Here is a 235,725-nt window from a genome sequence, read left to right on the forward strand (position 1 = left end):
CAGCAATGCTTCACAGTCTGGAATCGAAAGTTTGTCAAGTTTACCGACATGCTGTGATTTAAAGACAATTGTAATGCCTCACCCCAGTACCGTCTGTGAATATAATTTAATCAGACTAGATGTCCCATACACTGTCTTCAGACTGTCCTCTTCTGTATACTGGAAGCATACTTGATATATATGCATTTTTAATAAAAGTGTTGTGGACAAAGGTGGCGTGCCTAGGTGGGAAGCTACGGCAGATGTGTAAATACAAAGCTCCGTCTCAGACCTCGACACGCGGTTTATTTATATGAAGATGACAGTACATGTGATCAGCGGATGACGCTCTAATACCTACTAAGGGTCAAAAGTCATCTCCGACAGGCCGGTCTCCAATGCTCCTTACTCTTTCTAGCTCGCTTGAAAATCATTGCCAATGACAAGAGTCACTTCTTTACCAACCCCACAGAAGCCTGGGAGTGGCTGGACAGATGAGGCAGTAGCTCGGTCCCACATAACCCGGAGGTCGTCTCGAAGTGTGCCCACTCATGACAACACCAGTTGAACCGGCCGCGGCGGGGGTTGATTCTCCAGGGAGCAGCGAACGCATCCCCAGACCTGAAGCGAATCATTAAGGAATGGAGTACGGTTCTGGATGCAGCAGCCACCCTGGGTGCGACAACCACCTCCACAGATGGCTACATCGGACCCTACCTCTTCTCATCTGATGAGGACTCGATGGACTTGACCACTACACCGCAGGACTCACAAAAGCTCCCCACAGTCTTGTCACAAACAGATGATGACTTAATTTAATGGCAATCACCCGCTGCATGCAATTTATACCATTTCTGTAGGCTGAAGAGAACATGTTGATCTGATGGAGGGGTGAGAAGAATTACGTTTTAATATCCAGTGCCATGTAATGACTAGAATGTCAAATTTGTTATATCCCCTGGCCCTTGGCGGATTGCTGAACGGCCCTCTATGGCTGCCACGCCTGTGAACATCCCTGCTCTTTTAACACAACTGGCGCTACCGCCCTATCTAAACAAGTCCATGTCACAACATTTGATGTCTGTGAGCTAACCCACCTCTCCTTCAATGCTACTCAATCCCCCACATTGGTGGACAGCACAACATATTCCGAGTTTGAGCACCCTACTGGTTGTGATGTGCTCCCCACATTGTTTACACCCTATGAACTGCTTCACTATGTCAGCCCATCATTTCCCCTCCTTGTGGTGGCTCCAGACTGATTCCTACTCACCCGGCAGGCCATTAAATGTGTGACAGACAACAAGACTCCTAGCCTAGACTGGTTATTGCTTGAGTACTACTACCTTTTCATCCAAGTTGTTGCCCTGCCTCACAGCAGTGTATGAGGAGGCCCTTCAGTTAGAGACACTGCCTGGATCATTTCGGGAATCCCGCCTGGTCTTGATTCCCAAGCCTCATTGGGATCCAACTCTACTGAGCTACTAAAACCCAACAGCCATACTAGGTGTGGATTACAAAATACTAGTCAAGATCTGTTAGAAATGGGGTTTTTGGTTGGCAGATAGGTTGCCCTCTGTCCAAGCAAGAACCCTCACTCTAGTCAGGGTAAGTCACACACAATCCAAAATCAGCCTGTGCTCACCCTCCGGTAGCTTGGCACGAGCAGTCAGGCTTAACTTAGAAGGCAATGTGTAAAGCATTTGTGCAATAAATCATACAACACCATAGTATAACACCACAAAAATACACCACACAGTGTTTAGAAAAATATAGAATATTTATCTGGATAATTGTAGGTCAAAACGATCAAAGTTGCAATACGAATTTGTAAAGATATCACTGAAAAGTGATATTAAGAATCTTTAAGTCTTTAAAAAGCAATAAAGTGTCTTTCAAGCACAGAGTACCTGGTTTCTGGTGGGAAATCTCCTCAGAGGGCCACAGGAGAAGAGATGCGTTGAAAAAGGGGTGTGTGCGTCGTTTTCCGCTCAGCACACACAGACTGGCGTCGTTCTTTTCCACGCGGGGAAGTCGGGCGTCGTTTTCCGGCGCGCAGACAGTCTCTTTGTGTGGATCGCGAGGATTACCAGATGTCCCGGGTCTGTGCGTGGATTCTCCTGCTTATTTTCCGGCTGCGCGTCGTTCTGCGGGGCTGCGCGTCGAAGTTTCGATCTCACGGTAGGCGTCGCGTCGATTTCTCCTTGGAAGTCGGGCGGCGTTGTCCTTGCGAGGCCGTGCGTCGAAATTTTGGTCTCACGGCAGGCGTCGCGTCGATTTCTCCTTGGAAGTCGGGCGGCGTTGTCCTTGCGAGGCCGTGCGTCAAAGTTTCGCACTCACGGTAGGCGTCGCGTCGATTTCTCCTTGGAAGTCGGGCGGCTTTGTCCTTGCGAGGTTGTGCGTCGAAGTCTCGATCGTCCCGAGGGCGTCGCGTTGATCAGCGTCGGTGTGCGGCGTTTTTCTCGCCGCGAAACAAGCTGTGCGTCGAAATTTTTGGCGCACGGAGCGTCCACGTGAAAGGAAGAAGTCTTTTTGGTCCTGAGACTTCAAGGAACAGGAGGCAAGCTCTATCCAAGCCCTTGGAGAGCACTTTCACAGCCAGACAAGAGTTCAGCAAGGCAGCAGGGCAACAGCAAGACAGCAGTCCTTTGGAGAAAGCAGACAGGTGAGTCCTTTGAGCAGCCAGGCAGTTCTTCTTGGCAGGATGTAGTTTCTGGTTCAGGTTTCTTCTCCAGCAAGTGTCTGATGAGGTAGGGCAGAGGCCCTGTTTTATACTAAGTTGTGCCTTTGAAGTGGGGGTGATTTCAAAGAGTCTCTAAGAAATGCACCAAGTTCCCTTTCAGCTCAATCCTGTCTGCCAGAGTCCCAGTAGGGGGTGTGGCAGTCCTTTGTGTGAGGGCAGGCCCTCCACCCTCCCAGCCCAGGAAGACCCATTCAAAATGCAGATGTATGCAAGTGAGGCTGAGTACCCTGTGTTTGGGGTGTGTCTGAGTGAATGCACAAGGAGCTGTCAACTAAACCTAGCCAGACGTGGATTGAAGGGCACAACAAGTTTTTAGTGCAAAGAAATGCTCACTTTCTAAAAGTGGCATTTCTAGAATAGTAATATTAAATCCGACTTCACCAGTCAGCAGGATTTTAGATTACCATTCTGGCCATACTAAATATGACCTTCCTGCTCCTTTCAGATCAGCAGCTGCCACTTCAACAGTGTATGAGGGCAGCCCCAATGTTAGCCTATGAAGGGAGCAGGCCTCACAGTAGTGTAAAAACGAATTTAGGAGTTTTACACTACCAGGACATATAACTACACAGGTACATGTCCTGCCTTTTACCTACACAGCACCCTGCTCTAGGGGTTACCTAGGGCACACATTAGGGATGACTTATATGTAGAAAAAGGGGAGTTCTAGGCTTGGCAAGTACTTTTAAATGCCAAGTCGAAGTGGCAGTGAAACTGCACACACAGGCCTTGCAATGGCAGGCCTGAGACAAGGTTAAGGGGCTACTGAGGTGGGTGGCACAACCAGTGCTGCAGGCCCACTAGTAGCATTTAATCTACATGCCCTAGGCACATGTAGTGCACTCTAATAGGGACTTACAGGTAAATTAAATAGTCAATCATGGATAAACCAATCAATAGTACAATTTACACAGAGAGCATATGCACTTTAGCACTGGTTAGCAGTGGTAAAGTGCTCAGAGGTCAAAAGCCAACAACAACAGGTCAGAAAAAATAGGAGGAAGGAGGCAAAAAGTTTGGGGATGTCCCTGTCAAAAAGCCAGGTCCAACATGACCCCCCACCAGCCTAAAGCCAGGGGAGAACAATCACTATCCTGATGTACTTCCCTGTTTGAGGCGACAGAACAAGGACCCAGGCCCACAACAGCAGGGGCATGCTCCAGTTCTTCGCCTTCCTGACTCCAATTGGATCCCTCTGTCCATACTCTCAGGGCCCACTAAGCCCATCCATGGGGAACCTTTCTCCTTTCCTGCGGATCCCATCTGTGCAGCACCTAACCTTACATTGCTCACAGATGTATCCCAGGAGCAGGATAGTACCACCAGGACCAACGCAGTGGTGTTGCCCATTCTATCCCCGGGGTGTGACACTTGTCCCCTCCCCAGGGATAACTCTGTCCACCCGGACAGCAAGCCACAGTGATTACTGACAGCTGCAAGGGATGAGAGCCAGGCCCCAGGCCTCTCAAAGCTCTCCAACCACTGTGGCTGTGGAGAGTGGGGGGCGGTAGCCCCAGGTGCTGGGCACCCTTTAACCACTCTCCCTTCCACCAGGTCAGGGATGACAGCCTGAACCTGGTCCTCCCCTCTGGGGCTTTGTACCCTCCCTCCTGGAGCGGTACCCCCAGAGTCCAACATGGCCAGGGGGCTTACAGAAGTCGCCCTGTACCATTCCTCCACCAGTGCAGGGCTATTAACCTGCCACTGGCCCTCCAACCTGGGGTCTGTACCTTCAGGTTGGACTAGGGCCCGGGGTGAGGCTTCCCTCCCCCTGCCCTCCCTTCTGGGGTCCAGCACCCTCCAGCTAGGAGTGGCCTCCTCAGAAGACAACATGGTAGGGGCACTGTTATCAGTAGCCCCTCCCTCTAGGTCCGGGGGGACACCCTGAACCTGGTCTTCCAGCCCAGGGTCTGTACCCTCAGACTGGATCACCGCCTGGCAAACCAGGACTTCCTGGGAGGCACACCTACCCCCCACCAGGTCAGAGTTTACCCTCTGCACCTGCCCATTCAACTCAGAGTCACCACCCTGAAGTTGAACAATTGCCTGGCACGCCAGGACTTCCTGGAGGGCACACTGACCCTCCACCGGGTCAGAGTTTAACCTCTGCACCTGACCATTCAACTCAGAGTCATCACCCTGAAGTTGAACAATTGCCTGGCGCACCAGGACTTTCTGGGAGGCACACCTACCTCCCACCAGGTCAGAGTTTAACCTCTGAGCCTGGTTCCCCAACCCAGGGTCACCACCCTGAGGTTGGGCAATTGCCTGGCACGCCAGGACTTTCTGGGGGGCACACCTACCCCCCACCAGGTCAGAGTTTAACCTCTGAACCTGGTCATCCAACCCAGAATCAACACCCTGAGGTTGGACAATTGCCTGGCACGCCAGGACTTTCTGGGGGGCACACCTACCCCCCACCAGGTCAGAGTTTAACCTCTGAACCCGGTTATCCAACCCAGAGTCAGCACTCTGAGGTTGAACAATTGCCTGGCACGCCAGGACTTTCTGGAGGGCACACTGACCCTCCACCAGGTCAGAGTTTAACCTCTGAACTGGCCCATTCAACTCAGAGTTACCACCCTGAAGTTGAACAATCGCCTGGCACGCCAGGACTTCCTGGAGGGCACACTGACCCTCCACCAGGTCAGAGTTTAACCTCTGAACCTGGTCCTCCAACCTAGGGTCACCATCCTGAGGTTGGACAATTGCCTGGTACAGCAGGACTTCTTGGGAGGCACACCTACCTCCCACCCGGTCAGAGTTTAACCTCTGAACCTGGGTATCCAACCCAGAGTCACCACCCTGAGGTTGAACAATTGCCTGGCACGCCAGGACTTTCTGGGGGGCACACCTACCCCCCACCAGGTCAGAGTTTAACCTCTGAACCTGGATATCCAACCCAGAGTCACCACCCTGAGGTTGAACCATTGCCTGGCAGGCCAGGACTTTCAGGGAGGCACACCTACCTCCCACCAGGTCAGAGTTTAACCTCTGAGCCCGGTTCTCCAACCCAGGGTCACCACCCTGAGGTTGAACCATTGCCTGGTATACCAGGACTTTCTGGGGGGCAAACCTACCCCCCACCAGGTCAGAGTTTGACCTCTGAACCGGGTTAGCCAACCCAGAGTCACCACCCTGAGGTTGGGCAATTGCCTGGCATCCCAGGACTTTCTGGGAGGCACACCTACCTCCCACCAGGTCAGAGTTTAACCTCTGAACCTGGCCATCCAACCCAGAGTCGACACCCTGAGGTTGGACAACTGCCTGGCACGCCAGGACTTTCTGGGGGGCACACCTACCCCCCACCAGGTCAGAGTTTGACCTCTTCACCTGGTAAGCCAACCCAGAGTCACCACCCTGAGGTTGAGCCATTGCCTGGCATTCCAGGACTTTCTGGGGGGCACATCTACCCCCCACCAGGTCAAAGTTTAACCTCTGAACCCGGTTATCCAACCCAGAGTCACCACCCTGAGGTTGAATCTTTGCCTGGCATGCCAGGACTTCCTGGGGGGCACTCTCACCCCCCACAAGGGACACGCCGTCCCCAAGGGCCACACAAGAGTCTGGTTGGCGCAGGTCTCCCGACCTCTGCCCATCCGGCAGAGTCTGGGTTTCCCCCAAACCAGAAACGGTCTCACCTGGGTCATTCCTGGGGGGCTCTGCTCTCAGAGCTGACCCCTGACTTTCAAGATCCTCCACTGGGGTCTGCCACCCCCTCTCAACCCTATGTCTGGACTTCTGCACCCCCTCACTAGGAGTGGTACTGCCAGACACCAGAACTGTTGGGATGCTGTCTACAGTCATCCCCCCAAGTTCTTCTGACACTGCGGGGCTTCCCTCAAAAGGTGGCCCTACGGTACAGGTTAGGCTCTGAGACCTACCCGGGACACTACAATCCTCTCCCACCTCACTTGGTCGGGAACCACCTAGACCACTCCCTTCAGGAGCACCCCCAAATGCCTCTTCAGACTCTCTGGTACTCACCCAAAAGTCTGCCTCCACTGTAAGTTCCCTTGGGTCAGAGAACTCACACTCCACCTGGTGTTGGCGTAGCTCTGGAAAATAAGGACTAGACATATGCTCTCCAGCAATTACATCACTCTGCCCTTCACATGTATTAACCACAGTACCCTTCACCCAACCACCCAGTAACTCAGCCTTGGAAAAGCACTCTATGTCACCCTCTTGAGACTGGTGAGACAGTATCTGCCTGTCCCTGACACTCAACCCATACTCTTCTGGGATGTCTCTACACTCTATATCCAGGACGTCCACCAGGGGGGAACCCTTTTCTCTGTCACTCTCTGCTAGAGTCAGTAAAGTGTCCCTCCCCCCAGTAGGAATATGACTCCCTGTGCCAGTTCCCCAATCCTTCTCAGGGACCCTGTGCATAACGGGAACTACCTCATACCCTTGAACTACCTGGGGTGTGTCAACTCCCTTCTTCAAGTTGGGCACCACATCTCTGGGCTTGTGCCCTTCTTCAGCAGTACTAGATGCAAGATTTTTGCTGCCACCATCTGAACTGGACTCAGCCCTTCCGGCCTCCAGTTTCAGCTCTTTACCGCTCAGCTCTTGAGCTGCAATCTTTTCTTCCTCCAGGGCTAAAAGTCTTTTTGCCTCAACCTCTGCAAGATACTCCTCTAATTGTTGCTCCTGTCGCCTTTGACTTCGGAGCCATTCATCTATTTCTGGGTCACTGTCCAACTCTGAGTAGCCCTCCTCCTCATCTGAGTAGTCTTCCTCCTCATCTGAGGGGTACTTAGTCATTTGGTTTCTTGCTGCCTCTCTCTCTGCCCATCTTTCCTCCCCCCAGACTATGTAGTGATGGAGCATCTCCGCTTTAGTAGATCTCCTTGCTACAGGAAGGCCCCATTGTCTGCAAAGCTTCCTTAGGTCAGCCTTAGTGAGGTGGTCAGTACGAACAAAGCATGAGTTGGTAAGCAATCCCATTCTGATAAGATCTTATCAGCAAAAACCAAAATCCAAAGTCCAAAATATCACTAGTATATCCAGGAGGACATCAGAGAACAAAAAGCCAAAAAAGATGAAAAATCAAGTTGACCTTCAACTGTGGGTAGGTAGTGAAATACTTAGCTACTGTATGTCACTGCACAAACACAAGTCCTATCCTCACCGCTGATCACCAATGTTAGAAATGGGGTTTTTGGTTGGCAGATAGGTTGCCCTCTGTCCAAGCAAGAACCCTCACTCTAGTCAGGGTAAGTCACACACAATCCAAAATCAGCCTGTGCTCACCCTCCGGTAGCTTGGCACGAGCAGTCAGGCTTAACTTAGAAGGCAATGTGTAAAGCATTTGTGCAATAAATCATACAACACCATAGTATAACACCACAAAAATACACCACACAGTGTTTAGAAAAATATAGAATATTTATCTGGATAATTGTAGGTCAAAACGATCAAAGTTGCAATACGAATTTGTAAAGATATCACTGAAAAGTGATATTAAGAATCTTTAAGTCTTTAAAAAGCAATAAAGTGTCTTTCAAGCACAGAGTACCTGGTTTCTGGTGGGAAATCTCCTCAGAGGGCCACAGGAGAAGAGATGCGTGGAAAAAGGGGTGTGTGCGTCGTTTTCCGCTCAGCACACACAGACTGGCGTCGTTCTTTTCCACGCGGGGAAGTCGGGCGTCGTTTTCCGGCGCGCAGACAGTCTCTTTTTGTGGATCGCGAGGATTACCAGATTTCCCGGGTCTGTGCGTGGATTCTCCTGCTTATTTTCCGGCTGCGCGTCATTCTGCAGGGCTGCGCGTCGAAGTTTCGATCTCACGGTAGGCGTCGCGTCGATTTCTCCTTGGAAGTCGGGCGGCGTTGTCCTTGCGAGGCCGTGCGTTGAAATTTTGGTCTCACGGCAGGCGTCGCGTCGATTTCTCCTTGGAAGTCGGGCGGCGTTGTCCTTGCGAGGCCGTGCGTCAAAGTTTCGCACTCACGGTAGGCGTCGCGTCGATTTCTCCTTGGAAGTCGGGCGGCTTTGTCCTTGCGAGGTTGTGCGTCGAAGTCTCGATCGTCCCGAGGGCGTCGCGTTGATCAGCGTCGGTGTGCGGCGTTTTTCTCGCCGCGAAACAAGCTGTGCGTCGAAATTTTTGGCGCACGGAGCGTCCACGTGAAAGGAAGAAGTCTTTTTGGTCCTGAGACTTCAAGGAACAGGAGGCAAGCTCTATCCAAGCCCTTGGAGAGCACTTTCACAGCCAGACAAGAGTTCAGCAAGGCAGCAGGGCAACAGCAAGACAGCAGTCCTTTGGAGAAAGCAGACAGGTGAGTCCTTTGAGCAGCCAGGCAGTTCTTCTTGGCAGGATGTAGTTTCTGGTTCAGGTTTCTTCTCCAGCAAGTGTCTGATGAGGTAGGGCAGAGGCCCTGTTTTATACTAAGTTGTGCCTTTGAAGTGGGGGTGATTTCAAAGAGTCTCTAAGAAATGCACCAAGTTCCCTTTCAGCTCAATCCTGTCTGCCAGAGTCCCAGTAGGGGGTGTGGCAGTCCTTTGTGTGAGGGCAGGCCCTCCACCCTCCCAGCCCAGGAAGACCCATTCAAAATGCAGATGTATGCAAGTGAGGCTGAGTACCCTGTGTTTGGGGTGTGTCTGAGTGAATGCACAAGGAGCTGTCAACTAAACCTAGCCAGACGTGGATTGAAGGGCACAACAAGTTTTTAGTGCAAAGAAATGCTCACTTTCTAAAAGTGGCATTTCTAGAATAGTAATATTAAATCCGACTTCACCAGTCAGCAGGATTTTAGATTACCATTCTGGCAATACTAAATATGACCTTCCTGCTCCTTTCAGATCAGCAGCTGCCACTTCAACAGTGTATGAGGGCAGCCCCAATGTTAGCCTATGAAGGGAGCAGGCCTCACAGTAGTGTAAAAACGAATTTAGGAGTTTTACACTACCAGGACATATAACTACACAGGTACATGTCCTGCCTTTTACCTACACAGCACCCTGCTCTAGGGGTTACCTAGGGCACACATTAGGGATGACTTATATGTAGAAAAAGGGGAGTTCTAGGCTTGGCAAGTACTTTTAAATGCCAAGTCGAAGTGGCAGTGAAACTGCACACACAGGCCTTGCAATGGCAGGCCTGAGACAAGGTTAAGGGGCTACTGAGGTGGGTGGCACAACCAGTGCTGCAGGCCCACTAGTAGCATTTAATCTACATGCCCTAGGCACATGTAGTGCACTCTAATAGGGACTTACAGGTAAATTAAATAGTCAATCATGGATAAACCAATCAATAGTACAATTTACACAGAGAGCATATGCACTTTAGCACTGGTTAGCAGTGGTAAAGTGCTCAGAGGTCAAAAGCCAACAACAACAGGTCAGAAAAAATAGGAGGAAGGAGGCAAAAAGTTTGGGGATGTCCCTGTCAAAAAGCCAGGTCCAACAAGATCCTAGAGAGTCGTTACACCCAGGTCGTTCCTACACTTGTCCACAGTGATCAGAATGGCTTTGTTCCCGGGTGGAGCACTTCACAAAATATCTGTCGCTTGCTCCATGTCCAGGACCAGATGCGTAGCACATTTCCCCACGTTGCGACGCTTGTCCAGGATGTGGAGAAGGCCTTCAAAACGCTTTCTCGGGTCTACCTATTTCAGGTGTTAGCCTGCATGGGAGTTGGGAAGCATCTCCTGGCATACACCCACCTTTTATATAGTAATACCTCTTCCCAGTTACGCCTGGGTCCCTTTATTTCAGACTTGTTCCCAGTTCACATGACAGGGCTGCCCACTGTCTCCCTGTTGTTTGCCCCTGCATGGAGCCAGTCGGGATTCGCCTCCAGAGGGAGGGACAAAACTGAGGAATCCCATTATCAGACAGAGTGCATATGATCTCCCTCTATGTTGACATGTTAGCATGTCTTAAAGACATACAGGAGACTCTTACCCCACTGCAGAACACCCTAACAGAATCTGCAGCGGTTTCTGACATTCGGAATAATTGGGCTAAATCCACGGTCTATTCTTTAGACGCAGGGGCCCCACACCAAACCATCACGCTAGGTCACTCACACCTCCAGTGGACTCCAGAGGCGGTCTGTTACCTCAGAGTCCAGCTGTACTACTCTGCAATATATCTGCATGAAGGCAACCTCCGCAGGGCACAGGCTGGTATTAAGGCACAAATTATTTTTTTGCAGTCGATCCCTCTCACCCCGTAGGTAGAATAGCTCTCATCTAGATACTCATCTTGCCGAGACTCCTATACTACTTTGCAAATCTCTCACTAGTGTCCCCTGCACCTTCTTTAAGGAACTAGATGCGATCTAATGTTCCTTGATCTGGGGCACACAGTGTTGCTGAGTGGCTCTTACAAAACTGCAGCTCCCTCCCCGTGGACGGAGGAGGCCTTGGAGCCCCCTTCTTAAACCTATTTTTTAGCAGTCCAATTACAATGGTTATCCTGTTGGACGGCTGGGTCCTACATGGGAGAGGCTACAAATCTGAGAGGCCATCTGAGCATAGTTACATTGCAAGTTATGGAGACCTAGCGACACAGAACCAGCACCGCACCCGGTATTACAGGCCATCATAATACACAATGGACACTGGGTGGCACCTCATAACCTAGCTCTATCGCTCATTTCCTTTTTGAAGTCCCACTCACCTCGCTCCGGAGCTGCTGGGTGATGGAAATAGGCAAGGAGCTATGAGACAACGAGTGGGAAGCTGCTTTGTCATATCACAAAAGAGCTTCCAGTAAATTGCAGTTTAAGAATGTCCAATTTTATATACTCCATAGGGCATATATTACCCCATCCCGCCTGAATAGGTATTGTCCTACAACCCACATCACATGCCTGCGCTGTCCCCAGCATGGTGCAGATTTCTGCCGTATGTTGTGGGCCTACCAAGCACTGCAACACTATTGGACCAAAATCTATGAAAGTGACAGAACTCTCAGACTTGCAAGCATGAGAAGCTTGCGCCTTAGGCATCTTCAAGCGTAACAGTACCCACGGGGTACGCCTCCGGTTTGCAACATTGACACTCTTGTTAGCACTCCTCATAAACTCTATATACTGGCGAGCAAACACCCCGCCATCCATGGAGGCCTGGCAAGTGGCAGGGAATAAATCGGGGATGGCGGGGAAAGAGACACTATGCAGTGAAGAACTGTGCGGCGTCCGCCGTCTTCCCATCTCCAACCATTGGGCAGAAATCTTCACACACTTTCAGCAGCACACTCGAGATGACACTCTTCCACCCTAAACCTAAGGCACCTACCGCATACAGCACCAAGGCTCCCTCCACCATCAGATGGTACAGCTGCAGTATGACATAACGTAGAACAACCTCACAGGAACCTTTGCAGGCAACCCACCAACCCCCCAGGGTCCCCTGTCCTGGTAGTGCGACCCCTACCAGTTTGTGCCCCCTCTTCCACAATATCCATCCAACAGCAGTTTTGCCCTGGCACATCCACCACGAATATAACCCTCAGCCACCGTCCCAACCAGTACCCTCAGCCGCCGTCCCAACCAGTACCCAGTTTTACCCAGTTTAGTCCTTAGTCACATAGGCAACACACTGTCACACTGACAGCACCGTGAACATTATAACCCCAACAGGCTTGCAGAACCCCACCCTGGAGCAGAATCGCTGCGCACTAGCTATTAGCATAAGTGGCAACACTGCCAGATGCTTTTAATCGTTTTGCTATGTGAAGGATACTGTGCATGACATGCCAATGTTGTATGCTTGCTAAACTGTCCTCTGGTTTAATAAAATTAAAAAAGAAGTGTTCTGTACACTTCCATCTGGGCAGGACATGTATACTTTAATGATATTGTAATTACTGTCTTGCCCTTTACGTAGACACACCCACTTATGAGTTAAGTCTTGGACAGAGCGTGATGTCTATCCAGAGATTCAAGGGCGCTTAAGTGACCTTTCAATTTCTGTTATGAACTGATTATCATGTGCTTGGGTTGCTAAGGACCCCGAGCTTCCTTTCCTTTAGAGAGCTCAGAGCCCCAAATAATTATCCACTCTGGAAACAGCATGACAATGAACCAATTACTTTGTCAATCCCTGTGTAATAAGTTTCCGTTATTAAAAGTGCTATACATTTGTCTTACATCGTTCTTACCATAATTTTAGAAAAAATAAGTTATATTGCGAACTGACAAGGTTGTGCACTATACACAAACAGACAGACAGGTTGATAGATAGGCAGGTCAACCAACAGGCTGGAAGATAGACGGAAGGATAGACGAACAGATAGATAGATAGATAGATAGATAGATAGATAGATAGATAGATAGATAGATAGATAGATAGATAGATAGATAGATAGATAGATAGATAGATAGATAGCGAGCGAGCGAGCGAGCCCGGCAGGCATGCAAGGTGATAGGTATACAAATCAAGATTGATAAAAAAAAAAAATAAACAGGCACAATCAGAGATAAAGAAGGAAAAACCGTGAGGAGTAATGGGTCCGTATTTGCCTTGTATTTCCTTCTTTTGATAAGATTTACCAAGAGTGTATACATGTGTGAGGCTCTGTGTTTTAGTGCGCAAGCCGCTTTCAGTCATGGACGCATTCGAGCAGAAAACTAAGAAAAAAGCAGATTTCAATTCAGAATGTTTATTCTTTACAGCAAAGCAAGACGATCAGGGTTTGGCAGAGACATAGATGTATTTTTCTTGTGATGTCAGTCTTGTCTGAAGCAGAAAATCAAAGGATTATTGACTGAGATTAAGAAGTGTCAAATAATAAAGTCCTGGCTACGACACATCCTTGGATCTTTTCATCACTGCAAGGCAAAAATAAAACCGAAAGAAAAAAATGTAAGTAGGCACATGGTGCATTTCTATACAAGCTGTAAAATAAGGTATACACAATCAAATAACCGTACGCAACCAGTGAATGGGAATTACAGAGGTGTTGGGAAGTGGCATATACATTATAAAGGAAGACTGTGCCAAGCTAACAATTGCACGTGCAACACAAATGCTGGTAACGTTACATTACATAGTATCGGACAGCAGTAAAGGAAAGGCTACCTCTGCACTTGTGAGTGCCATAAACATATATGGATTGCCTTTTAATAGTAAACGTGGGAATTCAGTTGTGTTTCTGCCTGTGGCTATTTGCTTTTAATTTACAGTTTCTAGATAGGGCAGACGAGACACCTTTCCACATTTGACAGACATCAACCCTTAAATCAGAAGATAAATCTGTTGATGGTGGCGCACTCATGGTCTCTTGGCAATTACAATGTGTAAGTCTGTCCCATTCAGAGCTTTTAGCTACTCATTTTACGATCTAGTCAAGACTTCATGCTTGATGTGTCTGACCTGTGGAGCCTATCACATCCACAGCTCCATGCCGTGACCACAAAGGGTTTTTACCCTCCAAAAACAAAAAGAGTAAAGGTTGGATTTGGAGCTTGGTTGATGCAGTGCATAAGCAAAAAATAAGTGGATGCCCAGTTCACCACATTGAAACACTAAATCAGTAGCTTAGTATCTTTTAGAGAAAGTGAAAACTTCCAGCAGCCCAACTGATGGCCGAGATAGACACCAGATTGTCTGAGTGGGATAAACCTATAAATCATAGCCACCAAATGATCTTTATTGCTGGGGTCAATTTATGGACTTTTCCCATCTTCGTGTATTTTAATAGAAGTAACCAAGTAATGATTGGTGATGCCCTATGATCACTATCTCTTTCCCAAGATGGAACATCTTGTGCTTTGCTGATCAAAACTATCCAAGAATGCATTTTTTCCAAATGGTGGAAGGGCGTCTACAGCCTTCTCAGCTCTTTGGGCCCCAAACCCACCTGAGGCTAGTTCATTCTTAACAGATGCTTCCCTCTCCACTTAAAAGAAAATCATCCTCAAGGTTGTCACCCTGCTTACTCCTCCTCCAATGCCGAGGTAAAAGGAACCATTGGAGCTGGTGGGAGACTTACATCAACAGTCTTTTTCTACTCAGGCTCACTGTTGGAATGGGAGTAAAGAGCTAGGAGTAGAGCATGTGCCGCGGGAAGCTGGTTAGCAGCTTCTTACTGTCCAGAGGCTGAAATATACCAAATGTTCACTAAAAATGGGTAAACTATAAATGATATGCACTTTCATACAGTATAGATACAAAAACATTACCATTTGAGGGTCCAGGTTTTCAAAGGTTTTCCTTGGATGAAGCCTGTGATAAAATGTCATGATCCTGAAACTCTTGCTTTTCTAGTGCCTAATCCCACCTCACAGCAACTCCAATGCCCCTTGTGGAGAAGCACTGCAAGGCTACATTAAATGTAATCATTTATAAAAGGCCTTGCCAGGTCTAAAGGAGTCACTGACCTTCGATACACTTGTCCAGAAGAGACCATAACACTGCATCCAAGAAGATGCCTGAGAAACAGATTGACGAGGTTGATGATGATACTGTCACCAACTCTGAGAATTTCTCCTTCTCCTGTATCCAGTGATATTGATAATTGCCTTTACCTTGGTGCTTTTCCACAAGATACCCTTGATTGTTCACTGACACACTGGAAACCAACAACCTTGCCACCTCTAATATCCTTCAATCTGGATTTACTAGGAGAGCCTATGTTTCACCACTCTGAGAAAAAAAAACACTAATTCACAAGATTGGTTCCCTTCTCCACACGAAGTCAATATTGTCCACCACTGGCTCAGCACCACTAGAGAAATCGGTTTGGTGCCGCCTCCACTCTGAATGTGCCTGACCATACACTACGGGAAATGTAAGCTCCACCCCTGACATTGACCCACATTTCCTAGAAATGCGCATCCGGATGCTGATTGCCTCTGACTTTGAATGCGCCTGATCATCCATAGCAGGAACTTAATGCTTCAACCCAGATATTGACCCACAAATACTAAAAATGCCAGTCAGGATGACAATTGCCTTTATAGGCGCTGCTATGATTGTACTCTGATTATGTCGGGCCCCCTCATTCACCGTTTCGATGTTCTCAAGTCAGCTGCCAAATTGTAATTGGCTGCCACCCAAGAAGGTTTGCTAAATTTGCCAAACTGGAAACTTTTTTTGACAAGTAGCATCATTTCATTTATGGGACACGGGATGCTTAAAAAAAGCCTCCCATTTGGAAATGCAAACACAGGCATGGTGGTCTGCTGTTCTTTGCAGGTCACCCCTTTGTATGTACCCAGTCACATGGGATCGTACATAGCAAACTACATAATGAATATTCAATAGGAAGTCATTCTGCAAACCTCTGCAAATGGAGATTTTGCAGTGCAACCTATTGCACATAGCTCACATTGCAAAGTGGGAGACAGATCACAAGACGTTGGTGCACATTTTTTCTACTTCATTTTGTCACCTTTCTATTAGTACATGTGGGGACGTATTACTGAAGTGTCTCAGGGGTGAAATGGACGTTTGTGCCTGCTTTGCACGCGCCTGGGACACTTTGGTATTAAAGAAAGGGCCGCAGATGCTTGTGCGTCCCCTTCTGTAGTACCTATAGTGCTGGAACTCATAAAGCACCGGCGCTATCATCAGAAGGCATTCCCTCATTTGCAAAGGGACATGGTCCTATGCAAATGAGGAAATCCCTTTGCCTCTGCACCTGAACCATATTATAGATGCGGGCGCCGAGGCAAAGAAGCTGTCAGGAGAAGCTCTGACAGTGCGTCACCTAAAAGGTGCCGCACTGTCCGTGTGCCCATTGATGGAAGCCCTCTGATGGAAGCCCTCTGGAGGAGAAAGGAGGTTGCATGGACCCCCAGACATCCCCTTGCTGTTGAGTGCAGTCACACACTGCCCCCGCCTGCAATGGGATCGATAATCCTCCCTAAAAGTGCAGAAGGGTTCCAGCCTGCACTGTGATACAGGGAGCGGCTTCAAAGCAGCCACTCTGTTTTTAACATAAATGTGCTGTCCCCAAGGGCAGCGCGAGTTTGCAGCTGCCCTAGGGGCAGTACATTCATCCTAATTCAGTGCATGTTCCGTGTTTGCGCCAGGTGCACCGTTTAAAAGGTGCGCCTGGTGCAAACAAGGATAATGCGTTGTTTCTGTGATATGGCCCCTGGTTCTTTGACTTTCTCTGTTCTTGTCACCTGTTCTGTGGATATCAGCCTAATAAAAAGCATATGTAATTACCAGTACATGCATGAAATGTAGAGTAGACTGTAATAACCAGGAGAATAAGGAGATGGGGAAATACATATTTTGTGACTCTTAGGGGATGAGAACAGTAAATACCACTGTTTCAAAAAGAGGTCAAATATCACCTAGGAAAATGGTAGTCAGAAGATTATAATCTTCTGACAGGTAAAAGTGTTTTTCACATTAACTTTGTGACTTTTATTGGCTAAATATATAATAGTAAGTAAAGATCAACTTCTGCTCTTTCTTTGCAATGTGCTTTATTGCACGGTTCCAACACAGGTCATCAAGTTATATATCCTTTTTGCCTTGAGAGCATCTTGAATATAACCAATGATTGAATAAAGTAAGTGTCTGTAGGGAGCTGGTGTTATGGAAGTTGTGGATAAAAATATCGGGCTCTAGGTCAATTTTGGACTTAAATTGTATCATTCCAATATTTTGTACAATTTACCAAATTGGTGTTTTCCATCGTGTATGTCGATTGGTGAGGTTTTATGCATGAGGGGTAGAAGTATGCATCATTCAGATGTGCAAGAAGTGCACCTATGTTTTAATGTTCAAAGAGAAATCTAAACAACAAGTACGCTAAAAAAAATATTACTTTCATTGTACAAATCCTGCATACCGTATGATATGTTAAAACCAGGCTTCCTGTCTGTATCCCCAAATTGTAGTATTAAAAAGCCATACATTTTAAAACTTTGAAAGAAGAAAGTATGCACGGTTGTACATTGGAGTTTAAAGCGTTATTTTAAAACCGCTGACAAAAAATATATTCAATACTTGAGTAGATGTATAGTTAAAAAAAAATGGTTAATGCATGTTTGTAATTTGCTCTGTCACTTGCATGAAGGACGTCCATGCTTTCTAATCTGTTCAGACTCTTTCAATCTTCACAACCCCTCACCCCCCACACTCTCACTTTTGCTTCCACAGCTTGTCTATGCCACCATCCTAAGTTCTGACTTGCATATTTAGAGCCTTTAGTGAAAGAAACTGGGACAGTGAACTCTATTTTATGAAGCCCTGAGAGAGAGTGCACTATCTGACAGTTTCCATAACCGACGATTGCCTGATTTTAAAGATAAAATATAGCTTCGGCGTTGCACCTACTTCATTCAAATTATTGCACAAAGGAAAGACGAAAGGCATTTCTTCGGGCAAGTGCCACACCGAATGAAACATTAGACTTTCTTTCATTTTTATCGTTGTCATGTTATCTAGCTTAAATGGGCACCATACGTTGATATTTTAACTACGTCAATGCATCTAAACACTACCATCATAATGTCTTCGTTTTAACATACCACCACTTCAAACATGCCATTGGAATGCATAGTATAATGTGTATATGTAAGTGCATGGTCACCCAAGGAGCATCTTGGTGCTGAATAACAGATGTTCATCGTTACCAGACAGTACTCATTTTATCCACCTGGAAGGATGGAAGGCTGAGTAAACCCACTGGAATGTAAACATTGTGATCATGGAATCAAACACAGACTTCTGGAGTGGGTGCATCAGTCCATTGACCCAGCATCTGCCTGTTGCTTTATTTAAGTACTTACATCAAGCTTTACATGGAATAGTAGCAGTTTTGTGTCCCCAACATTTAGAGGAGAAGATGAATAAATAATAGTTGATGTGTGAGAACAACCGGATCCATACACACATTGAGAAAACAATAAACTCTACATATTTATAAGGGGTCTGAATTAATGGGGGATCTTTGTAGTCTGGAATATCGAGTAAGGAATAATATTATACCTTAATATCGGTGACAAAATATTGAAGACAAAAATATTAAACAGTAAGTGCATATAGGGAAGTATAAATGTACTATTGTTAACTCTACATCTACCTACCTTGAATATATACATTACAAAGTGGTGGTAGCCACTCTGTAGTTATAGCTAGGGTAAGCAGAGATAAGAATTCCTTGGCTTTTTCACCCTTAATAACTTTGCGCCCATTTGACGAATCTCCATGAAACTTTGCAGACCTATTCCTATTTCTATATTGGTGGAGTACGTTTAACAGAGATTCGTCAAGGGAGTGCAAAACAAAAAAGGGGTAATATATGTATATACCACAGAGTGGTGATTGCCACTCTATAGTTATAGTTAGGATTCCTAGAGATAGGATTTCCTCTGATATTTGCTTGTTAATAACTTTACCACTGTTTGACAAATGTCCACAAAACCTTTCAGACCTATTGCTTTTTCTACATTGGCTGATGATGCATAGCTCCATTGAGATGCGTCCAGGGAGTCCAAAGATGAAATGGGGAACCCAAAAAGCCTCTTTCCAGCAATGCATTTTCCATACACTTTGTACTTGGGCGAAGAATGAAAACAGGCAGTCAGATCTGAATGAAAGATGTATAGTTTATGGTGTGTAGCTGATCCTTTTTGGTAGTAGAGGTAAGTAGGGTAAGTATTTTTAATGTATTTTTAATGTTATAAGACTCTAAATGTTAGTGATATATAAATCTGTAGTATTTTGTGATAATTTTTGTTGTACTTTAGCATACTTTGCCTGTAGGCTAGGGCCTTAGATAAAGGTTAGCAGGTTTTATATTTTTCCCTACCTATTACCACTTTAATAAAGAGGTAATTGGTAGGGGACATTTTTTATAAGTTTCTATATATTTTAAAAGAAGGCCACATGTACCACAGTATTTTCTAGGTGGCACTACACTATGTTTCACATACATAGTGTACCACAAATTATTTTTAGCATTTAAAAAAAATAATAATAATGTAGTACTGTAGTACTAACTAGAAAGTACTGTGCTACTTAGAACATTTGTAAAAACTTGTAAAAAGAAAAATACACTTTACCACACTATATTTCACAAATATAGCGTACTGCAGTGTATTTTTTTATTTTTTACTTGTTTCTTTTCTTTTATTTTCCATCAACTACTGTGGTACTTTGTAGGTTCTAGTGCAGTACTGTGTAAACTGTTTTAAAAATATATAAAGACAAATATTAATACTTTTTCCTAGCTATTACCACTTTAATAAATGTATGGAACAACAATAAAACCTACTCCTTACCTATATCCAAGGCCCTAGCCAGAACACTGCCAAAGTGTGGTGAAAACTACACGGCTGTCTTGTGCTTTTGTAAACACAGCCTTTAGCCAATGGTAGCTGGCTGGTGATAGGCATTTATTATGGTATACTGCAAAGATACTGTGTGTTTTTTAACCTTAATAGTACTTAACCAAATTAGAGCTAATACCAAAAATTACCGTTTCCTCCACACAATGTATTTTTCCTGCCATTCTTCTACATCTGTTCAAACACTTTCACGCTACATCTCTTTAAACTACACCAGACGTCACTACTCTATGCAATTACACTCTATGCCACTACTTTCAACACCACTCTACTCTACACTATTTCGTCTATGCCACTACTCTCTGAATGTCATTTTACTCTAAGTCACTCCACCCCACTCCACTGTAAGCCACTCTACTCTATACTATTTCACTCTATGTCACTTAACTCTATGCCACTCTCTGCCACTTAATTCTATGCTATTCCACTCTACACAACTCAACCCTATGGTACCCCACTCTATGCCACTCCACTCTATGCCACTGCAGTCAATGACACTAAATTCTACATCACTCCACGCTACAACATTCTACTCTACAACACTTAACTCTATGCCACTCCACTGTACCCCACAAGCCTGTATGTTATTCCACTCTATACCACTACATTCTATTCCACTCCAACCTATGCCATTCCAGTGTAAGTTACTCCGATCTACGTCCCTCCACTCTGCACCACTCCACTGTATGCCACTCCACTGTTTGTCACACCACTGTATGCCACTCCATGCTATTTCACTCCAAACTACACAACTCCACTCTAGGCTATTCCACTCTGGTCCACTCTACTATACTCCACTCCACTTCATGCCACTCCACTGTACGGTACTCCACTTTATGCCACTACATTGTACACCACTCCCCTGTGCACTCCACTCTATGATACTCCATGCTTCACTATTCTACTCTCTGCCACCTGTCTCTATGCCACTCAATACCTCTCTAGTCTGCACTATTACACATTGATCCATTCCACTCTATGGAACTCCACTCTATGCAACTCCACTGTATGCCACTCGACTCTCCACCACTCCAGGCTATACTGTTCCACTCTACACCACTCCACTCCATGCCACTCCAATGTACACCACTCCTCACTACAGTATTCCACTCTATGCCACTCTACTGTACGCCACAACACTGTACCTTATTTCACTCTGTGCCACTCCACTCTATCCTGATCCTCGCCACGCCACTCCACAAAATGCCACTTGACTCTGCTATTCCACTGTATGCCACTGCACTCTCTGCTATTTCATTGTACAACACTCAACTCTACACCACTTTATGCCACTCCTCTCTGTGCCATTACACTTTACACCTCTTCACTCTATGCCAATTTACTCTACAATATTCAACTCTACACCACTCTACTCTATGCAACTATAATTACACCACTGCACTCTATGCAACTCCACTGTATGCCACTTCATTCTATATTATTCCACTGTGTGCCACTACACTCTACACTGTTGCACTCTATGCCACTCCACTGAACGCCACTGCGCTGTATGCCTCTCCTCTATTCCAATCCACTCTAAACCACTCAGCTGTATGCCACTGCACTCTACTCCACTCCATTCTACTCTATTCCACTCTACACCACTCTGATGTACGCTATTCCACTCTATGCTACTCAACTGCACACCACAACACAGTACACTATCCCACTCTACACCACTATACTCCACTCTACTTCACTCTACCCCACTCTACTCTATTCCACTGTGTGCCACTCCACTCTATGCCACTCTATGCCACTTCACTCTACGCTATTCCACTCTACATTATTCCACTCTATGCCAATTAACTCCACACCACTGCATCGTGTGCCATTCCATGCTACTCTATTCCACTTTATGCCACTCCATTCTAAGATACGCCAGTGTAGGTGGTTATAGTGGATGATATTCCACACTATGCCACTCCATTACACTCTACCTCTCTCCACTCTACTGTATTCCACTCTACACCACTCTACCTTATGCCACTCCACTCTACGCTATTCTACTGTACACCACTCCACTCAACACCTCTCTACTGGACACCATACGACTGTCCGCCACTGAACACTTTGCCAGTCCACTCTATGCTATTCCATTATATGACACTCAACTCTACACCAATATCAGCCACTCCAATCTATGCCATTCACTCCATGCCAGACCACTCTATGTGACTCCACTCTAGGCCATTCGACTTTACCCCAGTAGACTCTATGCTATTAGAATATATACAACTCCACTTTATGCCACTGCATGTACACCACTGCACTCTATGCATCTCCACTGTATGCTGCTTCACTCTACGCTATTCCACTGTATGCCACTCAACTTTATGCCACAGTACTCCACTACACGCTATGCTATTCCACATTACACCACACAACTGTGTGTCACTGTTCTGTATAGCAATCCATTGCATGCCTCTCCTTTATGCCATTCTAATCTACACCATTCAGTCACTCAACTCTACACCACTTCACTCTACACCACTGAATTCTATGCTATTTCACTCTATGCCACCCCAATCTATGCCACTCCACTCTATGCACATCCACTCTACCCCAGGCCACTTCACTCTCCGCTACTCTACTCTACACAAATCCACTGTATGCTGTCCCACTCTATGCCACCCCTGTCTACACTATTCCACTTCACACAACTCCACTCCATGCCACTCCACTTTATACTATTCTATTCTACAGCACGCAACTTTGCGCCATTCTACAGTACACCACTCAACTCTATGTCACTACACTCTACCCAGCTCCACTCTATGCCACTCCATTTAATGCTATTACACTCCCTTGATCTTGACTCTATGCCACTATATGTCACTCAACTGTACAGCACTCCATTCCTACACCATTCCACTGCATGTCACTCAACTTTACGCCATTCCACTGTACACCACTCCCCGCTACACCACTCAATTTTATGCCACTCCACTGTACACTACTCCCTTGTACACCACTGCATTGTATGCCACTCCACTCTATGCTATTTCACCCTATGCAACGTGACTCTCTACCACTCCATGCCACTCACTCTATGCTATTTTACTGTACATCACTCCACTTTAGACACATTACTGTACACTGCACCACTCTAATCAACTCCACTCTACGTTATTTCACTCTACACCACATCACTGTATGATATGCCACTAAATGCCACTCCACTCTACACTATTCCACTGTTCGCCACTTTACTCCCCACCACTGTACGCCACCCCACTCAATGCTATTCCACTCTATGTCACTCCACTGTATGCCACTCCAATCAACTCCACCATGAAACACTCCACTCTACGAAACTGTCCTTCAGTGTACTCTGTTATACTTCACTTAACAACAATCCACTTGACCACAGAACACACTCCAATTTGAAACACTTTTTTATTAGAACATAAAAAACATTGAAATTCAATGCAAATTCAAGGAAAAGCCAAAGGTTAAAACTTAGGGCCAGATTTAGGGTTTGGTGGATGGCTTTACTACATCACAAATTATTCTATTATAGCCTATGGAAATCGTAATAAGGCGGATGGGATATCCGTCACATTTGTGATGGAGTAACCTGTCTACCAAGCTCTAAATCAGGCCCTTTGGTATAGTTAGATAAACCTTATTTTTTTCTATACAAACCAAACTTAAACAACACAAACATTATGAATGCTAAAGTTAATGTTATACCGTAAATGTATAATTTACACACGACCTTCAAATTACTAAATTTACCTACCTCCAAACACAGTGTTGGCAACTCGCTAGCCACACTGCTTTAACTCTATATGCCTTTTTCAATGCACTTCTTATACCCTTTTATATTACATCACTTATACTAAGTTAAATTATAACTTCATAACAACACATGATATCTCAAATGAGAAGATTTGTGACAACACTGTGCATGGCAGAGTGGTAAGTTATAGTTAAAGTAGTGTGGCTAGTGAGTTCACAATAGTGTTCAGAGATGAGCAAGTTATAGTGATTTGAAGGCTTGGTTTAGCTTGTATAGAAAGAATAAATAAAGTTTCCCTAACTGTAACTAAGGGCCTGATGTAGAGTTTGGCGGATGGGGTTACTCCTTCACAAAAATGACGGATATCCTGTCCACCATATTACAATCCCTTTATATCCTATGAAAACTGAAATATGGCAGACATGATATCTGTCAAATTTGTGATGGAATAATCCCTCCATCAAAAAAACCAAAGGTTACAGGGACATTATAGTTAGGTTCTGAATTTACTCTCACAAAACCATAGTTATTCAGCAGTTATAGTTATGGTTAACTCAAGTAAATATAACTTGCACAAAAAAGGAAACAATAACTCACGTCCCAGCCATGCACAGTTTTCTCACCAATAATTTTATTGCAAACATTGAAGTGATAATAGCAATGATGCCATAGAAGGTGTCATCAATGATGTAATATATGGAGTAATTAGCTGTGTATAGCAAGAGCGCAAGTTATAGTTACCTGAGGGCGTGAGCTATAGTTACTTTAGTTAACCATAACTATAACTGCAGAATTTCTATGGTTTTGTGGGAGTAAATTCAGAACCTAACTATAACGGCTCTGTAACTTTTGTTTTTTTAGTGCATTTCTATATTTTTTTTAGCACGCACACATGTAAATATAACCAGTGCTGCCCAAGGTCTTTAGCCTTGTGCAGTGGGGGTTGGACTCTGGGCCTGGCCTATTGCCAGGTCAGGTGGCCAGCCCTCCTGTATACACCCAAACCCAAGCTGTGCATGGTCTTCTACCATGTGCAGCATGGGGTTGGATGCAGTGGGTGTTTTTTTTTCTTCAATTTTTCTCTGGATCTGCAAAGTTTCAGGGGTGTTCTGTCAAGCAGTGGTAGAGAAAAAGAGGGGGTCCCAAAACGCATTTTCCCCATGGAGTGTTCCCAAACTCTTTAGACATGACTGCAGCCCGACCCGCTGAACAGAATTACACCAAATTTGCAAGGAAGCTACATCTTGATGTGCACATCATGCTTGCTGTTGTTAACACTGATTTTACTAATGAATATTCATGTAATTTGAGTGTTGAATTTACGTAGAAAATGTACTAACTTAGAGAAAAATAATGCACGCATTTGAAAGTGTGACCACGTGAGTGGCCGTCAATGTTCACGAAGTGTACTTATTAATGGCTTAATAATATGAAATGTTGAGCTTATGTTTGACTAATGTAGTAATATGTTATATTAAGGGTTATGCATTATGTATTTGCTTTTGTTAATCATAGGCCTTAACTTTGCGAGGCCTTGGCCTAGCTGTACGGCCTCATGTAAAGCTGTATTTCTTAGGTGTTTAATAAAATGTCTGCATAGAGAATTAAATTGTGATTTTCCACTTTACTGTCCATGTGCTCATAGCTAAAAGTCTTTCTCGTGAGAAACTGCTTGCTAGAAGATGCTGTACTTGCCAATGCAACATTGCTTTATTTAATGTGTGTAAGACTGACTTTCTCAGGAGAATACAATGGGGACTGACGGGAGTATAAGCTGCAACAATATTGTTAACTGGCGAGCCTGATGATAAGAACGGTACGAAAGGAGCCAATCATTGACATGTGAACCACGTACTAGTAAAAATGTAGATTTGAAGTTTTCGTTTTTTGGGACAACGTGTGAACATGTGATCCCTTGACCAATAGGGACTTGGGAAACAGTTTTAGGAAATCTAACTTAGCCAAATTGCACAGAGAGGAGATACCCCCATTACTTTCTTGACTGTCTTGATAAGAGACATGCTTATCTTTATTGCTTAAAAGACTTTGCCGTTTCTGAACTTTGATCCTGAATCCTGATGTCTTGCTGACTGAACTGAAGTCCTGATGACGAAGACTGTCACATCTTGCTGATCCAAACTGAGGATAGGTACATTGACTATGATACTGTCTGCTATGTCTATTTGCTTTTGTTTCTAGGTACCAACCGCTATTTTGACAGAGCCATAGTTAGATGTTTTACCAAATTTGTGTTGACTAAATTGTTTTGCATGAAGCCCAAACATGCTAATTCTAATATGATGTTAGTTAGGCTTCCCACTGATGAAGTTTGCTACTTCAAATAACAACTGATGTCTTTTCTTTGCTGATTCTAAATGTGTGTAATATCGTTTGAACAGTTATTCTTGCTATTGATTTGCACTGTAACTTCGGAATGTGCAGTAGCTCAAGCCTTAATTAGATTGCGTTTCTTTCGTCGCTTCGGATAGCCAGTGTTGTTTCTGTATGTTTATCAATTGATTTTGAGATTAACCTACATTACCTTAGCATTGTTAATATATGGAAAGAAGTATTCTAACTTTTACCTGAAGGTGTGGTTATTCATGACCGCAAGCTCATGGTATGTGGTAATTACTGACTCTTATTAATTACTAATGTTATTAATTGTTATTGATTATTGGTTTGTATGAATGGGATATATGGTGGGAATAACTTAAGTGTAGTCAAAAGGTTCATTGACCTATTTGCGTCCCCTTATATATATTTGCCACCAGTTGTCTGCAGTTGCAGCTTGCGTCTTCAAAGCAATGCACATACTTCAACTGACGCTTTTCAACTGTAGCTTTTAGGCAGCAATAAAAAAGTAAAGTAAGTATTGTGATTATGTTTCTGCTACAAAAGGGTCAGACTTGTCTAGTGGCAGTTTTAGTGCCATAAAGAAGCGCAGAAGGTTTATATGCCTACTGCAAAGAGCAAATCAGTATTTTATGTAAATACCTGAGTACATTAGTAAAGTCAGCCATTACCTGCGCTATAATACAAATGTAATGTATGTGCGGGTGGAGGGCGGCTATGGAGAGATAAAGGGCACTTTTGCTGGGTGGTAATGAGGGAATCCGAGGAGGAGGGAATGGGAGCACCAATAATGATTTTTGGACTGGGCGCAGGAGGTGCTAAAGACTGTGACGAATGGTATGTGACAAGGTGTTTTTTGAGTGTCTTGAAAGAACGTGCTGATTGAGGGAAGAAGCGCAGGTAAGGTGGCCTCTACTGTTGCACGTATCTCACACACACCGTCGATTTTGTGACTGTCTACGTAGGCTAGTGTTTTAGAGCAACAGTTTAGCCAATAGCAGAGATGGCATCTTGATGGATGACTGCTGCCGTCACTCGGGTTATAGAGGACAGCTCTGACATAGGATCAGAGACTGAAACATCAGATACTGAGACAGCATATGAGGGGTAGGACAATGGCGCAGACTCTGGGAGTGATTTTTCGGTCGGAGGAGTCCCATTCGATAACTCCTCTTCCAGTACATTATGAGAGAGGTGATGAGGACAGTCCTGCTGTCCCTTCGCAAGCAGTCTGTGCAACTGGGTAATAGTGGGTTAACCCAACCCAGAGAGCAGGTGAATGCGGTGGCAAGCAGAGAGAGAGAGTGCTCTCTTGGGAGCTCCCCAATTTAGTTCAGCCCCAAATTCCACCACCCAAATCGTATTGTGGAGACATCAAAATTATCTATCGCAAAACAAACTGGTTTTGTAAGGCAGGCACCTGTGTTTTTGGTCCTGGGTTTGGCGGCCATATAGAGAAACACACTAAACCCAAACATTTCTGGAAACTAGACATTCGGGGGAGTCCACAGAGGTGTGACTTGTGTGGATTCCCCAAAGTTTTCTTACCCAGAATACCCTGCAAAGCTGAAATGTTGAATAAAAACTCTATTTTTATCGCATTTCTGTCACACAAACTACAGGAATATGCTGGGATCCACACAATTCCTACCACCCAGTGATTCCTCACCAGTCCTGATAAAAACACTACTCCACTTGAGTGCCTACACCTAGTGCCTGCGACAGGAATTGATCACCCCAGGATGAACAGCTGCCTCATGTAAGGACCAACATTGACTGTTGTGTGATCAATTCCTGTTGCAGGCACCAGGCCTACCCACACAAGTGAGGTACCATTTTTAAACGGAGACTTGGGGGAATGCTGGGTGGAAGGAAATGTGTGGCTCCTCTCAGATTCCAGAACTTTCTGTCACCGAAATGAGAGGAAAAAGTGTTTTTTTGGCCAAATGTTGATGTTTGCAAAGGATTCTGGGTAACAGAACCTTGTCAGAGCCCCACAAGTCACCCCATCTTGGATTCCCCTGGGTTTCTCGTTTTCAAAAATGCACCGGTTTGCTAGGTTTCCCCAGGTGCCGGCTGAGCTAGAGGCCAAAATCCACAGGTAGGCACTGTTTTCTATGAAAAAATGTGATGTGTCCACATTGTGTTTTGGGGCATTTCCTGTCGCGGGCGCTAGGCCTACCCACACAAGTGAGGTATCATTTTTATCGGGAGACTTGGGGGAATGCTGGGTGGAAGGAAATTTGTGGCTCCTCTCAGATTCCACAACTTTCTGTCACCGAAATGTGAGGAAAATGTGTTTTTTGATCCACATTTTGAGGTTTGCAAAGGATTCTGGGTAACAGAACCTAGTCAGAGCCCCACAAGTCACCCCATCTTGGATTCCCCTAGGTCTCTAGTTTTCAAAAATGCACAGGTTTGGTAGGTTTCCCTAGGTGCCGGCTGAGCTCGAGGCCAAAATCTACAGGTAGGCACTTTGCAAAAAACAGCTCTGTTTTCTGTCAAAAAAATAGGATGTGTCCACTTTGTGTTTTGGGGCATTTCCTGTCGCGGGCGCTAGGCCTACCCACACAAGTGAGGTATCATTTTTATCGTGAGACTTGGGGGAATGCTGGGTGAAAGGAAATTTGTGGCTCCTCTCAGATTCCACAACTTTCTGTCACCGAAATGTGAGGAAAACGTGTTTTTTTAGCCAAATTTTGAGGTTTGCAAAGGATTCTGGGTAACAGAACCTGGTCAGAGCCCCACAAGTCACCCCATCTTGGATTCCCCTAGGTCTCTAGTTTTCAAAAATGCACAGGTTTGGTAGGTTTCCCTAGGTGCCGCTGAGCTAGAGGCCAAAATCTACAGGTAGGCACTTTGCAAAAAACAGCTCTGTTTTCTGTCAAAAAATAGGATGTGTCCACTTTGTGTTTTGGGGCATTTCTTGTCGTGGGCGCTAGGCCTACCCACACAAGTGAGGTATCATTTTTATTGGGAGACTTGGGGGGATGCTGGGTGGAAGGAAATTTGTGGCTCCTCTCAGATTTCACAACTTTCTGTCACCGAAATGTGAGGAAAACGTGTTTTTTTATCCACATTTTGAGGTTTGCAAAGGATTCTGGGTAACAGAACCTGGCCAGAGCCCTACAAGTCACCCCAACTTGGATTCCCCTAGGTCTCTAGTTTTCAAAAATGCACAGGTTTGGTAGGTTTCCCTAGGTGCCGGCTGAGCTAGAGGCCAAAATCTACACGTAGGCACTTTGCAAAAAACAGCTCTGTTTTCTGTCAAAAAATGGGATGTGTCCACAATGTGTTTTAGGGCAATTCCTGTCGCGGGCCCTAGGCCTATTCACACAAGTGAGGTATCATTTGTATCGGGAGTCTTGGGGGAACGCTGGGTGGAAGGAAATCTGTGGCTCCTCTCAGATTCCAGAACTTTCTGTCACCGAAATGTGAGGAAATTTTGTTTTTTTAGCCACATTTTGAGGTTTGCAAAGGATTCTGGGTAACAGAACCTGGTCAGAGCCCCACGAGTCACCCCATCATGGATTCCCCTAGGTCTCTAGTTTTAAAAAATGCACAGGTTTGGTAGGTTTCCCTTGGTGCCGGCTCAGCTAGAGGCCAAAATCTACAGGTAGGCACTTTGCAAAAAACACCTCTGTTTTCTGTAAAAAAAAAGGGATGTGTCCACGTTGTGTTTTGGGGCATTTCCTGTTGCGGGCGCTAGGCCTACCCACACAAATGAGGTATCATTTTTATCGGGAGACTTGGGGGAACATAGAATAGCAAAACAAGTGTTATTGCCCCTTATCTTTCTCTACATTTTTTCCTTCCAAATATAAGAGAGTGTGTAAAAAAGACGTCTATTTGAGAAATGCCCTGCAATTCACATGCTAGTATGGGCACCCCGGAATTCAGAGATGTGCAAATAACCACTGCTCCTCAAAACCTTATCTTTCACTCTTCATATTTCAGCAAATGAATTGCTGTATACCCAGTATAGAATGAAAACCAACTGCAGGGTGCAGCTCATTTATTGGCTCTGGGTACCTAGGGTTCTTGATGAACCTACAAGCCCTATATATCCCTGCAACCAGAAGAGTCCAGCAGACATAACAGTATATTGCTTTAAAAAATCTGACATCGCAGGGAAAAGTTACAGAGTAAAACATAAAGAAAAATGGCTGTTGTTTTCAGCTCAATTTCAATATTTTTTTATTTCAGCTGTTATTTTCTGTAGGAAACCTTGTAAGATCTACACAAATGACCCCTTGCTGAATTCAGAATTTTGTCTACTTTTCAGAAATGTTTCGCTGTCCGGGATCCAGCATTGGTTTCACACCCATTCCTGTCACTAACTGGAAAGAGGCGGAAAGCACCAAAAATTGGGTATGTCCCAGTAAAATGCCAAATTTGTGTTGAAAAATGTGGTTTTCTGATTCAAGTCTTCCCATTCTTGAAAGGTGGGAAGATGGTGATTTTAGCACCAGAAACCCTTTGTTGATGACATTTTCAGGGAAAAAACCACATGCCTTCATCGGCAGCCCTTTTTTCCCATTTGTTTGGAAAAAACGAAATTTTCACTGTATTTTGGCTAATTTCTGGGTCTCCTCCAGGGGAAACCACAAACTCTGGGTACCATTGGAATCCCTAGGATGTTGGGAAAAAAGGACGCAAATTTGGCGTGGATAGCTTATGTGGACAAAAAGTTATGAAGGCCTAAGCGCGAACTACCCCAAATAGCCAAGCAGACTGAAACATGCACCAGCCTGCCAGTTAACTCCTTGCTAATCAGCAGCTTTACTGCAGTGTTCTGATGAGCATCAAGAGTGCTAACATTTTGAATTTTGCCAAATTCTTTGCATATCTGAATGCCACTGAAATGGAATTAGTGGAAAACTGAAAGCATTTACTACTGAGGGTACTGCAGTAAATGAGGAAATTAGGTAGCTTCATGACAAATAAGTCTCCCAAGATAGCCACCAGAAAAAAGAGCCCAAATGTAGCACAAATATCACCAAAATATAGTCCAAGTATAGCCCAATGACAGAAGTTTTATATAGTGCAAATTTGACCCAAAGGTACTAGAGTGCTTCACATGAGCATCAGTTACCTTACACAAGGACACATTCATTTTGGTTTTAGGTATGGGAAAATTAAGGGATTTGCCCAGAATCACAGGATGTTGAGCTGACGCAAAAAACCTGAACCTGACCTGCTTCACCAGTTGCAAAGTCTGCAGCTTTGGCTGTAACTCCACATCCTCTCCACTGAGTGTAACATATAATCAAGTGATCAACTAGATAAAAAACAAAGATAGCAAATCATTTTAAACTGCTTTGGTGCTATTTGACAACTCAGAAAATAAGTCCTCTTTTTAGGTATTTGGAGCATAAACCATAGTTTCTATGGGAAGAAGACCCTCTCATTTTGATTATTTCTAAAGCAAATGCTTTAGGTATTACAGTTTTGAATACATCAAGATGACATAAGGTGTGTCACACTTTTGTAATAAATACAGAATGTTAGCAATATAGTTGTTTATTAGAATATTGTGGGTAGTCAGATGTCAGGGGCATGGAGGGGCAGTGGCAGCACAAAGGAACATTGAGAACAGTGAAAAGATGGGCAGGGGCAACAAACCAGCTATGCAGGACAGACAAGAGAGGTTGTGGCAATAAAACAGACCATTGAGTGTAGAAGGAAGAGGCAGTAGCAGTACAACCATATATGCCAGCAGATCCAATTCAGGAAGGAGACTCCCAATGTTTTTAAGCCCGAAAGGACTTTCCTATCTTGCAAGGTAAGTCAACGGGGAAAATCAATTCCCCAGGTTTTTTTCCCCAAAATCTACCTCTTACCAAGTTCAAAATGTTCCATGTTGGATCATGGCGGGCCGGTTGAATAGGGTAGGGGCATGGACTCTGAGAACGGAGGGCAGGAGGGAGATGGGCAGATGCACCAAACTGATCTTACAGGGCAGATATTAGGGGTTGCAGCAGTAGAACACACCACACAGGGCAAGCGGGACGGCAGGCAGCACAGCAGAGCATGGAAAGCAATAGGGAGGGAACAGGGCATGCTCATGGACGACAGAGAGCAGAGGGGAAAAAAGGCAAGAGCAGCAAGCTGACCATACCGGACAGACAGGAGTGATAGCTGCAGCATAACGAACCATGAAGGGCAGGAAGGAGGGGGCAGGTACATGACAATGAGCCACACAAGGCAGGAGGGAGGGTATAGGTGTCTGCATGTGGTAAATGGAGGGCAAGGAGGCAGGGCAGGAGCAGCAAGCTGACCATGGAGAGCAGATGGGATGGGCAGTGGAAGCACAACACACCATGGAGAGCAACAGTGAGCCTATAATGGCATACAGCCAGACAAAGGAGGGAAGGTGGAAGGGGGTCAGGAGCAGCAAGATGACCACATTGAGCAGGTGGGAGGGTCTGTGGCAGCTCAGAAGACCATGCATGGCAAGCAAGAGGGCTAGTGGCAGCCCAATGGCCATTGTGGGCAATATGGAGGGGGCAGGGGCATGCACAAAAGACTTATTTTACACCCATAGTTGAGGCACATACTCATATTATACAACTCATTGTGAATTTAAAATCAACATCAAGTTCATACAAGATGGTAAGAAAATTCTCAAATCTTATAGTCAATAGTTTAAGTCGTTAACTCTATTGTTATTCATTATGCCTAAGAGAGGTCTTAAAGATGAATGTGTAACTACTCATCGGCATTGAGACCAAATTAATCTTGGACCTTAACTTCACTGTAAACTCAGACTCTAGTTGACAGAGTTTCACAGTTCTGTCTCCGCCCCTTTCATTTACTGGAACATGGGCTACTCCAAAGTAGCGTAATGTTCTCCAACCGTTGTTGTAGTGTTCTGAATAGTGCTTTGCCATTGCATAACTTTGGTCCTTGTTACAGACAGCTCTGATATGTTCCAAATATACATTTTATTAATTTGCATACTGTGCTACCTACATATTTCAACCTACATTACCATTTTAATACATTGACTACATGGGTCATCTCATATGTGATTTTTTGGAAGATTTTATAAGTTCGTCCTAGGGTGGCTTCTACTTTCTCAGTATTTTCTCCTATGTGCATGCTTTGCATTTAAAACATTTCACAAAGCTCTCACCCTTACTGTCCAACCAAGTTTTCTTCCTTTCACCAATTAAATGACTTTTCACCAGTTTATCTTTAATACAAGGGGACTCTCCTGTAAGTTATGCTAGGTTTCGTACCTATCAACGGACTCACGCCAACCCCCTAGCCATTGCCCACGCTGTGCATGGCCCTTTGGCCGTGCGTGGCGGAAGTTGGCCTGTGAGTCAGTGAGTGGATGCGCAATGGTCTGAGTGGGTGTGTGAGTAGGTGAAAGAGATTGAAAAAGAGAAACTGAGAGAGGGAGGGAGAAAGATTCTTTCAGGCTTTGGTGAATGGTATACTTAGAATAAGATATTTCTGGACAAATTGAAAAGAAAAATGTATTTGTCAATGAAGTTGAAAAAAATTAAAGTAGAAAAATGTCCACAGACACACCTGGACTAGAACTCTCAACTTTCAGTGTGAGTCTCTATGACCTAAACCATTGTGCTGCATGTGACCCCTTGCTCTGCTGTAAAGTCAATGTTTTCATCTGTTTCTCTGCACGCATATTTGTGTGCAGGTAAACAGATGAAAACTCTACTTTCTGACAACGGAAGCTGTTTGACAGCTCCCGCTGTCAGAAACCGGACTTTGTTTGCTATTGATTGGTGGGGGCTGTCTGCTCCCACCATGAAAAAGCAAACAGCTGTGTCCCAGGGTTGAGAACCCCATAACAATGCAGGAGCCAGCCCTGGGGGGATGGTGGTCACCAGGGCCATCATTGGCTCCTCGAGGGTGGCAGTGCGGCTCCCCCTTCAATGATTCAAATAGCCCCAGGAAGGTGGTGGTTCCCGGGGCTGCGGAGGGGATGCACAGCCCCTTCATTTCTTTTGATTAAACCCCCGTGGCGGTCCCCAGTGCTGCAGGGGGACGCGCAGCCCCCCTGCATTGATTCTGAATTAAGCCCTGGGGAGATGGTGGTCCCTTGGGCTGGGAGGAGGCTGGACGCCCCCCTGCATTAAATTTGAATTAAGCCCTGGGGAGGTGGTGGTCCCGGGAGCTGCAGGGGGCTGGTGCAGCCTCTACATTGAATTTGAATTTAGCCCCAGGGAGATGGTAGTCCATTGGGCTGAGGGAAAGGACTGGGTGGCCCCTGTTACAATTCTTTAAAGCTGCAGGGAGGTGGAGGTTCCTGGGGCTGTGGAGAGGCTAGATGGCTCCCCCACATTTTGTTTGTCAAAAACCCCAGGATGTGGCAGTCCCTACTGCTGCAGAGGGGGCCAGAACAGACCCCACATTAAAATTACAAAGCCCCCGGGACTTGGCCCATCCAGGTAGCCTCAGAATATTCTGGTATGGGAGCCTGTGCTTGTTTTTTTTAAAACAATTTTACCTTGATCCCCTATGGTCCCTGCTGGCTCCCACCTCCAGCAGAAGCTGGCATGGTTCCTCATGCAGGGAGAAGCAAAAATGCTGCTCTTTGCGTGTGAAGGAGCAATTCTTTCATCTCTTTTCTCTCTGCTCTCAGTGGGTGGGAGCAGCTTTCCTTCTTCAACCCACTTTGAGTAAAAAAAATATTTTTAGCCTGGGGGGGGGGGAGGGGGGTGGCGGTCTCTCTTGCACACCAAAATCAGTGCTAAGGAGTCAGGATATCCCTACTCCAGCCCCTTTTGCTTTTTATTACATTTTTTTACAGGACTCGGCTGAAGCTGAGTCCCAATATGTGTTGACAGACAACCAGATCTCAGCACAAGATCGGGAGGGTTCTCGGAGCCTTCACGTCCCTATATTTACAAAATATACAAAATTGCTTTACCATAGAAATTCACTGGAAAAACAAAGGTTACAGGGACATTATAGTTAGGTTCTACAAAACCATAGAAATTCAGCAGTTATAGTTAGAGTTCTCTTAAGTAACTATAGCTTGCACCCAAAGGTAACTATAACTCACGCCTTCACCATGAACAGCTAATTACTCCACATATTATATAATTGTTGAGATCTTGTATGGCATCTTTGATATTATCACTGCAACATTTGCAATAAAATTATTGATAAGAAAACTGTGCATGGCAAGGGCGCAAGTCATAGTTATATGACGTCCCTGTAAAATTAGTTTTTTTAGGGATTTTAGTGAATATATATATAGATATATCTATCTATCTATCCGTATATATATATATATATATATATATATATATATATATATATATATATATATATATATATATATATATATAGATATGATTGTTGAATCCAAAGAAAAATAAGCGTTACACTCCAGGCTATATTTTATTTCAAAAGGGCTTGTGCCCTCACCATCAATGCATTTCAACCATTAGGGTCTTGATCATGGATAAAGCTGTTCCTCATCATTTTCCATTATATAATACATCTACTCCTAAGGCATGCTGGTCTTGGAAGTCCATGTTTGTTAAGAAAATATTTTCAACATATAGCTTGAGAGGTCCACAATCATATAATAATAGACATTCCAGCATAGTGCCATATGTTAACCCCTTATCTACCAAAGTCACTACTTGTAATTTTCTCCATTATTCAACAACCATTATAAACATTTTTAAGAGACATTGTCCCTTTTTAAATGAACAAAATTGCCTCGTACTGCATCAGCTAATATATACCTTTTGTCACATCATTTTATAAAACAAGCCCTTCTTTTCCATACAAGCTCACATTCTTGGATGTAATCATTTTGTTACTTCCCAAAATTGTGTGCTTTAATCAAAATCAATTAATATTCTTGTCTTCATTATGCTAACAATTCTAGCTTAGTTCTACACTTAATAAATCATTGGTCCTTTGTCATATTTCCAATATCCTATTCTTATTGATATTGTTTGGGGGACTTATTTTACACCCATAGTTGAGGGACATACAACTCATTGTGAATTTAAGATCAAAATAAAATTCATACAAGACAGTAAGAAAATTCTCAAATCTTCTAGTCAATAGTTTAAGTCGTTAACTGTATTGTCATTCATTATGCCCAAGAGATGTCTTAAAGATGAACGTGTAATTCCTTATCGCCGTTGAGATCAAAAGGAATCTCGGATCTTAACTTCACTATAAACTTAGACTCTAGTTGAAGCAGTTTCAAAGTTCTGTCTCCGCCCCTTTCGTTTACTGGTACATGGGCTACCCCAAAGTAGCGCAATGTTCTCCAAACACTGTTGTGGTGTCGTGAGTAGGATTTTGCCCCTGCATAACTTTGGTCCTTGTTACAGACAGTTCACATTTTTACTAGACCTGCATGCTTTACAGTTCCTATATATTGCAAAACCTGCAGATCGTATCCTATTAATTGCACTATGGGCTTTTGAAATCATATTTCTGCATAGCATGTCCTTGAATGTTCTTTTTCTTCTAAAGATAACCAATAGGTTGTACTAATACATATTTGGAAATAATGTCATCTGTATGAAGAAAATGCCAGTGTTTATGCAGTATATGGCTGATCTTGTTGGCATGTTTACTGTATGTGGGCACAGATCTAGTCTGTTCTTCCTAATCCGCTCCTCTTCTCACTAACACCAGTAAACTCTCCCTCTTTATTTTCTCAATGTGAAATCTTTTAAGATATTTTACATCAGACAAGAGTTTGAAATCAGGAAGGGGCTGTCCTGAAATTCAGATTTTTGTGTGTATTCCCTTAAGTGTCAATGCAATCTGTACTACATTGATAGTACAATTCATAAAACAAAAAAGGTGTGTTGGAGCACATGAGAGTGATTGCTTGTTGTGATAAGCAATATCCAGTTGCAAGATACTTTAAGGAATTCCACTCAAGTGACAGTGGCTTTCTCTGATTTGTTTGTGTTTGATCAGGTTCCCCTAAATATTCATGTTGGCGACAGAGTGTTGTCATTACGGAGACTTGAGTCCAGCTACATTAATAGGTTTAACATTTTTCATCCTGCAGGACTGAATATGGATGAAGAATTGGTTTTATATTTAGGCCAATACTAGATATACATTAATGATATGACCAGGATTGCTGTAAACATGATTTCTCTACATGCACCCCTCTGTGTTATCTGTTTTTATCTATTTTTTTCACACAGGTGGCAGTGGGGTTCACTGTGGAGACATGTTCCGACTTCTTGAACTAAGAATGATTTTTTGTATCTAGCATTTTCTATACAGTTTTGTTTACTATCAGAGAGCTATTGTGTATCAATATTTTTGCTGGCATTTTTCTAAATTAGCCCACTGGGGACAGAGACTTTTTGCTGACACGTTGGGTCAATGTCTTACCAGGTATACATTACGTTGAACATATTAATATAAATGAGATCAATGTTTCACTATGGTATTGTGGATGAACCCATCATGAGCAGTACGCCTGACATAGGTGCTGCCATCATTTATTTATATTTAGTATTATGGATTATGTCCATTACAAACATGCACTATATTCACAGACACACTTAGCTCTGATAGTAAATGTAGTTATGAGTTACATTGGCAGTTCAATAGAGGGCCTGATTTAGACTTAGTGGGTGGGTTATTGTATCACAACTGTGACAGATGTCCAGTCCACCGAAATCGAAATCCCACTATATCTGAAGGGATTCAGATTTTGGCAGGTTAGACATCTGTCACTGTTGTGAGGAAGTAACCCTTCCGCCAAGTTCTAAATCAGGTCCATAATCCTTTTAACCCACTTGGGCTTTTAATTAATTTTGAACTACTTTTTCCAAGCAGGGGCGTACTTACATATGAACATTTAGGCATGTTGTGTTACATATGTTTATGTATTCTGTTGCTGAAATATTTACTCATAATCACTAATGTAAGAAGTTTTTTACTCCAAAGAAAACAGTTCTGAGATATAATTTTACATTTTCACATGCTTTCTCCAGAGCAATGATGTTTTCTTATTGAATATTGTAATTATGTGATTTTGGGTATATAATTGTGTTTTGGATTCTGAGACCGGTTTATTTTATGTCAAAAATATACTTTGTGTGTGATTGATGGTAATCATTTTAGCTGAACTTTCCAAGATGGCGCTTAAGGTATAAAATTACTTTTGTGTGCAGTCCTTTCTTTATGCTGTTACATGCATTTTGGGATGTAATGCCCGTCTATACTGACTAGCCTTTGCTCGTGATCAAGAAAACCTTTGTTGTCAAAACACGTAGAGTTTGTATCTGTGAAATAACAACTTGTTTGAAATAGCACAACTGGAGTGCATGTGTTTCTCCCTTTGATGCTGCGAGTTTGTTTGTAATATGTAGAGTTAGGTATAGAAAATATATACATTCTTGCCTATTTTTTGTTATCGATATTGTGGCTACAATATTAATGTAAAACTATAGCCTAACTCAATTTCCTACTCGATATTCAGGACCCACACCGTGATGGGGGCAGTAAAGGCTAGGTTGCATTAAGCAGTGGATGTCAGTAATGTCTTGATGTATTCAGTTACAGTTTTCTAGATACCCGAATTAAATATTAGGTACAACCACTGGCAACAGGAGAAAATCAAGACCTGGTGAAGAGACTAATTCTGGCATTGTCAAACTGGCGTGATGGCAACATTTCTTTTCATAGTTTTATTGCAAGCTTATATCACAAAAAAACAATGAAAAATGAAACATATATATATATATATAGATTTTTTTTTTTTAAATAAATAACCACTACATTGCGTGGTAGGCGTAATTAGAACACACACAGACAATTATTTAAATTAAGAAAACATGCTATTGACTTTGTAATAATGTAACTGAAAAGCACAGGTCAAACACCCAAGATCATTATTCTTTTTTTTTAAAAACATGGCAAAGTAGGGTGTTGAAGGGGGCTGCCCTAAAACCCTTCAACGTATATACTGATGGTTCTTGTTGATGACATGAGGCTAGAGATATGAGAGCTAAAGCTCATTGACGCCAGACATACAAATCAGGGCTTGACAGAAAGAGCTTTGTAGCTATACCTATAAATAGATACAAACAAAATTAGATGTTTTTAATATTTTAATTCCATTACCTCAAATCGGTTCCCCACCAGTTTAAGCGTGAAGGTGAGCTGCAGCTTGGACTCCTATAAGCCCCTCACATTTCTCTATCAGTTTGGGACCCTGAAGTGGTAAAGAACATATTTTAAAAAACAATTCAGTAAAATGATTTCCGTAAATTCATTAACCGATTTCTGAAGGTGAATTAAAGATGTGAAGGCATATGATTAAACTATAAAATATGAAGTTCTTTTATGCATGCAAAGTTGGGCTAAGTACCTTCCAATCAGTTGTATCATTATTACTTATTTACCCATTAATGGCACCTCCAAAGCGCGTCACTAAACATTAATTGGACGGCACAATTATAACTTCTATAGTTATAATAAAACAGAAGAGTATGAAGAAGTGTGCTCAGAACGTGGAGTGTGACCAGGGATTTAGCACTTCGAACACGTAAATGGAGAATATCTATCAGACAAATATGGTTTCTGCGCGGTTTCCAACATTTCCTTATGCAGGGTTACCACTAGTAAGATTTGTTGTAATGGGAACATTTGTGCAGTGCTGTAGTGAATCACGGCCATGTTTGTAAAGCAATATACCAGCGCATTGGTCGGCCTATGTAGGCAATAAAGCCTTAAGGTTCCTGGAGCAGAGTTGGTAGGAAACCATAGACACCAACAAGTTCTTGTTGCTCACATTTGTATACTGGTGCCAAAGAGTTCCTCACTATAAAGACGTCATGTGATGTTCAGTACCTCAATAATAAAACATTCTGCATGGTTAGCGGCTTTGCAGCAATGCTCCTTCATAGCTTCATACTCTGTAATGACTTTTTTCAGTTGTTCTTCTGTGATGTGGGGCTTATGCTTCACCAAGTGAATAAGGAACCTGTTGGGAGAATCAAATAATAGGTCTGAAGAAGGCAAATATTATGTAATCCAAGCAAATGTAAAAATTGTTTGCAACAACGTTAGCTTTCTAAAAGTGTTTTACTGCTGTACACGCTAGATTTGAGAGCTTTATCACATTCATAGATTTACATTTCTGCCTTCACTAATGTAAAGTGGTTATATTGCTTCAAAGTTTGCCTGCCTGCTGCGAAATGAATATTTACTTCTTTTTTCATTTTTATGTTGCGCAGACATTGCTAAATAGAGTAAGTGTGCTTTTTCATTTATGAATAATAATTTCGTACAGAAGATGATCTATATCGATGTGGACCACATACAAGGGATGGGAACTGAGCAAAACGGAAGAGTCGAGGTGGAAGGTAAGCTAAATAAGAGCAAACACGCATACATGTGAAACAATCTCACCAGACAGAAAATCATGAAAGGAAAACTAGGGAGCCCCGTTTAAGGGAGATTAACAACACGATAAATCCTAATGATCTTGTATTTAAACCATGTCAATAGCCCCTGACTCTTGGGGCTCCCCATTTTGCGCATTAAAGGTGAAACTACCCGAGTAAAACTGGGAGCTATGTTGAATCCTTCCTTTTTACATGCTATAAATTGGCTTTAGGACAAACTTGGTCAGTTTTTTTCTGAAAGCTAGAGTCCCAGGGGAATTCGGGGTAATGTGTTGCATGGAAACCACAATATGTTCCTTCACAGAATGCTGTGCCAATGTCAAAGTGTGGGTCAGTAATCACAGTTTTCCAAAATGAATATATCTGAAATCTTAGGGGCTTCCAAACAATGGCAAATAACTTATTCTCTGTTCCCACGTTTCTCCTATGATAATCAGCACCTCACATGTATGGATGAGCCTAATGCACATGACAGGATTGGATCAAAACTGTAAACCCTGTGCTGACACCATCGATGCTACATTAGCTTCATGTGGTCCCAGATTGACATATCACTCTTTGCGCTAGACTCACCCACACTAATAGAGTACTGGTTTCATCCAAAGTGTGAAAATAAAGTGGGTAGGGCGTTTGCTATTGGCTGCAACCGCAGGTTTTTTTTGTTACATACACACGGGCAGATTAGATTTCTTAGCCACTGTTAGAAATGTTTTTTTTGGTTGGCAGTCAGGTTACCCCCTGTCCAAGCAAAAGCCCTCACTCTAGTCAGGGTAAGTCACACACAATCCAAGATTATCCTGTGCCCACCCTCTGGTAGCTTGGCACGAGTAGTCAGGCTTAACTTAGAAGGCAATGTGTAAAGTATTTGTGCAATAAATCATACAATACCACCATATAGCACCACAAAAATACACCACACAGTGTTTAGAAAAATATATAATATTTATCAGGATAATTGTAGGTCAAAACGAATAAAGTTGCAATGTGAATTTGTAGAGATATCACTGAAAAGTGATATACAGGCCCTCATTCTGACCTTGGCGGGCGGCGGAGGCCGCCCGCCAAAGTCCCGCCGTCAGGTTACCGTTCCGCGGTCGAAAGACCGCAGCGGTAATTCTGACTTTCCCGCTGGGCTGGCGGGCGGTCGCCTTCAGGCCGCCCGCCAGCCCAGCGGGAAAGAGGCTTCCACGATGAAGCCGGCTCGGAATCGAGCCGGCGGAGTGGAAGCTGTGCGACGGGTGCAGTTGCACCCGTCGCGTATTTCACTGTCTGCGCAGCAGACAGTGAAATACATTTAGGGGCCCTCTTACGGGGGCCCCTGCAATGCCCATGCCAGTGGCATGGGCACTGCAGGGGCCCCCAGGGGCCCCGCGACCCCCCCTACCGCCATCCGGATCCCGGCGGTCGGACCGCCGGGATCTGGATGGCGGTAGGGGGGGTCGGAATCCCCTCGGCGGCGCAGCAAGCTGCGCCGCCTTGGAGGATTCAATGGGGCCAGACAAGAGTTCAGCAAGGCAGCAGGGCAACAGCAAGGCAGCAGTCCTTTGTAGAAAGCAGTCAGGTGAGTCCTTTAGGCAGCCAGGCAGTTCTTCTTGGCAGGATGCAGGTTCTGGTTCAGGTTTCTTCTCCAGCAAGTGTCTGATGAGGTAGGGCAGAGGCCCTGTTTTATACCCAAATGTGCCTTTGAAGTGGGGGAGACTTCAAAGAGTGGCTAAGAAGTGCACCAGGTCCCCTTTCAGTTCAATCCTGTCTGCCAGGTTCCCAGTAGGGGGTGTGGCAGTCCTTTGTGTGAGAGCAGGCCCTCCACCCTCCCAGCCCAGGAAGACCCATTCAAAATGCAGATGTATGCAAGTAAGGCTGAGTACCCTGTGTTTGGGGTGTGTCTGAGTGAATGCACAAGGAGCTGTTAGCTAAGCCCAGCCAGACGTGGATTGTAAGGCACAGAAAGATTTAAGTGCAAAGAAATGCTCACTTTCTAAAAGTGGCATTTCTAGAATAGTAATATTAAATCCAACTTCCCCAGTCAGCTGGTATTACCATTCTGGCCATAATAAATATGACCTTCCTACTCCTTTCAGATCAGCAGCTACCACTCCAATACTGTATGAGGGCAGCCCCAATGTTAGCCTATGAAGGGAGCAGGCCTCACAGTAGTGAAAAAACGAATTTAGGAGTTTTACACTACCAGGACATGTAAACTACACAGGTAGATGTCCTGCCTTTCACCCACACAACACCCTGCTCTAGGGGTTACCTAGGGCACACATTAGAGGTGACATATGTGGATAAAGGGGAGGTTTAGGCTTGGCAAGTACTTTTAAATGCCAAGTCGAGGTGACATTGAAACTGCACACACAGGCCTTGCAATGGCAGGCCTGAGACAAGGAAAAGGGGCTACTTAAGTGGGTGGCACAACCAGTGCTGCAGGCCGACTAGTAGCATTTAATCTACAGGCCCTATGCACATAGATTGCACATTACTAGGGACTTATAAGTAAATTAAATAGTCCAATCAGGTATGATTCAAGGTTACCATGTTTTCAGGGAGAGAGCATATGCACTTTAGCACTGGTTAGCAGTGGTAAAGTGCGCAGAGTCTAAAAGCCAGAACAAACTGTGTCCAAAAAGTGGAGGGAGGCAGGCAAAAAGTTAGGGGTGACCACCCTAAGGCTGTCAGGTCTAACAGCCACACTTTGACACTTGCAGTGCATTCTTGATAAGAAAAAGTGGTGGTACTCAGACAATCTGCACTATCCTAAACTCCTTTGGGTTTCTGTATCTCAGAAATGTCTGGGGTTGCAGCTTTCCCTGAGTGGCAGTTAATACTTGGTCTAATACCGCAGCCATCCCATATGGAAAAGGTGAGGACGTTTTTTTTCTATATCTATAGTTATGATTTTTGCAAGGACATTCCAGATAAGAAAACGTACTAAGATCCAGGTAAACCACGCCTCTACTGATTTCTCTGGGTGTCTAGTTTTAAGAAATGCCTATGATGGTACAAGTCTAACGGTGCCAGCCTACACTTAGCCTGAACAGTATAACCATGCCCTTTGGAACGTAGAGTTAATTGGCTGTTTTTTGGCATAGGTATGAAATTTGCAGGGCATCATGGATAAGAAAAATAGTGGGATTCATTGGAGCCACATCACCTTGGACTCCACCAGATGTTTCGTTTTCAGAAGTGTTCAGATTTGGGTGACTTTCCTGAGTGCTAGCCAAATCCGGAACCAAACCCTGCATCTTCCGTCATCAGAAGAATGATTATAAATCAAAGGAAACATCTTCATGTTTCCATATTGCATTTTGTGGTCTTTCCTGTTATGGGCAATTGTTTTGAACACACTTTTTGTCAGAAGCCTGAACTTTCCTTCTAAGATATTTGAGGATATCTATGGGAAAAAGCAAAAAGTAGGATTCTTGCAAAATACATTACCCTGGACTCCCCTACGTTTTTAGTTTTCAAATATATCTGGGATTGGTTTCCTGGGGTGTCAGCAGTGTACAGAACCAAATAACACATCTACCACAATCCAAAGAATCAAAGGTAATCCAAGATCAAAAACAGTGGCTACTTTCATCTCCTGATATTTGAAATTCAAAGGAAAGATATTGATATCTAAACACAAGTGGTGTACCGTTTTTGTTGAGAGAAGTACGAGAATGCTGCCTGGTAAATATTTTTCGATCCTTATGGGTTCTGGAACATTCTATCACAGAAATGTGAGGAAACATCATGATTTTAGCCAAAATTGGATGCTTGCACAGTATTCTGGGTAAAAAAGAATATTGGGATTTAGGTAAGCCACTCCACCAATGAACCAAGTTTTCTTTCAAACTTGGTAGGTTACATTAGATGCAGGTCATCCTAGCCTTAAATTCCACAGCTATGCCAATCCCGAATGTCTTTTTAATTCAAATAAAAAGCTGAATATATTCAATTTCCATTCTGGGGCCTTTTCTGTTACTAGATAGGCTCACCCACACAAATAAGGTACAGTTTGTATCAGGAGAAGTAGGGGTTAACTCAGTAGTAGGACATATGACAATCCCTGCAGATTCTGGATTTTTTACACACAGAAATGCGAGGAACATCTGTGATTTTACTCCCACTTGGATATTTTCAGTGCATTCTGGATAAGCAAAATAATGCTATCCAAGTCACTCCACCCTGCCACTGAGGGGATATCTGGGGGGTGCACTTTTATGGCCAGCACCAGTCAGTGGGTGGAGGACAATCCCTTGTTAACTCCCTAAACCAGTTCTGGTCATTTTCTACCCTTCCAATGCAGAAAAGTTTAACTTGGTGGCAATGTGTAAAGTGATCATGCAATACTCAAATAGTAATAAAGTGAAACCACCACATAAGAAAAACCCCAAACGACACAAATTCAATAAATAGAATCAGAGATATAAATGTTTAAAATTTGAATTAAAAATATTTGCAAAAAGCACAAAGTGCCAATCATCGAGTCAATGCCAAAAGTTAAGGATGACCGCGATAGAGTGCGGGTTGGATACAAGGACCCAATGGGATTGGTGCCAGCCTGACTAGTGAGACAAAAGGTAAGCAGGCCTAGATGTGGCCTTTATCTGCCAATGACAAGGTAAGCGTCCTTTGAAACTCAGAAAGGAGCTGGGCACAGCCCCACATCACCCTGTCAAGGAAAGAGTCCCCATTCCCACACCCAGCACTTTTTGCCCACTGTCTGGGAGCAACACACAACTCACCACAGGAGAGCCATCAAGGGTCAGGTGACAGCTGGATGCTGGAAGGAAAGCCTTCTGTTGGATTTTAAATGACTATTTAAGTGAGTCCTGGAACCACTTTTCTAGCTATTCCTAAAATAATTTAGCACTTATTAATAGTTATAGTGTAAACAATTGTTAACCTGTGAGAGTCACCCCTGCTACAACGTTGAAGTTTTTTCACTACCAGGATATGTAAATCCTTCAAAATACTTGGGCAAAGTTTAAATACCATGCACCCCACCATATGGCCATTTAGAGCCTGTTTTAGGGATGACATAAGTACTCAAAAGGAGGTTTAAGGTGTAGCAAAAGGTCTGTTGTGTTAGGTCGAAATGGCAGTTTAAAATTGTGCGACCAGGTGGCATGGGCAGACCTGTAGAAATATTTTATGTGTTACTTTAGTGCAGGGGTCTTCAAACCGGGGGACGGGCCCCCTAAGGGGGACCTAGAGTGATCCTGGGGGGGGGCACCAGGCTCTGGCCAAAAGAAGCATTACTCAGATAACAGTTTTTTGTTTTAAGCAGAAACATGTTAATGCATTTTTAAAAAGGCAACAGCACTTAACTGCAATGTTTAAATACGTCAAGACATATTTAAACATTGCTGTCTTTATAAAATAATTGAGAATAATTGTGAGGGGGCCCAATGATCTTTATTTTTCAGCTGGGGGGGCACGGCATTAAAAGTTTGGAGACCACTGCTTTAGTGGGTGGCACAATGAGTGTTGTAACCCACTAGTACCATTTTATAAACAGGCCCAGGGAACTTGTGGTACCATTTACTAAGGACTTACAAGTAAAGTGCAGGTACAATTAGAATTATACTAATTCCAACATGTTTTGAGAGGAGAGGGAAAGCATTTTACCAAGGTTAGCAGGAGTAAAGTAGGCAGAGTCCTGTGGCTGCAAAAACTTGTTCAGCAAAATAAGGCAAGAATCTGGAGTGATACCATGAAAAAGATGGTCATTTCCAACATTATCCTTGACAGGTTCACAATGAAATCACGCAACCCTCAAATTGTACTATTTTGTAAACATTGTTTAGAAGTTCATTTAATATTCCGTAAGACATTTAGGATATCTTCCTTTGGCATCCCGTGGGATATGCTGTCATGCTGGTGCGTAATGCATTGCAGTTTCCCACATTTGCTCACTTCACTTGCAGTGCCCTGAGGAAGGCAACCACGTTACACAAGAAGAGAGACAACACTCACGTTTGCTGTTTGTGGGCTACATCCTCTGAAGAGCTGCACAAGGCATCAGTGAAGTGGAAGGAGTCGACTGAAAGTTTTGGAGGCACGTACTTTTCATCTGGTCCCAGCGCAAAAAAGCATGGCCTCTGGTTGCCATAGGAGTCACTGCAGCAGTGAACAACCTTCTCATTCGAAAAATTGGCCGGCAGCTTTTCACACATCTCTCCAATAACCAAAGCCAGCTGCACAAAACAAAAACGAGGAGAAGGTGGAACAAGGGTGTTTGTTCGATGTATTTTAGCAGTGAATGCAAGAAATCTTAGTGAATTAGTTGACATTAATGAACCAGGTGAATGCTAGTGAAATAGATGCTAATATCTAAATGTTTTTTACCACAGTTGTAAATGATGGCATTCTAATTATCCTAACTATTAAAGGAACTCTACCTTATTGTTGTGTTTTGTGAAAAACTGAACCAGTGCAGTAAAATATCAGTATGCGGTAAAGACAATTAGATGGTCCCTCTCTACTGCCCTCGCACCACCTGTCCACAGTAACTTCCCCTCTCACCATTTCCTCCCCCATATGTGTTTCCAACAAGACAGTTGCTACGTTCAAGAGAGTTTCAAAGTATGGGAGTGTAAGAGTGTGAATTTTCTAATACGTTTTATGAATAATTTTAGTATATTAACTGTATAGTGAATTAACATACAAAACGGGTGACTTTTGAAATTGGTCACCATAATCCATTTCTGTTCCTAACTGAGTAAAATTCTAACTAAACGTTGTGGTTATTTTCTATAGTTCAATGCTTACATAAAAGTTAGCTAGATGATTTAATAGACGTGTACACAAGTGGGTTGCTGGTTATGTCTTACAAGGCCATGTTTAACCAAGTTCTTGCATAAGTTGAATGTTCTATTGTATGAAATTGTCACTAATATGTGGTTTCCTCCTCAAAGATGGAAGTAAGAGACACTCTGTAAGAAGTTTCTTCCTGAAAAGAGAAGTTTAGACGGAACAATGGAGCTACAGACGAGACGGAAGAGTAAAAGTTACCGTTATGAATATGTCCTGGTTAACGTGATATCACCGTATTTTAGGTTATCAATTAGAGTTACTATTGGTTGAATCGTAACAACCCCATGCACTGACCAATCATACGTTTTTTGAAGATTAGTATAACAACCTGAGTAGGATTTTCTTTAGTGTGATTTTTAGATGAGAGAGACTCGAGATTTGATGACAGCAGACTCAAGATTTTAGAGATCCTGATGGTTCGAGATATGCAAGCAGTTTGGGTTTAATTGTCATTAGGCCCAATCCTCCGAAGACTTACCTGATGGTGTTCCCCTTGCTGAAGTAGACTACACGTTGTTGTTCCCTGGGTAATGCATAGTATTGTCATGTTATATGTGTCTCTTTTGCTTTGCAGGTACCAGCTGCAATTTATAATTTGACTGTTGCATATTATTAATGTTTTCTTACAATTATCTAAAATAGCATGTTTTTTCCTAAATTTGTGTTTCTAAATTCTTTTTACATGAAGTCCAACATGTTGATGCTAATTCGTGTCTAATGAAGGTATTAACTTCAAATGCTCAAGATTTACATTGACACTTTTTGACTGTTTTTACTAATGCATACTGTTAGAAATGGGGTTTTTGGTTGGCAGACAGGTTACCCCCTGTCCAAGCAAAAACCCTCACTCTAGTCAGGGTAAGTCACACACAATCCAAGATTATCCTGTGCCCACCCTCTGGTAGCTTGGCACGAGCAGTCAGGCTTAACTTAGAAGGCAATGTGTAAAGTATTTGTGCAATAAATCATACTATACCGCTATTTAGCACCACAAAAATACACCACACAGTGTTTAGAAAAATATCTAATATTTATCAGGATAATTGTAGGTCAAAACGAATAAAGTTGCAATGTGAATTTGTAGAGATATCACTGAAAAGTGATATAAAATGTCTTAAGTCATTAAAAAGCAAACAAAGTCTCTTTCAAGCACAAAGTACCTGGTTTGGAGTGGAAAATCTTCTCAGAGGGCCACAGAAGAAGAGATACGTGGAAAAATAGGGATTTATAAGTAAATTAAATAGTCCAATCAGGTATGATCCAAGGTTACCATGTTTAAAGGGAGAGAGCATGTGCACTTTAGCACTGGTTAGCAGTGATAAAGTGTGCAGAGTCTAAAAACCAGCAAAGACAGTGTCCAAAAAGTGGAGGGAGGCAGGCAAAAAGTTAGGGGTGACCACCCTAAGGCTGTCAGGTCTAACACATACTTTGCCATTGTTACCGATTCTGGTGTTATTAATCAATGTTATTATTTTGGAGATTATTTGCTTGATTGTTCTGATTAAACTCAGATACATTAGACGTTCTAATTAACCATTACTAATTCTATATGCTTATCACTTGTGTTTGAGAGTTATTTTCGTGAAATTAGCATTGTTAATCTAGAGAAATTAATTTTATAATCCTTCTTAACAAACTGGTGTGGTTATTGTTTAAGGTTCAAGATCTTTGATTATATTGATTATTGCTGATGATTACATTCCTCATTGATGACATCCCCTCATTCCTATGTCACTTTGATCCATTGACCTCTTGCACAGAATCCACTATTCAATTTAAGTAATAGCTAGGGTTTTGAAGCGCAGCAGCAGGAGTTGCCAATAACCTCCCAGTTGGGGGAACAAACAGATGATCAATTCAGCAAGCTAGCTAACGAACCAAGCTTTGTGGTACATATAACTTTCAATGAGTTTCCACTGTAAGACAACAGTAAACGTATCTTTTGAACTTTTCTGTTGACAATAAATGTAAGAAGTTTTAAGATGTTAAGTATGCTATGTTCATTATTCAACCCATGTAAATACAATTATACAGCAATAAGTAACCTGTGGAAACAAAATACAAAGTAACTGATGGTCATTAGAGGGAACAATTAGTTCTGCGATGCAATTAGCATTTTAGAAGACTACCCTCCAATTAAACTGTTTTTATTTTGTGCTTAAAGAAAGATCAAGGCTTTAATATGTCTTCTGTGCAGCTTACGGACAAACGCCTGTCACAGCCAAACATCTGTATGAGTTAAAAAATGCATTGAGTCCACAGTGGAATGGGGTGAAATAGAGCAAGGTTCTCGTGATGCTGAGGAATATTTCTGTTGGGTTGTTGCACTTTGCAGAAAGACTGTTACGAAAGGGCCAGGGGGCTGCTCACTGCCATGCCTTGCAGCCCACACAACAGGAGGCCGCACTATGCTATTTCCTGCGCCCGGGGATGAACTTAGGGAACCTCAAGGTCCGACTAGTGAGGGATTGTTGTTTAAGGGCTGAGGCGCTGCTCACTACCACGCCCAGCAGCCCACATGGCAGGAGGCTGCTCTACACTATCTCCTGTCCCCAGAGGCACACTTAAGGAATCTCGCAGTTCTGGAGTGCTGGGTGCACGTGGGACGCTCTCCCGGGAATGTGCCTGAGCCAAAAGACCGCGCCAAGAGCTGGCCCATCTGCGTCTGTCCACGAACGGGCGAGGTTTGGCTGGGCCTGCTCTCCTGGTCCTCAGGCCCGGGTCCTGTTGCCCTGTTAGTCTCATTGTCTTTGAATGGACCAGCAAATATAAAGAACCAAGAAGTATGAATTAAGTGAAGCTGTGACCACTTATTCATCCTAGTAAATCCTCTTCCTGTTCGGGGCTGTGTAAATCTTGCCAAGGCACTTTTTTATTGAGAAGGTGATTTCTTACCTTTATTTGTGGGGCCCTTAGGTTGTAATAAGTTGTGACTATGGGCAAGTGGAAGACTGGAAGCTACAAGTCAGCCCCTGAGGCAATCTGTACTACTATTGACTGCTTCTCAGCTTGGGCGGCAGAAGGTATTTTCAAGGAGCTAGACTTGGCAGAAAGGCACCTATCCCTGGAGGTAGCCGGGCTTAGTGAAGCAGTTCTGCTGTCCACTGGTTCTGTGCACCAAACTATTGACACTGGCAATGTCTTTGACAAGCAGGTAGGTAGGTATTGTCTTGTTACAGAGGAGGCAATAGGTCACTTGGAATGCCCCCAAACTTTAGATACTGCAGCTGTTGCCTCCACATCTGTTGTTCATTTGTTTGTGGCTAAATGGAAGAGAAGGTGCAGAAAGGGTGCAACTGAAAATCTAGCTCCACTTGCTCCAGGAACAGTCTTGTACTGGGAAGAGTGTTAATACTAATGCTTTACCCTCCCCAGTTGAGTCTGATACAATCGATTTACCACCAGCTTGTTGCCCATATATAACGGTTATGGTCAATGTTCCACCTTTAAAACCAGGCCAGCCTGAGTCCTCTGAGACATTGAAGAATAAAGTAGCACATTGGTTGGCCTCAAAAAGTGTATTCTCACCTGACAGAGCACATCAAATTGTATTTGCCAGGACAGTGGGGTGGGTTGGACCACTAAGAAAAAATTATGGTGGTGACTGCAATATTGATAATTTTAGAAGACCTAGATTTGTTGGGGAAATACTAGCTAGGCCAGTTCCATGTCCTCCAAATGGCAAGTCTATGACGTTTCTTCCTTTGGGTTTCTTTTATTGTCACCTGCAATTTTTGGCCCATTCACACAATGATATAATGTGGGAGGAGCGTGAGCAGAGACCGCTAGAGTACAATAATTCCACTCGCCCATCTGTGCCTGCAAGTAACAGGTATTAGGTTCTGAGTTTGTTGTCAGACAATGACTGACACAGCCAATGTGGGCAGAAGGACAAAGGGGCTGACGCGATTAATGTAAAGGGGTCTAAAATGGCCATTCCTGAAAATGGACTTGCTGTGGGCTCCGTAGTTTCCACTGGGTCAGTAACGGATATTAACATGGTTGATATTCAAAAGGTAAGAGTTGTGACCAGGGCCACCTACGGGGGCTGAACTCTGGGTATATATGAAGAGCACACCCCTACAAATGGAGAAAAATATATATTTTTTTTAAAGGCTGCTTTGCTTACCTACCTCAGCCACTTATTGGATAATACATCCCGAGGGAGGATTACAGTTTTTGGAAGATGTGCTGCTGTCAATACCCTTGCAACTATGGTATAGCATTTGGGCAAATGAAGAAACTAATTTGACCAAGCAAATCATTCTAGATTGGTTAAAGCTGGATAATGCTTTACAGAATCCTTGGTTAGCCTATTTTGATTCTTCCTTTAATACCTTGTTTAATAGGTCTATAAGGATGGATCCTTTACAAGTGCTTTCTCTTTTTAAAAACAGCACAGAATGGACTGTAGGAGAGACGTTGAAATGACGAAATTGACAGTTGGTGTTTACATGTCTTTTGCCCCAGAGGAAGGTTGTAAAACATATTTTTCCTGCTTTACTAATATGCAGCACTTAAACCCCTCCTCATTGCCCAGAATTTAAGAACGCATCAGGCTGCTATGAAGTTTTTAGTTGATTCAACTGATCCCTTTTTGTGTTATAATGTGCCACCTTATATTTTAAAAACTATTTATGTGAGAAAAAGTCTTATGTATTAGTCATGTACAGATTTTGATATGCAAATAAGGATGTGATGATTTTTTTTAGGTTCACTTTAAACTTATTTATTATATGAATGTCGATATTTCTGTGTATGGGAATGTTTTAGGATTGTTTTTAACACCTTCTGTGCCAGGGACGTAATGGTTACGTCCACCGGCACAGTGCTCCTGTGCCGAGGACGTAACCATTACATCCTCGGCCTGGAGCTCAGAGGGAGCACAGGTTTCCCTCCCACCTCCCCAAGGCAGAGATGGAAGGGGAAGCCCTTCCCCTTCCACCACTGCCCCCCAACCCCTCCCAGTGACGTCTTATGACGTCAGCGTGTGATCGCGCGCTGACCTCATCAGAGGCCACTTCCCCATCGCACTGGAAGCTCACCTTCCAGCAAGATCGGAAGAGAAATGCTCAGCATTCTCTCAGAGCATTTCAGAAGCCGATCGTGAAGCGATCCGGCTTCTGAAATGCCCACTAGACACCAGGGATTTATTTATATTTAGAAATTGGCATAAGGGGAGCGACCCCTTGGGCAAGGGTCGCTCCCCAGTGGGGCCATTTTTTTCAAGGCCTTTACGGCCTATTGTTATTAGGCCGATCTGCGCCCAGGGGGGTAGAAACCTCTAGGCGCCAGGGATCATTTTTTTTTTTGTAAAGATTTTCTTTTTTTTCTTTTTTAGAGGTGGGGAGCGACCCCTTAGGCAAGGGTCGCTCCTCTAGGGAGCAAATTATTTTTAGGCCATTTCTCCCCCCCCCCCCCTTGGGAGCAGATCGGCCTATTTTTATGAGGCCAATCTGCCCCCAAGGGGGGCAGACACTACTAGGCACCAGGGAGTTTTTTTTTTAAGGTGAATTCACGCAAGGGGAGCGACCCCTTAGGCAATGGCCGCTCCCTAGGGGGTCAAATTTATTTTAGGCCATTTCTGCCCCCCCCGGGGGCTGACCGCCTATTGTTATTAGGCCGATCTGCCCCCAGGGGTGGCAGAAACCTCCAGGCACCAGGGCTCATTTATTGGGTTTTTTTTTTTTTTTTTTTTTTTTTGTAGAGGTGGGCAGCGACCCCTTAGGCAAAGGTCACTTCCCTAGGGGGCAAATTGTAGACCATTTCTGCCCCTTTGTTAGGCCAATCTGGGCAAACGGGATTTTTATTGCGCCATTTCACGCAAGGGGAGCAATATGGATGACCCATATTCCCCCAAGGGGGCAGAAATACTACCAGAGGCCAGGGAAGTTTTTTTTCTCCAAAATAAGAGGGTGGGGGTATGGCCATACCCCCACCCCAAATAAATGGGACCAAAGTTGTTCTGCCCACCAGTGGGCAGATGGGGCAATTACCCCTGCTCCACACCCCAGGGGTCAGAACGTCTACTAGATGCCAGGGAATTAAAACAAAATAATAATAAATAATGGGGTTGTGGCTACCAACCAGTATGGGGCTTGGTTATGCCCCACCCCAACTGAAGGGGGTAAGAGTCTTTCAGCTCTCCCACGCTCTCCCCCGCACACTAAAACATCTGATCTCACAGCAAGCAAGAGGACATTTGATTATTTTGGGTTTTGGTTTTACATTTGGGCCATGAGAGCTTGAATAACTCTCATAATCGTCCCACTTGGAATGGTGAGGGCTGCAATTTATAGACTTTGGGACGCTGTCATGTAGAAAAATCCACAAGACCTAGACACATCTGAAAACTAAATATCTGGGAGATTCCAGGGTGGTGTGTTTCACATGCACCCCACACCATTTTCTTACCCACAGTGCCCTGCAAACCTCCAACTTTGCTGGAAATCACAAATTTTTCCCACATTTTTGTGATGGAACCTTCCGGAATCTGCAGGAATCCACAAAATTCCTACCACCCAGCATTGTCTCATCTACTCCGATGAAAATTCTGCTGCACTTGTCAGCCTAAAATCTTTTTTTTCAAACTGCCCTTTTGGACCCCATTTGGTTCCCCCTCAATTTCAACATGTTTTTGGCTCTTCCCTGTCACAAGCACTTGGCCCACCTACACAAATGAGGTATAATTTTTACCGAGAGACTGAGGGGAACATTGGGTAGTATGAAATTTGTCCCGGTGCAGTGATCCCTCACAGAAATGTGGGAAAAACTTTTTTTTTGCTAAATTTGATGTTTGCTGCGGATTCTGGGTAAGAAAGCATTGGGGGATCCACGCAAGTCATACCTCCCTAGACTCACTCGGGTGTCTAGTTTTCAGAAATGTCTGGGTTTGGTAGGTTTCCCTAGATGGCTGCTGAGCCCAGGACCAAAACGCAGGTGCCCCCGCGAAAACAGATAGTTTTGTATTTGATAATTTTGATGTGTCCAGATAGTGTTTTGGGGCATTTCCTTTCGCGGGCAGTAGGCCTACCACAAAAGTGAGGTACCATTTTTATCGATAGACTTAGGGGAACACTGGATGGAACGGAATTTGTGGCTCCTCTTAGATTCCAGAACTTTCTGTCACCGAAATGAGACGAAAATGTGTTTTTTTGGCCACATTTTGAGGTTTGCAAAGGATTCTGGGTAACAGAACCTGGTCAGAGCCACACAAGTCAACCCATCTTGGATTCCCCTAGGTGTCTAATTTTTAAAACTGCACAGGTTTGCTAGGTTTCCCTAGGTGCCGGCTGAGCTAGAGGCCAGAATCCACTGCTAGGCACTTTGCAAAAAACAGCTCTGTTTTCTTGGTGAAAATGTGATGAGTCCATGTTGTGTTTTGGGGCTTTTCCTTTTTGCGGGCGCTAGGTCTACCCCCACAAGTGGGGTACCATTTTTATCGGGAGACTTGGGGGAATGCTGGGTGGAATGAAATTTGTGGCTCCTCTCAGATTCCAGAACTTTCTGTCACCGAAATGAGAGGAAAAAGTGTTTTTTAGGCTAAATATTGAGGTTTGCAAATGATTCTGGGTAACAGAACCTGGTCAGAGCACCACAAGTCACCCCATCTTGGATTCCCCTAGGTGTCTAGTTTTCAAAATGCGCTGGTTTGCTAGGTTTCCGCAGGTGCCGGCTGAGCTAGAGACCAAAATCCACAAGTAGGCAGTTTGTAAAAAACACCTCTGTTTTCTGTGGAAAAATGTGATGGGTCCACGTTGTGTTTTGGGGAATTTCCTGTCGTGGGTGCTAGGCCTATTCATGCAAGTGAGGTACCATTTTGATCAGGAGACGTGGGGGAACACAGAATAGCAAAACAAGAGCTATTGCCCCTTGTCTTTCTCTACATTTTGTCCTTCCAAATGTAACACAGTGTGTAAAAAATAAGTCTATTTGAGAAATGCCCTGTAATTCACATGCTAATATGGGCACCCTGGAATTCAGAGATGTGCAAATAACCACTGCTTCTCAACACCTTATCTTGTGGCCATTTTGGAAATAGAAAGGTTTTCTTGATACCTATTTTTCACTTTTTATATTTCAGCAAATGAATTGCTGTATACCCAGTATAGAATAAAAACCCATCGCAAGGTGCAGCTCATTTATTGTCTCTGGGTACCTAGGGTTCTTGCTGAACCTACAAGCCCTATATATCCCCGCAACCAGAAGAGTCCAGCTGACGTAACGGTATATTGCTTTCAAAAATCTGACATCGCAGGAAAAAGTTACAAAGTAAAAAGTGGAGAAAAATTGCTGTTTTTTTCACCTCAATTTCAATATTTTTTTATTTCAGCTGTTATTTTCTGTAGGAAACACTTGTAGGATCTACACAAATGACCCCTTGTTAAATTCAGAATTTTGTCTACTTTTTGGAAATGTTTAGCTTTCTGGGATCCAGAATTGCTTTACTACCCATTTTGGTCACTAATTGGAAGGAGGCTGAAAGCACAAAAAATAGTAAAAATGGTGTATGTCCCAGTAAAATGTCAAAATTGTTTTGAAAAATTGGGTTTTCTAATTCAAGTCTGCCTGTTCCTGAAAGCTGGGAAGATGGTGATCTTGCCACCACAAACCATTTGTTGATGCCATTTTCAGGGAAAAAACCACGAGCCGCCTTCTGCAGCCCTTTTTTCCAATTTGTTTGAAAAAAACAAAATGTTCACTGTATTTTGGCTAATTTCTTGTCTCCTTCAGGGGAACTCACAAAGTCTGGGTACCTCTAGAATCCCTAGGATTTTGGAAAAAAGGACGCAAATTTGGCGTGGGTAGCTTATGTAAACAAAAAGTTATGAGGGCCTAAGCGCGAACTGCCCCAAATAGCCCAAAAAAGGCTCAGCACAGGAGGGGAAAAGGACTGGTTGCGAAGAGGTTAACTGGATGTTTTCTGGAAGCCAATTTTGTCATGCCGAGCAATCTGGCATCCCAACTGCAATTTGGCTAGTGACACTTCAAGGCGCTGCTTAGAACTGCTTTGTCATATCCGTTGCCATACCTTTTCTTCCTTTATTCTTACCACCCAGTGTATAAATATCTGCAGTGTCATGAAGAGGAAAAAGCAAATATTCTTAGATCTGTTTCAGAGTTTAGTTGCATAGAGTCACCAATAAAACTCCGTTGCAACCACTGCCGTCATTGCATAGGTGAGTTTAACCATTTGCAAATGAACTATGTATAAAAGACTTTCTGTTGGACTTGGCCTTTTTGACAGGGTCATCCCCAAACTTTTTGCTTCCTTACTCCTATTTTTTCTGACCTGCTGTTGTTGGCTTTTGAACTCTGGGCACTTTACCACTGCTAACCAGTACTAAAGTGCATATGCTCTCTGTGTAAATTGTACTGTTGATTGGTTTATCCATGATTGGCTATTTGATTTACTTGTAAGACCCAAGTAGAGTGCACTATATGTGCCTAGGGCCTGTAGATTAAATGCTACTAGTGGGCCTGCAGCACTGGTTGTGCCACCCACTTTAGTAGCCCCTTAACCTTGTCTCAGGCCTGCCATTGCAAGGCCTGTGTGTGCAGTTTCACTGCCACTTCGACTTGGCATTTACAAGTACTTGCCAAGCCTAAACCTCCCCCTTTCTCCACATATAAGTCACCTCTAATGTGTGCCCTAAGTAACCCCTAGAGCAGGGTGTTGTGTGGGTGAAAGGCAAGACATGTACCTGTGTAGTTTACATGTCCTGGTAGTGTAAAACTCCTAAATTTGTTTTACACTACTGTGAGGCCTGCTCCCTTCATAGACTAACATTGGGGCTGCCCTCATACATTATTGAAGTGGTAGCTGCTGATCTGAAAGGAGTAGGAAGGTCATATTTAGTATGGCCAGAATGGTAATACAAAATCCTGCTGACTGGTGAAGTTGGATTTAATATTACTATTCTAGAAATGCCACTTTTAGAAAGTGAGCATTTCTTTGCACTTAAATCTTTTTGTGCCTTACAATCCACACCTGGCTGGGTTTAGTTGACAGCTCCTTGTGCATTCACTCAGACACACCCCAAACACAGGGTACGCAGCCTCACTTGCGTACATCTGCATTTTGAATGGGTCTTCCTGGGCTGGGAAGGTGGAGGGCCTGCTCTGACAGAAAGGACTGCCACACCGCCTACTGGGACCCTGGCAGACAGGATTGAACTGAAAGGGGACCTGGTGCACTTCTTAGCCACTCTTTGAAGTCACCCCCACTTCAAAGGCACAATTTAGTATAAAACAGGGCCTCTGCCCTACCACCTCAGACACTTCCTGGAGAAGAAACTTGAACCAGAACCTGCATCCTGCCAAGAAGAACTGCCTGGCTGCTCAAAGGACTCACCTGACTGCTTTCTACAAAGGACTGCTGCCTTGCTGTTGGCCTGCTGCCTTGCTGAACTCTTGTCTGGCTGCAAAAGTGCTCTCCAAGGGCTTGGATAGAGTTTGCCTCCTGTTCCCTGAAGTCTCAGGACCAAAAAGACTTCTCTTTTTCAACTGGACTCCTTGTGCGCCGAAAAATTCGATGCACAGCTTGCTCCGCGGTGAAAAATTCACTGCACGCCGATCCGGAAAAGACGCCGCTCGATGCGACGTCTGCGGTGCGACCGGAACTTTCGACGCACGGCCCGCATGGACAACCCCGCTTGACTTCCAGAGAGGAAATTGACGCGACGCCTGCCGTGAGGAAGAAAATTCCACGCACAACCCACCGGAACGACGCGCAGCCAGAGAACAAGCCTAGGATTCCACGCACAGACCGTGGGACATCTGGTAATCCCGCGAACCACAGAAGGAGACAGTCCGCGTGCCGGACAACAACGCACGTCTTCCCCGAGTGAAAAATACTGATGCAAGTCTGTGTGTAGAGGGGCGAAACCGACGCACACACCATTTTTCTTCCCGTAGAACGACGCACGTCTCCCCGCGTGGAAAATAAAGACGCCAAAAGGCCGCCTGCCCGCCCGCCCAGCGGGAAAGCCCCAGCAACGATGAAGACGGCTCCGAATGGAGCCGGCGGAGTTGCTGGTGTGCGACGGGTGCAGTGGCACCCGTCGCGATTTTCAGTGTCTGCTAGGCAGACACTGAAAATCATTATGGGGCCCTGTTAGGGGGCCCCCCCGGGGCCCCACGACACCCGTTCCCGCCATCAGGACCAGGATGGCGGGAAGGGGGTCGGAATCCCCATGGCGGTGCTGCGAGCAGCGCCGCCATGGAGGATTCTTTGGGGCTTTACCGCAGCTTTACCGCCGCAGTCAGAATTGCCCATGAAGCAACGCCAGCCTGTTGGCGGTGCTTCCGCGGCACTCTGCCCTGGCGGTTTTCAACCGCCAGGGTCAGAATGACCGCCTAAATCTGATGTTTTTAACCAGAAACCCCATTTCTTACTATGAGCTATTCTCCAAATTTCGTTCCAAAATAAACTACATACTTAAACCATAACATTGAAAAAAGAATAACGCGTGTACTATGGTGTTAGTTGACTATCAACATCTACTGGCATCATTGTAGTGCACTGAGCGACACCTCAACTTTTCCTTGGGAGTGTTGATTTAATTATTTCCTCGATTCCATGTGGAAAGAACACACCCACTTGTACCTATTAAAATGTCTATCCCTAGTCTGCACTTCATAACCCCCAGGAGTGCTAACGGTGAAATCTACACACCATTGTCCTGTCCTGGCTTCTGTCAGCTCAGTACCCTGGCCCTCAGACCGTCAAAGTATTAAGAACCCCCTCGTAGTAAATATACAGGTTTTACACGCGGCTGCCTATCACGTGGCTAATGGATAATTTATGAAAAATGTAAAGCACGAGACACCCCACAGTCTCTACCTTTCACTTAACTTGCAACACGCACTAATAGCCTGGCGGCTTTCTTAGGATATGTTGTCTCACTCCTAAACTGGATCTAGGAAATGCAACAAGTGATAAATATTAATGTTAATAGCATTTTGGCCTGAACTATTTAAATCTGTAATCATGTTTGCGCAGCTCGTTTAGTTTAGTGACGATTAAGACATGGTGCACTATGACCCAAATCCAGTTTCAACGCACATATGAGACTTGTACTTCGTCTGAAACTTTTTCATATTTATTTTTACACCTCTGACTGGAGAACCAAGTTTAACCTCACTTCCGTAGACTGCTACCATGAAAGACATTTATTGCTCATACCTCAAAAACGAACAAACACAATGGCCAAAAAAGGCAGGAGAGTTGTCCTGTGTGAGCTGTCTCAACAATTATTAGAATGTAAACTCTAAAAAAAAACTAGTCCTCTGAAAGACAGGAGAACACGAGACCTAACACCAGTTGGGTTAACCTTGGAATTGGGGAACCAGGTTCGGGTCCCTGCATCGGTTCAACATCCAGACATTCTGTGCAATTCACTTGATCTCCCCATGCGTAAAAAATATTTACAGTAATCCGATGCTCATAAAAGGTATTTGAATACCCTTGGGCTACATTTGTGCTATGTAGAAATGCACAAAATAAAAAAATAGGGGTCCCTGACACACCGATAGTGTCCACTGTCCAGTAAAAATCTATTTGAATTAGACTAGGCTGGACGGGTTGGTGAGGGGGCAGGTTGGGTGGTGTGGAGAAGGGCTCTGTGTCTGTCCTTTGTGATATGAACATATAAAGAACAATGAAAGAGTTGTGGTGTGAATAGACACAGAAACGACAACACTGTAAATGTTAGAGTGGGAACTGTAAGAACACTTTACAGGTTGGTTGAGGGCCACTCAACAATGATGTGTTGATGCCCATTTTGAAAATGCTTGCTTTGTCCACTGGTCCTCCATTCAGAACCAGCTTGGAATGCTAAAAGTACCATTACTCTGCATGAAACTGAAGATGTGGGAGATTTAGTTGCTCCTCCTTACATGAATCAATGTGCCCATTACATTATTTAGATCTGTGAGAGTGGTCGAGCTGTTTTTTTGTTGGTGCTACTTTTGGGAAGACTGTTTGCTAGTTTCAAGAAACATTGAACTGAGAGGATGTAGAGCTTTAGCAGCGATTTCTGACCACCGAAAATCTGCACAATAGGTACTGAGCATTTTTAACTGGATCTGAAACAGTTTTTTTAAGCCTGGCCTAATTCAATTTTGATCCTCTGGACCCTGAACTCCACTTGAATCAACAGGGTCCATCTGATGGCTCAGCAAACTGGATTGTGATTCAAACTGATCCCTTGCAAGTTAGAAAATGCAATGCTTTAGTTACTGCCCAAATATAATACACCCATTGACTACTGTGTTTCTGGAGTTCCTTCAGTATCACTTCTATGTACTAAAAAAAATCGTTAGATTTTTATAGACGTTTCGCATTTTTTACCTCACCATGTTTGATTTCATGGTTATCTTTTCATTTAATCACCATGTGAAGTTTTAAGTACTTCTTATCACTAAAATCGGCAACAGGCAGTTCTTTACTGGATGGAAATTGAGTGTTCCCACAGAAGATTTTGGGGAGACCATCTTAAAGTTTATGAGTATGTACTTTTCAATAGATTTCCCACCTCAAAAAGACCCAAAAGTGGGCTGCAGTAAGGTTTCAAATGTAATTTGCAAAATCCCGAAACACCCTTTTATTTAGTGTGGGTGCATGGGTAGAGGTTTCTTCGGAGAGAAAAAATAAATAAATGTGCTGTACCTCATGAATACCTGCTCATTTGTACCACTGTAGAGTTTGCTGTGTGAGCATGAATCCACAATTAAAGTTTGGCCTGTATGCTGAGGAATGTCAGCCAATTCCATAAAATTCATAAATCAATTCAAAGCGTTGGAGAAAAGCTACCAGAGTTTTTAATTTTAACAGCAAAATCGTAAATGTGACCTTTTATTTTTATGAAGCATTTCTCTATGTTACAACATTCCACTAAAGTGTGTGAGAAATTGGGCTGTTGGATGAGGAGGGTGTGAGCCCTTCTCAAGCAACAGCCACCATAATCGTCAGGGTGAGCCACCAAAGTCATTCAAATAACCTGTACTTAGCTCTCTGAGAGCTTGGCACAAAAGCAGAAACGCTTAACTTAGGGGCAATGTGTAAAGTGTATATGCAGCATGCAAACAGTAATAAAGAGACATCACAACACAAGCAAAATCCCACACCATCACAACACAAGGAAAATCCCAACCTAATTCATAAAAAAAAACACATTTTAGTACAATTTGTGAGACCCAAATGTCAAAAATACGAATATTAGTAGAACCTGATGTAAAGAAATGGCTCCCTGTTGCAGTTACCCCCCACTTTTTGCCTGATACTGATGCTGACTTGACTGAGAAGTGTGCTGGGACCCTGCTAACCAGGCCCCAGCACCAGTGTTCTTTCACCTAAAATGTACCATTGTTTCCACAATTGGCACAACCCTGGCACCTAGGTAAGTCCCTTGTAACTGGTACCCCTGGTACCAAGGGCCCTGATGCCAGGGAAGGTCTCTAAGGGCTGCAGCATGTGTTATGCCACCCTAGGGACCCCTCACTCAGCACAGACACACTGCTTGCCAGCTTGTGTGTGCTGATGGGGAGAAAATGACTAAGTCGACATGGCACTCCCCTCAGGGTGCCATGCCAACCTCCCACTGCCTGTGGCATAGGTAAGTCACCCCTCTAGTAGGCCTTACAGCCCTAAGGCAGGGTGCACTATACCACAGGTGAGGGCATATGTGCATGAGCACTATGCCCCTACAGTGTCTAAGTAAAACCTTAGACATTGTAAGTGCAGGGTAGCCATAAGAGTATATGGGCTGGGAGTCTGTCAAAAACGAACTCCACAGCTCCATAATGGCTACACTGAATACTGGGAAGTTTAGTATCAAACTTCTCAGAATAATAAACCCACACTGATGCCAGTGTTGGATTTATTAAAAAATGCACACAGAGGGCATCTTAGAGATACCCCCTGTATTTTACCCAATTGTTCAGTGCAGGACCGACTGGTCTGTGCCAGCCTGCTGCTGAGAGACGAGTGTCTGACCTCATGCGGTGAGAGCCTTTGTGCTCTCTGAGGACAGAAACAAAGCCTGCTCTGGGTGGAGGTGCTTCACACCTCCCCCCTGCAGGAACTGTAACACCTAGCAGTGAGCTTCAAAGGCTCAAGCTTCGTGTTACAATGCCCCAGGGCACTCCAGCTAGTGGAGATGCCCGCCTCCTGGACCCAGCCCCCACTTTTGGCGGCAAGTCCAGGAGAGATAATGAGAAAAACAAGGAGGAGTCACTGGCCAGTCAGGACAGCCCCTAAGGTGTCCTGAGCTGAGGTGACTCTGACTTTTAGAAATCCTCCATCTTGTAGAAGGAGGATTCCCCCAATAGGATTAGGGATGTGACCCCCTCCCCTTGGGAGGAGGCACAAAGAGGGTGTACCCACCCTCAGGGCTAGTAGCCATTGGCTACTAACCCCCCAGACCTAAACACGCCCTTAAATTTAGTATTTAAGGGCTTCCCTGAACCTAAAGAGTTAGATTCCTGCAACAACAAGAAGAAGGACTGCCTAGCTGAAAACCCCTGCAGAGGAAGACCAGAAGACAACAACTGCCTTGGCTCCAGAAACTCACCGGCCTGTCTCCTGCCTTCCAAAGAACTCTGCTCCAGCGACGCCTTCCAAAGGGACCAGCGACCTCTGAATCCTCTGAGGACTGCCCTGCTTCGACGACAAGAAACTCCCGAGGACAGCGGACCTGCTCCAAAAAGACTGCAACTTTGTTTCCAGAAGCAGCCTTAAAGAACCCTGCAACTCCCCGCAAGAAGCGTGAGACTTGCAACACTGCACCCGGCGACCCCGACTCGGCTGGTGGAGAACCAACACCTCAGGGAGGACCCCCGGACTACTCTACGACTGTGATTACCAAAACCTGTCCCCCCTGAGCCCCCACAGCGCCGCCTGCAGAGGGAATCCCGAGGCTTCCCCTGACCGCGACTCTCTGAAACCTAAGTCGCGACGCCTGGAAAAGACCCTGCACCCGCAGCCCCCAGGACCTGAAGGACCGGACTTTCACTGCAGAAGTGACCCCCAGGAGTCCCTCTCCCTTGCCCAAGTGGAGGTTTCCCCGAGGAAGCCCCCCCTTGCCTGCCTGCAGCGCTGAAGAGATCCCTTGATCTCTCATTGACTTCCATTGCGAACCCGACGCTTGTTCTAACACTGCACCCGGCCGCCCCCGCGCCGCTGAGGGTGAAATTTCTGTGTGGGCTTGTGTCCCCCCCCGGTGCCCTACAAAACGCCCCTGGTCTGCCCTCCGAAGACGCGGGTACTTACCTGCTGGCAGACTGGAACCGGGGCACCCCCTTCTCTCCATTGAAGCCTATGCGTTTTGGGCACCACTTTGAACTCTGCACCTGACCGGCCCTGAGCTGCTGGTGTGGTAACTTTGGGGTTGCTCTGAACGCCCAATGGTGGGCTACCTTGGACCAAGAACTGAACCCTGTAAGTGTCGTACTTACCTGGTAAAACTAACAAAAACTTACCTCCCCCAGGAACTGTGAAAATTGCACTGTGTCCACTTTTAAAATAGCTATTTGTGAATAACTTGAAAAGTATACATGCAATTGAAATGATTCAGAGTTCCTAATGTACTTACCTGCAATACCTTTCAAACAAGATATTGCATGTTAAATTTGAACCTGTGGTTCTTAAAATAAACTAAGAAAAGATATTTTTCTATACAAAACCTATTGGCTGGATTTGTCTCTGAGTGTGTGTACCTCATTTATTGTCTATGTGTATGTACAACAAATGCTTAACACTACTCCTTGGATAAGCCTACTGCTCGACCACACTACCACAAAATAGAGCATTAGTATTATCTATTTTTACCACTATTTTACCTCTAAGGGGAACCCTTGGACTCTGTGCATGCTATTCCTTACTTTGAAATAGCACATACAGAGCCAACTTCCTACACCTGAGATATGCAATTTTGAAGGCTTAGGTAAAAATAGAACTTAAAAGGGCAAAACACTAATTGTGGCACAAGGAGGCGCTAGGCCCTCTTAAATCTGGGCCATAGTCTCTTTTCATAAGCAGATGAAAACTTGGTTGTTCACAGCATCTTTATATTATATTTGCACTGTGATAGTTTTTGGGCTTTGGTAAAGCATAGTCAGCTGATAGCGCTAGGACCCCCTAGGGTATTCACGTGCTTTATAAACTCAAACTCCTGGGCAGCTAGGACCATGTAGTCATGCAGACCCACTGAGGTAACCCAACTTCTCCATATGTGACTGAGCTCCACTACCTTTCAGGCAGTGTATTGTAGGTCATTGCCTAATAGACAATCCACAGCTACCTTAAGAGAGTCTGAGGCCCCCACTCACACTTAAAGGGAACCAGAGCCATGAAGTTTTCGACTTGGCTAGGGTTCTTTTTTGTCCACTCGAATTTGCAGCTAAAAACTGATAACAGGCTATAAGAGCAAGCCCAAGATATGTTTTAAGGGGCTACTTGAGTGAGTGGCACAATAAGTGCTGCAGGACCACTAGTAGCTTTACCTTTAATGGGGACATTGAGTAAATTAAATGCGCCAATCAGGTGTAAACCAGTTTTACCATGTTTTAGGCGGAGCGCACAAGCACTTTAGCACTGGTTAGCAGTGGTAAAGTGCACAGAGTCCTAAGGACAGCAAAACTAACTCAACAAAAGTAGGAGTGGTGAAGGCAAAAGGTTTGGAACGAAGGCTACTCTAAGGCCGACAGATCTAACAAAGTGTTGATGGAAACAGCACCATGAACCCTTAGACATGAAAGCAACAATCTAAACAATGCAATAATAATGGGACATAACTCAGAAGTCAAGAAGTGCACTTCATGAGACAAGGCTGATAAGTTCTACTTGAATAAATCTTGATAAAAAATGCAGAAGATGGAGTATTCAATGGAGTATTCAATGTATCTTTCATTTGATATCAAATATTTTAGGTTCCGTCCTCAATTAATTAAGGTGGCTACACTGTAACACACAAATGTGCATATTTTAGATCACAAGAAACCCTAGCACCCCTTTTAAAAGAACTGCATTCCTGCTGGTCCAAAAAGCCATTGAAGTTATCCTTGGGCATACCATCATAATACAAGAGAGTAATTTTGAGACCAGTTTACCATTGCTTGAAAGCTATGACAGAATTATGGAAAACAAGTCACTTGTTTCAATAATATTTCTACTTACTCCACCATCAACGCAGGGCATCTGTTTTTCTGCAGGTAATTTACAGCACTTTTCACCTGCAGTTGTAATTCCAGTTGTTATTTTAAGCAGCGACTCGTCTCTTACTTGGGGCATCTTTTTTGTATATTTGACCAACATCCTGAAATTACAAGAATTCATAAGATAACTTCTATATTAAAATGATGAACTTGACTGAGCCCATAGAGACTCAGTAATTACCCTACAGAAGGTCAACAGGGAAACATTAGCAGCAACAGATCTTCAAATGCCAAGGGGTGGAAATGCTCCGCATTTTGTCTGTGAAATATGATGCTTCTGCTGTTATTAGGAAATATGGTGACTTTCAAATCACACTCTACGTGGATGGGAGCACCGTGCCTCATGTCATAGACTTACCTTGCCTCCTCGCAGATGGAGAGTTTTCTTACCCACTGCCTTTTAGTTTTCATCAATAATTATTCATTATTTATTTATTTCATTTGAAGGGCACTTCTAACAAAGAGCCCCATTAAAAACTAAAATGATCGAGAGCATGAATACAATGGAATTTGTTAGCCCCGGTTCACAGTCTGATGGTCTACTCTAAAACAAAGAGCAAATTGATAACATTACCTCCTCATTTGTCACAAGTATTACTAAATGAGGTGCATTGATTGCTGAAGACAGGCAACCTGCTTGTCATATCCTATATGAGTATATCTTTGTTTTCCAGATAATACATTTGTGGTTCAGAGCTGTCATATGAATACGGCTACACGCACCTCCTGCTCCTCTTCTAGTGTATATGCAGTTGATATTAAAGCTGCAATATGGGGTAAGGGTGATGCGGCAATGACAGCAATAATTAAGAGCAGGATTCTGAGTGGTGAGTGACAAAGGTAAATAATTGAAACATCAGTGGGTACTGTAAAATCATTAGCAAAACTTTCAAGGTTATAATCAGGCGCCCCTTACTTTTTCACAAAAGACAATCCTGAAATTGGGAATTTGAGCACTCTCTTTCAGTTAAAGTCGGATATAGCATGTTTGTGACGAAACACATATTTGACAGGAACCCTTGAAATATGTTGTATATTTCTGAGGTCCCCTATACAATACCACTTTGTGTTGTGCAATAAAAGCGCCTAAACAAATAATATATGCCGTTTGTTACTGAAAAAATATTAATGATAAGTTATGGTTTCTACTGCTAATAAAAGGTTAACGTATGTTAAAATAAAACTCAAATATTTACTCAAGGAAAACACAGTTAAAGTGAAGTTACGCTTACTAAACAAATACCCTGAAATTGGACATTTACGATTAGCTGAGCTAACCAAAACTCATGCCCCTGCCATTCAAACGATAACTGGCAGTTTACATTCAGTGCTGATGATTTCACCCTTGATGTGACATTTGATATCACAGATGGCATTAATAAAATTGCTAGTAACATTACATATCACCATACCATTGACTTTATTCACGGAGTCATTATGGATACAGAATCATTTCATTAGGATAGTTCTGGTCATATCATGATGTTGTGTTCTTATGTTCTACTATTTATTTCTGGAAATATTTAGAGATCAAGAGCATTGCGTTTGGGGTGCCAATTGTAGGCTATATTGCGAGGCGTGAGTTATGGTTTACTTAGCTAACTGCATGATTTGTTCACGTTTGTTTAGTAGCCATGAATTCACCTTAACTATTTTAAGGCAATTCCTGTTTTTTAAACAAGAACCTTTGCCCAATTTCCTGTAGGCCTAACCGCACGTTGCACATCCTGATTCCAATGTGCCCAATCATCATTGCACTGGCTAAGGGATGTGCATGCATTTAGCCAATTGTGTTAGACTCTGGGTCCGGGCAGTACAATCACTGGCGTAACAATAGCCCCCAAAGCCCCCACGGTGTGGGTGTCCCCAGGTTCCAGGGGGCCCTTTCAGCACAGTGCACTGTGCATGGGCGGCAGGCCCCTGGCCTGAGAGATCCTGACTGGGTGGGGATGCGGCCCCCTCCATGTACTTTGTAGGGTGGCCACCTCAAGATTTGTTACGCCACTGAGTACACTAGCTCTTTTGACAATGAGCTGTCCTTTGGCTGTGCACAGCATGCTATGGGCAGACAACACTGACTGTGGCTAGGCCATCTCCCAGTATCTTTGCATTCAAACCAGCTGCACACAGCCGTAAGCCATGGAAGTAGGACCTGGTCTGAAGAAAGGACCCTGTCTCACTGAACCAACTGTGTGCAGCCTTGCGCCATAAATTGCTGGTTCTGAGTTCACAGGCATGACCACTCCATGCCTTCCACAGTATCACGGTTCATCCTCTCTGCCTTGCTTAACTGCACTATGACTTTTGTGTTGTTGAAACGTTTTCAGGATTTGCAAAACAAAGTGTAATTACATTTTCAAAAATGTTGTAGATCTACACACAAATTTATTGATCCACTGACTTCAAGCTGGAACCATGAATCTCTGGAGAAAAATGTCAGGTTACATTCTGAGGAGAGTGTCTGATCCTAGGGGACCAGTTCCCACCCACATTCTCCCTGATGTCAGCGGATGCCCCCCAAGTCTCTTATAACCTCTCCTCAAAAAAAAATGTTCAGGGCACAGTTTTTGGTGCCTGACCTTATGGAAGGGCTGGAGCAGTAAAAAATATATTTGTAGCCAACCAGGTTGCTCAAGTCCCCAAAAATCCTACATTAGATGAAGGGAAAAACATTGAAATCTTCCAATGTTTTTTTTTCTTTTTAAAATATATTATCCTCAGAGGATTCAATGATTTGGATCTGTGAAAGATCTGAAAATTAACAGTCAAAATATTCAATAGTTACTTGTTAGTTCTCCAAAGCCCGTCCAGTATCTTTGTGTAATGCAGATTTCACAAAAGTTACCTTTTAGCTTTACAGCAAAGGAAACAAAGGCATTCCTCTCACTAACATCATGTTTTCATGTCAAGTGCAATGTAAATTGGGGGGCTACTTATCCACACGGCCTGATGATGGTTCTTGAGGCTCCTGCTGGCAGATGGACTTCCGACTGCATCCCTTGCCCCCTAGCACTGTGAGACACACTGCAATAAACTGACTAATGTTGTGTGACAGAAGAAGGGTTCCCTCCTGAATTCAGCTAGAAAGCTACCTCCCCTGGATCCCATTGCTGACCTGGTTCCTGACCTCTGAGGCACCCACTGATTGTGCCTGTTTCTCTCACATTTAATAATCCCTTCTACAGATGACTTGATAGATCAGATTCTGTGACGAAGGAACGGAAAAGCTGATGTGGAAGGCAGCCATGTTTCAGAGAGGTCTCTGTAGGCCCTATCATTGTTGAGAACAATGCCAGTCAGATACCTACCAACACAACATGCTCTGAACTCCTTCTTATCTGGGCCTTTGAAAAGATTCTTAACATGACACTAAGGGACCCACCCTGACCTCACTTTTCAGAGGATGAATCCCAACAATCTGTGCCCCCAATTTTGTTCATATGCTTTAATCTCATAGACTTCCTCCTTTGCCCTCGATTAGGCGAGGCGGGCTGGTGCTTCTCAGCAAGATGGGCCACTCCAAATCTGTTGTGAGACCAGGGGTCTCTTCTAGTTCCAACAGTTCTAACCCCTAGAACTGAAGTTCCAACCCTTCAGACATAATTATGCCCACAGCTGGACCAGACCCTTTAGGAATGACAGAGACATTAGACCCACCTCCTGTAATGCTAGAGAGAATCCTGGAGACTATTATGGATAACAAGACCACACTTGATGCAAAGGTAGATGGAGTAGCTTTAGACCTAGGCTTTCTCATGGAGGATCAGTACAAGTTATCCAAAAGAGTGTGAAACAGTGAAACAGCACTTCAAGAATTTCACCGTCAGATATTAGAGCTACAGAAACAGTTACTATAACTCACCCCTCAAGTGCGTTTTTTGAAAGGCCAGGCAGGAGACATTGAGAGGAGAGACAGACAAAACAATGTCCACATTATTGTCTCCCTGCGCGTTTGAAGGGAGACAACCCCACTCAGTCAATAGAGAACTGGCTGGCTAAGACTCTAGTCCCATGTGAGCTCCCGGACAGGATACAAAGGAGATGGCCCACTGCCAAACTGGTAAAGGCGAAGAGTTAAGGATGCGATAATTTATAAGACTCATCAAAAAGACATTTCAAAGTTGGCTTTGGAAAGAAATTGACATTTCCAGATTGCATGCTGGCAGTGCAACACCACAGTGCCAATTTGCAGAAGTTAAATAAAAAGCTCAGAGAGGTGGCCTTATGATACACACTTCTGTTTCCCACTAAGTTATGGGACTGGGCTGAACAATTTGAAGTGACAGACTTGACTAAGAGTTGTGACGCAAACGCAATACTCAAAGCACAGCTTAGCAAAAAAATAACAAGGGAATAAGTTCTATCACACTGAAGTTGATGTGATAGAGGGAAAAGTAGAAAGGCCAGTAAGAACTCCATTCCCAGGACACCTTTTGATGTTCTCTACCTTTCACAGCAACAGGCAGAATAGCATTGACTGAAATGGTACTGTTGCCACATCTGCAGTTTTAATATACACTTTTACCTTGCAATCTGCCTATGAAACATTTTAAAGAGATGTACACTCCTATGCTATTAATATACCACTATCCATGGTATTTACTGGGTTGATAATGAGGTAAAGCATAGTCGAAGCACGATGGGAGCAAGCCATACTTACCATAGTGGGTGGCTCTTCGAGAATTGAATACTGATCCCCTTTGAAGCATTACTACTGGGATCAGATTAGCATTTCTGACCCACACAGCGGTCTTGGCTCTGATGTACCATTTCTGGCACAACACTGAAGCAGAATATCACCTACATGGCTACATACTAACTCTTTTTAACATGGGGATTGGCTATAAGCTTAAAATATAGTTACTGTTACAAATGGGGTCTCTAATTGGATGGGTTATCCACCAAGTCCAAGTAGGGACCATCACTGTAGTCAGGGCAAATCAGATACACACTCAAATAAACACTAAAATATAACCCATGCTCACCCTCTAGTAGCTTGTCATAGAGCAGTCAGGCGTATCTAAAGAGGCAATGTGTAAAGTATTTGTGCAACAAACACAAAGTAACACAATGAAAACACCACCTGACTGATGAAGGGTAATACCCTGAAACTGGTCCCAGAATGCTTGTTTCCTGTCCAGGGAGGATCTTACCTGGAATTTCGGTCTGGACTGTTCCAATGGGGAGCAGGGTCAAAACTGATTTCGATACGGCTGGGTCCAAACTGGGGTGGTGTGGTGAGAAAAAGAATTGATGGATTAAACCCAGATCTGTCACTGGGGGTGAATTTTTGATTGGTTCTGCATTCCATCCATCATTTGCGGTTGTTTCTTTTGTTGTCATAAGTGCACCGGGTATGCTCAGACAGACTTGGGTCTCGGGCTCACTATGTCACTTGATTCAAGCTAGCTTGGCTGATGAAGGGTGATACCCTGAAATCGGTCCCAGGATGCTTGTTTTAGGTCCTGGAAGGACCTGGCCTGGCAGTTTGGGCTGGGCTGTTTCCATGGGGAGCAGGGTCAATGCTCAATTGTATAGAGTTGTGTCCAATCTGGGGTAGCATGGTGAGCAAAAGAATTGATGAATTAAATCCAGTTCTGTCACTGAGAGTGAATGTTTGATTGGTTCCACATTCTGTCCATCATTTGTGTTTGTTTGCTTTTGCTTTTGCCTAAGTCCGCCGGCTATGCCCAGACGTGGGTCCTGGGCTCACTAGGCCACTGGATTCAAGCTAGTCTGGCTAATGAAGGGTGATACCCTGAAACCCGCCCCAGGATGCTTGTTTCTGGTCCAGGGAGGAACTGGCTTAGCAGTTTGTGCTAGACTGTTCTCATGGGAAGCAGGGTCAAGACTGATTTGCATACAGCTGTTTCCAAACTGGGGTGGCGTGGTGACCAAACAAATTGATGGATTAAACCCAGATCTGTGACTGGGGGTGAGCGTTTGATTGGTTCTGCATTCCGTTAATCATTTGTGTTTGTTTCCTTTTAAAAAGTTGCCATTTCGTTTCACCTTAACCATTCTGTACCTCTGCCTGTCTCTGAAAACTCATCTGGGTAAATGACAGCTGGGCTTTGTGCATTCCCTCTAGACTTCTACATAAAGTGAGTTTAGGTGTGACATGATGGGCCTTAATGGGCCATTAATTGGCTTGATCGGTCGGAGCTTAGCACTGCCTCTCACTTGAATGGACTTGTCCTGTTCACCCACAATAAAGTTTAACAACCCTACATTGACACTCAAGTCAGCTTGGAGCCAGGACATGGGTGGCAGGGCATCTCTACATTTCAAAGGAAGGGCTGGAAGTTTCTCCTACCTTCAAGAACCAGGTCACCAGAGTATAAATACGAGACCCCCAATTCCACCAAATCAGATCTCTACTGGAACAAAGGACAGTTTGCCAGGAGGGAGTGCCACTCTGCAACTGCATTGCTGTATTGACCTACTGCTGCTGTGTGTTGTGCTGCAGAAGGCACTGCCACTTTGCTGTTTGGTTTGCAGTGTTGGCCTGCTGCTTCTGTCCTGCAGTGAGAGAGAGTCGACTTTCTCTCTACATCCTTGAACCTAGGGGTCTCCAAGGGCTTTCTGACTTGCCCCCTGTTGCTCCAACAAAGGTACTATTCGGCGGACCCTGCATGGGTTCTGTAGCTGGTCCAAAGATCACTACCATCTCGGTGGCGGTTGGACCGCCACAGCTGTGGCAGACTGACTGCCTCATTACAAGGTTGGTGGGCGGACCCGCCAACTGACCGCCGTCAATGCCAGGACACAAGATCCCGGCGGGCTGACGGCGATCTTGGCTGCAATCAGACAGGGCGGCACCAAAGTCAGCACTGCCCTCCTGATTACAACCTTGTTTCCCGCCAGCTTTTTCATAGTGGTTTCATCTCCATGAAAAGACTGGCGGAGAACAAGTGCAGGGGGCAACAGGAGGGCCCACGGCATGGGCAGTGCAGGGGTCCCCCTGCCCAGCACCTGTGAAATGCACACTGGCTGCAGTGCAGACAGTGTGCATTTAAAAAGTGCTGGTGCACCCTATGTGCGTCAACATTGCCGCTGGCTCAATTATGAGCCAGCGCAATGCTGCTGCACCTTTCCCACTGGGCTGACTGCCCGTCAGCCCAGTGGGAAAGTTATAATAAGGCCGGTGGGGAGCCTGCCAGCTCCATGGCGGTCTCCTCGCCACTGGTCTGGCGGTCAGGTTTGCCGACCACCAAACTCGTAATCAGGCCCTTAATCTTTAAAAATTCACATATCAACTTCTAAAGATTGGATTTTTCTTGTTTTGGTTATATTTTACTCAGGTAACTATTCTCTATTTTTCTAACCTGGTGTTGAGTCTTTTTGTAGTGTCTTTCACTGTGTTACTGTAAATTAGCTGTTGCACAAATACTTTCCACATTGCCTTCTAAGTTAAGCCTGCCTGTTCTGTGCCAATCTGCCAGAGAGTGAGGACAGGTTAATTTGGGTTGTGTATCTGCCTTACCATGACTAGGATTGTGATCCCTACTTTGAGGGGATGCACACCTCTGCCAACTAGAGACACAATTTCTAACAGTGGTACAATCAGTGCTGAAGGCCCACTAGCAGCATTCAATTTACACCCCCTGGTTATATGCTACACCACTTTACAAGGGTCTTACAAGTAAATTAAATATGGCAATTAGGTATATACGAATCAAAACATGTTTTAGAGAGAGAGCACGTATACTTTAGCCCAGGTCAGCAGTGACAAAGTGCTCAGACTCCTAAGGCCAACGGAAAAATACTTACAAAAAAGTGGAGGGTAAAAGGCAAAAGGTTTGGGGATGACCCTGCAGAAAGGGCAATTTCCAACAGTTACGCAGACCATTTCTAACTTTTTCCACTCCCCCATTAACCAAGTTGAACTTGGCAGGGCTTGACTTAGATCATCTTTTTAATGAGAAAGGGCCAAATTTAAGAGCCCCTAGCACAACCTTAGCACTGCTATGGTGTAATTTGTTTTAGTAAATTGGGTGTGCCATTTAAAAGCCTGCTCTGAGCAGACAATAAAAATGACCAAAAATAATGGAGCAGTGAAATCTTGTAAATTTCACTGCGCCATTTTTACGGACCTCCCTGCGTTGGAACGCCATCCTCGCATACATCATTCCTGGCGCTGGCAAAATTTTGGCACTAGAGTTTACAATGTGGCGCAATGCAAGCGTTGTGCCACTTTGTAGATACAGTGAGGCAGAAAGACCTTAATTTTGTATTAGTGTAAAAAAAAGATGCTAGGGCGCTGCAAGGTGGCGCTAGGTGCTTGTAAAGATGCTCCTCTGTCCTGTATGCTTTATATGAAATACCAACAAAAACAGATTTTAAAAATTGTAAAGTTTAAAATGTTTGCTGTAGTGGAGACAATTTGCCAGGGAGATTAACAGTAGCAATGGAACTTTTCTGATGTCTCTTTATTGCCCTTACCTCTTCGGACCGATCTGAACAAAATTTAACAAACTAGAGGGATTTATGCTATTTGATGGGAGATTTTGTGTAGGTCTGTCAAATATATATACGACTAATGAAAGAACACAATAATTCTTTATGAGATACAAATCAGCGAATTGAAGTATGGCAATATTTACAAAAACAAACTCACTTGTCCTTGAATAAACAGGGTCCCAGTTGTCCGAAGGTATCACAAGTCATTTTAAGTAATGATTTGCCTGAGTCAATTTCCTTTTTCAGTTCATGATCCTAAAAACAAATAAAAAACAGTTGCCATATGGACACAGATTGGCTCAAGAATAAAGAATAGAGACGTTAAGGTTTGTTTTCTTTAGCCTACTGGCATTTAATAAAAAGGGCAAACGGCCTTCTGCATCACAAACTTTTTAAGATAATGTATGTTCCTTCTTAAAGTCATAATTTGAAAATACACTAACATTAATTCATACTTCTTCACCACTATGACGTAGAAACGTTAGGATATGTCAGTGCCTCTGACAGCAGCGTAGAGCAATAAACAGGATCTAGGAAAAATTTGGCTCGAGCCTCAAAAAATATCATTTTTGTGCTGACCACCTCACAGATTTTCAAAAGGCCCTAGATGTTGGTTGCCCCCTAACTTTAGGAGCTGCAGCTTCCTATTTTGTTGTTCTCTCTTATTTCACACTATGGAAATGCCTTTGAGATAGGAGTTCGATTCTCATATTTATAAATCTGAACCTTCAGGTTTACATCCTAAAAATCATTTAACTGTGTTTTTTCCTTTTTTTAATTGCCGTATGGAAAATATTTTTCCCTGTCCAGAAATACCTGCCCTTTAGCCCCCAATAGTTTTAAGGGGTTTATTTCCAATCCCACCTTGGTAAGGGATTTACTCCTGCCTTTGACAGGAGTGAATCACCCACCATTTCTATGGTGGGAATGAGTTACTCAAACGTTTATGAATATCCACAAGCTTGAGAGCTTATGTGCGCTCTCAGACTTTCCAAGCTACCTCTTCCCTGGAATATGAGTAGGACAGCAGATGTAAGATATTACAGTATTGTGGGGTAACAATATACTAAGTAAATAGTTTCACAAACGCAATTTCACCTTTGTGAATTATTTTCATTCGTAAATCAAATTATTTGCGTGTCAGTTGACTTTAAATATGCAAAGGACCTCCTTGAGTGTTGCACAGAGCACTAAGCAGGACTAGAGAACATATTTCAACTATTCCATAACACAGAGTCTTATCTTATGATCCATGTCAGATGCTCGGAGCACATCCTATAACAATTTCAGAACAATTAAAAATATAGTGCAGAAATATATAACATAATCAGTGCCTCACGGTCCAATAACAATAAAAGCGTCCCCAGTGTAACAGCCATGTCAAGATGGTTTATATGTTCCGGTATATAAACAGTATCTCGGTGATACTGAACACTACTTTAAAAATGCAAGATTCAGGTTAAGACTTCAGGAGTACACAAATAGCAATCTAATAGAAGATTAGGATTAGTACATAAATCTTCTCAGTGGTGAAAATTTTGTAGAACAGCCCACCCTCATTTGCATGTAAATTACAAAAGAACACTTTACAGTTTTTTTTAAATGCATGTATGAAAACTCAGAAGGCCTTCCATCTCATTTCCTGTTTGCAGCCATTTCAAAGGATAAACAATCTAAGATTTCAATCAGTTTTAATTGACATTTCTCCTGAAGCAATAACGTTTTATGATTTTTTGTCTTGGTTATGAGCGTCCTTATTTCGGATATATGGAATAACACCTGGGGCTGCACATATCGAAATTATGACTTTTGCTGCAAACGCCACACCCTTGCAAGTGTCTGTAAGTAAATTATAGCACGTCATTCCTGCTGAAATTTACAATTGGATAAATGCAGGGGCAGTTGTATTTTGATGCATAGCGTCATGAGAAATTACGTTTTTGCCCCTTACCATGCGCCATGGTGCGCTGTATTTTAATTACGGCGTACACATGCTAGCGGTAGGGGGCGGTAGGGGGCACTAAGGGGCACAGGGAAAGTGGCACTGCACTCGGTGCCCTAAATCTGCCCCTTGGTTTTGCAACCGTAGTTTAAAGTGTAAGATACTAGTCCTGGTGATTATTTGTGTAGGTGTCACAAATTTAATCAGAATGATTATATTGCAATAAGTTAGTGAGGTCAGTCTGTTCAAAGTTTTCCCTCAGGGACCGCATGATTGAAAGCGTGAGAAGCCGCAGAGGAACGGCAGCAAAGGTAAATTATTCTGGATTATAACTTTATTTATTGCTATAGGACTCAAGACTGACGAGGGATCCTGTGATAATTGCATCTCGTAGCAAATCTGATGAGTTAGGGTGTCTTCCCTGGCATTAAATGCCATGTCTTGTGTGTAGCGCGGATAAAGTAAATTCCAATCGGATTTTGCAAGTTGGAATGGAAGAATGAGAGCCCAATAGGAGTTTCATTTACTTCATATAGAAGTTATTCATTTATGTGATTGTTTTATCATTAAAAACCAAGGAGACATGCAAGTGATCTGTGATTAATTTGCTGTTAAAAACCTCAACTGTTTGAGAATTGATTGGTCGCCATAGGTTCTGAAATATATTTTTTTAGCAAACAAGTAAGAAGATGTGCCTTTATTAGCCTATAATTTCAAGACACCTAAATAAAGAACTAAAATAACGATTTGAGTGAGACGACAAAAAACACGGTATTGGATGGTATATGAAGCAAAGGGCTAATACAATTGCGGAAAGACCACAGTAATTATATTTCAAGGACCCCCAGCATTCCCATGAAAAATCACAAGAATTAACAGCAATTTAAAGATTGCCATGAACCAGATAATTATCCTCAAATATTTAACACTTATGAAAGAGGGAGAGCGTAAGGGCCTTCAGCCATTCATTTCTCAATCGCCGCATGATGCACCAACATTGCCATGATTTGTTCTGCAGAAAATGGAAAACACAGGAACTCACCCCTTTGACCAAACAATCGTGAGATTTCTCCTCAGCGCAACATTTGGTCAGAAGGTCTTCGTAACCTTTGCTGATTCTCAAAAGCAGCTGTATCGAGAATTTGGGGTGTCTCTTTGCATAGTCACAGGTGAACCTGAAAAAAGAAAAAGAAAAATTAACCACTTGAGGAAATACTACTCTCCAACATTAGCTTGCTCATTCTATGGTGTGGTGTACATGTGTTCTCTTGTGAGTGAGTCTCAAAGATGCATTCGACATGGCCAGGCATTCCTGCTCCTGCCACTGAGGTACCTTTTCTGAATTAAGGCACAAGTAGGAGGTCTTTTGGTATTTATAAAAGTGACACATTCTTTGAAGAGGAATGAAATAGCAAAATGCATATTAGCATATGTGTATAAGTCAGTTTCATGTGAAATGTGGAAATTAAACAACTTCACTAAAATGCCATTGTCTGGTTAACCATTCTTTTGTGTATTCATCAATGCCCCTCACCCTATCACTGAGACATGTATCATTCATGTAACCATTCCTTATGCCCATGAGTTCTCAATTCCATGTCCTTACCCTTCTGAGTTTGAGTCTTACCATCAGTTTCAAGAAAAAGTCATAGTTCAGATATGTCTAAATATTTTCAAGCACTTTAAACAATTCTCACTTGTTTGTTTTATGGCAATCTCACACTGCTCCTCGATATATATATATATATATTCACTGAAAAAACCAAAGGTTACACAGACGTTATAGTTAGGTTGCAAATTTACTAATGCAAAACCATAGAAATTCAGCAGTGCGAGTGGGAGAAATGAGAAATTGATTAAAGAGAGACAGAAAGAGAGAAAGAAAGTGAGAGGGAGAGAGATAAATACTTTTTTAGGCTTTGATGTCTGATATACTTAGAATGAGATATTTGTGTACAATTTAAAATAAAAAATGTATCTGTCATTTAAAACAAAATAACAATTTGTAGAAAAAATTAAAGAGAGGGAAATGAGTCCAACTGGACTCAAACACTCAGTATGAAGGTCTGTGACCTTCACACTTAACTATTGCTTTTCTCTGCTCCCTCTTTTTTGAGCTTATTGTTAACCATTTATGGGCTATCTGGGACTGCGGGGGAGCCGTCAATAGCTCCCCTACGGTCCCCACATATTTTTCTATTTATATATTTATTATGTAAACAAAATGCTCCTTACAGGATATCTGGCACCCCAGTGCCATTGCTTCAGCAAGCAAGGAGCTGCTTTAACAGGGGACAGAGGTGAAAGGTCTGCTTTCAGACAGTGGGACCTGTCTGAAACCGGAGTGTTTGCTGTGGATTGACTGCAGCTTCAGAGTTGCAACCAAGCCATAGAAAACAGCTATGTCCTGGGGGTGGGCACCCTGAGACATAGCAGGAGACAGTCCTGGGTGTGGGGGTCCCTATGCCTATCAGTGGTCCTTGAGTGGGGACGCATGCCCCTCCTCCAACATTCACATTGCCCCACGGAGTTCGTGGTCCCCGGGGCTAAGGGGGTCCACAACAAAGTTAGAAATTGCCCTGGGCAGGTGGTGGTTCCTAGGGCCTGGGGGGCAGCCGCCAGCACCAAAATTTGAAATTGTCCCGGGGGTGGAGGTCGGAGGGGTGCTCACTCACACCACATTGATTATTAATTAAAGCCCCGGGGAGGTGGTGGTCCCCCAGGCTGTGGTGTAGGCAGACAGGCTTCCATCACACAAGGAAAGCAATTTGCCCTGGGGAGGTGGTGGTCCCTGGGGTGTGCCCTGCCCCCTGCATATATATTGTAAAAATCACCCCAGGAAGGTGGTGGTCGCCAAGGCTGTGGGGGGGCAGGAGGCTCCCGCACACTCAAAATAATGAATGCCTCCGTGACCTGGCCCTCCCAAGAGCCTATCAAAAACAGACACAGGAGCTTGTGCTTGTTTTTTTTAAGTTAAAAAAAATGCTCTTTTGCTGTAGAAGATCCCTCTACAACCCCCTCACTAGAGCTAAGGGTCAGGTTGTCCCTACCCTTGCTCATTTTCTCTTTTTCCACTTTCTTTTAGGGTCTCGGGTTAAACCAAGTCCCAAGATGGCTGACAACACTTCCTGGTTTGAAGTGTTGGCAGCCAACAAGAGCTGTTAATTTACCTGCACAAGTTTGACTTTGCTTGTGAATACTTTGTGGCTAAAGAAATTTGAATTTCCATAAATTTCTAAAAGAACACCTGAACAGATTTTCACCAAATAAGTGAAAGCGTAATCTGCGTACCAAAAACTAGCTTGTTGCCAAATTTGGTGTAAATCCGTCCAGTGGTTCGGGCTGTAGACGTGTCTAAAGGTCCTATGGGATTTAAATGTGAAACACAACTTTTTTGACCCCCCCCTTTTTCTTGGCCGCCGCTTGACAGATCACTACAAAACTGTCTGTGCACAACAATAATCACTGCAATATTTTTTTTAACAAAAAGTGTCAAGATTTGTCAAACAGTGCCAAAGATACAGGCAAGTCAAAATGATTTTTTGCGGAAACATGGTCCTAACAATAACTACTAGGTAATATAAATATATATATATATATATGCAAAAAAGAATATAGAACCCTGGGTAGTTCTGAGTTTAGGTGGAGAGCAACTCTAGTAAGGAGCACCCTGCAACACTCTAGATTTGCTCATCTCAAATGTCTGAAAGGGATTTGTTTTGAGATATATATATCTGTGTGTGATCTATGACATATGGACTATTAAATCTACTTTTCCATATATTAATTGACATGAAACTAAAATTGTACATGTTAGCCTAAAAAGTGAATGTGGTGTCAGTGCTATTGCAATGATGACATATGCTCTAATGTGGGTAAAGAAGATGGGACCCGGTGTACTGGTTAAGCAAAGAAATTACAGCTGTATTTTTGATCAAGTGAGTCTGAAATGCTGTGATTGACTTACAGGATGGTAACTTAGATTTGGAGCTTGAGTTCTCATCCTCCAATAACAGAGCTACACATCTGGTGGACATGTTCAGCAATGTAAACAATGTATATGTTTTTGTGTCTTTTTGCGTGCTCTCTCTTACTTTACACCTCAAGCATCTATTTAATTGTAGGTGAGTTGAAGTAGAATTACTGCTAAATAGCCTACATGTCTATTGTACTCCATTAATCATGTTAAGATATTTTCTAATCAATGACATACTTCAATATAAATAATACAGCTAGGGCACTGATTAGAAGCAAGTCCGAATTTTCTGACCCATGTGTAAACCTATGTTTACCAAGGGATAGGAATTCTGAGTTGATGGTTTATTCCTCATCTGGTAATTACTGGATGCATTAAATATCACACCTTCTATTGAATTTCGGTTGCCCAAAACCTGGTGCAATTTAACTGAGGAAACAGTATGATATTTGTCTTAGCATGTGTATATTGGTGCAGTAGGCAACAAACTCTGGCTGTTATGCCTCAAAAACATGTGATAAATAACACCCAATAAATAATTCACCCCACAGTAATGTTCTTTATCAGATACTCTAAGGGAGTCTCCTGTGTCATTGTTTTGTGGTTACTTTTAATGTCTGCACAGAGCAGGCGTCAAAAGGGGGCTCACCTGTGCTTTCAATGGGCCCCTATGTACTGTGCAGGATTAGCGCCAACATTTTAGCGCTAATCCCACACAGTACATCAATAGCATAAAGGGGCATATTTATACTCCGTTTGCGCCAGAATTGCGTCGTTTTTTTTAACGCAATTCCGACGCAAAACTAACTCCATATTTATACTTTGGCGTTAGACGCGTCTAGCGCCTAAGTCCATGGAATTTGCGTCATTTTTTAGCGTGGACACCTACTTTGCGTTAATGAGATGCAAGGTAGGCGTTCCCGTCTAAAAAATTTACTCCGAGGCATGTGCGTCGTATTTACACTCCCGGGCAAAATTCACGCCCGGGAGTGGACGGGTCAAAAAAAATGACGTACGCCCGTTTTGCGCCGTTTTTTAGCGCCTGCAAAAGGCAGGCGTTAAGGGACCTGTGGGCTCTGAAGGAGCCCAGAGGTGCCCTCCCATGCCCCCAGGGACACCCCCTGTCACCCTTGCCCACCCCAGGAGGACACCCAAGGCTGGAGGGACCCATCCCAGGGACATTAAGGTAAGTTCAGGTAAGTCATTTATTTTTTATTTTTTTTGTGGCATAGGGGGGCCTGATTTGTGCCCCCCTACATGCCACTATGCCCAATGACCATGCCCAGGGGACAGAAGTCCCCTGGGCATGGCCATTGGGCAAGGGAGCACGACTCCTGTCTTTGCTAAGACAGGAGTCATTTCCATGGGGGTTGGGAGTCGAAAAAAATGGCGCAAATCGGGTTGAGGCGAAAAATTTGCCTCAACCTGACTTGCCCCATTTTTTGACGCCCAAGCCCCATATCCCCCTACGCCGGTGCTGCCTGGTGTACGTTGTTTTTTTCCACGCACACCAGGCAGCGCCGGCGGCTAACGCCGGCTAACGTCATTGATTAAATACGGCGCCCGCATGGCGCTTCAGAATGGCGTTAGCCGGCGCTAATTTTTTTGACGTAAAACTGCGTTAACGCAGTTTTGCTTCAAAAAGTATAAATATGGCCCAAAATTCTTTGATGTTATTGCCCCTATCCTGCGCCATGGTGCATCATATATTAAATACAGCGAACACATGGTGACGGTAGGGGACACTAAGGGGTGCAAGAAAAGTGACGGTGCATTGGATGCAGCGCCACTTTTCTTAAATCAGGCCCTGAATTTGTTTAAAACAACTAAATGTCCGATTTTTAGTCTATGCTATCATCAGTCAATTGATGTGCCCCATTATAGGACTAAAGACTCACTGATAAAAAAATATGGTTGACACTTCATTTAAAGACAGATGTGTTTAAAAAGCATCTCTAGTGTTTATTCTTGATTTATAAGTACCCAAAAAGGAATTCTAAATGAAAAGGACAGGCCAAAACTTATTGTTTACATTTCATTTTTGAATGCTCAGCAAACATTATCAAAGCCAGGAACGGTCCTCAAAACTGGTATTTAAAGATTGTATTTAGAATGTCAAGTTATCATTGTCCCACGATTATGAAATCAGTATGTTGTAAACTAAGGCCCATACTTAAGAAAAGTTAGTGGCGCCTTTGCGCCATTATTTTTTAAGCAAAAGCAGCGCTAACCTAGCGTCATAATTATATTCTGTTGCTAGACCAGTCTTGAAATGAGATGAAAGATGGATGCCTAGGAAAAATGGCGCTAACACTGGCTTGTGTCAAAAATGTAACGCCTGGTCAGCCAAGGCATTAAAGTGACGTTAAGCACAGTTATATAAAGAAATGCACTGCAAACACCTTGGAGTCCACCTTAGTGTCACTATTTTGGGCTCCAAGAGACTCACCCCAGCATCCCCAACACCCACACCACAAAGGCACTGCAAGTGGAGGGAGCCCATCCTCCATAAGCATACATTCTTGACTGTAGTGTGCCACTGGGGGTCTCTTACACGAGGTGCTGTTGGGGTTGTCCTGGGGACACAGGTCCTCTGTGTTGGACACTGTGCTTGTTGCACTGTCTCCTGTCTATTTTTGGACAGGCATAATTTTTTGGCTGCTTGTGTGACCAGAAAATAATGCTAGGCTGACTAGCAGCAGAAATCTTGTCGCCTTATCAGTCTACCATAATTTTTGGCCCACTGGTGTAATTTTTTTGTAGCACCGTCCATCACCAGCTAGTGTCATTTTTTATGATGCTAGCCCTTTCTCAGCGCCATGGTGCACCATTTAATAAAAATGGCACAGACATGCCACTGGGAAACATCATTATGCGGCATTACCTATTTTGATGCACAACTGCGCTAGCACAGTTGTGCGTAATTTTTCATAAATATGGGTCTAAGATGGTTAAGGATAGCACAACTTTTGAAACACCCTCATTAAAATTGTTTGTTTGTGGATAAGCAGAGGTCCAGTATGCTCTAATGCTTTGGAAAAATCAAAACGCCAGACTTAGAAAGCGTTTTTAATTTAACGCAGATAATGTAATTTTTCACAAGAACATCTAGCACTGAGACAATATTTAACAGAGCGATCCGGAGGGCGCACCCAATGTATGTGCCTAAATTAAAAATGTTCTCTGCCCACATCAATCACACTTTACTTGCAAAACGTGAATTTGATTTTTAGAAATCGCAGACCCTGAGTCAGAGAATTAAGATGTCTGAAATGTTCCGGCCCTACGGGGTTAATGTGGAAGGTACTTCAATTAGGTCTATTTTCTGTATGTGATTTAGGAGGCGAGAAAACGACACTAATATGGAATTTGGCAGTGCATATATGCTGAACACAAATCCTGACTTTTTGGGTACTAAAGCATAATTGAGGTGCGTATTCCCACGTAAGAGGAAGGTAGATTTTTTTTTTTAATTCACAAATATACTTTGTATCCAGGAGAAAAATATATATACAATATGAGTACTGGCATATTTAGGATAATATTGACCCGGTGGATATTCTTCCTCAAGGACATTTCACAGTTGCAGCGTTAAACTTCAAAGGTGTGGGATGAGGAAAAACTATAGTTTACCCCGAAAAAAATTTGTGGGCGTCTGCAAATCTCATAAAATGTTGACAATTACATAAATGGTAGTCTTATATCGATGTCTTCATGAAACTGCAGCTTTTCAGAATAGGTCTGATGGTATCGACCAAATGCTATGAATAAGGTATTCTGAATTTGCACTGGTTTACATAGGCATTTTCTTGTTCTGTTTAATCTTGAAGAACAGAGAAAACTTAGAGGTACATTTCTAGCTTAAAATAGTCCTTAAATTGATACAAGCTCTCGTCTGTACTTTTGGTAAAATTTATATAACTTGTCCATTGTTATAGCAAAGAGATCTTTAGTTATTTATTTTCTAGAACTAAAGGTGCTGAGTGATTTCCAGCCCAAGGCTTTTTAGCTTTAATAATATTCGATTCAATTCACAAAAATTGCAGAACAAAATTTGTAAATCCCTCCTATATTTGGCACACATTATCCATGTTAGTTGAATTGTAAAAAAAACAAAATAGGACAGTGGCTGGAAAACTTCAATAGTGGCAGCTTTCCAAGAGTATGGACATGCAAATTTAAGTATGTGTAATTATGATCAGTGTAGGAAAGTACCCTCTTTTTGGCAAGTTACCCCCAATTTCTGCCTGATGTCAGTGTGTTTGACTGTGTCCCGGGGATCCTGCCAACCAGGACCCCTGTGCTTATGCTATCTCTCCTCTCAATTTTGTCACTGCACACTGGTAATCCAGTGTTTCATCCCTAATTGGCATACTGGTCACCCCTTATAAGTCCCTAGTATATGATACTTAGGTACCCAGGGCATTGGGGCTCCAGGGGATCCCTATGGGCTGCAGCGTTACTTTTGCCACACATAGGGAGCCCATTCAAAGGCTTCTACAGGGCTGCCATTGCAGCCTGTGTGAAATGGTGTATGCAACCTTTCACTGCCATTTACACTGCACCAGGTCACTTATAAGTCACCTTTATGTCAGGCCTTTCAACCCTGAAGGCTAGGTGCAGAGTACCTGTGTGTGAGGACACCCCTGCACTAGCAGAGGCACCCCTACGTCATCCAGGACCATTTTCCTGGACTTCGTAAGTGTGGAGATGCCATTTTAAGCGTGCACCGGACATGGGTCAATACCCATGTCCAGCTGCACAATCGTAACAGTGAATATGGAGATGTAAGGTGTCTAACATCTTGGAATTATACCTCAGTACTGGTTCTAGTATTGGTTGAATAATTCCATGCATTCTGGGGGCTCCACAGTGGACCCCCAGTACTGCCATACCAGCCTTCTGAGGTTTTCCAGGCAGCCCCAGCTGCTGCCACCTCACATACAAGTTTCTGTCCTCCAGTTGCTCAAGCAGCTTGAGCCCAGGAAGGCATAACAAAGCATTTCCTTTGGGAGAGGGGTGTTATACCTGCCCCCTTTAGAAATAGAGGTTACAAGCATGGTGGGGTAGCCTCCCAGAGCCTCTGGAAATGCTTTGAAGGGCACAGATGGTGCCCTCCTTGCATAATCCAGTCTACACTGATTCAGTGACCCACAGTTCCTTCTCTCGCACAAAACTGAACAAAGGAAAGGGGAGTAACCACTCCCCTGTCCATCAACACCCCAGGGGTTCCTCCAGAGTGTCCCTGGGTTTTGCCATCTTGGGTTCCAAGGTAGTGGGGCACTCTTGGAGCATCTGAGTGGCCACTGATAGCAGGTGATGTCAGAGCCTTCCCCTGATAGGCGCTTACCTGTGTAGCAGACTAATCCCCCTTTCAGTGCTATTTAGGGTCTCTTACCTGGGTGTTTCCTCAGATTCAGATTGCAAGACTCCAGCAGGAATCCTCTGCATCCTTTACTTCACCTTCTTCCTCCGAAACTGCATCAGGACCCTTCAGGAACTCTACAAACTGCAACAAAGAAGCCATGACGACTTCTGCATACTTGTATCTAGAGCTCCTGCCAGCAACTGCAACTGTTTCCAGGTCATGCATCCTCAGAGGACAGACAGTCTTCAGCCTGCACCAGAAGAACAAAGGAATCTCCCTTCGAAGTGAAGGAGTCACTTCCCTCCTTCAGCAGGCACCCCTCTGCAGCGACAACTGGTGGCATGGGTCCCCTCTCCTGCAGAAGTGCGTGGATCCAGCAACATGGGTGGTAGACTGAAGTGGTCCCAATGGTGCTATGGTCCAGATGTCCAACATCGTGGAGGTAAGAGCTTGCCTCCCACGCAAGACAGTACCCCTGTGCACCTCCTGTTTTGCAGTTGCCAAGGCTCGTGTGCAACCTTCCACAAAGTTCTTCATGCACAGCACAGCTGAGGCCCCCAGCACTCCTTCCTGCGACACACAGCTTCCTGAGTGGTTCTCAGGTGGCGTGGGATCGCTTTGTGTTTTGCTGCTTAGGCCTCCATTTGCACCTTGTTTGTCCCCGTGCTGTGGGACTCCCGTGCACGCTGCCTGGTCTTCGGAGGACTCTCTGAGTTGCTGAGAGACCCCTCTGTGTTCCCCTCCTGAGTAGAGGCCACCAGGTCCCTCCTGGTCCCAGGCAGCACCATTTTCCGCTAACCATGTGCTTTGCGTGTGCCAAGGCTGGTTAGCAGAATCCAGCAACGCAAACCAGATTGCAATCATCCATCCGGCATGGGACTTCATCTGCACCAACCAGGAATCCTCATCCATCTTCTTGGGTGCAGTACTGACTATTCTTCCTCACCAGTGGTTCTTCTTTTGCACCTTCATCCGGGTTAGCAAGGGCTCCTGTTCTCCCTGGACTCTTCAGTGCTTCTTGGACTTGGTCCCCTTCTTCCACAGGTCTTCAGGTCCAGGAATCCATCATTGGTGTCTTGCAGTCTCTTCTGGTTCTTGCATAATCTCCTATCACGTGTTCTTTTGTGTTCTAGGAAACTTACTGTGATTTACTCCTGCTTTCCTTGGTTCTGGGGTGGATTCTGTTACTTACCTTTGGTGTTTTCTTGCAGTCTCAGTGCCCCTCTACACACTACACTTGCCTAGGTGGGAAACCAACTTTTGCATTCCACTATTTTAGTATATGGTTTGTGTTCCCCCTGGGCCCATTGCTATCTATTGTGATTTTCACTATTTGCACTGTTTTTACAGCTATTACTGCATTCTAGTGTATATAACGTGTATATTACTTACCTTCTAAGGGAGTATAGCCTCTAAGGTATTTTTGGCATTTGTATCACCAAAATAAAGTACTTTTATTTTTGTAACACTGAGTATTTTCTTTCATGTATATAAGTATTGTGTGACTACAGTGGTATTGCATGAGCTTTGCATGTCTCCTAGGTAAGCTTTGGCGGCTCAGCGACAGCTACCCATAGACATTCTGGCTTCTAGACACTGACTCTATTTCACTAATAAGGGATACGACCGGGTATAAGATGTAAGTACGTTAGGTAACCACTACAAACCAGGCCAGCCTTCTACATTGGTGGCAGCGGTCGAATAAGTACTTGCAATTGCCTTATCACTCTGTCACCGGTGCTTTCCACAGGAAAGTATACTCTATACCTAAAGCTATACATACTTATACCTAATATAGGATCTAGTTTCTTACTTTTCTTTCTAAGCGACTTGGGGTTAGGTAGAGTATGTGCTTTCATTCTACTCTAACACTCAGTACTCCATGTCTACAGTTGGGCCTAGCTCTGAGGTCATGGGTACTCCCTATGAGGGCACGACCTTCAAAGAACTTAAGGGGCTTTGCTCAGAGAGGAGCTTAGATGTAGGGAAGAACCCTAGTAAGAATTTTCTTTTGAGTCTCCTTCTTCAGGATCACCATGAACAGTCTGGTAACCAGGAGAAGGAGGAGGGAGATTCTAACCCTTTAGAGTCAGGGGATCATCCTGAAGATTCAGGGGAGGGCTCGTCAAAAGATCTTCCCCCAGCAAACCATCTAGTGTAGCTGGCAGTGGGAGGGGTAGTCACTTTGGGAGGACTCCCTTCACACCTAGAGGTCAGGTTACTAGGGTTACTAGGGTTAGGGAAAGATCAACCTCTGCCCACTCTAATGTCACCTCAGTTTCTGAGGGGTCCCATAGTTCAACTCCAGGTGATGACTCCATAGATAGGGAGCCCAGGAAACTGAGACTGGAGGAGGCCAGGCTGAGGCTGCAGCTGCAACAGCTAGCCCTAGTTAGGGAGGCCTTGCCTGTGACGAGAGAGAGGCAGGGGTTGGGGTTAGTTCTCCATGGTGGCAGCAGCAGCAGTTTCAGGAATTATGGTGTTATGGAGAATACCTTTGATTCCAGAAAGTTGTTCCCCCTTACAAAGAGGGGGGTGACATCATCAAGTGGTTTGCTGCACTTGAAAGGGCAGGTGAAGTACAGAGGGTCCCTTAGGGGCAGTGGGCTGTTATTCTGTGGTTGTCCTTTTCCGGCAAGGGAAGGGATAGACATCTCCCTGTCAGAGAAGAAGATTCAGATAATTACAATATTTTGAAGACGGCACTCTGGGATGGATTTGGCTTAGCCACTGAACAATAGAGAATTGAGTTCAGAGAGACCAGAAAACAGTCTTCACAAGATTGGATAGAATTTGTGGACTGTTCTGTGAAGGCTTTAGAAGGTTGGTTACATGGCAGCAAAGTGTCTGACTTTATAATCTAATTCTGAGAGCATATTCTAAATAATTGTGTGTCTAATTTGTTGCACCAGTACTTGGTAGGCTCAGATCTGACCTATCCCCAAGAATTGGGAAAGCAGGCAGACAAATGGGTCAGAACAAGGGTGAGCAGAAAAGCTCATACAGGGGGTGACAAGGACAACAAGAAGGATGGTAAGTCACATGACAAAGGTGGGGACAAAGATAAAAAGCAAGAGTCTTCATCAGGCCCATAACAACCCTCTGGGGGTGTGTCTAAATACTCTTCAAACCAGCAGAATAAAAAGCCTTGGTGTTACCTGTGTAAGAACAAAGGCCATTGGGCAAGTGACCCCACTTGTCCCAAGAGGAATACCAAACCTCCTACTACCACAACACCCACTGCTTCCACTATTGTCCCTAATGATAGCAGTGGTGGTGGGAAAAATACTACAAACAACCAGTCCAAGGGTGTAGCAGGGCTCACTCTGGGTAATGTAGTGTGGGTTGGTTTAGTTAGGGAAACCACTGAGGCTGTTTTAGTCTCAGATGGTGGCATTGACATTACCCCCTTTGTTGCTTGTCCCTTTAACATGGATAAGTACAAACAACAGCCCCTAAAAAATGGTGTTCAGGTTGAGGCCTACAGGGACACAGGTGCCAGTGTCACTATGGTGATGGAAAAACTGGTAGCCCCTGAGCAGCACCTACTTGGCCATCAGTACCAAGTGACTGACGCCCACAATAACACTGTTGGCCACCCCATGGCTGTTGTGAATTTCAACTGAGGGGGTTTACTGGTCCAAAGAAAGTTGTGGTATCCACTGACCTACCTGTAGAATGTCTACTGGGCAATGATTTGGAGACTTCAGTTTGGGCTGAAGTGGAATTGGAGGCTCATGCAGCAGTACTCCCTGAGCCTACTGCCTGTGCAGAACCCACACCAGAGGAGCTCCAGGCTGACACAGCTGAGCTTTTGGGTGCGGGCGGCCTGTCAGGGAGGAGTTGAGCATGGCACAGCAGACCTGTTCCATCCTAGATGGTTTGAGACAGCAAGCTGTCAAACAGGGAGCAGGGGATGTCAGTGACTCTCACAGAGTGTACTGGGAAAATAATCTCCTTTATACTGAGGCAAAGGACCCAAAGCCTGCTGCTACCAGGAGACTGGTCATTCCCTTGCAGTATATGGAGTTTCTTCTGACATTAGCACAAGACATTCCCCTTGCTGGATATTTGGGGCAAAGCAAGACCTGGGACAGACTAGTCCCTCACTTTCAATGGCCTCATATGTCTGAAGACACAAAACAGTTCTGTCCCTCTTGTGTCACTTGCCAAGCCAGTGGTAAGACTGGTGGCACCCCAAAGGCCCCCTTGATCCCACTACCTGTGGTTGAGGTGCCCTTTGACAGGATAGGGGTTGACATAGTTGGCCCCCTTGACACTCCTACTGCTTCTGGCAATAGGTTTATCTTGTTGGTAGTGGACCATGCCACTAGATATCCAGACGCAATTCCTCTGAGGACCACTACAGCTCCTGCAGTGGCAAATGCCCTCCTGGGAATCTTTTTCAGGATTGGCTTCCCAAAAGTGGTGGTGTCAGACAGAGGTAGTAACTTCATGTCTGCATACCTTAAAGCAATGTGGAAAGAGTGTGGGGTAATCTACAAGTTCACCACACCTTACGATCCCCAGACAAATGGGTTGGTTGAGAGATTTAATATGATTATGGGACTATCTGAAAAGCTCAAAAGGAGATGGGATGTCCTATGGCCATGCCTCCTTTTTGCCTACAGGGAGGTATCCCAGAAGGGAGTAGGCTACAGCCTATTTGAACTCCTTTTTGGTCATATTGTTAGGGGTCTGTTAGCTCTTGTGAAAGAGGGGTGGGAGCAACCCTTGAAGCCCCCCAATCAGGGTATAGTGGATTATGTACTTGGCCTAAGATCTAGAATGGCCGCATACATGAAAAAGGCCACCAAACCCCTTCAGGCAAGCCAAGAGTTACAAAAACAATGGCATGACCAGAAGGCTGTCCTGACTGAGAACCACCCAGGACAAAAAGGTGTGGGTACTGGATCCTGTGGCACCCAGAGCACTCCATGACAAATGGAGTGGCCCACATCTGATAGTAGAGACAAAGGTTAAGGTCACTTATTTAGTGGACCTAGGCACTCCCAGAAGTCATCTAAGAGTACTTTGTGTGAACTGCCTGAAACCCTACTATGATAGGGCTGACTTAACCCTACTCATGGCCACTGTTGAGGGACAGGAAGAAGAGAGTGACCCTCTCCCTGATCTCTTCTCCAACACTACAGATGATGGCTCAGTGGAAGGAGCTGTTCTTGCAGATTGCCGTTCTGAAGAACAGAAGGAGAATTACAGGAACCTCCTAGGCCAATTTTCTGAACTTTTCTCTCTGACACCTGGTCAGACCACTACTGGAGACAGTTTACCTGTCAAAAGTAAGATTTATAGACAGCCTGGCCATGTCAGGGACTGCATTAAGTCTGAGGTTCAGAAGATGTTGGACTTAGGAGTGATTGAGCACTCAGATAGCGCCTCGGCCAAGCCAGTGGTGCTCGTACCCAAGCCTCATTCTCAGAATGGGAAAAAGGAGATGAGGTTTTGTATTGATTATAGAGGGCTCAATACAGTCACAAAGACTGATGCTCACACAGGGCAGATGAGCCTATAGATACACTGTCATCTGCCAAGTATCTCAGCACTTTTGACTTGACTGCAGGGTATTGGCAGATCAAGATATCAGAAGAGGCTAAACCAAAAACTGCTTTCTCTACCATTGGAGGGCATTATCAGTTTACTGATATGCCCTTTGGTTTGAAGAATGCATCTGCCACTTTCCAGAGGCTAGTGAACACAGTCCTCCAAGGTCTGGAAGCTTTCAGTGCAGCATATCTTGATGATATTGGTGTATTCAGCTCCACCTAGGATGACCACCTGGTCCACCTATGGAAAGTTTTAGAGGCCCTGCAAAAGGCAAGCCTCACTATCAAGGCTTTAAACTGCCAGATAGGGCAGGGGAAGGTAGTTTATCTGGGACACCTAGTTGGTGGGAACAGATTGAACCACTACAGGGGAAGATCTAGACTAATTTAGACTTGTCTCCCCCTACAACACAGACCCAGGTCAGAGTCTTTCTTGGCGTCACTGGGTACTATAGGAGGTTTATTAAGAATGATGGCTCCATTGTTGCCCCTTTTAATTACCTCACTTCTAAAAAGATGACTAAGAAGGTATTGTGGACAACGTTTGCGGAGCTTAAGCAGGCTATGTGTACTGCACCAGTCCTAAAAATCCCAAACTATTCAAAGAAGTTTACTGTCCAGACAGATGCTTCAGAGGTAGGGGTTGGGGCTGTGCTATCACAACTCAATTCAGAGGGCCAGGATCAACCTGTTGCTTTTATTAGTAGAAGGTTGACCCCTAGAGAAAAGCCTTGGTCAGTCATAGAGAGGGAGGCCTTTGCTGTGGTCTGGGCCCTGACGAAGCTGAGACCATACCTCTTTGGTACTCACTTCATAGTTCAGACAGGATACAAACCTCTCTTATGGTTAAAACAAATGGAAGGTGAAAACCCTAAATCATTGAGGTGGTACATTTCCCTACAGGGGATGGACTTTACAGTGGAACATATACCTGGGAGTAACCACTCCAATGCAGATGGGTTCTCCAGATATTCCACTCAGACAATGAAAACTCACCTGGGCAAGGTTAGTCATATTGTCCCTCATTTGGGGGGGGCGGGTTGTGTAGGAAAGTACCCTCTTTTTGGCATGTTATCCCCAATTTCTGCCTGATGTCAGTGTGTTTGAACCTTGTCACTGGGATCCTGCTAACCAGGACCCCAGTCCAGTGCTTATGCTCTCTCTCCTCTCAATTTTGTCACTGAATACTGGTAACCCAGTATTTCATCCCAAATTGGCATACTGGTTACCCCTTATAAGTCCCTAGTATACATTACTTAGGTACCCAGGGTATTGGGGTTCCACGGGATCTCTACGGGCTGCAGCATTACTTTTGCCACCCATGCCCATGCAAAGGCTTCTACAAGACTGCCATTGCAGCCTGTATGAAATGGTGCATACACCCTTTCACTGCCATTTTCACTGCACCAGGACACGTATAAGTCACCTATATGTCAGGGATTCGAACCCTGAAGGCTAGGTGCAGAGTACCTGTGTGTGAGTTCACAGCTTTCCTGTCCATAGAGCTTAACATAAGGCTAACCAACTAGCCCTATGGGTCCACACTTCTGTCCTGGGTACAGATCAACCCTTTGGAGTTCTCTCCACAGGTTCAACAGCAGGTGCACTTGTTCTTCTATCTTTCTTAGGTCCAGAGGTGTTCTGAAGAAGGTATCCAAGGGTGCCACATCTATTCCTCGCACTAGCTTGTGGGTGGGGGAGACTTCGTGACCAACAGTGAAAACGTTCCCAGGGGCAACCCTACTCACTTTGATGGGATTTCTGGGGAGGATTGACTGTAAATAATGCCAAAGTGCACTTCCCCTGCCAAAATTCAAAATGGCATAACCTTTCTTCCCCTGGGCAGAGGTCTGGGCACACCACTGAGTTATGTCTAGGGAAAGAGCCACTCTCCTGCAAAACAGTTCTGAAACAGATTGGGTTGATGCCATTCTGACTACAGTGACAATGACATGCCTAGGTGTGCGGCACATCAGCCTGTGGCAGAGGATGCCCTTTTGAAACTTATGCAGTTTCTGGGCACAACACAGGCCATCTTGTCTGGAGGAGATCACACCTTCTCCCACCTAAGGCCCTTTTCTTCCCTTTCCTAAGACCCACTTCCACCTCCTGGCAGGGGTAATCAGGCTACCAAATGACAGCTGGGGATTGACTCTGAAAAGCTACCAGTGGCTTATAGCAGAAAAATAATGACTTTCTAAAGTCACTATTTCTGAAATAGACAAAATTCAACTTTGGAATTAAATTGGACTTTTTAAAGTATGAATATGAGTGTATGAAGTATTGTTCTAGCTAGTGCTAACCTGAAGTTAGCTTTATTAAGTTTAATAAAGTAACCCAGTGCTTTCTATGGCACAGTCAGCTTTGCTCCAGTGAAAAACAGGTTTGGGGCCTTTTCTTGCTGTCAGGACACTTAAAACAAATTAAATATAGACATGAATCCTACTTTTTAAATACCATACACCCTGCCCTAAGGTCATTGGGGACAACTTTAGGGGTTGCTTATACATAATAAAAAGTAAGGTTTAGGCCTGTTAAAACATGTATTTTGCCAGATCACATTGACAACTGCCCAACTAGACTGCAGTGGCAGTCCTAGAGTCATGCATTCACTTGTCACTTTAGTGCTGGCACAATAATTGCTGCAGTCCACTAATGACATTTAGCTTACAGGCCCTGAGACGCAGAAGTACCATATACTAGGGACTTACGGGTATAAGAAATATGCCAATCAGGCCAATCAGGCAATCATTGATTAGTCAATTCTACATGTTTTAGGGGCCAGAGCAATATCTTGGACACTAGATAATAGCACTCCAGTGTCCAGAGTCCATACACCAGCAATAAAATCTTGCAGACAGGGGGGTGACGATGCAAAAGGGTATTTTCCTACTTTTTCCCACTCCTACCCTGTAGATATAATTACCCATATCTTTGACAGAAACTCAACACACAGGTTTTTTAGTGTTAGTGTCCACAAAGCTAGAGCTAATGCAAAATTTGGGAAAACAGAGATTTCATACCACTTCTGCTTTGGTAAAGCAGCATTTTCATACCATCATCATCAGGCTCTTTATGTTTACATAATTATACAAAACATTTGGCTCTACCAATTATTCATGGATATCACCTTTCCTTGTCTTGACAAATCATCTGCTACTGCCCCACTGCTATCAAAGCATCCACAAATCAAAAACTAGAAAAGGGATGTCTCACTTTGCCAAATGGACGTCCTTCTCATCTGCAAAATGTTTGCATACTTGGGGGTCTTCAATATATTCACGGACATGTGGAGATAGGTCAGCTGGTATTTCGTCATTTTCCATTTGGGCAACGCATGATGATCGTTCTATGGTGTCCTTGTCACAGCATTTTTTGAGTTCGCTGGATATCTCATCCTTCTTCTCACACATCTTGGTAGTAAGTTTCAACTGTGATAGAAGAGATCCAGGAAGATTAATATGCATTGCAGGCTATAATCAGAGGTTGACCAGCAATTGTCCATATTTGTTGCTTTATTAGTAGCACATAGGTAGCGAGAAGATTATATGCTAGAATATCATATACAGAAATATTGTCTAAAATGCATTTTGTGTCCCAGGCATTGATTAGAAAAAGGTCAACCAATTGGGTGTAGAATTCCTATTACCAACTTCAATGGGGCAATATTTTTTGTATTTAGGATGATATTATGGCACCACATAACAGAGACCTATTTATACACTTGGTAATATTTAGAAGATTCACCCAGAATAATTAATTATCTTTTACAGCTTTTATAGTGTATTTGTTCTCATCAAAGAGTATGACCGATGATCAAGAAGCAAGGCCAGGGTGTTGGTAAATTAACACATAGAAATCAGTAAACGTCCGAGATGTGAAGGACAATGAGAAGCATTATTGCTCACAGGAGAAAAAAATGGTTTAGAAAATATCCATGAGGGGTTCTATGGTCAGCGAGCAAGGCATAGTAAAGGAACTGATTTTTAATGAAACTAAAATGCAAAGGTGATGGAAATGTACAACAGAACTTCTAGAAGATTCCACCACAACCAAGGAACGTCTAAACGGGTTATGTGAAGATAGGATATTTTAGAAAAGAGTAGCTTCCAAGTAAAACCAATGGCGGTAATCTCCATGAAAAGGTAAGGCATCCAGGAAAGGAAAGTGTACCTGATGTAATTCTGAGTGTGGAGTTATGACTATTAAAAGACAAAGTAATTGGGATTAATTCAATTAACTGGATGTACTGGCAGAAATCTTGTTAAGAATGGAATCCAAGAGGAAAGGTATTTTTTATGAAGACAAGAAGTAGTACACAAGGACAGTGACAGAAAGACAAGATTGTGACTGAACAGTCCAAAGCTTGGATGAGTGGTTTAAAAGGGTTATCGCTTGCGTGCTTGCTTGAGCTGTGGTTGTTGTGCAAAGAGCATAAAAGCATAGAGTGCAAAATCAAAAAGAAAATCGTTGGCAATGTAATCTTGTTTTCTGAAAGAAAATGTAAAAGAGATTGAAAATGGGCACAAGAGCACACTTTGGATGTTAAACATCTAGAATCGGGACTTGGTAATTCCCCCCCAAAATGAAATTTGTTGTGAGTTTAGGTGCATATTACGCGTGAAATCGATTTTGTGAATTTGGGCTGCAATGGACAATTTCTAGTCCTCCCCATTTCCAGCAATCCCAGACAATTAGGTGCCCTCTAGATTAGATCAGGAGAGGGCAGGAGAGGGGTGTGTTTAGGACTTTTAGCCACACTAGTGGGTGGGCTTAGCCAGACCTAGCCTCCAAAATGCAGTTTCTGCTACTTTGGATTTTTAAGGAATGTTGCTCCTTGGGATTGATTTTTGCCACACTTTCCAGAAAGTGGTCATCCAAGAGGGTGGTGTCCTGCCTGTGATTGGACAGTTTTCCCCCTGCTTTTCCCCACAGGAGGAAGGATACATTTGGCAGATCTACACCCACACCTCAAATACCTGCTGGAAGAAGATACTGGAGAAGAAGGACTGCCCTGCTGGACCCCTGTCCTGCACCTGGAGTCCCGCAGTCACAAGGACTGCACCAGCTGCACTCTTTGGGCTTCAACAAGAAAAGAACGGTGCCTTGCTTCTGCAAACCCAGGAGTGGTCTCCCTGTGAGCTACAGGTACAATGAGCTGCCCAGAGTCCCCTGCATCAAGGCCTGCAAGAGGAGCTCAGCTGACCAGCATCCAGTGGCCATTGGAGGATTCTGACCATGTGCATTCTGGGAATTGTAGTCCCAACTCACAAGGAGAAACTCAGAGCTTATGGAACCTTGGATCAAGCTGTGGACACTTCAAGGACCCAAAAAGAACCTCTGGAAGAAGATCCAGGAGTTTAAAGATGTTTTGATCAACTGTTGTAAAAAGCTCCATAAGTTGAAGAGGTGCATTGTGGTGATTATAGTATAAGACCCCAAGAGCCAAACCAGAGCCTCTGAACCATTGGCTGGTGCTGTGGACCACTGAAGCAAGAAACACTTCTGAAAGTAAGCGTAACAGTGTTACCTCATGGGTGGCCTGAACTATGGACTTTGTCCTTGTCCAGTGTGACCTTTTTTAAACCCTTTGAACGCTAGTTGTTTCTATGCGCTAGAAAACATTCATTCTTAAAAAAAATTATATATCTCGTTCCCCTTATCCGATTTTAATGGTTTTGGTATCATTTTAAGATAAGAATATAATCAGTTTTTATAAATTCATGTTGGCTTTTCATTGTGTTTTGTGTTTGACTTATTTACCGTTTTGTGATTTTTAAATGCTTTACACACCTGTCTCCTAAGTTAAGCCTAATCGCTCATTGCCAGGCTACTAAGGGTTCAGCTGGGTTTAATTTATTGAGCCCTAACTCGACCTAAGTGGAGGTCAGTGGCCTGTCGCTGACTCTAGGTACTTACCTGTCCTTACCAATAATCCACTTTGACACTTACTGGTGGTCACCAGTATGTAGTTATTGTGAGGACCATGTTTCCATAGAAAAAGGATTCTTTGACTTGCCTATATCTTTGGCGCAGTTTGACAAATCTTCACAAAATTTCCAAAAATAAGTGTTGCAGTGATTCTTGTTATGCACAGAAAGCTTTGGGGTGATCTGTCAAGCGAGAGCTGAGAAAAAAGGGGGGGGTTGAAAAAAGGTTGTGTTTCTCATGCTAATTCCCATGGGACTTTTAGACACATCTACAGACTGAACCACTAGACGGAATTACACTAAATTTGGGAGAAAGATAGCTTTTGGTACACTGATTGATCTTTTGCTTATTTGCAGTGAATCTGTTCAGTAGTTTTTGAGATATTAAAGGGAAAATAAATTTGTATATCTCTGGCCAGAAATATTTTGCAAATATATCCTGAATAATTTGTGACAATTTGCGAATGTTCGCGAATACGCATGCAAAAAGAAGTGCTGTCATTGGCTGATCGCAACTTGACTAGAATGTTGAGACTCCCATTTTATTTCATATGACACGGTCCCCGGGGGTGAAATTCCAAATTGAAAGTGGCAAAAGAGGTCAGAGTGAAGGTACCCTGACCCCAGGGGTGTTATTTAGATGTGTTTTAGGGGTAAACAATAGGTTTGAAATAATTGTTAGTCGCCATGCGCGGCATTCATGAAAATTCACACATTTTCACAATTTTTGTGATTTATTCACAAAACATTCACCAATATAAAAAGAATTGAACAAAAAAACACAGGCTCATTTATACCCTAATTCATTCACTCATACACGCACTTAGAGACTCAGGTACCCACTTACACACCCACTCAGACACTCATGCAATCACTCACACCCACTCATAGACTGACACACCCACTTTCAGACACACTCAGATACTCATGCACCCACTCGCAGTTCCACTGACAGAGACAGGCGCTGTGGCCAGGCTGCACTGCACATGGCCAAAGACCGTGCGCTGCACAGGGTTGGGTGGTTGTAACGGTTTGGCTGCAGGGCCTGGCTGTAGGAAGGCCGTGCGCAGGGAGGTTGGAATTATGTATAGTAATTAAAATTACTTTACTTTAAAAAAAACTAGAAATTCACTGAAAAAAAACAAAGGTTCCAAACCATATAAATTCAGAAGTTACAGTTAGAGTTCTTTCAAGTAACTATAACTTGCGCCTTCGCCGTGCACAGCTAATTACTCCTCATAATATATCTATGGTCAGATAGCAAGGCACAATAAAGGAACTGATTTTTAATTAAATGAAAATGCAAAGGTGATGAAAATGTAGAACAGAACTTCTATAAGATTCCACCGCAACCAAGGAACTTCTAAAAGGGTTATCTGAAGACAGGGGGCATATTTAAGAGCCCCTGGCACCATTCTAATGCCACATTAGCATAATTTTTTTATGCTAGTGTGGCGTTAGGAGGCAAAAAACGCTGCACCATATTTACAAAGTGGCACAATGCATGCATTGAGCCACTTTGTAACCCTTTGCGCTACATTATGGCTGAGCCAGGCATAATGTATGCAAAGGGGGCATTCCCTCATTAAGGGGGTCTGAAAAAATGGTGCAAGGAAATCTAACAGATTTCCTTGCGTCATTTGTTTCAGCACTTTTAATGCCTGCTCAGAGCAGGTGTTAAAAGGGGGCATGCCATTGAATATAATGGGCCCTATGTACTCTGTAGGAGGAGCGCCAACATTTTGGGGCTCCTCCTGCAAAGTACATCAGTAGCAATAGCTATTGCCCCCTACCCTGCGCCAGTGTGCGCCCTATTTTAAGTGCAGCGCACACATGGTGGTGGTAGGGGGGCACTAAAGAGTGCAAGAAAAGTAGTGCTGCACTGTGTGCAGCACCAATTTTCTCAAATATGCCCCAGGACATTTTAGAGAAGAGTAGCCTCCCAGTGAAACCTATGGTAGTGGTCCCTATGAAAAGGTAAGGCATCCAAGAAAAAAGTGTACCTGATGTCATTCTGACATATTATATCATTGATGAGATCTTGTATGGCATCTTTGATATTATCACTGCAACATTTCCAATAAAATTATTGATAAGAAAACTGTGCATGGCAAGGGCGCGAGTTATAGGTATCTTAGGGGGAGACTTGGAGTTACTTGAAAGAACTATAACTATAACTGATGAATTTCTATGGTTTTGTGCGAGTAAATTCAGAACCCAACTATAAAGTCCCTGTAATGGCTGTTTTAATTCTATTTCCTAACTATAACATCCCTGTAACTTTTGTTTTTTTCAGTGAATTTCTATTTTTTTTATTGTAAAGTAATTTTCATTACTATAGGTTAATCCAACCACCCACACGTACGGTCTCTGGCCGTGCACGGTGAGGGTTGGCCCCCTATAACCACCCAACCCTGCGCCATGCACAGCCTTCAGCCATGCACAGCAGGGTTGGCAGCAGGGCCTGGCCTGCAGCCAGTCCCTGCGACAAACTCTCCCTAACCACCTAAACTCACTCTGCACACGGGCTTTGGCTGTGCAGCAGGTGTTGGCAGCAGGGTCTGTCTCTGTGGGTTTAAGAAAAGTGTGTATCTGGGTGTGAGACTGGCTATGAAAATGTTTGTCTCAGTTTGAGGTTGGGTGTGAGAGTGTCTGATTGCACTCCAATAGATGAAAGATCCATTTACCTCCACAAAAGATTTCAGATGTTTTTTTAATATAGAATCACAGAGTAAACACACTTGTTTTACCTTTGCCAAGCCCAGGAGCTATGATCATTTGTCCTTTCCAGAAGTAGAGCTTTAACTAGGCAACTCCAACATTTATATTTGTAAGTTCTTTTTTTTTGGAAGTTCAATTTTTGCAAAATGAGCACCATTGCCAGAATAGCCCTCTTTTTTTTGCTGGGTGGGGGCTCATGCTGCCACCATCTCCCGGGCGCTCTTGGGCTCAGGGACTCCAACTCCTGGGCCCAGCCTTTTAATATTCCTTTTTTTAGGAGGGGGGCATGTGGGCAGGGAAACAGAGGAAGCCTCCGCTTCCAGCAAGCAAGAGCTGTTTGACAGCTCTCCCTTGCTGCGTGCAGATTGTTTGCTATGACTTGGCAGGAACTGTCAAAGTTCCCACCAAGTGACAGCAAACAGCTATGTCCTGGGAGTGTCCACCCTGGGACATAGCAGGACCTGGCCCTGGGAGATGGTGATCCCCAGGGCCATTAATAGTTCCTTGAGCGAGGCTGCAAGTCACCCTTCCAACATGTATATAGCCCCAAGGATGTGGTGGTACCTGGGGTAGGGGGTCTGTGACGGACCCCCTACATTCTTTAAATTTAGCCCCAGGAAGGTGGCGGTCCCTGGGGCGCAGTCCCCTACCCCATAATTTGAGTAAATTGCTCAGGGGACTTGGGACTGTGGGGTGTCCATAAGACCCCCCGAGTACTATAAATACATTTTGCCCCACGGAGGTGATGGTCCCCAGGGTGTGGGGGCCATGCGAGCCTCCACATAATATGAAAAAAAGGACATGGGGAGGTGGAGGTCTCCGGTTCAGAAATTATTTTGAACATGCCCATGGAACCTAGCACACTCGGGGCTTCAATCTAACAAGCACAGGAGACAGAGCTCTTTTTTTTAATCTCAAATTCACAAGGTCGTCACAAATTCACGCTAAAAATGTTTGTTTTGAAGAGCATTTTTACCCAGGCGGGGTCCTCTGGGACCAGAGCTAAGGGGTCAGGGTGTCCCTATTCTTGCACCTTTTCTCTTTTTTTCACTTTTTGTTAGGGTCCGACTGAAGCCAAGTCCCAAGATGGTTGCCAACACTTCCTGGTTGAAGTGGTGGCTGCCAGTCAGAGCTCTGCATGTCTCTGCACAAGCTTGTCATTATTTGTGAAGTCTTCACAGCCAGAGATATACAGATTTGGATTTACTTCAATTTCTCAATAACTACTGAATGGATTTACACCAAATTGTGGTGTAATTCCATCCAGCGATTCAGGCTGTAGTCGTGTTCAAAACCCCTATGGGAATTAACATGGGAAACACATGTTTTTGAACCCTCCTCCCCTGTTTTCTCTGCCTTCGCTTGGCGAATCACCCCACAACTTTTGGTGCACAACAAGAATCCCAACACACTTTTTAAAAAAAAATTCTTGAAGATTTGTCAAAGATATAGGGAAATCAAAAAATACTTTTTCTATGGAAACATGGTCCTAACTAGTGATGCCAGTGGGAAATATATCTATATACATGTGTGTGCCCAGGTCCCTCATGTATATTATCATTACAAAATGGCTACTACTGGCATTAAACACTGTGTGTAGCAGTGATGATGTACTTAGTGTAGGTATCATCCTCTCACCTTCATCAGCTCACAATAAAAAAGTATTGATTTGTTAAGATGAGTGTAGAAAGAAAGGGAACAGTAAGCATTTTAGAACATGTTTTCAGAATTTAGATGTTATGAGAAGTCCTACTTACCCTCTCGATCATGCATCCCATCACATCTCCGCCACAGCAGGTTTTGGACTGGTGTGCAATACCTAGCACAATGTTGTGTACATTTTTAAATGAAGCCGCAGGAAATGTTTGGCATGTTTCAATTAGTTTTCTGGAAAAAATGTTTACAGAAATGCACTTGCATCATTTTTTTAATTTTCTACCATTTTGAAACAATTTTCCAAGCAGTAAATGGGTGTTTGAAAACATTTACAAAAATCTACACTTATTAATCAGCTTTCCTATTAAATAAATGTAGAAGAGAAAATGGTGCCGCTTGTCTGCAAAGTTGGAACCACCACATTATGAACTAACTATGTGAAACCCAGTGCTGGAAACTGATGCAAAAAAACTGCAGGCATTATCCCCCTTGGTGGTATAGTGCTTGTAGTGTCTTGCATGATTTAGAATTGAACCTTTCTGGTTCCCAGTGACTCCGTATCAGTGTGACCCAGCCACTAAACTAGAATGTACTGAAAGCTTAGTTGAGAATGTCTGAGTTCACAAGTACAAGCGTGGAGTAAATACTCATTTTTTACAGCTCCATTGTGGTATAGTCATTGGTGGGTACCTAGGCTGGGGAAGACCCTGCAGTGTTTTCTTGCGATATGTACTAAGTTTTAGTTTTCAGAGGAAGTGTCTTAAAAAATGACAATTTCTCTTATTGCAGAGGTTCTTTGGGGGCTTTTCCATTAATTCATTTGTGGATGTAACAGAAGATTTGAAAGATAACCAAGGAATTTAAGGGGAGTCAGTGTCAGAAATGGATGCAGAGTAATCTTCTGAATAACACTATTTTTAATTTAGATTCAATCTTTACAGTTCCTTGGTCTATTTCATTTCCTTGCCTAGTTGTCCAGTTAAGTGCATCTATCTTTGAGCCAGAATATAGACAGCATCAAATTCAAATTTCAAGTAAAATAATCGAATTGAAAAGTAAACATGCAAATCTTACGTGGCCTTCAACGCTCTCTCTCCAAATTTATCAAGAATATAGCAGTTGTGTTTTTGGACAGCACTCACAAATTTCAGCTGTGTCACATGGGCTGGCATCTAAAATACAGGATAAAGAGGCAAGGAATGAAACATACTTAGTTATAGTTTTGTGTCAGTAAACCAAAGACCTATGCCAATAGATAAGCTTTTTTTGTATGTGTAATAATCCTAGGTTGCATTTGTAGGAAATTGTGTTACCGGTTTAGGGGGTGAGACCCTATTCGAGTGGCTACCACAATTCTTGCCAGGGTGAAACACAACCAAACCCCAAATTAATTGCATTCAATCTTCTAGTAGTTTGACACGAAAGCATTTAGGCTTAACTTAGAGGCAATATGTAAAGTATTTATGCAGCACATAAACGCGTTTATGCGTTGCCGCCTTTATCAACCTGTGTATCGCCATTTTGGCGATCCTTATATATCACATGATCTCGTGAGAGATCGCTTGTACTGAACCAACTAACAAGTACATTTCTACATCCCTGCCGAATTCTTTAAAAAAATACAAATAATCATATCATATATCAGCATTCTACTTCCTTAACATACCATAAGCATTATATATATTTCTCCCATAATCATTTTAGCTTGTCGCTCATCTCAATCCGACATGCTGCTTCAAATAAACACCCACCTTGAAACATAACGATGTCAGTAGGCCCTCAATATATCTCCCAAACGGGTTCTCTTCACCTAGTGAGCCGCCCTACTGGCAATCATTACGTAATATGCAATCACATGGGAGTTTGCTAGGGGCAAAACACACATAAATTATATTTCTGCATAATTCCCCAATTATCATATCGCGGATCACCTAAATATTTACGGAGGTCCACCATAATGAATTTAATAGATACCAATGTTAAATATTACAAAAGGGATTCACACTAGTCTCCAATATATCTCTATCAAACATACTTATTCAATCCTCTAATTTATACACAACAATGTAAAATGAATGTAAGATTAACACCCCACATGAAAACTGCTTTCCCGGTGTATAAATCTGATCAAACTACATCTTAAACATTATGGGGGTCACGAATGACGGAAGCACCGGCAACAGGCTGGCGGTGCTTCACATCCCATTGCGACCGCGGCGGTAAAGCCGCAGTCGGCCCGCCGGGCCGGCGGTTTCCCGACGTTTTTGCCCCGGCTGGGAGAATCCGCCAGGGCAGCGCTGCCCTGGGGATTCGGAGCCGGCTCCTGTGTTGCAGGCCCCATTCCCGCCAGCCCAGCGGGAATTTTGGAATGGGGGCGGTGGTATTTTGGCCGCATGGTGGCCAAATGGCGGTTCCCGCCTGGCGGGCGGCGACCGCCGCCCGCCAGAGTTGGAATGACCGCCTATATCATGAGTCACCATATTTGGAAATTCAGTTAAAAAATATACATATATATACATTCAAATGATTATTATACAAATTGATATACACAAAAGGGGGGAAAAACCTGTCTGACCCTTGCCGATATGATAACAAAATATTGTTCATGGCCCTATAAATTCTTTCTAATGATGATTATTTAGTTCTATTCCCTTGACAATTTGTGCTTTCAATACAGATGAATAGACAATTCTTCACTACTATTCAGTCCCTTAGGTTCCATGGTGCCTAACAATATTATGTATCTGGATTCTAGCTGTCGGAGTTTCTTTTCCCTATCACCACCTCTGATATCCTTTGCTATACCATCAATAACATTATACCTTAACTCTCCTGTTTTGCCCTCATGTACTTCATGTATGTGTAGTGCCACAGGTTAAGTGTCATCTCTGTTTTGGATGGCCCTCAAATGCTGTAGAATCCGTTTATGTGCCTGCAGCTTAGTGCTGCCTACATAAATCTTAGGGCAGCTACATATCAGGATATATATTACAAATTCACTTTTGCAAGTGTATCTTCCCTTTATCCTGTGCACAATGTTTCCATTCTGCATTACTGTTGTAATATTCTGACCGTTCTTACAGGCTTCACATCTAGAGCATTTAACAAAAAACCATCTTGTGTATCAAGCCAGTTACTGCTGGCTATCTCCTGCCTCACATCGATCTACCTGCATCAGTCTATCTTTCATGGATTTACCCCTTCTATAGGTTATCTGTGGTTTGTTTGACATATCATCACCTAAAACTGGATCGCTCCTAAGCATGTGCCAGTGTTTCTTCAATATGTTCCTCACCTGTCCATGCGCTGTGTTATACGTGATGATAAACCTCAGTTTACCTGCTTTTTTATCTGTTTTTATGCTCCGCCATTAACCTTGTCACTTAAATCAGAGAATAAAAGGGTGTCTCTTGCCCGAGTGTTGGCTTTTCTACCTGCCCTTGCTAATGTGCTGTCAGAATGGCCCCTCTTCTGTAATCTGTTTATCATTTCCCCCTGGATTACTTCAAAATATAGATATAGAAATAAATATAAATATAGATAGATAGATATATATAAACACCTGTGAACAAGGTCTGGTGAGACCGAAACGCGTCAGGGGATTCCTGTTTGTTTGTTTATGATCTCACTAATGTATTAAAAGTTAAGGTATTTTTGGCACAACGACAGAGTGCGGTTTTCTCTTGCTAAAACAGAAAGAGAATCTTGTTTTTTGAAGATATATATATATATATATATATATACATATATATATATATATATATAATATATATAATATTCACTTAAACAAATAAAGGTTACAGGGACGTTATAGTAAGTTCTGAACTTACATAAAACCATAGAAATTCAGCAGTTATAGTTGGAGTTATTTCAAGTAAATATAACTCGCGGCCTAAGGTAGCTATGGTTACGCCTCCGCCATGCGCAGTTTTTTCTTCAATAATTTGTCTTCTAATGCTTCATTGATATTTTTTATTTACATTATAAAAGTTGTCATGAGTGCTGTAATATCTGGGGTAATCAGCAGTGCATGGCGAAGGCATGAGTTATATTTACCTTCGGCTACAAGTTATAGTTACTTGAAATAACTCTACTTATAACTCCTGAATTTCTATGGTTCAGTGCGAGTAAATTCAGAACTGAGCTATAAAGTCCATGTAACCTTCTGTTCTTAAGTGAATTTCCATGTTTTTTTACATTCTATTCCGTAACTATAACATCAGTGTAACCTTTGTTTTTTCAGTGAATTTCTATGTTTTTTAAAAACTAAAGTAATTTTCATTTCTATAGGTTAATCCAACCACTGCCATGCCATGCACGGCCAAAGGCCAGGCTCTGCAGCCAACACCTTATTACCACCCAACCCTGCACCATGAACAGCCTTCTTTCACCCTGATAATAATTGTGGTTGTTGCTCGAATAGGGCTTCCCCCCCCAACCAGTATTTATGCATTATACAAACAGTAATAAAGTAAAGACATGGCACAAGGAAAATCCCACACCAATTCAGAAAAATAGAGTAAAGTGTAAGGCATTTTTTGACACCGAAACAACAAACATTCAATCAGTAGAACCAGGGATCTGCAATTCTAAAAGTTAAGGTAAAAATAGTGCTTTGCACGTAAAGCGCCAGCAGTGGTTATCTGGTCACACCATACTGGGCTAAAGTCACAAATTCAGACTGAATGCAATATACCATGGGCCAGATACAGGGACCAAGTTAGTTCCACTGAGAAATGTACCTTAGGTGCTGGTTGAGGAGCTCTGTGTCACAGAACGGAGGTCCCCAGGAGCAATACAATGCTTGCTTTGAGGCTGCGTCATGCAGTGGCAGATTTGATGAGCTGCGAGGGCTGCCATGCTGGCTTGCGTTGAGGCTCCATCACACTGCATCAGTTCTCATGAGGAGCTGCGAGGTCCTCATTGAGGATCCATCGAGCTGCGCCAGTTCCGAAGAGCTGTGAGGGCTGCAATGCAGGCCTGCGTTGGGTTTGGGTCATGTTGTGTCCAATCCGGTGGAGACCACAGTCACGTTGGCAGAGCATCTTTAGCCCCACTTCCAAGGGTCCAGGACAGGAAGGGCACTACTTGTGGGGTTTAGACTCACAGCAGGCAGAGTCTAGTTGCAGAGGTCAAGATGGCTGGAGCCTTTTCTGTCCCAGAGGCTCTGATCAGGAGGCCAGTGTTGGAGGTTGGCCCTCCATGCAGTTTGCAAAACTAGGCATACTGTGCAGCGGGCCCAGACAACGCACTTTGGCTTCCAGAGGTAAAAACTAGATCCCCTAATGCTCTAATTTTTTAGGTAGGTTGATCGAACAGTTAGGCTAATCTTGGAGAAGTGCAAAGCATTTGTTGTACTCACAGTATCAATCATGCAACTCACACAATCGAAGGAATAACTGGAGACAAATTTATAAAAATACTTCAGATTTTTATATACGTTTTAAGACCAAGATTATCAAAATTGGTTTAGTACTTTTGAAGATATGAATTTTTGAAGTTTTAATGAATGCAGTCTTTCTGTGCATATTCACATACCATAGAAATCAATAGGAAGACACCTTAAAAAATTCATATAAAATCACACAGTTGCTTTACCAAGTTCCGCCTTTGCAGGTTGGTCAAGGTCGGTGGGCACACTGTGCCAGCTGCAGAAGTTCGGGCGACTCACTGTTCCAGCGGGAACAAAGACAAAATGTCTCTTGGAGCTGGCGCAGGGCCACTGAGGTGGACCACTTGGAAAAAGCCTGCTCTGGTCAAGTTAAAGGTGGTTTCTTGGGGTCCAATTGGAGTGTCAAGGTTGCAAGGGGTGAGGGGCCCTTGGGCACAGCTGTTTCTTTGTTGCAGGATACAGGGCGGCCGGGTGCAGAGCAAATCGGTGAGCCTGAGGCTGTGCGCAAAGATGCCCTCTGGATCTGGAGGAAGGTCTTTTTGAAGGTCGCTTACAGGACAATGTGGACACTCAGGTGGGAGGTCCAGGGTGTTCCTGAAGTCCTTCAACTGGGCTTCCTTCTGGCTGTTTTTCAGCTCTGGGCAAGCTGGTTTTCCTGGTGTCCGATGTCAGCTGACCAGTGCCCAGGGTATTGGCACGATCCGGCCACTGGAAAAAGCAGTGCCACCAAGCTTTGCAAACTTGTGAGGTTTATCGACCTGGTTGTTGGTGTGTTGTTGGGTCTGGCTGCAACTTCCGGTTCAGGAGTTATTGGCCGGTCAGTGAAGTGACCCTCATTGGGTTGTTGGTTCTTGGATTGTTACAGAGTGGTACCTCCACTCTGGAGGGAGTTCTTGGGTGATTGGTGAAGTCTGGAGGTCCTCTGGGTTTCTTGAGGTCAGTCCAGTGTCCAGCTTCTCTACAGCAGTGATTGAAGGGTCCTGGCTGCAGCAGGCAGAGTTTGGCGCCTTTTCTTGATGCAGCAGGCCCACAGTTCGCGTGCCTTGGATCTTCTTTGTGCTGGTCTTCTTTGTGTCCTTCAAATCTTATTTCTTGATCCATGGATGACCACTAAATATTGAATTTAGTGGGTGTTTTAGGGGGGACCTGGTAGTGTCCAATGGGACACTTACCTTTGGGTGGCTACACCCACTATAGTGACCACTTCCTTTGGGAAGAGTCACTTCCCTATACCTAATTGGCTATTTTCCTTCCATCTAAGATGGAGGAAAATGAAATGGAGTGTCCACCTCGCAGGCAACACATTAGGCGTGGTAAGCCCTTTGAAGCTCACCTTCAGGGCAGTACACATTCATGAGGGAGGAGGTGTTAGCTCCTCCACCCAGGAAGAGCATTGTTTTACAAACCAGAGGGATGGGGCTCTTCCCCAAGGTTTGTTTATTGGCTGTCTGGAGGTGGCAGGCTGGACAGAACCAGTCAGCAACCATGCCAGGTTACTTAGCTTTTGCAGGGGACACATCTAAGATGACCCCCGGGGTACACTTAGGGATAAATCCAATACTGGTACCAGTTTGGATTTATTATTCTGAGTTGTGTGATACCAAAAAACCCAGGGTTCAGAGTGGCCATCATGTAGCTGGGAAACACGCGTTTACCAGTGTCCAGCACATGTATTAAAATGGCTGCTCTTTTCACTCACTATGTCCCAGGTTCGGCTAGGACACAATGGGGGCATATTGCTCATGCAGCTATGCTCCCCACATATAATATGGAGCGCTCTGCCTTAGAGCTTCCACAGGTCCAGAAGTGTCCTGACCATTTGGCTCTGAGGGTCCACTATCCATTTTTGGTGCCCACTTTGGAGTGGGAGAAGCTGCTATAGTCCTTCCTCTACAGAGGTATCTGAAATTTCCTGCCTCCCTGTCATGGCTTGTCAAGGGGCCCAAAAGACTAGTGTGAAACCCTTTGTGAGTGTGCTGAGACAGAGACTTTGTGATGTGCAAGTGTGGTGGGTGACAGTTCCGTCCCTATCAATTCAGAGATCGCCCATCCTGCCAACACTTATTACCCCTTTGTCTCACTGTCTCGGTCTAATGCTCAAAAGACCAACTGCCACTCATACCTAGTCATGTAAGCTAGGATAATGGTTGCAGTCACCAAATTGTTTGGGCAAGAAAATTCCTACTTTCTATAAGTGGCATATGCCGAATTGTGACGTAAAATTTAACTTTAATATTAAAGAGGTTTTTAAATTACAAATCTGTAGAGACCAAACAACATTCCTACCTGCTCCTAATTGAAAGTTACCACTTATTAAATGCCATAAGGTAATTGTTAGACCTGATAGCCTTAGGGTGGTCACCTCTAACTTTTTGCCTGCTTCCTTCCACTTTTTAGATACTGTTTTTGCTGGTTTTAAGACTCAGAGCACTCTACTACTGCTAACCAGTGCTAAATCACATATGCTCTCTCCCTCTTAACATGATAACATTGGACCATACCCAATTGGATTATTTATTTTACTCATAAGTCCCAAGTAAAGTGCACTATATGTGCCCAGGGCCTGTAAATTAAATGCTACTAGTGGGCCTGTAGCACTGATTGTGCACCCACTTCAGTAGCTCCTTAACCTTCCTTGTCTCAGGCCTGCCATTGCAAGGCCTGTGGGTGCAGTTTCACTGCCAATTCAACTTGGCATTTAAAGTACTTGCCAGGCCTAAAACTCCCCTTTTTATACTTATAAGTCACCCCTAAGGTGTACCCTAGGTAATCCATAGGGCAGGGTGCTGTGTAGGCAAAAGGCAGGACATGTACCTGTGTAGTTTACATGTCCTGTCAGTGTAAACCCGATAAATTCATTTTTACACTGCTGTGGGGCCTGCTCCCTTCATAGGCTACCATTGGGGCAACCCTCATATACTGTTTGAGTGGTAGCTGCTGATCTGAAAGGAGTAGGAAGGTCATCTTTGGTATGGCCAGAATGGTAATACAGAATCCTGCTGACTGGTGAAGTTGGATCTATTATTACTATTTTAGAAATGCCACGTTTAGAAAGTGGGCATTTCTCTGCACTTAAATCCTTCTGTGCCTTACAATCCACGTCTGGCTGGGTTTATTTGACAGCTCCCTTGTGCATTCACTTGGACACACCCCAAACACAGGATACTCACCCTCACTTGCATACATCTGCATTTTGAATGGGTCTTCCTGGGCTGGAAGGCTGGAGGGCTTGACACTTACATGTCAAAGGACAGTAGCCTACCCTCACACAAAGGACTGCCAGACCCCCTACTGGGACCCTGGCAGACAGGATTGAACTGAAAGGGGACCTTGTGAACTTCTAAGCCACTTATTGAAGTCTTCCTCACTTCAGAGGCACATTTGGGTATTTAAACAGGGACTCTGCTCCTACCAACTCAGACACTTCCTGAAGAAGGGAACCTGAACCAGAACCTGCAACCTGCCAAGAAGAACTGCCTGGCTGCCCAAAGGACTCACCTGTTTGCTTTCTGTGAAGGACTGCTGCCTTGCTGTTGCCCTGCTGCCTTGCTGCACTCTGGCTGTGGTGTGAAGTGCTCTCCAAGGGCTTAGATAGAGCTTGCCTCCTGTTCCCTGAAGTCTCAGGACCAAAAACGCTTCATCTCTACAAGAAGGACTCCTTGTGCGGCAAAACTCAATGCACAGCCTGCCAGAAACGACGCACAGCCTGAATCGTGGTGAAAAATTCACTGCACGTCGAACCGGAATGACGCAGCCTGACTTTGCAACAAGAAGATCGCCGCTACACCAGCGTAGCGACCGGAAATTAGATGCCCAGGCCACTAGATTGACGCATAGCCGAGCCGTAATGAACAGCCCGACTTCCAGAGAGGAATCAACGCAATGCCTACAGTCCGGTAGAAATTTCTATGCAGCGCCCAACTGATCAATGCAGCTCCTATGACTTTGTTCTGTCAGTGCCGGAAATCCACACATCGTCCCCATGGCATCCGAAAACCCCGCAACCCAAAGAGGATCCATGACCGAGCGCCGGAAATCGATGCACAGCCATTTCTGTGGGAAAACGAAACAACTCGTCGCCGTTTTGCACGCATCTCCTCCTCTGCGGTTCTTTGCTGAGATTTTGAACGCAAACCAGGTACTTTGTGCTTGAAAGAGGAATTTATTTATTTTAAAACAGTAAAGACACTTTATATCACTTTTACAGTGATACTTCAACATATACTTTTTGCATCTTAATCGTCTTGACCTGCATTTTATCAGATAAATATTATATATTTTTCTAAACACTGTGTGGTGTTTTTTTATGGTGGTATACTGTGTTATGCATGATTTATTGCACAAATACTTTGCACAATCCCTTCTAAGTTAAGCCTGACTGCTCAGTGCTAAGCTACCAGAAGGTGGGCACAGGATAATTTGGATTGTGTGTGACTTACCCTGACTAGAGTGAGGGTCCTTTCCTGGACAGGGGGTAACCTGACTGCCAACCAAAGGCCCCCATTTCCAGCAGTAATCCAATGGGAGAAGTAGGCCTTGCAGTAGGGAAAAACTAATTTAACAGTCTTTCACTACCAGGACAGGTAAAAGTTTCAAGAACATGTCCAATCTTTTAAATACACTGCTCTGCATCCTGCCCCTTGTGATGTTTAAGGCCTACCTTAGGGGAGACTTGGATGTATTACAAAGGAAGGTTTAGGCCTTTAAAAAGATTTATTTTGCCAGGTCAAAATGGCCATTTTAAAACTGCACACACAGGTGGCAGGACTGAGACATGTTGGCACAATCAGTACTGCAGGCCCCATCAGAGCATTTAATTTACATGCCCTGGGCATAGGTTGCATTATTTTACTTACAAGTAAATTAAAGATGCCAATGTGGTGGAAGTCAATGTTACCATGTTCAAACGAAAGAGCACAAGCACTTTAGGACCAGTTAACAGTGGTAAAGTGTGCAGAGTCCTAAGGTCAGCAAAAACGAAGGCAGCAAAAACAGGCCGATTGAAGGCAAAGGTTGGGGTAAAACCACACCAAGGTTGTCAGGTTCAACAGCATTAGAGGTAGTTAACACAAATATGTTGTTCAATGGGTCAATGGTGCTTGTTAATAGTGGGTGGCTGGGTGGATACATGCAGTAAGTCCACTAGGTATCTGCAAGGAAAGGGGATTTAGAAAAGGCTAATTAAGGGTTAAACACATATATAACATTTTTTTCAACTCTGTGTAGACTATGCTCTGCAGACAGAACAATTTCTTTCCAAATGCCTGAGGACTCCATTATATGATGAAGAGTTGTGCTACAGAATTCCAATCGTGGACCAAATCAAATGCTGCAATTCAAAGCAAAAGACCATGCTCCACTGTTTTCAACTGCACATATGAGTAATGGCAAGGTGAAACAAAAACTGTTCTGTATGCTATCCCTAAAATATGTTCCATCCTGTAAGTCTGGTTTTAACCAGACCCAGTCAACAATTCTGATATATGGACAACACCACATATTAGAGGTGAATTAGCACCAATAAAACAGCCTGATTTAGAGTTTGTTAGATGTGGAATATCAGTCAAAAAGTGGTGGATTTCCCATTCAGCCTTTTTAAAGTGTAAGGGATCTTTATACTCTGTAAACAGGGCAGACTAGACATCAGTTGCTTTTTGGCCATGTTCCGTATCCACCAAACTCTAAACCAGGACCCATGACTTGGTAAAGAGTTCATTTAGCTCCATCGTATATCAAATATCTCTTATTAAGTCTTCTGGTGCAAGATTCAATGAATATGTGTATACCAGAGAAAAAAGAAAAAATGAGAGTGGGGCAGAGACATTCAAAGTTAAAACACTAAACAAATACCAAAACGGTTCTAGTGGAACACTTTTTTACAGGCTAAAAAATGACTGGAAAGCAAAAGGTTAAGAAATAATATAGCATTACAGACGGATGCTGAATGCTATCACAGTTGTAAATGGTCTTATAATGAGAGAGAGGGCTATTAACAACCATTATAGAATGAGACAGAAAGACGACAATCTTAGTAGAATATTACACCTACTTAGGGTAGAATCATCTAAATTTACAAGTGGGGAAACAAACAAATAAGCATTAGAATGCTGAAGCTGAAGGGCTAAACCAACCTTTATTACCCCGGGACCACTCCATTTTGTTAAAGATGCTCTTACCATTCCACTGTTCTGATATTAAGAACAATCGGCCCTATTCTCAACATGTACATTTACTCATGGGTGTATTTACTACTACACCCAGGTGTAACTCTTTTCTGTTATTCATCAGAGGAGATTTTTAGTATTCATCGAGTGTAGATTTACACCCAGGTGTGGAGTGGAATTACATGTTTCCACCCATCAGTTCTGTGGGTGGAGCTTACCAGAAGAGGATTCACAAGTGTGAAGTTACTACTAATAACTTTACACATACAGGTGGAGATCACCACCACCTTAGTGAAGATCTCTCCATGCAAATGGATGGGGAGAGTTATTAATATGTATTATTCTTTAGAAAACAAAATATGACAATGTAAAATCTAAATGTAAATTAACTTGAAATACTTATTTTTATAAACAATATATAGAGATAATTTAAATGTTGAAACATGTTAATTAACTTAACATTAGTTTCTCTGGGTTGTTATTGTAATGTCCTGTCTCCATAATTGTCTATGGGAGTAAATAGGAGTGGTCATGTGTGGTGCTTGATCTACTCCAAAGACAGGGCTGGAGTACATTTACTATCAAATCATATGTCTATAGATGCTGAGATCTCAGCCACCGTGCCAGCGCTCTCTGCACAGAAAAGATAGGAGAGGTACAGGCAGAGAATAGCCTTCTGCAATACATGAGTAGTACTGCTGGATATTAGTTTGCATACTACAAAAACAGTTTGTGAGTATGTCTCATTATTTTTATGGATAATGCATAAAATCCCTTGCAGTGGAAGGGGGACATATAGGGACCAGAAACAGCCGGAACTAAGATTGTTAAGTGGTTCTGATGGCCTTCAAGTGTGAAAGTTCTGTCTTCCCCACTTCTTTAATGATCATGCGGTTGCCTCTGTTGTGATATTACTCCCAATCTACATTATTGAGACAAGTCATATGGTTCAATAGGACACCAGTAACAGACAGGCAATGTGTGAACTGGTGGCCCAGACGAGGGACACTATAATAAGGATCTATGGCCTCCTAGGCCTCTTAGGTAAAATTCACACTTCATCAGTTTCCTTTACCACATTAGATCGAAATGACTAGTGAGTTAGTGGGTGTCTTCATTTCTGAACTCACTGCCAATGTTAAGTTGCACTGTTGTTGCCTGTGAAGTAATAACACCGGGGCTTGAGTCAACTGATTTGCTATCTGAATATCTTTGAAACAATTTGCAAAGCTAAATGCGATCGTTAATTTACATTTATAACCACATTTTTTTATACCTGTCAGATCATTCAAAGAGATTTCCAGCAGGTGTAAATTGCATTATGAGTTTGAATTATTTTGAAATGGATACAACGAAATTCTCAGTTTCAAGGTCATTCCAAAGCGAGGTTTATCTTGTAAATGTATACATTGGTGGGCCTTACCAAACTTCCATCCGACCCCTTTCCACCCTGGAAATGGTCAGAGATTTACAGCAGCCAATGACTGGTGCAGCTTCTCTTTCTGGATGGGGAGGAGAAGGGCTCTCTCTGTGTAGGAGAAGGAGTTTGTCAATGGGAAAAATGTGTTCCTATCAAAGTAGAATAAAAGTATTCATTTGCATTGAAGATTGCATTGCCCCATGTGCAGTACTTTACTATTGAGATCTCCACATAGTGGAAATCGGAGTCTTTCAAAAACAGTCACAAGCCATGCCCAGAAATACACTTGGAAACCTGCACCTTATACATTTATCCAAGCATACTTCTGGGATTGTTTGAGAATTGGAAAACAAACTGGAAATATATACTTAGCCAAGAGAGGCTTGGGCATGAGAATCTGAGCAGCACCCCCACTTCTAAATGAGGTTGGGCAACCACAAATGTGGCAGAACAGGTCATCCATCAGATGCCCTGTTACAACAGTACTAAAGGAATCCTTGTGCGTCATCTAAGATTATATGCAGCATTTTTTATTCCCTGCCATCTGGATAGATGTGAGAAGTGGTTTTAAATGTAACAGGTGATAGTGGTTTTTTTTAAATTAAAAAATATTTTTCCACATGCCTCTACAATCACGAGATCAGATTGGTTAACTATAATGCCCAAGCTTGATAGGCGGTCTTTTTCAAACCTGTTTATAATATAAAATAAAAAATAATTTTGCTACTTAACATTTTACCTTCTTTATGATTGTGGTTGTTAGAAATGGGGATGTTGTTTGACTGGGGTGCGAGCCCTGGTCAAGCTGCAACCACAGTCCTAGTCAGAGTAAGGCACAAGCAAATCCCAAAGTAACCTGTGCTCTATCCCCTGGTAACCTGGTGCAGAGCAGTCAGGTTTAACCTGTAGGCAATGTGTACAGAATGTGTGCAATAATTCAAAGAGCAAGACAGCGAAACACCACACAAAAAGGATCTCATGCCGGGTTAGGAAAACAGAACTAATTTTGATAAATAAAACAAGATCAAAATGCCAAAAATCCAATAAACAGAACTTGAGTTACGATTGTTTAAAGATTAAACTGTAAAATAGCTCTTAGAAGCACAAAGCGCCAACCGTGGATATCTGGTTGCACCGGCCCGGGACAAAGTCAAGAGTTCAGGACAATTGTAATAGAGTGCGGGCCGGCCATAGGGACTCTGTTAGGGCCGCTGAACCAAAGTACCTTAAAATGATGCAGTGCCCTTCAAAGGCTTTGCAAAATTGTCAGGATTTACAGACAACAGCATGACAGTCAAGGTTCTATTCAGGCAGGAAAAAGTGAAAAAATAGGTGCTAGGAATTCAGAAAGACGTATTTATTAGATGCAAAGTGATGTAAGCTGGCACAAAGGTTTAATAAAGTATTTCGTTTTTGGCACAAAAATATTTTGTTCAAGAAAGTTGCCCAAAATGTCCTGGAAATAGCATTCTGTGCTGCTTTTCATTATTTTGCAATAAAGGAGGTGTCCCATGGATGGTATATTAGTATTTCCACGTTGCCACCCATGGTATTTGAGACAAAATCCAATCTACTAAAATTGTTTTACTGGGCTTTGTGCTCCAAAGCAACACCTTCTTGAGCCAGACATTAACAAGGGGACATTTATTTATTTCCCCAAACTTTTCTCAGATTGCATGTGTGCTGCACTTTACAGCACACTTCCAATGTGTGACAAGTTTTAAACATAGTCTAAATTTAGCATTTTGTACTAACATGGACTTGGCGCTAGAAAGATTATGTTTGCGCTAATGCTGGGGAAGAGAACGACAGTGTCTATTGCTTATCATAGGAGCTATGACTCTGTGTTGCTCTCCCTACTAATACAATGCAGAGCAACAGCTTAGGTTGCTTCTCACCTTATGTTAAAAAATGATAAACCTGCTTCAACAATGTCACAGCAATTTGTGAAAATATTTGACATATTATGGCTTGTTCTTTACTCTTTCTGGGCAAAAATTAATTCTAGAAGAATTTAAGAAAATCAGTGACTGATCCTCTGCTTGTGGCTCGTTTCCTAGAGACTGTACAGACAGTTATAGTAAGCATTTTAATAATACCAAATACTCCAATTCAGCGTGTGCAACCATCAAAGTGCTTTCTTGAATGTACTAATCTCATTTTAGGAGTCTGTAAACTTTTACCAGCTAATGAAAATGGGATTGCAACCCCATACCAATTGGGCATTTGGAAGAGGCATGTTGTAGGTGTCCTTTTTAACTATGAAATCATATGACATATACCAATGTTTTTTTTACCATAATCTGGTAAAAACATTGAAAAGCAGACAACTCAAACTGGGGTGGCAATACAATCCCAATCGGGAAGGGGCCCTTTGTGAAATCTAAAAGAAATCGTGTTTGGTCAAGAGGACCACTGCCAATTATTATACAAACTTTATTTTAAAAAAAACGTTTTTCAAGCACAGACCCATTTCCTATAGGAACACAGGCTGCATTTAAAATACGTTTTCTTTTTTCAAAAGGCAGTCACAGACATTGCAGTCTCTTGAGCAAATCACCATCCCCATGGAAGTCATTTAGGGGTTGCCGGGGATCACAGCTGCGACCTCTACCTTGTCCCTTGACACCCCTGGCACTATTTTTGTGACCGCTGTCCTCAGAGGTGGCAAAATCAGTGCCAAGAGCAGAGGAACCTTTCGCATTTCCAGCACCTGTCTCTAAACACCTTTTCTACTCATTTTTACTACACTAATAGTGGGTAATAGTCTATTATTCACTATTAGTGTAGTAAAATGTTTAGCTACAGGACGTGGAACAGACCTTCACTGGCATTTAAGGTAAAAGAAATAAAATGGCTTTAACTGTATGTTGTGTGCATGCATGGGGGTGAGAGTGAATTTGTCTGAGAGTGTGTATATGTGTGAGCATTTACTTATTTATGTGTTATCGTGTGTGTGAGTTATTGAGTGAGTAAGAGTCTGTGAGAAAATGTGAATGTGTGAGTGGGGTTAAGAGTGGGTGCAAGAGAGAGAGAGTGAAAATGAAGGAGTGCAAGAGAGAGTTTAGCAAGAGTGACTGTGAGTGAATGAGTGTAAGTGAATGTAAGTAAGCATGAGTGAGAATGTGTTCTGCTTGCATGTCTGATGTTGGACCTGGCATGCTTCTCGGCTTATAGAAACACCATTGTTAAAATGCTATCACTAGCATACCAGAGTCAGTAGTTGCATCTGAGATACCCACAGCAAAATGCTAGCACTTGCCACATTATAGGTCAATATTGGCGTGGGGCACCCACAAAATTTTTTAGCGTTGGCATACTGGAGAAAATTCTTTGCACAGTTGACACCTGTGGCAAATTGCTGACGCTGGCACACTGCAGGAAATTCTTTGGCATAAGAGAAGACAATGTGGCATAGGTCAGGGGGCCACCCATGACAAAATGAGATACTCAACATACTAGACATAACTTTTTACATAAGGGCCTCCATAGTACATGGACAGCAGTATTGTCAAAATTCTGGCACTGGCATATGGTATGTAATGCTTTGACAAAAGGGGGGCCTATAGCAAATTGCTGGCCGTAGCATTGGAGGCAATTTTTGACAAATGGGGCTCTTAGAAATGGGGACTTTGGTTGGCAGTCAGGTTACCCCCCGTCCAAGCAAGGACGCAAGGACCCTCACTGTAGTCAGGGTAAGTCACACACAATCCAAATTATCCTGTGCCCACCCTCTGGTAGCTTGGCACTGAGCAGTCAGGCTTAACTTAGAAGGCAATGTGTAAAGTATTGTGCAATAAATCATACAATAACACCATATAGCACCACAAAAATACACCACACAGTGTTTAGAAAAATATATATTTATCTGGATAAATGCAGGTCAAAACGATCAAAGATGCAATAAGTAAATGTAGAGATATCACTGAAAAGTGATATAAAGTGTCTTAAGTCTTTTAAAAACAAACAAAGTCTCTTTCAAGCACAAAGTACCTGGTTTGCGTGAAAAACCTCCACAAAGAACCGCAGAGGAGGAAAAGCGTGGAAACAAAGGGGTGTGCGTCGATTTCTTGGGCCGCACACGGCGATGTGCCATTTAGTTTCCACACAGGGACGGCTGTGCGTCGATTTCCAGCGCTCAGTCATGGATCCTCTTTGGGTTGCGGGGTTTTCAGATGCCCCGGGACGGTGCGTGGATTTCCTGCGCTAGCAGGTCGAAGTCATAGGAGCTGCGTCGATCCGGTGGGCTTTGTGCCGAATTTTCTACCGCACCACAGGTGCTGCTTTGATTCCTCTCTGGAGGTGGGGCTGCGTCGTTCCGGGTTGGCTGTGCGTTGATCCAGAGGGCCATGTGTCGAAGTTCCGGTCGCTACGCTGGCACTGCGTCGAACTTCTCATTGCAAAGTCGGGCTGCGTCATTCCGGTTCAGCGTGCGGTGAAATTTTCACCGTGGTGCAGGCTATGCATCGTTTCTGGCAGGGTGTGCATCGAATTTCGCAGCACAAGGAGTCCTTCTTGAAGAGATGAAGTATTTTTGGTCCCGAGACTTCAGGGAACAGGAGGCAAGCTCTATCCAAGCCCTTGGAGAGCAATTCTTCACCTCAGCCAGAGAGCAGCAAGGCAGCATGGCAACAGCAAGGCAGCAGTCCTTCACAGAAAGCAGTCAGGTGAGTCCTTTGGGCAGCCAGGCTGTTCTTCTTGGCAGGATGCAGGTTCTGGTTACAAGTTTCTTCTCCAGGAAGTGTCTGAGTTGGTAGGAGCAAAGGCCCTGTTTATATACCCAAATGTGCATTTGAAGTGGGGGAGACTTCAAAGAGTGGCTTAGAAGTGCACCAGGTCCCTTTTCAGTTCAATCCTGTCTGCCAGGGTCCCAGTAGGGGGTGTGGCAGTCCTTTGTGTGAGAGCAGGCCCCCCACCCTCTCAGCCCTGGAAGGGCCATTCAAAATTCAGATGTATGCAAGTGAGTATCCTGTGTTTGGGGTTTGTCTGAGTGAATGCACAAGGAGCTGTCAACTAAACCCAGGCAGATGTGGATTGTAAGGCACATAAAGATTTAGGTGCAGAGAAATGCTCACTTTCTAAAAGTGGCATTTCTAAAATAGTAATATTAAATCCAACTTCACCAGTCAGCAGGATTTAATGTCACTATTCTGGCAATACTAAGGGCCATATTTATACTTTTTGACGCTAAACTGCGCTAACGCAGTTTAGCGTAAAAAAAATTAGCGCCGTCTAACGCCATTCTGAAGCGCCATGCGGGCGCCGTATTTATAGAACGGCGTTAGCCGGCGTTAGCCGACCGGCGCTGCCTGGTGTGCGTGAAAAAAAACCACGTACACCAGGCAGCGCCGGCGTAGGGGAAAATGGCGTATGGGCGTCTCAAAATGGGGCAAGTCAGGTTGAGTCCAAAAAATCGCCTTAACCTGATTTGCGCCACTTTTTTTTACGACGCCCATCCCCCATTAACATGACCCCTGTCTTAGCAGAGACAGGAGTCATGCCCCCTTGCCCAATGGCCATGCCCAGGGGACTTCTGTCCCCTGGGCATGGTCATTGGGCATAGTGGCATGTAGGGGGGCACAAATCAGGCCCCCCTATGCCACAAAAAAAAATAAAAAAAATACTTACCTGAACTTACCTTTTCTTCCCTGGGGTGGGTCCCTCCATCCTTGGGTGTCCTCCTGGGGTGGGCAAGGGTGGCAGGGGGTGTCCCTGGGGGCAGGGGAGGGCACCTCTGGGCTCATTCTGAGCCCACAGGTCCCTTAACGCCTGCCCTGACCCAGGCGTTAAAAAGAGGCGCAAATGCAGGGTTTTTTGCCCCGCCCACTCCCGGGCGTGATTTTTGCCCGGGAGTATAAATACCACGCACATGCCTGGGAGTCATTTTTTAAGACGGGAACGCCTACCTTGCATCTCATTAACGCAAGGAAGGTGTTCACGCAAAAAAATGACGCTAACTCCATGGACTTTGGCGCTAGACGCGTCTAACGCCAAAGTATAAATATGGAGTTAGTTTTGCGTCGAAATTGCGTAAAAAAAAACTACGCAATTTTGGCGCAAACGGAGTATAAATATGCCCCTAAATATGACCTTTCTACTCCTTTCAGATCAGCAGCTACCACTCAAACAATGTATGAGGGCAGCCCCAATGTTAGCCTATGGAGGGAGCAGACCTCACAGCAGTGTAAAAGCGAATGTAGGAGTGTTACACTACCAGGACATGCAAACTACATAGGTACATGTCCTGCCTCTTGCCTGCACAGCACCCTCCCCTATGGGCTACCTACGGCATAACTTAAGGGTGTCTTATATGTGGAAAAGGGGGAGTTTTAGGAATGGCAAGTACTTTTAAATGTCAAGTCGAATTGGCAATGAAACTGCACACAAAGGCCTTGAAATGGCAGGCCTGAGACAAGGTTAAGGGTCTTCTTAAGTGGGTGGCACAATCAGTGCTGCAGGCCCACTAGTAACATTTAATATACAGCCCCTGGGTACACATAGTGCACTCTACTAGGGACTTATAAGTAAATTAAATAGTCCAATTGGGTATGATCCAATGTTACCATGTTTAAAGGGAGAGAGCATATGCACTTTAGCACTGGTTAGCAGCGGCAAAGTGCGCAGAGTCTTAAAACCAGCAAAAACAGTATCTAAAAAGTGGAGGGAGGCAGGAAAAAAGTTAGGGGTGACCACCCTAAGGCTGTCAGTTTCAACCGGGACATACATATGATATTTTAAAAACATAATTGATTCAACTCATTGGGGCTGTCAGATTTCAATATCTTGAAAGGTCTTGAAATGCACTATTAGAGGCTTTTTATCTCTATTTAACCAGGGAAGAAAAACCTGCACCCTCCAGTCTCCACTAGAAGACATCTGACTCACGTTGTTTTCTTAGAATTCAGGTAACTGTTCCCTTAATGTATTGTATCCACACCTTTACATAGATGATTCCCCAAAATAGACATTTGTTTGTGTTATATTAATAATACAATTATTAGGGAACTTCACCAGTGTTAATTATTGAGATGTCATCAGGATTAGGGTCATGTGACATCACGGCATAGAAAGATTTAAAGTCAAAGGTTAAATAATGTAACTTTCTGTGACATCATTAAGGTCAAAAGGTAAATGATGTCACTTCCACTACCCCTAGCATTTTGGTGAATTGATGTCCATGACCATCCCTTTGTTGGCCTCCAACTGGAGTGAGTTTCAATTTGTTACCTCTCTCTTAACAATTCATGTGGTACGAAGGCTTGCAACCTACTCCGAATCGGAACTTTCCTGGTGGGGCCCCAGCAGCGGGTTATACCTGGCCGTAGTTTGTCCAAACTTTTTTTGGTGCAGTGCAGTGCTTAGAGCCATTCACACAGGTGGCTGCACTATTTATGGATGCTCAAAAAGCATTTGATTTGGTAGATTGGAGGTTCATGAGTGTGGTATTAAAATGTATAGGGGTAAGTGGGGTCTTTTTACAACTGGTCAATGCACTTTATACAAACCCATCAGCATGCATAAAGATAAATGGCAAGATCTCGGGCTGGTTAACATATGTCGGGGCATCAGGGAAGAGTGCCCCTTGTCACCCCTCCTGCACACCATAGTGGCAGAACCACTTACTTGCGCACTATGTGAATACCATGCATTTTGGGTCCTTCAGTTCCATGTATATAGACTCATCATCTCAGCATATGCTGATGATACATTATTATTGTATATACACAATCCGGGGACTAACTTAGAACGAATATTGCGAGAAGTAACCCAATACAGTAGTTTTTCAGGACACTCTACAAACTGGAGCAAGACAGTTTTATTTCTGTTAACAGCGGGTACAACTCCAATACATACTGAGTATCCATCACAGTGGACAACGGATCACATGCATTATCTAGGGGTTCAGGTCAATCTTGATTTTGAGGTGGTACTGAGAGAAAGCTATGGCAGGGCAATTCAGAAGCTTGCGGAAGCCGTGGAGCGCTGGATTAAGCTACCCTTCTGTTTGGCAGGTCGGGTAGCAATCATGAAGAAGGTGATACTCCCTTGCTTCATGTTTTTATTTCTGACCTTTTCAATCTTACTGCCCAAATCTACTTGGGATACATTAGGGGCACCTATGATCTGCTTGACATGGGGGAAGCAACCCAGGATTTGCTGGGAAACTCTGACACTACCCTATGACATGGGGGGTCTTAATGCTTCAGATCTTGAGGCCTATTATTGGGCAGCTTAGATCAGTTTCGTACACTATTGGATTCATGGTCAGCGTGAGCTTCCACATTTGTGGCTGGAGAGGACATTGGCAGACCTCCTGTTGCTCCCCCAGGTACTATTTTGCAGGTCAGTGGTCAGGTTTGGCGCATTGGACTCACTTGGCCTCACAACCTGCTCCTTGTGGCGGTTGCTAGTGTGCCAGGAGAGGGCGCGGTTGTACTCGCCCCATGTATTGACACCCTGGTGTCTATGGTTTCCATTGGGGCAAGAGAAGGGGGTGTTGCAGGTGCTCCACTCCTTTGGGATCAACAATATGGGAGATTTTTTTGAAGGTGGCACAATGAAAGACTGGTTGCAATCAAGTAATGGACAAGACCAGTTTACTCCATTAGAACAATATCGCATTTTTAGAGCAAGACATACCATGCGCCATCTTCTGGGTGAGGACATGCAAGAACCTTTGGAGCTATGTGCACTATCACATATTCCACAATATTCTGCAGGAGGCGAGCTGTCTGACCCTCTGCAGGGTGAGGCTCAAGTGGCAGAGAGAACTGAGCATTAACATAACAGATGACCAGTGGTGCTATTATTGCTCTATTATTAGAACAATCTTGTTAAACAGCAGGCATAGGCTTATTCATTTTAAATATGTCTACAGAGTGTACTACACACCGGTCAGGTTAGCAAAATAAGGATTGAGAGACAGTGCTCCTTGCGTACCCTGTGGAGAGGATGGAGAGGGGTTTGCTCACTTGGCATGGTAATGCATAAGAATTCAGGGATGCTGGGAGGAGGCATTCACAACACTGGAAATGATTATAGCCGAGCCTCTGCCCTAGAGCCCGATGCTGGCGGTGTTGGGGTATGACAGAGATGTGGCAATGTACCTAGGAGGCTTGTGCCATAGGCTTACTATTAGCAGGCATAGGATTGCAGTGAGGTGGGAAGTTCCCACAGTTAAAGAATGGCACGCAAACATGGCGTATTGTAGCACGCAATCTGACACTTACAGAGAGCTTCAGCCTGTGGTCTCCTGACCTCTGGACGTATGGGGATTATATTGGGCTTTTTTGCAGGGCCTTGGGGGAGGGACAGCGAGGGGAGTGGTAGACACAGGGATGTAAGTGATAGTGCTTTCCATACACTGCCTTGGGAGTATGCCACCTAAGTATTTGTGTCTCTGGGGGGTTTACTGGTCTGATAGCTGTGACCACACTATCAAGGTTACAGATAATAGTAAATCGATTTTCAACTGTTGAATATTATTGCTAAATTAGCTGGTATGCAGAGGGACAGGGTTACCACAATACTGTTTAACCAGCCCCTCTCTATGGAAAGGGTGACTGCATTCTATCCAAGAGCATGGAAGATGATTTTATAGATGTCTATGCTTCGACCTGTACTTTATTGTTAAGAATTATTGGTTACTGTCACATGTAAACTTAAAACTTTAAATAAAGTAATACATAAATTGCAAAGTTCTTTATTGGTTGTAAATTGCGGCCATATTTTTTTAGACCATTTGTTTGTGCATCTGGCCCCATCTATTGCATTCCACTATTATACCCTGTTTCTTGGAAACACTTTGTTGTAGGCTATTGACGGTGTGTACGAACTATAAAACGATAAACACAAATTAAAATAAAAAACAATTCACTTGTTAATTTTTCCCACGCTGCTGCAACAGTGCACAAAAAAATAAACCAAATACCTTCTGAGAGAAGCACTGGCTAGAGGTCGCTGCGTCTCTGCAGCACTCTTCAGTAATGTCGTCAAAGTTGTGTCCAATGGCTATCAAGGCTGGTGCGTACATCCTGAAGTGTCGGCGAGCCGCTTCATGGACAAAACTGTTAGAAAGAAAGTTCCACATTTACTCGCAGTGCAATATCCTGAATACCGAGCCGATCAGCCCCACTCACTGTTCCTTCGATAGGTTTCACTTTGGCAACTGCCCTGATGCATGCATCTCAGTAGAGTGGTCACCCTGAATAATCACATGCCAGGCATTTTTATGGAAAAAACAAATGAAATACGCTGCTGGAATTTGACCAATGTAGAATAGCCAATCTTAACGAAAGTTATACTTCTGGTCCTTTCATACGATATGTGCATGTCCTCAAGCAGCAAGAATGTTAAAATCTTAACGACCATTCAATGAGCATTCAAAATGTTTGTTCTTTTATTCAGGAAACAGGTGTAAATTACCATATATGAATACAGTGCAGCTAGCCATGGACATCATTTACGAGCATTAATATTTTACAACTAATGTTGCTACCAAGCATAATTCAGCGGGATTAACAGGAAAGCGGACGTGTAATTTTTTTACATTAACGCCGTCTTTGCTTACTTTGTGCGTTAAATATGATTACTAATCTGAGAAATTACCAAATCTTCTTTTGAGAGATGAATTCTTTCGAGTGAAATCTTTGTTCCCTACCTAAATTTTGTAATGGGAATATATGTTCAAATGTTTGTGAGTTAATACTAAATTGGGATTGAGTCATCGTTCACCAAATGTGTACATGATTTCAATGAACAATTTATTGACAAGTCCCTTAGAATTCCTAATGGTGCAAATGAAGTGACACAAAATTGTCCAAGTCCCAAAGAGCTTTTTTCTCGTTTGTGTGACTTACTCGCATTAATCCTGAAATAGCACTCATTATTGTAAATAAACCTTTACAAGTCATGTTAAATTTGTGTGGATGAGTGAGTGATATATATAATGTATCTCACAAGCATTTACTCTACCATCACACTTATTGTGATCAGGCATAAACTAAGTATGCTGAGGGCATGACTCTTTTCTAGACAAGTATTCTTGGAATCAGGCCACTCATGTCTGCAGAAAAAAATCTGGACTTTTTGATAGTTTGAGATATTCGACACAGCACTCACAGAGAAGCGCCTGCATAGTCACTTCTGTATTCTAGTGCAAGGGCACATTCTGAATTAAACATTGGTGTTTTGATGGGAAGATGGTGTGTTGGAGGCTTTTATTAGCAGGAGAAGTGAGTAAGCTCTTCAAACATATATGCCCAAATTTAAGAGGTCCTAGCGCCTCCTTGACCCACATTATCCTCATTTTTTATGATTCTAATGTGGCTCAACGAGGCCAAATTCGCCACACCAGATTTACAAAGTGAATAAATGCATGCAGTGAGCTACTTTGGAACCCCTTGTATCACATTATGCCTGCACCAGGCATAATGTATGCAAGGGGGGCGTTCCTCTTTTAGAGGGACCGTGAAAATGGTGCAGCGGAATCAATGAGATTCTTCTGCGCCATTTGTTGTGGCATGTTTTAATGCCTGCACAGAGCAGGTGTTCAAAGGAGGCACACCATTATTGATAATGGGACTCCATGTACTTTGCAGGATTAGCTCCAAAATGTTTGGTGCTACTCCTGCAAAGTACAACAATATTGTCAAAAATGTTGACAGTATTGTCCCTAACCTGCACCATGGTGCACCGTATGTTTAATACAGCGCACACACGGTGGCATCAGGGAGGCACTAAGGGGTGCAAGAAAAGTGATGCTGCATATAATGCAACATAGCCAGGGCTGCTGAGTTTGGAACCAGAGAGCTAGTTTCAAGCCCAGCGTTGGCTCAACATCCCATGATTTTGAGAAAACCACATCACCTCCCCCTGCCCCTCACCGAAAAAACAAAAAAATACCAGTCTAACGTGATCCACATGTAAAGCGCCATAATACATTTAGCACAAGTTTGCGCTACATAAAACTACAAAAAAACGGTATGGGTAAAAATTAGCATTTCAAATGATGGAGAGGGATATCTGGTGGGCCAGGCAAGGAAAGCACTGATGAAAGCCATTCCCCTCTTCCTTTCATCAAAACAGGTCACCCTCACTCTGTGTTTCAATCATCTAGTGGTTTGTGATTTTGAACTCAGTTTGGAATTGCCATGCGCTGTATTTGGTAAATCATTAATGTGCTGTCTAACCACTGCTGTAAAGTGCTGAGAGACAACCGTAGCCGTGTTGCCCTCTGTGGCACAGTACGCCGCTGAGAACTTCGTTTATTTTAGATCTTAACATTAGAGGCTCAGATTAATTCAATTCTAGATTCCAAAGCCCTCCCATTGCCATTATTTTAAACATACTCAGCTAGTTGGAGCACTCATCAGAAGCAGAGTTACAGAACGCTGAGCTAGCTGAACGATATCAAGATTGGGCTTCTCCTTTGTCTACCTGGTGCACAACCTTGATTTCAGAAAGGGAATGTTGTCAAGTCTTATATTCCTGCTCTCTCCAAGGTCTAAGGTGGCCGTTTGCCCATGGGAGGTTAAAAGGGGTCCCCAATCCAAAATGAAGCTGAGCCCTTACTGTGATGTCAATTCCTGTCTGTATCAAATATAAGGAGCTATTTCCAACTAGTGGATTCAATGCAATGCATTCATTCTCCATTTTTCTTTTCATCCTTTAACCCCATTCCTTCCATTTTGTCCTAAAGTTTTGGTCCTAGCTTTTGGACAATCTTTTGAGCTCTTCATCTGAAGTTCTTGATTGGCTCTTTTCTCTGGCCTGGTGTCAAGACAAGTTTGGTGCCTTGCAGCTTTATTTTCACTAGAAAGGTAGTAAGGGTGAGAGCAGCTGCACTTCCATGGAGTACCAACAAATGTAATAGAAAGAGTCAGTGAAAATAAGACAATGGTGCTCGATGGGTCGGGTGCCTAACTACCCTAATAGGCACAAATATGTGCAACAGGTACACAATAGTAATAACAACAATATGACCACGGCACACAGGATAGTATAATCACAGTTCGTATTAAGGACAAGTGTCCCTGGTGTTCAGGTTCCGGACGTGGATAACAAATCTGAAAAGTCCTCAGTTGATGATGCAAGTGTCTTTATTTGTAGGCCCAATTTGCCACAGATTTGCGTTGTCTTCAAGAAACAGCCAACACGTGTTTCGTCACACAAGTGATTTTATCAAGGCTTGGCCATTTGGCCAGGAAAATGAGTAGTGGGTAGAATCGATGGTGTTGTACGCGAGTAGTAGAGATTTGAACGGCTGGCAGTAGGTGAATGGCGATCCAGTAAAAGACAGGTGATAAGCCTCGGTTCGGGACCCTGTAGGGGTGGTGAGCCGGTCGTTAACTGCAGCGAGACGCGCTTGAGCTGCAGTTAACGACCGGCTCACCACCCCTACAGGGTCCCTAACCGAGGCTTATCAAGGCCTACCTTGCTCACCTGTCTTTTACTGGATCACTTGCATCATCAACTGAGGACTTTTCAGATTTGTTATCCATGTCCGGAACCTGAACACCAGGGACACCTCATTCATCTTCCATTTCTTTTGGGCCTCCTCTCTTTTTGTGAATGGCAGAAGGTGTTGTGTTCCCTTCTTGAAACCTATTGGCAGGACAATGAGAAGAGCATGGGAAATCCAAGATAAGAAAGGAAAATATGGAAGTGGTAAGAGTAAGGGAAAGGAATCAGCAAGGCATTGTGAAATGTTCATAGGCATTCCAGGACTGCCTCTGTACAAATTGAATGAAAGTCATTCTGTTACTTGTCACTGCTTATTCCTTGAAGGTTCTGCTGCATGGGTGACAGGACAAATCCCTTGCATTCGGCCCCACTTAGACCCAACCAGAGGCCGTCCATCTATATGTACCCTACTCTGACTTTCTCCCTTGTGAGTATCAACACAGTGTAGTGACAACACTGGAGCATTCTGGGAATTTCTAAAGTTGTATAAATGTTAACCCATTGATCTTGTCTTCTGGCTATTAATGAAGGCCTACTGATTTTGCCAGTGCTTTTTACCAATGCGGTAGAGCGTCAGCAAAAAAGGAAGAAAATAGACCACTAGCATAAAAAAGAGGAGATTAAATGTATGCATCAAGCTGCAACTGCCATTTTTTTTTTATTTATTAAACTAAGATGGCACATGTCAGTCTTGGAAAAAATAGATTAAACGTGTACAGGAGAGCTTTTTGTAAAAGAAGTATCCCGGAAGAAGATTGTAGCTGCTGGGCCTTCCTAAAGAGGAAAACAAAGTAATAACGAAAAAACACATATGTGGTGAGGCAATGGACAGATGGAGTTTAGTGACCCAGGGGTGGGTGGGGCAGTTTAAAAGTGAATGCTGCCAAGTGGTGAAGGCCAGGCAAGAGGTTGGCGGGCTTAGAAGAAGGAGAGGTGCAGTCCCACAGTGAAGCAACAGAGAGGGGAGATCAAGAGCTTGAAAGTGCCGAGGGGTTAAAAAAATAAAAATAGGAAGTAGTAGGGGGAGCAAGAGATGAGCTAAAGGTACCGGAGCACCACAGGAAGGGGGGAACTTGGGGATTTAAGGGGAGACCAGCGCACAACTGAGAGAGCAAGGAACGAAATGCACTTGATTGAATGCTGAAATGAACCGAAAAAAGTAGTTCGATGACTGTAAGCAGTTGAAGTATACAAGTCATCCAATCAAAGGGATGGTACAGACGTTGTGATCCAAGGATAAGACAAAGACAAGAAGATGAAGGAAAGTAATTGAATAAGAAACTAACTAATGAGAGTTACAGGAAAGCCATCCAATAGTAAATACGTTTTTAGTATCGTCCACAAGGTGACTTTCAACAATAGCAAAAAGCTGTCTGCAGGTGAGACAAAAAAGGACGTTTGAAATAAGCAGACGGATTCCAGCAGCTATCACAACCAAGTAATGTACATCTTACAGTTTTGACAATGCACTTGTGTAAATAAAATATGTGTACCCAAAATTGCAGATGTATTTATAAAATGCATTATTGAGCCCATAGAGTCCATGCACGTTGGACCCAATCACAAATGATCCATAAATTGCGGGTACAATTGTGCATCAGTCAATTACTGCTAGTGGGCCATGAGGTAAGTAGTGGGTATTCGATTTCTACTGATGGTAAATTCCATACCCTGAAATTATGGTTATATAAAAATCATGCATGAATTCACCAGGTGCACAAACAGGAACGGGAGATTTGCCCTAGCCATAAAACTCTCTACCCACCACCACCCCGCAAACAAATTGTGGCAGCTTTTACCCGCAGCAGATTGTAGGGATAAACTCTCTCATTAGGTACAATTTGCACCCGCTTGACAGGTATGAACTTTCTGTTAACATTGTGTCTGAAAATGGGTCCATGGTTACCACAAAACGGCCGTATGTAAATAAAATGAAATGTCCAAAAGAAGGTGTATACTGGAGAGTTGATGAGTAAAAGGTATAATAGGGATACTGGACACTCCATCAGACAGAAACACGATGCTATGAGGCCTTTTTAAAAGAGCCAATGTATTTTTTACATGTGTTTGATACACGAAAACACGATTCAGTATTTCAACTCAAATGCAACCCCACCCGCCATTTTTTAATGATGAATATATATATAAAATACCATGTTGCAGTGCAGACATCACAGAGGAAGGAACATTCGAGAAAGGCAAAGATCCCAGTGCTTACTTTAGCAGAAACGCGTCCTTATCTGCCGAACGTGACTTGCAGATCTCACTGGCTTCCGGTATCTTGTAGGCGGGTATCGCATCTGGGTCAGTGAGTCGATGCTCTAGGAAGCAGGCATATCTGTCTGCCCGTGCTTTACCACAACAGCCTTCATGCCATGGGTATTTCTCTGCATTTTCCGGCTTTTTACACATTTCATCCACGAGAACTGTCATCTGGAGGGAAAAAGACACATATGTCGCCTTTAGAAAGCATTTTAGTGAGCAAAATAGTGAACATAATCTTTTACCAGGGCGAATGTGCATCACCACTGCCCAATCAAGTCTGCTTTGCTCTGATTCTCGCAGGTACACTTTTGTTACTATTACCTTACTTTTATGTCATCAAACATTTTGCTCTGTGTTGTTTGCTCAAAAGAGTGCTGCACCATGTTATGTCGTGAGCCCTAGGTCCACATACTGAACAAATGATGGCACGGACTCGGGTAGTAACAGTACTCAAGTAGCCAAGAGCACAAGCACTCGGGTTCTTTTATTTGCAGGGTCACCTGACCGGTGAGGCTGTGGTGGATGGGTGTGGGCTGTTAAGGTCCAGCCCTCGGAGAGTGGCTGGTGTGACAAACACTAGAATGTGCCCTGTAGGACACTAAATTCCTCCCAAACTTTATTAAAAATGAAAACAAAGTCCAACCTGTAAGATTAAACAAAAACACACAAAACACCAACTAAGTCTCTCAGACACAAGAGGCTGTCCGCAAGACAGGAGTGGGCAGGTGCAACTGGGAGCACCCGGGCATCTCTGCACAAATCCATGGTTTAACCAGCTGCTGATGGGCACCAACACTGAGCAGATGGAGGTCGGATTCTTTAACAGCTGGTTGGTTGAGTCAATGTTCACTCACTGTTGGTCAGTCCCGCATGCTCTGGCGGTGATGCAGTTGGTGTCAAACAGTTCAAACATCAGGAGCGTTGTTGAAGTCAGCTGCACAGAATTCCAGTGAGGCACCCGGACTCCAAGAAGGTCAATCCCATGAAGATTGGGAAGACAAGGGTGATGTTTGGACGCTTTCCTCCGCACCCCCAATGCTTCCTGGTACTCTGTGGGTGAAACAGCTCCTGACCATCTCTCGTGCCAGGATTTCCTCACACCAGAATTTCCTTGAGTCCCTTTTCCACTTGGTTGCCATGGGACTGAGTGGGCTGTGCGGGCCTCTCATAGGTCGAGCGAAGGGGTCCCTGTGGAACCACCATCAGGGCCACACCCAAGTCTCTCAGGCAACCAAAAAGGGTGGGTGTCTCATGGTCTGTGTGCTCTTGCTAAACAGGACCTAGGTGTGGTGGGTTCTCAGATAGTCTCCGGGCAATTGGTCTCACACATTGCCAGGAGTGCCCTGCTGTTCTCTTGATGTTTGGTGGTATAAGGCTCCACTCTGGTGAAGTGATGCTCCTACTTTGGATCGGGTGATGCACATATGGCTATGATGGTGTTTTTGCCATTAGACAACCTGGACGACAGGTGGTGGTGACTTGCTGGAGTGAGGCTGGGCTGTCTATGGTGCTGTCACTGCACTCAGGCTTGTGTTGGTAGATGCACTCTTGGGTACTGGTACGAGTCCTTCATCTCTTCACCTTGTGATTTTTCGGTCTTGTGCAATTGTGGTCACCAGTTCTTTTAGTGTGATAGGTCATGTCACACTTTGTTTTCTTTCTTCTTTAAGTCTTGCTTGCAGTGTGGTATCCTGCCACACATCACACATATTCTCTTCACCTTCTGCGAGGTGGCATTAGGCACATGTCAGTTCTGCTCACTGGGGCCTTTTGCCAGGCATGCCCTGTCTGTAGGACTGTCATCTTCTCTTGTCTTGGACCACTTGCAGGTCCTGTCCTGTCTGTAGAACTGGGCCTCTTCTCGTATGTTCGGCAGTCCTTCTGTGGATGGCGGTGGAGGTAGGTTCGCTCTGATGGATCTCGTTTGCAGGCTCTTACAGACCTTTCTTCTTCTGGACAAGGCATTCAGGGTGCAACTCAGGATCACTGTGAAAGACGAAAGACTCCTTCCATTTATGGTGGCAGCAGTCGGGATGTGGGACTCTCCTCATGCTGGTAGTAGGTCTCAGTCTGTAGGCAGTGGGGGGCAGAGCAGTAGTGTCCTATTGCGACTAGGGGGCACATTGTCCTTCTGTCTGCAGCAGCTTTCCAAGGCTGCCATTGTTGAGCAACAGAGTGCTGGAGGCACTGGCTTAGGGGCAAGCCATGTACAATCGGTGTTGGAGATGCTGGTGTGAGCTAAGTCTGGAGGCAGGTAGGTGAATGGCAGGGGGAGATGCATTCAAGGGCTCTCTCTTCCTGTGGGGCAGCTTGCCTTTTTATACTGCAAGTCTTGGTTTGGGCTGCAGCATATTTTTAAAGCACCATGTGATGCGATTTAGACCAGGAGGGTGTCAGCCTTCTCCCTCACATTAGAGCAGCAGGCGTAGGGACACACTATTGCAAATGACCACTGGGTGACACTGCACAGGCCATGACAGTCCTTTCAACTGTGGGCCTTGACCTTCGTTGGAGATGACAGTGCTGGGCTTCCCTCGCAGCAGGTGCTTCCACTCATGGCACCTCTACACGGGCAATGAGAAGACAGGCAGCAGGCATGGCATCCAACTCAGCAGGAAGCAGCAAGTTATTACTCGCACTCCGGCCCGCAAGGACGCCTCTGTGTTCCTCATCTGGATGGCATTTATCTCATCTTTTCTCACCAGGACACAAGGCAGCAGACGGGGCAGTTTACAAGAGTTTCAGGAGGTAGGCACCACTTCAGGTGTGGTGGGTTCTCTTTCAATGTGTCGGTGCGACGTACTTCAAATGCTGGGGACAACATATGTCTGTTGTAGCACTCCAACCCCGCTCACCAATCAATCTCCAGCCCGGCTTCACTCTTTTCAACCTGCAGGCTCGCCTCAAGCCTGGCAGGTGTGCAGGTACTGCTCCAGGTTTGCTACAGCCTCATTGGGATCATGGCAGTGGGGATGCATCCTGTTCTCCCTTTCTTTCTTTTCGAACAGATGACAGCTGGCTCAGGTATAGCTTGTCTTGGACCCAGTCATACCTGGAGGGGTCCAGGAGCTTGCTTTCTCAGTGTCCAGCCGATAGCACTGTCCACCCTCCACGTCATTCTTACCAGATGATAGCTATTCAGATGAGGAGACGGAGGCAATGCAATCTCATTCCTCTCCTACTTTCATGACAAGGGGATAGTTCCACTCATCTTGGGGCAATGTGACCTCTTTCTCAGAGCAGGGGATGTCAGCAAAGCTGATGCATTTCTCACCAGGCATGGTGGATAACCACTGGCAGCATGGTGTGTGGGGTCTGCTTCCTCATCGTGAATGTTATGTTGTGGGGCCTGGGACCACATGTGGGCAAATGATGACACAGACTCAGGTGGTAACAGTACTCAACTAGAAATGAGAAGGTGCATTCGGGCTCTTTTATTTGCAGGGTCACCTGACCAATGAAGCCTGTGGTGGATGGGTGTGGGGCCTTGAGGTCCAGCCCTCGGGAGTGGTTGGTGTGAGAAATACTAGAATGTGTCCAGCAGGACATTACACACCGCAGGAACACACACACACAAGGTTATTTTTTTACTACGGTTTTGAACATGTGGTGTTTACTGATGCAAAGCATTGTGTTTATTTACTTGCAATTATAAGGTTTATTTGCTGTTATAAAATCCTGTCAGTGCTGGACACAATTGTGCATCACCAAATGTTCCCATACACAGCCCAGGACATAACTATCAATAGTAGGGCCTAAGTGTGTGAGACACTCACTTCACCTAAATAATGACTGTTTTTACTGCAAAACCAGTGGATGAAGGCTCACTTTACTTCCTTGCATGAGGGCCCAGAAGTCCTTTTCTACGCCCCAGTGGTGTAATCTGATGCAAATGGCATTGTTGGTTTAGCGAAGAGTGTGAGCGAGTGCACCTAACTCCCCTTCATTACACATGTTACATATCCTGTAGGGTTGAGTGTAGGAAAATGTGAGAGACATGCCTCTAAAAAGAGGGTCTGTCCACATGGACACTAAATTGTCAATCATGGCCTCCTTGTGTTGGCCCCTCAAAGACCAGCATTTCTGCATTTTACCAGATTAAGACAGACAAAAATGTATGGATTTCTTACAGGTAACTATCACACCAACTCGATTTTTGTCATCTCAGTCCTATCAAAGAGACATTTCACATTTGACAGATCATATCTCCTTTAATTCTTTCCCAAGGAAAGGAGTGCAGTTATCAACAATGCTGCAGATGCAATTGCAGTGATCCCTAGGGATGTGAGGGGCTGACTACTCCCCTGTTTTGTCTATCCTTTACTATTTATCAAGGGACCACTGCCTTTCCGTGCTTTGGGTCAAAGGCACATTTGCTATGCTAATGCCCAAAATGAAAGCTTCTTCCTTAAGGGAAACTGTAAGTAGCTTCAGCATATCTCTAAGCAATCCTTCTTTCAAGATGGCAGGAGTACCAATGTCCAGTCTGGGATAAGATAGGGGCGCTAGAAATGGGGACTTTGGTTGGCAGTCAGGTTACCCCCTGTCCAAGCAAGGACCCTCACTCTAGTCAGGGCAACAGAGAAACACACCTGGTTAACCCCCATTCATCCCTTAGGTAGCGTGGCACGAGCAGACAGGCTTAAATCAAAAGCAATGTGTAAAGTATTTGCACAACACACAGTAATACTTTAACAACACTAAAAAATGGACACCACACCAGTTTAGAAAAATAGGCAATATTTATCTAAATCAAACAAGACTAAAATGACAAAAGTCCAACATACACAAGTCAAGATATGAATTTTCAAAAGAATAGGAGTCTCATTCCATAGAAAACAATGGAAACATTGATTTTACACAAAGTACCTGGTTAGCGTAAAAAATAAAGCTGCATGGGCGAGCATGCGTCAGAAAAGGCAGTGATGCGTTGATTCCTTCCTCGCAAGGGAGGCCGTGCATTGTTTCTTCTCTGGGCAGGTCGTCGATGCTTCGTTTTTCTCCCTCAAAAGAGACCGATACGTTGATTTCCGGACGAGGTACCTCGGATCCATGTAGAGTTGGGTTGACTTTAACTCCCAGGGACGATGTGTGGAAAATCCGGTTGAGCAATGTTAGAAAACCACGATGCATGGGGTTTGCGTCTGTATCAGAAGCCGCAAGCAGGTGTCGTGCATCATTTCTCCAGCCGCAATGTGTCGATCTCCCAGTCGCAATGCAGGTGGAGCGTTGATTTCAGCCGCGAAGCCGGCAGCGTGTCGTTTATCAGCTGTGTTGCAGATGGTGAGTGGAAAATTTCCCTGCACAGAGCTCTGTGCATGGATTTTCAGCTCTTGTTCTAACAAGTTCATCTTTCAATGGCCCAGGGATTGGATAGGGCACCCCTTGGCAGGGCAGAACTCTCAGCAGAGAGTCCAGGTGCTGGCAGAGAAAGTCTTTGATGGCCCTGAGACTTCAAAACAGGAGGCACGCTCATTTCAAACCCTTGGAGATTCTTCACAAGCAGGAACATACCACAAAGCCCAGTCTTTTTCCCTTTTCACAGGCAGAAGCAGCAACTGCAGGATAGACCAACAAAGCACAGTGACAGGCAGGGGCAACACTTCTCCTCAGCTCTTCAGCTCGTCTCCTTGGCAGAGGTTCCTCTTGAATCCAGAAGTGATCTAATTTTCAGGGGGTTTGGGTCCAATACTAAACACTTCTTCTGCCTTTGAAGTAGGCTTACCTCAAAGGAAAGTCTCTGTCATTTGCAAGATCCTGCCTTGCCCAGGCCAGGCCCCAGACACACACCAGGGGTTTGGAGACTGCGTTGTGAGAGGGCAGGCAAAGCCCACTTAGGTGTACATGACCACTCCTCCCTCCACTCTAGCACAGCTGACTAATCAAGATATGTAGACTACATCCCAGCTCCCTTTGTCTCACTGTCTAGGGGGGATTCACAAACAGCCCAACTGTCAAACTGACCCAGACAGGGAAACCACAAACAGGATGGTTTAAGCAAGAAAATGCCCACTTTCTAAAAGTGGCATTTTTAAACTAACAATCTAAAAACCAACTTCACTAAAAGACTTATTTTTAAATTCTGAGTTCAGAGACCTCAAATTCCATTTTTCTATTGTCTCTCAAAGGGAATCTGCACTTTAATAATATTTAAAGGCAGCCCCCAGGTTAACCTACGAGAGTGATAGGCCATGCAACTGTGAAGACTGAATTTAGCAGTATTTCACTGTTAGGACATGTATCACACATCAGTACGTTTCCCACCTTTAACACTGCACCCTGCCCATGGGGCTACTTAGGGCCTACCTTAGGGGTGCCGTATATGTATGAAGAGGGAAGTTTTTGCCTGGCAAGTGGGTGCACTTGCCAAGTCGAATTATCAGGTCAGTTTAAAACTTCACACACAGACACTACAGTGGCTGGCCTGAGCCATGTTTACAGGGCTACTGATGTGTTTGGCACAACCAGTGCTGCAGACCCACTAGTAGCATTTGATTTGTAGGCCCTGGGCACCTCTAGTGCACTCTACTAGGGGCTTACTAGTAAATCAAATGTGTCAATCATGGATAGCCAATTGCACATACATTTTACACAGGAGAACCTGCACTTTAGCACTTGTTGGCAGTGGTAAAGTGACCAGAGCATCAAAAGCAGCAATAACAGAGTCCAGCACACATCAACAACCTGGGAAACAGAGGCACAAAGTTAGGGGAGACCACGCCAAGGATGCCAAGTCTAACACGAGGGAGAGAAGAAGTTAGATGGTGTAATGAAGATTTAGTAGGTAATTCGAGCATTAGCACCTCCACCCTCTTAGTCACTCCTGTTCTTAAACAACGAACAGCCAGTAGCAGCAAACTTGTTTGACTGACTCTGAAGAAAATCTATTAGGATCAGTTAAGAAAATTAATGCCATTAACAATCACTCGATAGCAGCACAAATGTCTGCTTTCTCAAAATCTGAATACTCCGGTCCTCTCAAATGACAGAAGGAAGTGAATGTGTGTGGGGTTGCTTGGATCACTGTTTAGAACATCCCTTTTTCATGTTCTAATGAGACTTCTGTAGCCCTCATATACGAATGCCCCTGGGTTTACATAATAGTAGAAGCTGCCGCCTTAGCCTAGTTGCCTGAAGGCTATGCCCATGTGACCTGGTCCAGTAACTGTTCTAGAAGCCTAAAATAAACCTTCCCACCCCGGTCTGTCTCCAAACATCATTAGGACAAAATGGATTAGCATCGTCCCATGGAATTCTTGGGAACAATGGCCAGGATGAAAACCTCATTTTAGCAGTTGAATCCAGACTATTCCTGGGGAGCCAAGTTAAGTTCCCCAGTGCCACTTAAAGGAAGCATAAATAAATTGTGGAAAAAACTAAGCTCTCTATAACTCTGTTCTCTTGCATAAAAACCTCACCGCCAGAACTGTCTTTAAAGGAAAAAACATTAAGAAGACACCTTTTAATTAATTAAGACCCCATTCAGACAAGTGAGGTTTGTGTTCTTTTAATACCAGTAAGAAGTCACAGGATTGAGGGGAGACAAAATAGGTGCTCAAAACAAAGAGAAACTCTTGACGAGTCTAGATGGAGAACATTTAGGATCATTATGGGATCATAAGAGACTCAGTTAAAACCTAATGTGAGAGAATCAGAAGGAAAGGGACCCAGTGACTCCCATTTGGATCAAAATGAAGAACGGTGCCATGCATTTTTGAATTTCGAAAAGCTCCTCCATAGCAAAGCCAAAAGTCAACAAACCACACTTCTCAATCACTCTACATACAGCCACAACAAATGGAGAATCTATCACCATAGACAGTAATGACTGGAAACAGGATCCATTCCCTCAAACTAGCTAACTAGTGTAGGATGGAGCCACAACTCTTCCTATGAACACAATAGGGCAGCAATAACTCAAGGGCTCCCCTGTTTGGACATTGCTAAAATATTGCCCTCTTAGGAGATTGGGAGGCAGCCATTTGTAATATTGTCTGCTCCAGGAGTAATACATTGAGAGTAGGGCATCCTGTCTGGACATAAAAATGTCAAAGAATTGCCGGCTTCAGTCCTGACAGATCTAGATGAAGTGATCTATCTTTAAAGAAATACTGATGTGAATTCAGAAACCCTACAGAGGTACACGTACATTTCCATTGCAAGGGATGTATGGTATGAACATCAGCTTTAAGAAGTGTTCTACTCACTGCAAAATGAAAGAGTAATGCTCTGGAACAGCACATTCTGTCAAAATTGGATGATCTGACAGTCCAGGAACCCATGCGCAAAACCTTTACCCAGGGTACCTCTTCCATCCCCTTCTGCAGGAGTCAGTTGTTCAGAGAAAGGGGAGGAAGGATTAAAAATAAGTCCAAGGAGGGGAGGTCTCGAGAAAGTAGAGATGCTATTACGATGGGGCCATACCAAGTTCCTAGAGTCTGTAGACACATGAACAAGATACCGATCTAGCAGAGTCTCATACAAAACATGTTAATTGTAAGGCTGCATGCAGAGAAGATGGGCTGAAGGACGTGCTGCAGGAGGGCCAATAATCCCCACTTCTACACAGGCATCCGACCCATCCTACACATGGCCTTTGGTGTATCTGGCACCATACCATGCATGGCCACAGGCAATTGACAAAATAGGAGTGGGATGCAAGGCAAGGTCCTGCCCACCACCATCCCTGGGTATCTACCCCTATTAGGACACTTGCCTGTGGCAAGTTTCATGGTGCTATGTATGATCAGTGGCATCGGAGCCAGAGCTGCCAGCCCCACAATAGAATAACATGAATCTGTGATGCTTGCCCTGGTTTAGCAACCTTAAGAGTGGGAAACTTGCGGGTAGCATGGAATCAAAAGCGGCTCTGTGGTACCAGATGGGTAACGCTGGTATTTGTGGAAAATCCGTAAGTCCTGCCAAAAATATCAGCATTCTTTTTTTAAGTTTGACTATGAGGCTAGCCCCTTTGTACGACCTCACATGGGCCTGGTAAACAGGATCTTTTGCATTAAATTTCAGGATATGGGAAACAAGTCGCTGGGTCCTGTGATTTCAGATGCAGATTTTCTCCTGCTGGTTCTGCCAGCTCATCAGATCATTCCAGAGCACAGGTCCATCTAAGAAAAAAAGATCCCTTGGCAATTGGACTCAAGTATTTATTGAAGTTTGGAACCGCAGGGAACTGCAGATCAGGTACCATGGATGCTCTGCAAATTAACAATACAGATAAGATTACTTTATTTGATGTAATTACGTTCAGCTATTTTTTACATATTGAAGAAAGAAAATCCTCTCAGAATTTGATTTGGAAATGGAAGTTTGGGGTTTTCCCTTGCCCTATTTTCTTGGTCTGGGCTAAAAGATCTACATAAAAATGTCCATCAAGAACCCAAGGCAGATGTTCTTTTATGTATGGATTTGTACAGATTCGCCTAGCAGCACTAAATTAAGAAAACAAAAAATGCTTTCTGTGGAAACTGTCACGTAAATATAATTGCACAGGTGATATTGCTGCTAGTGCAATATGTAGAGAACATTCACTCGTAACTGTGTAATATAGGCCTATTTTGCCATTGAGGGGTTCTGGAGACATTTATAAACCACAAGGTGAAAGCTGAGTGGTATATAAACGTCACCTGAACCCAGTGCTTAATTTGTAAAAAAAATAAGTGCCAGCTGCCAGTGTTCCGAGCACCGGAAACCACAGGCTCAAATGAAGCACTGTCTAAACCACAAGATGGTGATATAGAACTTAATTAATCTTGTTACGTGCTATATCGTTTTTATATTACATGATTTAGTAATTGATTTCAGTGCTCTCTAGAAACATTTGGAGCATTTAAGTGCCATCTATTTAGTATTCATTGGTTGCACAGGTCTGCAAATGTGTGTTTTTCTTTTGGATAATGTGCTTTATTCAACATGTTATGTTTAGTTATTTAATGCTGTGACATTTTAATTGACTGTAAAGAGTATTCTTACACCAAAAATCTATTGTCGATATCACACAGGAAAATACAATGCTTTGTTAATCAGCCTCGCCATAATACGAAAAGGCAGGGTTTATTTTTTATTTTATATTGTCAGTTGCATTTCGGACTTCATCCACCTTGGTCTTAGAGCACTGCACAACGAGAGTGGCGACACTGCCCAAATAGATAGCATGGTCCTGCAGCATAGATTGGTTGATGCAGTACAAAGTTACGATTTACAAGACCAGAGTTCGCCCTGAAAAATTTGAAAAGATTTCGGCAGAATGGCAAGGTTTCCGGGAGGACGGGGGAATGGGAGATAAAATTGAAGGATGGAAGATGCTTCATCTGGGCTGGGAAAACATTTGGGCCCATATTTATGGAAGCTTAGCATCGCCTTAGCGCCATTTATTTTGGCACTAAAGTGGTGCTAACTTAACTCCATATTTATATTTTGATGCTAGACCCTCCTAGCATCAACATTTTGGAGTTAACGAAATTTTTAGGATGTGCCAACCCACCTTGCGTCAATGAGATGCAAGGTAGGCCTTCCCGTCCTCAAAATGATGCTAGATTCCCCCCCCCCCAGCGCCATATTTAACTCCCGGCACAGAAACGTCTTGCTGGTGGGATGCGGACCAAAACAATGACACTAAGCCCTCTTACCGCCACTATTTAATGCTTGGTCAGACCCGGCGTTAAAGTGCAGGTTGGTCCATTTCCATGAGGTAATACCATAAAATGGGCACAAAGATGCAACAACACCACCTACACCACTGCGACACTACAGGAGAAGGTAAGATGCAAGTAAGGGTTTGTGTATGTTTGTGGTGTGCCACTGGGGGCCCCATAAATGGGGACACCTGGCTGGCACTGGGTATGTAGGACTTGCCCAGGGGACACTGGTCCCCTGTGGTCGGCATTGGGGTGGTGGCAATGACTCCTATCTATACTTAAACAGGAGTCATTGTTTGGCTGCTTGTGCATAAAAAACTGATGCTAGGCTGATTAGCGACAGAAATTTTGCTTGTAACCAGCTTAACGCCATTCCTAAACCAGTTACGCCATTTTCCCTAACGCCATCCCCCAGCGCCTAGCGTCTTTTTTTGTGACGCTAGCCATTCCTTAGCGCCATTGTGCTTCATTTCATAAATATGCCCGATGGATAGCTTTAAGGAATGGCGTTAGCCGGCATAAAAAAATGATGCACAACTGAGCTAGCTCAGTTGTGCACCAGTTTTTCATAAATATGGGCCTTGGTATCCTAAATACTGAGTAAAGAATGGTATGGTGCCCACATGTACACAGGAGGAGTAATCAGTATGCGCAGTCCTAGATATACAGAACCTATGTATACAGGATGACGGTAATTGTCATGATGTGTATGTTACTGATTTGCTGCTAGTTGTTAAAAATCCAATGCTATAATGGAGAAAAGGTTGATAAAAAGGTTTAATAAAAACAGAGCAGACACCACAGACCAGCAGAATGCAGGACTAGACTGCCAACATGATGCAGTTACAACAGGGCATTTAGGGAAACAATAGTAGCATTTAAAAACTTGAGGAAGCTGAATGACAAACAAGTATGTGCTATGAAAAATATAAGGAGCTGGTTGGAAAAGACGCATCAAAGATCACATTTTGGTTTGCAAACAATGGCCGACTACTCCTGCAGGTCAGTATTCATCGAAAACGGGCACATTTAAAGATTAGCAGTAGACAAATAAAAATAATAGAAATATGAATGTAGTGTACAAGAATTAAAGAGTGACAACAATAAGAAATAGGAAATAGACACTATAGCTTTAAAGATAGAGTGATAGATATAGTATGGAAAAGTGGGCACAAAGGGCGCATGAAGAGTCTCTGGACACTGGTTCCACTCAGCCATTGGAGCACAGAGAGCTGCAATGAAATGATATGTAGTGGTTGTGAGATTACTCATACAGGGGCAGGTGTTTACAAAGCAGCATGTTCCACAGAAGAGATTTGAGAAGAAAGAGCTTTCTTAATTAATAAAGAGTCAGGGCTTTTCCAGAGAAGGATCTGTAAAGTGAGGACTTAAAACATCTAGTGGACAGAGTTCTGATTTTGCTGCATATGGCATGGGTCCCTCCAGATATGGATAGCGTAGAGGTGAAATATCTGGGAGATATGAAGTGTAGACCTTTATAGGTGAGCTAAAAAGATCACAAGGAGCGGCCAGTGACGAAGCTTGGGCAGTAAGGTGCGGGGATGGTGAGCTTCAGATTTCCCAACAATCACGCTGTTTATTATGTGAGAAGCAGCGCATGGGGGAGCTTAAGAAGCAGTCTAAAGGGAGAGGAGTGCATAATGTTAGAGGTACTCAATATTTTGTAAAACAAACCATTTTAAGACCTTTAAAACAGAGACAAGTGTGTGTGTATGTGTTTTTGTCTGTGTCTGTATGTAAAAATCTCAGGGGAAATCGGTAACACTTCACAATGCCTAACTTAAACCACCTGTATGCAACTATTCACTACAGAATACATTCATCATGGAGTGTTATCTAATCTGCTGTATGCCTGGCTGGTAGGCAGTATGCTATCGTTCAAGTGGAAAATAAGTTTCTTGAGCAACTATGTAATTGACACCGAAGTTGATAAGAACGTGTTTTATTGGGATAAAAAAGAAACAAATACACTTCCTTACCACTGATTGTCCGCATTCCCCTCTCAATACCCCTCTACTGCAAATCTCTGCCAGTTCTGTAACATATTTGACCCTTTGAACTTGCTCTTCATAGGGACACAGCTGGAGATTCTGGGAAAATAGGATCATGGCTCTGAAAAAGAAAAAAAAAACATCGATTAAAATCAAATGAAACGCTGTAGGAGATCATTTTGAAAATGCGCCGAGAGGCCACGTGTATTTGCAAATGCCACACATTTGCTCCAGGAACAGAAAGCATGATGTGGCATTGCTGTACATGATGATTCTTCAACACCTTCTGTCAAAGGGACACATCTTCCAGCAAACTTATTTTTGACCCACTAGGACTATTGGTAAGCGGTCAGACGTGTGCTCAGTTTGGATTTTTTAAAAATATTTACCCATTACGGCGGGGGTTGTTTAGTCATATTTTAAAAAAAGTATGTTTGAGCCACGTGTTTGGTAGAATATAATTTTTGCTAAAGCTGTTGATATTTTCTACAAAAATGCAGTAATAAGTAAAAAGATTACCACGAGTGAAATGCCACGTGAATGTTGCAACTGACTCTTTGACCACTACTTTTGCATATTGTATAATTATTTTATTTATTCACTTATATTTTTTACTAGTGTTCAGAATGAGACTCAAAAGTTTTGCTCTGATGAAGACCATGTTGGTCGATAATCGCGAGCGTGAAATAAACCTTTGTTGAAGCCGAATCCTGGAGTGCGAACGTTTCTGGAGTAGACTATGAAGGAATGTTTTTTGATATTAAGCAGGTCCTGCGCTCGCTTGTTCGCACCAGCCCCTGGGTGGAAGATATCGGGAGATGCAGGAGCGTTTGTACATATCTATATATATATATATATATATATATATATATATATATATATATATATATAGGGATAGATAGATATAGATATAAAAATAAAAAATCTATACTTACTTACCTGTTGATATTTTTGATTAGATTTCCTGTCCTCAGTATCCTGCTATTGATTCTCTGGTTTTGATATTTAGGGTGCACACTGCGTGAGTCTATGTTAATGATTACATTACTTTTTCTAAAGGTACATATTAAAGCATTCTCAATCAACTTTCCACAGTCCATCTTTAAATCCTATCTATTAGATACAGTAAAGTTGTCTGACTCTCAACTTTGTGTATTTTCTAAACTGTTCAAACTTTGTGAAAAGCAAAGCTTATGTAGTTCTTTTTTTTCTTCAAAACTACATTTGTCAACAGCAAAAGTAAAAACTGCATTGATTTGGAGCACGCTCGGACATTGGCGTACACCCCTCACAGTTTCAGGCAGTAGTGTGAAAGGCATTGTACAAAAGAAGACTTTCATCATATATCGACCAGCAAAACAGGTAGGCATAGTAAAGGATAGGTGATTGTGTGAGCCTAGGATGAGTCCATTGAGGTCTGGGTCCTGGATGAGGACACTACTTCCATCTCCACTTAGAAGAGCCATAGATGGGCGGTCAACAACACTCCCTCAAAGGCTCTGATAGGTGGTTTCATTGTTTACTTCTCGGATCCTCATCTGTGATACTCTTTCTTTTTAGTGCTGCTTGCATGTTACGTTCCCATTTGGATGCTACAGAGTCCTCCACTTCTCGAATTATGGGCATTCACCTCTCTTTCACATGCAGTGGACTCCTTGCATGAAATCCTCAAGGTGGCATCCGCTATGTGCCTAATATTGCTTGGGCAAGCAATCAATTTTCTGAGTGATGAATATAGAAAGCATGATGCCTGCCATCTGTCCTAGCAATGTAAAATACTTACTTGCAGAAGTATTTTTCGGCATCATTACAGGTGCATATAAAAGCAAAGCTTCAAGTTATGAAACAGTTAAGAGACTGCCATATTTAAATGTAATCTAGAAAGCCAAATCACCTCCTTAATAGAACATGGGCTTCTCAGCAATTAGGTTTTACTTTCCAGCAACTATACCAGCAACTGTAGATATGGCTCATAAGAATTAAAAGAGAAGGTTTCGACACTTCTCAGGTGGAGCATTTAGTAACGAATAACCTGAGAGTGCCATTGTTAAGCAATTTGCAAAAAAGCAAAGTGATTAAGGAACAATAGTTAATACTTAATAGGACTTGAAAGACTGCTATTGCAAGATGACTTGGGGATCTTACACTAAGATACATTTTAAAAACTAAAGTGTTAAATTGTGAATTGAAATCATATTAGGTCAGGTGTATTGGCCAAAACACCAAAAACTATATATTCAATTTAAAATATTCAATCACCATTTCTTCATACATATTGAGCTCTCATTTTACTCCCTTAAACTCTCTCTTACTTTCCCTCTTCTCTCCCCATCTCCTCACCTCTGTCCCACTGCTTCTATCCGTGTCTTTTTCCCACTACCCTATTATGTTTGATGCTGGGTTTCACAAAAAAAATAAGCAGAATCTCTGTGACTTGTTTTCTTCAGCTATTTCTTTTGCACCTGCAACCACTGTTAATTCTTCTCCACTTGTTGATGGACTTGAATTCTGTTCCGTTCCAGCTGCATGATTTATTACAAACTGTTTTCCCCCTCTGGGGGTTCTTGTGACTCAGATCTTCAAATGAAGTCTATGTTTGTGAGACTCAGCGACTAATTAATCTTCTCGACACTCATGCCTTTGACTTTGACATTGTACAGCTCCTCACTCGGATCCTTACCTTGAAACTAGACAGCACCACTGGTAGAGGTACCAGGATCCCCCCTGGAATTACGTACTAGGCTGCACCATGTTCACGCAAAGGAGGAGGGGGAGCTACGAGCAAAGACGAGCAAAGACGTAGCCAGAAGGGTAGTGAGAGAAGTAAGCAAGTGGCAGTCTGTGCAATCACGGCACCCATTGGGGGACTGCTGGGAGTACCTGGGGGAGCAAGCACCCAGATACAGGTGCCAACTCAACCCGCCCCCAGCAGAGCACAGCACCACTCAGCTCCGCCACAGCGCTCTTACTCCTCTGATACTGTGTCCTCTGAAATCCGGGCAAGCAGAGCACTCCCGCATGGCGTTCCTTCACAAGGCTGCAGTGGTGGAGGTGGAGTGGAGATGGAAAACTAATGGGAACTGCTGGAAACAGCAGGCAGTGAGTCTTGCTGCATGGTGACAGCAATATGCTGCAGACTTCCTGCATTGCACAGGAGTGGGTGGTGGTAGGTCAGTGAGATTTGTGCCCGTGTGAAGTTCTGCACGCCCGCCAGTCACAGACACTCCCCCGAACCACCTAGCGCATTCAACTTTCATTTATATTCGTTACTTCAAAGGCAGCTTGGCTCCTTGAGGCTCAATGTTTCAGGCTACCTCACCCTGAAAAGGACCGGTGAAATCACAACTAAGGCCCTAACACTGCTGACATCACTCTTCCAAAGCGAGTGACAAACAGTTTGGTGCCCATTATCACAACAGGAGAACTGCACAGCAGCACATCTAACAAGACCCTGCCATCGCCCTTATACAGTTAGAGAAAGACATTTTGGCACCAAGGAATGGAGGGCAGGAGGGGAGCCACTGGGGTGCTCATGCCTCCCCGAGTAGGCCGCACTGAATGAGGCTGTATAAGGGCTTACAAACAGCTCTTGGGAAGAAGGTGGCTCCCGGTTAAAACATGTTGCCCTGACCTCAAGCCTGGTACCTTACCAGAAACTATGAGCGAAAAATAAGGGGGGACTCTAGCTTGGGAAAGAAAAAGTCAACAAAGAGAACAAGGACAAGAAGATCTGAACAGGACTCAGTATTATGTATGGATTATACAGAAGCCATAGACTTGGACTCCACATCCCTAAAACAGATTCTAAAAAAGAGCAAAATCACAACTGCATTAAAAATAGAGGGGTACAAAATAACACATTTTCATACTCAAAATTATCCTGGGAATCCATGGAAAGTGAATATTGCAGAATCTAGCCCACATATAGTGTCAGCCAACCCAACAAAAACAGCAGAGGGAGAAAACATCCCCATACATAAAGAAACTACACAAGAGGTGTTTGACACAGGTACAAATCTACTTAGCAAAGTTTCACACAACACAGGTGGAAGTTCAATTGTGTCATTTTCATCCTTGGACCTCTCTGTTCTTAGCAACTGGGAGTCACTTAGGTCAAGGTCCGCTCCAGCCCCCACTGCGGCCAACCTAATGAGCCAGAAAAACAGGACCAACCTTTGATTAAACTCACAGAAACAGCACTAATCACGTATGGAGCTACCGTAATGCAATTTACAAACCCTCCTGTGCCACTACAAGCCCTGTCGCATGGGGTAGGAGAACAACTGGATATAACAACTGTTAGTTTGAGCCTGTGGTAGTAGCTCACCGACAAAGGATAAGTTAATCTTCAAGTGCAATCCCCCCTTAAGTCCAATTAGAGAACTCGGAAAGAGGTGGTCTTGACTTCAGGCCTCACGGCATCTGGAAGTGCAAGATCTGTCACAAACTTAAAACCATCAGTCGAAGCAACACCTAAAACAGTCAACACCAAAGACTCAGCTGGCACATGGGTGGCTCTCCTGTCTACCATGGATGTAATGTATTCAGCAATTCGCAGACAAGTAGGAACTTTAGGTGGACCTCCTTAACATTCTGGCTGTACACATAGTGGGTATCAACATGAAACTGCAAGCTCTTAATGAGATGATACAGGGAGCCCAAGATCACAACTATAGTCAGAAAGTAACATGTCAACTTCAGGTCCTCCCATCTATCCTCAGTGAAATTTTGCTGGAAACAAGGTATCAATGAGTAAGACTCCTTGAAAGGAAACAGGTTTTAGAAGTTTACGCAAAAGACACAGCACACACTAACATCCCACAAGCATCAGATCTCTGTTCAGCAACCACTTACCTATAAGTTCCTGGGGTAGCAGTCCACAAATGCCCATCAGTAATCCAAGTTACCAAGCGGCTCTAACAAAAAGGGAAAAGAAAAGGCAAACAAAAGCCCGCAAGAAAAGCAAGGCGACAAAACAAATAGCATTTTACAGTTCTTTGCTCAACAGAGATTTTTAGTTGATTCCAAAGCAATGGTAGCAAACAATAAAGACATTAAAACAATCAAAATCCCTAGGGCTAACAGCTCCTAGCCCTACAAGCTTGCAGCTTAGGGCAGAAAAAAATTCAGCAACACCTATTAATAGGCAAGAAACAACACAGGTTGAATCCATAACACATCCGGTTGAAAAAGACATCAGGCTCACAGCCAAACACCCAGATAACACTGTGGGGTCCCCTCTCTCTCAGAATTCTTGATAATAAGAAGAAGCTAACCTGGCATGGGGCGATGAAAACTCCAGGAGGGGAAGGGGAGGAAAAGCATTCACTAACAAGTAGATGCAACGCCAATGCGGGCCCGAGAACAGGGTTACATATTGATCAGGATAAAAGCCAGCAAGCACAAGTATGGGTTCATGCAGGAGTAAAAGCTGCCAAGTCACATAAAGCAGCTAAACGTCTGCTGATACCTAATTATATATCTTTGGAGGCGTTTGATACCTTAAACTGAGGAGCTATCTTAAAGTTAATTAGCGCATACTACTTCCTCCGACCCCCTGTCAATAGAATTTAAACTGCACCCTTACAGAAGTGACAGAGAGGCAACAGCAACATCTTGGGCCTCTCCTTATATAGTCCATCAACTGCGGGCACAATAGGAAATCTGCAAATCAGGGGAATTGAGCTACAAATTATCAACCACCCACAATACCCAGAACTGCTGCTTCCCAAAAAAACTAAAACCTTCACCCCATCATTATCTTCAGGAGGGAGCTCGTTCCTAAGGGGCACAATAAGGGCTGGATTGGACTTGACTCACTTCGGAATTTTAAGAGAAGCTCAAAACTGAATTAAGCTTCTACAGGTTCATGTCCAGCAGGTATATGTTGACATCAAGGCACTTATAGGACAGGACTGGTCACTGTCCTTGGACGGCCAGGATACGAACCAGTCCTGACATTAATATCATGTGTGTGGCAATGTACCCTGATTGCCTTAACATATGCTCATGGAATATCCCTGGCTTTGAGAACAAGTTACAAGACAGTAATGTGATGTAATTTCCTCAGAAATTCAACATTAATTTAACACAGGAACTTGGAGCCTAGAACCAATGCCAATAGTAAGATACGAAGAGCATCATGTACCTGCTGAAAATTCTACCAATGTCGGGCATCCCAGGGGTGCCTATCAACGATTTGCTCTACTAAATTCAATTGAGTTATGGAATCAATTGATCCCCGGGTAAACTGGATTCAAGTAATCAAGCTAGCACTCAAAAAGGTTTCCCCGATTCAAACGTCCCTACTCATCTTAAATGTATGCATTCATCCTAGAAAAGTAAAGGAAGGGGAACACATGGCAATTCTTCTCAAATTAACAAAAGCATTACAGACATTACATGAGGAAGCAATCTTTATTATCTTCAGGGGCTTCAATGTATATCTAAGTTAGAGAAGTAATAAAAGGGGCAACAACCTCAGTGGCATTTGGCAGCTGGAAAACCTTGGCTTAAGGGTTTTGAATGGCAACACAGAAGAGGATACTCCCGCATACATTACCTATCTGTGTGGTAGAAGAGTTTAGTTCCAACAATGGACAATATGCTAGTAATAGTAATTGTAGCAGCCTTGCCCTTGGTGCCCAATTTCAAATTTCACCCCCTACAGAGTGAGCACTTCCCGCAAACCATCTTGATAGCTTGCAAGTTCAATCATTTGCATCCAGCAAATGGTGTAAATCTCTTCCCCAGTTACACATATTCTAAAAAGGTTATATTGGCTCACCCCCGGGCTAGAGAAGCTGATGGCCGAGGTCTATCACTGTGCATGAACTTTAGAGGAGTTAAAAAGAGTGTCAGATAATCAAGACAAATCAAAAACAACAGCAGGAGAAAATGAAAAAGCATGGAGAACTCTAATTTTGACTCTTCTCAAAAACATTCCTTCCAGAATACACCTATTTAAGAAATGAAAGGGAAGAAATAAAAAAGGGGGTTTAGGAAGGCAAAAGTGAAATATTATCAAGCTTCGTGAACTAAAAACTGAAATGGCAACAGAAACGAGAAAAGCAGCAAAGGAGATGAACATTGTAAAGTGGGTCAACAAAGCAACACTAAGACTTTCGAGACTGTAATATCATAAAGAATGCTGGAAAGCAAAAAGAAGTTACCACAAGGAAATGCGGAACAAGATCTTATGGTCTAGTATGCAGCCAAACATCAAAACATTCTGGCAAGTGGTGTAAATGGGTTGCTATCTGGAAAAACTAGACTCCAAAATGCTGGATTTGAGGTGGTCTCCTGGGAAGCATATGTATGTGCAAGGTACGCAAAGCCAGTCATTAAAGGTCAAGAAGAAGTCCACTTTTCCAAAGCCGAAATTTGGGACCCCTAAAATACTCATCTAGTTTTTGCATCTTTCAGCGGCCTGGTGTAGCTAGAGTAATCCAAGAGCTCCAATAAGGACTTCCAGAACAAAGTGGCATTAATTGTGGACATTGAACAGCTAGCAGAAATACTGAAAAGACTGAAAGCTGAAGGGGCCTTAATGATCAGCTTTGGACGAAACTGAAGGACTGAGGCATTCCAAGAGACTTGTTGAGGGCAATTATAGCTCTGTACACAGAAAACTGGCAACGGTTAAAATAGGAGATGATAGTTTTGTCACAAACAAAAACCCAAAATGGCCTTTAAAAGGGATGCGTACCCACCCCTAGTCTATTCAACTTATATCTAGCAGATCTTGCAGGTGCCCAACCTCAAGATAAGAGCCACCCTCCAGTCTTGGTGTGAGAGAAGTTAGCTTGCCTGAAGTACACGGATGACATTGTAATCTTGAGCTAAACACCATTAGGTTGGCAATGAAGGGTGAATGCCCTTAAAACTATATGGACGTTCAGGGGTTAGAATTAAATTTCAACAAAAACAAAGTGGTTTACATGGTTGATTCTAATTTAAAGCTTTCACCTGATTTAGATAAGGCAAGAAGACTGAGGTTGCTACCACATGTAAATACGTAGGTATCAACCTAGATCAGCATTTTACCTTTAAACATCATTTAGCCGCAATGCAGGAAAAGGCACGTTCACTAACCCTGGGGTTCAAATGACTAAAAAAGAAATTGAGCTGTCCATCATTTAGCCATCTTCTAACTGTAATGTCAGCAAAGCCAGTGCCAATGGTGGCCTATTACATTGAAATCATGCTCGGTCGGGAAATATCTACAGTTGATAAGATCCAAACTAAAGTATACAAAACAGTGTTTTCTATACCAAAAAGTGCTTCACTGCCCCAGGTACACGTAGAGTTTGGCAAAAGATCAATCACATCAAAGTAAGAATTATTTTGTTAAACTGTGCTGGAGACTGCACCCGGCCGAGAGTGGCTCCACCAATAATTTATAATGGCTGGAGATCAAGAAACAGCTCAGCAACCAAAAAGGCTAATCAGTAGAACACTTAAGCCAGGCTATTGTAGAATTAGGCATTCAAGATATCTGGGCATTTCAGCAAGGGAAAATCTGCCTTGAACTGAGTAACTAACTCCTCAACCCGATTACTGTCTTTTGCAACAGATAAAAATCTCTTCGCTATAAGAAGTCATGCCTGGACAGTGATCATCTTATGTAAAAACTTGAGAACTCAGGTATCTCTTAGCCCACTTTTCCCAGGTATTAAAGCAGCAGTGTATGTTACATCGCCTTGGTTCATGGACACTAAAGATCTCATTCCAGCCTGAAAAAAACAGTTGCAAAGACAAAGTTGCAGTTTATGCAGTTATAAGCAGGAGTCCATAGTACACCTCTGTTGTCAATACCCGGTGCCTAGAGCAGAAAGGAAAAAGCTGCTGAAGCTCGATTCCACTTGTCTGTAAGGGGGTAAAGACCACTCTTAAAAGAACTGAACCAGTGAAAGATGAAGGTTGTTAGAAATGGGGTCTTTGGCTGGCAGTCAGGTTACCCCCTGTCCATGCAAGCACCCTCACTCCAGTCAGGGTAAAGAGAATCACACTCACCCCCTTGGTAGCTTGGCACGAGCAGGCAGGCTTAAATCAGAGACAATGTGTTAAGTATTTGTACAAACACACACAGTAATACAGTGAACCACTACAAAAGGACACAACACATGTATAGAAAAATAGAAAATATTTTATCTAAACAAACTAGACCAAATAGGACAAAAATCCACTATATACAGTAAAAAATACGAATTTAGCACTTAAAAGCAAGAAAAATGTGCCTTGAGGCACAAATACTGCACGTTGGTATAATGCCGTATTGTGACGGAGATGTTTCCTACAATGCGACACCAAGGGCGCCGTTTACGGAGTCATTTGACCCCCAGGTACAATACAAGTAGCAAACAGGCCGGTGCACGAAGTCAGGGAGAACGGCTTCGCTGGGTCTGATGCGGCATCAGTTCCAGTTCCATGGGGCGGAAGGACGTCAGCAGCGCGCAGAGACATCGGGTCCTCACTACAGGGCGGTGGAGAGGAAGCAGCGTCAGATGTGAAGTCAGTCCCTTGGTTACAGCAGATGTGAAGTCCAGTGGAGTCACGATACTGCCGGGCAACCTCACTGGATTGCATTGATGTCACAGGGCCACAGGTACTGTGATGGCGTCGGATTGTCACAGACGTTGGACTTATGACACTCCGGTGTTAGCGAAGTAAGGGGGGATCAGCGGCTGCAGCGATGCAAGGCCTACAGGGTAATCAGACTTCTATCAGGTCCACGGTCTTGGGGCAGGCGGCGTTGCGGTTCCAGGGTAGTGGCGTCAGCTCACAGGATCGTCAAATTCATCGCAATCAGCGAGGTCCACGGCCTCGGGTCAAGAGGCCTCGCGTCTCGGGTAGCGCTGTCCTTTGCAAAGTCGCACGGCATCGTCCGGCATCGTTAGACTGTTTTTTCTCCAGGAATTCACTTCCAGGGGTCCAGGAACTGGAATGGCACCCTCTGGCAAGGTAGAGTCCACAGCAAGTAGACTCAGGTCTGGTTAGTGAAGCCTTTGCTGTCCCCGAGGCTTAAAAACAAGAGGCAAGCTCTACTCCAAGCCCTTGGAGTTACTTATCCAGCAGGAATGCAACACAGTCCAGTCTCTGTCCCCTTGCACAGGCAGAAGCAGCAACTGCAGGATAGCCCTAAACAGCACAGTTACAGGCAGGGGCAGCACTTTTCCTCAGCTCTTCAGCTCTTCACCTTGGGAGATGTTCCTCTTGAATCCAGAAGTGATCTAATTTTTAGGGGTTTTGGGTTGAATACATATACACCTCATACTTCAAACGAAAGTCTCTGTTGTTCACAAGATCCTGCCTTTCCCAGGCTGCAGACACACATCAGGGGGTTGGAGACTCCATTGTGAGAGGACAGACACAGCCCATTCAGGTGTAAGTGACCACTCCTCCCTCCACTCTAGCACAGATGGCTCATCAGTATATGCATGCTACACCTCAGCTCCCTTTGTCTCACTGTCAAGAGGGGATTCACAAACAGCCCAACTGTCAAACTGACCCAGGCAGGGAATCCACAAACAGGCAGAGTCACAGAATGGTTTAAGCAAGAAAATGCCTACTTTCTAAAAGTGGCATTTTTAAACACACAATCTCAAAACCAACTTTACTAAGAGATGTATTTTTATATTGTGAGCTCAGAGACACTAAACTCCACATTTTTATCTCCTTCCAAAGGGAATCTGTTCTTTAATAACATATGAAGGCATTCCCCATGTTAACCTGTAAGAGAGATAGGCCTTGCAACAGTGAAAAATGGATTTGGCAGTATTTTACTGTCAGGACATGAAGAACACAAGAGTACATGTCCCACCTTTCACATACACTGCACCCTGCCCATGGGGCTACCCAGGCCCTACCTTAGGGGTGCCTAACATGTATAAAAAGGGAATGTTTAGGCCTGGCAAGTGGGTACACTTGCCAAGTCGTATTTACAGTTCAAAGTGCACACACAGACACTGCAGTGGTAGGTCTGAGACATGATTACAGAGCTACTTATGTGGGTGGCACACCAGTGCTGCAGGCACACTAGTAGCATTTGATGTATAAGCCCTGGGCACCTCTAGTGCACTTTACTAGGGACTTACTAGTAAATCAAATATGCCAATCATGGATTAGCCAATTACATACACATTTTGTATAGGAGCACTTGCACTTTAGCACTGGTTAGCAGTGGTAAAGTGCCCAGAGTAACAAAAACAGCAAAAACAGAATCCAGCACACATCAACAACCTGGGAAACAGAGGCAAAATGTTAAGGGAGACCATGCCAATGATGAAAAGTTTAACAGCCACAATCCATGTTTCTGGGTAGGAAGCTCAAGATAGTGAAGTAGGCTTGTCTCAGTCTGAGGAAAATATGGGCCTACAGCCCTTGAGCAACCCATAAATTAGCACACATTTACACATTTAAAACACCCTATCTCCTACTCATGCATGAATACAGAGTGCCACTAGCAGCCTCAGAGTTCTTTGCAGACATGCACCAACCTGGTTCTTTACTCCTAGAAAGACCAAAGGTCCAATGCACTAAATGAATGTGAATTAATGCCCAAAGCTACCACCTACATTTAAAGTAAACTTCTGAATTGAGGGTAATCATAGAGGTTGCTATGATTAGGCATGTGAAAAGGCAATAGAAGTCCTGGAAAGCTTCTATGAATTGCAATTTGATACAAAGCTGCTACCTTTTCATCCACATAAATGTACATTGTGAGAACCTATGCATGCGACAATATCCCACCTGAGTACATATGCACATTGAAACATGTTAGTATACCTTTTAACAAGCGCGAAACCACACTTTGTGAAACACAAACATGTCTTTAAAGGCTGTATATGTGAGATGTACTAATATGTGTAAATGGATAAGTGATTTGGATCCATGTCTTTACAGGGTGTATATGTGAGATGTACTAATAGGTGAAAATAGCTAAGTGAATTGGATTGCATGTTCTGAATAAATGATAGCCTGCCTACATCATGAGAACAACAAGGGTGTGCCCAAGAGATGGTTGTGTGTCAAAATATTGAGGACAGAATTCTAGAAAAATATTGTGTCCTAAATATCAAGACACAACATAGCGTGAAGATAAATATATGCAGGTAAGCATAGATTTAGTATTCTAAATTCCACATCTATGTACCTTGTATATTTATATAGCATCAACGTACATTTATGTGGAAATACGCATAGGAAGAATAAGCTATTTTGCTAGTCATTATTTTAGCAGCAATATCTTTGTAGGATGATATTGCTTGTAGGCAGACATGACTCTGGATTTGGCAATTTAGGAGGAGGGAAGGATTGCAGCAATTTAATCAAATTATAACATTCTCATTTTCAGTCACAAGTAGATGCATGGATATGTATGGATGTGTGGGGTATTTCTGTAATGATAACCTAGCCAAAAGGTAATATAGTATGATACAGGGCAAAGACCAGCATAACGTCAATGGGTAATAGGAGAGGTAGCCGGTTTGTGGACTGTTAATGCATCGCGATGTAGTGCTCTTTAAAGAGGAGGGATTTCAACTTTTCCTTAATTTGAAGCATCACTAAGGCTGTCCAGGTGGATACAGTGATGTTGTGCCAGATGCTGAGTTCATAGACAGAAAACTCTACTGTTTTTTTTTGTTTTGTTTTTTACATTTCTTAGTCTTCAATCTGATGGTATTCTGGCTGCTGGTGTGCCAAGAACCTCTGGAGATTGTGAGCTTGTCCACAAGGCATGTGGATGTCTTGGTTATGGTAAATGTTGCAGTCGCTTTTGAAGATGATGTAGGACAGCAAGGGAAGGCAATGAAATTCCATCAAGATGGCCATAATGTGATCATATTTCTTAAAGCCCTGGACAAGACATGTTGTGGCATATTTGATGCCTTCCAGGAGTGCCAGTGTGGCGCGTGGGAAGACATGGAATGGGGAATTACCACCATCCAGCTGCAAGAGTTCAAGTGCTTGAACAGAAGTTCTGAATTCAATTTCCAGAAGAAACAGTTTCATTATCTTTAAAAAACAAGCTGGTGCCAGGCTGTCAATGTCTTTTTGTCAACGTTTTACATAAGGATGCTGTTGATGTCTTTGGTGAATTTATGTGTGTTGAAATTTACTGAAAGTTGGGATTTGACAAGATAATTATTATCCGTAGATCCCTGTTTGATGTGTCCCTTGATCAGATCAGGGGAAATATGTCAGTGGCGTGAAAGGTATAAAGAGTCAGTTGAGTATCTGCCATTCAATAAATCAAAGATACTTTGATTTCAAACATCATAATCATAGTGAAAACCTGGTAAATAGAGGTAAATAACAATATCAGATATAAAAAAACAGATGAAAAAAAGATTTAATAATGATTATGAATTCGAATAGCAGCATTTACAAAATTAAGCACTGCTTCCATTGTCTCCTCTCTGCCCAAGTCCTGTATGTAAAAAAAGGCAGGATAACTATGTCTTATGCCCGAGAGAAGAAGGACCAGGAGTAAAAATCTTCTTCTGGGGACTCTGTATAGATTAAAAAAAGGATAAAATGAAAAGTGCTTTGATGCGATCTACCATCACAGCCGCATGGAGGTAGTTTCTTGAACCAGGTGATTGAGTGGGAAATGCCAATAAAAAATGTATGGATTTCAAATGAAATCTAATAAGTAAAAACCTATACTATTCGGAAGTAGTCATACTGAGATACAACTTAGACACTCCCGGGCCCCAGACATGTTATCAGTTAAATCTGAATTATAATTAAAGTGCAAATACAGGTCCTTAATTCTCTGTATAGCCCCTCCCCCGACAAGGAAGTGGGATCCTGGATATATTCCTTTACCCCAAGGCGCGAGAACATAAGATTCACATGTCTGATACAAGGGATAGCTACAGAGCGGGTCTATGAGAGACAGTCTCTGATCACAGATCTGCATAAATGAGCTTCAGGATTTGTCCAAACTCTTACCCAAAGCATTAAAGGTTGCACTCTTATATAATCGGCTATGTCCCTGAGCCCCAGTTCATCATGACAAAAAGCGGCTGGAGTGGATTGAGGGACTGCTAACAATCTTCTCAAAAACATATTTTCCACTACCTGTAAACTTGAGCACCACACCCCAGCTCCAAATCTGGCAATTGAAAGACATTTGCTTTTAAAGATAATCACCATTTCCTTAACTGGTTTATGAGCCAATTTTTTTGAGAACATAAAAACTGCATCAATAGCTCTCTGAAACTGCAAGATATGAACATTTATTAAGGGTTTCCAGTTAAAATCCACATCAATTTTGACCCCTAAATAAGTAAAAATGGGGACCTCGAGTATTTCAGCACCCTCCAAAACAAATTTCTTGCTTTTTGATGACTTTTGACCACACTTCATCACATATGATTTTTATCCATTAATTTTAAGACCAAGGTTTCCATGGAAATATTAAAAGCATCTAATAGGGATTACAGGCCATTTGCAGTCCTTGACATAAGGACAGCATCGTCTGCATAGAGTAAAAATGGAAGTGGCTGAAAATTAATAAGTGGGGGTCCTTCCCCATCTTACAAAAAAAGTCTTCCAAACCATTAATGTAAACCAGAAAAAGGCAAGGGCCCAACACACCCCCCTGTCTAACTCCCTTCAGGGGGCAGAATTCTTCAGTAAGATCACCCTCCTGGCTAATACGAACCCGGACGGTGGTGCAGGCATGGAGTCTACTGAGTAAGGAGATCAGGTCTTCATCAATTCCCATGTCTATCATAACAGACCACAATTTGTGTCTATCAACTGTGTCAAAAGCACAGGATAAGTCCATAAAGGATAGGTGGAGACAGCCTTTTTTTAGCTTTGGTGTATTTCTATACTATCAGGGTTAAATTGAGAGTCTGTTCAATTGTGCCCAACCTTGGTTGAAACCCAAACTGGACCTTTGATAGACTATTCGACTCTCTAGCCCAGTGTTCAAACTTGCTCAATAACACCCGCCCTAAGATCTTAACGAAGCTGTCTAAAAGAGAAATTGGGCAATAACACTGTGGATCAGCTCTGTCCTCCTTCTTAAAGATAGGCACAATAATCATCTAACTCCAGGTGCCTACCAGAGGGCCCGTCGTAGCAGCCCTTAAAACATTAGTTAGGAGTGGGGCCCAAAATTTGGGCATAGCTTTCTATATGTCAGCTGGAATTCTATCTGGGCCCGGAGCTTTATCTGAGGGGCAGTTTTGGATAGCCTTGAATATCTCAGATACTTCCGGTAAATTATGAGGAGCTATTATAGATACATTCCCCTTTTTAACCAACCCAGACGGGTCTCTCTGGGGAGTATTGACTTCTGTGTTAAAATTTTGGGAGAGATACTCCAACCACGTTTGCGAGGGGACAACAGCATCTATTATCGAATTATCTTTCTCCACAAGTGGGGTGGAGTCGACCACCTTCCAAAAAGTATTCATATCTTTGCTATTACTAGCCTCAATTAAATAATCCCAGGTAAGCTCCCTCAATTCTTTCTTCCTAGCAGCAAGAGCGACCTTATAAGTCCTTCTGGCCTTTTTTATCTCGCTTGATTGCGTAGAATCAAGTTAGAGATTTTCTTTAGATCTTTGAGGGCAGATGTGCATACGTGATTAAACCAGCGGGGGTTTCTATTTCTATTAATGCTTGACTGCTGTAACGTAATCACCACATACCTTGTTATAGCAGAAAAGGCCTCAATTATGTTTTGTGCTGGGGCTTGTTCACCTAAAGTTCACCTAAAGCTATCATAATCTCTTCCTTCTTGTTCTTCATCAAGTCTGCATAAAAACTATGTTTATCTACCTTACCCCACTTAGTTGTCACTCCTTTGTGCCCATTAAGGCTCAAAGACGGCTAGTGTAACTTGCCAACAGAACCCTTAACCCCACTTTGCCTGGGTTCTAAAGTTAAGGGATTGTGATCACTCATGCAGTTCGGATTTACCCTAAACCTTCCTGCGAAAGGAGTGGTCTTTGGAGTAGACTATAAAATCAATTATCGATTGGGTACTGCCCCCTGTAAATGTAGGAACCTCCTTAACTTCTGGGGTCGGGAATATCAGCATGTTAGTGGTCATCAGTCGATTTAATGCATTCCTATAAGGAGAATGTTTAAAATAATGAATGGGGCAGTCATATTCATCAGTAATGCCACAATAGTCTAGTGGCACCAAATAGCATAAATGGACATTGAAGTCACCCACCAAGATGATCATAAACTCATTCTTACTTCTATTCAAGGTGCCGTGGATAATGAGTTCCAGACTATCAATCACACTCGTGTTTGACCAGTCAAAAACATTATTGTGGTAATTAACTAATAGCACATCATATGGGCCAGACAATTTGGGAAGAAGTACCAGATAATATGGTGTGGTGTCAATGACACTTGTGACAACATCTTTTACAGAAACAGATATAAATGTGGTCAAACCTCCCTTAGCCCTTCATGAAGGTGATTTAATAGCAGGGGAGAAATAGGTGGCAAAACCATTAATATAGGGGGGAATCTAAGAGCCAAGATTCCTGACAGCAAATAATTGGATATTGGTCCAGAAACTTTATCCAAGCTAAATTACCCAGCTTATCCCTTAGTCCAGCTACATTCCATGAAATCAATCCTGAAATTGTAGCAGAAGAAATATTAGTTAAACTGGGAGAGTGGGAGTTTATAGTGGGGACTATATCTATCTCTTGAGCTCCCTCTAACACTTTCCTACAAGTTGGTGGTCAATACAGTTGCCCCAAATAATTCACAATCTCAGGGCTATTGGCTACAGGAATTGAACAATCAGGAAGCCTAGATTGATGGGAGGAGCTGGGTTTGTTTGGGGCAAATTTATTGGAACTATATTGCTGTCCCTGGATGGAAGGAAAACATGACAGCCTTCTTACTCTTATGGAACCAAGATCAAGAATTGGTGTGGTCAAACGAGGATGCATGAAGGCAACTAATTGTGGCTTTCTAAAGTTAATAATGATACAATCGCCAGGGGAGGCTTTACTAGAAGAGCCTATGCATGGTATCCTTCTCACTGATAACATTTCTTCAGAGAGGTCAGAACTCCAGCCCGAATATTTCCTAACCCAGCACATAGCTTTATTACGTAAAGACGATTGGGACTCCAAATGCGTAACAGCCACTCTATGTACATTTTCCAAAATCAGGATGTGAGGGGCACAGGCTGGGGGAATCATTGGCTAATGAGGGTGAGAGTTGGAAGTTTTTGACGGCACAACCTGTTCAGTGGCCCTACAGACGGAGTGCTCCTCAGCCCTCTGTTTGCAAGGTGGTTTTTGACTATGGGGGTTATTCTAACTTTGGAGGAGTGTTAATCCGTCCCAAAAGTGACGGTAAAGTGACGGATATACCACCAGCCGTATTACGAGTTCCATAGGATATAATGGACTCGTAATACGGCTGGTGGTAAATCCGTCACTTTTCCGTCACCTTTGGGACGCATTAACACCTCCTCCAAAGTTAGAATAACCCCCTATGTCTTTTAGTTACAGGGTTTAAGGCTCTGTCAATTTGAAGATGCCCTTGACTTAGGCCTTCAGTCTGACAAAAAGGGGTCTCTGTGATTACCATAAACACCAATTTCAAATCTACCATGATACTCTTCCATATGGCCGATATTTACCATGGATGTGATTTGGTGTCAAAATATCTCTCACTTTTGCGCTGACATAGTGAACTGGATGCATACAGTCTTAAGCACACAGCAGCAAACCAAAAAAACACATGCACAGTAAAAAAACATTGACTTATCTGGGACAATGGATGAAAACTTACACATATCTGAAATTATCTACCAGTTCGTTGTAGACGTTTCCAAGTAAAACTGAAAGATCCAGGTCAGGAGGATGTTCCTCATTATGCCCATTATGATCTGCAAAATATTACGTGTTTGACAGTCAGTTAATCAATATATTCTCAATGCATCAACATTTCCTACGGTCTTTTACTCTTTGTAGACAAGGTGGCATGAATCCACGGTTTATCTTTGTATAGGTGGTATTCACGTATCATAGGTGACATGAAGCTTTGCAAGGTCTGTCCCCTGAAACTGCACCCAGCTTTTCCACTGAATCTGCACCTACCTGTCGGCCCCCGACCTCTCACATCTGACCCACAGTCTGCCCAGTTTCTTCTCTCCTCTGACCCCCCAGCCTGCTCCGTGTAGCTGCTCAACATCCTCTGGACTCAGAAGGCCCTAATACCACAGGACTGCCTAGTTTCCGGTTCTGCAGCCCACACCTCTTGCAATCCACTGGAGCTGCTCTCTGCACAGGTAGGCATCAGCACATTCCAGGAGGAAAGGACTGTGGAGGTTTAGAGACAGATCAACAATGTAATCAACCTGGAGCCTTGTTACAGACTGTTCGGTGTCCATCCTTTGGCACGTTGGTATTACAAATAGGGTTGTAGAAACATGTGCAGACCCTTCAGTAATACACATTGCTCCGGAGCACATAAAGCACCAGTGCTATTCTTATAGATGTTCCCTCAGTTGCATGAGGGTGTGACCTCACGCTATTTAGTAAACTACTTTGCCTGTGCATAGGTGCGGTACTATAGGTGCAGGTGCAAAGCCAAAGACACCACCAGGAGGTGCACCAACCCAAGAAAGAGGGAGAAAAGAGTGTTCATAGAACACCCCTGTTATCTCCCTCCAGGCAGGTTCTGTCACTCACTGCACCCGCCTGCAGAGGGATCTCGGCCTCTTTAAAAAGCCTGCCTACAGTGAAAGATCGATTAGCTACTTCAAACAGCTGGTCTGCCTTTCCCTATTGCACTGCCCCAGGGCAAATGCAAGGTTGCTGCTGCCTGGGGGCAGTGCTTTATCAGTAGTGGGGCACAATGACCGAACCTCTGCCAGGCGCACCCATTTAAAAGTGTGTCCCGCTGCAGAGCAGGATGCCTTATGTGTAATAGTGCCCTGATGAGTTTGGAGGTGGCAGGGGCTGTGGAACTGAAGGTTTATGTACATGTATGAATGTTTCCATGTGTGTGAAGACAGCTGTTGGTTAAAGGTTTAGTTTAGCCTCTGAAACAGATGTAGTTTGATTTCATCCTAAAGCAAGGGTCCAATGAATTCTACAGGTCCCTGAACTCTAAAAGCTCTGGATCCATGTTTTTCATGTGAAAACTCACTGTCATGTAAGGTTTGCCTTAGCAAAATGCAAGTGCGGGTTTTGCAAACATCCTCTGCTTTTCCTCTAATACGTCTTGTGCATGCGGAGACAGCTTTAGGGTGGTCCCACACTGGGCCCTGACCTGGAGGGGGGCACTGACCTCATGGGGAGTGCTGTGTTTAGCAATAATACGATGTAAAAGCACCTGATGCAGAGTTTCTGTGGGTCCAGCTTTGGAGGGAGCAATAAAAATGTCCCGATAGCTCTTGTGATAATGCTCCTGTGAGAGAGAGAGATTGGAAGTTTGTCTAGTAGCAGTTTTGCAGAGGGCTAATATGCCGACTGCAAAGAACAGATCTGTATTTTATGTGGATAGCTGAGGGGATTAGTAGAGTTTTAAAACAAATGAAGTGCATTTGAGAGAGGAGCTATGGAGAGTGTAGAAGTGCTTTTACCAGGTAGTAGTTAGGGAATCCAAGGAGGAGGTCACGGGGAGAGGGCATTGTTAGAAATGGGGTCTAGTGCACTTTACTAGGGACTTACTAGCAAATCAAATATGCCTATCGCGGATAAACCAAACACATACACATTTTACAGAGAGAGCATATGCACTTTACACTGGTTAGCAGTGGTAAAGTGCTCAGAGTTCAAAAGCCAACAGCAACAGGTCAGAAAAAATAGGAGGCAGGAGTCAAAAAGATTGAGGATGACCCTGCATAAGCAAAAAAGTCCAACAGGCATCATAAAATATTGTCGCACCAGGTGCCACCAGCGCTAAAGCTGGTCCTGTGTGTATAGCACAAAGGGCTTCAGCACACCAGAACGAACTGTAAAGTGAACAGAGTTCAATGAAGTAGCATATGGTTGTAGAGCAGGCACCCCAAAGAGCAGGCCTGGTGAAGACAACAAGATTACAAGACAGCAGGCATGCCTGGACTTGGAGCAGTCGTGAGACAGCTAACATGTGGAAAAGGGGGAGAGCAAGTACCAATGTGTTGACGTAAAATAATGGAGGCCCCTTGAGACACGAGAGAGCTGGCACACAATGAGAGGGGAGTTAGCAGGTACACGAAGTAATGTGGTGGATAAAGAGCAGAGGGTGAAGAGAGAGTGGGCATGAAGAGAGAAAGCATATGGGGAGAGAGATGAAAAAAATTGTTTTGAAAAGGGAGAGAGCAGGTATAGAGAGGAGAAGGAACAGAGATGTAAAAAGGGAGAAAAAGACAGTGTGAGACAGAAAGAGAGAGGAAGACATAAAAGCGAAAGAGAAAGAGAGCCAGGAGGAGATGAATGACATATCAGGTTGATAATGGGAAAAGAGTAGCACCCAGAGAGAGGAAAGACCAGGCATTCCAGAGGGTAGACATGCAGGGAATGACAGTGAAAGAGCAGTCTTGTTTGAAGAGAAAGGAAAGCAGGCACAGAGGGAGACAGCAGAGAAAAATGGAAATCGGCGAGGATTCGCATGGAAGGAGAGGGAAAACAGGCAGGCATTGGCAAGCAGGATGTAAGCCTGGCCTTGAGAATACTTCCATTTGTCTCCTTGAAAATAATTTGGATGAAGTCGATGAAGGTATTCTAATCATAGATGTAGTCCTATCCACTACTGAGCCCAATGCAGTGTCAAGAACTGAATGGAAGGACACAGGGCTCTCGGATGAGTCAACGGTTACTACAATGTCATGTATTGCCCTTTAAAAATGTGTGTCTTTAGTTCAGTTGTTCCGAATCTGTGCGCCAAGGCACCTTGGTGCGCCATCTAAAGTAGTCAAGGGTGTGGTGCAACAAGCACACATTTTTGGAACCACTTGTTAAAAAAACACATTGCACTTCAGTGTCTATCAATATAGATTACAGTTTAAGTACTGCATAGTCCAAATACTGTTATGCAACAGCTTGTTACTCAATTTATTTACTTTATGCAGAGTCTTAATTGTGTAAAGTTGTATAAGGAGTGCTATGGGGAACTTCAGTGTGACCTGCAAGCTTATATAACTTTCCATGGTTGTAAAATGATGAAGTTAATATGCATCAATCTTTACCACAAGTAGGACTCTGGATAAAGTAAATACATTGAGTAACAAACTGTTTCAGAACAGTATTTCGATTATGCAGTACTGAAGCTGTAATCTATATTGATGGACACTGAAGTGCAATGCGTTTTTTTAACATGGGGTTCCCAAAACGTGTGCTTGATGCGCTGCACCCTTGATTACTTTTGATGGTGCACCTGGGTGCCCTGGCGCACAGATTGGGAACCACTGAAGAGTCTAAAAGAAAAATATGTGTGGGTCTCAAAAAGCACACATCTTCATCTAGGCCCTGAAACATAAGATAACTACTTTGTGTAAAGATGCACTTCTTGTGCAAGGGTAGAATGCTGTCACCCACAGTGAAGCTAGCCAATGGCTGAGGTGGTCTGGCCCATTGCCCTGCGCTCTACACTGTAGTGGGGGGGTGGGGGGGGAATGTAACTACCACAACAACATACCAATAGATTAAGAGGGCTAGCTGATAGTAAACAGCCATTTTATGTACATACTTTTAGTAAGATCCGACCATCTTGGCTAGGTCCACATCTAAAAAAGCAGCGCAATTTAAAAATGTCATATTACTAATCAAGTAGTAGTGGCAGTTGGGTACATTAACAGTGGCAGTCCAGTTTAGATCACCTTTAACACCAATTTTTAATGTCACTACTAAAATATTATCTGCCATATTTACATCCAGGTGTATAGTTAGGTGACCTCTTCCCAAACACCCATTCGGTGGTGGATCTTGGGTCTCCTATTGGATGAAAGAGTGACCCGAGTTACTAATTCTTCCTCAGTTAATGACCTTTATTATATCACCGGAACAGATTTTTTATGTGTGTGCGTATCTCTGGTAGGCAAACTCAGAACTCCTATTCCCCAGTCTGCAGAATGTTCTCTCCTTTAAAATATGCAACGGAGTGTGCCAATCAGATCCCAGGTAACAATAGTCAATACAATAATGTCTCCTTTATGATGGCCAAATCCCACGCATTCCATGCCCTGGTACCAAGGTCTATTCATCCTTCATGAGCATGCACCAGTTTACTAACTTGGCCGTTATTCAATACGTCATGAGTCGCTAGAAATACCTTTTGGAGCCAATAAATCAGTTAAGGGCACTAACCACCTTGCATGTAGAGGAAGGACCCAATTTAGGCAGGATATTCCCACAAAGATGTATGGGAAAGCTTCGAGCTTGCAAGGAAAATGTTAGAAATGATCTTCTGACACTTGCAACACGCGGACACAAGCGAGGGTGTAACTACAAGCATTACTTACTTTTCACTTTGTTTTCACAAGTGTATTTTTGCAGATAGGATGTGATGTTGAACGAGGTGCTGATTACCTCTTCAGTGCGGAGGTTAGGGGAAGTCTGGTTGACTGTAATCAGCTTTCTCCCCAAATTACTTCACATTAGTCCGAATTGATAACCCAGTGCGCACCTTATTTTAAACTGACAAGTCAATCTCTAGCTGTAAAATTATTGTAAATCAAACATAGATGTGCATACAAAGATGTCCTGGGTCGCAGGGCATGGCACTACTGTACCTGATCTGTTATATAATTTCAGTGGGCTTCATTTAGAATTTGGAGATAACTAAATAACTAAAAATATTACACTGAAGCAAATTCTCTTTACGGAGTAAAATCTATTGGCTACATTTCTTCCACCTTAGGGATATTATTTCGAACGCACTTCAACCAGTGGATCCTACTGGGTGTTGAGAGTTTCCTTCATCAACTGAAGGATTTTCAGCTCCCTCTATTCTCTAAATAAGGCACAGTGTCCCGAGTGACAGAAACTACCATAAACCTGTGCTCATCTCTACCTCCGTCCATGAGGATGTTCAGAATCTCACAATCACTTTTACCCAGTGAATAGTAAGCAAGGCTCCTTGGTGTGCCTTCGATCCAAAGGGCTGATTTAGAGATCGGTGATAAAGGACCACTATCTGGTTCTAGTGCAAAATCTGCAAGAGAACCCACCAGTGCACTTCCCTACACCGTGTTATCCTTATGGCAAATGAAAGTCAAGAAATAGATTTTTCTTTTTAACACTTCTAAAAATTGGAAAAATTTAGAATTTTCCATTGCCACCCATCTCTCAATAGTTTGAGCATTTGTGTGTTGCCTATTACAGCCTGATAGATGGCTGTGACAAGAGGAAGCAGACGGGCATTTACGCAGGGCGTAGCTTCAGGGTCTGTTTGCAGTGTTTCAACCCCTAATACATGTATTTTCAGAAAAATAGTTGAGTACAGTGTCTGTCACATTTCACAAGGAATTGTTACACACATACAGACACATTCACACTCTTCCCCTCTTCTTTGAAATACTTACAACATGTTGGTTAGTTACAAAATAATATGTTTTCTGCCACTTAGAATGTCTACAAATCTGCATTTGTCTCCCTTTCCACTGCCCCTTTGGCCCCTCTCGTGTGTCCTGCTTGTCATATAATGTATTTTGACATTATATGCCATATTGATAGTTGGAAAATCTCAAGTTCACCCCGTCTAAGGCTTCGATCTTCACAGAACCTTATGTTGTCACTGCTAAATGTGTTTTCACATTACCATGCAGGCCTGGCCTGCTTTAATGATATCTTCAGGAAGATGCAGGACTCGTCAGCTGCGACTAGATAGTCCCATACATTTGAGCTGCTTTAAAAAGTATTCCAGGACATTGTCTGCTTTACAAATTGATGCCTATGCACCTGAGAGGGTCCAGCATGGTTTTAGTGACCCAGGCCCCACAAAAGCTTCTGAGAGAACTGGTCTGGCCCACACAATCAGGTTCTAGGGTATACAGATCTTGCAGCCTACACAGTGTGCACCTTTTACATGAATTCAGTCTATTCTTAAAAAAACTATGATATACATCGACTAAAACATATTTGGAAGTGGCACACGTGCTTGACCTTGATGAAACTACTGCTTACTACTCTTGGTAAAAAAAAGTATGATCATCCCAAGCCCTGTCAATGTCAATATCGGTTCAACCACATGATTTTCCTTCCCCTTGGATGCAGCTCTATGTCTAAATATGATAAAAGTGTGGCTGGCTAATACTTATCTTGAAAAACAATCAATATATGCCAATAAAAACATTAAATGTGCCATCCTCAGCCACTGGGGTTCCGTTTGTCATCTTACCTCGTTTGTGCAGGATCCTGGATTCGGCGAAGCTTAGTAAAATTACAAACGAAATTATAGTTACATACTTCATGGCTGTGGATTTTTTGAGGCCTGGACAAAACAGAAGCCTGACAAACCGACTGGAGGGCATTTCTTTTATATGATGTCAAGACTGTAGCTGTCAATGATTGGCTGATACAAGGCCATGATTAAGTAATCATTGCCCTGCTGACTGTTGGCAGATCTTGCTCTATCTTGGCAATAAATGCGTCTGATAAAAAAGGGGCAGGGGTCCTGTTTGTTTGCCGTACCTCCTCGTTTGCAACATGTCCAGGCATTAAACCTTCTGCCCACACATTTTTGCAAATCCCCTTATCACTTTACAAATAAAAGAGCTCAGCAAAGTGTCCTATTTGCCATTACCATGGTCTTTGCCCTGGGGAATATGCGCAACCACCAAAATGCCCGTATTGACACTGATCAAAATAGAGAGATGTTCTGTAGCTTCATTAAACACAGGGGACATGTACTATGTAATGACCAATGCTGAAAGTTTCTCATCGTTCACCAACGTGGAACGCCTTCCCCCACTATCCGCCTCACAGTGCGAAGGGTGCAGCACAACTAGTGTGAACATCGTTGAATAATAAATGCTCGTAGTTACTGTAATCATTAATTTACACATATTTTAAGCACATCACCGTTCCCCTAGTGATACATTTCCCGAAGTCTAAATGCCTAGAACTAGCCAGCAAGAGGGGAGCAGGAAGTAGCTGTTGGAGAGTTATCTATGTCATATGTTTGCCAATGCAGTGCTTAATTTGTAAAAAAAACATAAGTCCCAGGGTCCTCGCCAGGAGTCCATTGGGGCTTGCCCCGTCCATTGCCCTTGTGAGTGCTACCAATAGCAGTACCAACAGAGCAACCAACCATCACACTCCTACAAGTGAGACAGTTCAGACTCTTCCAGGCCACCCATCCAAATGACACTGGCTTGGGCAACATATATTAGTCATTTTAAATGTATATTGAATTACTAAACAGCTGTTGTTGTGCTTATCTCTAAATTAGACAAACAGTGCCACCATGTGACAGACTGTAATAAGTGCTGGTGCCAACATTTAGGTGCCTGTGCCAAGCACTGGAAACCACCGGCTCCAATTAAGCACTGCTCAATAACAATGGCTTGGGCAGCAAATATTAGTCATTTTTAATGTAAATCGTGTTAATGCACAGCTTTTTTCCTTATCTCTAAATTAGACTAACAGTGGCACCATGTGACAGACTGTCATAGGTGCCAACATTTAGATGCCACCGGAAACCACCGGATCAAATGAAGCACTGGTTTATTAATGTAAAGATCTGCAAGGAGTGTACCTGAAGCACCAACAGCACAGAAGGGGCATGGCAAGAAAAGGCAACACGCAAGCAAGCAAAGCAGGGCATCTCCAGAAAGCATCTCCAGGACAGATACCTCTAGTTTTTTAATTTCACGGAAATGTAGCTCATCTAGTCCAGCTTGTAGATGTGCATTCTTGTTGTCTTGTCTTGTTTGTATTCCAATTATAAATTCAGCATCATACATACCAGAATGCAGAGACTAGAAGCAGGACTGGATGAGCTAGTTATTCATGAAATAGAATGGACAACAAACCCATCCTTCACCTCTCATGTGCAACATAGGACAACCCCCTACCCACCACCATATCAATGTGTTCTATCCCCAAAAATGTCACCACCCCCTTGCTTCACACTCAGAGATCTTGTGTTCTACAATTCCAAGCAAATGTAATTGATCGTATGAAAGCTGTTTCTGTGCAAACTGCTGCTTTGGGTCTTCGTTTTCTATTTATAAATTAGAAGGAAAAAGCCTGCACTGGCAAAAATACCTAAAGGTAAACAGTTGTGTTGGGCTTATAAAAAACAAAGCTGAGTTCAGGCAAATATATGAGGGTCCTTGGTTGCCTGATCAAAGTGGTCAATACGTTTGGACATTTCAGTGGTCTACTGTCAGCAGTTTATCTCCTCTATCTTGCCAGTCAATAGTCTCACCTTACTCAACCTCTAACTTTGCTTCTGCTCACCTACATTTTTGCTGTGTGCAATAACACCGCCAGTAAGAAGGAAATATAGAGTCGTAAGGACACCTTGGCATATTCAATTGGTCATCCCAAACAGAAGCAAATACATGAAAGAGAATGTGAGAGAGGCAATGATTAACTGATAGGAAGAGACAAAAGCTAGCTCAATTATCTGGATAGAATGTAGTGTTTCTGATAGTCAAAGGCATTTTATGATTGTACTCATGGTTTATGGTAGCTGTACTGCCATTACAGAGTAAGTGTGATAGCTCAAAAGGATGAGTGTGCACTATGGAAAACGGGTTGGCCAACTCAGCCTTTCATATATCCAGGGTCTGTAAAATGAGCATTGGTCAAAGTAGCAGATGATGCTAGAAAATTAAAATAGTCCATGATTGAAATAGCAGCTTCTCTTACTCTTCTATGTTATTAGGTGGCTTTAGTATTGTCTTCTGCAATGTGCACTCCGAATATCGACCCCGAAATATTGATGGGACAAAATATCAAGGGTAAAATATCAAAATAATATAGACAGGTGAGTCTAGATTTTCTATGTCTAACTTCACATATATATATACCTATGTGGTATATGTGGTACATGTATCTTTAATGTACATGGATGTGAAGTTAGGAATAGTAAATCTATACTTACGTGTATGCACTTACCGGTTGATATTTTATACCTTGATATTCTGTCCTCGTTATTCTTGTATCATGATATTCTGGAGGCTGATATTCAGTAATAAAATGGTCTTCTGCTCAGTCATGGGATAAGTCATTAGTTGCTGAAGCAGAAATTTCCATTTGAGAGTGATCAAGTTTCCCAATTGGGTGGCAGAGTACCTCATCCAGGCCTGATTTTTTTATTGTAATTTTGGTACCTGTCTACCTGGTTATCTCAATATAAATCCAAAAAGACTAGTACCAAAATACAAACAAATGCTGATTATATATGTTGCAAGCACAAATGCTGTTTATCACATTAAAGCCTGAATTATTGTCTTTGCTACTGCTGGGAAGAAAGTAGGAACATAGATTACTCTCTGTATAGCATACATATGCAAGATAAGTAATTGAACAAAATAAAAAGGGTAATGATGGAGTGTACTTTTCAGATCTTGAATAGTCCCTTGTGCATTCTAATAGTAGCGCTTCATGAAAGGGAGAATGATACATCAAATGATCAAATGCAGGAGCTGTGTGAGAAAACTGTGCTGATTGCAGAAGCCCCCTAACTTTTTGCCCCAATTTTTCACTTTTTGCTGGTGTTTTCCTGACTCTGATGGTGCCTTGAGTACTGCTAACCAGTCCCAGGGACTGTGGTCTGTGTACAATTAGTATGTAAATTAGGCTAATTATAATTGGCTATGTCAACCTATCTATAAATCCATAGTAAATGGTAGGGCATGTAGGTTTAAGGACCCCAGCATAGGTGGTGCTCCCACAGGTGCACTGCTGAGATGCCCAGCGTCACTCTAAAGGCTAGCTTGCCTTCCTGGCTGCTTTTAAAGTAAAGTTATATGCAAATTCGACTTTGGAATTAAAAGTATTTCCAAAGTCTTAAACTACCTTATTTTTACATACATGTCACTCCTATGGTTTGCCCTAAGTGATCCTAGGACTGGGTGCTATGTAACTATAAGCAGGGACCTTATAAACATTATTTTATAAACCATGGTGAGGAAAAATAGCCACATTTGTTTTTCCCTCATTATAGTGAAGAGACTCAATAGGCTAGAATGGGGGTACTTTGTTTTAACTAATAAAGTCTCCAAATGAGCTAGATATGTTAAGTTTGGTATCAAACGTATTGTTATAATAAATCCAGCAACTTGCCATTGTTGAATTTAATATAACTAGTTCAGTGAAAAAGGTTTAGAACTCTACCTGAAAGTTGCCAACTTCAGCTCTGTAGTGCCCTTCTCTGATTTTCCAGCCTCCCAGGCTGCCTTGATGAGGTGTGAAGTAGCCTAGGCTGAAGACAAAGAATGTGCCCCGGGGAGGTGATCTGCCTCAGCAGATGGGCAAAACAGGGTGGTGGAGAGCAGCCAATTTGGTCTTCTAGGGAGGGAAGGACATTTGGAGTAGCTCAGGACCTCACCCATTTCCTGCAAACCCAGACAGCCAGGTGCACCCCTGATTAGATTAGGAGAGGGGTGTGTAAAGAATTTCTAGCCACATCAGTGGGTGGACTCAGCCAGACCTAACCTCCAAAAATCAGCTTCTGCCATTTTGGATTTTTAATAAATGTTGCTCCCTGGGGTTGATTTTTGCCACACTTCTCAGGAAGTGGTCATCCAAGAGGGTGGTGGACTGCCTGTGATTGGACAATTGTTCCCCCCCTGCTTTTCACCCAGGAGCATGGATAAATATGGCAGCGCTGCACACACACCTCAGATCCCTACAAGGAACAACATCAGAAGAAGAAGGACTACCCTGCAGGACCCCTGACCTGCAACTGGACACTTGACTCTGAAGGACTGCACCAGCTTCACACTTGAGCTTCACCACAAAAAGGACTTTGCCTGGCTTCAGCTGGTTCAAGGAGGGACTCCCTGTTTGCTACAGGTGAAAAATAGCTAACCAGAGTCCCCTGCATCAAATCCTGAAGATACAGATCAGCTGACCACTGTCCAGTAGTCATTTTGGAGTTTGAGCCAGGTGCATTATGGGAGTTGGAGTCCTAACCCTCAAGGAGCAACTCAGAGCTTCTGAAACCTTGGGGTGAGCTAAAGGGCCTTCTAAGACCTTCTGGAAGAAGGTTGGACAACTTTGGAGAACTTTTGGTAAAAGCTCCATAAAGGGATCAACCCGCCATGGTGAGTGAAACCGGCTTATCTCAACTGCGACCCGATGTGACTTGTCGGTTTGACCCGCTCAAAAGCTTTGGAGTCCCAGACTTCCAGAATTTCACCGGGGGCTCCTGGAAAGGTGATCCAATGACCTTGCATCTAAATCATCTTGCTGTGGAAGGTCAACTGTCATCAGAAGGAAAAAGCTCCAAAATAGTGACAAATACCGAACATAAAAAGTTGACCGGGACTTCCCGCACAGCGTATCTGAGGAGGGCTCCAGGAACATCAGAACAAGATTCAGCTTTGGTTCGGACAAAGACTTCCATTCTGAAAGTTCATCTAAGTCCAAAGGTAGAATTCTTCCCCAAGGTCTCCTGCAATGCGTATCCGGAGAGGGCTCCAAGGAGGTCGGATCGGATTGGTGACTTGATCCTGCTGAAGAAAATCTTTCAGAAAAAACTAAGTCCGAAGTTAAACTTTTGACCGAGGCCTCCCACTTGCTAAAGACGAGCAGGGCTCCATCAAGGTCAGCCTAAAATTTGGACTTTGTCTCAGGATAGTGCAACCAGATGACCACATTGTCGCTTTCAGTTTCTATGTGCTAAAAAACATTAATTCTTTAATTCTACTCCAAGATGGGGGGTCATGTAGCAAAAAGCATTGTAGTACTTTTTTGATTTTTATGTTTAGTGATGTCACAGTATTTTAATGTACTTTTGAGTTTTGGAGTTCTGTTGTCAACAAGGTTGCAGGGCAACCAAAACGTTTTGACTTGTCCTCATGTCACAGCAATAAATTAATTGCATTTTCCGATAACTGGAGTGCTGTGTCTGTCATAAATGAAGGAAAGGAGTTGCCTCTACGATTTCTGATGCAGATGCCACTGACTAAAACAAATACTATATTTATATTTTCCTACACTAACCATCTACTAATACTTTTGAGTTCTGGAGTAGCGTGCTACTGGCTGAAAATGCTTCAATGCCTAGTCAGGGGTAGTCAGCGGAATATAAATACAGTATATACCCATATATACCATACTGGCAGTCGCCAGTGGGTAGTTATAGTTCACACCTAGTTTCCATAGAAAAAGCATTTTTTATTTTGCTAATCACTTTGGCACTGTTTGATGAATCTTCACATTAACGAATCTTCACAACTAGTGAACTGCTCAATTTAGCTGCTGTCCAGAAAGTTTCAAGGTGACTTTTCAAGTCGGGCCAACAAAAAGGGGGGTCCAAAAACACCTTTTCCTTATGTTATTTTCCATAGGGATTTTCGAAACGACTCTTGTTGCCCTTCTTACCCTTGCCCACCACAAATCTTCAAGAACATCCTTCTATCTACTTCTGCTGCCACACCTGTAAGAAGAATCATCAACAACTCTTTAACTTCAGGAACTTTTCCTGTAGACCTGAAAAAGGCATACATACGACCTTTATTAAAGAAAACAAACCTAGACCCGCAAGACCCCAACAACTACAGACCAATCACAAATGGACCTTTCCTGGGCAAATTGATAGAAAGAGCAGCATTCGCCCAGATGTCACAATTCATTGAAGACAATTCTATACTTTCAGACTTCCAAACTGGATTCCGGCCAGGAAGAAGCACTGAATCGGCACTCATGGCAATCTGGGACGATCTTAAAAACACAGTTGACCGAAATAGAGTTGCTGCACTACTTCTCTTGGATCTTTCAGCTGCCTTTGATACGGTTGACCATGACACCCTAACTCAAAGACTCCACAAAGCCTATCTTCAAAAAAGATCGAATATCATCCACTAGCCCCCCTTCTCATCCAAACCCTACCTCACAAAAGCAGGGGTCAATCCTCTCACCTTTGCTTTTCAACAGCTACATGATATCTTTACCAGAACTGATCAATGATTTCCATCTCACATGCTACAACTATGCAGATGACACACAAATACTACTTAAATTAGAATGCCCCAAAAACATTGAAAACTCACAAATCTTCAGTTACCTCAGAGCCGTTGATCAGTTGATGACCTGGAGCCATCTCAAACTAAATACCTCCGAAACAGAAATACTCATATGTGGTGACTGGAAAAATTATGACCCTCTGTGCGTCTGGCCTGACAATCTCGGACCACCTCCTCAATTATCCAAGGAAGTTAAAAACCTAGGAATCACCATGGATTCCAAGTTAACTATGAATGCCCAAGTAGACAAATTAGCACGCACAAGCTTCATCACCTTGAAGACTTTACAACGCATCTTCCCCCACCTCGGATTTCCACACAAGGTGCAAGCTACTATCTTGCTTGTACTATCCAAACTGGATATGCCAATAGCATCTACCATGAGTCATCTCTATCTGTTATGAAAAAACTACAACGTATCCAGAATTCCACAGCCAGGCTACTATTACATATAAAGCCGCAAGCCCACATCTCCCCTGCCTTGAGAGCACCACACTGGTTACCCGTTGCCAGAAGATGCACTTTCAAGCTGCTTTGTATCACCCACAAAGCTATACATGGAACAGGACCGCTTTTTATCAGAAAGAAAATTACCAAATACATCCAACAAAGAACCCTCCGCTCAAGATTGGCACCCCACCTTTGAACACCACCATACAAGAAAAAGACTATAGGTGGTACATCCTTCTCCATCTAAGCAGCCAAACTATGGAATTCATTACCCCCAACTATAAGAGCCACAGATAACTTTCTTGTCTTCAGAAAACTACTCAAGAGTTGGCTCTTTCCTTCATAACCACCTTATTCAAACAACTATGAACTGCATATGCCTATGTTGATAAATACTTTTTTCAGATTATATGTATGTTGGACTTTTGCTTATGCAGGGTCATCCTGAGTCTTTTTGCCTCCTGCCTCCTATTTTTTTCTGACCTGTCGCTGTTGGCTTTTGAACTCTGACCACTTTCCCACTGCTAACCAGTGCTAAAGTGCATATGCTCTCCGTGTAAATTGTATGTAATTGGTTTATCCATGATTGGCCTATTTGATTTACTAGTAAGTCCCTAGTAAGGTGCACTAGAGGTGCCAGGGCCTGTAAATCAAATGCTACTAGTGGGCCTGCAGCACTGGTTGTGCCACCCACATAAGTAGCTCTGTAATCATGTCTCAGACCTGCCACTGCAGTGTCTGTAAGTGTATTTTTACACTGTAAATTCGACTTGGCAAGGGTACCCACTTGCCAGGCCTAAACCTTCCCTTTTCTTACATGTAAGGCACCCCTAAGGTAGGCCCTAGGTAGCCCCAAGGGCAGGGTGTAGTGTATGGATAAGGTAGGACATTTAGTAATGTGGTTTATATGTCCTGACAGTGAAATACTGCCAACTTAGTTTTTCACTGTTGCAAGGCCTGTCTCTCTCATAGGATAACATGGGGGCTACCTTTAAATATGATTAAAGTGTAGATTCCCCTAGAGAGTAGATGGACATGTGGAGTTTGGGGTCCCTGAACTCACAATTTAAAAATACATCTTTTAGTAAAGTTGATTTTAAGATTGTGCGTTTGAAAATGCAACTTTTAGAAAGTGAGCATTTTCTTGCTTAAACCATTCTGTGACTCTGCCTTGTTTGTGGATTCCCTGTCTGGGTCAGTTTGACAGTTGGGTTGTTTTTCACCTCGCACTAGACAGTGACACAAAGGGGGCTGGGGTGTAACCTGCATTTCCTGATTAGCCATCTCTGCTAGGAGGGAGGGGTGGAGTGGCCACTCTCATCTGAAAGGACTGTGCCTGCCTCTGACAATGCCGGCTCCAACCCCCTGGTGTGTGTCTGAGGCCTTGCCTGGGCAAGGCAGGATTTCACAAGTAGGTGTGAGTCCCCTTTGAAGAAAGGTGACTTCAAAGACTAAAATGGGTATAAGAAGGGCACCCAAATCTACAGACTTTAGAAACACTTCTGGAACCAAGAGGAACCTCTGCCTGGAGAAGAGCTGATAGCTGAGGAAGAAGTGCTGCCCTGCCTGTGACTGTGTTTTGTGGAGCTTTCCTGCAGTGCTGCTTCTGCCAGAGTAAGAGGGAAAAGACTGGACTTTGTGTGCCTTCCATCTTGTGAAGAAATCTCCAAGGGCTTGAGTTAGAGCTTGCCTCCTGTTGTTTGAAGTCTCAGGGACAGCAAAGACTTCTCTCTGCCAGCACCTGGAGTCTCTGGAGAGACTCCTGCCCCGACAAGTGGTGCCCTATCCAGTCCCTGGGCCCTTGAAAGGAAAGCTGGTGGAATCCAAGGAAATCGACTTCGACCTGACGCAGTGACCTTCGCTGGAACACAACGCTCTTCGCAGGCCCGATGCCCCAGCAGCCCCGCTGAAGTCTGCGACTCCGTGGAAGTCGCTGCACCACGTTGTGATCGACGCCGCTCGAAGTGCACGGATTCAACGTTTCGCACAGATGCCGCAATTCCCGACTTCGCGCATCGGCTTGTTTTCACTCTTCACCAAAGGTACTGTACTTGGGGGTCTACACAACTCCATGTCCGGCACCGCTGGTGTCGGCTTGTTGGGAACGACTCCGTCACGACGCCGTGTTAACATCTCATCGAAGCATTTTTGTTTCTAAGCGCTATTTTTGAGTTTAATCTTTAAAAATTGATAACTTGACTTGTGTATGTTGGATTTTTGTCGTTTTGGTCTTGTTTTGTTTAGATAAATATTTCCTATTTTTCTAAGCCGGTGTTGTGTCATTTTGTAGTGTTTTCATGAAGTTACTGTGTGTGTTGGTACAAATACTTTACACCTAGCGCTCTGAAGTTAAGCCTACTGCTCTGCCAAGCTACCAAGGGGGTAAGAAGGGGTTAGCTGAGGGTGATTCTCTTTTACCCTGACTAGAGTGAGGGTCCTTGCTTGAACAGGGGGTAACCTGACTGTCAACCAAAGACCCCATTTCTAACAATGTATATTTCTATTTTTTTATAGTTTCTTTAGAAAATAGGTATTGCTACTATGTCATAGCAATAAAATACACACACACTCTTTAAACCTGTTTGACTAAGTATTGTTTTACCCATGGTTCTAATTATGTATTGTATGTGCATATGTGTGTGTATTCATGTGTATGTATGTGTGTATATATATATGTCTATATATGTATGTATGTGTATATGTTGTTTCTGTACTTGGCATCTTCGTGGATCATTGCATGGCTCCTGGGTGGGTTGTTATACTAGGTATCTATGAATTCCTGCTCTCATCTTATCACACTTATCTACTCATCACTCTTATGTCATGTCTCTATCAAACTATCCTCCATTCTCACTCTGACTCATCCCAAATCCCTTCTTCCACTTTCATCTCCTAAATATCTCTGCCTAAGCTCTTTCCTCTGCTTCCACATCTAACTCACCAAACCTCACTCTACTACTGTGACCTCCCACACAACCCTACTAAATTCTCCTGCATTTATCTCACCCTGCTACTATGCTCTCCCTAACCCTTCCACATACTCTTCCCCCTCTGCCCCCCTTTACTCATCCCAAGCCTTTGGGTTGAGTAAATGAAGGATATACTCCCAATTAACACTTCTGGATTTCTTTCCTCCTCCACCCCTCCATTACTCCAGTCAATCTAACTAACAAACTCTCATATCCGGGGCTCAAATTAACTCATAATAATACTAAAATTGTACTCATTATTTAACAATATTAATCCATCACTAATTCTTGTTGGGTTCCAGAGTAGCGTGCTACTCATCGAAAAGCGCTTCAACGCCTCGTCAGGGGTAGTAAGCGCTATATAAATACGATTACAATACAATACAATACATCCCGATCCACTGATCGGAATTACACCAAATTTGGCAGAAGGCTAGATCTTAGTCCAGAAAGATCTCTTTTTGTAATTTGATGTAAGCATGTTCAGTAGTTTTAGAGTTATTAAAGAAACAATAGATTTATGTATGTTTAGAGGCCCAGATCCACCATGGTGATCCACAGATCCATGTGCCATCAGCTGTGCCTTGACTGGTTGGTCACAACCTGAGAGGAAAGTCACCATTTTATCTATCGGGACACGTTTCCCGGTAGGAAAGATAAAAGTAAAAACTGATAGACGAGGACAGGGTTGGATCACCGTGACACCCTGGGACTGATGGAGGGGGCTCTGAGGGACCCCTCATGGACAAGAAATTACCAAAAAATGGTGCACAATGAATTGCGGATCCTCCGTGGCACTCAGTGCTACTCCCGTGTAAATCTGTGACGGATCTGCAGATCCAGAGCCCAAATGAAAAAAATACACCCACTCAGAGAGCCAAAAAAAATTACCACACCCAGTCACAATCCACACAGACGCGCATACAGCCACTCACACTCACACACCCACCTACACACCCACACAACCACTCACACACCAATACAGCAACTCACTCATCCACTCACAGACCGATAAAACCACTGGCACACCTACTGACAGACCCACACACCCACTCACACACCCACTCACACACTTGCTTATAGACCCACAAAATCACTACCACACGCAGGAATAGACCTACACAGCCACTCACACTCCCAGTCACACACCCCACTCACACACCCACACAACCAACCACTCACACACCCTCTGACACACACATGGAGCCACTAACACACTCAGTCACAGGCCTACAAAACCACTCACACACCCACCCGCAGACCCACACAGCCACTCATACAGCCACTTGCACACCCATTCACACTAACACACCTACTTACACGCCCACACAACCACTCACATACCCATAAAGACAGTCACACATCCACTCACAGATCCACAAAACCTCTCACACACCCATATAGACACTCACAAATGCATTCACAGACCCAAACACCACCCACACACCCACTCACAGTCCCACAAAGCCACTCACACACCCACTCACACATGCACTCACATGCCCACTTAGACACTCACGCTGCAAACACACCCAGTCACACACCAATACAGCCAATCACAGACCCACTCACAGACCCACAGCAACAGGTTGGCTGCATGTGGGGGATAGCTGCTCCTGCAGCCAATCCCCTGCGCATGGCCAAAGAACGTGCACAGTGTGGGGTTGCCTTTATGAGTTGGGTTGTCCTTTGGCAAACCCCCCATCAAGCCTGGACAAAGGCCGTACTTGTAACTCGTGCCCTCGCCATGCACTGCTAACTAGCCCACATATTCCATCAGTCATGACATCTTTTATGATATTATTGACCATATCACTGCAGTACTTGCAATAACATTATTGATGGAAAAACTGTGCATGGTGGGGTTCGGAATTATAGTTAACTTATGGCACAAGTTATAATTTCTTGAGATAAGTATAGTTATAACTGCTAAATTTCTATGGTTTGTTTGTGTAAAATCTGAACCTAACCATAGTGTTCCTGTAATCTTTTTTTTTTCAGTGAAAAAAAATATGTATAAAAGTGTGTTCATATAAGTATATATTCATATGTAGTGTTACAAATTAGTGGTATTAATGCAAAGTACTTTATATTATTGTTAGGTATTAGAATATTTAATATTTATCACTTCAAACTGTGTTTATGCTTTTGGACGATATTAGTGTAACTATATATTTTATCTCCAATATTTTTTAACTTACCATTATAATAATAGAAACATTATAGTGTGATCAATAATATTTTTGACACAATACTTTTGTCAACAATATTGTTTACCATGATATTGTGTCATTCAACCGAGCTTCTAAGCTGAACCAAAAAACAAAACATCAACAAGGTAGACAGAAGCTTATTTGAATTCCTCAGAAATAAATGGTTCCTCCAAAAGAGAGGAGGAAGAGTGATTGAGACTGAAATAAAACATAGAATAAGCAATATTTTAGGAGCGCTGCTACCTTGCTGGATCAGAAGAAGTAAAGTTCTATTTTTAAAGACAGTGGGATATCCAATACGTAGAATATTGTAGTTGAGTGTGCAACACTAGGCAGTAGTATGTGTGATAACTAAATACAAACATGTGCGGAGCCACTAAAAATATAATAGGTAATGATTATATGAAATGACTGCTGAGTATAGGCATGTAGGTAAAGACCTGCATAGTAGTGTATAACATTTCTCCATTGTTCTATCCCCAGTAGTTCTCCAACAGTTTCTCCCAACTACATTCAGCACTCAATGTATCCTGGTGCCCTAACGTCCCAACATCCTTGTTTCAACAATGCAATGAGGTGAAAAGGAAAGTGTTAGGAGGGGAAGAGCACACTACAATCACAGGTAATAAGGGGAGTAATATGAGTTATAACTGGATATCATTTTAAGAACTATTTTCTGAGGGCAGGGGATGTGAGGTTGAGAAATCTCTCTTAAGGGTTCCATGACAGAATATCAGGAAAACATTATGAACTCAGCAAAATATCACCAAACTAATTCCAATTACAAAATGATTGTCACCCTATACTGACCCTTAACAAATACACATATCGATGACAGAATAAAACAACCAATAAAACACATCAAACCTAAAAAAACTAAACACACATCGGAACTGTACAAAATACTGCAATTCACAGTCAGACTCTTTGTAAATAAGAAAGGAGTTGACTAAATTGAAATGTTAGCTCGCTCACTATTATAAACTACCTCCCAACCAATATATTCACAACTAAAATACAATAAAACCCAACACCACCATAAAAACAATTTTGGTTAAATATTAGAATAACTATTTTTATAAATCAGCCTTTAACAAAAAAAAAGTAGAAAAAAAGATAAATAAAAACAATGAATTGTTTTGTTTAATTGAAAATATTCATAGAACAACAAAAAATGTAAAATTAGAAATGTACAAAGCAGCTCAAGAAATAAAACACACGCACATAAAAAATAAAACTTTTCAGTTGTACTAAAAGCAAAATACATATATATATATATATATTGAAATACAATATATCACACCCAAAAATAAATTAAGATAACATACTTACACTTGCATAGCTGAAGTTCTTGATCCACTTCCACTTCATAAAGTCCAATCCACAAAAAAGTAAAACATAAAAAGTAAGAAATCCAAACTAAAAGCAAAAACTAAGGGCCTGATTATGAGTTTGGTCAGCCTGTCAGACCTGTGGAGAGGAGACTTCTGCAGAGCTGGAGGTCTCCCCCTGCCCAATTACAATGTCAGGACAGGGGTAGGGCAAGACTGCCAAACTCATAATTAGGAATTGGAGGAGTTCCTGCCATTTGGCAGAAAGGAAGTGGTGGGGACTACAGGGGGGCCCCTGCACTGCCCACGACCATGTCATGGACAGTGCAGGGCCCCCCCTGCCAAGCACTCGTGGAATGAGCATTGTCTGCTATGACAGACAGTGCGCATTCTGAGGGTGCTGGGGGCACCCTCTTGGCAACAGCATTGGCCTCTACTCCGCGAGGAGCCGTGGCAGCGCTGTGGCACTGTTTCTACAAGCTTGACCAGCGGAAACCTCCTAATACGGAGGTTTCTGCCAGACAGCCTGATGGAGACATAGGGTTTCATTACAAGTTTGGCAGTCTGACTGCAAGGGTGGTCTTACGGATCGCCGTATTACGAGTTACACAGGCAGGACTGCCAGTCAAAAAAGCCCAACTGCCAGTACCGTGGAGGGTGGGAAATAGGGGGTCTGACCTCCAGCACTGACAGACTGTCGACCAACCACTGACCGTATTACAAGTTCAAAGTAGCAGTTGTGGCCAGCCATTGCAGTCCATCAATGGCGTCTGAACCAAGGCGGTTTGCCATAACCACAGTAAAACACAACTGCACATTGGATGGATTTGAAAACAGCACAGCTGACACACATTGCCACACCTGACACGACTGCAAAGTATACCATAGGACACCCACCTTCACACAACACAATCCTTTGCATCTCCAACGCCAAGCACTTAAGCCAGAGCACATTATAAAAAAAATAAAACTATAGAATAGGCACCCCTCCAACTTTCCCTAAGCATATATCCCACACCCCCAGCACACTTTTATTTCTAATCACATCCATCTGCACTTACAAACTTCATAAACTAACTGTCACCTGTTACTTTTTTTTTAATCACCCCTGAAAAATCCCAGTTTCACTGATGATGAGTTAAGAGTCATGGTGGATGAAATCATAAGAGTAGAGCCAAATGTATTTAGAGCTCAAGTCCAGCACACTACTATCACCAAGAAAATGAAAATGTGGCAAAGGATGGTCAACAGAGTGAATTCCGTAGGGCCAGTGCCCACTGGAGGACATCAGGAAGAGGTAGAACGATCTCAGGGGGAAGGTCCATTCCATGGTATTCAGGCATCAGCTGCAGGTCCAGAAGACTGGTAGTGGTCCCCCTCTCCTCCCTTACAACTCACTGCAGGTGAAGGTCTTGGCCACCCTGCATTCTGAGGGCTTAACAGGAATACCTGGGGGAGTCAAGTCTGGTAAGTCACAACACACAAATATATCACCAAAATGCATTGTCATGCATGCTCACTTCTCACTTCTCACCTTTTGCCACCTTCACTGTCACCCCACTCACCAGCCCAGTGTCCACCTGTTCCTAAACCGCTTTCTGGCATCACAAATGTGAAGTAGACTCACCTGGGGGAAGTATATATCTGTGAATATTGTGTGAAGTACAGGGATTGACTGCACTACAATTCCCAGCAGGCACTGTTCTGTAATTCCAAAAACCAGAAGTGAATTGTTCGCAAAATGACCTTGTTTGTCAACTCCTAATTGAAGTGTACCCACCTGAGAGGATGACATTTGTATACTGTGTGTGTAGTACAGGCACTGACAGGACTGCTAATCCCAGAAGGCACTGGTGCTGTCACTCCAAACATCAAAACAGTGTACTCTTTTCTGAAGACCACAGCATTTTAAATCTCATATGATGTGTACCCACTGTGGGGGTTGGCATCTGTCAGACATTGGGGAGCAGTGAGAGTGACAGGACTGCAGCTCACAGCAGGCACTGTTTCCTCAACTCCCAACACCAAAACAGTGTTCTCCCCTCAAAATACCCTGTGTACCAAATCTTCATTGAAGTGTACTCACCTAGGAGGAAACCATCCGTATAGTGTGTGTAATACAGGGAGTTACATGGCTTCAACTCACAGGAAGCTTCCTTACTGTCAGTCCAACCAACAGCCCAGTGTACACTTGCCAATGTACCCTTCTTTTGACTTCACACATGAAGTGTACTCACCTGGGGGGATGACATACAACAAGTGCATGAAGTACAATATTTCTACTGAATTCAAAACCTTTATGCTATATAATATATATAATAGTTATAGGTAGGATTACGGTCCTATACAAAAAACATTTTTTTACTTGCCTATATCTTTGGCAACGCTTTAACACAAAACTTTCCAAAAACAATTGCCAGTTCTGTCAGCTGCTTCCTGGAAAGTTTTGGAGTAATCCAACTGGGGGAGGGGGGTTGGGGAGAAAGAAGAGGGGTCCCAAAACATGTTTTCCCCATTCATTTTTCCATGGAGATTTTGAACAACAATAGCGCAAAAACGACTGCACGAAATTATACCAAATTTGGCAGGAAGGTAGGTCCTGGTCCAGAAAGAGTGCTTTTTTGTTTTGGTGTAATTTCGTTCAGTGGTTTTTGAGAAATTAAGGGGAAAACATATTTGTATATCTAGGGAAGTATAGGATTTGCGACCCCTAATGATCTCGTGCTGAGATCTGATTGGCTGATCACACTTCAACAAGAGAAGCTGTTGAAGTGTTGTCAGCCGTTTTGGGACGTGGCTTAAGCCGAGCCCAAAAAAACAAGTTAAAAAAAACAAAGGGGCCAGGGGACAAACACCCTGGTCCCTAAGCTCTGGTGCTGGGGTCCCAAAGGGACCCCCCAGGGCTAAAAAGCATTTTTTTCATAGATTTTATGAGCGATGCAGTGGATCTGTGAATCTGCTCATAAAATCACAAAATAAAATTATGTCCAGGCTCCCGTGCTTCCTTAGTCTAAGTCGAGGGACTTTATTAAAAAGAAAAAGCGGGGGACCACCACCTCCTTGGGGCTCATTTGTTTTAATGCAGGGGGGCTGTGGCTCCCCCCTGCTGCCCTAGGGACTGCCACCTCCCCAGGACATTAATGTAATATGGGTAAGGGGCCTCCTGGCCCCTGTCTGCTGCCCTGGGCACCACCACCTCCCGAGGTGATCATGTAACTAAAGTGGGGGTCCCCTGTGCCCCCCACCCACTGCACTGGGGACCATCTCCTCCCCAGGGTGTTCTTGTAATTAAAACGGGAGACCCTGTGGCCCCCTGTTGCTCCGGGGACCACCACCGCCCAGGGCAAATGTTTTAAAAAATAAAGGAGTTCCCTATGGGACCCGCATGCCCTGGGAACAGTGCCCCATGGGGCTAAGATCTAGTTGGAGGGGGGCCACATAGCCCCCCTGAGGACCCTCTGATTTCCCTGGGGACCGTGACCCCCCAGGGCCAGCTCCTGCTATGTCCCAGGGCTGCCAACCCCCAGGAGATAGCTGTTTGCTGTTGCTTGGCTGCAGTGCTGCAGCCAAGGCACAGCAAACACTTTGGGTTTTGACAGCTATACCTTTCAAGTAGGTCCTAGGGTCAAAATCCAAAGTTTCATCTCTGTCACAGAGATGAAAGGCTTCAGCAAGCAAGGACTTGCTGTCAAAGGAGCTCTGTGCTTGCTGAAGCATTGACACTAAAGGTGAAGCCTTAAGGCTTCCACCGCAGTGCCAGGTAGCCTGTAATGGAAATGTTTTAAAAAAATAAAATTTAAAAAAAGTAGGGATCGCTGGAGGAGCTCTTGAGTCTGTCAGTGACTGAATGGGTGAATGTGTGGGTGTGTCAGTGTTTCTACAGCTGATTTACTGGATGTGTCACTAGAATAGTGACCTATTAATGGGTGTGTAAGTAACTGTATGAGACTGTAAATACCTCAGTTAGTAGTGTATGGGTGAGTGAGTGGTTGTGGTAGTGGCTGTTTGACTGAATGAATATCTGTATATCACTACTCTTATGCACCTCTGAATAAGAATGTGAGTAGATGTGTGTGTGTGGGTATACAAGAGTTTGTGTCAGCAAATGAGTGGGTGTATGACTGTGTGGATGATGCCACCCGTGATGTCATCAGTGATGTCATATGAGATGTCATCAGTGATATAATCAGTGATGTCACTGACCATGTCATGAGTGATGTAACATGTGAAGTCATAAGCAGTGCATTACGGGAGCGCCAGTTATAGTTAGCTGAGGTACCTATAACTGCTGAATTTCAATGGTTTTGTACAAATAAATTCAGAACCTAACTATAACGTTCATTGTAATCTTTGCTTTTTCAGTGAATTTCTACGTTTTTTTTTTAATTCTCTGTCCTAATTATAACGTCCCTGTAATCTTTGTTTTTTTCAGTGAAAAAAAAGAAAAATATATATATATATATATATATATATATATATATATACATATGTGTGTGTGAGTTATATATGTATATACATATGTGTGTGGATATATAGATATATGTGTGGGTATATATATATATGTATATTTATATATTATTTACACTGAAAAATATATATATATGTGTATATATATATATATATATATATATATAAATATATATGTTCACTGAAAAAAAACGAAGGTTACAGATATGTTATAGTTAGGCTCACACTTTAAACGTACGAACCATAGAAGTTCACCAATTATAGTTAGAGTTACCTCAAGTAACTATAACTCGTGCCCTAAGGTAACTATAACTCACGCCTGCACAGTTTTTTCATCAAATTCGGGAGGTAATTAGCAGCATGGCGAGGTCGCAAGCTATTTCAAAATATTTGCCCTGGGGGGTTGTGGTCTTCAAGGCAGAGGGGGGCCGCAGCCCCCCAAATAAATTACATTTTGCCCCAGCGGTGGTGGTCATAGTCCCATCGCATATTATTTCTTAAACACCCCAGGGAGGTAGTGGTCCGCTGGGCAGCTGGATATGGCCAGACGGTTCTCCACTGTGTATTACAGCACAACCCACGGAAAGTGGCGGGCCCCGGTGACGGTGGATATGCGGTTCCGTACATAAAATAAAAAAAATGCTTTTTGTCCCTGTGGGAGGTCCATTTGGGACCCCACCACCAGATCTAAGGGGTCAGGGTGTTCGTACTCTGCCCCCTTTTGTATATGTATATTTTTTTTCTGGGACTTAGATCCAGTTGAGGCCTAAGATGGCTGACAACACTTGTGTTGTTGAAGTGTTATCAGTCCAATTAGATCTCAGCATGAGATCAGGAGGGGTCGCAAATCCTTTGTGTCCCTATATACACAAATTTGGATTTTCTTAAATTTCTCAGAAACTACTGAATGCATTTACACAAAACAACAAAAAGGACTCTTTCTGGACCAAGAGCTACCTTTCTGCCAAGGTTGGTGTAATTCCAGCCTGTGTTTTTTGCGCTATCGCTGTCCACTCCTTTCTATGGGAATTAACATTGGAAACGATCTAAATTTCACCCCCCTTTATCTCGCCCCCACTTGTTGGATCACTGCTAAACTTTCCAGACAGCAGCTCACATGAAAATTTTAATGAAGATTCGTCAAGCAGCGCCAAAGATATAGGTAAGCAAAAACAGCTTTTTCTATGGAAACTAAGGCCCATATTTATACTTTTTGATGCACAACTGCGCCAACGCAGTTGTGCGTCAAACATTTTAACGCCAGCTAACGCCATTCCAAAGCCGGCGCAGCTGACTGGTGTGTGTAAAAAAAAATGACTCACACCAGGCAGCGGCAGCGTAGGGGAAAATGGAGCTTGGGCGTAAAAAAATGGGGCAAGTCAGGTCTGAGGCAAAATTTTGGCCTCAACCCGATTTGCGCCATTTTTTTTTACGCCCAACCCCCATTGAAATGACTCCTGTCTTAGCAAAGACAGGAGTCATGGCCCCTTGCCCAATGGCCATGCCCAGGGGACTTAGGTCCCCTGGGCATGGTCATTGGGCATAGTGGCATGTAGGGGGGCACAAATCAGGCCCCTCTATGCCACAAAAAAAATACGAAAAAAATACTTACCTGAACTTACCTTAACTTCCCTGGGATGGGTCCCTCCATCCTTGGGTGTCCTCCTGGGGTGGGCAAGGGTGGCAGGGGGTGTCCCTGGGGGCATGGGAGGGCACCTCTGGGCTCCTTCTGAGCCCACAGGTCCCTTAACGCCTGCCCTGACCCAGGCGTTAAAAAACGGCGCCCATCAGGTTGGGTGCCGTTTTTTAAGGCCTGCCCCCTCCTGTGCGTCAAAATGACGTCACAGTATAAATAAGGCGCACAGGCCTTAAAGTCATTTTTTGGAAGGGAACGCCTACCTTGCATATAATTAAAGCAAGGCTGGTTCCCCCTTCTAAAAAATGACGCACATGGTGGAACTTTGACGCCCGCGGGGTCGGACGTCAAAGTATAAATATGGGGCAGTATTTGCGCTGATTGTGCATCAACAATTTTGACGCACATTCGGTGCAAAGAGAGTATAAATATGCCCCTAAGTTCTAACTGTAACTACCTAGTGGTAACTGCCACTAAGTGTATATATATATATATAGCAGAACTTTGTGATGTCCAGGGAATGTATATATATATACATTCCCTGGACATCACAAAGTTCTGCTGCAGTCAATTTCTTTCATGCCTTTAGTGCTGGTGAAATCAGAAGTAATGGGAACCCACTATAACAGTTTGTCAAACACCAAACTCTGGTTTGCCAATTTTCGTTCACCCCACAAGTTAGAAAAAATAGATATCTCACATACAAATTCAAAAGATTAAAATGTCTTCTTATTCTACACATTAAATGCAATAATGACTACCAAACTTGTAGTGCTTCATTTACGAGGAAGTGGTGCAGTAATGTGCCAAAATTGGCAGCGCTGCTCTGCGTCACTTCAGAAATGCAGGGATGTGCTGTATTTTCCCCAGTGCTTGCACTAAATTTAGCTGCCTAGCGCTAACGCAGGTACCCTTGCACCATAGTGCAAGGGTGCCTGCATTGCAGGGAATGATTGTTTATGTGCAGGGAGGTGTCCCTTCCTGCACATAAACAATCAATAATGGCAATTTGCTAGTTCTATGTGTCCTGCATTCTGTAACACACATAGAAATATGGCGCATCTTGTAAATATGGTGCAGGGGCCTTGCGCCACTGGAGCATCACTAAAAGTGACCCTCCAGTGGCACAAGGTCCCCTAAAATTAGGCCCATAGTGACGAGTTATATGTTGACAGATGGCCCGTTTTTCTGCCAGGGTGGCTGAGTAGATTTATCCATTACCCTGGTGGAAAGATCGTCTGCTGTCAATGCTCTTCATTGTCAATGCTCTTTGTTGTTTGGTCCAGGGCTCCGGCACCATGAAGGAGCCCTACATCAAAAAAGGTTCCTTTTCAATTTCCAAAAAGCAAATCGTGAAACACAAAAGAAAATGCACCCTTCACTTCGCCATGGAAGTTATCTCCCATGGCGAGGGTGGCATTATTACTTTTTTGCTGTCCCTTATCGCCAAGGTTCGCGGTGACACACAGTAAAAAAGGGCTATAAGTCCTTCCTAACTGAGTGGATGAACATCCATCCATTTCTCCGACAGTCCTCACTCTATTGGGCTGTCTGAGAGTTTTGTTGGTGATGGAGTAGTCACCACTGTAGTCAAACTTGTGGTCTATCCGTATCTAAATCGGGTGGGAGGACAACTATCTTGGCAGTAAGCGTAGTCCATACCTGTTGAGACTGAACACACCACCAAAATATGAATCGGGTCCATAATGTGCACAATTTCATCACTCCATGCAAACATGGTCAGTTTTCGGGGGAGCACATTCTCCCTTCCTCTGGGTTTTGCAGGAGCTGAAAAATGAAATTTAGAGACCCTTTGCTCAAACCTTAAATACCTTTAGTTTCACAAATATTATGCTTATTTTCAACTTTTCACATTTATTTTAGATAAACTCAATATCCAATTATACAATTTCAAATCAAATGAAATTTCTTTTCTCAATTATAATTGGAAGTGATATCATTAATCTCTTAGGAGCATAATACCTTAAGATTATTCTATTCCTTGCTCAATTTCACCATCTACTGACCTTAATATGCAGTTTCACATTTTGTAATTTACACAACAAAGCCTTTGTGCTGTACAAGAATGCCATAGTTCCCAGGTCCAGAATTATCAAAATTTGATGCAGCACAACAGAGCAAGGCAGCTTGACGTGCTGCAGCTAATGGAGAGGGCAGGAATGCGCCATATATTTCAAAATGTGGTGCTTTCCTGCTCTCTCTCTTTGGGTTGGCACATCTTGTGGCTACCTAGCGCCAAATGCAGGCACCTTTGAAGCATGTTACAAGGATGCCTGCATTGCAGGCAGGTCTGGCTTTGTGCAGGAAGGAATACCTTCCTGCACATAAACAATCCTTCAAGACGTTTTCCTTCTTCTAAGTGTGCTGCAGAGTGCAGAACACTTAGAAAGCGAAAACAACAAGAGAAATAAAGATACTTGTCCTCCTTGAGCCTCTATTGGGAAGGCATACACTTATGATTAATTCCCTGATCCACCACGCTTGGCAAAACTGTGAAAGCACCAAAACACATGGGTGGATGCATGGGAACACCCAAGCTTCACTAATGTAACCCCTTCCTGGTGCAGAGTACCGCAAGGCAGTTACTTGCGCTGCTTTGTGATACTTCAGATTTACACAGCCACGCAGGGCCATGTAAGGTGGCTTTGCGTGGCTTCGTAAATCTGACTTAAAGATTGCATTGCTGTTAGCCCTGTTGGCTTTAGGATGGACATCTCCCAAAGTTTTTGCAACTTGGCTCACATTTTTGCTTGATTTTTGCTACGGTTGGCCTTGGGACTCTTTGCTCTCTATCACTGCTAAAGTGCTTATGCTCACTCCCCTAGACACTGTTTGATTGGCATATACCCAATTGTAGTGCTTAATTTGTAAAAACATAAGTGCAAGGGCCCTCTTCAGGAGTCCACTGCAGTTTTCACTGCCCATTGCCCCTGACACCGCTGCAAATGACAGTATCAACACAACTACTATTTAGGTACCAGAGTCCAGACATGAAACTCAAAGTCCTAATGATGATCCTATGATTACAGAAGTTTCAAAACGTAATCGACTCTGACACACTGAACCTATTTACTTTTGTAATTGGTTATGGGTCCAGATGTGCCTTGTTTTGCATAAATGTGACCTTGTAACTTTGTAATTTTTGTCATACCTTCTCCCAGGTCACCAGAGCAGTGAATGTGGAGCAGGGATATACTGTTTTCTTTTCCTCTCATTAAGATAATGCATCCTGGTAGGTGTCCTCATGCCATTGCTATTCAGCCACACAGGCAGGTCATCAGAAGTATATATATACAATCATTCACCTTCTGCAATTGAGGAGCCCAGTAACACACCCAGGTGCGTCAGAGCCAGCCTACCATTATACACAGATCTGAAAAGGGTATTTAATGCTATTCTTTGTGCTGCCCGATCCCTGAGCAGCAAGTGTATTTCCCTTTCCAGCCTAAGAAATATTTACTCAGTATGTATTCTACATTATGTAAAGTCATGGGATGATGGTTATCTTGAAAACTGAATGCACTCTATAATTGTCAGTGGGAATGTACTTTATATCCAGAGTGCAAAAGTGAAAACTGGTGGTAGTATTCTTTAGATCTGTCAGCTCTTGGCCTGCAGCACTGATTTTGCCACCCACATGAGTAGTCCTGTAAACATGCCTCAGTCCTGCCACTGAAGTGTTTGTGTGTGCAGTTTCACCTGCCACATTGACCTTTCAAGTGCACCCACTTGCCAGGCTCAAACCTTCACTTTTACTACATGTAAGTCACCCCTAAGGTAGTCCCAAGGCAGCCCTATGGGCAGGGAGCAATGTATTCAAAATGTAGAACATGTACTGGTGTGTTTTACATGTCCTGATAGTGAAATACTGATAAATTAGTTTTTCACTATTGTAAGGCCTATCTATCCCTTAGTTTGGGGACATGGGGATTGACTTTAAATATCTTTTAAGTATAATCACTCATGGGGAGCATATAGACATATGGAGTTTGGCATATCTGAACTCACAATATAAAAATACATCTTTTAGTGAAGTTGTTTTTTAAATTGAAAGTTTGAAAAGGCCACTTTTAGAAAGTGAAAAGAAAAAAGAACAGATGATGGACGGAATTCTGATCAATGCAAAAATTCACCAAAGTCACAAAGATCTGGGTTTAATCCATCATTTTTTTACCCACCACGACACCCAGTTTATACGCAGCCACACGCAAATCAGTCTTGACCCTATTCCTCATGGGAACAGTCCAGCCCGAACTACAAAGCCAGGTCCATCCTAAACTGTAAACAAGCATCCTGGAACAGGCTTCAGGGTAGCACCCCTCATCAGCCAGGCTAGCTTTAATTCAGTAGTGCAGTGAGCACAGGCCCACGTCTGGGCATACCCTTCCCACTTAGGGCAACAAAAGCAAAAAGAACAGATGATGGACAGAATGCTGAACAATGTGAGTCTAACTATAACATCCCTGTTTTTTTCAGTGAATATGTATACATATGTGTGTGTATATGTATATATGTATATATATATATATATATATATATATATACTTAATCCAACTGTCGGTCCTAGCAACAATGTGCCTTTCTGCCGGTGCTGCGTTGGGGCAAAGGACCAAGCCCCTAAAATATTAATAAGAAAATGACGCTGCACTCCCGGAATTTGACGAGGTGAAACATTTATTTCTGTTGTTGGTAAACCAATTTTCACACCACGACGCGTTTCGACATCCGTCTTTATCAAGTGGTTGCAAAAAATGTACGCCATCAAGAGCAACAGGCAGCATGCTGGTATTTGTAGTTCGTGAAAATTACTGCAGCTTAAAAAACTTACATAGGGACTGTTAATAGACGTTGTATAACCATTCACACCTGATTCAAGTCAAATGAGTGATTGAAGTAAAAGTAGGGTCCCGGGATAGCACTACGTTTGAATTGTGCCAAAATCTGTAAATTACTTTCTCCAATGTCAACGAGGGAACAGTATTGTAAATCAAACATAAATGTATCCACCCTAATAGAATCACTCATTCCTCCTCCAAAATGTATACCGGCGTCTATTTGAAATACCCAGTGTTAGTGTTCAAAATCAATACTTTTCTCGAGTGATTAAAATACAGCTGAATTTGCGGGAAAAACTCCACGTCCTGATTGAAGTAAGTTTGTAACATCACTGCATCAGGTATAAACATAGCGGCATCATTCTTTAGAAGGACGTGGGGTACATTTCATTGTAACCCTGAAATAATCACTCTGATCTTCCTCCAACATATTTTCACCTAGTGAGTGCAGTCATTGCGTTCCTGTTAAGATAAAATAAATTGCCTGATGCAAATCTGTACATCTCAAGCACATCGCACGAAAAAAATGTTCAAACAAAGTCAATCTCCGGGCCCCACATTGAGGGCCACATCAGCATAATGGGATTACACTTTCCATGAAGAGAGCACTAGGCGCAAATGGGAAATAGAGTCATTGTCAAGTTTTCTCCAGTGCCGTGCACAGCGCGAGAGATAAGTATCTCCCTGCCATCTTCCAGATTTCAAACCCAATGCCGGGCACCATCGCTGTTCACTTACAAAATCCAACTATCGGTCCTAGCAACGATGTGCCTTTCTGCTGGTGCTGCGTTGGGGCAAAGGACCAAGCCCCTAAATTATTAATAAGAAAAGGACGCTGCACTCCCGGAATTTGACGAGGTGAAACATTTATTTCTGTTGTTGGTAAATCTATTTTCACACCATGAAGCGTTTCGACATCCGTCTTTATCAAGTGGTTGCAAAAAATGTACGCCATCAAGAGCAACAGGCAGCATGCTTGTATTTGTAGTTCGTGAAAATTACTGCAGCTGAAAAAACTTACATAGGGACTGTTGATAGACGTTGTATAACCATTCACACCTGATTCAGGTCAAATGAGTGATTGAAGTAAAAGTAGGGTCCCAGGATAGCACTACGTTTGATTTGTGCCAAAATCAATAAATTACTTTCTCCAATGTCAACGAGGGAACAGTATTGTAAATCACACATAAATGTATCCACCCTAATAGAATCACTCATTCCTCCTCCAAAATGTATTCCGGCGTCTATTTGAAATACCCAGGCCCGTATTTATACGTTTTTTTGCGCCGCATTTGCGCCGTTTTTTGACGCAAAACGGCGCAAACCTACAAAATACAATGGTATTTTGCAAGTTTGCGCCATTTTTGCGTCAAAAAACGACTCAAATGCGGCGCAAAAAAAGTATAAATACCGGCCCCAGTCTCAGTGTTCAAAATCAATACTTTTCTCGAGTGATTAAAATACAGCTGAATTTGCGGGAAAAACTCCACGTCCTGATTGAAGTAAGTTCGTAACATCACTGCATCCGGTATAAACATAGCGGCATCATTCTTTAGAAGGACGTGGGGTACATTTCATTGTAACCCTGAAATAATCACTCTGATCTTCCTCCAACATATTCTCACCTAGTGAGTGCAGTCATTGCGTTCCAGTTAAGATAAAATAAATTGCCTGATGCAAATCTGTACATCTCAAGCACATGGCACGAAAAAAATGTTCAAACAAAGTAAAGACGGATGTCGAAACGCGTCGTGGTGTGAAAATTGGTTTACCAACAACAGAAATAAATGTTTCACCTCGTCAAATTCCGGGAGTGCAGCGTCCTTTTCTTATTAATATATATATATACTTATACACACACACACACACACAAACACACATATATATATATATATATGTGTATATGTGTGTATATATATATATATATATATATATATATATATGTTTCCTGTATGCAATGAATGCTTCGGTTTTTGACAGCGGGACCTACTTGACTTTTAAAAACCAAAGTGTTTGCTGTGGCTTATATATGTCTATGAAACAAATGGGCGGGTGCTGGCTTGCTTCCAGATCATCAGTGGTACTGTGAAACTTCGGACTGCAGGTCACCTGAATCCCAGTCCCCATACTGGGCTGAATCTCTTGAGTCTGAGTGAATCACGCCCGCCTCCTGACAGCATAGAGCCATGACATCCAGATGAAAGTGACTGATCAAGTAGGATTGCACTACTATTATCCTCACTGCCTACTCCTTCAGGATTTGCTACACCTAAGAAGCCATATTAATGCATGTTAAATAAGAGCCATCTTAATAGTCTTCAATTTGAGTGTGTGCTATATAGTGTCAGAAATACTCAGTGACACTACATTCAGTGTTGCTGGAACAATTTTCAGACTGGGGGTGCTGCCATTGATACTACATCCAGTGGTGTAACAATGGTCCCCGAAACCCCTGCGGTGGGGGGGGTCCCTAAGCTTCATCGGATGACTCATTATCTAGCGATTCTGAGGGGCACGATGATGACAGTTGTGTTGTCCCTTCTCAAGCACTGTCTGTACAGCAGGGTGGCCGTAACAGATTAGACCAACCCAGAGAGCAGGGACATGCAGCGGCAAGAATAGATGGAGTGCTCTCATCACAGCCAATTCAGTTCAACCCCAAATCCTGCCTTTCACTGGCAACGCTGGACGTCGAGCCGATACAGCCAACTTTTTTTCCAATTGACTATATCCATCTTTTTTTGGACATTGACGTCCTTGAGCAACTTGTGCAGCAAATAAATTTGCATGTGGAACAATTTCTGAGGGAGCATGGAGACACTGTAGGGCCTCGTTCTAGGTTGCGCCAGTGGACTCTCACTTCGCTTGAGGAGTTGAAGTTATTTTTGGGCCTTACACTCAAAATGGGGTTAATGCAGGAACTGACCTTGCATTCCCACTGATCTACTCGCAAAGTTTGGGTAACCCTCATCTTTGCACCGTACATGAGCAGAGATCATTTTTTCAATTGTAGCGCATGCTGCATTTCTATGACAATTCCGCTGCACTGCCCCAGACCATGACAGATTGTTCAAAATACAATGTGTTGTGGAACATATTTCTGCCAGGTTTCCAGGGATTTATCTCTTAGAAATAATATAGTCATCAATTAGTTCTTAATCCTGCATAAAGGGCAGCTGCTGTTCAGGCAGTACATTGTGAGCAAAACAGCTTGCTATGGCATCAATCTGTACATGCTGTGTCAGAACTCTACTGGCTATATGTACAGTCTGTGAGTATACACAAGGAAGAACTCAGGTTGAGAGTGTATACAGAGATTGGCTCCACTCTAAACTCTGTAGGTTGCCCTCCCACAGTAGGAGTCACAGGAAAGTTTGTATCAGAGCTTGTCCAGCCACTCCTTCACAAAGGTTATAACCTTTATGTGGGCAAATTCTATACAGGAGTAGTGATGTTCAATGAACTGTACAAAGTTGGCACTCTAGTCGCAAAGGATTCCCTCAGGAGCTTGTTTGTACGAAGCTCCAGAAATCCCAGAGAACTTTGTTGCATTCCAATGAATTGCTTGCAGTCAAGTTCTCGAATAGACGATGTGTATGTGCGCACCACAATTCATCATGTGAGCACTTCCCCGATCATAGTTTGGGGTCAGATGGCCAAAGTTCACAAGCCCACTTGTATACATGATTACAACAAGTACATTGGCAGAGACTATAAGAACAACCAGATTCTAAAGTCATATAATGTTAGTCGTAAAACTCTTAAACTGTTTACCCATCTGTTCCAGATGGCAACATACAATGTAGGCTTATCTCGTTCCTTGATTTTCAGTTCTCCGTCATTGAAAGACTTACTGCTACAGAAGCAGCAGCCTTCCCTTCATATATTCTGGAGAATGTGCCAAGGCTGCCAGAGTGACACTTTGCTGATCGCTTTCCTGAAACACCAAAAAAGGATCAACCATGTTGTCATTGTAAAGTATACTTTAAGCAGGGAAAGTGACAGAAGAGTCATGTTTACTATCACCAATGCCCATCTCAGCCAGCCCTGTGTTTACCTACTTGCTTTATGTTGTATCATACAAAGGTGAAGTACTGGGAAATTGTGGAGCTGCCTTAAGGTAAACCTTTCAATGGCTGTGCATGGATATCTACTGTCCATGGGCAACTACTTCACTATGCAAGCAGAATTTTAGACCCTTTACTTGAGGAAATCACTGACTTCTTTATTGCCTGCTCAACAACTTTATCCGCCGTCAGAACGTGGTAGGTGTTCTGTTCGCCGATTGACAAGTGAAATATAGTCCCCACACTGTACATACTGGTGGGCAGATCATACGCCACGTTGTCACGGAGTACCCTGTGTGGCAAAATGTTAAAGGCTTGAGTACATTTTTAAGTGCTTGGTAGAGACCACCCTGGACCACAAGGATCACTCTGATTGCCCACGAAAACCAGAGTAAGCTAAATAAGCCCCGCAAATGTCCTGTGGAACTTAGTAACCACCATTTCTACTTGCTTTGAAAGTGTGCAAACTCAATTAGTAACTTGTATCACAACCAATGTTATTGAAAAGGGGCACAGGACACAATATCTTGTTTGATGATTGTTTTCACACATTTAGGATAAGATGTGAAAACAATCATCATGCAAGATACTGTGTCCTGTCCCCTTTTTCAATTACATTGGATAAGATACATGTTAGTAATTGATTTTTCACACTTTCAATGCAAAAGTAGAAGCATTGGTGAATGTGTCCCACAGGACATTTGTTTGGCCTATTACTTTAGAGAACTTAGGCAGCATTCCCCAGCATGTTTGCCCTAGTTTCAATGGTAGATATGCTTGCTCAATTAGAGGAATAGGCCTCAGAAGGCATACTCGGACACCCCCAACATGCATCCACAAACTGGATTTATCATAGTAAGTGCACTTATGGTGCATGAAAGACACGTTATCTTGAGCTTTAAGTAGCTAGGGACAAAAGGCTTTAAAATAGGTTCAGTCGGCAATTATACAGGATTAGTCAGGTCTCTGATGAGGATAGAAAGATGAACTGGTAAGAAAAGCTTACTGTAGATGTGCTTTCCCAGAGATGTTGCATAGGTAGAAGGCAAATAGTAAAGGTAGTACTGATACACATGCCATGACTTCATCTTCATCTACGGATTCTAATCCATTGGAGCTGCACTTGCCCCAATACCAAATTACTGTGGCACATATGGGTAAATGCTTGACCTGCTTGCCATGTTCATCCTCCGTCAGAACTTAGAAGATGTTCAGTTTGCTGTATGATAAGTGCACTACAGTCATAGCTCTGCACCTAATGGTGGATGGGACATTTGCTGTGTTCTCATAGATTACCCTGTGTGTTGAGAAGTACCGTTCTTCATAGTTTATGATGTTCTCTTTAGGAAACTTTGGCGGTATTCCCCAGCATGTTTGCCTTAGATGAAAGGCAGACATGCTCACTCAGTTTGAGGAATGAGGACTTTGGAAGGCATACGTGACCACCCCCATCTTGCATCCATAAACTGGAAGGAGTTAGATTCAGCACAGTAAGTGCGGTAAAGATCCATGAAAGACATGTCTTCCTGAGCCTCATGTGGCTGTCATGGGTGCCATTAGTAAAGGTTCACTAGGCATGCATTTGGTAATGTTCAGAAAGAAGGAGGCGGTTACTTGACAGGTGGTAAAGTGTAGTCAAACTGATTCCATCCTATGGCGTACTAAGGTGATGGGCCCTTGCGAGGAAGCAGTATGTTGCTGTGAGTGCTGGTTGGATTGGGCCCATAACCGGTGGTATAAACGTTGTGTGAGCGGTGGGTGAATGGTGTGTGAATGGACCAAAAAGTGTTTGGTGTCTTGATGTAGTTTTGTGGCTCTTCTTCAGAAGTCTTGTTTTCAATATTCAGGTGCTTTGATAAGTATTGTGCGCTGAAGCCATCATTTCTGGAGGTGTTAAAACCAGCCAGTGTAAGTGGTGAACTAACTTTGAGAAATTAGTACCAGATATATATCTGTGGCAGTAAGATGACTCTTACCAAGAATTCCTTTTTTTCTCATTATGAGTAGCTGTGTTTTGTGGGCTGTAGCTCAGCCGGCACCTAGGCAAAAGTGCACATTTGTTAAAACTAGACAATCAGAGGAGTCCATGGATGCATGACTTGCATGGTTCACACCAAGTAATACTACCTTGAAGCCCTTTAAATGTTAAACTTTGGTACAAAACATAAATTTTCATCACATTTCGGAGATAGAAAGGCATAGAAACACAGGTTTCCTACCACCTCGAGTTCTCACATAACTCCAGCTAAGAGCAGTACCCCACTTGTGTGAATGGTCCAAGAGACAAGGACACAAAAGGCCCTAAATCGCTATGTTTAGAAATGAGCAGTAGGAGTAGGTACAGTATTTGGGACTGTGCTGTGGCGTCACCTGTGCGAACCTACAAACCACAGACATTTTGAAAACTAGACAACCGAGGAGTCCGTGGTGGTGTGCCTTGCATGGATCCCACCAGGTTTTCTTACACATCATGCTCTACAAACCTCAAACTGTGACTAATATCACAGATTTACCTTCCATTTCTGTGAGGTAAATTTCCAGAATCCACAAATTTCCTGCTACTCTGAATTACTTCACTTGTGCCAATATAAATACCTTGCTTGTGTGGCTGGCCTAATGCCTGCTGCAGGAACAGCTCCAACCAAGATCAACAGGAGCCCTCATCAGACAACTGCCATTGAACTTGTTTGATCTGTTTCTGTCATGGGCACTGGGCCTACCCACACAAGTGAGGAACCATTTTTATCAGGAGACATGGGGGAATGGCAGATGGAAGGAAGTTTGTGGCTCCCTGCAGATTCCAGAACTTTCCATTACAGAAATGTGAGGAAAATGTGTTTTTGTAGTCAAAGTGTGAGGTTTGCAAGGGACCCTGGGTCAAGAAACCTGGTGAGACCCATGCAGGTCAGCTCACTCTGGATACCCCAAGGTGCCTTGTTTTAAAAAAATGTACAGGTTGGTAAGGTTTCCCTAGGTGCCAGCTGAGCAAGGGTCCAAAATCTAGAGCAAAAAAAATAAAAAATTCAGTGGAAAAATGCAAAGTGTCCATGTGGCGTTTTGGGCCGTTTCCTGTTGTGGGTCCTAGGTATATTCACACACGTGATATGCCATTTTTATCAGGAGGCTTGGGGGAATGCTGGGTGGAAAGAAGTTTGTGATTTCCAGCAGATTCCAGAACTTTCCGTCACAGAACTATGAGGAAAGTGTGTTTTTAAGTCAAAGTTTGAGGTTTGCAGGGTATTCTGTGTCTAAAAACCTGGTGAAACCAATGCCAGTCAGCCCACCTTGGAAACCCCTAGATGTCTAGTTTTTGAAAATGTACAGGTGGCTAGGTTTCCCTAGTTGACGACTAAGCTAGGGTCCAAAATCTAGAGTTACCCGCATTGGAAAAAAGGGTGAGTATTCGGTGGAGAAATGTAATGTGCCCATGTTGCGTTTTGGGCCATTTCCTGTCGACCCCACAAGGCCTACCTATACAAGTGAGGTACTGTTTTATCAGAAGACTTGAGGAAGTATAGAATAGTAGAATATTTGTTATTATCAATTGGATTTTGCTGCATTTGTGTCTTTCAAATGTGAGACAATTTATAAAAAAGGTGACATTTGAAAAAATACCCTCTAAATCATACTCTAGCACAGGTACCCACAAATTCAGAGATGTATAAATAACCACTGCTCCTAACCTTCGTATCTTTTGCTTATTTCAGAAATGTATTGGCTTCCTTGATACTCATTTTTAAACCATTGTACGGTGCTGCTCAGCTGTTGGTTCTGGGTACCTTGGATTCTTAGAAATCTTACATATCCCCAAAACCATAAGGGTCTAGAGAACTTAATGGTATATTGCATTTGTAAATTGGCTACTGTGACAAAAGTTACAGATGAAAAATGTTGTCAGTGTTGCCTGTTTTCCCTACTCATTTTCAATGTTATTTTCCTATAAAAAAAACCTTAAGGGCTCTACACATATGACCCCTTGCTGAGTAAGAAATGTTGTCTACTTTTCAGAAATCTATAGCTTTCTTGGATCATCTATTGGTTTTATTCTGGTTTCCACCATAAACTGGAAGCAGTTTGAGAGCACAAAAAATAGGGAAATGGGCTAACTCTTTGACAAATGCCAAAACTGTGGTACAAAATTGTTTTTTTTTATTCAGCTCCGAATGTTCCTAAAAGATGGGAAGATGGTGATTTTAGTACAGCAAACCGTTTGTGGTTAGCATTTTCGAAAAAAAAAAAAAAACTTTTATCTGGGGCATTTGTTCTCTATTGTTAGACCAGGCATCCATGGCGTAGTCTCCCCTGTCTTTTTTGCCTCTGCTTCCTAGGTTGTGACTGTGTGCTGGACTCTATTTTTTTCTGTTTTTGGTACTGTGGGCACTTTACCACTGCTGACCAGTGCTAAAGTGCAAGTGCTCCCTGTGTAATATGCATGTGTGATTGCTTTATCCATGATTGGCATATCTGATTTACTAGTAAGACCCTAGTAAAATGCACTAGAGGTGCCCAGGGCCTGTAAATCAAATGCTACTAGTGGGCCTGCAGCAGTGAGTGTGCCTCCCACCTAAATAGCCCTGTAAACATGGCTCAGACCTTCCACTGCAGCGTCTGTGTGTGCAGTTTTAAACTGCCAATTCGACCTGGCAAGTGTACCGACTTGCCAGGCCTAAACCTTCCCTTTTTAAACATGTAAGGCACCCGTAAGGTAGGCCCTACATAGCCCCATGGGCAAGGTGGAGTGTGTGTTTAAGGTGGGACATGTACCGGTGTGTTTTACATGTCCTAACATTGAAATACTGCCAAATTCGGTTTTCACTGTTGCAAGGCCTATCTCTCTCATAGTTTAACAGGGGGGCTGCCTTTAAATAACTTTTAAGTGCAGATTCCCTTTGGGAGCAGATAGAAATAGGGAGTTTGGTGTCTCGGAACTCACAATTTGAAAATACATCTTTTAGTGAAGGTGGTTTTTAGATTGTTAGTTTGAAAATGCCACTTTTAGAAAGTGGGCATTTTCTTGCTGAACCCATTCTGTGAGTCTACCTGTTTGTGGATTCCCCATCGGGGCTAGACAGTGACACAAAAGGAGCTGGGTTATAGCCTGCATATCCTGATGGGCCATCTGAGCTAGAGTAGAGGGAGGAGTGGTCACTTACACCTGAATGAGGTGTACTTGCCCTCTCACAATGCAGTCCCCAACCCCCTGGTATGTGTCTGGGGCCTAGCATGGGCAAGGCAGGATCTTGTGAACAACAGAGACTTTTCTTTGAAGTAGACCTACTTCAAAGGCAGAAAGGAGTATAAATATTGGACCCAAAACCCCTGAAAATCAGATTTCTTTAAGAATTCAAGAGGAACCTCTCCCAAGGAGAAGAGCTGAAGAGCTGAGGAGAAGTGCTGCCCCTTCATGTGACTGTGCTTTGTTGGGCTATCCTGCAGTTGCTGCTTCTGCCTGTGAAAGGGGACAAAGACTGGACTTTGTTGTGCATTCCTGCTTGAAAAGAATCTCCAAGGGCTTGAGATGAGCTTGCCTCCTGTTGTTGAAGTCTCAGGGCCATCAAAGACTTCCTCTGCCAGAACCTGTACTCTCTGGTGAGACTCCTACCCTGCCAAGTGATGCCCCATCCAGTCCCTGGGCCCTTGAGAGGTGAAGCTGGTGGAAAAGGTCAGAAATCCATTCACAGACCGCCAAAATGTTTGTTACACCATCCACAACACGGTTGATAAACAAGACACCGCCGGCCTTGTGGCTGAAACCAATGCTCCACCTGCAACGCGGCTGGAAGATCGATGCATCGTGGCTGGAGAAACGACACGTAACACCCGCTTGCGGCTGCTGATAATGACACAAACGGCACACAGCGCAGTTTCCTGACACCATGCGACCGGGTTTCGAACGCAATATTGCTGGGTGGATTTGAGGTGCTCGTCCGGAAATCGACGCATCGCTCTCTTGCGAGGGAGAAAAATGCTGCATCGCTGACCTGACCGGAGAAGAAATGACGCATGGTATCGCTTGCAAGTGAGAAATCAACTTTTCCGACACACGCTCCCCAGGCAGCTTTATTTTTTATGCAAACCAGGTACTTTGTGTAACAGCAACGTTTCCATTGTTTTCTATGTATTAAGACTCTTATTCTAATTCATATCTTGACTTGTGTATGTTGGATTTTTGTCGTTTTGGGTTTGTTTGATTTAGATAAATATTACGTATTTTTCTAAATGAGTGTAGTGTTTTCACTGTGTTACTGTGTGTGTTGGAACAAATATTTTACACATTGAGTCTGGGGTTAAGCCTTTCTGTTCATGCCAAGCTACCAAGGGTGTGAGTGGGGGTTAACCAGGTGTGTTTCTCCGTTGCCCTGACTATAGGGAGGGTCCTTGCTTGAACAGTTAACCTGACTGCCAACCAAAAACCCCATTCTTAACACCTATTTTTCTCAAAAACCTCAAAATGTTGCTATATTTTGCCTATTTTCTCAGCCCCCTCCAAAGGAATCCACAAACCCTGGAACCTATTTCTTGGCACCGTTAGTATTCCCGGAATGTTGGAAAAAAAGAATGCAAATTTAACATTGATACCTTATATGGGAAACAAGTTATAAAGCTCCAAGCACAAACTACCCTAAAGAGCCAAAAAAAGGATCAGCCCAAGGGGGCTGACCCAGCAGCAGCAGCTTAGGAGTTAAGCGACACATGCATAATTTACTTAAATTACTTCCATCAGCTTACCAGTAAATGTCTGCCTATGGGGATGTCTGGGTAAGCATTTGTGGTCCGTCCAGATATTTTGCTTTATTCTGGACCTACATTTGCTGGTTTCAGGACTTTGCCGCTGATAAACAGTAATGAGGAGCCTGTGCTTCCCCTATAAAACATGTGCTGCAAATAATAACTCCCTATTTGGCCTACTTAACTTCCCTGCTCGTGTTTTGCAAATGTTGCCTAAAGGGCATCTATGGCATGGAAATTTCAAAGCCATATCTGCAAGGAGCATCACTATTTTCTGACTGGGGTGACAGTTAAATTCACCACAGTGACACATGTAGGGCGGAGTTTAAAAATGGTGGTGTCAGATGTGACAATCTTTGTTGGCACCCCAGGTGATCTCCTTCTCCACAGAATTCCTCAATACCAACCGCCAACAGTGCCCCTCATCTCTCCATAACCCCTCTCTCACACGTAGTTCATTTATTTTTAGTGCTACTCATACCATGTGGAGTATCAGAGCACCCTTATATCACACTACATTATACAAAGACAATAAAAACATACATATGTAAATAGTGCATACAAAATGTTACTGATGAGAACAACAAGGTGTGGAAACCACATGCCATCCATACTGTTAGGCAGAGTATTTTAAGAGTTCTTGGCCTGAAGAAGCACACACTTAGGATTTAAAATGTAACACAGTGGTTGGGGATGGCTTTATAAACAATAATTTGTTTCTACAAAACCAACCCTTCCTAGCAAATTAAAGATAATAAAAAACTGGGGAAAGGGGGCGTGGTCTGGTCACGGGAGAAGATGGCCACCTAGACCGGGAGCTCCGCGAGGCGGTGGGCTTTGGTTGGGGGTGGGGGTGATACGGATGCCACACATTCTCTCACCTGAGCCCGGAGATGCCTCCTAATACTGGACTCCACTTGGGGGGCCGGTAGAGGAGCACAGCGCCTGGGGAGAGAGGAGTGGAAAGGAGGCCTGCTGAACTGCATGAAGCCGCAATCCGCAGTGGAGGCAGTTCCCGACCGCGGAGGCAAGACGGTAGCATTGCGGCACCGGAGAGCTGGTCCCCCCTTCTGACATTAGACTGCAATCATGGTAGGAGGGGATCCCCGCCCTCTTCATCTGTGTTAGGGGCCCATCCGCCCTCTGGCACTTTCCCTCTGCCGTTTGGCTACTGTTACTAGTTGTTTCGGCCTAAAGCAGCACCGCTGGATATTTTACTTGCCACACTACTCTAGGGTGTGGCCCAGGTGGAGGGGGATGCAGCCATAGCGAGAGGAGTCACCTTCGCAGTAATACTGCTACGGATGGCGGCAAATGGTCAAACTCACTCACTTCCTCCTCCTGGGCTCCAGGAGGTTCCTAGGTGACATACTTGCATGGCAGACCGGAAGATGAGCGAGAGGCTCATCGAGATGCTGGCGCCAGGTATTTGATCACCTCATCACACGCTACTTCTCCTCGACCTACATCTCACTGCACCCTCTGCACAATCAACGCTTCTCTCTATCCTGGCCGCACTGGGAACGCCTGCTCTTTACCTGTGCAAATCGGCTGCTACGACATAGCCTTGGCAAGAGGCTCCATATCTGACTCTCCCTTGAGCACTATCATTGCCCCAGTTACCCTCAGTCTATAGACTGTTTTGAATCTACCTCTGAGGGTGACAACAGGGCCTTCCCTCCCCTTATCTATACATTGCCTCCCCCCATCGACACTGCAACACAGAGAAGTTCACGTGGGACAGCCCCCCTCACCTTAGACCTCGGACTTTGAGGGCTGTATCCACATCAAAAGTCTGGCGATGCCCGGTGGCAAAACGGCAGGTAAATCTCCAGGCAAGCCGGCAAGACAACTACTCTTTTCTAAAGCCCTCCAACTTTCACGGTCTGCGTCCCCTGCCGCAGAACCACACCCGCCCGTACAGTCCCACACCATGACCGACCCTGTGCAGGAAACGACTATGGAACACATACTTCAGGAGATCACAGAAGTGGGCTGCAGGCTTGAGGGAATGGACACTGCTATAACCTCCTTGACAACCGAGACAAAATCCATGCGCCTAAATATAGCGTGCTTCCAGTCTCGAGTGACAGGACTGGAACACCATATGATGACCATGGATGACATATTCACACTGTCCAAGACAGGGATCAGGACCTTTTGTACCTCCGTGGTAAGCTAACGGACGTGGAAGACAGGAGCTGCAGGGACAACGTCCGCTTTTTTAGATTCCCGGAACACGCAGAAGGCACAGACACTCCATCCTTTCTTAGGGCTGTCCTCCCCAAACTGACTGACTTAACCTTCGACCTGCCATTGTAATTTCAGAGAGCGCACCAACTGTGTCCAAATCGACAGGATGGAGCCTCCAGGCCCCATCCAATCATTGCTTGTCTCCTGAGTGTGAGCAGGCCCGTCAACTCCTAGTGGCCCAGGGGCATGGTCCCTTCCCGGCAGAAGGATATGAGATCAATATAACAGCTGACTTTTCAAAGGAGACCAACGACCGTTGGAAAGCGTTCCTGACTCTCAGATCCCAGATGCACCAACTAGAAGTAAAATATGGTCAGTTTGAACAAGCAACACTGTGGGTCACCGAAAATGGCATATCTAAGTACTTCGATAATCCAGATCTGCGACTTTTCCTGTATAGCCTACAGCCCCAATCCATGGATACAACTACTCCGGCCCGGCCTCAGAGAACACCAAGTAACAACCAAAGTGCATCACCTCCACCAACCACTCAGGCAGGAACAGACCAATGCAAATCAGACCACGGTCTCAGAGGCAGAGACTTAGAGAGACTCGCAAGGACACATGACGATAGGAGGCAGGTACTACAAGCAGTGGAGCTCCACACGCAGCTATCAGACAGAGACAAATCTTGTTCTCCCCTGAAACCCATCTCAACTCCCACGTGAATAGCAGCCGCAATGTGAAATGCCCGAGGATTCGGAGTCATGCTTAAGGACCAGAGAGCTCAACACTAAATTGGCGGACAGATGAGTATCTGACCGCATGTTGATGTTATAATGTTATAATGTTGGGGTATTGTTAGACCTGACAGCCTTAGGGTGGTCACCCCTAACTTTTTGCCTGCCTCCCTCCACTTTTTGCTCACTGTTTTTGCTGGCTTTTAGACTCTGCGCACTTTACCACTGCTAACCAGTGCTAAAGTGCATATACTCTCTCCCTTTAAACATGGTAATCTTGGATCATACCTGATTGGACTATTTAATTTACTTATAAGTCCCTAGTAATGTGCACTATATGTGCCTAGGGCCGGTAGATTAAATGCTACTAGTGGGCCTGCAGCACTGGTTGTGCCACCCAATTAAGTAGCCCCTTTTCCTTGTCTCAGGCCTGCCATTGCATGGCCTGTGTGTGCAGTTTCACTGACACCTCGACTTGGCATTTAAAAATACTTGCCAAGCCTAAACCTCCCCTTTCTCCACATATAAGTCACCTCTAATGTGTTCCCTAGGTAACCCCTAGAGCAGGGTGCTGTGTGGGGGAAAGGCAGGACATGTACCTGTGTAGTTTACATGTCCTGGTAGTGTAAAACTCCTAAATTCATTTTGCACTACTGTGAGGCCTGCTCCCTTCATAGGCTAACATTGGGGCTGCCCTCATACAGTATTGAAATGGTAGCTGCTGATCTGAAAGGAGTAGGAAGGTCATATTTAGTATGGCCAGAATGGTAATACCAAATCCTGCTGACTTGTGAAGTTGGATTTAATATTACTATTCTAGAAATGCCACTTTTAGAAAGTGAGCATTTCTTTGAACTTACATTTTTCTGTGCCTTACAATCCACGTCTGGCTGGGCTTAGCTGACAGCTCCTTGTGCATTCACACAGACACACCCCAAACACAGGGTACTCAGCCTCACTTGCATACATCTGCATTTTGAATGGGTCTTCCTGGGCTGGGAGGGTGGAGGGCCTGCTCTCACATAAAGGACTGCCACACCCCCTACTGGGACCCTGGCAGACAGGATTGAACTGAAAGGGGACCTGGTGCACTTCTTAGCCACTCTTTGAAGTCTCCCCCACTTCAAAGGCACATTTGGGTATAAAACAGGGCCTCTGCCCTACCTCATCAGACACTTGCTGGAGAAAAAACCAGAACCTGCATCCTGCCAAGATGAACTGCCTAGCTGCCTAAAGGACTCACCTGACTGCTTTCTACAAAGGACTGCTGCCTTGCTGTACTCTTGTCTGGTTGTGAAAGTGCTCTCCAAGGGCTTGGATAGAGCTTGCCTCCTGTTCCCTGAAGTCTCAGGACCAAAAACAACGCACAGCCTGTTTTGCGGCGAGAAAAACGCCGCACACCGACGCTGATCGACGCGACGCCTTCGGGGCGACCGGAACTTCGACGCACGGCCTCGCAAGGATAACACCGCCCGACTTCAGAGGAGAAATCGACGCAACGCCTGCTGTGAGAGTGAAACTTCGACGCACAGCCCCGCGGAACGACGCACAGCCGGAAAACAAGCTGGAGAATCCACGCACAGACCCGGGACATCTGGTAATCCCATAGAAAGACACTGTCCGTGCGCCTGACAACGACGCACGACTTCTCTGCGTGAAAAATAACGACGCAAGTCCGTGTGTGCTGGGGAGAAATTGACACACACACCATTTTTCCACGTATCTCTTCTTCTGCGGCCACTCCAAACCAGGTACTTTGTGCTTGAAAGAGACTGATTGATTTTTAAAGACTTAAGACACTTGATATCACTTTCCAGTGATATCCCTACAATTTCACATTGCATCCTTATTCGTTTTGACCTACAATTATCCTGATAAATATTATATATTTTTCTAATCACTGTGTGGTGTATTTTTATGGTGCTATATTGTGTTATTGTATGATTTATTGCCCAAATACTTTACATATAGCCTTCTAAGTTAAGCCTGATTGCTCGTGCCAAGCTACCAGAGGGTGGGCACAGGATAATCTTGGATTGTGTGTGACTTACCCTGACTAGAGTGAGGGTTCTTGCTTGGACAGAGGGTAACCTGACTGCCAACTAAAAACCCCATTTCTAACATGTATCTTTTATTACGTGTGATAACCAGGTTTCGATCGTGCCTTACTTGTCGGCTATGTATGTAAATGTGCACGTAGTACAGTATACCACTGTTGCTTTATATATGACACTGCTCAATTTTAGTGGCTCCCAGACATACTCTCTGCCCTATTTACCATCCCCCCCAACCTCTGTGGAGGAGATCACCATCCTGATGACCTTTCAGGCCCACACAGATGGTGTAGCAGAGGAGCATTGAGATCCATACATGGTATCATGACACGTGTGAATGGCAAGCCCCTAGGCATGATGTAAGGACCACAGAAACACTGAAGACCAAAACACAGGGTACAGCAATGCATCTCCATTGGCATGCCGTCCGCACATAATACCGACAGCCCTAGGAAGACCAAGCCCTCTCTAGCCCCATAACTGCCAATGCAACCACGCGATTCAGTGGTATCACTGTCACCTGCGACCATTTGGTACTCCCATGCAAACAGGACTGCTATAATTCATCTCCCTAAACCCCCCCTCTACCCCTGTTCCTGCCCTGGAAGTAATTGAATGACACAGCGGTATGCCCCTTCTCAACGGTCCGTCCCTCTCTGGTCCTCCAATGCTACTCTCAATCCCGTAGACTATTCTTCCACGGTATTTATGTGGCGGCGGGCTGTGTGTGCCCCGCCTCCGACTGAGGCCCATTTAGCTGAGTGTGTGTATCCCACAGGTTTGGACCCACAGTCCACAGATCCGGCCCCTTGTGGCTTTGCTCCTTTGCTTCCTTCACTGACCCACCACTACTTCTCTTCTTTCTTTCACTCTTTCTTCTCTCTCTCTTTTCTTCTTCTCCTCCCTATCTCTCTATCCCATCCGCAGTATCTTCCCCCTCCTCTACCTCCACCCTTCTACAACTGACCTCCCCTGCGTCCCTCCCCTTACTCACCACATGTGGCTGTCTAACGCCTGACAGTCTCCCTTCCCCTAAACCACATCATTACTACCTGCATTGCTCTGCACAGCACCTCCTTCCCTCTCTACCTGTATAGTTTATCTTGGTCCAATTACCCTTTCCTGCCCCCCCCTTTTTTCGGTTCCACCATGGCTGGCCATGCCCCAACGTGGCCCACCCATTGCAGATCATCTCCTAGAATGTTAATGGCACTTTGTAAAACAAAAAAATATTGTCCTAGCTCTTCTCCAAGAGACACATCTTAACAGCGTAGAATCCAGTAACCACTCTGAGACTGGGTGGGAAAGGTACTCTTCAGCTGTTGCCCTAAGCAACAGGATGCGGGGAGTGGCGTCCCACAGAAATGCTGGGTTGTGATATTGCTCCGTAAGATGCTGTCATTAAATCGTGGTTTGACCATGGGGGGAGATATGTGTTTGCCAAATTAAAGATGGGAGACTCCTCAATTTGTGTGGGTTCCGTATACGCACCAACCGGTCCTAAAAGATTGTTTTTCTTACAAATCAACCGCCTTCTGGCTGAAATAGGAGCAACTCGCTATATAATAGGGGAGACTGGAACCAGGCCCGAGATGCGGTATTGGGCAGGACAGGTCCTCTCGATGTTAGTAGTAATTATGACAGAGCTCTCCTAACTGATGTGATGGCGGATACTGGGCTAGAGGACTACTGAAGGCTTACACACGCAACCGACAAGGAATACATTTCCTGTTGCCTGTACATGGAACTCAATCCCGATTGGACTACTTTCTAGTATCGCACAATATAGTGGCCCAAATAAAAGACACCTGCATACTGGAATGTGGTCTTTCTGACCACTCTCCGATTCATCTATTTACCCAAACAGGTCTAATATCTCCAGGCCGCAAACCCTGACGCTTTACCGTTCAATACTGCCGATCTCCCCAGGGCAAGGTGCAACTGCAGACCCACATGTCCACATACATGTGTGACAATACCAGCACTGTTGCCTCCAAGAGGGTTCTATGGGCTGCAGCAAAAGCGACCCTGAGAGGCCAAATGGTGCGGGATGCGGCAACAGCCAATAGGGACAGGAAAGCCCTCAGAAGACCCTAGAGGATGACATACGAAGGAGAGAAAGCTGGACGACTGTTAGACACGCAGCTCCGTTAAAGAGAGGTTGCCGTAGCAATCCTGGCTAACACATCCTCTAATGGGGATATACCTACATGCCCACAGGAAATTGTTAATGAATTTGCGACTTTCTATCAACATCTATACACCCCAAAATCAGTGTCTGATTATGCCCATATAGAGACCTTACTAAATAACAGTAACCTGCCCGCCTCTCAGCTGACATCTGTGCCCTCCTTGACGGAGAGTTAAGTAGGGCAGAAATAGTGCAAGCCATCTCCAATCTTCCCTTCCATAAATCGCCAGGTGAAGATGGTTTCCCTGTGGAATTTCATAAGTGGGCTGGCGAGAAGGCGGTTAGCACCGTACACGAGGCACTCAGTGAGGCATGTCGAGAGGGCTCTCTAGGTGCGATATCCTATAGAGCAATGATATCTGTCATACCAAAACCAGGACAGAACCCTCTACTCTCTGGCAGTTATCGGCCCATATCCCTCCTGAACGGGGATATCAAGATATTAGCTAGCATTTTGGCGGCCCGCCTGCGTAAAGTTATTCTGTCCTTGATTCACCACACTCAAGTGGGGTTTGTACAGGGATGTACAACTAGGAATCACTTGCGTACTCTTTGCCATACTCTGTGTGGAATCCAGGATCATACCGGAAGAAGCTCTCGCCCTGTCCCTAAGCACTGAGAAGGCGTTTGACCGTATTGAATGGTCCTTTCTGTTCACCATCCTGGCAAAATTCAGACTGGGAGAACAATTAATTTCCAAAGTTCGTCTGCTCTATGACCACCCCATGGCGAAAGTCAACTGCAGGGGCTTTCTATAAGACCCCTTTACAATTTGTAGAGGGACGCGGCAGGGTTGCCCTCTTTTGCTGCTTTTGTTTTTGCTGGTGATGGAGCCATTCACGGCTACTATCTGCCACTCCCAGCAGCTTACAGGAATACCCCTGACGGGAGGAGCCTAAAAAGTGTACCTATACGCTAATGACGTTTTACTCACCCTGACTGATCTGACAAGATCCCTGCCGGATTTACTAGAGATCATAGATAGGTTTGCAATGCTATCCGGCTATTGGGTGAACTGGGACAAGAGCGAAGTGCTGCCCCTCTCGCTAATGACGACAAGAGCAGCAATACATGGTTTTCCATTCCTCTGGACCCCAAACCGCCTCAAATACCTGGGAATACTTGTCAACCAGGGTTTAGAACGTGTGGTAGCAGATAACCTGAACCCTCTTGTAGCTCGCATGAAACGACTTTGTGAAGTGGTCACTCTTGGGCCTCCACATGTGGGGTAGAATACAGCCGGTGAGAATGGTCACGCTCCCGTGTTTTATCTACGTTCTTGGTATGCTTCCCCTTCAAGTGCCCCTCTCAACCCTCCGGCCAATAGATGCACTGATAAGAGCTTTCCTGTGGGGTTCCACACGCCCACGATTGACGCCAGCAAAGATAACAGCATGCCGCTCCTGCGGGGACCTAGAACTTCCCTCGGGGGAACATTACTCCCTTCCTCTCCATCTATCCCAACTGGCATACATGTTACCTGGGTCTCAGGAACAACCACAATGGGTTACCACAGAGAAACTTCTGCTCTCCCATCATGGTGGTCTTAGTGGTCTGTACTGTAATGGCTCCTCACAGATCAGCCGAGCCAACCCAATCCTAATGGCGATGCGTGCGAGCAGGGCTCACCCCTTACTAGGAATACACCCCTTTTTACATGCCCAGGCCCCCATATGGGGAAATAACAGTCTGTGAATATGGGGAACTGCCCTCAGTTGACCACAATGGAGCCTGGCTGGTATTGACTGCATATCCCAGGTTATCGAAGAGGGGATACCAAAACCATTTGATAAACTGCGAGAGGAGTACAATCTCCATCCAAGGCAAGAATGGCGTGACCTGCAATTCAAACACTGTCTCCAACAATATTGAAAGAAGAGTGGCCAGGGCACACCAATAGCATGAATCCTGATCCTGATAATGTTCAAGAATAAGTAGAAAGTTCGTTCTTGGAAGATGATGTGTAGATATTTATTATAAGTGCAGGTAGAAAGTAGAAATCTCAATCAAAATGACCATGTGTCCAGAGCAGCCAGATGTTGATAAATGGTCAAAGTTACAATAGGATGTTCGAATGTAACAATAAGTCCATACAGCAAAACAGCCAACACGTGTTTCGTCTTCAAGACTTTGTCAAGGCTTTGGAAACATAGATGAAAAATACATACATGTCGCTATAGTATAATTGCGCAAGGTGACTTCACAACGTCTAAAATTCTTTGTACAGAGGTAAAGAGAACAATCCGAGCAAAGGTGCAATAGAATTGTGTGAATTAAGTGCAGGGGTGCGTATCGTTAATGTGACGACCAGAATGTAGTGTGAATGCCTCAATAGGTCTTATAGGTGACTAATTGAATCACTTTCCAGAAGAAAAAGGCAAACAAGTCAGTCTAGAGTGGAATAAAACGGCAACATCATGCGAGGTGAGATTGTCATAAACGTGTCTACACAGTGTGATACAGTACATGTGCTTTAAAAAAAAAAATTTTGTTTTTAGAAAACATTGAATCTTAGTGGTGAAGAAACAAGGGGGATGCAAAGTGTGTTGTGGATAGAAGATCTATAAATAGTGTGAAGAAAAAAGAGTAAAGAAAGAAGTAAGAAGTAATTGAAAGGGGGTAAGGTACCTTCAGATGTATATAAAACATTATATGTAAACACGAAAGGTACATAGATCAAGCTGCTGGTAGTCATGAGTCCTTGGGAGAAATCAAATAGTATAGGCAAATGATGGCCATGATAAGCCTGGGGTATAAAACAACAAAAAATACAATTTAATGTAAAGCAGGTGTTATGCAGAAAGCTACTTGATTTTAAAGCTACATACGGAGTAAATAATCTGGTATGCCAAGGTCTATAATGTGGCTGGAGCGTTGCCCCGTCACTAGCTTTACCAAGGTTGCTGTGATTTTACATGTGTAATATTCTTTTCACTTTCTAGAAAAACTCGAAAAGTGAAGATGGAGCCTATCAAATTAGAAAGGTTTTCTCAAAACGCAATTAAAAATTCTAAAGGAACGTTTTACTTAGTCTTTTTATGCCCATGCCATGCCCCCTAATGCCACTTTAACCGCTTATAAAAACCAAAATCTCGATCAGAAAAAATGGCATTCTAAAACTAGAGAACGTTTTATCACTTAGTCTCTGTCTGTAGTATAACTTTACTTCATGCCATGTTAAGACACACAATCGGAGCATGCTGCGCACTACCAGACTTCTACAGAAATTGAAAGGCTATTCTATTCACACAACGTGGTATGCTTTTGTCACATATTTATTTTTTCTAGCCGACACAGATTAGTAAAGCTTTCCTCGCCTGGCTGCCTTGAGTTCCCCGTAAGTGGGAGAAAGTAGTGAGACAAGCCAGCAACGCTGGCAGTACCTTACCTCAAGTATTTGTGGAGCGAATAAACCCGTGCCGTGCGCGTCGGGGTTTTGGCAGAGTGTTTGGCCCATGTGTGTGTCAGCCTCTTTTTATAGGTTGATCGGTTCAGGCAAAAGAGAGTCAAAACAGAAAAGGGACTCTAATTGAGACGGCGAGCAGTTTGAGCAGCCCAAGGTGGGGGCCATTTTGAAACAGAGTGAGTCCATATAGAGACTAGTGCTAGAAGCAATGGAGGCATTCAGAAAAGGAGAGGGGTGTGGAGATCAGACGTAAGAGTCATTCAAAAAAGTGTATATAATAAATATAATATAACTATAGTTTGTTAGAAGTACCAATGTCACAAGGTAAGGCATAATACACAAAAGGTGGTATGAACTACCGTCAAACAATGTATAAGTATACAAAACAGTAAGCATGATACAAGACCAAGATGAGTGGGTTACAGATTCATCTTGTAAGTCAGAGAACGTACTAATATAGAGAACAGAAGTTATAGCTGGGCACATAAAAAAAATACATCTTAGTGTATGAAATATATGGAGGTGAGTGTTTTTATACAGCTGAGTTTTAAAGAAAGGTGTATAGATCCTTGTCAATGTTAATGCCCTGCTCAACAGCTCTGAGTCTAATAATCCAACTGCTTTCCAGTTGTCTAAGCCGTAGCGTTTTATTGCTGCCTCTGGGTAGTAAGTTCACTGTGTCAATGCCATGTACACTGATGCCCAGTATCTCTTGTTGTCTATGCTTGGCATTGTAGTGAACCGCCAAGGGGTAGTTGACATTATTGTTGCGGATGGCCCTGATGTGTTCTTGCAATATCTCCTTAAGAGGTCGGATAGTGCTCCCGACATAGATGAGACTGCAAGTGCAGATAATGCAATACACTACAAATTTGGTGTTGCAGTTAATGAATTTATTGATTTTGTAAGTAACTGGTGAGTTGTATTGGAACTCGGTAAGTTTATCTTTGATGAAGCAGCAAATATTGCAGTGCCCACATTTGTAGGATCCATGTGGGGCCATTGGTAACCAAGTGTTTGCTTGTTCAGGTGGCAGAAAGCTGCGACACAAGTGATTTCGAAGGGCGGGTCCCTTGCTATATGTGATGTTAGGTTTGGGAGGAAGGCTGGTTTTAAGGAATCCATCAGCTAGGAGAAATGACCAATGTTTATGAAGAATCTCATATATGTTTGAATAGAGTGCATTGTAGGGGGTAATGAAGGATGGAGGTCTGGGTGGGTTATTCTTGTTGGTGGAAGTAACCAGCAGATCTGATCTTTTAGCATGCTGTATTCTGTTGTTAGCTCGTGATAGTGTGCTAGGTGAGTAACCCCTCCGTACGAATCGTGTGTTCATTACTTTGGATTCTTCATGGAAGATGATATCTTCACTGCAATTTCTCCTGATCCTGGTGAGCTCTCCATAGGGAATGGCCTTAATTTGAGAGGCAGGGTGTGAACTGTTAGCATGTAAGATGACATTGCATGCCGTGGGTTTTCTATATAGTTTAGAGCAGATTTCATTGCCTCTTATGTAGAGTGTTAGGTCCAAAAAATTGACCTGGGATGTACTGTGTTCCCCAGTAAAAGTGATGTTAAAGGAGTTGGTGTTGAGATGTTGTAAAAAAAGGTCAAATGTATCTAAACTGCCTGACCAAAAAAGTAAAACGTCATCAATGTATCTGCCCCAGTATAGTATGTGTTGAGTCAAGTCCGGTGGGCACTCTCTCCATATATGTTGCCATTCATAAAAGCCCATGTACAAATTTGCAACACAGGGGGAAAATTTGGCCCCCATTGCCACACCTTGGATCTGTTTGAACCATGTGCCTTCATGGACAAAAAAGTTGTTATCCAAAACTAGCTCTATTAGACCTAAAAGCATATTGGAGTGTTCTAGGAGTGAAGCTTTACGTGTATCAAGAAAGTGCTGGATGGCAAGTAGACCCTTGTCTCTCGGTATACAAGTGTATAGTGAGGTAACGTCTAGGGTTGCTAGGATGTGCCCCCCTGTCCATTCAAAGTCACTAAGTTTGCTGAGGAGATCCTTGGTATCTCTGATAAAGGAAGGGAGATTAATGACCAAAGGTTGTAAAAACAGGTCAATGTATTCAGAAATTCTTTCTGTTGGCGAGCCAATTCCTGAGATGATAGGCCTACCGGGCGGAAATGGACCCGGTTTGTGAATTTTCGGTAAAATGTAGATGCATGGCGACGTGGGGGTTGGATTGTAGATGTACTTGAACTCCAAATCAGTGAGGAGACATTTGTCTCTCCATGTGGATAGTGTGTGCATTATGTGTTCATTAGCTTTGGCCAAGGGGTTGTGTGACAAGATAGAGTATGCAGTGGCATCATTTAGTTGCCGGTCAATTTCCTTGATGTATTCAGACTTGTTCATGATCACAATGTTCCCCCCTTTGTCGGCCTCCTTGATGATTATATCTTTGTTTTGAGCAAGGGAGTGAAGGGCTTCTCTTTCAGGGATAGTAATGTTGTGTGTGATGTGTTTATGTCCTGAGCGATATAAGTCCTCAAGTTGATAGAAGTCAGCCGTGACTTGTCTGTAAAAGATGTCGATGACATTGTCACTTCCTAGATTAGGAGTAAATTTCGAGGAGGTCTTGAGACCACTGTCCAGGTGTGTGTAAGGATCAATGTTTAAATCTGATGTGATGTCTGTGAAAGATGGAGGTATGTCCGATAGAGATTCTAAAGAGAGAAGGGTCTGAATGTCTTTCAAGTCTTTAATGGTGATGTTACTAGTGGGACAGGGAACAGGAGCAGTAAAATCAATCTGCGCTGGTCTACCTTCAAAACATTTTGCAAGTTTGCATTTACGAACAAATTTAAAGAGATTTATATGCAGTTCAGTGAAGTTAGGTAAAGATGATGGCACAAAACCCAAACCTTTGCTCAAAATATTTATTTGTTGCATATTCAATTCAATGTTTGTCAGGTTTACAATAGAAATCTCATTATTGGTACTCGAGATAGAGTCAGTCATTTCTGATTGCGGGTGGTGGATCTTGTTGTAACCCCTTCTCTCTCTCTTGTTGTGTCTGTATGCCTTTCTCTTGCCTCTCCTAATGGGATGGTGTGAGAGTCCTCTCTCCTTCGGTTGAATATTTGGCCCTTTCTGTATCTCTCTAATTCCACTAAAAAAGGTGATTTGTGAGTGGTTGATACTGTAGTTTGTAGTGTGGAGATGCAAGTGTCACTTCCACTGATACTAGAGGTGCTAGAAAAATCCGTATCACTTGTAGAGTAGGTGGAGGTGGCCCCGTTGTCAGGTGGGTGTGAAGAGGTATCTTGTCTATCTAGTTTGATGTTATCAAATTTACGCAAGTAGGTGAAAACCCTCCCATTATTGTAATCCCCTTCATCCCTCTTAAATTTACGTGTTTTTTTCTCTTTGATGTATTCTTGGTGTTTAAGTAATATTTCCTTAAGGATTCTATAGTTTTTTTCTTTGGCCTCAGGTAAGTTAATTTCTTTAATTTATTTTTCCAAGGTGAGAATTTCCTCATGTCCGGGCATCCCTGATTAGTATGTCCATCATACCAAAGGTAGAGGTAACCAACATGTGTTCCCACTCCTTTAGGAGTTCAGGACTGAGGTCTTCGAATGAGTGGAATAGAATCACACGTAAGCCCCTGGGAATTTGTTTGTTGTCGATATATTTTTGTAAGATGGTGTAGCCCCACAATCTTGAAAGCTCTTGTTTTTTGAGGCGTTCAAGTTGAACAAATTTCATTCTCAAGCCCTCTTTTTTAATGGGTGCGTTATGGCTGGTATATGGACCAGTGCCTGTTTGAAAAATGTCCTCAAGAAGCGCATCCCTGTTGTCATTGAATGTATCCATGTTCTGTCAGTGAAATTAAATGCAAATACAGCAAACAAAGATAAAGCAATACGTAATACAAATGTATAAAACAGTGATATAATCAGAATGCAAAGTGCTAAGCCGGCATCAATAGGGTAAGTCAGGCGAAGAAGGTGGCGGATGCCAGAGAGTGCTTGCACATCTGCAAAGCGTATGTCAATAGTGAAATCAGAGCGAAGTTATACAATTTAAACAATATGGTGTTGGGTGCCAGGCTAGCCCTAACACCTGCCACCACAGGTGTCGGAGGGCCACACACTGAAGAGTGGGTGGTTGCCTAAATATTGAAAGAAGAGTGGCCAGGGCACACCAATAGCATGAATCCTGATCCTGATAATGTTCAAGAATAAGTAGAAATTTCGTTCTTGGAAGATGATGTGTAGATATTTATTATAAGTGCAGGTAGAAAGTAGAAATCTCAATCAAAAGACTGCGTTGTACAAAATGACCATGTGTCCAGAGCAGCCAGATGGTGATAAATGGTCAAAGTTACAATAGGATGTTCGAATGTAACAATAAGTCCATACAGCAAAACAGCCAACACGTGTTTCGTCTTACTTACAGGACCAGGCAGCCCTGTTTAATCAGGTGTGGGCCTCCTTCCTCACAGGGGCATCATGACTCACTTATCATTGACCACCCTCACTCTTCATCCTTCCCAGCCACTGCTGCCACAGATGAAACATCAGCATTCTTCCCCCACCTTCAAGCCCATATCCTCTCCCCCTTTTCCAACTCTTGCCACCACCATTCCTTGAGCGCTCTCTGGCCCAGCTCACCTTCACTGCACCCCTCCACCACACTGAGTTTCCTCCCCTCCCCGTACCCCCTTTCCCTACATCTTCCTCCCCCTTCCAGCCATTCTTTCCCCCCACCATGTAAGCATCCCTCTCCAGTGAAACAGACAACTCTATTCTGCAGCCACTAAGACCCTCCATACACATTCCATGCAACGTGCTACAGAACTTCAGCCACAGCCTCATTATACCACTCACCCTCTGACCTGCGAACGCATCCCCTTGCTTACCCACCTACTTATTATCCTTTTCCCTTTTCCCTCTTCTTTCCTTTCCTTTTCTTTCTCCTTTCCCTCTCTCACCCCCCTCCCAACCTATCAAGTGTCCTCCATCAGCCCAGTTGCGGACTATCTGTTCTGCACGCCAGAGGGCACGGCCCGCTGATACACCCTAGCGCGGACTGTCACTTCCAGAGCCCTATGTTCTCTCTTAAGCCTTAACTTGACTGCCAGCATTTAACATTTGAACCGGTAGACAGTTCGAATAGCCCACCCACTGACTACTAGATACAGTGCCAGGCATCATGATTATTGTCATTATTGCCAGAAAGGAAAACAACATGTCAGGACTAATTAGAACACTCAGGCACGATAGTTTCTAGGAGGTTATACACCAAAAGGCAGCGCACGCTTCCCTCAGCTCACGATTATGTACCATCAATCTCCAGCCCCATCCTTAATTCTTAATTCTGTAATTTTATATCTCTCTCACTCTCCTCCCCTTTTCCCTTTCCCAAGCATTGTTTCTCCCCAAAGGTTTGAAAAGTTATTAGCCTCACTTAGGGGGTCATTTTGTCATTTTGACCTCAGCGGTCTTTTTGAAAGACCGCCGAGGGACCGCCGTGCGGAAGACCACCAGTGGTGGCGGTTTTCCGCTCGGCCTATTATGACCGTTGGCAGCTCTCTGTCCTTTTTCGGACGGAGAGCCGCCAACAGCCATACTGGCGGGAGGCGGGGAAGTGGAGGTTGCTCCACCTCCACGCCAACAGAACACCGCCCAGCAAATCACGTCCTGTGATTCGCCGTGGTGGTGTTCTGTTGGCGGTGTGGTGTCGGCTGAGCTGCCCCCATGGCTCCTGTCTCCTCCTGGAGGATCGTCGGACCAGGTAAGTCGATCGTCCATGAGGGGGGGGGGGTGGGGGTGTGTTGGGTGTTGTGTGCGTGCATGGGGGTGTGCGTGTGTGTAGGTGAAGGGGGGTTGTGAGTGCGTGTATGCTTGCGGGGGTGTTGTGTGTATGGGAATGAGTGCATGTATGTCTGTGGGTATGTCAGTATGGATGTGTGTGTGAATGTTTTAATGTGGGTGTGCGTGTCTGCCTGCGTGTGTGTGTGTGTAGGCATGTATGTTGGCGTGTGTGCGTGTGAGTGTGTAGGTGGTGCCTGCGTGCGTGTCATGTGGGAATGGGTGATGTGATGTTGGGGGTCGGGGTGGGGAGGGGGACCCTGCCACCTTTGGGGGGTGGCAGGGGTGGTGGGGGGGTAGGGGAGGGAGTCGGGTTGGGGGGTGGTGGAGACCCCTATCAGTGCCAGGGAAGGAATTCCCTGGCACTGATAGTGCTTACCGCCATGGATTTCATGGCGGTTCAAACCGCAGGCGGCGGTATAGTGACGGCCGCCGGGCTGGAGACCCAGGTCTCCAGCCCGGTGGTCGTCTCCGCCCTGGCGGGCGGAACGGAGAACCGGCGGATGACCATGGCAGTAACCGCCATGGTCATAATTCCATGAAGGGAAACCGCCAGCCTGTTGGCGGTCTTACCGCCGGTTCTCCGACTTCCACCAGGGTCGTAATGACCCCCAAAGTGTTCATTACAACCATTGTGGGGTACCTCAATACGTGCTAAAGTCTGTAAAGCCTTCCTTTGTACTATTACAATCCTATAATAAAGAATTGCAATAAAAAAATAAAACTGGGAAAAAGCATAATGTTCTAACCTATACAATGTAATTTCAATGCAGCTTTCTGATGGCTGTTCATAGCTCACTGTGCTATATTAGGATTGTAACTTATGAACTGCAAGTAGCAAAACAATCTCTGTGGCAAAAGCAGTAATCCATTGAGCTATTTACATAAAACGCAGTTCTGTGATCTGCATGGTAGAGGTTCTTTACAATGCCTTTGCTCCTTTGATATGTACAAAAAGCACATTTTTATATATTCTCAAGTCATCCCCAAAGGGTGTGTTGTAGGCCCACAGACTAGATTGCTAATATAAAAAAATAAGGCATGCTGCATGTTCGGTTTAGTGTGACCTCACAGGGAAATGAAACTCAAGAGCTATTTTTTTTAAGGGCTAGACTTTAAAGGGCTGGCCTAGGTAGGATTAAGTGGGATTGATTTTTATTTTCCACCTCCGCTTGAGAAATGCCTAAAAAATGACTTCAGTTATATTTCTGCTCAGTGCTTAAACCCTATCTTAAAGCTGAAATCAGATTTTGATGAGAAGAAAAGTGACTTTGTAAAAATGCACTTTATGCTGCCTGAGCCAGAGCTCACTTAAAACCAGTTATGCCAATCATCACTTCTCCAGAGATGTAATAACCATCATTGACGGTAGATTTAACAAACCTAGCTCAGAGAACAAAGACCTACCTCTGAGCACCTAAGAAAGGTCAAAGGGTTTTAACTGCTGAATACTTAGCAGAGATTAACAATCTAGCAGGGAACAGGAACAGTTAGAACAAAGGTCATCTTTAACACTACCTGTTTGACATGGAGATGCCAGGTAGGGATTCTCCTATTAATCCTCAAGACTCTCCTGGATTTTTTCCAGAAACGTTAGGAGGGAAAATCAGTTTTGACCATCAGGTAGGTGAGTGTCCAAGAAGCTGAAGACAAGCCTGTCTGCTGGCAGCTGGGTCTTGCTCTGCTGGAACAGGACATCTTGTGTAATATCAAAAGAAGGTGAACATGAAGTGCTGCAAAAGGAAGTACAGGGGCTGGGAAAAAATCAACTAGTGGTAGATTTTCTCCAATCATTTTCTAATGCCTAGCATACATCTGACACCTTAACCACCAAATCTTCTGAACAATCCTGGACCAGGGAAGACTTTATCTAAAGTAGAAGACCCTGGTGGAAGAAGAATCTTGACTTCTGGCTCCTGCTGTAAGAAGAGATTTCATACAAAGACTCCTGAATCCTGCTGCTGCCCACAGAATAAAACTGCTCTATAAGAATCAAGTGGTTGTCCTCCTGTTTATCTTCTTTAGGGACTCAAAATGCAGGGCTGCTGACTCAGAAAGGGCCATGCTGGCAAAGGAGAACACGGTGCTGCTGAAGCTAGCACGCAAGAGATCAGGATCCCAAATACATACCCTGAGGAGCGACGGGATGCAAAATTGATCAGAAGGAGCTTTCCCAGCAGCTAGGACTTAAGGACCTACAATCGCCACTTCTTTGATGCACAAGCTGCAGGGCTATAGCTACAATGCCACACAAAGCCATTTTGCATATCATTACATTTCCTTGTAGATATAGCCCTCTTTTCACAGACTACTCTGTGTGAAAGGGGCGTTTCATGGGTGTTGCTGTGGGTGTTCCCACGCAAACCCCATGGAATCCAACAAATTCCCTGATTTACAAGGTTTTGTAAACCTGTGAATGTGTCAGTTTCTTACGCCACCCTGTGGCGTAACAAGGAGAAATAATATTATTTTTCCCCGTTGTTTCTTCTTTCTATGTGTGCTACATTCTGCAGCATACACAGAAGGAGGAAAAGGCCTCTCCTGATTGTTTTTGTGCAGGAAGGTGTCCATTCCTGCACAAAAAACAATAATCCCCACAATGCAGGAATCCTTGCACCATGGTGCAATGGTGCCTGCATTGGCACATGGCAGCAATTTGTGCGTCAATGCAGGGTACAAGGACAGGAATGCACCATATCTTGTATGTACAGTGCACTCCTGCCCTTTTGTTTTGATGGAGGGCAGAGCAGCAAAAAGGCTTGAACACTGCCCTTCACCAAAACTTTGTAAATGAGGCACTAAATCTGGAGTAAAAACCTTTGATAAGGACAACCCGCTTGGCATATCAAACACTCCCTCCAGCTCAGTTGGCATGAAATTGGTCCTATATCCCAGCACACCCAGAACTGTTGCTTTTCCATAGTGCTTGACATTTTCTTTGCTCTTGTTGCCTTAAAAATCTACAAATTCATATCTCTGAAGCCCCGTAACCTATTTTTATGTTTTTGCTGTCTTTTTGATCATTAAATTGTCATGCATTTTTCTAAATTGTTTTCCTAATTTTATTGTATTATTTTCTTTGTTTTAAAAGAGTTGGTACTGCTTGAACATAGCACACTCTTCTCTGGGATTGCCTGCTGCTTCTGCCATATCTATGAACTGGTAAGCAAAGACTCTCTCAGAACTGTGTTTTGAAAGTTACCTACAGAAACTCCATGGAGAGTGGTAAGGGTTCACTTTACCTATTCCGACTGTAATGGTGAACAGGACATGGAAACAGGCCATCCTTCAGGATGGAGTCAGAAAGTGACTTGGAAATGGCCCTTTCTGCATGGTTATCCCCAAACATTTTGTCTTTCTCCTCCTATTTTTGCGACCCTCTTTTTGTTGGCTTTAGGACTCTGGCCACTTGACCACTGCTAATCAGTGCTAAAGTGCATGTGCTCTCTCCCCTAAGACTTGGTTTGAGTGGCTTACACCTGTTTGGCATTTGATGTACCTGTAAGTCCCTTGTATACTATATACACTGGGCCTATAAATTAAATGCTAGTGGGCCTGCAGCACTGATTGCGCCACCCACAGGAGAAGCCTTTTAAACCTGTCTCAGGTCTGCCACTGCAGGTCCTGCGCGCAGTTTACTGACACATTGACTTGTGAATACAAACTATTTTCCGAGGCCTAAACTCTACTTTTAGTACATCTAAGTCACCCCTAAGGTAGGCCCTAGGTAGCCCTGTAGGCAGGCTGCTGTTTATGTAAAAGGTAAGACATGTACCTCCAATTTTCACATGTCTTAGTAGTGACAAACAGCCTATTTCATTTTTTACTACTGTGAGGGCTGCTACTTTCACATTTTACATGTCAAGAAGTTGTGCCCTGCCGTTCACCACGTACTGATGCCTGGAGCCAACTCTGGGAGGGATAGGCTCCTGACCTTGAGTGGGGAGGAGGTAGATTCATACCCTGTTATGAAGAAGTGCTTAACCAAGATGTTTGGTCTGACCCCAGAGCAGTATAGGATTAATTTCAGGGACATCCAGAAGGTCAATACCCAGTCCTGGGTTGACTTTGTAGACACCTCACTTAAGGCACTATAGGGCTGGATTTATGGTAACAAAGTAAATACTTATGAGGGGTTACACAATTTAATCATGAGAGAGCACATCTTGACCAATTGTATCCAAGAAAGGTTACGCCAGAATCTAGTGGACTCTAAGCTGACCAATCCCAGAGATTTGGGGGAGGCAGCTGATGAGTGGTTGAGAACCAGAGTGGTTGTCAAGTCCCAGGTGGGACTCCATGAAGGGGGGATCAGGTCCCCAAAAACCTAATGAGGGAGGTGGTAAGCCCACCACAGAGACTCCACTCCAGTAAACCCCACTCCCACTCTGACAAGCAGAGTCAGGGAGACCCGGGGTTAAAAAAGGTAATGGACAGTAAGGCTTGTTTTGACTGTCGTCACTGCAGAGGAGATGCAGCCTGTCTAAGGAAGGTGGTTAGCACTGGGCTGTCCAGTGTAACCATGGAGGAGATGTAGCCTCAGATGATGAAGTCCTCATAGCATTGACCTGGGAGACAGTACCAGATGGTAAGCTGGTGATCCCTGAGGGTGGGAGTAGGTACTTTCACCCCATTCAAGTGAATGGGGTCCCTACCACTGTCCTGAAAGACACTTGTGCCAGTCACACTATAGTGAGCGCCCGGTTGGTGACCCCAGACATGTATGTCCCAGGAGAGACCAGGAAAGTAAGGATAGCTACAGGGGAGGTCACCTCCAACCCTGTAGCCAGAGTGCCCCTAGAGAGGGAGGGTACTCCTTGACTGGTTTAGGGTGGTTTTCAGTGCTGACCTCCCCCTAGATTGTATCCTGGGCAATGACCTCCCAGAGGTGTCTGGTCCCAGGTGGGGTGGTAGCTCAGGGTACCCCCCCCCCAACCCAAAGTCCTGGGGAGCTAGTCCCTACAGTTAGAAGACAGGGGTCCCCAAGAAAAGGAAAGAAGAAAAGGAAGGGTAGGCCACTGGGAGCCAAAGGCCTTCTGCCCCTGTGGGGGGGGAGCCCAGAGTTGGCACTGGTGAGGCCTCACCTGACCCCAAGGAAGTCCTGAGTAGTCAGGCAACTGTCCAGCTGCAGGGTGCTGCCCCTGCAATGACAGAACGGGGAGTGGAAGGAGGGTTTCTGCCACAGGAGGTGGTAGCCCTCCACTCTAGACAGCAAGAGGGCTGCCAGGACCCCACAGCTGCCCCTAAAGCAACCCAGCCACCTGTCAGTGGAGAGCTTATGGTGTGGTTCTGAGTTCTGTCAGCTGTCAATAGCCTCTGCTGAGTGCTGGCCTTCATGGTAGAACTGCACTTGGCCTGGGAGGCAGATCCCAGGGCCAAAAGCAAGTTAGGCCCCCTGACCCTGCTGGTCATGGTTGGGTTTCTCAAGTGTTGGGTGACTTATTTGCGTACGCTAGGTGTTGCACTAGCAAAAGTTAGGGATAGGGGAGGTGGGCCACTCACTACCCAAGATGGAAGAGAGAGAGGAGGGAGACCCTAGAGGGAAGTTTCAGTTTAAGATGGGTCCTTTCACTGTGGGGATGGGTTCACTACCAGAGAGAGTGACCATGACAGGAGGGTGTAAGGCAGAGTAGGCCCTGAAAAAGGGACACCCAGTGTTCTTCACTGTCTTCCTCACCTGACAAGCCAGGAAGACTCCCCAAGGGTTGGGCTCAGTCTCTTGGGCATGTGGGCTGGGAGCTTGTGTGAGAAAACAGGGCTGATTGCAGAGGCCCCCTAACTTTTTACCCCCATTTTTACTTTTTGCTGGTGTTTTCCTGACTCGGATGGTGTCCTGGGTACTGCTAACCAGTCCCAGGGCCTGTGCTCTGTATAAAATGAGTATGTAATTTAGGCTAACTATATTTGGGTGAATCAACCTACCTATAAGTCCTTAGCATATGGTAGGGTATGTAGGTTTATGGACCCGAGCATAGGTGGTGCACCCATAGGTGCACTGCTGAGGTACCAGGTGTCATTTTAAAGGCAGGCCTGCCTTGCTGGCTGTTCTTAAATTAATTAAAATTACATGTAAATTAGACTTTGGAATTAAAAGTAGTTAAAAAGTCTTAAACAACCTTATTTTTACACCTAAGTCACCCCTAAGGTGTGCCCTATGTGCCGCTAGGGCTGGGTGCCATGTAACCATAATCAGGGACCTTATAAAATAGTTACATAAGCCCTGGTGAGGTAAAACAGCTAAATTCATTTTTCCTTCATTGTAGTGAATGACCTCCATAGGCTAGAATGGGGAGACTTCATTTTAATTTTATAAAGTCCCCTTAAGTGTCAGATATCTTAAGTTTGGTATCAGATAATTGTTATAATAAATCCCTCAACTTACAATTGTTGTATTTAATATAAATTGTGCAGGTAAAGAGTTTTAAACTCTACCTAAAAAGTTGCCAACCTAAGCCCTGAAGTGCTCTGCTCTGATTAGCCAGCCTCTGGCAGTCTGTCCTGGCAGTAGCCTGGGCTCAGCACAAAGAAATGTGCCTGGGGGAGGAGAACTTCCATCAGCAGATGGAGAGGCAGGAAGGGGGATGGCTGCCAATATGGACTTCAAAGGCAGGGAGGGACATTTGGAGTAGCCCAGTACCTCCCTCACATCCTGCAACCCCAGACAATTAGGTGCCCTCTTGTTTAGATTAGGGGAGGGCAGGAGAGGGGTGTGTTTAAGAGTTTGAGCCACATCATTGGGTAGGCTCAGCCAGATGTAACCTCTAAAAATCACTTTCAGCCATGATGGATTTTTGAGAAATGTTGCTCCCTGGGATTGATTTTTGCTACACTTCACAGGAAGTGGTCATCACAGGGGGAAGGGCCCTGCACCTGATTAGAGAACTGTTTTTCACCCAGGAGCAAGGATAACATTGGCAGACCTTCACCCACACCCCAGATCCCTGCCAAATCCCTACAAGGAGGAACAACAGAAGAAGAAGGACTGCCCTGCTGGACCCCTGACCTACACATGGACACTGCACTCAGCAAGCCTGTACCAGCTGCACACTAGAGCTTCACCCCAAGAAGGACTTTTCAAGGCTTCAACTGGTTAAAGGAGGAACTTTGTGTTTAGTTCAGGTGAATAATTGCTAACCAGAGTCCCCTGCGCCATCTCCTGAAGAAACTGACCAGCTGACCACTGTCCAGTGGCCAATTTGGAATTTGCACCAGCTGCATTCTGTGAGTTGTAGTCCACACCCTCAAGGATACTCTCAGAGCTTCTAGAACCTTGGGGTGGACCGTGGACCTCAAAAGAACCTTAAAAGAACATCTGGGAGAAGATCCTTTTGTGGCTATTTGGGGCAGTTCACGCTTAGGCTCTCATAACCTTTTGTCCGCATAAGCTACCAGCACGAAATTGGCGTCCTTTATTTCCAACATCCTAGGGATTCTAGAGGTACCAAGACTTTGTGGGTTCCTCTGAAGGAGGCCAAGAAACTAGCCAAAATACAACAAAAGTTTTTTGTTTTTTCTTTAAATGGGAAGAAATGGACTGCAGAAGAAGTCTTGTGTTTTTTTCCCTGAAAATGGCATAAACAAACCGTTTGTTGTGCTAAAATCACTATCTTCCCAGCTTTCAGGAACAGGCAGACTTAAATCAGAAAACCACATTTTTCAACACAATTTTGGCATTTTACTGGGACATACCCCATTTTTACAATTTATGTGCATTTAGTCTCCTTCCGGTTAGTGACAGAAATGGGTATGAAACCAATGCTGGATCCCAGAGAGCTAAACATATCTCAAAAGTAGACAAAATTCTAAATTCAGCAAGGGGTCACTTGTGTAGATCGTACAAGGTTTTCCTACAGAAAATAACAGCTGAATTTAAAAAATATTTAAATTGAGCTGAAAAAACAGCCATTTTCTCCACGTTTCACTCTGTAACTTTTTCCTGCAATGTCAGATTTTTTAAAGCAATATACCGTTACGTCTGCTGGACTCTTCTGGTTGCGGGGATGTATAGGGCTTGTAGGTTTTTTAAGAACTGCACCTTGCAATGGGTTTTCATACTATACCAGGTATACAGCAATTCATTTGGTGAAATATAAAGAGTGAAAAATAGGTATCAAGAAAAAGTTTGTATTTCCAAAATGGGCACAAGATAAGGTGTTGAGAAGCAGTGAGTATTTGCACTTCTCTGATTTCTGGGGTGCCCATACTAGCATGTGAATTGCAGGGTATTTCTCAAATTGATGTCTTTTTTTACACACTGTCTTGCATTTGGAATGCACAAATGTAGAGAAAGACAAGGGGAAAGAACACTTGTTCTGCTATTCTGTGTTCCCCCAAGTCTCCTGATAAAGATGGTTTCTCACTTGCGTGGGTAGGCCTAATGCCCGCAACAGGAAACGCAATATGGACACATCACATTTTCACATTCAAAACTGACGTGTTTTTTGGAAAGTGCCTAGCTCTGGATTTTGATCTCTAGCTCAGCCAGCACCTAGTGAAACCTACCAAACCTGTGCATTTTTTGAAAACTAGACACCAAGGGGAATCCAAGATGGGGTGACTTGTGGGGCTCTCACCAGGTTCTGTTACCCAGAATCTTTTGTAAACCTCAAAATATGACCAAAAAAAACCCTTTTTCCTCACATTTCATTGACAGAAAGTTCTGGAATCTGAGAGGAGCCACAATTTTCCTTCTACCCAGCATTCCCCCAAGTTTCCTTATAAAAATGATACATCACTTGTGTGAATAGGCATAGTGCCCGGGAAAGGAAATGCCCCAAAACACTATGTGGACACATCAAAATTATCAAATACAAAACTACCTGTTTTGGTGGTGGGGCACCTGCATTTTTGCTCCTGGGCTCAGCAGCCATATAGGGAAACCTACCAAACCCAAACATTTCTGTAAACTAGACACCCGAGGGAGTCCAGGGAGGTGTGACTTGCATGGATCCCCCAGTGTTTTCATACCCAGAATCCTCAGCAAACCTCAAATTTAGCTAAAAAATGTCATTTTTCCCTCATTTCTGTATGTGATCACTGCAACGGGACAAATTTCCTACCACCCAACGTTCCCCTCAGTCTCCCGGTACAAATGATACCTCACTTGTGTAGGTGGGCCAAGTGCCTGTGACAGGGAAGAGCCAAAAACATGTCAAAATTGAGGGGGAACAAAACAGGTCTAAAAGGGCAGTTTGAAAAAAAACATTTTCAGGCTTACAAGTGGGGCAGAATTTTTATTGGTATAGATGAGACAATGCTGGGTGGTAAGAATTTTGAGGATTGCTGTAGATTCTGGACGGTTCCATCACAAAAATGTGGGAAAAATGTGTGATTTCCAGCAAAGTTGGAGGTTTGCAGGGCATTATGGGTAAGAAAATGGTGCAGGTGCATGCGGAGCACACCAACCTGGACTCACTCAGATGTTTAGTTTTCAGATGTGTCTAGGTCTTGTGGATTTTTCTACATGGCAGAGTCCCAAAGTCCAAAAGTGTAGCCCTCACCATTCCAAGTGAGGCGATTTTGGGAGTTAGACAAGCTCTCATGGCCCAAATGTAAAACCAAAACACAAAATAATCGGATGTCCTCTTGCTTGCCATGGGATAAGATGTTTTAGTGTGCGGGGGAGAGATGAAAGACTGTTACCCCCTTCAGTTGGGGTGGGGGCATCACCATGCCTATACTGATCAGTAGCCACCACCCCACTATTTTTTATATTATTTTAATTCCCTGGCATATAGTAGGTTTTCTGCCCCCCCCGGAGAGTGAATCAGGGGTAATTGCCCCATCTGGCCACCGGTGGGCAGAACAATTTTGGCCCCATTTATTTGGGGTGAGGGTAGGGTCATACCCCCATCCTCTTTTTAAAAAAAAAAAATCATCCCTGGTCTCTGGTGGGCTTTCTGCTCCCCTTGGGGGCAGATGGGCTTTCCAAAAATCGGCCCATCTGCCCCCAAGGGGCAGACATGGCAACCTGTAATGTGCCCCATGGGGAGTGACACTTGCTCAATGGCCTGCCGCCCAAACAAAACACAAACATACACACACACCAATCCCTGGTGCCTACGTGGTTAATAAATTTGCCCCCCAGGGGAGCGACCCTTGCCTAAGGGGTCACTCACCTCGTGTGAAATTGTGGCTCCCCATCCGTTAAAACTATTTAAAAAAAATCCCTGGTGCCTAGTGGTTTCTGTCCCCCTTGGGGGCCTAATTAAAATAGAAATGGCCTAAAAAACATTTGCCCCCTCCCCTATGGAGCGACCCTTGCCTAAGGGGTTGCTCCCCTTGCGTGAAATTGACCTTAAAAAAAAACCTCCCTGGTGTCTAGTGGTTTCTGTCCCCCTTGGGGGCAGATTGGCCTAATAAAAAAAAGCCGATCTGCCCCCAAGAGGGGCAGAAATGGCGTAAATATAATTTGCCCATCAGGGGAGCGACCCTTGCCTAAGGGGTTGCTCCCCACCTCTAAAAAACAAAAAAAGAAAACAAAAAAAATGATCCCTGGCGCCTAAAGGTTTCTGCCCCCCCCGAGGCGGATCGGCTTAATAACAATAGGCCGATCTGCCCCCATGAGGGCAAAAAAGGCCTTGAAAATGATTGCCCTCGTGTGGGAGCGACCCTTGCCCAAGGGGTCACTCCCCTTATGCCAATTTCACGCTCAAAAATTATCACTGGTGTCTGGTGGCCATTTGCGCAGCCGGATCGCTTCACGATCAGCCTGCTGAAATGCTCTGAGAGACATCAAAGGGAAGGAAATTATTTTCCTTCCCTTTGAGGCCTCTCAGGTTCCCATCACAGGATCAGAAGGGAAATGCTTTTGCATTTCTCTTCGATCCGCGTGGTGGGCCGGCCTCTGATGAGGTCAGCAAGTGATCACGCGCTGACGTAATCAGACGTCACTGGGAGGTCGGGGATGGAAGGGGAAGCGTGGCCCTCGGGGGGAGCGCTAGCGTGTAACTCAAGGGGCAGTACTAGGACGTAATGGTTACGTCCGTGGCGCCTCAGGGTCCAAGTCTTTGGCACCCAAGGGGTTAAATGCTATACACATTTGTCTCCTAAGTTAAGCCTTATCGCTCGTTGCCAAGCTACCAAGGGTTGAGCTGGGTTTAATTCATGGAGACCTAACTGGACCTAAGTGAGGTTAGTGGCCTATTGCTAAGTGTAGGTACTTACCTGACCTTACCTATAATGCATTTTCTAACACACGGACTCTGACTCAATGATTTTTAGAGCACCCTTGTACCTGGGACTGAATCTCTATCCGAAGGACTGCTGCGCTGCACCAAGGGCTTACCTGAACTGCTCTTCCGCTGTTGTCCAGCTGCCTGCTACTTGCTGGGTGGCGTAAATGACTCACTGCATTGCTTTTCTGCTTGTTTCCCTGATGCTAGGTGCTCCCTGAGTTTGTTCTGAAAGGGTGAGGGTATTTTGTTGCTACATGGAGAGGTCACCTAAAGACTGCTGGCCTGGTAGTGCTTGTCTGTCTCCCTATTGTTGCCTGCATTATGTTCCCCTCATTGTTCTCGAGGGGCTGGTTGGCTGCTTTCCCGACCCATGTTCATTTGGAATCCGGGTTTTAAGAGGGTCCATAGAGGCTCCCCACTGTTTTTTCATCTGGTGCCAAGGAGAAATGCGCGATCAGCATTTTGATTTACCTTTCATCTTGTACGAAGAGAAATGTGTGATGAGCATTTCAACTTTCATGTCCCCTGGTTCCAAAAAGAAGACCAGTGAGTGGTGTGAGCTCTGCCCCCTACCTTCCAATAGCGCTTATCCGGGGTGTGGGTGGAGTTCTTTGCCTCATTAAGAAAGGTACATGTTGAGCACCTCTTATGCTGCAGAGGGCGGCATGTTTTTACTGCGAGAGGAGGACGATGCCGCTTCCAAAGTCCAGCTCAGAGTGGTGTTCGGCAAACCGCTGAAGCCTGGGCCTCTCCCTGTTGTCAGCACTCAGGCTGAGAGCCTTCCCTGCAAGTGGAGCCGCATTCCCAGATGACACATTGTCAAGGAGACAAACGCACCCACTACATGGAGTGCCGAGACCGCTAGCAACATTGGTGCCATCAGAACTCTGCCCCAGAGGACAGACCAGCATGGCCTTCACCTTTTACTGGGAGAAACCCCGAAGACCACAGGACCGTCTCCCCAAAAGCTTCCTGAGTTCAGTGAACTGAGGTCGCGTGTGCCGGCCCTGTCCTTTAGCCAGTGGCGTAGCATCAGCAGGGTGTTTGGGGTGTTATACCCCCTAAATAAATACATTTTGTGATAAATAGTTGGGTACAGGTGCTTTCAGGCGAGTATGATCAGGTGCCTGTCAGATTTCACCAGGAATGTTTACACACAGACAAAAACACACACACTCTCTCTCCCTCTCTCTATTTGGAGAGACTTCAAAAATGTGGGTTATTTTGCAAAATAATGTGTTTTCTCTCACTTAGTCCTCCTACTAATCGGCATTCCTCTCCTTTTCCACTGCCCCCCTAATAAATGCATTTTGTGATAAATAGTTGGGTACAGATGCTTTCAGTCGGGCATGATGAGGTGCCTGTCAGATTTCACCACTAATTTTTACGCACAGCCAAACACACACACACACACGCACAGTCTTTCCCTCTCTCTATTTGAAGAGACTTCAAAAATATTGGTTATTTTACAAAATAATGTGCTTTCTCTCACCTATTCCTACTACCCATCAGCATTCCTCTCCCTTTCCACTGCCCCTTAAGCCTCTGTTGTGTGCCCTGCTTGTCTTATAATGTGTTGGACTTTTTACCTTACGCAGGGTCATCCCCAGTCTTTTTGCCTCCTTTCTCCTGGTTTTTCTGACCTCTTGCTTTTGGCTCTAGGACTCTAAGCACTTTATCACTGCTGACCAGTGCTAAAGTGCAGGTGTTCACCCATCTAAAGTTGGTATGATTGGCTTATACTTAATTGGCATATTTAATTTACCTATATGTCCCTTATACAGTGGTATCTCTATACCCAGGGCCTGTAAATTAAATACTACTAGTGGGCCTGCAGCGTTGCTTGCGCCACCCACTGAAGTAGACTTTTAAACCTGTCCCAGGCCTGCTAGTGCAGGGCCTGTGTGCGCAGTTTTCTGCCACTGGGACCTGGCATCTAAACTTACTTGCCAGGCCAAGAACTCCCCTTTTACTACATGTAAGTCACCCCTAAGGTACGCCCTAGCTAGCCTTATGGGCAGGGTGCCATGTATGTAGAAAGGCAGGACATGTGCCATAGTGCATGGCCTGTCCTGGTAGTGACAAACAGCCTCACTTGGTGTCTCACTGCTGTGAGTGCTGCCTTCTCATAGAATTGCATTAGAAATGCCCCGCCTTAAGTGTAAGGGGTATTGTCTGATTTATGAGGAGTAGCGTAGGCATGTTTGGTATGGTGATAATAAATGCTGCTTACTGGTGTGGGTGTATTTTTTATTACTATCACTGAAATGCCACTTCTAGAAAGTGTGCATTTATCTGCGCTTATGATTCTGGTGTTTTGCAGCTTGACTCCAATCCACGTCTGGGCAGAGTGACAGTTGGGGCTTTGTGCATACTTTTCAGACAGCCTGTACACAGGGAGGGTGGAGGTGTCACAGAGGTGCATCTGCATACTGAATAGTCTTCCTGAGCTGAGAGAAGGGAGAGGCGGGTCACACCTAGATTTGTAAAGGCTGTGCCCTGGCCTCACACAATAGGGTCGTTAACCCCCCAGTGATGTTTGGAGCCTGTACTGAAAGGAGAGAGGGGGCAGTCCCAGAACCAGTTGTAACTGGCTGGAACCTCCTCTCCCTATCATTGCAAAACATTGTAAGGACTGAGTATAAGTATAGGGGAATTTTCCCCACAATTTGGAGACTCTTGGAATCATCTTGGAACTGGCCCCCAAAGGCTGAAGGGACTCAACAGGAACTGCCATGGACTGCTGCTGCTGTGCTGGCCTGCGACTTGCTTGGTCACTGTGAAGGACTTGCCACTTGCTGCCTTTCCCTGGTGCTGGCCTGTTGCTGGGCCCTCCACCTGAGGACCTTTTTTTTAAGTCTCTGCTCCCCGGGGGTGGGGTGCTGTGGCCCCTGACCCCTGCATCCATTTCTTCACGAGGTGTGCTTCTCCGTGGTTGCGGCTGCCATAGCGCTGATTGCAGCGCGCTTATGGAGCCTTGGGAGCTCATAGGCTCCTTGCTGCATTGTGCCCGTTTAAAAATGATCACCGCCGCAGCCCGGGCTTTGGCGTCTGATATTTAGAGAGTGTGAGCCTCGTGCACTCTTCAGTGCCCCCGGGGTACCGTCCGCTCCTTGGAGCTCCCCCGGGGCACCAGCCACCTCCGATCTTTGAGAAGATCACTGCGGCGGCCCGGGAAGCTGGAAGAACACTTGCGCACCGCGGGCGACTGTCTGCTCGGGCCCCAGGAGGGGTCCGATCTTCTTGTGGCTTCAGGCAGGACCAGGGGAAGGCGCGGGGAGTGCCTCTTTCCCCCTGGCCTCTGCGTTAGGAGCAGGACGCTCCTTTTCGGCTGCTAGTTAAAACGGGCATTATTGCGCCCCCCGCTTTTGGTGGAAGGGCCAGTGGAGGACCAGGGGGCCCAGAGATCGCGGGTCTCCAGAGGAGTCCGTCATTAAACCAGAGGGGTACATGGCGACCCCCTCCTGCCCTGAGTTGTTTTTGCTGGCTTTGGCTCCCCCCGTGAGGGCCGGTTGAGGCCCGGGGGGGCCCCCAGTAGTCACGGTCCCCAGAGAGGCCCGTCTATAAGAGAGAGGAGGTGCATGTCGCCCTCCTCTGACCCCAGAGGATAAGGGAGGCCCCCGTTTTGCGCATAGGAGCGCCGGGGGCCCCATTGTTCATCTTTCAGGCACTTCATCAAACCAGGTACTCTTAAAGAGACAATATAAATTCTAAGTTCTTGCTAGAGAATTTGTTAGTTTATATGTTGCCTACCTGTTTGATATGTTTTTACATATGTATGCAAATGTTCCTTTTATGGGCATGACTTGCTTATATGTTTTTCTAACTTGCCATATGTTTTCTAATGTTCCTACTATGGGCGTTTCATGATATTCTTATGGCAAGTGCTTTAATGTGATAACGTGTTTCCTGACTACTGCTTATGTTGCAGAATATTGAGTAAAGTAACCTGGGTGTTATTTGTGACTACTGCTAGTTCGCAGAGCAACTAATGTGTAACATTCTGACAACTGCTAAGGTAGCAGGATAGTACTGATATGTGATGTTTGGTCTAATAATTGCGTGGTGTACAATACAGTATATTTTCATATAATCTGGTGTTGTGTTTCCTTTGTGGTGGGGATATTGCATCACGTGTGTTGTGTGTGTTGTGCAAACGCTTTACACATTGCCTCTGGGATAAGCCTGACTGCTCATGCCAAGCAACCACGGGGGTGAGCAGGGGTTATCTTGGACGTGTAACTCCCTTGCCCTGACTAGAGTGGGTAAGTTCTGCCTGGCTGAGGTGCATACCCTAGCCAACCAGAAACCCCATTTCTAACAATGTTTATTAACATTATCTGCCAACATGATTGTTATGAAATCTGAAGCTCACGCTGCCCCCAAACTTACTGATCAATCTACACCCCGGCCTCTAGCAAGTGGCTGGAGTGAGGAGTGCCTGTCGTGAAGGGACCCTGGGGGCCTCCTGTGTTTGTGCTGCGCACCTCTCATTGGAGGGGCCGTTTGAAACATTACAAAGGGTTGCAGGGGCACTTTTTTCCCATCCCACTTGAAGTCCTCTCGATCATCCACAGTTTGGATCCATTTTTCCTTCTACAATGTTATTTACCATAACAGTCCAAGTAGAAGTCAGGTGGCTTCTGGCCCCAGAAGCTACAGGGTGAATTCAACAGGAAATATTAAAACCTGCAACTTCCTAAATGTGTATCCAGTATTGCTGATGGTTTTTTTTCTGTTTTACTTGACCATTGCCTAATTCAGATAGTATTCATACCATTGTGCAGATTACCACAATTTATATAAGAGCCTCTAAGAAGAACCTGCATTCTTTGCTAAGTACTTATGGAATATGTCATTTTGCTTTACATTGTTTAGGATAATCAGAACTTTATGAGTGACAGCATAGTGTGCACAGCATTTATGATTTCTACTATTGTTGGTCCAAATTTCATATGCAATATATCATGTATTTTTATATAATTCCTTGTGGAGTTTCTTCTGTGGTGTGTTTATTTTGTCATTGGTGTGAGTGTGTTGCGCAAATGCTTTACACATTGCCTCTGGAAATAAGACTGAGTGCTCTGTGCCAAGCTACAGGTTATCTTTTGTGTGTAACGTACTTGCTGTGTCTGGAGTGGCCAACACGAAACCCCAGTTCTAACAGGGGAGACTCCTTTGTAAGACTCAGAAATCTTGGCTGACTTGAAACATCTTGAAGGAGTTAACAATTGGATCTAATTGGGATCTCCAAGTTAGGGGATGTCTGTGCTGAGAGAAAAATGATACCCTTTGATGTGCTTCAGAAGGACTATGAACTACCAGATAGCCAAAGACTTAGATATGGCATGCCCGGGCTAAAACAGAGATCTGCTTCAAGATGTGTAGGATGAACCCACTGGAATTTCAGATATTCGCAGTCTCAATGCACAGACATGCCATTTCGCTGATATATGAGACACTTAGGGACATATTTAGGAGCCCCTAGCGCCTCCTTGTGCCACACTAGCATTATTTTGTTCACACTAATGTGGCCCAACAATGCCAAAATCGCCACGCCATATTTACAAAGTGGCACAAACTATGCATTGTGCCACTTTGTTACCCTTTGAGCTACATTATGCCTGCACCAGGCATAATGTATGCAAAGGGGGCATTCCCCTGTTACAGGGGGAGAGCTGAAAATAAACAGCACAAAGAAATATAACAGATTTCTTTGCATCATTTTTTCGCCACTTTTAATGCCTGCTCAGAGCAGGCACACCATTGATTATAA

At 43.9% G+C, this 235,725-nt stretch overlaps 1 protein-coding gene across 1 annotated transcript; it reads right to left on the reverse strand.

The window, feature by feature from the left end:
* Positions 1-13,321: 13,321 nt before the first annotated feature.
* LOC138291252 (serum albumin-like) lies at positions 13,322-166,952 on the reverse strand. The gene is made up of 15 exons (XM_069230305.1): positions 166,822-166,952; positions 160,288-160,384; positions 142,480-142,612; positions 129,781-129,995; positions 124,030-124,165; positions 102,197-102,294; positions 101,224-101,353; positions 94,032-94,246; positions 76,950-77,082; positions 74,123-74,220; positions 65,465-65,603; positions 46,447-46,667; positions 39,926-40,058; positions 39,197-39,287; positions 13,322-13,506 (listed from the first exon to the last, which is right to left on the reverse strand). The coding sequence occupies exons 1-14, from the start codon at positions 166,892-166,894 to the stop codon at positions 39,219-39,221; spliced, it is 1,890 nt and encodes a 629-aa protein (XP_069086406.1). The 5' UTR covers positions 166,895-166,952; the 3' UTR covers positions 13,322-13,506; positions 39,197-39,218.
* Between the last annotated feature and the right edge of the window lie 68,773 nt (positions 166,953-235,725).

This window comes from Pleurodeles waltl, chromosome 1_1 (genome assembly GCF_031143425.1).
Source record: "Pleurodeles waltl isolate 20211129_DDA chromosome 1_1, aPleWal1.hap1.20221129, whole genome shotgun sequence".
NCBI classification, from domain to species: domain Eukaryota; kingdom Metazoa; phylum Chordata; class Amphibia; order Caudata; family Salamandridae; genus Pleurodeles; species Pleurodeles waltl.

Excerpts from the sequence above, each read along its gene's own strand:
- LOC138291252 (XM_069230305.1), bottom strand. The coding sequence starts at position 166,894 with ATGAAGTATGTAACTATAATTTCGTTTGTAATTTTACTAAGCTTCGCC. Across the intron at positions 94,247-101,223 it reads TGGGATGCATGATCGAGAGG|TTGAAACTTACTACCAAGAT; the intron begins GTAAGTAGGACT and ends CTTCTATCACAG. Across the intron at positions 65,604-74,122 it reads CCCTGTTTATTCAAGGACAA|GATGTTGGTCAAATATACAA; the intron begins GTGAGTTTGTTT and ends TTGTAATTTCAG.